The sequence below is a fragment of the Mustelus asterias genome, chromosome 3 (assembly GCF_964213995.1).
Source record: "Mustelus asterias chromosome 3, sMusAst1.hap1.1, whole genome shotgun sequence".
Taxonomy (NCBI): domain Eukaryota; kingdom Metazoa; phylum Chordata; class Chondrichthyes; order Carcharhiniformes; family Triakidae; genus Mustelus; species Mustelus asterias.
The window spans coordinates 88,601,860-88,882,684 of NC_135803.1; the positions used below are offsets into that span (position 1 = coordinate 88,601,860).

The following is a 280,825-nucleotide window of genomic DNA, read 5'->3' on the forward strand; positions in this document are numbered from 1 at the left end:
AGAAGGTTGGACTGATTGAATTGGAATTTGTGTACACGTGACTGTAGAAATGTCTATTTAGCTCCCCTGCGAATCACAGATATTAAATGCCAGCCGGATATGGTTTTGATGCTGCAGTGAAACATCTAAACCCAGCAAAAAGCACTCTATTGATTTGATCTTCTGAAATCCCATATTTCACACAGAGCTCCAATTCCAACTAATGCATCAGGTCAAGGTCTGAGGAAGCGAGTCTCCCCTCAATCTTTCTGAAGTGGGATCTGCCATTGCACAGTTAATCAATGGCAGCTTATTCAAAGCAGAAATTTCAATCTGGCTCCTGGTAGATTTCTCCTTCACCAATCTTTACTGACAGCACCTTCACTCTCCACAATCCCAACAAGCAGTCCCAAGCTCCCAACAAATATCACTGCATTGTTCCAGTCTTTATGGCCAGCTTTATATACAACATAACGACAAAACTCAATATACAATACTTAACCCACCTGTGCATTCTGAATGTTGTGGGGCGTGACTTTTTATAATGAAGTGAGTGTGAATGAAGAACATTCAAATCATCCTAACAACACGTCAACAATGAGTGTTTTGTAGCCAATACCAGCTAAACACAAAGCCAATGCTCTGCAGATTCACCATACAGCACAACGTCACTCACAACTGTCGGGGGGCATGCACCATTCAGGTTTTGCAAAACAAAATACATCAAAGAAGCAACTGAGTACACGGCCGTTACTGGCCATCATCTCAGTTGTTCAAGGGAAACCTTTATTCAGATACTATTCAGTCATTCATCAGAAATTCTACTCCAGCGTCTCACTTCATAAAAGCTCATTCTACAGGGTGTTCCATTTGTAACTTTTAGACCTCATTTCATTGATACTCAGTAATGAGTCCAGTTGAAATTGCAGCCGGTCAACTGAACAGATGTGATGACCCAGACAGCTTAAACAGTTCAATAAGATGCAAGTGGACAATAAATCAGCCTAATGAATGCACTGCACAGAAACCCAAAAGCAATTTACTGCCACGGCCTACATCAGGCCTTCTCTTGGTCTCTTCCACAGTGAAAAGAATTGAAGATTTTACAATTTTTCTTCATCACTAATCACTAAAGACTCTGACCATCTTGGTCAGTCTTTGCTGAACATTTTTGAATGCACTGATATTCATGTTGAGGTATGGTGATGAAAACCTTTGTGTTTTTATATTTTGAAGCATATTAAACACACACCTGTCAATATGCAAGCTACAAAAGCAGTGGTTTATTAGCCCAATGTTAAAGGCTGCCCTTTCAAACCTGGACACCCTACAACAGCCTGCAGTTTTGAAGTTTTTAATGTAACAATTAATATAATTTTTGTTTGAAATTGGAAATATTTGACCGCAAGTACTGGGAAATCAAATTAATCTAAAACCAAATAAAATCAACATAATGTTAATGATAACAGTATTTCTCACTAGTGGTAGATGTCTAGGGATGGTGCATAGAGTTTTAGGAACATGATATACTTTACCCAAGTCTTTGCTGGAGAGAGATTGAAGATGTAAGAGTTAGAAAACACAAAACTTTGAAGGTGCCCAGTTCTGACCAATGTGTCACTCGTTTGCATAGTGTCTCTCGCTCGCACTGTCACTCGGACTGTGCATCTCGTTTGCACAATGTCTCTTACACGGTCACTTGCACTGTCACTCGCACTGTCTCACTTGCTTGCACTGTGTCACTCACATTGGTCAATTCATGAGGCAAGTGTTTCTCTTTGAAGTCTCAGGTATATATGAGGGTGTTTCTCATACATCTAGACGGGATTGAGGTTCATAAGGAGGAGGTGTTAGCAATTCTGGAAAGTGTGAAAATAGATAAGTCCCCTGGGCCGGATGGGACTTATCCCAGGATTTTCTGGGAGACTAGGGAGGAGATTGCAGAGCCTTTGGCTTTGATCTTTATGTCGTCATTGTCTACAGGAATAGTGCCAGAAGACTGGAGGATAGCAAATGTTGTCCCCTTGTTCAAGAAGGGAAGTAGAGACAACCCTGGTAATTATAGACCAGTGAGCCTTACTTCTGTTGTGGGCAAAGTATTGGAAAGGATTATAAGAGATAGGATTTATAATCATCTCGAAAGGAATAATTTGATTAGGGATAGTCAGCACGGTTTTGTGAAGGGTAGGTCGTGCCTCACAAACCTTATTGAGTACTTTGAGAAGGTGACCAAAGAGGTGGATGAGGGTAAAGCAGTTGATGTGCTGTGTATGGATTTCAGTAAAGCGTTTGATAAGCTTCCCCACGGTAAGCTATTGCAGAAGATACGGACACATGGGATTGAGGGTGATTTAGCGGTTTGGATCAGAAATTGGCTAGCTGTAAGAAGACAGAGGATGGTGGTTGATGGGAAATGTTCATCCTGGAGTTCAGTTACTAGTGGTGTACCGCAAGGATCTGTTTTGGGGCCACTGCTGTTTGTCATTTTTATAAATGACCTGGATGAGGGCGTAGAAGGATGGGTTAGTAAATTTGCGGATGACACTAAAGTCGGTGGAGTTGTGGACAGTGCGGAAGGTTGTTGCAGGTTACAGAGGGACATAAATAAGTTGCAGTGCTGGGCTGAGAGGTGGCAAATGGAGTTCAATGCGGAAAAGTGTGAGGTGATTCACTTTGGAAGGAGTAACAGGAATACAGAGTACTGGGCTAATGGTAAGATACTTGGTAGTGTGGATGAACAGAGAGATCTCAGTGTCCATGTGCATAGATCCCTGAAAGTTGGCACCCAGGTTGATAGGGTTGTTAAGAAGGTGTACGGAGTGTTAGCTTTTATTGGTAGAGGGATTGAGTTTTGGAGCCAGGAGGTCATGTTGCAGCTGTACAAAACTCTGGTGCGGTTGCACTTGGAGTATTGCGTACAGTTCTGGTCACCGCATTATAGGAAGGATGTGGAAGCATTGGAAAGGGTGCAGAGGAGATTTACTAGGATGTTGCCTGGTATGGTGGGAAGGTCTTATGAAGAAAGGCTGAGGGACTTGAGGTTGTTTTCGTTCGAGAGAAGAAAGTTAAGAGGTGACTTAATAGAGGCATACAAGATGATCAAGGATTAGATAGGGTGGACAGTGAGAGCCTTTTTCCTCGGATGGTGATAGCTAGCACGAGGGGACATAGTTTTAAATTGAGGGGTGAGAGATATAGGACAGATGTTAGAGGTAGGTTCTTCTCTCAGAGAGTAGTAAGGGTGTGGAATGCCCTGCCTGCAGCAGTAGTGGACTCGCCAACATTAAGGGCATTTAAAGGGTCATTGGATAAACATATGGATGATATTGGAATAGTGTAGATTAGAGGGGCTTTAGATTGGTTTCACTGGTCAGCGCAACATCGAGGGCCGAAGGGCCTGTACTGCGCTGTAATGTTCTATGTTCTATCTCTTATTCCTTCTTGCTGTTTTTCTTTTGTACTGATCTTCAGTTAGGTAACGTACACAGATATGTTTACAAAGGTTATGATCTGCATGAGACCAAATACCTTTGGGAGTTGGATTACACAGCTATCTCAGCCAGTTACAGGCAGTGGTTAGTGTGTCACTAAAGTGGATGAGTTTGCCTGAGATTGAGGAAGGTGAGGTTGAAGCTATTCATTCGGGTACAAATCTTGGTTCATACAATGGGTTGGGACAGAGCAGAGGATGCACAAAAAAAAACAGCAATTTAGCTACAGGGAGCTGACAGAGATACAGTGGACTGAATGTCCTCCTCTGTGCTGCAACCCATGCTTTGATGCTAAGTTGACACCACAGGCTAAAGGAAGATGAGCAACCAATTCAACAGCTCCTAAAATCAATGTTTATTTTCACAATAGACTTGCTGTAGACCAGATGTGTCAGAGGAGAGTGGCTGAACGCTCCTGCAGTGTCCAAGAATTAAAGAACAATCTCTTAAACATTGCTCCAAAAGAGAGAAAAACTGTTCTTTTTTATTTTAACATTTTCACTTAGTTACAAAAATATTGGAGTTGATAAAGGGGCTGTCAGAGCGAATGAGGCAGTTTGAGGTGGAAAGTCACGTCATGAAATCTCCACAAAAGTGTCCAACCAGAGGTGGTAACTCTACACTGGAGATTTAATGCTTTAATGTGCCAGTATCTTGAGAGCTGAACCCACAATTAAATGCTCTGAATCTCAGACAATAATCTGGATAGTAATTTGATAACTAACTGAATGCTGAAGCTCTGAGCAGCTTTTTTTCACCTTGTGAATTCTCCCCGTCTCCAGCTATTTCTAACTGAAGCTGCTCACATACCCAATATTGAAATGTTAATTATTGATGGGTTCCGGTGAAGGGGTCTGTTTGGTTCCTATTGATATATATTTGTTGGAATACTGACCCCAGCATTCCTCCAATACATCTCCAACCAAAATGAAAGCTCATTTTAAGCATAAATTCAATCTGAGTACAATATCCTGGAGGCCAGGCATCACTTCTGGATATTAATTCAGGAAATTTATGACCGTATTCCATTTAATGCTGGGGTTCACAGACTGGAGACTAATCACAGATCCCAGACAGAGCACTCAATTAAATCACACACAACATGACAAACCCCAGTCACTGCATCCAGACACACTGGGAGAGGGAAAGTGCTTTGAAGCTTGAATGCTTCTGTGTAAACATACTTTTAAACAAGGCTTCCATTTATCCCAACTGGATTGTGCAATGCCATTGCTATACAGTATTAGCCATGGCTCAGTTGGGTAAGCACTCAAGATTTTGGGTTCAGATCTCATTCCAGGACTTGCGCATAAAAGAGAGTGAAGCAATATTGGAGGTGCTCTCAGCTGCATCTAAAAGATCCCTTCAAATACAGATCCAGGTACTTTTAAATGAGCTGAGTGTTTCAGCCTCAACCGCCAATTGAGGCAGTGAATTCCAGACGCCCACCACCCCCTGGGTGAAAAGGTTTTTCCTCATGTCCCCTCAAATCCTTCTACCAATTACCTTCAATCTATGCCCCCTAGCAATTGACCCCTTAGCCAGGGGAAACTGATCTTTACTATCAATCCTGTCTCGGCTCATCAGAAGTTAGTCCACCTCAATTAGGTTCCCCTCTCAGCTTCCTCTGTTCTAAGGAAAACAACCCTCGTCTATCCAATCTATCCTCATAGCTGCAATTTTCAAGCCCTGGCAACATTCTCCTTTGTACTCTCTCCAGAGCAATTATGTCCACCCTGTAATGTGGTGACCAGAACTGTACCAAAATCCCAGTTGTGGCCTAATCAGCGTTTTATAAGGTTCCATCATGCCTGCTTTGTTTTCAATACCTTGCCCAATAAAGGAAAGCATTCCATGTGCTTTCTTGATCACCTTATCCACCTGTCCTGCCACCTTCAAGGACCAAGGTCAGTATTCACCAAAGAGAAGGACTTAGTGGATGATGAGTCTGGGAAAGGGTGTGTAGATAGTTTGAGTCATGTTGAGATCAAAAAGGAGAAGGTATTGGGGCTCTTGAGAAACATTAAGGTAGACAAGTCCAGGGCCTGATGGGATATCCCCAGAATACTCAGAGAGGCAAGGGAGGAAATTGCTGGGGCCTTGAGAGAAATCTTTGTATCCTCACTGGCTACAGGGGAGGTGCAGTAAGAAGTCTCACAACACCAGGTTAAAGTCCAACAGGTTTATTTGGTAGCAAAAGCCACTAGCATTTGGAGCGCTGCCCCTTCATCAGGTAAGTGGGAGTTCTGTTCACAAACAGGGCATATAAAGACACAAACTCAATTTACAAAATAATGGTTGGAATGCGAGTCTTTACAGGTAATCAAGTCTTAAAGGTACAGACAATGTCAGTGGAGAGAGAGTTAAACACAGGTTAAAGAGATGTGTATTGTCTCCAGCCGGGACAGTTAATGAGATTTTGCAAGCCCAGGCAAGTCGTGGGGGTTACAGATAGTGTGACATGAACCCAAGATCCCGGTTGAGGCCGTCCTCATGTGTGTGGAACTTGGCTATCAGTCTCTGCTCAGCGACTCTGCGCTGTCGTGTGTTGTGAAGGCCACCTTGGAGAACACTTACCCGAAGATCAGAGGCCGAATGCCTGTGACCGCTGAAGTGTTCCCTGACTGGAAGAGAACAGTCTTGCCTGGTGATTGTCGAGCGGTGTTCATTCATCTGTTGTCGTAGCGTCTGCATGGTCTCCCCAATGTACCATGCCTCGGGACATCCTTTCCTGCAGCATATCAGGTAGACAACATTGGCCGAGTTGCAAGTGTATGTACCGTGTACCTGGTGGACGGTGTTCTCACGTGAGATGATGGCATCCATGTTGATGATCCGGCACGTCTTGCAGAGGTTGCCATGGCAGGGTTGTGTACGACAACGGATGAATGAACACCGCTTGACAATCACCAGGCAAGACTGTTCTCTTCCAGTCGGGGAACACTTCAGCAGTCACGGGCATTCAGCCTCTGATCTTCGGGTAAGCGTTCTCCAACGCGGCCTTCATGACACACGATAGCGCAGAGTCGCTGAGCAGAGATTGATAGCCAAGTTCCGCACACATGAGGGCGGCCTCAACCGGGATCTTGGGTTCATGTCACACTATCTGTAACCCCCATGACTTGCCTGGGCTTGCAAAATCTCACGAACTGTCCTGTCTGGAGACAATACACATCTCTTTAACCTGTGTTTAACTCTCTCTCCACTCACATTGTCTGTACCTTTAAGACTTGATTACCTGTAAAGGCTCACATTCCAACCATTATTTTGTAAATTGAGTTTGTGTCTTTATGTGCCCTGTTTGTGAACAGAACTCCCACTCACCTGACGAAGGAGCAGCGCTCTGCAAGCTAGTGGCTTTTGCCACCAAATTAACCTGTTGGACTTTAACCTGGTGTTGTGAGATTTCTACTGCGTTTACCCCAGTCCAACGCCGGCATCTCCACATCATGAGTACAGGGGAGGTCCCAGAGGATTGGAGAATAGCCAATGTTGTTCCTTTGTTTAAGAAGGGTAGCAAGAATAATCCAGGTAATTACAGGCCGGTGAGCCTTACATCAGTGGTAGGGAAATTATTGGAAAGGATTCTTCGAGACAGGATTTATTCCCACTTGGAAATAAGTGGACGTATTAATGAGAGGCAACATGGTTTTGTGAAGGGGAGGTCATGAGTAACGAACTTGATCGAGTTTTTCGAGGAAGTGACGAAGATGATTGATGAGGGTAGGGCAGTGAATGTTGTCTACATGGACTTCAGTAAGGCCTTTGACAAGGTCCCTCATGGCAGAATGGTGCAGAAGGTGAAGTCGCAAAGGACCAGAGGTGAGCTGGCAAGGTGGATACAAAACTGGCTCGGTCAAAGAAGACAGAGGGTAGCAGCGGAAGGGTGCGTTTCTGAATGGAGGGCTGTGACAAGTGGCGTTCCTCAGGGATCAGTGCTGGGACCTTTGCTGTTTGTAACATAAATGATTTGGAGGAAAATGTAACTGGATTGATTAGTAAGTTTGCGGACGACACAAAGGTTTGTGGATTTGTGGACAGCGATGAGGACCATCAGAGGATACAGCAGGATATAAATCAGTCGGAGACTTGGGCGGAGAGATGACAGATGGAGTTTAATCTGGACAAATGTGAGGTAATGCATTTTGGAAAGCCTAATACAGATAGGAAATATACAGTAAATGGCAGAACCCTTCAGAGTATTGATAGACAGAGGGATCTGGGTGTACAGGTACACAGGTCACTGAAAGTGGCAATGCAGCTGGAGAAGGTAGTCAAGAAGGCATACGGCATGCTTGCCTTCATTGGCCGGGGGAATTAAGTTTAAAAATTGGCAAGTTATGTTGCAGCTTTATAGAACGTTAGTTAGGCCGCACTTGGAATATAGTGTTCAATTCTGGTCGCCACACTACCAGAAGGATGTGGAGGCTTTGGAGAGGGTACAGAAAAGATTTACCAGGATTTTGCCAGGTATGGAGGGCATTAGCTATGAGGAGAGGTTGGAGAAACTTGGTTTGTTCTCACTGGAATGACGGAGGTTGAGGGATGACCTGATAGAAGTCTACAAGTTTATGAGAGGCATGGACAGAGTGGATAGTCAGAAGCTTTTTCCCAGGGTGGAAGAGTCAATTACTAGGGGGCATAGGTTTAGGGTGCGAGGGACAAGGTTTAAAGGAGATGTACGAGGCAGATTTTTTACACAGAGAGTAGTGGGTGCCTGGAACTCGTTGCCGGGGGAGGTAGTGGAAGCAGGTACGGTAGAGATTTTAAGGGGCATCTTGACAAATAGGATGGGAATAGAGGGATATGGTCCCCGGAAGGGTAGGGGGTTTTAGTTCAGTCGGGCAGCATGGTCGGTGCAGGCTTGGAGGGCCTGCTGTAATTTTCTTTGATCTTTATTCTATGGAAATATACTCCAAGGCCCCTCACTTCCTCACCCCTTATCTTCCCATTTATTGGGTATTCCCTTTGCTTTGTTTGTCTTCCCCAAATGTATCACTTCATGTCCTGGCTAATATTTATCCCTCCATCATCATTGACACAGATTATCTGATCATTATCTCATTGCTGTGTATGGGGGCTTGCTGTGCACACACTTGCTGTTGTGTTTCCAACATTATAACCGTTTATTGGTTGTAAAGGACTTCCAAATGTCCAGTGATTGTGAACGCTGCTACATAAATCCAATTTGTTATTTATGTTTAGTATGACTGATGTTACTGTATTGGGATAAAATGGAGAGCAGTAAGTAACTCCAAGTGAGTGAGATGATAAATCTTTGAAATTCTGAATTTTGCAAGGAAAATGAAATTGATATTGGGTCTGAATCAGTAATGGCAGTGTAATATTTTGTCATTTTCACTGGCCTGGTACTTATGAACTCTGGTTTCATTCTGCAGTTTCAGACTACATTTGTGAATTTTCTGAGGCCTAAATGATCTGTACGCATTTTTCATTGCTGAACTGCGTTTATTGATGGATAGATCATGCTGCTTGGCACCAGGGAATTAAAATATTAGATATGGGAAAATATACACAATTAAATTAAAACTGCCACCAATAAATCAGACTGGCATTTGTTAATTAAGAGTACTTTACAGAATGTGACAAAGATAGGTAACCTTTACAAAGCATCATTCCACACAAATAATAGAAAAAAATATAATGCACTAACTGGTAGGTTCAATTCATACAAAGTTAAATTGCCAGAAAAATTAAAAACACAATCCCATCTCCTTCAGTTTGTACTCTGAGCATCAACAGAAGATTCACCAATTTGGCATTCTAAAATCATTCCAGGCAGGAGCCAGTCAGTAGGTGTGTCACATAACCCGAAAGGGATAGATTCAGATATGAGGCTGCTTTGGAAAACTGCCCTGTTCCCATGGGATAGGCAACAAAAATAAACAAGTGCTCCTGTGCGCTTCATCCCATATAATTTTCATCCTTTCTTTTCAGTTACTGATCCAAAGACATAACTCAAATCCCACCATGGACAGCTGGCCAATTGAATTGAGTTAATTAATCAGAAAAATTAGGAATGAAAAGTTCCTGTCAGTGATGCTTACCATGAAACAATTGACGATTGTTGGAAAAACCAATCTGGTTCATTAATGTCCTTTCAGGAAGGGAATCTACTGTCCTTACCTGGTCTGGCTGATACATGACCCCAGGCCCAGCAAAGTAGTTGACTCTGAACTGCCCTCTGAAATGGCCCAACAAGCCACTCAGTTGTTACAGAAATATTGGAAAAGATGAAAACCAGACGGACCACCCAACATCAACCTCGGCACCGGAAACAACAAAGGCACAGTCGGCCCTGGGTTTACAGCATGGAAACAGGCCCTTCGGCCCAACTTGTCCACGCCATCCTTTTTTTTTAAACCCCTAAGCTAATCCCAATTGTCTGCATTTGGCCCATATCCCTCTATACCCATCGTAACCATGTAACTATCTAAATGCTTTTTAAAAGATAAAATTGTACTCGCCTCCACTACTACCTCTGGCAGCTTATTCCAGACACTCACCACCCTCTGTGTGAAAAATTGCACCTCTGGACACTTTTCTATCTCTCCTCTCTCACCTTAAACCTATGCCTTCTAGTTTTAGACTCCCCTACCTTTGGGAAAAGATATTGACTATCTACCTTGTCTATGCCCTCATTATTTTATAGACCTCTATAAGGTCACCCCTCAGCCTCCTACGCTCCAGAGAAAAAAGTCCCAGTCTATCCAGCCTCTCCTTATAACTCAATCCATCAAGTCCCGGTAGCATCCTAGTAAACCTTTTCTGCACTCTTTCTCATTTAATAATATCCTTTCTATAATAGGGTGACCAGAATTGCACACAGTATTCCAAGTGTGGCCTTACCAATGTCTTGTCCAACTTCAACAAGACATTCCAACTTCTGTATTCAATTTTCTGACCGATGAAACCAAGCATGCCGAATGCATTACCGCTGGTCACAGGCCTCCAGTTTGAAAAACAACTCTCTACAACCACCCTCTGGCTTCTGTCAAGAAGCCAATTTTGTATCCATTTAGATACCTCACCCTGGATCCCGTGAGATTTAACTTGATGGAACAACCTACCTTGAGGTACCTTGTCAAAGGCCTTGCTAAAGTCCCACAACATCAACTGCACCGCCCTCATCTACCTTCTTGGTTACCCCTTCAAAAAACTCAATTAAATTTGTGATATTATGATTTTCCACTCACAAAGCCATGTTGACTGTCCCTAATCAGTCCTTGCATCTCTAAATGCCTGTAGATCCTGTCTCTCAAAATACCTTCCAACAATTTATCCACCACAGATGTGAGGCTCACTGGCCTGTAGTTCCCAGGCTTTTCCCTGCAGCCCTTTTTAAACAAAGGCACAACATTTGCCACTCTCCAATCTTCAGGCACCTCACCCGTGACTATCGATGATTCAAATATCTCGGCTCGGAAACCCGCAATTTCCTCCCTCACCTCCCACAATGTCCTGGGATACACTTCATCAGGTCCCGGGGATTTATCTACCTTGATGCGCTTTAGGACTGCCAGCACCTCCTTCTCTGTAATATGTACACTCCTCAAGACATCACTATTTATTTGCTCCTCAATTCCCTAACATCCATGCTTTTCTCAACAGTAAATACTGATGAAAAATATTCATTTACGATCTCACCCATCTCTTGTGGATCCGCACATAGATGTCCTTGTTGATCCTTAAGAGACCCTACTCTCTCCCATGGTACTCTTTTGCCTTTTATGTATTTGTAGAAGCTCTTTGGATTCTCCTTTGCCTTATCTGCCAAAACAATTTTGTGTCCTCTTTTTGCCCTCCTGATTTCTCTCTTAATTCTACTCCTCCATCCCCTATACTCTTCAAGAGATTCACTTGATCCCAGCTGCCTATGCATGTCATGTGCCTCTTTCTTCTTCTTGACCAGGGCCTCAATATCCCAAGTCATCCAGGGTTCCCGACTTCTGCCAGTCTTGCCCTTCACTCCAAGAGGAATGTGTTTACCCTGAACCCTGGTTAACACACTTTTGAAAGCGTGCCACTTACCAGACATCCCTTTGCCTTCCTACAGACTCCCCCAATTAACTTTTGAAAGTTCCTGCCTGATACCATCAAAATTGGCCTTGTCTCAATTTAGAATTTTAACTTTTGGGACAGACCTATCATTCTCCATAGCTATCTCAAAACTAATAGAATTATGGTCACTGGTCCCAAAGTGATCCCTCACTAACACTTCTGTCATCTGCCCTTCCTTATTTCGCAAGAGGAAGTCAAGTTTTGCCCCCTCTCTAGTCGGGCCATCCACATACTGAATGAGAAATTCCTCCTGAATACACTCAACAAATTTTTCTCCATCCAACCCTCTAATACTATGGCTGTCCCAGTCAATGTTGGGAAAATTAAAATCTCCGACTATTACCACCCTATTTTTCTTGGAGCTATCTGTAATCTCCTTAAATATTTGCTCCTCAATTTCCCGCTGACTATTTGGGGGTGTATAGTACAACCTGATCAAAGTGATTTCCCCCTTCTTATTTCTCAGTTCTACCCATATAGACTCAGTGGCCGATCTATCCTCTCTCAGTACGGCCGTGATGCTTTCCCTAATCAAAAGTGCAACTCCCTCTCCTCTCTTACCTCCTGTTCTATCTTTCCTATAGCATCTGTACCCTGGAACACTGAGCTGCCAGTCCTGTCCCTCCCTTAGCCATGTTTCAGTAATTGCTATAATATCCCAGTCCCACGTACCCATCCATGCCCTGAGTTCATCTGCCTTGCCCATCAGGCCTCTTGCATTAAAATAAATGCAGTTAAATCTGGACTTCCCTTGCTCTCTGTCTTGCTTTTGCCTGATCTGTCTGGTACTAGGATTACTGACACGGCCTTTACTAATTAATGTGCTCTCTTTAACTTCTGTGCTGTCCTCAAACTTCTCTTCTGTCTCCCTACTGCTTTGGATCCCACCCTCCTGCCTTGGATCCCACCCTCCTGCCAAACTAGTTTAAACCCTCCCGAGTGGCTAGAACAAAGAACAAAGAACAGTACAGCACAGGAAACAGGCCCTTCGGCCCTCCAAGCCTGTGCCGCTCCTTGGTCCAACTAGACCAATCGTTTGTATCCCTCCATTCCCAGGCTGCTCATGTGACTATCCAGGTAAGTCTTAAACGATGTCAGCGTGCCTGCCTCCACCACCCTACTTGGCAGCGCATTCCAGGCCCCCACCACCCTCTGTGTAAAAAACGTCCCTCTGATGTCTGAGTTATACTTCGCCCCTCTCAGCTTGAGCCCGTGACCCCTCGTGATCGTCACCTCCGACCTGGGAAAAAGCTTCCCACTGTTCACCCTATCTATACCCTTCATAATCTTGTATACCTCTATTAGATCTCCCCTCATTCTCCGTCTTTCCAAGGAGAACAACCCCAGTCTACCCAATCTCTCCTCATAGCTAAGACCCTCCATACCAGGCAACATCCTGGTAAACCTTCTCTGCACTCTCTCCAATGCCTCCACGTCCTTCTGGTAGTGCGGCGACCAGAACTGGACGCAGTACTCCAAATGTGGCCTAACCAGCGTTCTATACAGCCGCATCATCAGACTCCAGCTTTTATACTCTATACCCCGTCCTATAAAGGCAAGCATACCATATGCCTTCTTCACCACCTTCTCCACCTGTGTTGCCACCTTCAAGGATTTGTGGACTTGCACACCTAGGTCCCTCTGTGTTTCTATACTCCTGATGACTCTGCCATTTATTGTATAACTCCTCCCTACATTATTTCTTCCAAAATGCATCACTTCGCATTTATCCGGATTAAATTCCATCTGCCACCTCTCCGCCCAATTTTCCAGCCGATCTGTATCCTGCTGTATTGCCCGACAATGCTCTTCGCTATCCGCAATTCCAGCCATCTTTGTGTCATCCGCAAACTTGCTGATTACACCAGTTACACCTTCTTCCAAATCATTTATATATATCACAAATAGCAGAGGTCCCAGTACAGAGCCCTGCGGAACACCACTGGTCACAGACCTCCAGCCGGAAAAAGACCCTTCGACCACTACCCTCTGTCTCCTATGGCCAAGCCAGTTCTCCACCCATCTAGCCACTTCTCCTTGTATCCCATGAGCCTTAATCTTCTTAACCAACCTGCCATGTGGGACTTTGTCAAATGCCTTACTGAAATCCATATAGACGACATCCACGGCCCTTCCTTCATCAACCGTTTTTGTCACTAGCAAATCTCCCCGCCAGGATGTTAGTCCCCCTCCAGTTCAAATGTAACCCATTCCTCTTGAACAGATCAGCCCTTCCCCAGAAAAGATCCCAATGATCCAAAAATCTAAATCCTCGCCCTCTGCACCAGCTCTCAAGCCAGGCATTCATCTGCCTAATCCTTCTATTCCTGCTCTCACTAGCACGGTAGTAGTCCTGAAATTACTACCTTCGAGGTCCTGCATGTTAGCCTTCTGCCTAACTCTCTATATTCACATTTCAGGATCTCATCCCTTTTCCTACCTATGTCGCTGGTACCAATATGTACAACGACCTCTGGCTGCTCACCCTCCCGCTTAAGAATGTCTTGCAATCGCTCAGAGACATCCTTGACCCTGGCACCAGGGAGGCAACACACCATTCTGGAGTCTCGATTGTGGCCACTGAAACACCTGTCCGTGTCTCTAACTAGCGAGTCCCCGATTACGACTGCTCGCTTGCTCTTTGCCCGACCCAGCTGTGGTGTCACAGGCCTGGCTGCTGCTGGTATCTCCCCCTGACAGGCTATCCAAAATGGTATACCTGTTTGAAAGGGGAATAGCCACAGGAGACTCCTGCACCACCTGCCTGCCTCTCCTGGCAGTCACCCATCTACCTGTCTGAACCTGTGGTGTGACAACCTCCCTGTAACTCGTGTCTATCACACTCTGCCTCCTGTAAGTCCTCCTGACAAACAACTGGGGGCTTGTCCACAATTGGGAGAGCTGTCTCACAGACATACCATCCTCCCCTCAGCCGATGAATCCATACTCATCCATGTTGAACACCACTTGGAGGAAGCACGGAGTGTGGCAGGGACACAGAATGTACTCTGCGTAGGGGACTTCAGTGGCTCAGTTGTTCCATCACAGACCGAGCTGGCGGGGTCCTAAAGGACATAGCTGCTAGACTGGGACTGTGGCAGGTTTTGAGGGAACCAACAAGAGGGAAAAACATACTTGACCTCATCCTCACCAACCTACCTCCACAGGACACCATCCACGACAGTGTCCATGTGGAGACCAAGTCCCATCTTCACAATGAGGATACCTCCATCATGTTGTGTTGCACTACCACTGTGCTAAATAGATTAGACTTTGTACAGATCTAGTAACTCAAACTGGACATCCACAAGGTGCAGTGGGCCATCAGCAGCAGCAGAATTGCATCAATCACAGTCTGTATCCTCATGACCTGGCATATCCGCTGCCATTCTATCACCAAGCCAGGGAATCAACCCTGGTTCAATGAAAAGTGCAGGAGGGAGTATCAGGAGCAACACCAGGCACAAGTAAAAATGGTGTCAAGAGGTGTCAACCTGGTGAAGCTATAGCACAGGACTATTTGCGTGCCAAACATCATAAGCAGCATGTAATAGTCAGAGCGAATTAATCCAACAACTAATGTATCAGATTCAAGTTCTACAGTCTTGCCACATCCAATTGTAGATGGTGGTGGACAATTAAACAACTCACTGGAGGAGAAGGCTGCACAAATATCCCCATCCTGAGTGATGGAGAGGCCCAGCACATCAGTGCAAAAGATAAGGCTGAAGCATTCACCGCAATCCTCAGCCAGAAGTGCTGAGTGGATGATTCATCTTGGCCTCCTCCAAATATCCAGCATCACAGATGCTGGTCTCCAGCCAATTTGATTCACTCCATGTGATATCAAGAAATGGCTGAAGGCACTGGGTACTGCAAAGGCTACAGGCCGGACAATATTCCAGCAGTAGTGCTTCAGATTTGTGCTCCAGAACTTGCCGTGCTGTTCCAGTACAGTTACAACACTGGCATCTACCCAGTAATGTGGAAAATTGCCCAGGTGTGTCCTGTACACAAAAAGCAGGACAAATCCAACCCGGCCAATTAGTGCCCCAGGATTCTGGGCCTCTGACATGCACTTGTAACCACAGAATTTATACGGCTAGTCCAGTTCAGCCTCGGTTAATAGTAACCACCAGGATGTTGATATTGGGGAATTCAGTGATGGTAATGCCATTGAATGTCAAGGGGTGATTGATGTTAGATCCTCTCTTGTTGGACAGCAAATGTTGCCAAGCTCTTCTAGCACAACTACAACGCTGGCACCGACCCAGCAATATGGAAAATTGTCCAGGTATGTCCTGTACTTAAAAAACAAGACAAGTCCAACCCAGCCAATTATCACCCCATCAGCCTATACTCGATCATCAGTAAAGTGATGGAAGGGGTCATCAGAGCGCTCCTGAACATCAGTTACTCAGCAAAAACCAGCTCACATACGTTCAGTCTGGATTCCGCCAGGGTCACTCCGCTCCTGACCTCACTGCAGCCTTGATTCAAACATGGACAACAGAACTCATCTCCAAAGGTGGGATGAGAGTGACTGTGCTTGACATCAAGGCAGCATTTGACCAAGTATGGCATCAATGAGCGCAAGACAAACTGAAATCAATGGGACTTGGGAGTCCTAGTCCAGGATTCTCTAAAGGTAAACTTGCAGGTTGAGTCCGTAATTAAGAAAGCAAATGTAATGTTGTCATTTATCTCAAGAGGCTTGGAATACAAAAGCAGGGATGTACTTCTGAGGCTTTATAAAGCACTGGTTAGGCCCCATTTGGAGTACTGTGAGCAATTTTGGGCCCCACACCTCAGGAAGGACATACTGGCACTGGAGCGGGTCCAGCGGAGATTCACACGGATGATCCCAGGAATGGTAGGCCTGACATACGATGAACGTCTGAGGATCGTGGGATTATATTCATTGGAGTTTAGGAGGTTGAGGGGAGATCTGATAGAAACTTACAAGATAATGAACGGCTTAGATAGGATGGACGTAGGGAAGTTGTTTCCATTAACAGGGGAGACTAGGACGCGGGGGCACAGCCTTAGAATAAAAGGGAGTCACTTTAGAACAGAGATGAGGAGAAATTTCTTCAGCCAGAGAGTGGTGGGTCTGTGGAATTCATTGCCACAGAGGGCTGTGGAGGCCGAGACGTTGAGCGTCTTCAAGACAGAAATTGATAAATTCTTGATTTCTCGAGGAATTAAGGGCTATGGGGAGAGAGCGGGTAAATGGAGTTGAAATCAACCATGATTGAATGGTGGAGTGGACTCGATGGGCCGAATGGCCTTACTTCCGCTCCTATGTCTTATGGTCTTATGGTCTTATGGAATCAGGAGGACAATTCACCGCTGGTTGAATCATACCTGACACAAAGGACCAACACAAATCCACTCACAGATACAGAATATAGACCGACACTAATCCACCCACAGATACAGAATATAGACCAACACTAATCCACCCACAGATACAGAATATAGACCAACACTAATCCACTCACAGATACAGAATATAGACCAACACTAATCCACCCACAGATACAGAATATAGACCAACACTAATACACCCACAGATACAGAATATAGATCGACACTAATCCACCCACAGATACAGAATATAGACCAACACTAATCCACTCACAGATACAGAATATAGACCAACACTAATCCACCCACAGATACAGAATATAGACCGACACTAATCCACCCACAGATACAGACCAACACTAATCCACCCACAGATACAGAATATAGACCAACACTAATCCACCCACAGATACACAATATAGACCAACACTAATCCACCCACAGATACAGAATATAGACCAACACTAATACACCCACAGATACAGAATATAGACCAACACTAATCCACCCACAGATACAGAATATAGACCAACACTAATACACCCACAGATACAGAATATAGACCGACACTAATCCACCCACAGATACAGAATATAGACCAACACTAATCCACCCACAGATACAGAATATAGACCAACACTAATCCACCCACAGATACAGAATATAGACCAACATGAATCCACCCACAGATACAGAATATAGACCAACACTAATCTACCACAGATCCAGAATATAGACCAACACTAATACACCCACAGATACAGAATATAGACCAACACTAATCCACCCACAGATACAGAATATAGACCAACACTAATACACCCACAGATACAGAATATAGACCGACACTAATCCACCCACAGATACAGAATATAGACCAACACTAATCCACCCACAGATACAGAATATAGACCAACACTAATCCACCCACAGATACAGAATATAGACCAACACTAATCCACCCACAGATACAGAATATAGACCAACACTAATCCACCCACAGATACAGAATATAGACCAACACTAATCCACCCACAGATACAGAATATAGACCAACACTAATCCACGCACAGATACACAATATAGACCAACACTAATCCACCCACAGATACAGAATATAGACCAACACTAATCTACCACAGATACAGAATATAGACCAACACTAATCCACCCACAGATACAGAATATAGACCAACACTAATCCACCCACAGATACAGAATAGAGACCCACACTAATCTACCACAGATCCAGAATATAGACCAACACTAATACACCCACAGATACAGAATATAGACCAACACTAATCTACCACAGATACAGAATATAGACCAACACTAATCCACCCACAGATACAGAATATAGACCAACACTAATCCACCCACAGATACAGAATATAGACCAACACTAATCCACCCACAGATACAGAATATAGACCAACACTAATCCACCCACAGATACAGAATATAGACCAACATTAATCCACCCACAGATACAGAATATAGACCAACATTAATCCACCCACAGATACAGAATATAGACCAACACTAATCTACCAACAGACACAGAATGTAGACCAACACTAATCCGCCCACAGATACAGAATAGAGACCGACACTAATCCACCCACAGATACAGAATATAGACCAACACTAATCCACCCACAGATACAGAATATAGACCGACACTAATCCACCCACAGATACAAAATATAGACCGACACTAATCTACCAACAGATACAGAATATAGACCAACACTAATCCACCCACAGATACAGAATAGAGACCCACACTAATCTACCACAGATCCAGAATATAGACCAACACTAATACACCCACAGATACAGAATATAGACCGACACTAATCCACCCACAGATACAGAATATAGACCGACACTAATACACCCACAGATACAGAATATAGACCAACACTAATACACCCACAGATACAGAATATAGACCAACATTAATTTACCCACAGATACAGAATATAGACCAACATGAATCCACCCACAGATACAGAATATAGACCAACACTAATCTACCAACAGATACAGAATATAGACCAACACTAATCCACCCACAGATACAGAATAGAGACCCACACTAATCTACCAACAGATACAGAATATAGACCAACACTAATCCACCCACAGATACAGAATAGAGACCCACACTAATCTACCACAGATCCAGAATATAGACCGACACTAATACACCCACAGATACAGAATATAGACCGACACTAATCTACCACAGATCCAGAATATAGACCAACACTAATCCACCCACAGATACAGAATATAGACCAACACTAATCCACCCACAGATACACAATATAGACCAACACTAATCCACCCACAGATACAGAATATAGACCAACACTAATCCACCCACAGATACAGAATGTAGACCAACATTAATCCACCCACAGATACAGAACATAGACCAACACTAATCCACCCACAGATACAGAATATAGACCAACACTAATCCACCCACAGATACAGAATATAGACCAACACTAATCCACCCACAGATACAGAATGTAGACCAACACTAATCCACCCACAGATAAAGAATATAGACAAACACTAATCCACCCACAGATACAGAATATAGACCAACATTAATCCACCCACAGATACAGAATATAGACCAACACTAATCCACCCACAGATACAGAATATAGACCAACACTAATCCACCCACAGATACAGAATGTAGACCAACACTAATCCACCCACAGATAAAGAATATAGACAAACACTAATCCACCCACAGATACAGAATATAGACCAACATTAATCCACCCACAGATACAGAATATAGACCAACACTAATCCACCCACAGATACAGAATAGAGACCAACACTAATCCACTCACAGATACAAAATATAGACCAACACTAATCCACCCCCAGATACAGAATACAGACCAACACTAATCCACCCACAGATACAGACCAACATTAATCCACCCACAGATACAGAATATAGACCGACACTAATCCACCCACAGATACAGAATATAGACCAACATTAATCCACCCACAGATACAGAATATGGACCATCCCTAATACACCTATCGATACCTTCAATGAGAATGAGCATTTTGGAACTTACTGCACACAGCACTATGAGAGACAAAAGAGTACAAACTAAATTATAAATGTTAGTTAGCTGCTGTTGTATAAATAAACTTAATGACGAGGCAAAAATGTTGAGAAATGGATTAGCATATTGTAGTCAGAATGTGTTGCCATCGAATCTTGCCTCCTGACAGTACATCAGTCTCTGTAGTCCTGCATTCTTCCTGAGGCAATGTGCAACATGTTAAAGCTGCCTTTGCAATCAATGTGACTCGTGCAGAAGTGCCGTTCTCTACCAGAGTGGAAAGTCTAAAATCAGCTGATAGCTGAGATGTTGCAGTTCGCTGCTCCCACTGTCTGTGTAATGTGTTGATAATCACCGTTGTATTTATTTCTCATGTCCGGAGCTTTGAGAAATGAATCGGACGGGGTGGAGGGCGGAGAACCAACCAGCAATTAAATCAGTGATCTCTGCACAAAGCTTTCTACTGAAGCAGGAACATCAACCTGGGAGGAGATGTACTCACCATTAAAGTTGTGTCAATGCAGAAAATGCAACACAATCGTCCAGCAGTGCACAGCTCCGGGCTGCTTGCCAGCACCTTTCAGTTTGACAATGATCTGACCATTTCAATTCCAGGGCAAATAACAACCTGCTGAAAGCAGAACGCAAATCCCAACAGTCAGCTCTCCAAACTAAACAGATTGATTAGCTATGCCTTTCAGCACAGTTTCTTCCAGAGGAGACAACAGTCTAGATTCACAGAGACAAGTGTCTTAACTGGGCAATGCTGGGCTCAGCACATTCACCTCTCCTCCATTACCCAGCCCAGGGGAGTTATGACCCTGTTTGTAACTCCACATTTTACACTAAGATCATAGAATCATAGAAGAATCATGGAAACCCTACAGTGCAGAAGGAGGCCATTCGGCCCATCGAGTCTGCACCGACCACAATCCCACCCAGGCCCTACCCCCACATATTTACCCGCTAATCCCTCTAACCTATGCATCCCAGGACTCTAAGGGGCAATTTTTAATCTGGCCAATCAACCTAACCCGCACATCTTTGGACAGTGGGAGGAAACCGGAGCACCCGGAGGAAACCCACGCAGACACGAGGAGAATGTGCAAACTCCTCACAGACAGTGACCCGAGCCGGGAATCGAACCCGGGACCCTGGAGCTGTGAAGCAGCAGTGCTAACCACTGTGCTACCGTGCCGCCCCATCTAGATCTGCACTGCTTGACACCGCTTGGAAATCAACGGGAATCAGGAATATTTTCCTGCTGAAAATACGTTTCTGTAATGTAGCAAATGGGTTATAAGCTAACGTTTGATACGTTGGAAGAAATTAAAGAGCAAAAACGAATTCTATCTGAAAGTTTCTGTTGACAGCTCAGACTCGGATTCCATGCTGCAGGAACACTATTCTCTGCAGCGCAGAGGTAGGCCATTCAGCCAGTCTGTGCTGGCAAGGCAGAAGAAAGTTAGGATAACACCTACCATCAGGAAACCAAAGACACTCTGAGGAGGTTGCCCAAGTACTCAGAAACAGTGCTCCCAGGAGGAACAAATTGGACCATCATGCTGTCACCAAGTTCTCTCTGACCACTGAGTCCATGATGAAGAAAATCAAGGACAACAATACTTTGGGTTTCATTGTTGACATCAAAGCTAATAAACATTAGATGAAATAGGCTGTGGATGTGGTGCCAATCAAGTGGGCTGCTTTGTCCTGGATGGTGTCAAGCTTCTTGAGTGTCGTTGGAGCTGCACCCATCCAGGCAAGTGGGGAGTATTCCATCACACTCTTGACTTGTGCCTTGCAGGTGGTGGACAGGCTCTGGGGAGTCAGGAGGTGAGTTACTCGCCGCAGTATTCCGAGCCTCTGACCTGCTCTTGTAGCCACTGTGTTTATGTGGTGAGTCCAGTTGAATTTCTGGTCAATGGTAATCCCAAGGATGTTGACAGTGGAGGATTCAGTGATGGTAACACCACTGAATGTCAAGAGGCGGTGGTTAGAGTGTCTTTTATTGGTCATGGTCATTGCCTGGCATTTGTATGGCGCAGATGTTACTTGTCACCTGCCCAGCCATCCAGCCCAGGCAACCCGAGCCGGGATTCGAACCCAGGTCCCTGGAGCTGTGAAGCAGCAGTGCTAACCACTGTGCTACCGTGCCGCCATTCTCGTGAATCTTTTCTGCATTCTCTTTAAAACTTTCACATCCTTCCTAAACTGTGACACCCAGAACCGGACACAATGGGCTAGTTTCGATTGAACCAATGTTTTAGACAAAGTTATCAAAACTTTCTTGCTCTTGTACTCTATGGCCCTAATAATAAAGCCCTGAATATAGAATCAGAGAATCATAGAAACCCTACAGTGCAGAAAGAGGCCATTTGGCCCATCGAGTCGGCACCGACCACAATCCCACCCAGGCCCCACCCCCATATCCCTACATATTTTACCCACTAATCCCTCTAACCTAAACATCTCAGGACACTAAGGGGCAATTTTAGCTTGGCCAATCAACCTAACCCGCACATCTGTGGACTGTGGGAGGAAACCTGAGCACCCGGAGAAAACCCACGCAGACACGAGGAGAATGTGCAAACTCCACACAGTGACCCAAGCCGGGAATCGAACCCAGGTCCCTGGAGCTGTGAAGCAGCAGTGCTAACCACTGTGCTACCATGCCGCCCCTTATGTGCTTTATTAACTGCTGTCCCCACCTTCAATGATCTATGTACATATACAGATTCAGGGGGGCTTTGAGAAAAAAAAGCACTCAGGGGGTGGTGGGAGTCTCGAATGCACTGCGCGAGGAGGTAGTGGAGGCCGGACACCTTACAAACTTTAACAAGTATTTGGATGAGCACTTGAAACATCATAACATTCAAGGATATGGGACAAGTGCTGGAAAGTGGAATTAGCACGATTTTAGTGCTAGTTGTCAGTGCAGACTCGATGGGCCAAAGGGCCTTTTCTGCATTGCACAACTCTATGAGTATGACTCAATATACACCCAGGTCCCTCTGCTCCTGCACCCCTTTAATAACTTACTACTTATTTTATATTCTCTCTCCATGTTCTTCCTACCAAAATGCATCACCTCACACTTCTCCACATTGAACTTCATCTGCCACCGATCTGCCCACTCCACCAATTTGTCTATGTCCTTTTGAAGTTCTACACTGTCTTCTTCACAGTTTACAATACTTTCACCTGCAAAGTAACAGATGTGAATGCTGAAATGTTCTTCACAGCAGACACCATAGTACTCCAAATATCCTACTGTGCAATAGTTACTGAACAGTTATACAATTAATGCCACAGCCTACATTGGAAGGTACATTTTGCAGTGGTAAATCTAATTGGTAGCATTCTGAAATAACAACAGAAAATACTGGAAATACTCTGCAAATAAGGTAATATCTGAAGAGAGAGAAACCAAGTTAATGGGCAGGATTTTACCGGACTCTATAGTAAGGGCCAAGGGGCAAGGTATCCAGGGAATCACAGGGGGCATCGTCAGATTGAGGTTCTGACATGGTCCCAGGAGTGGCTGCTGGTTCCAATGTGGTTGGCAGTTAATTAGTATAATTAAAGGCTCATTAGGGGCCTTCATCTGGTGCCAATGGCATTTGACGAGAGTGGGGTGACAGCCTTCCCTGCACGAGGTGGAGGCAGCCTCCCTCATATAGGCCCAAGCTCACTGTTCCAGGAGTCTCAATGGTCCAGAAAGGGGTCACAGGCAGGGAAAGCAGCCCCCACTGTCTGAGCTGCCTCTGGGGGCACCCCTGAGACTGCATAGCTTGCAGCCCTGAGATTGGACGGCAGGTGGATTCAAAGGCAGCCAGAGGCCGCCTGTGGTAAAATGGCTGATGCAGTCCCACTGCTGGCAAGTGCAGGCTCAGAACCCACTTTTTACCCTGGTACCCCAATGACACTTGTAAAATTCAGGTCAATGTTTCAGGTCAATGACCTTTCATCAGAACTGGGAATATATAAAAATCCAAAAACTATAGAGCAATTGAAAGAGGGGTGGAGGGTAGGAGAGATCAAAAGGAGAAGCAATGGAATAAAAGGGGTGTGAATGGCAAGATAACTGCTGTGCGAAGAAAATAAGTAAAACAAAAAGCAGGACAAATCCAACCCGGCCAATTACCGCCCCATCAGTCTGCTCTTGATCATCAGTAAAGTGATGGAAGGGGTCATCGACAGTGCTATCAAGCAGCACCTGCTCAGAAATAACCTGTTCAGTGACGCCCAGTTTGGGTTTCGCCAGGTCACTCAGTTCCTGACCTCATTCCAGCCTTGGTTCAAACACATGGGCAAGAGTTGAATTCCAGAGGTGAGGTGAGAGTGACAGCCCATGACATCAAGGCCACATTCAACCGAATGTGACATCATGGAGCCCTCACAAAATTGGAATCAATGGGTATCGGGGACAAACTCTCCACTGGTTGAAGTCATACCTGATACATAGAGATGGTTCTGGGTCAGTCAGCTCAGCTCCAGGACATCTCTGCAGGAGTTTCTCAGGGTAGTGTCCCAGGCCCAACCATCTTCAGCTGCTTCATCAATTATCTTTCCTCCATCATAAGGTCAGAAGTGAGGATGTTCGCTGATGTGTGCACAATGTTCAGCGCTATTCGCAGCTCCTCAGATACTAAAACAGTCCATGTTCAAATGCAACAAGATCTGGACAATATCCAGGCTTGGGTTGACAAGTGGCAAGTAATATTCGCACCACACAAATGTCAGGCAATGACCATCAACAATAAGAGACATTGTAACCACCGTCCTTTCACATTCCATGGTGTTACCATTACTGAATTCCCCCACTGTCAACATCCTTGGGGTTACCATTGACCAGAAACTCAACTGGACTTGCCCCATAAACACAGTGGCTACAAGAGCAGGTCAGAGGCTCGGAATATTCCCCAAAGCTTGTCCACTAAGGCACAAATCAGGTGTGTGTGATGGAATACGGTTTGATTTGATTTGATTTATTGTTGTCACATGTATTAACATACAGCGAAAAGTATTGTTTCTTGCGCGCTATATAGACAAAACATACCGTTCATAGAGAAGGAAATGAGAGAGTGCAGAATGTAGGGTTACAGTCATAGGGTGTAGAGAAAGATCAACTTAATGCAAGGCAAGTCCATTCAAAAGTCCGACAGCAGCAGGGAAGAAGCTGTTCTTGAGTCGGTTGGTACATGACCTCAGACTTTTGTATCTTTTTCCCCGAAGGAAGAAGGTGGAAGAGAAAATGTCCGGGGTGCGTGGGGTCCGTAATTATGCTGGCTGCTTTGCCGAGGCAGCGGGAAGTGTAGACAGAGTCAATGGATGGGAGGCTAGTTTGTGTGCTGGATTGGGCTACATTCATGACCTTTTGTAGTTCCTTGCGGTCTTGGGCAGAGCAGGAGCCACACCAAGCTGTGATACAACCAGAAAGAATGCTTCCTATGGTGTAAAAGTTGGTGAGTGTTGTAGCTGACATGCCAAATTTCCTTAGTCTTCTGAGAAAGTAGAGGCGTTGGTGGGCTTTCTTAACAATAGTGTCAGCATGGGGGGACCAGTTCAGGTTGTTGGTGATTTGGACACCTAAAAACTTGAAGCTCTCGACCCTTTCTACTTTGTCCCCATTGATGTAGACAGGGGCATGTTCTCCTTTACGCTTCCTGAAGTCAATGACAATCTCCTTTGTTTTGTTGACATTGAGTGAAATTATTGTTGCCGCACCAGTTCACCAGATTCTCTATCTCATGACCAGACACGCTGTCTCGTCGTTGTTTGAGATCCGACCCACTATGGTGCTGTCGTTCAGCAAACTTGGAAATCGAATTGGAAGGGAATTTGGCTGCAGTCATAGGTGTATAAGGAGTACAGTAGGGGGCTGAGAACACAGCCTTGTGAGGCACCGGTGTTAAGGATGATCGTGGAGGAGGTGTTGTTGCCTATCTTTACTGATGGTGGTCTGCGAGTTAGGAAGTTCAGGATCCAGTCACAGAGGGAGGTGCCGAGGCCCAGGCCCCGGAGTTTGGAGATGAGTTTCGTGGGAATAATAGTGTTGAAGGCTGAGCTGTAGTCAATAAATAGGAGTCTGACATAGGTGTCCTTGTTATCTAGGTGTTCCAGGGTTGAGTGCAGGGCCAGAGAAATGGCGTCTGTTGTGGACCTGTTGCAGCGGTAGGCAAACTGTAGTAGATCCAGGTAGTCCGGGATCCCCACTTGCCTGGATGGGTGCAGCTCCAACAACACTCAAGAAACTTGACACCAGCCAGGACAAAGCAGCCCGCTTGATTGGCACCACATCTACAAACATCCACTCTCTCCACCACCGACGCTCAGTTGTAGTAATGTGTACTATCTACGAGATGCAATGGCAGCAATTTACCAGAGATCCTTAGACAGCACCTTCCAAACCCATGACCAATTCCATCTAGAAGGACAAGAGCTGGAGATAAATGAGAACACCACCACCTGCAAGTTCCCCTCCAAGTCACTCATCATCCTGACTTGGAAATATATCTCCGTTCTTTTGCAGTAGCTGGGTCAAAATCCTGGAATTCCCTCCCGAACGGCTTTTTAGATCAATCCATAGCACGTGGACTGCAGCGATTCAAGAAGGCAGCTCACCACCACCTTCTCAAGGGCAAATAGGGATGGCCAATAAATGCTGGCCAGCGATGCCCGTGTCCCACAAATGAATTTAAAAAACTAGTTAAGGAAAAGAAACAAAATGGGAGCAGTTATGATCTGTATTGTTAAAGTCAATGCCGAGTCCAGAAGTGCTCAATCAGAATATAAGGTGCAGTTCCTTGGGTTTATGTTATAGGAAACCTGCAACAGGAGAGGACAGGAAGGTCAGAGTGGGAGCAAGGTGAAAAATTAAAATACAAATGATTGGTAGCTCGGGCTCATGCTCACTGACTGAGCGGAGATGTCTCACAAAGTGGTCAAAGTGATCCTCAACAAAGCTCTGGGGACAGAGGAGAGAACCACACAGTCCAAATTTCAGACATTTGGACCAGGCCACAAGAAACAGTGAGAGAGTGGTGAATGTTACTGGACTAGTAATCCAGAGACTTAGACTCATGTTCTGGGGATGTGTTCACCAGGGCCTCTGGTGGAATTTAAATTCAATTGATAAAATCTGGAAGTGAAAGCTAGTCTCAGCGATGGTGACCATGACACCTATCATCAACTGGTGTAAAAAACAATCTGGTTCATTAATGTCCTTTAAGGAAGGAAATCTGCTGTCCTTACCTGGTCTGACCTACATATGACTCCAGAGACACAGCAGTGTGGTCGACTCTTAACTGCCCTCTGAAATGGCCTAGCAAGCCACTCAGTTCAAGGGCAGTTTGGAATGGGCCCACATCACATCAAAGACTTTTAAAAAATAACTTTCTTGGGACGCTTAGGATTTAGTGCGAGCCTTTCGATCTTTCCCACCACTGACCAATGGCAATCTGAACCTGGACCCATCCACCCTCTGTCCGATGATAACCTTGAACTGACTCCTTCCTTGATCAAGCATTGATGAGTTCATAGAATCATTATAGTGCAGAAGGAGGCCCTTCGGCCCATCGAACCTGCACTGACAGCAATCCCAGCGAGGCACTATCCCCATAACCCCACATATTTACCTTGCTAGCCTCCTTGACACTAAGGGACAATTTAACATGGCCAATCAACCTAACCCGCACATCTTTGGACTGTGGGAGGAAACCGGAGCACCCAAAGGAAACCCACGCAGACACGGGGAGAATGTGCAAACTACACACAGACAGTCACCCAAGGTCGAAATTGAACCCGGTCCCTGGCGCTTTTAGGCAGCAGTGCTAACCACTGTGCCACCCGTTCCCAGCATTGCCTCACCATGTTAATGAGAAGCTTGTCAGTACAGGGAGAGATGGCCGACACAGGCACAGCTGGTAAACGCAGATAGAGCTGGTAAATGCAGGCAGAGCCGGTGGTACAGTGGTTAGCACTGTTGCCTGACAGTGCCATTGACCTGGGTTCAATTCCGGCCTTGAGTGACTGTCTGTGTGGACATTGCACGTTCTCCCTGTGTCTGCATGTGTTCCCTTCGGGTGCTCCGGTTTCCTCCCACACTCCAAAGATGTGCAGGTTCAGTTTATTAGGGTTACGGGGATAGGGCCTGGTTGGGATTGTTGTCGGTGCAGCTCAATGGGCCGAATGGCCACCTTCTGCACTGTAGGGATCGATGATTCTAAATGCAGGTAGAGCTGGTGAATGCACCCAGAACTAATCAATAAGTGCTTTTTTTGTGACTCTCAGTCAAAAGTCACAGCATCACAATCATTCCCTTGTAAGATCTCCAGGGTCAGTGGAATGTAGTTGGTGAGAGGGAATTGTAGTCTATGCTGTGCTGAAGTTCCATCTACCACTCTCATGTTGACTTCAGATTTGTCAGTGATGCTGGTCCACACCTCCAAAATATTCCTGCGACTAAGTTATGTTGAAAAGGGAAACACTTCTTTCAAACACGTGGAATACCATAGTTGAGATCTCGGAACAAGCTCCTGACTGCTTTTCGCTATAAAGGCTTTTGCCTCGCAAAAGATTTTCAGTTCCCAACTTTGCCAATCTCTGAACATCACATTTACAAGAAACCTAACAGGTACATTTGGGATCCTGCATGGAGAACAATAAATCTAATAGATCCAGTAATCAACAATCAATCCATTGGATCCAGATATCAACAATGGCTCTACTAGATCCGGAAATGAACATTAGATCCAATAGTTTCAGAGGTGAGAAATCGATCCAATGGGCAAGAGATCCTCAACAAATTTGCTTGTATGAGGAATCAACAACAGATCTAATGGGTCTCGGGATCAACCAAAGGGATCAGTAACTAATCTACTATCTTCACCAGAGTTATGAAGGTAATCTGATGAATATTTATTTTCTATTTGTTTGCCCGAATTGGGAATAGTTTGAATGATTAAATGATTCATGAGCATCCTCCCTGAGCGGTAATTGTTCCTTTTGGAACACATTAAAGCATTGGTGATTATATATCGTAGCCTCCAGTTCTGGAAAGAGATTTCACTCATCCCATTAATATTTCAATGGCCGGAAGTCTGCACTCATTGACAATAGGAAAGTGAAGAGAGATTGATCTGATTGATTGTAAGAGATGGGGGGACACTGTGCACTTAATGGTAAAGCTGCAAAAGCATTCACCAATCTTCTGGGATAAGCCAGGATTCTAAAACCCCAAGAACATTATCGCCACAGATTGACTTAAAACTCCTGATTCAGACATGGGCAGGACAGCTTCCGTTCAGCTCAATCAGGGGTGTGGGGTTTATTCTGAAATGTCATTTTGTATTCTACTCCAGACATGGGACTTGGTTACCAGAGATTGTAGAGAGACTCTGGTAGTAGCTTAACACTTGTTTATTGATACTGCATCTAAACCCGGTTACAGAGCAGACACGGTGTTCCTCAGCATGATTCCAAACCTTCTCTCCCCAAGAGAGCCGATCACACGACTGACTGATGTGAGTTATCTTGATGTGAATTATCTTTATCATGTATTAGCACATCCCAAATGTTAACCCTTGATGCTACATCTCCCCAAGTATGCAACATAAAACATTGGGCAAGGTTTTCCTCTCCCTCCTTGGTGTTTTGTGGCAGTGGGAGGCGGTGCGCCATTCACTTGTGGTCCCGCCGTTGTCAACGGAATTCCTGTTGAACGCACTCCTCGCTGTCATGAAATCCACAGTGGGGGTGCGCCATTGGTGGGACCTTAAGTTCCTGCTGGCATAAATAGCAGCAAGATTTCGGCGAAAGGATATATTGGCCTTGGAGGGAGTGCAGAGAAGGTTCACCGGGTTGATTCCAGAGATGAGGGGTGTTGACTATGAGGAGAGACTGAGCAGATTGGGTTTGTATTCGTTGGAATTTAGAAGGCTGAGGGGGGATCTTATAGAGACCTATAAGATAATGAAGGGGCTGGATAGGGTAGAGGTGGAGAGATTCTTTCCACTTAGAAAGGAAACTAGAACTAGAGGGCACAGCCTCAAAATAAAGGGGGGTCAGTTTAAGACAGAGTTGAGGAGGAACTTCTTCTCTCAGAGGGTGGTGAATCTCTGGAATTCTCTGCCCACTGAAGTGGTGGAGGCTACCTCGTTGAATATGTTTAAATCACGGATAGATGGATTCCTGATCGGCAAGGGAATTAGGGGTTATAGGGATCAGGCGGGTAAGTGGAACTGATCCACTTCAGATCAGCCATGATCTTATTGAATGGCGGGGCAGGCTCGAGGGGCTAGATGGCCTACTCCTGCTCCTATTTCTTATGTTCTTATGTAAGGGGAAGCAATCAAGCGGGGCTGCTTTGTGTTGGATGGTGTCAAGTTTGTGTTGTTGGAGCTACACACCCAGGGAAGTGGGGAGTATTCCACCACAATCCTGACATTTTCACACCACAATGCTAGAATCTCAAAATGGCTGGAGTTTTCCTGCTCTTTCGCCTAGTTTCCCAGGCTTCCCTGTGGATGGATCTACTGCCCATGAGCAGACCCAGTTAATAAGTCATGTGAAGGCTCGGAGTCATACCAAATTACACCCTGATTAAATTCTCTCAGCTCAGCCTGCCTCGCATATTGGACTATTTGACTCAAAGATCATCTTTGGTCTACAGAAAGTGGGAGTTTTTCATCCCAGACATCAACAACGATGTGATCACTGATTAGTCATCCTTCAGCACCCGTATCTGCAGGCACTAACTAGGTGATATAGGTTGGTTAGAAATAATTTGATCAATTTCCCAGGTGGTTGTGAACTCTGTTTAAAGCATCCAAGGCCTCGATTTTCCAGCCACCTTGCGCCCGGCACAGAACGTGTTTGAGTGGAGTAGGGCCAGTGAATCAGGGTGAATGGTTTAGCATATTCTGCACCGGCACAAAACCTTGCTGATATCTTCCCATCTATGCTCCTGGATGTAAGGCAATTCCTGCCCAGTAAATGAGCATTTAAATATGTAGAGTACATTCAAGGATTTTACAACCCTTGGGCGTAGCGATAACCTGGCAAGAATCACTCCTGGTCTCCACAAATAGAGACCAGGCGTGATGGCTATGCTGCCAGGGGAGGGGGGGGATCTTGGAAGACATTGAAGCCCCCAGTGGTCAGGGTAATGGCTGGGAATTGCCCATTTGGCAGTGCCAAATGGGCACTGGCAGGGTGCTGGCGAAGTGCCAAGGGGGTTGGGCCTGAGGAGGGGGCAGAGCCTGAGTGAACAGGGGAATGAAGGGGATGGTCATGAAGGTGGACCCATTGGGAGGGCTCTGATGCCAGCCAAATTTGTTGGAGAGGGGACGGGGAAACATCCCTTCAATGAGGGGAGGGAAGGGGTGTCCATGAGGGGAGGGAGAGGGGTTGCCCTATTTCTGTGCAGCCGGGCTTACTGATGTGTTTAGGCCCTTTCCCTCTCAGAACCAGTGTGAAATTCACCACTCTCCCAAAAAATGACTGAATATGGGAAAATTGCAATCTGATTCACGCTGAACCTGTTTTCTTACCCAAAATGACAGTCATTTATTTGGAAAATTTCAGCCTAAGTTTCACATCAGGCTGACAGATGTGTCATAGGCTTTAAGAATGGACTCAATATCTACAGTGGACTCCTGCACCCCTTCATTAAGAGAATGTTGTCAGCTACTAGACCTACTGCATGGAGGGGAACAAACTAGCAACTTTGGCTTTTTGCTGAAGACCTGACACTGTTTGGTCCCAGAGAATATCATGTTTCCATTATTCCCACTGCTGGCCTCTCCCTGGACCCTCAAGGAAGTCAAACGGGTGGGGTAGGGGCAAGGGCTGCTCAACAAAGGCAGTCAGTGTTACCTTTGTCTGGGGTGCCTCTTCCTTCAGTCAAGTTATGAGATGCTTTCAATGTTTCCCTCACCCTAAGGTCCTTCCAATTACACTGATATGTTTTACATCAATGTCTCCAATGCCACCATGTTATGCAATTGGATCATTCTATCTTGGACTCTAGATGTGGGGCTTAGTTCTTAGACTGTAGACAGAGTCTGGTATTTGCTTTAGTATTACATCTAAACATATTAGAGTCGATACTTTACTCCTAGACATGATTACAATCTCTCCCTCTCTAGAAAAAGTCTAACACACGACTGACTGATGTCAGTGGTATGTCATCGACGTCACACATCAGCATATCCCACCTGTTAACCCATTATGGTACAATGTTCATCCTTCAATTGAGCAAGTTGTCAATCCTGAAAAGTGAGACTTTCGGTGAAGCAACATTAAGATTAATTAATAAATGAGGCAAAGGTTCTTTCGAATATTTCTTGTCAGAAAAGAATAAAGACGTTAAAGTACTCTTATATGTGCAATACACTCTATTTTTAAAATTATTTAATTTAAAAGTAAATTTCTGAAGAAGAAACATTTAAATAAGGTAATACTCATCACTGATGATTGCACTAGGGCCAGCACAGTGATTAGTACTGCTGCCTCACAGTGCCAAGGACCCGGGTTCGATTACAGGCTTGAGTGATTGCGCGGAGTCTGCTGAATCTCCCCGTGTTTGCATAGGTTTCCTCCGACAGTCCAAAAGACGTGCTGGTAGGTGCATTAGCCATGCTAAATTTTCCCTCAGTGTACCCAAACAGGCACCGGAGTGTGACGACTAGGGGATTTTCACAGAATTTAATTGCAGTGTTAATGTAAGCCTACTTGTGATATTAATAAATACATTTAAAAACAACTTTTAAACTAAAAAACTTTAAACTTGTGGAACTTGTAGAGATGGTGAGTGATGGAGTCAATGGGAGGAAGGGGCAGGATCATTGACTTTACAAACCATAAGACATAGGAGCAGAATGAGGCCACTCGGCCCATCGAGTCTGCTCTGCTGTTCAATCATGGCTGATATTTCTCTCATCCCCATTCTCCTGCCTTTTCCCCATAACCCTTGATCCCCTTATTAATCAAGAACCTATCTGTTTTAAGGACACTCAATGACCTGGCCTCCACAGCCTTCTGCGGCAAAGAGTCCCACAGATTCACCACTCTCTGGCTGAAGAAATTCCTCCTCATCTCTGTTTTAAAGGATTGTCCCTTTAGTCTGAGGTTGTGCCCTCTGGTTCTAGTTTTTCCTACTAGTGGAAACATCCTCCCCATGTCCACTCTATCCAGGCCTTGCAGTATCCTGGAAGTTTCAATAAGATCATAGAAATCATAGAAACCCTACAGTGCAGAAAGAGGCCATTTGGCCCATCGAGTCTTCACCGACCACAATCCCACCCAGGCCCTACCCCATATCCCTACATATTTACCCACTAATCCCTCTAACCTACGGACACTAAGGGGCAATTTTTTAGCCTGGCCAATCAACCTAACCCGCACATCTTTGGACTACCCCCTCACCCTTCTAAACTCCAACGAGTACAGACCCAGCGTCCTCAACCGTTCCTCATATGACAAGCTCTTCATTCCAGGGATCATTCTTGTGAACCTCCTCTGGATTCTTTCCAAGGTCAGCACATTATTCCTTAGATATGGGGTCCAAAGCTGCTCACAATACCCCAAATGGGGTCTGACCAGAGCCTTATACAACCTCAGAAGTACATACCTGCTCTTGTATTCTAGCCCTCTTGACATGAATGCTAAAATTGCATTTGCCTTCCTAACTGCCGACTGAGCCTGCACGTTAATCTTAAGAGAATCTTGAACAATGACTCCCAAGTCCCTTTGTGTTTCTGATTTCCTCAGCATTTTCCCATTGAGAAAATAGTCTATGCCTCCATTCCTCCTTCCAACGTGCATAACCTCATACTTGTCCACATTGTATTCCATCTGCCACTTCTTTACTCACTCTCCTAAGCTGTCCAAGTCCTTCTGCAGCCCGCCTGCTTCCTCAATACTACCTGTCCTGCTACATATCTTTGTATCATCTGCAAACTTAGTAACAGTGCCTTCAATTCCTTCCTCCATATTATTAGTGTATATTGTGAAAGGTTGTGGTCCCAGCACACCACTCGTCACCAGCTGCCATCCTGAAAAAGACCCCTTTTATCCCCACTCTCCACCTTCTGTCAGTCAGCCAATCTTCTATCCATGCCAGGATCTTACCGTAACACCATGGGCACTTAACTTATTTAACAGTCTCCTATGCGGCACCTTGTCAAAGACCTTCTCGAAATCTAAATAAATCACATCCACTGGTTCTCCTTGATCTAACTTTCTTGTTATCTCCAACAGATTTGTCAGACATGACCTCCCCTTGACGAAGCCGTGTTGACTCAGTCCTACTTTATCATGCACTTCCAAGTACTCTGCGATCTCATCTTTAATAATGGACTCAAATCTTGTCAATGACTGAAGTCAGGCTAATCGGCTTATAATTTCCCATCTGCTGCCTCCCTTCCTACTTAAACAGTGGTGTTAGATTAGCTGCTTCCCAGTCCTCTGGGACCCTCCCTGCCTCCACTGATTCCTGAAAGATCACCACCAATACCTCCACATTTGCCTCAGCTATCTCTTTTAGGACCCTGGGGTGTAGTCCAGGTGATGTATCCACCTTCAGACCTTTCAGTTTCCCCAGAACCTTCTCCTTAGTGAATGCCACTAGACTCACTTGTGCCCCCGATTCTCCTGAAGCTCTGGCATCCCACTGGTGTCTTCCACCGTGAAGACTGATGCAAAGTAACTATTCCGTTCCTCTGCCATTTCCTTGTTTCCCATTATTACTTCTCCAGCCTCATTTTCCAGTGGTCCAATGGCTATTTTTGCCTCTCTTACCTTTTATATATTGGAAAAACTCTTCCTATTTTTTTATATTACTAGCGAGCTTACATTCATATTTCATCTTCTCCCCCCTTACTGCTTTTTTAGTTATCCTCTGCTCGCTTTTAAAGGCTTCCCATTAATCCTCGCCACTTTGTATGCTTTTTCTTTTATGCTGTCCTTGACTTCCCTCGTCAGCCATGGATGCCTTGTCCTCCCCTTAGCATGTTTCCTCTTCCTTGGGATGAATTTCTGTTGTGCCTCCCGAATAACCCCCAAAACCCCCTGCCATTGCAGTTCCACTGTCTTCCCTGCTAGACTCCCTTTCCAATCAACTCTGGCCAGCTCCTCCCTCATGTCTTTGTAGTTACCTTTATTTAATTGTAATACCGTTACATCTGATTCCAGCTTCTCCCTCTCAAATTTCAGGGTAAATTCTATCATATTGTGGTCACTGCTCCCTAAGGGTTCCTTCATCTTAAGTTCCCTAATCAAGTCTGCATCATTACACATCACCAAATCCAGAATTGCCCGTTCCCTAGTAGGCTCTGTCACAAACTGCTCCCCCAAAAAAAAAACATCTCTTAAACATTCCACAAATCCCTTTTCTTGGGATCCACTACCTACCTGATTTTCCCAATCCATCTGCATATTGAAGTCCCCCATGATTATTGTAATGTTGACTTTTTTTATATGCCTTTTCTATCTCCTGATATGTTTTCTGCCCCACATCCTGACTACTGCTAGGGGGCTTGTGCATAACTCCCATACGGTCTTTTTACCGTTGCGATTCCTCAACTCTACCCAGATTCTGTGTCTGCTGATTCTATGTTGCTTCTTGCTATCGATTTAACATCATTCCTTAACTAATAATGCAACCCTGCCCCCTTTGCCCATCTGCCTGTATCAAACTGTAACCACACTGTTCTTGTTTGATGAGCTGGTCAATTTCTTTGTCGCAGTTAATATCATTGGTCACCCTGTTCATTTTCACAGAATCACACAATCCCTACCACTGTGACAAAATATTCAGGAACTGTGCAGGTACATTCCCACGAGGCTAAATTATGTGACAACCATAGCTCAAGTTCCTTGGATGAGTAAGATAGAGCAGAGAAAAGGTGTGTATAACTGAAGTCAGGTCCATAAACAAGTCAGAACCACAACTGCAAACAAATGGGAATTCAAATGTCTTTTACCCAGACATATAAATAATAAAAGTATATCAAAGAGAACTGGGTGCTGATTAGGGACCATAGAAATAGGAGCAGGAGGCCATTCAGTCCATCAAGTCTATACCAACAATCCCAGTCAGGCTCTATCCTCATAAACCCACATATTTATTTACCCAGCTAATCTCCCTGACACTAAGGGAGCATGGCCAATCAACCTAATCTGCACTTTCAGGGAGGAAACCACAGCATCTGGAGGAAACCCACGCAGACATGGGGAGAATCTACAAACTCCACAGTCACCCAGGCTGGAACTGAACCCAGGGGCTGAGGCAGCAGTGCTACCCACTGCCATCTGTGCTGACTCTGTCTGATCCTACCACTGTTTTCCAAGTGTTTTGCTCTAAAAACTTTGATAATGGATTCCAGAATTTTTCCCACTACTGATGCCAGGCTTATTGATCTATAATTCTGTTTTCTCTCTACCTCCCTTTTAAATAGCAGAATTTAATTGGCAACTACCTTCCAATCTGTAGGAACTGTTCCAGAGTCTATTGAATCTCGGAAGATGACCACCAATGTATCCACTATTTCTCAGGCCACTTAAGTGCTCCGGGATGTAGATTATCAGGCCCTGGGGATTTATCATCCTTCAATCCCATCAGTTTCCCTAACATCATTTCTCTACTAATACTGATCTCCTTCAGTTCCTCCCTCTCCCTGTACCCTGTGTTCCCAACATTTGTCTTCACCAATCTTTTTCTCCTCACATACCTATAGAAACATTTAGTTAGTTTTTATGTTCCCTGCAAGCTTACTCTCATACCCTTCATAATTGATCTCTTTGTCCTTCTTTGCTGAATACTGAACTGCTCCCAGTTCTCAGGCCTGTTTTTTTCTGGCCAATTTGTATTCCTCCTCCTTGGATCTATTACTGTCTCTAATTTCCCTTGTAAGTCATGGTCTAGCCACCTTTCCTGTTTTACTTTTGCGGCAGACAGGAATTGTTGCAGTTCACCCATGTGTTCCTGAGTGTTAGCCATTGCCTATCCACCGTCATCCCTTTAAGTAACTTCTCCCAATCCATCATAGCCAACTCACGCCTCATATCATCGTAGTTTCTTTAAGATTCAAGACCTAGTCTCAGGATCAACTACGTCACTCTCCAATTGATGAAACATCCTATCACGTTATGGTCGCTCACCCCCAAGGGTTCTCGCACCAGATTGCCAATTACTCCATTCTCATTACACAATGCCCTGCTCTCTCGTTGGTTCCTCAGTGTATTGATCCAGAAAACCATCCTATATACATTCCAGGAATTCCTCCTCTATGGTATTGTGACCAATTTGATTTGCCCAATCTATATACAGACTAAAATCACACATCAATACAGATGTTCCTTTATCGCATGAATCTCTAATTTCCTGTTTAATGTCATTCTCAACATCATCACTACAGTTTGGGGGTCTATATACAACCCTAACATTTTTTGCCCCATGGTGTTTCTTAGCTCTACCCATATAGATTCCACATTGTCAGAGCTAATATCCTTCCTCAGTACGGTGTTAATTTCCTCTTTAACCAGCAATGCAACGCCACCCCCTTATCTTTTTGTCTGTCTTTCCTAAGTACTGAATACCCCTAATGTTCAGTTCCCACCACAGGTCACCCTGCAGCCATGTCTCTGTAATCCTGACTATATAATTCCCGTTGACATCTACTTGCCTGATTAATTCACGAGCTCTTTGCATATGCTCCACAACTTAAGGCACAATCTTTAGGCTCATCTTTTTAACATTACTGGTACCATTCCCACTATTTTTCACTATGGCCCTCTTTGAATCTGGCCCTTCATTTCTCTGCCCATCACTTTGCTCATCCCCCTTTTTGTCTTTTGTTCTTCTCCTTGATTCCCCCTCCTGACTCTTTGCATAGGTTCCTATCCCCTCTGACATTTTAGCTTAACCCTTGCCAACCATAAAGGGGATACTCTCATGGAGATAGTGAACTTGACTGAATACTCCCAAAGTTAGAGTGAATGAAGAGGCTGAGATACTGCGTGGTTTAAAATGGATAAAGATGATGTTTTAGAAAGGCTGCTGGTACTTAGAGCTGAAACATCATCAGGGTTGGAGGGGATGCATCTGAAGATACTGAGTGAAGTAAGGGTGGAAGCTGCACAGGGACAAGGTTGTAATCTGCCAATCCTCCTCAAATAGGGATGGTCCCAGAGAAATTAATTGCAATTGTGAATTCTTGTTCACAAAAGAAAGAATAAATCTAGCAACCACAGGCTACTCAGGTTATACTCAGTGGTGGGAAAGTGGTTAGAAACTAATGCAGGACAAACTCTCACTTGAAGTCTGCATTCAGGATACAAAATTGACGGAATGACAGGAAATGCAAATTTGTAGTGAAAGATGGATTTTTAGACTCGATGGAAGCCTTTTAAAACTTTAATACAGCTCAAACATTTTAGAGTGCATGAAGTACTTGTGCAGACACTGTCCAGCAAACCCCCCCCCACACAGACCAAACCCCCTCACCCACTGAAACAAAAACCCCTAGGCCCACACCTCCACCCACAGAGCCCCCCTCACAACAACCCATCCGCCCACCGAAACACCCCATCATACACCAAACCACCCCCATCCCACTGAAACCCCCTCATACACCAAAACCCCCACCACACAAGTGCCAGTCACCAAACAAAACCCTCCCACGAAGAAGCAGTACAGAAGGTTCTGTATTTGAAACTTTTATTGGAGATGGCATTCTCAAAACAATTTACTCATTCTCTTCGCTGCGTAATCTGGCATTGGGATTGGTGATCTTGATTGCAAGCTGAGCAGCCCTCTCTACAATTGTCTTGCGGTTTTTGGAGGAGACATTGTGAGCAATCTCTGCACAATAAGACCTAGAAAAGAAGAGACTTGTTAGAATTGTTCCCAAATCTGGACGAGTGAAGAGTTTGTCTGCAGCAGTTTACTCATTGTCTAAATAGCAGCTGCAGACGATGCACAATGACATTACAGTCCCTGGTACAAGACATAAAGCAACCCACACAGTGACCAATTTGCTCATAATAACCAGCATTTTCAACCAAGTCCCAGGTTCAAGAAAACTCCTGGGCACCACATTTGATCAAGCTCGAACACAGCTGGACGAATCATTGTATATAGAAATGTGGTGAGAATGAGAATTGACTGGCGAGTAGGTGCTCAGTAATTCAAGTGATCTCAAACTGAAATGCAACTTTGTTCTTCTGGGTAAGCATTGCATTTTAGAGGTGCCTCCAGCTGCTTGAACTGGAGGTTTCTGAGCTTGAGGAATACCAGAGTCACGGCACAGCACAAGGGAGGTTGCAAATTTCCCGAAGTGCACAGTCCAAGAGATGGTCGGCAGTAGCTAGAGAATTCAGGAGAATGATGAGAATGTCCTTTGCCAGTGTAGCAAACGCAAACTGGATCACAGCACTACATAGCAGACATAGTGGCTGCCTCCCAGCGCCAGGACCCAGGTTCAATTCTGGCCTCAGATGGTCCATGTAGAGTTTGTACGTTCTCCCCGTGTCTGCGTGGGTTTCCTCCCACAGTCCAAAGATGTATGGCTTAGGTGGATTTCCCATGTTCAATTGCCCCTTAGCGCCAGTGGGATTAGTAGGGTAAATACGTGGGGTTACAGGAATATGGCCCGGGAGGGATTGTTGTCAATTCTAAGGTATCAGTGACAGGCGAAGCACATTCACAGGACTATGGGTGCACCCACACCTCAGGCACTGCAGCAGGTGGCAGCAGCTCACCACCACCTTCTTAAGTTTCATTAGGGATGGGCAATAAATTCTGGCCAAGCTAGCGATGGACAAACATTTCTCCTATCAATGATTTCAGTCCCAGATGTTGTGTGCCTCCTTGTTACCAGGATAGAGTACAACATGGGTGGGGGGTGGGGAAGGGCAACACACAACAGTCGTGATCTATGTAGGAACTAATAACACAGGAAATGAAATATTGAAATCTAGCAGTCAGAAGAAAGGAGGAAGTTAAAAAGTAGGACCTCAAAGGTAGTAATCTCGGAATTCCTCAGTGCCACACACATAGAATAGGTTAGATTCATAAGAACATAAGAATTAGGAGCAGGAGTAGGCCATCTGGCCCCTCGAGCCTGCTCCGCCATTCAGTAAGATCATGGCTGATCTTTTTGTGGACTCAGCTCCACTTACTCGCCCGCTCACCATAACCCTTAATTCCCTTTACTGTTCAAAAATTTATCTATCCTTGCCTTAAAAACATTCAATGAAGTAGCCTCAACTGCTTCATTGGGCAGGGAATTCCACAGATTCACAACCCTTTGTGAAGTTCCTCCTCAACTCAGTCCCATATCTGCTCCCCCTTATTTTGAGGCCATGTCCCCTAGTTCTAGTTTCACCCGCCAGTGGAAACAGCTTCCCTGCTTCTATCTTATCTATTCCCTTCATAATCTTATAGGTTTCTACAAGATCTCCCCTCATTCTTCTGAATTCCAATGATTATAGCCCCAGTCTACTCAGTCTCTCCTCATAAGCCAACCCTCTCAACTCCGGAATCAACCTAGTGAATCTCCTCTGCACCCCCTCCAGTGCCAGTATATCCTTTCTCAAGTAAGGAGACCAAAACTGTACACAGTACTCCAGGTGTGGCCTCACCAGCACCCTATCCAGCTGCAACATAACTTCGCTTTTTAAACTCCATCCCTCTAGCAATGAAGGACAAAATTCCATCTGCCTTCTTAATTACCTGCTGCACCTGCAAATCAACTTCTTGTGATTCCTGCACAAGGACACCCAGGTCCCTCTGCACAGCAGCATGCTGCAACTTTTTACAATTTAAATACTAGCCCATTTTGCTGTTATTCCTACCAAAATGGATGACCTCACATTTACCAACATTGTACTCCATCTGCCAGACCCTCGCCCACTCACTTAGATTATCTATATCCCTTTGCAGACTTTCAGCGTCCTCTGCACACTTTGCTCTGTCACTCATCTTCATGTCATCTGCAAATTTTGACAAACTACACTTGGTCCCCAACTCCAAATCATCTATGTAAATCGTAAACAATTGCGGTCCCAACACTGATCCCTGAGGCACCCCACTAGTCACTGATCACCAACCAGAAAAACACCCATTTACCCCCACTCTTTGCTTTGTTAGTTAACCAATCCTCTATCCATGCTAATACATTACCTGTTAACACTCTGCACCTTTATCTTATGTAAGTCTTTGGTGCGGCACCTTGTCAAATGCCTTCTGCAAATCCAGATGCACTACATCCACAGGCTCCCCACTGCACATGTAACGTTCTCAAAGAATTCCACCAAATTAGTCAAACATGACCTGCCCTTCATGAACCCATGCTGCGTCTTACAAATAGGACAATTTATATCCAGATGTCTCGCTATTTCTTCCTTGATAGATTCAAGCATTTACCCCGACTACAGAAGTTAAGCTAACCGGCCAATAGTTACCTGCCTTTTGTCTACCTCCTTTTTTAAACAGTAGCATCACATTTGCTGTTTTCCAATCTGCAGGAACCACCCCAGAGTCCAGCGAATTTTGGTAAATTACCACTAGTGCATTTGCTATTTCTCCCACCATCTCTTTTAGTACCCTGGGATACATTCCATCAGGACCAGGAGACTTGTCTACCTTTAGTCCCATTAACTTGCCCAACACCACCTCGTTCGTGATGATAGTTTCTAGGTCACCTACCATAGCCTTCCTGTCATCAATTTTTGGCATGTTATTTGTGTTTTCCACTGTGAAAACTGACACAAAATACCTGTTCAATGCCTCAGCCATTTTCTCATTTCCAGTTATTACATCCCCCTTCTCATCCTCTAAAGGACCAATGTTTACTTTAGCCACTCTTTTTCATTTGATATATTTGCAGAAACGTTTGCTATCTGTCTTTATATTGAGGAAGATCAGACGTATCGGAGTGGCCTTCGCCCTTCACAATATCACAGAACCATACAATACCGAGAGTGCAAAAGGAAGCCATTGAAGCAGTGTGCATCAACTGTCAGAGTATCTTATCTCGGCCCACTATGCACCCTATTCCCGCATATTTACCATGGCCAAACCACCTAACCTACACATCTTTGGACCATGGGAAGAAACTGGAGCACCCAGAGGAGACCTACATAGACAGTCACCCAAAGCTGTAATTGAACCCGGGTCCCTGACACCGTGGAGCAGCAATGCTAATCATTGTACCACCATGCCTTCCTGGTCAACATATCACTGGGACATTTATGCAGCAGCAGTTTGGAGCAGAGTAGAGTGTCAATTCCAATCTAAATCCATCAATTCCTCAACAAACTTCAATTCCATCAAACATTGCTACATTTCAACATGATTCAGCAGTGAAAGGTCATTGGTTTAATGTCACTGTGGCACCATCAACTACCTGTTTATCATAGAATCCCTATTGTGCAGAAGGAGGCCATCGAGTCTGCACTGGCAACACAGGGCGGCATGGTAGCACAGTGGTTAGCACTGCTGCTTCACGCTCCAGGGACCTGAGTTCGATTCCCAGCTTGGGTCACTGTCTGTGTGGAGTTTGCACATTCTCCTCGTGTCTGCGTGAGTTTCCTCCGGGTGCTCCGGTTTACATAAGAACATAAGAAATAGGAGCAGGAGTAGGCCATCTAGCCCCTCGAGCCTGCCCCGCCATTCAATAAGATCATGGCTGATCTGACGTGGATCAGTACCACTTACCCGCCTGATCCCCATAACCCTTAATTCCCTTACCGATCAGGAATCCATCCATCCGCGCTTTAAACATATTCAGCGAGGTAGCCTCCACCACTTCAGTGGGCAGAGAATTCCAGAGATTCACCACCCTCTGGGAGAAGAAGTTCCTCCTCAACTCTGTCTTAAACCGACCCCCCTTTATTTTGAGGCTGTGTCCTCTAGTTTTAACTTCCTTACTAAGTGGAAAGAATCTCTCCGCCTCCACCCTATCCAGCCCCCGCATTATCTTATAAGTCTCCATAAGATCCCCCCTCATCCTTCTAAACTCCAACGAGTACAAACCCAATCTCCTCAGCCTCTCCTCATAATCCAAACCCCTCATCTCCGGTATCAACCTGGTGAACCTTCTCTGCACTCCCTCCAATGCCAATATATCCTTCCTCATATAAGGGGACCAATACTGCACACAGTATTCCAGCTGCGGCCTCACCAATGCCCTGTACAGGTGCATCAAGACATCCCTGCTTTTATATTCTATCCCCTTCGCAATATAGGCCAACATCCCATTTGCCTTCTTGATCACCTGTTGTACCTGCAGACTGGGCTTTTGCGTCTCATGCACAAGGACCCCCAGGTCCCTTTGCACAGTAGCATGTTTTAATTTGTTTCCATTGAGATAGTAATCCCATTTGTTATTATTTCCTCCAAAGCGTATAACCTCGCATTTCTCAACGTTATACTCCATTTGCCATATCCTCGCCCACTCACTCAGCCTGTCCAAATCTCTCTGCAGATCTTCTCCGTCCTCCACACGATTCACTTTTCCACTTATCTTTGTGTCGTCTGCAAACTTCGTTACCCTACACTCCGTCCCCTCCTCCAGATCATCTATATAAATGGTAAACAGTTGCGGCCCGAGTACCGATCCCTGCGGCATGCCACTAGTTACCTTCCTCCAACCGGAAAAACACCCATTTATTCCGACTCTTTGCTTCCTGTCGGATAGCCAGTCCCCAATCCACTTTAACACACTACCCCCAACTCCGTGTGCCCTAATCTTCTTCAGTAGCCTTTTATGGGGCACCTTATCAAACGCCTTTTGGAAATCCAAAAACACCGCATCCACCGGTTCTCCTCCATCAACCGCCCTAGTCACATCTTCATAAAAATCCAACATGTTCGTCAAGCACGACTTTCCCCTCATGAATCCATGCTGCGTCTGATTGATCGAACCATTTCTATCCAGATGCCCTGCTATCTCCTCTTTAATAATGGATTCCAGCATTTTCCCTACTACAGACGTTAAGCTGACCGGCCTATAGTTACCCGCCTTTTGTCTCCTTCCTTTTTTAAACAGCGGCGTAACATTAGCCGTTTTCCAATCAACCGGCACTACCCCAGAATGCAACGAGTTTTGATAAATAATCACTAACGCATCCACTATTACCTCTGACATTTCTTTCAATACCCTGGGATGCATTCCATCCGGACCCGGGGACTTATCCACCTTCAGTCCCATTAGTCTACCCAGCACTGCCTCTCTGGTAACATTAATTGTATTAAGTATTTCTCCTGCTGCCAACCCTCTATCGTTAATATTTGGCAAACTATTTGTGTCCTCCACCGTGAAGACCGACACAAAAAACTTATTTAAAGACTCAGCCATATCCTCATTTCCCACTATTAACTCCCCCCTCTCGTCCTCCAAGGGTCCAACATTCACTCTAGCCACTCTATTCCTTTTTATATATTTATAAAAACTTTTACTATCATTTTTTATATTAATTGCTAGCCTAGCTTCATAGTCTATCCTTCCTTTCTTTATCGCTTTCTTAGTCTCTCTTTGTTGTTTCTTAAATTTTTCCCAATCACTTGTTTCTCCACTATTTTTGGCCACTCTGTACGCAGCTGTTTTTATTTTAATACTCTCCTTTATTTCCTTCGTTATCCACGGCTGGTTCTCCCTTTTCTTACAATCCTTGTTTTTTGCTGGAATATATTTTTGCTGAGAACTGAAAAGGATCTCCTTAAAAATCCTCCACTGTTCCTCAGCTATCCTACCTGCCAGCCTGCTCTCCCAGTCTACCTTAGCCAATTCATCCCTCATCCTATCATATTTCCCTCTGTTCAAACAGAGGACACTGGTTTGGGACCAAACTTTCTCCTCTTCCATCTGAATCAGAAATTCGACCATATTGTGGTCACTAGACCCAAGAGGGTCCTTCACAATAAGATCCTTAATTCTACCTACCTCGTTACACAATACCAGATCCAAAATAGCTCGTTCCCTCGTCGGTTCCGTAACATGCTGTTCAAGGAAACTATCCCGACAGCATTCTAAGAACTCTTCCTCCATTCCACCCTTACCGACTTGAGTCTGCCAGTCAATGTGCATGTTGAAGTCCCCCATGATTATTGCCGTTCCGTTTTTACACGCATCCCTTATCTGCTTGTTTATAGCCCTCCCTACCTCAACATTATTATTTGGGGGCCTATATACCACACCTACTAGTGTCTTTCTCCCTCTACTATTCCTCATCTCTACCCATAACGATTCCACATTTTGTTCCTCAGAGCCTATGTCATCCCTCAGTACTACCCTGATATTATCTCTTATTAATAGCGCGACCCCACCACCTTTTCCTTCCTGTCTATTCTTCCTAAACGCCTGATACCCCTGGATATTCATCTCCCAGTCCTGGTCACCTTTCAGCCACGTTTCTGTAATGGCCACTAGATCGTACCCACTCGTGCTGATTTGCACCATCAACTCATTTACCTTGTTCCGAATGCTTCGTGCATTCAGGCAAAGTGTCCTTATTCCAGCTTTTATCTGGACCCGCTTTGATGAGTCGCGAACACCCTCTCCCTCTACTCCCTTATCTAAATTACCGCCTTCATTCACTTGCACCCTCTCCTCTACCATTAATTTTGTAATTCCCCTTACCCCTGCATCCTCCACCCCATCAATTAGTTCCTTGATCCTAGTCAACTCTTCTAGCTCCCCTCCCCCCAACCTATCTAGTTTAAATTCTCCCCAGTAACCTTAGCCAACCTACCGGCCAGGATATTGGTCCCCGTGTGATTCAAGTTCCACCCGTTTTTTGTATACAGATCACCCCTGCCCCTAAAGAGGTCCCAATGGTCCAGGAACCTGAATCCCTGCCCCCTGCACCAGTCCCTCAGCCACACATTCATCTTCCACCTCACTCCATTCCTGCCCTCACCTTCCCGTGGCACAGGCAGTAATCCTGAGATTACTACCTTTGCTTTCCTCTTTCTCAGCTGTCTCCCTAATTCCCTGTACTCCCTTTTCATGACCCCTTCTCCCTTCCTACCCACATCAGCGGTACCAATATGTACCGCTACCTCAGGCTCCTCTCCCTCCCACCTCAGGATTTCCGGGACGCGACTAGCGACATCCTGGATCCCGGCCCCAGGGAGGCAGACCACCATGCGAGAATCCCGCCTACCTCCGCAGAAACGCCTGTCTGTCCCCTTCACCATCGAGTCCCCGATTAATACCGCCTTCCTCCTCTTTTCCTTAGCCCTCTGAGTTACAGGGCTGGACTCCACTGCGGAGACACGGCCACTGCTGCTTCCCCCAGGCGGGCTGTCCCCCCCAGCAGTACTCAAGCAGGAGTACTTGTTGTGCAGGGGCAAATCCACTGGGGTGCTCTCAACCACCCTAGCCTTACCCTTCCTGGCCATCACCCACTTGGCCTCCTCCCGTTGCCCTGGTGTGACCACCTGATGATAGCTCTTGTCTATCACCTCCTCATTCTCCCTCATCAGCCTAAGATCCTCGAGCTGCAGTTCCAGCTCCCTAACACGGTCCCTCAGGAACCGCAGCTCAGTTTCCTCCCACAGTCCAAAGATGTGCGGGTTAGGTTGATTGGCCATGCTAATAATTGCCCTTAGTGTCCTGAGATGCATCGGTTAGAGGTATTAGTGGGTAAATATGTAGGGATGTGGGGGTAGGGCCTGGGTGGGATTGTGGTCGGTGCAGACTCGATGGGCCGAATGGCCTCTTTCTGTACTGTAGGGTTTCTATGATTTCTAATCCCACCCCAGGCCCGAGCCTCACTAATTCCTCTAACTTACACATTCCCTGACACTAAGGGGCAATTTAGCATGGCCAACCTAACCCGCACATCTTTGGACTGTGGGAGGAAACCGGAGCATCTGGAAGAAACCCATGCAGACACGGGAAGAATGTGCAAACTCCAGAGTCAGTGACCCAAGCCAAGAATCGAACCTGGAGCTGAGGTAGCAGTGCTAACCACTGTGCCGCCAGTTTATATGCATCTCCAGGCTTTAGAGCAAGACCCAATACTGATATCGAGCACAGGAGGAGTTGATTTAGCCCATGGTATTAGTCAAATCTTATGTCATCACTCCCACTGCCCGGCTCTCCCCATAGCCGTGTATCAGTTGCCAAACTAATCCCACTGCCCAACTCTCTCCCCACAGCCCTGTCAATCCCCAAACTAATCCCAATGCTCACTCTCTCCACATAACCCTATATCAACCCCTAAACTAACCCCACCGCCCTGCTCCCCACAAAGCCCTGGTAAAAAATGAAAATTTGTGATGGTTGAACATTCCAAGTCTCTACAACGCTGCAAGTTGCTCCAAACGCTTCTGTTTGGGAATGGATGACCCCTTCTCTCTGGTTGAAGCAGAATAAATGTTTGTGCAGGTCAGTGTCAAAATCCTAAAACGGCATGCATTTTCAGAGCTTTATCCTTGTACATTTAATCTTCACTTCTCCCTAGTACATTGGGCACTGTTAACAGGATGTTCCATGCTGCAGTGTTCTGCCCATACTAACTTGCAAGAAATGATGTGCGTTTGAATATTTCTTCACTCCCTCTCCTTTTCAGTCACCAGCCTCTGGTCCATTCAGCTAATATGGAGATGCCGGCGTTGGACTGGGGTAAACACAGTAAGAATTTTAACAACACCAGGTTAAAGTCCAACAGGTTTATTTGGTAGCAAATACCATTAGCTTTCGGAGCACTGCTCCTTCGTCAGATGGAGTGGATATCTGCGCTCAAACAAGGCATACAGAGTCACAAAATCTTGGAGGTTTGCTAAGGAGAGTTTGAACTAGTATGGTTGGGGGGTGGGAATCAAATTGAAGTGACTGGGAGAGAGGAGGTTAGCTCACAAATAGAGAAAGCTTGCCGACAGGGAGGGAGGACAGGCGGGTGATAGAGAAGGGGAGCGCCCAGACCAAAGGTTTGAGATGTGTCTATTTTAACGCAAGGAGTGTTGTGAACAAAGTGGATGAGCTTAGAGCGTGGATCACTACTTGGAAATATGATGTGGTGGCCATTACAGAGACTTGGATGACTCAGGGACAGGACTGGTTACTTCAAGTGCCGGGTTTCAGATGTTTCAGAAGGGACAGGGAGGGAGGCAAAAGAGGTGGGGGAGTGGCACTGTTGATCAGGGATAGTGTCACGGCTGCAGAAAAGATGGACACCATGGAGGGATTGTCTAAGGAGTCTCTGTGGGTGGAGGTTAGGAACAGGAAGGGGTCAATAACTTTACTGGGTGTTTTCTATAGGCCGCCCAATAGTGACAGGGATGTTGAGGAGCAGATAGGGAATCAGATCCTGGAAAGGTGTAATAATAAGAGTTGTCGTGATGGGAGATTTTAATTTCCCTATCGATTGGAATCTCCCTAGAGTAAGGGGTGTAGATGGGGAGGAGTTTGTTAGGTGTTCAGGAGGATTTCTTGACACAGTATGTAGATAAGCCTACAAGAGGAGAGGCCATACTTGATTTGATATTGGGGAATGAACCTGGGCAGGTGTCAGATCTCTCAGTGGGAGAGCATTTTGGAGATTATGATCATAATTCTATCTCCTTTACAATAGCATTGGAGAGAGATAGGATCAGACAAGTTAGAAAAGTGTTTAATTGGAGTAAGGGGAATTATGAGGCTATCAGGCAGGAAATTGGAGGCTTAAATTGGAAAGAGGCTCTCTCAGGGAAATGTACGGAAGAAATGTGGCAAATGTTCAGGGAATGTTTGTCTGGAGTTCTGCATAGCAACATTCCAATGAGACAGGGAAGTTATGGTAGGTTACAGGAACCGTGGTATACAAAGGCTGTAATGAATCTAGTCAAGAAGAAAAGAAAAGCTTACAAAAGGTTCAGGGAGCTAGGTAATGTTAGAGATCTAGAAGAGTATACGGCTAATAGGAAGGACCTTGAGAAGGAAATTAGGAGAGCCAGGAGGGGTCATGAGAAGGCCTTGGCAGGCAGGATTAAAGAAAACCCCAAGGCATTCTACAAGTATGTGAAGAGCAAGAGGATAAGACGTGAAAGAATAGGACCTATCAAGTGTGACGGTGGGAACGTTTATATGGAACTGGAAGAAATGGCGGAGGTACTTAATGAATACTTTACTTCAGTATTCACTATGGAAAAGGATCTTGGTGGTTGTAGTGCAGACTTGCAGCGGACTGAAAAGCTGGAGCATGTAGATATTTAAAAAAGAGGATGTGTTGGAGCTTTTGAATAGCATCAAGTTAGATAAGTCGCCGGGACCGGATGAGCTGTACCCCAGGCTACCATGGGAGGAGATTGCTGAGCCTCTGGCGATGATCTTTGCATCATCAATGTAGACAGGAGGGGTTCCGGAGGATTCCGGATGTTGTTCCGTTATTCAAGAAAGGGAGTAGAGATAGCCCTCGAAATTATAGACCAGTGAGTCTAACCTCAGTGGTTGGTAAGTTGATGGAGAAGATCCTGAGAGGCAGGATTTATGAACATTTGGAGAGGTATAATACGATTAAGAATAGTCAGCATGGCTTTGTCAAAGGCAGATCATGCCTCACGAGCCTGAATGAATTTTTTGAGGATGCGACTAAACACATTGATGAGGGAAGAGCAGTAGATGTAGTTTATATGGACTTCAGCAAGGCATTTGATAAGGTGCCCCATGCAAGGCTTATCGAGAAAGTGAGGGGGCATGGGATCCGAGGGGACATTGCTTTGTGGATCCAGAACTGGCTTGCCCACAGAAGGCAAGGATGTTGCCTGGATTGAGGAGCATGCCTTATGAGGATAGGTTGAGTGAGCTTGACCTTTTCTCCTTGGAGAGACGGAGAATGAGGGGTGACCTGATAGAGGTGTATAAGATGTTGAGAGGTATTGATCGAGTGGACAGTCAGAGGCTTTTTCCTAGGGCTGAAATGGTTGCCACAAGAGGACACAGGTTTAAGGTGTGGGGAGTAGGTACAGAGGAGATGTCAGGGATAAGTTTTTCACTCAGAGGGTGGTGGGTGAGTGGAATGGGCTGCCAGCAACGGTGGTGGAGGCAGATTCGATAGGGTCTTAAGAGACTTTTAGATAAGTACATGGAACTGAGTCAGATAGAGGGTTATAGGTAAGCCTAGTAATCGCTAAGGTAGAGACATGTTTGACACAACTTTGTGGGCTGAAGGGCCTGTATTGTGCTGGAGTTTTTCGATGTCCCTCTCAAACCTTCTCTGCTCCACCTAGTTTCTAGTTGATCAGCTCACACTATCACATTCCAGTACCATATTCCCCCATGCTAAATTTCAAACAGCTGCCACGTGGAAAACGCATGGGTTGCTTGGAGAAACCGCCTTCCCAAATCAAACAGTAACCACTGGCAGATCAACTAACCAGCTACCTAATTCCTCCAGCACAACAGCCATGATTCTGAAATATAACTTAACAGGCTCCCGAGAATCGCGAAATACCCCTACAAGACTTGTGTTGCTGAAATGTGGGTGCCACTGTCAAGGGCAGCCTTGATTACCTATTACTCAGTTTTCACAATCATTCTTCACCAGTTTGACACATCTGAGAGCTTCCACACCACTTTGGGCAATTGGGAGTCACATGCTGAACCAGATTAACCACTGCAGTTAGAGAGAGCTCTGCATTTCCATTTATTTTAAAAGATCAAAAACAATTTGTCTTTGATAAAAAAAACCACTGCGGCATCCAGTTAGTTCTTATATTCTATATTAATTGTCAATTTCAAAAGTTCGCCCACAATTGACGTCAACTAACTAATCTGTAGAGTTCTACTTCAACCTTACTCCTAGACTATTACCAGTAATTAACTACCTAGAAATTCCTTATGGAAAATAGATGTTTTATATGAGAGCTGACTACCACAATCTGCAGCACCAATCCCGTAGGAAGCAAAAACACCGGCCAATGACAGAAATCCAGCACGGTCAGCGTCAAGCAACTTCATTCATTCGCCCCGTTTCATTCCTGGTTACTCGAGCCATATTTCATCATCGATCACCCCTCCTTCTGTCGCAGTGAGCTGTCCAACCCTCAGTGTGAAAGAACAAAGAATCTACATTTCTATTGCCTCTTCGACAACCACCCACTCTGATGTGCAGCTATTCAAGTAATTTTGAATTGTAATGTAGTAAATGTGGCAGTCACAGCAAGTGAACAGTCAGTCAGTCGGCTGCCACAAGATGAGAATGACAAGCGTATTTGTTTTCATGGTTTGGATTCAGGTATTGTCTAACATGAAGACAAGGCCCCTATGCACTACTTCATTTAACAAACAAATATCTGAAACTATATTGCCTGAATGGTGGCAAAGTTCAATTGTATCTTTCAAAAGATTCACACATATGCAAGAGGGGGAGATATCTGCACTTATCTACATAGCCTCTGAGTAAACAAATCATGTTGACTCCAATGAGAAGTTCAGTCCCAAATACCAGCTTAGTTACAGGAGGAACCCGTGTTGCTCATCATCAGGACTTCCAGTTCCTTGACATTGTGGACAAGAAATTTCTCGAACTATCTGCAGGACTATGGGGAAAGGGACCAACTCAACAGCTCTTTCAAAGAGCAAACATATTCATAGAATAACCCATAGAGTAAAATACACACGCTGGGGAAATCAGCAAACCGTAGGCTGGAATCGTAGCTCGACTACTCTGGCCCAGTAACAGGTCTTGCCACAACCCAGGAAGCCCCAGTAATGTTGAGTTTATCACTTATCTATATAGCCTCTGAATAAACAAATCCTGTTGACTCCAATGAGAAATTCAGTCTCAAACACCACCTCGGTTGCAGGAGGAATCCTTACTTGTTGCTCATCATGAGGACTTCTAGTTCCTTGACATTGTGAACCAGGAATTTCTTGAATCCCGAGGGCAGCATGTGTCTGGTCTTCTTGTTACTGCCATAACCGATGTTAGGCATCAGAATCTGACCCTTAAATCTCCTGCGTACTCTGTTATCAATCCCTCTGGGTTTACGCCAGTTACGCTGTTAAAGAAACAGATTTGAAAAGATAATAAAAAATCTCCATACTTATTTACAATGCTCCAGTACCAAACCATCTTTGGATATTTCTCCAGCACAGACTTCGGTTCATCTCCCTCCCCATGTGCTGCCAAGAAGTTGACCTCTTCCAAAATCAGACATATTCAACTAAACATTGTATAATAACAAACATCTAAATTGCTGTTGAGAACATGTGGCTGATCACACCCTCAGTGAACACCAAGAACAGCTCGAGAGAGGATCAGAAATCTTACCGCAATCTTCACATAGCGATCTGACTGGTGGCGAATGAACTTCTTTCTGCGTTTCTTCACTATGTTAGGCTTGATGAGTGGTCTTAGGGCAGGCATGGTAACTATTGAGAGAAAACATTTCACTTAGCAATAGCAGTTGACAGCTCCACACTAACAACAACTATCCTGTGGTTGAAGCCAGCAGCTCACATGTGACAACCCAAAGACTCTCCTGTACTGAGATACAATTCCAGGACAGCACATCTGTGACATATCAAGAATCCAGACTGAAAATATCACGGGGTTATTTTACCGGACGAATCCACAGCCACAAGTTCGTACTCACCCTACGCTGATATACTCCAGTTCACAGCACAGGCCATTTGCCTCATCAAATCTGCCCTTGCATAACGGTCTCTTCTAAGATGCACTAATCTCTGCCTCAGTGGAACAAAGGAGGAATATCCATAAGGGTCTTCAGTGAAAATCTTCCACTGAATCCTCTCCATTCTGGTAAAAATACTCCCACCCTAACATCTCTCCTCAGTAGTTGTTCCCCAATCCTGACAGCTTGTTAAATCCACACACTAAGCTCCACCTGATTTGAACACAATTATCATTCTAAGACTCTATTAATAAAATCGAAACTTCTCCTACCACTCCTCATTCTGTTGACATCCCTTGTTTAGACAAGAGCTTGCGTCAGAAGCAGGCCATACACTAGTCAAGGCTGCTCCACCATCCTGGCTGAACTCCACTCACTTAGCATATCCTTTCATTCAACGATGGAGCATCCACACCCTCTGGGATAGGAAATCTGATCCCTCATCCATACATTACCCCCCCCCTCGGTAAACTGCATATGTACACGGATAGCAGCTCTACTTTGGCCCTGTACTAGCTGACATCCTAGTCCTGTGGACGGGCAACTCAGTAATTGAGCTGTTGCCGCAGCAACTAAAGTTGGCGTGGTAGAAATCTGTTAACTAAACGGTGCATTATTTTGTTAGGTAGGTCATCAACAGCTTAATGATGCAGTTTTAGCACATAACAGACTTGTCTCTCAATTACTGGGGTGAAGCAGAACTGGAATGGGTGCTCTCTTTGCTCCATAATTCCACCTACCCAACTCTGAAAGAGCACAAAAATCCCTAGTTTAAGTGGCAGAGACTGAGGATGCATCAGTTTGTGTTGAGCTCAGAATAGTCAGAACATAAATCTTACCTATTTGACCCACTTTGTAAAGAATTATTCCCAAACAGAATTTAAAACCAGGTAAAACAAGGTAGTCAATAGATGGAGCAAATCAGCAAGCAGGAGTGACCAAAGTGTGCCCCAGGAGTCAGTATGAGGCCTTTTGCTAATTACAGATCTGGAGTTGAACGCAAAGTTTTATGAAGACAGAGATGGAGGAGACGGGTCGACACCTGGCTGATTAAATTTAAGTTGTAAAGTGGTGCAGGAAGAAATGAAGATGAGTGGAAGTTGTTACTGGGATGGCAGCTGGTCAGAAATGTGGCTGTTGAAGAGGATTTAGAAAGGAGCCATTGTGCTGCATGTTCAGATTGCTGTGCACTCTCTGCAGCCACTCCATCAAGGCTCAACCCAGCCCTGTCCCACAGCACTCCCAGCACAGCAATGTCTACACGGCCCTCCAACGGCCCAATCTCCCCCAGTCCGGCCTGTAGCCCGGCTCCGGCCAACCCTGTGGCCCATCTCCCGCCGAGAGGGCGCAGCAGAGCGGGGAGCGGGTGACGGGAATGCGGCGGAGCGGAGGGTGGGCCGGATGGAAGCGGATGGCGGTTGCTGGCGCTCTTACCTGCGAGTCGCTCGCTCAGCGAAAGAACCGGAAGAGAAGGCCGCGCGGGGCCTGCCGGGATATATAAGGGCCGCGGGAGAGCCGGAAGTGACGTCTCGGTCCCACCGCTTTGGACGTCCGTGTGGTGTTGCCCTGGTCACGGGTCCCCGGATCTGGAGAGGATGAGGCACCAACAAAGTGCACAGCTCCTGGGGACACTGGGAGATCAGGATATTGAGTTAGAATCATAGAATCCTTATAGTGCTGAAGGAGACCAAGCGGCCCATCGACCCTGCACTGACAACAATCCCAGAAAATGCTGGAACATCTCAGCAGCTCTGATAGCATCCTAGGGAAGAGAATAGAGCCAACGGGATAGCCCTTCGTCAGAGCTCTAGGCCCACTCCACATTAACTCCGGTGTATCCGTGTCCGCTGCGCACTGACTCCGGTGTATCCGTGTCCGCTGCGCACTGACTCCGGTGTATCCGTGTCCGCTGCGCACTGACTCCGGTGAATCCGTGTCCGCTGCGCACTGACTCCGGTGTATCCGTGTCCGCTGCGCACTGACTCCGGTGTATCCGTGTCCGCTGCGCACTGACTCCGGTGTATCCGTGTCCGCTGCGCACTGACTCCGGTGAATCCGTGTCCGCTGCGCACTGACTCAGGTGTATCCGTGTCCGCTGCGCACTGACTCCGGTGAATCCGTGTCCGCTGCGCACTGACTCAGGTGTATCCGTGTCCGCTGCGCACTGACTCCGGTGTATCCGTGTCGGCTGCGCACTGACTCCGGTGTATCCGTGTCGGCTGCGCACTGACTCCGGTGTATCCGTGTCCGCTGCGCACTGACTCCGGTGTATCCGTGTCCGCTGCGCACTGACTCCGGTGTATCCGTGTCCGCTGCGCACTGACTCCGGTGTATCCGTGTCCGCTGCGCACTGACTCCGGTGTATCCGTGTCCGCTGCGCACTGACTCCGGTGTATCCGTGTCCGCTGCGCACTGACTCCGGTGTATCCGTGTCCGCTGCGCACTGACTCCGGTGTATCCGTGTCCGCTGCGCACTGACTCCGGTGTATCCGTGTCCGCTGCGCACTGACTCCGGTGTATCCGTGTCCGCTGCGCACTGACTCCGGTGTATCCGTGTCCGCTGCGCACTGACTCCGGTGTATCCGTGTCCGCTGCGCACTGACTCCGGTGTATCCGTGTCCGCTGCGCACTGACTCCGGTGTATCCGTGTCCGCTGCGCACTGACTCCGGTGTATCCGTGTCCGCTGCGCACTGACTCCGGTGTATCCGTGTCCGCTGCGCACTGACTCCGGTGTATCCGTGTCCGCTGCGCACTGACTCCGGTGTATCCGTGTCCGCTGCGCACTGACTCCGGTGTATCCGTGTCCGCTGCGCACTGACTCCGGTGTATCCGTGTCCGCTGCGCACTGACTCCGGTGTATCCGTGTCCGCTGCGCACTGACTCCGGTGTATCCGTGTCCGCTGCGCACTGACTCCGGTGTATCCGTGTCCGCTGCGCACTGACTCCGGTGTATCCGTGTCCGCTGCGCACTGACTCCGGTGTATCCGTGTCCGCTGCGCACTGACTCCGGTGTATCCGTGTCCGCTGCGCACTGACTCCGGTGTATCCGTGTCCGCTGCGCACTGACTCCGGTGTATCCGTGTCCGCTGCGCACTGACTCCGGTGTATCCGTGTCCGCTGCGCACTGACTCCGGTGTATCCGTGTCCGCTGCGCACTGACTCCGGTGTATCCGTGTCCGCTGCGGATTGACTCCGGTGTATCCGTGTCCGCTGCGCATTGACTCCGGTGTATCCGTGTCCGCTGCGCACTGACTCCGGTGTATCCGTGTCCGCTGCGCATTGACTCCGGTGTATCCGTGTCCGCTGCGCATTGACTCCGGTGTATCCATGTCCGCTGCGCATTGACTCCACCAGCAGTGTCCATTCCACATCCCCACCCATTACAACTCCACCTCTTCTTGATAAAATCTTCATTTTTAAACCACAGTTCCATACTGTCATCAAAGAGTATTTCTCCATTTCCATTCAGTAAATTTGCAAAGTGAGTGGTAGAAATCATAGAATCATAGAAATCATAGAAACCCTACAGTGCAGGAGGCCATTCGGCCCATCGAGTCTGCACTGACCACAATCCCATCCCAGGCCCTACCCCCACATATTTACCCGCTAATCCCGCTAACCTACACATCTCAGGACTCTAAGGGGCAATTTTTTTTTTAACCTTGCCAATCAACCTAACCCGCACATCTTTGGACTGTGGGAGGAAACCGGAGCAACCGGAGGAAACCCACGCAGACTCGAGGAGAATGTGCAAACTCCACACAGACAGTGATCCAAGCCGGGAATCGAACCCAGGATCCTGGAGCTGTGAAGCAGCAGTGCTAACCACTGTGCTACCGTGCCGTGGTGGTGAAGGACAATTTCTAAAGGGGTGACCTTTTATTGGCCATGTTCACATATATTTGTATGTGTGTGTGTGTAAGTCTCACCCTAGGAGGGACTGAGATTAAACCTAATAACTACATCCCCCAATTTGGTGTAATTTATGCGCTTCCAATTCCCAAAGCCCAATTTGTTTATGGAAGTAGTGAACACTGATCCCAGCAGTAGTCCTTGTGCAATGAGGAGGATTTGATTTACTCAGTGAGTTACGATTACCTGGGATGCATTGCCTGAAAGTGTGGAAGATGCAAATTCAATGGCAAATTTTTGGAGAGAAATACACCAACAACCACTTGCATTTAGACAGCACCTTTTAACAGAGAATGATCACAGCACAGAGAGAAGCTATCTGAGCTGCTATGTCCAGGACAGCTCTCTACAAGAGCTGCTCAGCTGGTCCCACTCTGCTGCCCTTGCCCCCGGTCCCTTATCTAAGAGCTGTTTATTGAACCTGGGTTCAAATCACACCAAAGCAGAATTTAAATTCAATAAAAAGTATCCACTAAACCATTGTCAATTGTAGTAAAACCCATCTGGTTCACTGATGTCTTTTAGGGAAGGAAATCTGCCATCCTTACCTGGTCTGGCCTACATGTGACTTCAGATCCACAGCAATGTGGCTGACTCAACTGCCCCTGAAATGGCTGAGTGAGACACTCAGTTCAAGGGCAATTGGGGATGTGCAATAAATGCTGGCACAGCCAAGAATATCTACATCCTATGAATGAATGAAAAAAAACCTATTCTCTTTTGAAAACTTTAAACCTGCCCCACCACACTCTCAGCTGCTGTATTCCAGATCATCGAGCTGAAATGTTAACTCAGTTTCTCTCTCCACAGAAAGCTGGAAGACTACTCAGTATTTTGCTTCTGTTTCAGATTTCCAGAATTAGTTTTGCTTCAGTAGAATCATAGAATCATAGAAATCATAGAAACCCTACAGTGCAGAAGGAGGCCATTCGGCCCATCGAGTCTGCACCGACCACAATCCCACCTAGGCCCTACCCCCACATATTTTACCCGCTAATCCCTCTAACCTACGCATCTCAGGATTCTAAGGGGCAATTTTTAACCTGGCCAATCAACCTGACCCGCACATCTTTGGACTGTGGGAGGAAACCGGAGCACCCGGAGGAAACCCACGCAGACACGAGGAGAATGTGCAAACTCCACACAGACAGTGACCCGAGCAGGGAATCGAACCCGGGACCCTGGAACTGTGAAGCAGCAGTGCTAACCACTGCGCTATCGTGCCGCCCAGTAGTTGTTGAAGTGTAGGAAAGTAGAGAACTACAGCAGCCAATGTGTGCACAACAAGATCCAACAAATAGCTGTGTGTTAATGACCAGAGAATCTGCTTTTGTGATATTGACTGAGAGAAAAATATGGGCTAGGACACTGGTGAGAACTCCTCTGCTCTTCTTCAGAACAATGCCATGGGATCTCTTACATCCACTCAAAAGGGCAGATTCGGCCTCAGTTTAACAACTCAGATGAAAGATTGTGGTCTGAATTTTATTGCCCTGCCATGGAAATTGGAGCAGATGAGGGCAGACAATGGAAAGGTCCGTTGACCTCCAGCGGGATTTTACGGTTTTGGGATGAGCAAGACCATAAAATCCCACCCTGCATCTCCGACAGTGCAGCTCTCCCTCATTACTATACTGGAGTGTCAGCCTCGACTTTTGTGCTTGAATCTTTGTGTGGGGCTTGAAACCACAACTTTCTGACAGACATGAAATTGGAGGCAGAGCTGGCACTGTATGAATGAAATCCATATCAATTCAGTCTATTATATGCAGCCTAAGCCCATTTCTCAACTCTTGGTTATTGAATCAATTTTTGGTTCCACCAGGTCCAGACCCTATGAAAGCCTTGGTTCAAACAAAAGAGCTGAACTCTAGAGGCAAGGTGACATCAAACTGGTATTCGTAGAATCACTACAGTGCAGAAGGAGGCCATTCTGCCCTGCACCAACAATACCACCCAGGCCCTATCTCTGGAACCCCACTTATTTACCCTGCTAATCTCAGCACTAAGGGCAATTTAGCAAGGTGAATCCACCTAACCCGCACATCTTTGGAGTGTGGAAGAAATTCGGAGCACCCAGAGGAAACCCACACAGACACAGGATGGAATTGCAAACTCCACATGGACAGTCACCCAAGGCCAGAATTGAACCAGGGTCCCTGGCACTGTGAGTCAGCTCTGCTAACCACTATGCTGCCCCAAAATGGGGACCAAGGAACGCTAGCAAAAATTGATGCAAAAGGAATTGGGCGGGGGAAGCGGGTTGGGGGGAATCTCTCTGCTGACTGGAGCGGAATGGTGGCACAGTGGTTAGCTCTGCTGCCTCAGCGCCAGGGACCCGGGTTCAATTCAGTCACTGTGTGTGGAATCTGCACGTTCTCCCTGTGTCTGCGTGCGTTTCCTCTGGATGCTCTGGTTTCCTCCCACAGTCCGAAAGACGTACTAGTTAGGTGCATTGGTCATACTAAATTCTCCCTCAATGTATCCAAACACGATCATCCTCAACACCGGTGCCCCCCAAGGCTGTGTTCTCAGCCTCGACTGTACTCTTTAAACACCTATGACTGTGTGGCCAAATTCCCCTCCAATTTGATTTTCAGGTTTGCTGACGACACCACCATAGTGGGTCACATCTCAAACAATGACGAGACAGAGTACAGGAATGAGCTAGAGAATCTGGTGAACTGGTGCGGCAACAATAATCTCTCCCTCAATGTCAACAAAACGAAGGAGATTGTCATTGACTTCAGGAAAAGGAGAACATGCCCCTGTCTACATCAATGGGGACGAAGTAGAAAGGGTCGAGAGCTTCAAGTTTTTAGGTGTCCAGATCACCGACAACCTGTCTTGGTCCCCCCATATGAGACTATAGTTAAGAAAGCCCACCAATGCCTCTACTTTCTCAGAAGACTAAGGAAATTTGGCATATCAGCTATGACTCACAGACCACAATCAGTAAGAATAGGCAACAACACCTCCTCCACGATCATTCTCAACACCGGTGTCCCATAAGGCTGTGTTCTCAGCCCCTTACTATAATCCTTATACACCTATGACTGTGCAGCCAAATGCCCCTCCAATTCGATCTTCAAGTTTGCTGACAACACCACCGTAGTGGGCTGGATCTCAAACAACGACGAGACAGAGTACAGGAATGAGATAGAGAACCTGGGTGAACTGGTGCGGCAACAATAATCTCTCCCTTAATGTCAACAAATCGAAGGAGACTGTCATCAACTTCAGGAAGCGTAAAAGAGAACATGCCCCTGTCTAATCAATGGGGACGAAGTAGAAAGAGTCACTAACAACCTGTCCTGATCCCCCTATGCCGACACTATAGTTAAGAAAGCCCACCATCGCCTCTACTTTCTCAGAAGACTAAGAAAATTTGGCATGTCAGCTACGACTCTCACCAACTTTTACAGATACACCATAGAAAGTATTCTTTCTGGTTGTATCACAACTTGGTATGGCTCCTGCTCTGCCCAAGACCGCAAGGAACTACAAAAGGTCGTAAATGTAGCCCAATCCATCACACAAACCAGCCTCCCATCCACTGACTCTGTCTACACTTCCCGTTGTCTCGGCAAAGCAGCCAGCATAATTAAGGACCCCACGCACCCCGGACATTCTCTCTTCCACCTTCTTCCTTCGGGAAAAAGATACAAAAGTCTGAGGTCACGTACCAACCGACTCAAGAACAGCTTCTTCCCTGCTGCTGTCAGACTTTGAATGGACTTGCCTTGCATTAAGTTGATTTTTCTCTGCACCCTAGCTATGACTGTAACACTACATTCTGCACTCTCCCGTTTCCTTCTCTATGAACAGTATGTTTTGTCTGTATAGCGCGCAAGGAACAATACTTTTCAGTGTATGTTAATACATGTGACAAAAATAAATCAAATCAAGTAACAGGTGCCGGAGTGTGGCAACTAGGGGTTTTCACAGTAACTTAATTGTAATGTTGATGTAAGCCTACTTGTGACAACAGTAAATAAAAACGTTTTCAAAAAACTCATAGCTAGCAGAAAGGAAGATGGTTGTGGCGGTTGAAGGTCACATTCATGCCACATTTGTGGGAACTATCTGCCCTTGACATTCAGTGGCATTTACATCAATGAAGCTCCCCCCACCCCCAAATCTTTTACCATCATCATCATCTTAGGGGTCACACTGGGAACTCAACCGGATCAGCTATAGAAACATGGTAGCGACAAGAGCATATCAGAGGCAGGGAATTCTGGACAAGTGCTCACCTCCACACTGCCCAAAGACTGTCCACCATCTACAACACGTCAGGAGTGATTTTAAAAAAAATCTTTCACAGGGTATGGGTGTCATGGCGGGGGGAGATGGGAAGGTGGGGCGTGGAGAGGGGACAAGGGACGGGATGGGGGCAGTTGAAGGGGAGGGGGTCTGGGGTGGGGAGTAGGATGTGGGGATGGGGTGGCAGTGGAAGGAGGGGGTCTGGGGTGGGGAGGGAGGATGGGGTGTGGATAGTGTGATCACCTACTTCAACAGCTGCAATGACAAGAAGGATAGACGACGTCAGATTATGCCTCCGAGAGAGAGAATGTAATTCTTGACCTTGTTGAGTTCTGTATTAAAGCATCAAATAAATGCAGATTGATGGACTTTGAGGACTGGGACCAACAGATTTCTGTTTGGAAAGTGCGTCAAGGGATTTGGAAGAATGGTGGATAAATGGAGTTGAGATACAGATCAGCCCTGATCTAACTGACTAGTGAAGTGGGTTTGAGGGGTTAAATGGCCTCCTTTTCCTACAGAAGACACTGAATTTCTCTGAGCAATAGTCTGTACTCTTTCAAAATGGCCTTGAAAGTTCATTTTTGTTAAACAGCAGAATAGCAGGGGACAAATCTCTCTCACTCAGCTAAAGAGCATGAGAAAACTGCTGACTGCAATAAGGTGCTACCCCAAATCAGCTCCAGCATCCAAACCACTGGCTCCAAGAGGCTGGGCTTTTCAACTAAAACCTTCGGCAAAGGCATTAAAAAACAACAGACAAAAATGATGAAATCTGTATTTATTTGAAACGTGTCCGTATTTGGAACATTAGTGTTTTGTTATCGAGAGGTAAATGGTGGATTCAAATTCTTTCTGAAAGGATACCGAGCAGGTAATGCAGGGCTAAAAAACAAACAAAGTTATCTCTTGGTGATCCGAGCCTCGAATGACATCTGATAGTGTCACAGACTATCACAGATAAATGTGAAAAGGTGAAGGCAAGCTGATTTTAAGGCTAAGGTGTGGTCTATTTTCTTCAAAAAAGGTGGAAAGATAAATACCTTATTGTGAGAGGGAGCGAACCTTTTGCTTAGTAATTGGAAAAGGAAAACGGGATGAATTTTCCACTCCACTTGACAAGGATGCCAGAAACTACTCTTGGCATTTTTATTGTGCGTTTGTGTAGTAATTCAGCCAAACACCAGTTTTCTGTCACCAAAACCCTTTAATGTGCACTAAAGGAAAAGCTGCTCCTGCGCCATAGCAAGTTACCTTCACCTCAGGATCGACAACATCAGTCTGGGTAGAGTGGCAAGTTGATAAAACCCCTGCTGACTGCTTTCCATTGGGTGAGCTTCCACTCGCTTAATAAGGCAGTTCGTACTCCACGAAGCCCAGAGGTAGATCCATTGATGATCCCTGTGGCCTTTGTGACCATCAGAACTGCTTGGCTGAAATCAGTTAACGAGACAACAGCTGGGCATGGAGACTGGGCTCTTTCTGTTTTTTGGGGCTTCGTCCCCCAGTGGGAGAGCTCTTATCTTGAAAACTTCAAACAAATTCCTCCTTAAACTTCTAAATTCCAGGCAATACCAATCTCATTTGTGATTTCTCCTCACGATGTAACCTTTGTGGTCCAGCTACCTCAGCAGAGGCCAGGGTTTGGACCTGGGGTGCTTCTGCTCTGTAAGGTTTGGTTCCACACCAGAGGATACATGAACCCATTCAGCCCACAACTGAATTCCATTTTTTTTTCAATTCCTGTCAATTCTCAACTTTAATTAATATCTGCTGGAACTTCAGATACATTTTTTAAAAATAAGCTGAATTCCTTACTGTTTTAGTTTCTTGTTAAGAATATTAAAAGTTAATAAAGTCAACTGCTGAGGAAGCTGGTTTAGTGTTGGTCTCAACTGTTTTGCAAGTAGCTGATGCAGAGAAGCATCAGTAGTGTAAACCCTCCAAACTAAAATTTGGCTAGGAAGTCCAGTAACGCATCATGAAACTTATCTGGCTCATCGAGGTAACAAGCGTGATGTGCCGCTGGTATCTTGAAGACAGTGTGATGCGGAAGATTATTTAAATTCTTCAGGGACTGCACACCGAGATTTGTGTCCAATTCTCCAAATACAATCAGGGTTGGGGTCTGCAAACAGAAGTACACATTTAAGTTCCCCATGTAAAACACTAACACCTCTTTCAGCACAGCCCTGCTCTGTCACACAAAGAAAAAACTTCCCATTTCCACTGTTCACAAATTCAGGATGTCCCAAAGTACTTTACAGCTAATAAAATACTGTAGAAAACTGTAGCCCCTATTGCAGGAAGCACGGCAGTCAATCTGCACACAGCAAGATCCCACAGACAGTACAGATTAATCAAATAATTGTCCAGACATAGGATCCCGCCCAGATGAAGCCATACAACAACATTCTATAATCTCCACTAGTCAGCCTAGGGAGGCAATTACACCCGAGGTCTTTGAGGTAAGATAGTTATGTTCCTTGTCTTTACCAGAGATGGTAATCACTGTCTGGATGTGTTTAGGAGTATTTAGTCTGGAAACACAGGGGAGGATCCCCTTAGAGAAACTCCCTGCAGTCATTCCTGTCAGTGACTAACTGTACATTCTCACCCATCTTCGAGGTGGGTGTCTATTTTGAAATATAAAACTCAAGTTACTTTAAAATCCAAGATTTCTCTGCATAATTCCATTATTTTTTCTCCATCATGACAGACCATGTGGAGGAAGTGTCTCCAGCTGCTTGAACTCAGTTTCAGAGTATCCGAGGTTGAGGGGCAGCTGGAATCATTGCGGAGCATCGGGGAGGAGGACAGCTTCTTGGATTGTATGTTCCAGGATATGTCTGCTCACAGGCAGTGAGATAAATAGTCGACGGATAGCCAGCTGGAATAGGAGGCAGAGGCAGCAAGTACAGGATCTCTTTGGGGTATGTGTCACTTTTAAACTGGTCCTCAGATTGGAGACTGCTGGGAGGCAAGACAACTTGAAGGAGTGTCGTCCAGACCATGTCTCCAATGAGCGAGGGTCTTTGTGGGGCAGAGAAACGGAAAGCAAAGTCATGAAGTTGTGAAAAGAAATTCCATAGTTAGGGAGACAGATAGGCTTCCTGTAACCATCATCATGGGTCCGTCCCAAACCTTCCAGATGATGAACATGGTCTTGAAGAATGTGTCCCACAGGTGTGCTCCCTTCCTGGTACATCATGGACATCATGGAGAGGGTGCAGAATATCCTACAGGGGGAGGGAGTGAGCCAGAAGCCGTGGTGGTATTGAGAGGACAGGTACTGAGACTGTCTGGTCAAACTTTCAGGAGCCAGAGAGGAATTAAAAAGTAGGACCTTGAAGGTAGTAGTCCCTAGATTACTCAGTGCTACACACTAGCCAGTGTAGAAATAGGAAGATTGGGAGAATCAACGTGTGGCTTGGAGCTTGGTGCAGGAGGGTGGGTTTCAGATTCTTGGGGTATTGGGACCAGTTCCGGGACAGGAAGCATCTAAAGGGATGTACCTCAACAGGACTGGGACCAATATCCTCGCAGAGAGGTTCACATCTCTCCACGGATTTATGGATGGAACAGTGGTTAACATTGCTGCCTTGCAGCGCCAGGGACCGGGTTGAGTGACTGTGGAGTTTGCATGTTTTCCCGTGTCTGCGTGGATCTCCTCATGTTTCCTCCCATACTCCAAAGATGTGTGGATTAGGTTGATTAGCATGCTAAATTGACCTTTAGTGTCAGAGGGATTAGCAGGGTAAATACAAGGGGTTACGGGGATAGGGCCTGGGTGAGATTGTTGTCGGTGCGGACTCAATGGGCTGAATGCCCTCCTTCTCTACTGGAGGGATTTTATTCTATTCTAGATGTTGGCAGATCTGTTGAGTTTTATCCAGCATTTTCTGTTTTTATTTCAAATTAGCAGGGGATGTATGCTAAAATAAATAAATAGAAAAGAGAAGTAAGGCACAAGGAGGAGTGAGAGTTGGACAGCATTGGGGAAGGAAGTAATACAATATCCAGGATTACAAAGAATATGAAAACAAGTTTAAAATGCAAATCCACTACATTGGGCAGACCAAATGCAGACTGGTTCTGTCCAGTTCACAAGCTGTCTGTCACCAAAAGTTTAATTCCCTACCTTACTTCTACTGATGCAGTGTTCCAATGAAGATCACACAAGCTCAAAGAACACTACCTTGTCTTTTGCTTAGGCACTTCATGCCCTTCTGGACTCTGGTGAGTTCAAACATTTTAAATCATGACCTCTGTCCCCCATTTTGTTCTTTTGTTGACTTTTTTTTTGTTTCTTTCTTAATTCTTTTACTTGGCATTTGGATGGCTGCTATCCTGTCATATTCACCCCTCCTCTAGTCACATCTTTATTTGTCCCATTAATGCTTCCTCTGCTTTTAAATGTGGTAACTGGCTATTTTTCAGATTCAAGATGCTGGACATTGGTATAAAAGCAAAATACTGCAGATGCTGGAAATCTGAAATAAAAGCAGAACATATTGGATAAAATCAGCCTGTCTGGCAGCATGTGTGGAGAGTGAAACAGAGTAAGCGTTTCAAGGCTGTATGAGTGTTTTTCAGAGATCTTCTGAAGAGTCGCGCTGATTTGAAACATTAACTCTGTTTCCCTCCAGAAATGCTGCCAGACCTGCTGAGTTTATCCAGGACGTTCTGCTTTTATTATGCTGGACACTGGTGTTTCCCAAAAATGTCAGTGGTCAGAGCACGGCCTTTATATATAAATGACTTGGGTTTCAGGATACAGAGTGCAATTTTAAAAATTGCCGATGATACCAAACTTGACAGCTTGGCAAACTGAGGATGACACCACTTAACTGTAACAGAACCATATAGCCTAGCTAAATGGGCAAATGGGATTTAATACAGAGAAGTGTGAGATGATGCCTCAGTTTGTCAACAGTTAAAAGGCAATGCAATATAGACTTAATGACACAGTTCTATGGAGCTTACAGTGAGTGAAGGAGCCCTGGAGGTGCATGTGCACAGGGATTTGAAGGTGGTAAGCACACAGTCCTGAGAGAATGGTTGGCAAAGCATTTGGGATCTTGGGCTTCATAAATAGAGACATTGAGTACAAAAACAGAGAAGTGTTGCTGAACCTTTATAAAGATCTGGTTAGATCACAACTTACGGCATTGGGTTTTAGCCACCACACTTTGGCAGGGATGTGAGGGTCCTAGTGAGGGTGCAGAGGAGACTTACCAGATGGTTCTAGAGATGACTGCAATTCAGACATTCACACCTCATCTGGACACTTCCTTTGTTTCTTTACTTCACCCATTCCCACTCTCTTTGGCTTTTGTATCATCAAATATTTTGTCAGTTAAATTTTCCTGCCCTCGTTCTATCACAGACCTTCACTTTTGTTCTTCACTCACTCCAATCCCCACTTCACTTGCTCAAAAGCTACCACATTTCTAACTTTGCTGACAACCCATGAAAGATTAACGCTGTTCTCTCTCCAGGTGCTGAATATTTTCCAGCATCTCCTCTTTAAAGGGAGTCCATTTCAATTTACCAGGGACAGATCCATTCTCAATTCACTGAAATTGGCCCTTCCCTCAATTCATTCTCTTTAATCTAGATGGCTTCCCCTCCTTCTCCATAGCTAGCTTAAATCTTATGATATTATGATCACTCTTTCCTAAGTGTTCCCCTACTGGTTCTTGACCCATTTCAAGTTGCGGGTGGAGGAATATTGAAGGATAGGGAACGCAGAAACCCAGGATTGCAAAATTACTAAAAGTGTATATAGTAAATGCAATAATTGGTGACCACCAGTTAGCTAACAAACAACAAGGTTATTACTTTTTACAACTACATACAGGGTACTATAATCAAGGTGTTCATTCTCAACTCTGGCTGCAGAAGCCCATGGTCTGCCCTGTGATCCCCGTGCTCGTTCCCTATTGGACAATTGGGTTAAATGACCCTTCTGATGCACACCCTTTAAAAAGGCTAGCTACTAGTGGAGAAATAAAAGGAGGCGCAAGGGTAGGAGCGATGGGCCTCTGAGGGACAAAGAGGAGGAAATGGAAGTGAGTGGCTCATGTACAGCGTTGCAGTCAAAACACATACAAATGGATACAGGGAAATTGAATCAGAAAGTAGGTCAAAGTCATTTCCTGGATCAGGAATACCCAGGTACTTCTGATTTCTGGACTGGGTGGGACACACCATGGAGTCTCCAGGGTTACCTGAAAATGCAACTTCAGCCCTCACTAAGCATCCAAATTACAAGTTACTGATACTAACACATCTTTCAGTGCTGATTTTTACTCAAGAACAATTCTTTCCAAACACCCAGAACAACAACATTTCAACAGGAGAAACTAGAGAATGAGAACCAAGACGGCAAGATACTGATGACTTTGGCTTTGATAGCTGGATTGTCAATATTCAGGCTGTGTAAGGCCTACAGGCCCACAGTATTGTTACCTGATAGCTAGAATGTCAATATTCAGGCTGTGTGTGGCCTACAGGCCCACAGTGTTGTCACCCGATAACTGGATTGTCAATATGTAGGCTGCATGTGGCCTACAGGCACAGTGTGGTTACTTCAATAACTACATTGTCAATACTCAAACTATATGCGGCCCACAGTGATTACTGCTCACTTCGACTACAGGGGTGAAGAAGCAGAGAGCCACAGTGGGCTATTTGAAGGAAAGCAGCTTACCTGGATTTTGCGATACTGTTCAGCACTGCAGTGATTTGTGCCAACTGGTGCAATAGGGACAAAGCCCTTCAGTCGCTGGTTGTGAAACATTAGAAATGGAATGGAGAAGTGACCACTTCTGGATGGACTGATAAGGACTGGGGTCTGCAGTCCCACAGTGTTCAGGAAAGCCAACAGGAAGTCTGCTCTGTCCTTGTCCATTTTCCCAATCTCCAAGTGTGGGGTATTTCCAAACCCTATTAAACAAGATATCAATTAGTTAACCACACGATACAGCAGTGGTTCCCAGACTCTGGCTCACAGAGATTGTTTTTGGGTTCACACGTTTCCCGTCCTCTGAGCAGCAATGGTGACTATGGCGAGAAGGTGATCCAGTCTGGAAGCACTGTCAGAACCCACTGTATAGAAGCTGTGAAGTAGAAAGAGGTGGACCATGAACAGGGAGCCCAAAGTGCTCGTAAAACTCAGAAAGTAGTTTTAGCAGCGAGTGCTGAGCAGCTGCAGGATGTTTGTGCACCAACACTGAGCAGCAAAGGCCAGTAGCTCAGTGACTGAGGCGGGAGAGTCATAGAAATCATAGAAACCCTACAGTACAGAAAGAGGCCATTTGGCCCATCGAGTCCGCACCGACCACAATCCCACCCAGGCCCTACCCCCATATCCCTACATATTTTACCCACTAATCCCTCTAACCTACACATCTCAGGACACTAAGGGGCAATTTTAGCATGGCCAATCAACCTAACCCGCACATCTTTGGACTGTGGGAGGAAACCGGAGCACCCGGAGGAAACCCACGCAGACACGAGGAGAATGTGCAAACTCCACACAGACAGTGACCCAAGCTGGGAATCGAACCCAGGTCCCTGGAGCTGTGAAGCAGCAGTGCCAACCACTGTGCTACCGTGCCGCCCCTGGGAGAGTGAGTGGCAGCCTGAAACTTTACTGTCTTTCTACTCCTGTTAAAGGTCTCCTTACCCTAAGCTGCAGAAACTGAATAGTGACAACTAGGTATCAGAGGTGGAAAGGGCTGGGTGCAGTGTGTGTGGGTGAGGAGAGGGACTGTTACTGTGATGGAGGAGAAGGGCTGATTAGTGTGTGTGCCCATGCACGTGTGCAGTTTTTGTATGTGTGTGTCCATATACGTGTGTATGTGTGTGTGTTTTTGTATGTGTGTGCTCGTGTTTTGGTATGTTTATCCATGCATGTGTGTTTTTGTATGTGTGTGTCCATACCCAAGTATGAGTGTTTTTGTGATTGTCTGTGCACGAGTCTTTTTGTGTGTGTGTCTGTGCACATGTATAAGTGTTTTTGTGTGTCTGCATGTGGGTGTATGTGTGCGTGCGAGTGCCTGCGCACATGCAGGTGTGCTTTTGCACGTGCATGTGTGAGAGCACGTGAGTCTGTGTGTATGCATGCACATGTGTTGTGTCTGTGTGTGCGTATATCTCTTTGAATGTGCATTCATCTATGTGTGCCCGTGTGTGTATCTTTGTGTGTGTCTGTGTATGTGCATGCATGCCTGTGTGTGCAGGTGTGTATGTATGTATGTTTGCACACCACATGCATGTTGGGGAGAGGGGCTTCACTTAGTCTTTTGTCACAGGTACATATGGATATCTTGGTTGAAACGTAGAGTACAAAAAATAAATTTTTTAGCAAGTAGTTTAAAAGCTCAGATTTCTATATTTTTATAATGTATGTTGGCCTGTAATAAGTAGTTACTGAAGGTACTATGCTCGGTTATTGCTGGTCGATCGCAATGATGACCAGGATCATGTTGTCATGCGCACACACGCACACTCTATTGTGGTTCCTCGTGACCACATCTGCAATAAGTGTTGGCTGCTCAAGGAACTGCAGCACAGAGTAGATGAGCTGGAGTTTGAGCTCCAGACACTGTGACACATCAGGGAGGGGGAGAGGTACTTGGACACTGTGTTTCAGAAGGCAGTCACATCCCTTAGATTAACTATCTTTAATTCAGCCAGTGGTCAGGGACAGGAGGGTGTGACTATGAGCGAGGCAGGTAAATGGATCCAGAAAGTGGCGCTGCAGGAGCCTCAGCCCCTGTCTTTGTCCAACAGGTTCGAGCTTCTTGCTCCCTGTGTGGACAAGAACGCGGGACTGTAGGGAGAATGAGCAAACTGACCACAGCACCATGGTACAGGAAGCCATTCAAGTGGGAGGAGGGAAATGTAGTCATAATTTTGGATAGTATAGCTATGGGCATAGACACTGCTCTCTGACCAGGATCAAGAGACCCATTGGTGTGTTGCCTACCTGGTACCAGGATTCAGATATCTCATCTGGGCTGCAGAGGAACTTGCAGTGGGAGGGGAAAGATCCAGTTGTCATGGTCCATGTAGGTACCAACAACATGGGTAGAATAAGGATAGAGGTTCAGCTCAAGGACTAAATTAAAAAGCAGAACCAAAAAGTAATAATCTCCGGATTTCTACCTGAGCCACGAGCTAATTGGTGCAGGGTCAATAAGATTAAAGAGCTAAATGCATGGCTCAAAGACTGGTGTGAGAGAAATGGGTTCGAAGTCATGGGACACTGGCACCAGCACTGGGGAGGAAGGGAGATGTTCTGATGGGATGGTCTTCATCTGAATCATGCTGGGACCAGAGTTCTGGTGAATCACATAACTCAGGCTGTAGATAGGGCTTTAGGGGAAGGGTTTTGTTGCATGGAAAGTTAGAAAATCAAAAATAAAGGTAGGAACGCAAGTTAGTGATGAGGCGGATTGTTACCAGAAAATAAAAGGGACAGAGCATGTGAATATCATTTTGCAAAATGGAATTATACAAGAGTAAGGAAATTTGATAATATTACAAACCCAAAGGATTTGTATTTGAGGAACTTGCACAGTTTGACATAGGGAAATGGGGGGGGGGGGGTATTGAAGGCTCTAGTGGGCTTAAAAATGGAAAAATACCCTGACCCGGATGAATTGTATCCCAGGCTACTGTGGAAAGCGAGGCAGGAAATTGCAGGGGCTCTGTCACAAATTTTTACTTCCTCTCTGTCCATGGGGGAAGTCATGATGTGGAGATGCCAGCGTTGGACTGGGGTAAGCACAGTAAGAAGTCTCACAACACCAGGTTAAAGTCCAACAGATTTATTTGGTAGCACAAGCCACAAGCTTTCGGAGCGCTGCTCCTTTTTATCCATCCAGACGATGGATAATGTTGTTCCACTTTTCAAGAAGGGTGGTAGAGATGAACCAGGAAATTACAGACTGGTGGGGCTCACGACAGTGGTAAGTAAACTATTGGAGGAAATTCTATTGGAGAAAATTGTTGGTGCAGAATCGATGGGCCGAAGGGCCTTTTCTTATGCTGTATGACTCTATGAATGTGTCGAACATTCAGAATAAAATTAATGAGTTGACAGCACAAATGGAGGCAAAGGGGTACAATTTGGTGGTGATTACTGAGACATGGTTACAAGGAGATGAGATCTGGGAATTGAATATCCAAGGATATCCAGTATTTTGGAGGGATAAAGAGAAAAGAAAAGCAGGTGGTGTAGCTTTGTTAGTGAAGGAAGGGATCTGTGCTGTAGTGAAAAATGATACAAGCACTGGAGATCAAGATGTGGCATCAGTTAAGAAATAGCAAAGGAAAGAAGTCCCTTGTGAGAGCCATCTATATATAGGTCCCACAGTCGGACGCACTATAAATACTGGGGGCGTGTAAGAAAGGTATGACAATAGACATGGATGATTTTAATATGCATATAGACTGGTTTAATTAAATTTTCATGGACAGCCTTGAGGGAGAGTTCATAGAGTGTATTAGAAAATATTTCTTGAAACAATATGTTGTTCTAGGGGACAGGCTATTTAAATTTAGTATTGTATAATGAAATGGGATTAATTAATGATGTTGTCGTGAAGGATCCTTGAGGGAAGCATGATCGTTGCATGCTTGAATTTCAAATTCAGTTTGAGGGCAATAAACATGAGTCGCACACTAGTGTTCTGGTGTTAAACCAACGTAACTGCATTGGCATGAGGACAGATTTGGCCCTAGTGGAGTGGGCAGAAAGACTGAAAGGTAGAACAGTTGATGAACTGTGGCAGACATTTAAGGAGATATTCAACTCTTCCAAATTAAAACATATTCCAGAGAGGAAGAAAGATTGTGAGAGGGGGACATACATCTGTAGCAAAGCAAGAAGGTTAAACATAAAGGCAAACCTAAGACATATCATAACGCAAAGGTCAGTGGCAGGCTGGAGGATTGGGAAACCTTTAAACACCAAAAAGGATTATGAAAAAAGTAATAAAAAGAGCAAAGGTAAATTATAAAAAAACTATCACAAAAAAAATAAAAATGGACAGCAAAAGTTTCAGTAATTATATAAAAAGAGAGTAGCTAAAGTCAACATTGGTCCCTTAGAGGATGAGACTGGGGACACTAATAATAGGGAACACAGAAATGGCAGGGACAATAAATCACAAATTTTTCTTGATTCTCATGGTGGAGGAGACGAGAGCCATCCCAATAGTAACAGGTAATGCAGAGATTGTGGAAAAGGAGGAACTTGAAACAAGCGCAGATGTGACAGGCAAAGTGGATAATGGGGATCTTGTAGATGTACTGCATCTGGACTTCCAGAAGGCATTTGATAAGGTGCCGCACAGAAGGTTAATACACGAGGTAAGATGCCAGGGGGTTAGGGGTAATATATTAGTTTAGATAGGGGATTGACTGACCTACAGCAAGTAGAGTGGGCAGAAATGGGTCTTTTTCTCGTTGGCAAGCTGTAACATGTGGTGTGCCACAGGGTTCGGTCCTTAGATCCCAACTCTTTACAATCTATATCAATGACTTGGATGTAGGGATAGAAATACGATAGCCATATTTGCAGACGACACTAAAATAGGTGGGAGAGCAAGTTGCAATGAGGAAATGGATAATATGGTAGCAAGCCCCCTTTAAGGAACGAGCTCTCGTTGGACCAGGTGACCTATCCATCCAATGAGACGGCAGTGTGCATGGCCTAAAAGAGAGCACGGGCTTGAGTCCTGGGTCATGGGATTTGGAAGTGGAGAAAGTACTACTTGTAACACAACACTCTGCATATAGTTCTCATTTGTAAATAGTTTATAGTATAGTTCCTTATCGGCTGGTGATTGTTTGGAATCTCCATTCCTACATTGGCAACGAGGGGGAAAAAAATCAGCAAACCATTTCAGAACAGAAGAGTATTGTGTTCCAATTCAAATCAATCTCAGCAACCAGGAAATGAATTGCTATTGTGCCATTTTTTGGTAAGCTTGAACCATTTGATGCAAAAGAAGAAGATTGGGTGCAATACATAGAGTGTATTTAGAGCAAACAATTTAGAGGGGGTGGAGAAACAGAGACTTATCCTGCTCACAACATGCGGTACCCTGATGTATGGGGGAATAAGACGTGTGAGGTACGGTGCAGCGTTCCTCAAGCCCAGTGAGTGATTGATTGTGTAGGGAGCGGTGTTCCTCAAGCCCAGTGAGTGAGTGATTGTGCAGGGAGCGGCGTTCCGCAAGCCCAGTGATTGATTGATTGTGTAGGGAGTGGCGTTCCGCAAGCCCAGTGAGTGATTGATTGTGTAGGGAGCGGTGTTCCTCAAGCCCAGTGATTGATTGATTGTGTAGGGAGCGGCGTTCCGCAAGCCCAGTGATTGATTGATTGTGTAGGGAGTGGCGTTCCGCAAGCCCAGTGAGTGATTGATTATGTAGGGAGTGGCGTTCCGCAAGCCCAGTGAGTGATTGATTGTTTAGGGAGCGGCGTTCCGCAAGCCCAGTGAGTGATTGATTGTGTAGGCAGTGGCGTTCCGCAAGCCCAGTGAATGATTGATTGTGTAGGGAGCGGCGTTACGCAAGCCCAGTGAGTAATTGATTGTGCAGGGAGCGGCGTTCCGCAAGCCCAGTGAGTGATTGATTGTGTAGGGAGCGGCGTTCCGCAAGCGCAGTGAGTGATTGATTGTGTAGGGAGCGGCGTTCCGCAAGCCCAGTGAGTGATTGATTGTGTAGGGAGCGGCGTTCCGCAAGCCCAGTGAGTGATGGTGTAGGGAGCGGAGTTCCGCAAGCCCAGTGATTGATTGATTGTGTAGGGAGCGGTGTTCCGCAAGCCCAGTGAGTGATTGATTGTGTAGGGAGCAGCTTTCCGCAAGCCCAGTGAGTGACTGATTGTGTAGGGAGCGGCGTTCCGCAAGCCCAGTGAGTGACTGATTGTGTAGGGAGCGGCGTTCCGCAAGCCCAGTGATTGATTGATTGTGTAGGGAGCGGTGTTCCGCAAGCCCAGTGAGTGACTGATTGTGTAAAGAGCGGCGTCCCGCAAGCCCAGTGAGTGATTGATTGTGTAGGGAGCGACGTTCCACAAGCCCAGTGATTGTGTAGGGAGCGGCGTTCCGCAACCCCAGTGAGTGATTGATTGTGCAGGAAGCGGCGTTCCGCAAGCCCAGTGATCGTGTAGGGAGCGGCGTTCCGCAAGCCCAGTGAGTGATTGATTGTGTAGGGAGCGACGTTCCACAAGCCCAGTGATTGTGTAGGGAGCGGCGTTCCGCAAGCCCAGTGAGTGATTGATTGTGTAGGGAGCGGCGTTCCGCAAGCCCAGTGATCGTGTATGTAGCGGCGTTCCGCAAGCCCAGTGAGTGATTGATTGTGCAGGGAGCGGCGTTCCGCAAGTCCAGTGAGTGACTGTGTAGGGAGCGGCGTTCCGCAAGCCCAGTGAGTGATTGATTGTGGAGGGAGTGGCGTTCCGCAAGCACAGTGAGTGATTGATTGTGTAGGGAGCGGCGTTCCGCAAGCCCAGTGAGTGAGTGATTGTGTAGGGAGCAGCGTTCCGCAATCCCAGTGAGTGATTGATTGTGTAGGGAGCGGCGTTCCGCAAGCCCAGTGAGTGACTGATTGCGTAGGGAGCGGCGTTCCGCAAGCCCAGTGAGTGATTGATTGTGTAGGGAGCGGCGTTCCACAAGCCCAGTGAGTGATTGATTGTGTGGGGAGCGGCGTTCCACAAGCCCAGTGATCATGTAGGGAACGGCGTTCCGCAAGCCCAGTGAGTGATTGATTGTGTAGGGAGCGGCGTTTCTCAAGCCCAGTGAGTAAGTGATTGTGTAGGGAGCGGCGTTCCACAATCCCAGTGAGTGAGTGATTGTGTAGGGAGCGGAGTTCCGCAAGCCCAGTGATTGATTGATTGTGTAGGGAGCGGCGTTCCTCAAGCCCAGTGAGTGAGTGATTGTGTAGGGAGCGGCGTTCCACAATCCCAGTGAGTGAGTGATTGTGTAGGGAGTGGCGTTCCGCAAGCCCAGTGAGTGATTGATTGTGTAGGGAGTGGCGTTCCGCAAGCCCAGTGTGTGAGTGATTGTGCAGGGAGCGGCGTTCCGCAAGCCCAGTGAGTGACTGATTGTGTAGGGAGCAGCATTCCGCAAGCCCAGTGAGTGATTGATTGTGTAGGGAGCGGCGTTCCGCAAGCCCAGTGAGTAACTGATTGTGTAGGGAGCGGTGTTCCGCAAGCCCAGCGATTGCTTGATTGTGTAGGGAGCGGTGTTCCGCAAGCCCAGTGAGTGACTGATTGTGCAGGGAGCGGCGTTCCGCAAGCTCAGTGAGTGATTGATTGTGCAGGGAGCGGCGTTCCGCAAGCCCAGTGATCGTGTACGGAGCGGCATCCCGCAAGCCCAGTGAGTGATTGATTGTGTAGGGAGCGGCGTTCCGCAAGCCCAGTGAGTGATTGATTGTGCAGGGAGCGGCGTTCCACAAGCCCAGTGAGTGATTGATTGTGTAGGGAGCGGCGTTCCGCAAGCCCAGTGATCGTGTAGGGAGCGGCGTTCCGCAAGTCCAGTGAGTGAGTAATTGTGGAGGGAGTGGCATTCCGCAAGCCCAGTGAGTGATTGATTGTGTCAGGAGCGGTGTTCCACAAGCCCAGTGAGTGATTGATTGTGCAGGGAGCGGCGTTCCGCAAGCCCAGTGATCGTGTAGGGAGCGGCGTTCCGCAAGCCCAGTGAGTGATTGATTGTGTAGGGAGCGGCGTTCCGCAAGCCCAGTGAGTGAATGATTGTGTAGGGAGTGGCGTTCCTCAAGCCCAGTGAGTGAGTGATTGTGTAGGGAGCGGCGTTCCGCAAGCCCAGTGATTGATTGTGCAGGGAGCGGCGTTCCGCAAGCCCAGCGAGTGATTGTGTAGGGTGTGGTGTTCCGCAAGCCCAGCGAGTGATGGTTTGTGTAGGGAGCTACGTTCTGCAAGCCCAGTGATTGTTTGATTGAGTAGGGAGCGGCGTTCCGCAATCCCAGTGAGTGATTGATTGTGTAGGGAGCGGCGTTCCGCAAGCCGAGTGATTTATTGTGTAGGGAGCGGCGTTCCGCAAGCCCAGTGATTTATTGATTGTGTAGGGAGCGGCGTTCCGCAAGCCCAGTGATTGATTGATTGTGTAGAGAGCGGTGTTCCACAAGCCCAGTGATTGATTGTGCAGGGAGCGGCGTTGTGCAAGCACAGTGTGAGATTGATTGTGTAGGGAGCGGCGTTCCGCAAGCCCAGTGATTGTGTAGGGAGCGGCGTTCTGCAAGCCCAGTGATTGTGTAGGGAGCGGCGTTCCGCAAGCCCAGTGATTGTGTGGGGAGCGGCGTTCCGCAAGCCCAGTGATAGATTGTGTATGGAGCGGAGTTCCACAAGCCCAGTGATTGTGTAGGGAGTGGTGTTCCGCAAGCCCAGTGAGTGACTGATTGTGTAGGGAGTGGCGTTCCGCAAGCCCAATGAGTGAGTGATTGTGGAGGGAGCGGCGTTCCGGAAGCCCAGTGAGTGATTGATTGTGTAGGGAGCGGCGTTCCACAAGGCCAGTGATTGTGTAGGGAGTGGCGTTCTGCAAGCCCAGTGAGTGATTGATTGTGCAGGGAGCGGCGTTCCATAAGCCCAGTGAGTGATTGATTGTGTAGGGAGCAGCATTCCGCAAGCCCAGTGAGTGATTGATTGTGTAGGGAGCGGCGTTCCGCAAGCCCAGTGAGTGACTGATTGTGTAGGGAGCGGCGTTCCGCAAGCCCAGTGATTGCTTGATTGTGTAGGGAGCGGTGTTCCGCAAGCCCAGTGAGTGACTGATTGTGCAGGGAGCGGCGTTCCGCAAGCTCAGTGAGTGATTGATTGTGCAGGGAGCGGCGTTCCGCAAGCCCAGTGATCGTGTACGGAGCGGCATCCCGCAAGCCCAGTGAGTGATTGATTGTGTAGGGAGCGGCGTTCCGCAAGCCCAGTGAGTGATTGATTGTGCAGGGAGCGGCGTTCCACAAGCCCAGTGAGTGATTGATTGTGTAGGGAGCGGCGTTCCGCAAGCCCAGTGATCGTGTAGGGAGCGGCGTTCCGCAAGCCCAGTGAGTGAGTAATTGTGTAGGGAGCGCCGTTCCGCAAGCCCAGTGGGTGATTGATCGTGTCGGGAGCGGCGTTCCGCAAGCCCAGTGATTGTGGAGGGAGTGGCATTCCGCAAGCCCAGTGAGTGATTGATTGTGTCGGGAGCGGCGTTCCACAAGCCCAGTGAGTGATTGATTGTGTAGGGAGCGGCGTTCCGCAAGCCCAGTGATCGTGTAGGGAGCGGCGTTCCGCAAGCCCAGTGAGTGAGTGATTGTGTAGGGAGCGGCGTTCCACAATGCCAGTGAGTGAGTGATTGTGTAGGGAGCGGCGTTCCGCAAGCCTAGTGATTGATTGTGCAGGGAGCGGCGTTCCACAAGCCCAGCGAGTGATTGATTGTGTAGGGAGTGGCGTTCCGCAAGCCCAGTGAGTGATTGATTGTGTAGGAAGCGGCGTTCCTCAAGCCCAGTGAGTGAGTGACTGTGTAGGGAGCGGCGTTCCACAAGCCCAGTGAGTGAGTGATTGTGTAGGGAGCGGCGTTCCACAATCCCAGTGAGTCATTGATTGTGTAGGGAGCGGCGTTCCACAAGCCCAGTGATCGTGTAGGGAGCGGCGTACCGCAAGCCCAGTGTTTGTGGAGGGAGTGGCGTTCCGCAAGCCCAGTGAGTGATTGATTGTGTACGGAGCGGCGTTCCACAAGCCCAGTGAGTGATTGATTGTGTAGGGAGCGGCGTTCCACAAGCCCAGTGATCATGTAGGGAGCGGCGTTCCGCAAGCCCAGTGAGTGATTGATTGTGTAGGGAGCGGCGTTCCGCAAGCCCAGTGAGTGAATGATTGTGTAGGGAGTGGCGTTCCTCAAGCCCAGTGAGTGAGTGATTGTGTAGGGAGCGGCGTTCCGCAAGCCCAGTGATTGATTGTGCAGGGAGCGGCGTTCCGCAAGCCCAGCGAGTGATTGTGTAGGGTGTGGTGCTCCGCAAGCCCAGCGAGTGATGGATTGTGTAGGGAGCTACGTTCCGCAAGCCCAGTGATTGTTTGATTGAGTAGGGAGCGGCGTTCCGCAATCCAAGTGAGTGATTGATTGTGTAGGGAGCGGCGTTCCGCAAGCCCAGTGATTGATTGTGTTGGGAGCGGCGTTCCGCAAGCCCAGTGATTTATTGATTGTGTAGGGAGCGGCGTTCCGCAAGCCCAGTGGTTGATTGATTGTGTAGAGAGCGGCGTTCCACAAGCCCAGTGATTGATTGTGCAGGGAGCGGCGTTGTGCAAGCACAGTGTGTGATTGATTGTGTAGGGAGCGGCGTTCCGCAAGCCCAGTGATTGTGTAGGGAGCGGCGTTCTGCAAGCCCAGTGATTGTGTAGGGAGCGGCGTTCCGCAAGCCCAGTGATTGTGTGGGGAGCGGCGTTCCGCAAGCCCAGTGATTGAATGTGTATGGAGCGGCGTTCCACAAGCCCAGTGATTGTGTAGGGAGTGGTGTTCCGCAAGCCCAGTGAGTGACTGATTGTGTAGGGAGTGGCGTTCCGCAAGCCCAATGAGTGAGTGATTGTGTAGGGAGCGGCGTTCCGGAAGCCCAGTGAGTGATTGATTGTGTAGGGAGCGGCGTTCCACAAGGCCAGTGATTGTGTAGGGAGTGGCGTTCCGCAAGCCCAGTGAGTGATTGATTGTGTAGGGAGTGGCGTTCTGCAAGCCCAGTGAGTGATTGATTGTGCAGGGAGCGGCGTTCCACAAGCCGTGAGTGATTGATTGTGTAGGGAGCGGCGTCCGCAAGCCCAGTGATCGTGTAAGGAGCGGCGTTTCGCAAGCCCAGTGAGTGATTGATTGTGAAGGGAGCAGCGTTCCTCAAGCCCAGTGAGTGAGTGATTGTGTAGGGAGCGGCGTCCGCAAGCCCAGTGATCGTGTAAGGAGCGGCGTTTCGCAAGCCCAGTGAGTGATTGATTGTGAAGGGAGCAGCGTTCCTCAAGCCCAGTGAGTGAGTGATTGTGTAGGGAGCGGCGTTCCGCAATCCCAGTGAGTGATTGATTGTGTAGGGAGCGGCGTTCCGCAAGCCCAGTGATCGTGTAGGGAGCGGCGTTCCGCAAGCCCAATGAGTGAGTGATTGTGTGGTGAGCGCCGTTTCGCAAGCCCAATGAGTGAGTGATTGTGAAGGGAACGGCGTTCCGGAAGCCCAGTGAGTGATTGATTGTGCAGGGAGCGGCGTTCCACAAGGCCAGTGATTGTGTAGGGAGTGGCGTTCCGCAAGCCCAGTGATTGTGTAGGGAGTGGCGTTCCGCAAGCCCAGTGAGTGATTGATTGCGTAGGGAGCGGCGTTCCACAAGCCCAGTGAGTGACTGATTGTGTAGGGAGCGGCGTTCCGCAAGCCCAGTGATCGTGTAGGGAGCGGCGTTCCGCAAGCCCAGTGAGTGATTGATTGTGTAGGGAGCGGCGTTCCACAAGCCCAGTGAGTGACTGATTGTGTAGGGAGCGGCGTTCTGCAAGCCCAGTGATTGTGTAGGGAGCGGCGTTCCGCAAGCCCAGTGACTGATTGTGCAGGGAGCGGCGTTCCGCAAGCCCAGTGACTGATTGTGCAGGGAGCGGCGTTCCGTAAGCCCAGTGATTGATTGTGCAGGGAGCGGCGTTCCACAAGCCCAGTGATTGTATAGGGAGTGGCGTTCCGCAAGCCCAGTGAGTGATTGATTGTGGAGGGAGTGGCGTTCCGCAAGCACAGTGAGTGATTGATTGTGTAGGGAGCGGCGTTCCGCAAGCCCAGTGAGTGAGTGATTGTGTAGGGAGCGGCGTTCCGCAATCCCAGTGAGTGATTGATTGTGTAGGGAGCCGCGTTCCGCAAGCCCAGTGATTGATTGTGCAGGGAGCGGCGTTCCGCAAGCCCAGTGAGTGATTGATTGCGTAGGGAGCGGCGTTCCGCAAGCCCAGTGATTGTGTAGGGAGCGGCGTCCCGCAAGCCCAGTGAGTGATTGATTGTGTAGGGAGCGGCGTTCCACAAGCCCAGTGAGTGATTGATTGTGTGGGGAGCGGCGTTCCGCAAGCCCAGTGATCGTGTAGGGAACGGCGTTCCGCAAGCCCAGTGAGTGATTGATTGTGTAGGGAGCGGCGTTCCTCAAGCCCAGTGAGTAAGTGATTGTGTAGGGAGTGGCGTTCCACAATCCCAGTGAGTGAGTGATTGTGTAGGGAGTGGCGTTCCGCAAGCCCAGTGAGTGATTGACTGTGTAGGGAGCGGCGTCCCGCAAGCCCAGTGATTGTGTAGGGAATGGCGTTCCGCAAGCCCAGTGAGTGATTGATTGTGTAGGGAGCGGCGTTCCGCAAGCCCAGTGAGTGACTGATTGTGTAGGGAGCGGCGTTCCGCAAGCCCAGTGAGTGATTGATTGTGTAGGGAGCGGCATTCCGCAAGCCCAGTGAGTGATGGTGTAGGGAGCGGAGTTCCGCAAGCCCAGTGATTGATTGTGTAGGGAGCGGCGTTCCTCAAGCCCAGTGAGTGAGTGATTGTGTAGGGAGCGGCGTTCCACAATCCCAGTGAGTGAGTGATTGTGTAGGGAGTGGCGTTCCGCAAGCCCAGTGAGTGATTGATTGTGTAGGGACCGGCGTCCCGCAAGCCCAGTGATTGTGTAGGGAGTGGCGTTCCGCAAGCCCAGTGAGTGAGTGATTGTGTAGGGAACGGCGTTCCGCAAGCCCAGTGAATGATTGATTGTGTAGGGAGCGGTGTTCCGCAAGCCCAGTGAGTGACTGATTGTGTAGGGAGCAGCATTCCGCAAGCCCAGTGAGTGATTGATTGTGTAGGGAGCGGCGTTCCGCAAGCCCAGTGAGTGATTGATTGTGCAGGGAGCGGCGTTCCGCAAGCCCAGTGAGTGATTGATTGTGTAGGGAGCGGCGTTCCGCAAGCCCAGTGAGTGATTGATTGTGCAGGGAGCAGCGTCCCGCAAGCCCAGTGATTGATTGCGTAGGGAGCGGCGTTCCGCAAGCCCAGTGAGTGATTGTGTAGGGAGCGGCGTTCCGCAAACCCAGTGAGTGATTAATTGCGTAGGGAGTGGTGTTCCGCAAGCCCAGTGAGTGATTGTGTAGGGAGCGGCGTTCCGCAAGCCCAGTGAGTGATTGTGTAGGGAGCGGCGTTCCGCAAGCCCAGTGAGTGATTGTGTAGGGAGCGGCGTTCCGCAAATCCAGTGAGTGATTAATTGCATAGGGAGTGGTGTTCCGCAAGCCCAGTGATTGATTGATTGTGTGGGGAGCGGCATAGCAAGCGGCATAACGCAGACCAGGGTTTTGCTGTATCAGCCATTCTCTATTTCTAAATGTTCACAGGCGAGTGAGCATATGATCTTACATACTGGGGAGACACAGACAACTCTGTAACCCCAGCAAGCTTTGTGCCTTTACAGTCACTGAAATACAGAAAGCAGCATGGCGACATCTGCCATGGTGTTCTCCTGACGACGGTCAGGTTTGCTGTGTAATCTCCAAGATGCAGGTCAAACATTCATATGGAGGGGGTTTTCAGGACGGGTCATAGCTGTGGAACGCAAAGCTGACGTTCTAGCCTCCCGCATTTACCATACACTGCAGGGATTGAAGACTGACCATGGATTTAATGGATGGCCCTTACATCCAATGTTCCATTGATGCAAATGCTGGAATATGTGCTGAAGGAGTTAGAAAACTACAGCACAAAACAGGCCCTTCGGCCCCACAAGTTGTGCCGAACATATCCCTACCTTGTAGGCCTACCTATAACCCTCCATCCTATTAAGTCCCATGTACTCATCCAGGAGTCTCTTAAAAGACCCTATTGAGTTTGCCTCCACCACCACTGACGGCAGCCGATTCCACTCGCCCACCACCCTCTGTGTGAAAAACTTACCCCTAACATCTCCCCTGTACCTACCCCCCAGCACCTTAAATCTGTGTCCTCTCGTAGCAGCCATTTCCACCCTGGGAAAAAGCCTCTGAGAGTCCACCTGATCTATGCCTCTGAACATCTTATATACCTCTATTGGGTCTCCTCTCATCCTACGTCTCTCCAAGGAGAAAAGACCGAGCTCCCTCAGCCTATCCTCATAAGGCATGCCACTCAATCCAGGCAACATTCTTGTAAATCTCCTCTGCACCCTTTCAATCTTTTCCATATCCTTCCTGTAATGAGGCGACCAGAACTGAGCACAGTACTCCAAGTGGGGTCGGACGAGGGTCTTATATAGCTGCATCATTATCCCTGGACTCCTAAACTCAATCCCTCGATTGATAAAGGCCAGCACACCATACGCCTTCTTAACCACCTCCTCCACCTGCGGGGCCGATTTTAGAGTCCTATGGACCCGGACCCCAAGGTCCTTCTGATCCTCTACAGTACTAAGAGTCTTTCCCTTTATATTGTACTCCTTCATCCCATTTGACCTGCCAAAATGGACCACTACGCATTTATCTGGGTTGAAGTCCATCTGCCACTTCTCCGCCCAGCCTTGCATCCTATCTATGTCCCTCTGTAACTTCTGACATCCCTCCAGACTATCCACAACCCCACCAACCTTCGTGTCGTCGGCAAACTTACCAACCCATCCCTCCACTTCCTCATCCAGGTCATTTATGAAAATGACAAACAGCAAGGGTCCCAGAACAGATCCCTGGGGCACACCACTGGTGACTGACCTCCATTTAGAAAAAGACCCATCTATACACACTCTCTGCCTCCTTTGGGCAAGCCAGTTCTGGGATCCACAGGGCAGCAGCCCCTTGGATCCCATGCCCTCTCACTTTTTCTAGAAGCCTTGCATGAGGGACCTTATCGAACGCCTTGCTAAAATCCATATAAACCACGTCTACCGCTTTCCCTTCGTCAATGTGTTTAGTCACATTTTCGAAGAACTCCACCAGGCTCGTAAGGCACGATCTGCCTTTGACAAAGCCATGCTGAGTATTCTTGAGCATACTAAACCTCTCTAAATGCTCATAAATCTTGTCCCTCAGGATCTTCTCCATCAGCTTACCAACCACTGAGGTTAGACTCACCGGTCGGTAATTTCCTGGGCTATCCCTATTCCCCTTCTTGAAAATAGGAACCACATCCGCAATCCTCCAATCCTCCGGCACCTCTCCCGTCTCCATTGACGACGCAAAGATCATCGCCAGAGGCTCTGCAATCTCTTCCCTCGTCTCCCACAGTAACCTGGGGTACATCCCATCTGGACCCGGCGACTTATCTATCCTGATGCCATTCAAAGATTCCAGCACAACCTCTTTGTTAAAGTCCACATACTCGATCTTTTCAGTCCACCGCAAGCCCACAGTACATCTACCCATGTCCTTCTCCTCTGTGAAAACCGAGGCAAAATACTCATTAAGCACCTCTGCCATTTCTACTGGTCCCGTACTGATTTTCCCGCCTTCACCTTTTATAGGCCCTATTCCTTCACGTCTCATCCTTTTACTCTTCACATATTTATCGAATGCCTTAGGGTTCTTTAGTTCCCCTTCACCTAGTTTAAATGTACTGCTCCATATTTCTCTCTGATTGGACTGGCACTTCGAAAGTTCACACTCGAGGGGGCAATATGCTCCAGCATCATGTCAAGCACTTTTCCAGCCTTGCCTGCTCCAGATCCAACATGTGGAGATGCCTGCGTTGGACTGGGGTAACACAGTAAGAAGTCTCACAACTTTAACCTGGTGTTGTGAGACTTCTTACCAGATCCAACAGACAGAGCTACACAATCCCACAACCAATGGATCAGATCTAAGTTCTGCAGTCCACATCCAGCCATGAATGCTGGTGGACAATTAAACAACTCATTGGAGGAGGAGGATCCACAAATATCCCCATCCTGAATGATTGAGGTGTCCAGCACATCAGTGCAAAGGACAAGGCTGAAGCATTTGCAACAATCTGCAACCAGAAAAATGCCAAGTGGATGATCCATCTCAGTCTCCTCTAGAGGTCCCCGCATCACAGATTTCAGTTCTCAACCAATTTAATTCACTCCACCTGATATCAAGACACAGATGGACACACTAGATACTGCAAAGGCAATGGACCCTGACAGTTTTCCAGCAATAGTACTGAAGACTTGTGCTCCAGAACTTGCCGCACCCCTAGCCAAACTGTTCCAGTAAAGTTACAACACTGGCATCTACCCAGCAATATGGAAAATTGCCCAGGTATGTCTGTGCACAAGAAACAGGGCAAATCCAACCCAGCCAATTACTGCCCCTTCAGTCTACTCTCGATCATCAGTGAAGTGATGGAAGGGGTCATCAACAGCACTATCACTCTGTTCCTGACCTCATTACAGCCTTGGTTCAAACTTAGACAAAAGAGTTGAATTCCAGAGGTGAGGTGAGAGTGGCTGCCCTTGACATCAAGGCAGCATTGGAACGAGTATGGCATCAAGGAGCCCTCGCAAAACTGGAGTCAATGGGAATCGGGGAAAGCTCTCCACTGGTTGGAGTCAAACCACAGAAACATGGAGTCCCTACAGTGCAGAGAGGCCATTTGGCCCATCAAGTCTGCCCTGTTCCAGAAGAACATCTTACCTAAGCCCACCTCCCCACCCTTTCCCCGTAACCCTGCACATTTACCATGGCTAATCTCCCTAATCTATACATCTTTCGACACAAAGGAGCAATTTAACATGGCCAATCCATCTAATCTGCACATCTTTGGAGTGTGGGATGAAACGGGAGCACCCGGAGGAAACCCACGCAGAAATGGGGAGAATGTGCAAACTCCACAGAGACAGTGACCCAAGGCTGGAATTGAACCCGGGTCTCTAGCACTGTGAGGTAGCAGTGGTAACCACTGTGCCACCGTGCTGCCCACTATACTGGGCACAGAAAGGTGGCTGTAGTTGTTGAAGATCAATCATCTTAGTACCTCACTGCAGGAGTTCCTCATGGTAATGTCCAACCATCTTCAGCAGCCTCTTCAATGACCTTCCTTCCATCATAAGGTTAGAATTAGGGATGTTCATTGATGACTGCACAATGTTCAGCACCATTCACAACTCCTCAGATACTGAAGCAGTCCACGTCCAAATGCAGCAATATCCATGTCGGACAACGTTCAGGATATAGCTGTGCCACACAAGTACCAGGCAATGACCATGTAAAAGCAAGAATCTAACTATTGCTCCTTGACACTCAATGGAATTACCATTGCTGCATCCCCCACTATGAACATCCTGGGGGTTACCACTGACAAGAAACTAAACTGGACCAGCCATTATTTATGGCTACTAGAGCGGGTGAGAGGCTCAGAATCCTGTCGTGAGTGACCCACCTCCTGACTCCCCAAAGCCTATCCACCACCGACAAGGTATAAGTCAGGAGTGTTACGGAATACTCACCACATGGACTGCCGTGGTTCAATAAGTCAGTTCACTGCCACCACCTCCAGGGCAATTAGGAATGAGCAACAAATGCTGGCCTAGCCAGCAATATTCACAACATTCACAAAAGGATAAAAGAAAAACTCCACTTGGAAAGCTGGTGCATCAAGTCCATTAAATCTAAGCAATTTGTCAAGAGTCTGCTGGGACAACTTGGACTAAGAGAAGCAGATGAATCATAGAATCCCTACAGTACAGAAGGAGACCATTCAGCCCATTGAGCCTGCACCAACAACAATCCCTTCCTATCCCCATACCTCCACACATTTACCCTGCTAATCCCCCCGAAACTAGGTCAATGCAGCATAACCAATCAACCTCACCCAATAATTAGGATTAGCAAATTTGCTGATGACACCAAAGTCGGTGGTGTGGTAGACAGTGAGGCAGGGTGTCGTAGTTTGCAGGAAGACTTAGACAGGTTGCAATGTTGGGCCGAGAGGTGGCGGATGGAGTTTAATGCGGAGAAGTGTGAGGTAATTCACTTTGGTAGGAATAACAGATGTGTTGAGTATAGGGCTAACGGGAGGACTTTGAATAGTGTGGAGGAGCAGAGGGATCTAGGTGTATGTGTACATAGATCCCTGAAAGTTGGGAATCAAGTAGATAAGGTTGTTAAGAAGGCATATGGTGTCTTGGCGTTTATTGGTAGGGGGATTGAATTTAGGAGTCGTAGCGTTATGTTGCTACTGTACACAACTCTGGTGCGGCCGCACTTGGAGTACTGTGTGCAGTTCTGGTCCCCACATTACAGGAAGGATGTGGAGGCTTTGGAGAAGGTGCAGAGGAGGTTTACCAGGATGTTGCCTGGTATGGAGGGGAGATCCTATGTGGAGAGGCTGAGTGAGTTGGGATTGTTTTCGCTGGAAAGGCGGCGGCTAAGAGGGGATCTTATTGAAACATATAAGATGATTAGAGGATTAGATAGGGTGGATAGTGATAGCCTTTTTCCTCTGATGGAGAAATCCAGCACGAGGGGGCATGGCTTTAAATTGAGGGGGGGTAGTTACAGGACCGATGTCAGGGGTAGGTTCTTTACCCAGAGAGTGGTGAGGGATTGGAATGCCCTACCAGCATCAGTTGTAAATGCGCCTAGTTTGGGGGCGTTTAAGAGAGCCGTAGATAGATTCATGGACGATAAGAAATTGGTTTAGGTTGGAGGGTCACTTTTTTTTTTTGTTTGTAACTGGTCGGTGCAACATCGTGGGCCGAAGGGCCTGTTCTGCGCTGTAATGTTCTATGTTCTATAAACCTAGTCACTGGTGGGATCAGATTCTTGTATCACAAATACAAGGGGCAAATCTCCATCATCATCATCTTCAATCTGCTATTGACTGAGAATCTTCCATTACATGAGGAAAGTGTTATCTATGGGCGCTTCAACAAGGTTTATTGGGTTAGGTTGATTGGTTATAGCACTTGGGGCGAATGGGATCAAAGGTTATGGGGAGAAGGCAGGATTATTCTATTGAGTTGGACGATCAGCCATGATCGTGATAAATGGCGGAGCAGGCTCGAAAGGCCAAATGGCCTCCTCCTGCTCCTATCTTGTATGTTTACCATCACCATCCATAGCTCCAGACTACAACATGCGGGGAAAGTGTCTGTTGCCACAGCCACTCAGACTCAGTCAGTTGGTTGGTTGGTTCAGTTGGCTGGATGACTGGGGAGGATCAGATTGATGCCAACAGCAAGGGGTTTAATCCCCATTCCGGCTGGGGTGGATTAGGAAGTTGACTCCTTGCCCTATCATGGTAGAAGTCTTGGTGTTATGGGTTGGAGCTGCCCTTGGGCAGAGAACTGAAATGGTGGTATCTGTGATATGTGGAGAGAAAGGAGTGAATACTGGGTCAGCAAAGGCCGTACCAGGAGTCGAAACTGAGGCAAGGCAGCAATTCCAGTATATCAACTAGCGACAGCAATGCCGAGTAAAACAAGGCAGACCTTTCTGGATTTAAGGCCATTTCCTGTTGAGTCAATTGATTGTTGCCAAGTGATCCTAACGAGTACAAGACTTGGAGTGATCAGCCTTTTTATTTGTCAAAATCACAGTGCTTTTAATGTTTGAGTGTCAAAACTGAATTCTGTGCCTCATTTTACATCAAAACCAAAAACTGTGATTCACAATAGCAAACAATCCTTACATTCCTAACCCAACCTGACTGAGTGAAGACAGGCCAGACTCTCTGACTTTAAGGAGAAAGTTTAAAGAGAAACAAAAGTTTGCTATTTTTTTTCCAGTCTAAAACTAAGGCTACACTTGGGTTGATAATGACCAGATGGTAATTTCAATCCATATTTACTTTTAAAATCCCAAAGAAGCAATGGGTTTGAATAGGCAGAGGGTCTTTTCTGATTCTGCAGATTGTCCTGACAATACACTTTGGGGGAGTTCGCCATCAGTAAGCAAACCTGGAGAGAGCAGTATCTATCATCGCTCTCTGAGAGTTACCTCTCTCTACAGAACCAGGTGGGTTTTTCCAACAATCGACAATGGTTTTATGGTCATCATCAGACTTTTTATTCCAAATTTTTATTGAATTTAAATTTCACCATCTGCCATGCTGGGATTTGAACCCAGGTCCTCAGATCTTGTTCTGGCTCTTTGGGCTACCTATCCAGTGACAATACCACTACACCACTGCCTCTGGTGTTCGATTTGCATACATTCCAATGTGGGAGACCTAACCAATAACTTCATAAGACTGCCTGAAATGCCTTACCTGGTAAGTCCATTGCTACAGCTCTGTATCCATGTTGCGCGAGCATTTTGAGTGTTCCCAGACTCTCCCAGGTCTTTGAGTTGAAGGACTGTCCATGAAGCAGGAGTATCTCCAAGCTGAACAAACAAAATGATGCAAGGTGTTACTGAAATGTAACATTAGAGGAGCAAGGACTGTTAGAGCTTAAATCACCTGTAACTTGCTGGGAGTGCCAATCCCTGGCAGATTGACACCCTGGATGGACTCACCCTGGTTGAAATTCCAGAGACCCTGACTCACCCAACCTTTCTCCCTCAGGCCGGGTCTGACAGGAGCAGAGATGAGTGCCCCAGGCTGCACAGACACAGAGTTAATTGGAGCGCAGAGAAGAAAGGCAATATATTTTAGTCAAGTCACCTCTTACTCTTCTATACTTCAATGGACACAAACCTAAGCTCTCCAATCTTTCCTCATAAGACAAGCCGCCCATTCCTGGTATTAGTCCAGTAAACCTCCTCTGAACTGCTTCTAACACATTTTACATCTTTCCTTTAATAAGGAGCCTGATACTGTACACAATACTCTAGTGTGGCCTCACCAATGCCCTGTAAAACTGAAGCATAAACTCTCTGCTTTTGTATTAATTTATTTTTGGCACACGGTCCCTTTAAATTATTTGGTAGGACCGCCTTGTGTGTGTCCTGCCCAGGAACTTACAAGTTGCCTTACAACCACACAGGGATTGTTGGTCACAAGTGACATTGGAATGCAGTGAAACATTCCAGTGGAAGATCTGTGTTGAGAATCACAGGAGGATTTTAGCTTATGTGAGGATCGGGGTGAGTGGCAGTGGTAGATGAAGGATGGTGAGGATCAGAGTGCTCTGAATACAAACGTAACAGTTAATGCTGATGGAAGTGAACTAAGTGTGGGGATGCTGTGAATGGGGAATGCTGGACAAGGCAAAGTGAGATCTCAGCACATCTTGAAGTTTGTTGAGCTGGACAAGTCATCATCGAAGCTTTTGTGATAGCAGTGCTCCTCATGCTCTGTTCCTGTGACAATGCCAAACATGCCTTCTTTGTGATGGCAGCAAGGTTTCTTTTTCTGTTGCTGGGAAACACAATCTTCCTCCTTAGCCTAACTGCACCGAAAAACACTCAGCGAAGGCTTCATAAACCAAGGCTTCATAAACCTTCGTTCTCCTTCCTGCCATCTCTATGTTCTCATTTCACCGCATAATCCTCTCAGCTCCATCACCCACTCATCTCTCAACTGGGTCTTTGAATAGTCAGGTGAAATTGCATCGCATCCACCCGGTGGTGAAATCCCACCATGTCACTTTTTATGCCACACTCATGCTCAGTGGAAATACAAAACAGAGAAGTAAAATGATAAGGAGAGATTCCTGTTGAAATCATACCCATCCAGCTATGTGGCACACTTGTGCCCTCTTGCTCAAGTCTTAGCTCTAAATGCAGCACTTGTTGTGACCTAGCAAGATGTTCACGAAGAAGCCAGAAGGAGAGATAGACTGGCAGAGACACCACTCACCTAAGGACAAAAACTGAGCAAAGAAATCATAGAATCCCTCCAGTGCAGAAGGAGGCTGTCATTGAGTCTGAACTGACAACAATCCCACCCAGGCCCTATCCCTGTAACCCCACATATTTACCCTGCTGAATCCCCCTGACACTGAGGTGCAATTTCCCATGGCCATGAGATCGCTGGCATCTCTTGGACGGGGGAGAGATACCGCCGGCCTTATAGCCGCACTCACATGACGCTGGAGGTGATTTTGAAGATCTAACTGGAGATTAAATGCACCCATTTACCTTGGCTGCTGGCTTTCTCCACCCTTCTCTGGAGGTAATGATTCACGGTAGAAAACCTCTGAGGATGCTGATTTTGGGGTTTTCTGCACAGTGACATTGACTGAGAGCTCGTATCTTTGGAGTGTGGGAGGAAACCGGAGCACCTGGAGGAAACCCACACAGATACAGTGAGAATGTGCAAATACCAGACAGTCATCCAAGGCTGGAATCGAATCTGGGTTCCTGACGCTGTGAGGCAGTAGTGCTAACCACTGTGCCACCGTGCTGCCGGATCAAGGTTCAAACCTAATCTTTGTGCTCAAAATCAAAAGAAGCAAGTGTGATAGGAAAATACCATGTACAAAGATGACGTAAGCAATCGTGTTTCTACAAATGAGGCTGTAGGTCGATAGTAACAGTTCCTGTATAAATGGTCTATGTGCTGCAGACTCTAACTGGAGATTAAATGCACCCATTTACCTTGGCTGCTGGCTTTCTCCACCCTTCTCTGGAGGTAATGATTCACGGTAGAAAACCTCTGAGGATGCTGATTTTGGGGTTTTCTGCACAGTGGCATTGACTGAGAGCTCGTTAGTGTTCGCCATGTTGAATTCCTGATCTGGCCCTGAGGTGTGGGGAAGGAAATAGTAGGCCACAAGTGTGGCACCAACAACAAACAGGAAAGTCAGCAATCCGAATCGATGAAAGGAACAGGTGTGCATGGTTTTCCTCAGCATCAAGAAATCTGGAATTACAACAAAGGAACATCAAAACCCAATAACACAGGTACAGCATTTTCTTTAATAACCACATCTTCTCAACATTAATGTACCAATCATACACAAGGATTGATGAAACAATAATGTGGACTCCTTATTTGAAGGCTACATGCAGATAGTATTCATCGGAGTTAAGTATAGTAGATCTTGACTTCTAGCATTGCTAATTTTTACTCTTATGTGAAGAATAAAAGAATGACCAGGGTGAGGTTAGGGCCGGTCAAGGACAGTAGTGGGAACTTGTGTATGGAGTCAGTAGAGATAGGCTAGGTGATGAATGAATACTTTTCTTCAGTGTTCACCAAGGAGAGGGGCCATGTTTTTGAGGAAGAGAAGGTGTTACAGGCTAATAGGTTGGAAGAAATAGATGTACGGAGGGAGGATGTCCTGGCAGTTTTGAATAAACTGAAGGTCGATAAGTCCCCTGGGCCTGATGAAATATATCCTAGGATTCTTTGGGAGGCAAGGGATGAGATTGCAGAGCCTTTGGCTTTGATCTTTGGGTCCTCACTGTCCACGGGGATGGTGCCAGAGGACTGGAGAGTGGCGAATGTTGTTCCTCTGTTTAAGAAAGGGAATAGAAATGACCCTGGTAATTATAGACCGGTTAGTCTTACTTCGGTGGTTGGTAAATTGATGGAAAAGGTCCTTAGGGATGGGATTTACGACCATTTAGAAAGATGCGGATTAATCCGGGATAGTCAGCACGGATTCGTGAAGGGCAAGTCGTGCCTCACAAATTTGATTGAATTTTTTGAGGAGGTAACTAAGTGTGTTGATGAAGGTAGGGCAGTTGATGTCATATACATGGATTTTAGTAAGGCGTTTGATAAGGTCCCCCATGGTCGGCTTATGATGAAAGTAAGGAGGTGTGGGATAGAGGGAAAGTTGGCCGATTGGATAGGTAACTGGCTATCTGATTGAAGGCAGAGGGTGGTGGTGGATGGAAAATTTTCGGACTGGAGGCAGGTTGCTAGCGGAGTGCCACAGGGATCAGTGCTTGGTCCTCTGCTCTTTGTGAATTTTATTAATGACTTAGAGGAGGGGGCTGAAGGGTGGATCAGTAAATTTGCTGATGACACCAAGATTGGTGGAGTAGTGGATGAGGTGGAGGGCTGTTGTAGGCTGCAAAGAGACATAGATAGGATGCAAAGCTGAGCTGAAAAATGGCAAATGGAGTTTAACCCTGATAAATGTGAGGTGATTCATTTTGGTAGGACTAATTTAAATGTGGATTACAGGGTCAAAGGTAGGGTTCTGAAGACTGTGGAGGAACAGAGAGATCTTGGGGTCCATATCCACAGATCTCTAAAGGTTGCCACTCAAGTGGATAGAGCTGTGAAGAAGGCCTATAATGTGTTAGCTTTTATTAACAGGGGGTTGGAGTTTAAGAGCCGTGGGGTTATGCTGCAACTGTACAGGACCTTGGTGAGACCACATTTGGAATATTGTGTGCAGTTCTGGTCACCTCACTAAGAAGGATGTGGAAGCGCTGGAAAGAGTGCAGAGGAGATTTACCAGGATGCTGCCTGGTTTGGAGGGTAGGTCTTATGAGGAAAGGTTGAGGGAGCTAGGGCTGTTCTCTCTGGAGCGGAGGAGGCTGAGGGGAGACTTAATAGAGGTTTATAAAATGATGAAGGGGATAGATAGAGTGAACGTTCAAAGACTATTTCCTCGGGTGGATGGAGCTATTACAAGGGGGCATAACTATAGGGTTCATGGTGGGAGATATAGGAAAGATATCAGAGGTAGGTTCTTTACGCAGAGAGCGGTTGGGGTGTGGAATGGACTGCCTGCAGTGGTAGTGGAGTCAGACACTTTAGGAACATTTAAGCGGTTATTGGATAGGCACATGGAGCACACCAGGATGATAAGGAGTGGGATAGCTTGATCTTGGTTTCAGATAAAGCTCGGCACAACATCGTGGGCCGAAGGGCCTGTTCTGTGCTGTTCTATGTTCTAATTGCACACTGCCTACATGTCATGGCACTGTCAATAGAATTGACAATTGTTTAAGATACATCTCTCAAAGGCCGAATGGCCTCCTTCTGCCCTGTAGGGATTCTATGATATCACATAAAGTTTATTTATTAGTCACAAGTAGGCTTACATTGCAATGACGTTACATTGCAATGAAGTTACTGTGAAAATCCCCACTCATTCTTTTACCCTTCACACTTTCAGATATAGCCCCATCTTTACTAAATAATGGGTCCATTCTATCTTACACTGCTCTGCAAATAAATCCTAATCACACTACATCCTTGCAATTATTTTATATTATTCTCAGTAACCAAGGACTGGAACTCAATCCAGTTCAAGTAGCAAGAAAACAATATTAGAAAAATATTGGCACGAAAGGCTTACAAATCCCCCGAACCTGATGGATTTTAAAAGTGTGACTGAGCAATGAGAAATCTTTGAGTCAATTACAGAAAGCCAACACACATTTGTCAATATTTTGAGGAAGTAACTAAAGTTTTCGTCAGGTGGAATGTCTATAGATGCATGGACTTCCCGATACATTCAACAAAGCTTCAAATTGGAGAATGTTTGTTGTAAATAATGTTCATAGATTTGGAGGCAAATTATTACCCAGGTTAGGTATATACTTCGGGGGTTGAAGTCATTGCGTTGGAGTATGGATAAGGATCTGTGCCGTGGCCTTAACTTGCTACTCCCATCTATCTGTATAAGTACGAAAACTCTATGATGCATTACTCTGTACATCAAATCTAGCACACCACATCGGTGCTAATATTTTATATATTTCAATTGCTGGGTGTCTCATAAATCTGCTTGGCCCATCTCCAAGTTCCTCAATACAGCTCGTGAATGAATCTGTCACATGGTACTCTGACTTTTCTAGATCAGCACGGAATGAAAATCATGGGAAGAAGTTTCTGAAAAGGCACAGCAGCCTTATCAATACGCAATGTTCCCATTTAATAGATATTGCTGGATATTTCAGAGATCTCAATAGGAGTGGATGAGACAAGTTTTTTTTTACACAGAGGGTGGTGGGTGTCTGGAATTCGCTGCCGGGGGAGGTAGTGGAAGCCGAGTGACTTTTAAGGGGCGTCTTGACAAATCCATGAATAGGATGGGAATAGAGGGATGTGGTCCCCGGAAGGGTAGGGGGTTTTAGTTCAGTCAGGCAGCATGGTCGGTGCAGGCTTGGAGGGCCGAAGGGCCTGTTCCTGTGCTGTAATTTTCTTTGTTTGTGTGGGAGATGTTCCTCCGGGAGGGGGGGGTTTGGGGGCGGTTGAGAAGGGTGGGGCGGGAGGGAGTTGCGGGGGGAGTGGGGAGGGAGTAGGGGGTGGGGAGGGAGTAGCGGGTGGAGGGTGGCTGCGGCAGCACAGAACGGGAAACTCTGTTCCAGTGCATCAGTCTTACCTTCATGTTACAGCCCCGCCCCCAGTCACCATGACAACGGGCGCTCCACCTCCGATTGGCGAAGCGCTGACACGTCAATCAGTCTTCCAGCTGCCGCGACGCCAGGGTCTGTAGGCGGGGCTCGGGGCGTGCCTCCTGATTGGCCGCGGATTCGGTGACGCTATCACGCTGCCGGCGTCTGCTTGCTGTTTGGCTGCCAGCGCAGAACGTCATCCGGTCACGCAGACGTGATGACGCGGCAGGGTGACGCTAGGGCCTCTCTGACTTGGGCTCCCGGTGTGGGTGTGGGACCTGGAGTCGCAGCCCTGCGGCTCTGCCGATGTGCCGGGGGGCCCTGGGCTTTCCCACTGCGCTCAGCAGCTCTCCTGCTGGCCCAGCCCCGGCTGCAGTGCACCGAGTCCGGTAGGTAGCAGCTCAGCACCATCCTGTCCCTGCAGCCTACTGGGCAGCAGGGCGGAGCTCCATCCCTGACCACTCGCTGACCCATGACACCCTGCTGACCTCTGACCCCTCCTTGACCCATGACACCCTGCTGACCTCTGACTCCCACTGATCCCCCTGTTGACCTCTGACCCCTTGCTGACCGTTGGACTCCTACTGACCTCGGACTGCTTGCTGACCCGTCACTGATCTCTGACCCCCTCGCTGGCCCTTGACCACTCTGACCCCTGACTGCTCGCTGATTGCTTGACCATTTGCTGACCCCGTTGTTGACCTATTGGTGCTAGTCTCCAACCAGTGACGGCTGGCTCCTGACTTATTGACCTCTAACATGGCCCTGAAGCAATGACCCTGTTACCTGTGGGTTACCAAAAAAACCTGTTGGACTTTAACCTGGTGTTGTTAGACTCCTTACTGTGTTTACCCCAGTCCAACGCCGGCATCTCCCCATCATGACCTGTGGGTTTCTCAGCTTGACCCTGATATCCCCACTCACTTTTTCAGTCACTCTTGAAGGATGTCTGCATTATCAATGCCCAGCTGATGCTGTACTTTGTGCTGTCAATACTCGAGTGTCTGCCCCTCTATCTATATGTCTGTCACAACATTATGGCAAGAACTAATGCTGTATCAGTTTTGGGCTTAAAACAGCTGCTCATATCTATCCAGCAGAATATCCCCACCCTGTTTCATGTTTGGGTGGTGGAGTCAGTTGCGAGGGGTTTATGGAGACCCCGGAGGGAGGTTACAGACCAGGTGGCGGGTGGATTTGAGGAGATCATTTGAGCAGCGATCAGAGACTAGAAATCTCCGTCTCTGGGGTGGCGTAGAGCTGGGTAGGATACACTGCAGACAGGAGTATAGTGTTGTGTAGTTGAGGAGGATCTTGAATTAGTGCACTGACAGGGTGATGAATGATGGGTGCAGACAGGTGTGCTGTATTTAGTTGCAGTTGTTTGGTGAAGCCTGGACAAGGTGAGGTTAGGATGAATCAGTGAAGTTTTGTGTAAGCAGCCCATTTGCTTCAGGTACCATGCTCTTGGAGGGTGTTGTTGACCATGGATTGCTCCATGATTATGCATGGTAAAGTACTGTAATTGTTTGCCATTTCCTTCTGCTTTATGGCTGACCAGGAACCTCTTCCACTCTCAACTGCCTGGCATATTGGAAGGATTTCCAGATATGAACACACATTCCAGGAGTCCTGGAGTGGGATTTGAACCTGGAGCTGTCAAGAGGCAGGAACGCTATCCACTGCACCACAAAACCCCCTACCCCGAATGCAGGCAATAGCAGGATGGAAGTAAGTGGTCCTTGTAATGGACAGGGTATGGGAATTGAAACTGTGTTCAGGAGTAAGCACAACACAGGGAAAAGCAAAGCAGAATATTATTTAAAAGACATTAAACTTTTAAATTTTGATGTTTAGAGAGTCGGACACTGAATGTTAGCATGTGGGGGTACAGCAAACGATTCAAAAAGCAAATGACATCTTGACTTTTAATGCGGGGAGATTGGAGTATAGGAATAAAGAAATCCAGTTACAGTTGAACGGGTTTTTGGTGGTTCCACATCTGGAACATTGTACAATTTTGGCCTCCATATTTAAGGAAGGATATACGTTCATTGGAGGCAGTATAGTGAAGGTTCACTAGATTGGTCCCTCGGATGAGGAGACTGTCCTATGATGAGGCTGAGTAAACTGGACTGATACTCTGGAGTTGAGAAGAATGAGAGGTGATCTCATTGATACATGTAATATTCTAAGCGGGTTTGACAGGGTAGGCATGAAGAGATTGTTTTCCCTGTTCGGAGAATCTAAATCACGGGGGCTCAGTCTCAGGATAAGAGGGCCAATCATTTAGGATTGAGACTAGGAGACATGTCTTCACTCAAAGGGTTGTGAATCTTTGGAATTTTCTATCCCAGAAGGTTGTGGATGCTCCATTGTTGAATATATTTAAGGCTGGGACAGAAAGACTTTTGCTCTGTCAGGGAATTAAGGATGTGGGGAGTGGGTGGGACAATGAAGTTAAAACCTGAGATCAGCCATGGTTGGATTGAATGATGGAGCAGGCTTGACGGGCTGCTCCTATTTCCTCTGCCCTTGTGTGCCAGCCTGAACTGAGAGTGAGGCAGGTGAGATTAGGTTTCAGATACAAAGTTTCCTGGAGGAGCTTTGGTTTCCGAATGTTTCATCTCCAGAAAATTCTGGCTTGGTGTTGTGGAATCGAGGATGGTGTTTGGGGCGGTGGATAGATGTCCATGCCGTACTTACAGAAGCTGACACAATAATAATTGAGAGGTAGCATACAGTCATCGCCTTGTTCCTCCAGCCAGCACTTCATGACCCTGATGTAATATTGCTCAAAGCACTCTCCTGTTTGAGCCCTGATTATACTGCATGTTAACTGGACATGAACTAAACTCTGAGTGACAGTACTGATCATCTTGCTGTTATTCGTGTCATGTAGCAGTTGCTGCTAGTTTTACTGCTATTATAATTTGCTGTGAGAAATGCAACTGGTTTGAAACCTATTTTATTGCTTGTAGACATGAATCAGAATGGCTGCAAGATTTATTACAAGTAAATTATTGCTGCTTTCATTGCTGCCTGTGCTGTTACTGTTTTTAGTTGCTTCAAATTGAGGTTTTAGTGCTACATGTGAAGGTAAATTATTTCTGATCTTTCCGTGTTCACTTTTGTGTTTGATCTGTGAATGTGTGACTTCGGTTTCAGTTTTTGAGTGCAGATAGCTAAAACCTGCACACACCTTCTTCCTGTCTGTTTGTCACAAGGTAAAATAGATCATTTTTTCCCCCAGAGATCTTAAACACTGGTGCTCGTTAAGTCGAAGCTTGTCCTGATGGATAATTGGGATGGTTTTGCTGGAGACTGAGCAGGACTGTGTAAATATTGAGCAAAACCAAGAAAGTCTGTCCAGCCTTATTTTGGAAGTGATGCTTTTGGAAAGATCAAACTGACTAATTGAGTTCTTTGCTTGATGTAAAAGATTGCAGTTACATTGGCTTATTGACCTGTGTGCCTTGTCATGGTATTGTATTTGAAATGTCAGCAACGCTGGGAGATCAGAAATATTTAACCTAACACAATCTATCATTTTGTATTTAAATATGCATGAAGGGTAATGTTTGCTTTTTTTTCTTTTATGTCAGATGAGTATGATGTGACATTGACAGGTACGTGCATGCTGAAACCTAACAATGACTGAACAACTATGCAGAAACTAGATCACCAAGTGAACCAATTATTTAAAAAGACTTGTGCCATATATATATATACCTAATCAGTAAATATCTATAAAAATTAGAAATCAAAAGAGAGTGCTTCATGGAGCAGACTAATAATGACCCTTCACTTAATGACCTAGACAATGGTACCAGACCCACAGACGCTGAATGCAGGAGGCCAAGTGAATCCGAACACTCCTTGTCCAAGTTAACACAGAATGCTTTGGAAAACTTTGGCTCCCTCAGCCAGGGATTAAAGCAGCTCTTTCACCACCAACGCCGCCGATCTTCTGTGTCCCGCCAAGATGTCCTCCATTCTCAGGCTGACCAGGACTTCCCGAGTCTGGACAAGTCCACTCTGGCTGCTGAGCTGGACTGGCCTGCCCCAGTCCATCACTCTCCTGCTCAGTCCACTACTCTCAACAGGGTCCTGCAGCAGATCCGAGTGGCTCCCATGATGAAACGGGGTACCAGCCTGCACGGCCGAAGAAGCAAGTTGGACCTGCCCAGGGGAAGCCCGCAAATATTTCGCAAGTCGTCCTCGGATGGTCTTGGTGGTTTCCTGCTACACTCCAGACCTCGGTCCTCCTCGACCACCGACGCACCAACCTCCTTGTTGTTTCTGGAGCCACTAACCTTCAGTCCTCATTCGGGAGATGAGCTGGATCGGGTAATGGTTTTTTTCTTTTTCAATGTGTAAGTCCCTGTAGTGTTGGAGATGCTGGGCAGGTTGTTGCATATTAAAGTCCTTTGTAAGGCAGACTTTGAAAACTCCTCATGTTTTGCGTTGCCAAATTGGTTTGAGTTGCATTGTTTCCAGCAGGTCACCAATCTCTGCACAGACTATTTGCTGGAGTTTGTGTCGATTTGTGTCCAACTTGCTGTTCCCGATGGTGAACATTCCACTAAATACAATTCCCTAAAGGTTTTCCTTTACTGCTGGGAAGTGGTATATGCCTACTTCAACGAGTTACTGAACTTGATACTGTGTGAAGAAGCTGAATTGGCTGAGGTCTTAACGCAAACGATACAGTGAAGATGTAATGATGAATCCAGATAAACACATTGTACATTTTAGTGGAATACTGAGTAAAGATTAGGGATCTTGAGGCAGTAAGGAAGTATTGACAGTCCGTACTGCCTGGTGTGAGCAACTATGAGGAAAGGTGTGGAGATTGGGTCTGTTTCTGTTGGAGGACGTTCTGAGGAATTTTGATCCTGTTTAATACTGTGATGAGAAGGTTCAGAGTAAACAGAACAGGGCCTCTAGTGATGGAGTGGCCGAGGACCAGAAGCAGGGAGTGTGTGTACAAGGTTAAATGAGCAATTGTGACTTTTTTGATGTGATTCTTTGAAAAATTGGATTGTCTCCATTTATTCTCTCCAGTCAGATGGGCAGCATGGCAGCACAGTGGTTAGCACTGCTGTCTCACAGTGCCAGGGACCCAAGTTTAATTCCACTTGGCGCGAGAGAGAGGGGTGACTGTGGAGTTTGTACGTTCTGCCTGTGTCTGTGTGGGTTTCCTCCAGGTGCTCCCAAAATACAAAGATGTCCAGTTCAGGTGGATTGGCCATGGTAACTTGCCCCTGAATGTCCGCAGATGTGTAGATTAAGGGAATTAGCAGGGTAAATGCATGGGGCTATACAGATAGTGCAGGGAGTGGGCCTGGGGCAGATACTCCCTCCCTCGCGCGCGCGCGCGCCCGCTCCCTCCCTCGCGCGCGCGCCCGCTCCCTCCCTCGCGCGCGCGCGCTCCCTCCCTCGCGCGCGCGCGCCCGCTCCCTCCCTCGCGCGCGCGCGCCCGCTCCCTCCCTCGCGCGCGCGTGCCCGCTCCCTCCCTCGCGCGCGCGCCCGCTCCCTCCCTCGCGCGCGCGCCCGCTCCCTCCATCGCGCGCGCGCGCCCGCTCCCTCCCTCGCGCGCGCGCGCCCGCTCCCTCCCTCGCGCGCGCGCGCCCGCTCCCTCCCTCGCGCGCGCGCGCCCGCTCCCTCCCTCGCGCGCGCGCGCCCGCTCCCTCCCTCGCGCGCGCGCGCCCGCTCCCTCCCTCGCGCGCGCGCGCCCGCTCCCTCCCTCGCGCGCGCGCGCCCGCTCCCTCCCTCGCGCGCGCGCGCCCGCTCCCTCCCTCGCGCGCGCGCGCCCGCTCCCTCCCTCGCGCGCGCGCGCCCGCTCCCTCCCTCGCGCGCGCGCGCCCGCTCCCTCCCTCGCGCGCGCGCGCCCGCTCCCTCCCTCGCGCGCGCGCGCCCGCTCCCTCCCGCGCGCCCGCTCCCTCCCTCGCGCGCGCGCCCGCTCCCGCTCCCTCCCTCGCGCGCGCCCGCTCCCTCCCTCGCGCGCGCCCGCTCCCTCCCTCGCGCGCGCCCGCTCCCTCCCTCGCGCGCGCCCGCTCCCTCCCTCGCGCGCGCGTGCGCGCCCGCTCCCTGCCTCGCGCGCGTGCGCGCCCGCTCCCTCCCTCGCGCGCGCGCGCCCGCTCCCTCCCTCGCGCGCGCGCGCCCGCTCCCTCCCTCGCGCGCGCGCGCCCGCTCCCTCCCTCGCGCGCGCGCGCCCGCTCCCTCCCTCGCGCGCGCGCGCCCGCTCCCTCCCTCGCGCGCGCGCCCGCTCCCTCCCTCGCGCGCGCGCCCGCTCCCTCCCTCGCGCGCGCGCCCGCTCCCTCCCTCGCGCGCGCCCGCTCCCTCCCTCGCGCGCGCCCGCTCCCTCCCTCGCGCGCGCCCGCTCCCTCCCTCGCGCGCGCCCGCTCCCTCCCTCGCGCGCGCCCGCTCCCTCCCTCGCGCGCCCGCTCCCTCCCTCGCGCGCGCCCGCTCCCTCCCTCGCGCGCGCCCGCTCCCTCCCTCGCGCGCGCCCGCTCCCTCCCTCGCGCGCGCCCGCTCCCTCCCTCGCGCGCGCCCGCTCCCTCCCTCGCGCGCGCCCGCTCCCTCCCTCGCGCGCGCCCGCTCCCTCCCTCGCGCGCGCCCGCTCCCTCCCTCGCGCGCGCCCGCTCCCTCCCTCGCGCGCGCCCGCTCCTCCCTCGCGCGCGCCCGCTCCCTCCCTCGCGCGCGCGCTCCCTCCCTCGCGCGCGCCCGCTCCCTCCCTCGCGCGCGCCCGCTCCCTCCCTCGCGCGCGCCCGCTCCCTCCCTCGCGCGCGCGCGCCCGCTCCCTCCCTCGCGCGCGCCCGCTCCCTCCCTCGCGCGCGCCCGCTCCCTCCCTCCCTCGCGCGCGCGCCGCCCGCTCCCTCCCTCGCGCGCGCGCGCGCCCGCTCCCTCCCTCGCGCGCGCGCGCCCGCTCCCTCCCTCGCGCGCGCGCCCGCTCCCTCCCTCGCGCGCGCGCGCCCGCTCCCTCCCTCGCGCGCGCGCCCGCTCCCTCCCTCGCGCGCGCGCCCGCTCCCTCCCTCGCGCGCGCGCCGCTCCCTCCCTCGCGCGCGCGCCCGCTCCCTCCCTCGCGCGCGCCCGCTCCCTCCCTCGCGCGCGCCCGCTCCCTCCTCGCGCGCGCCCGCTCCCTCCCTCGCGCGCGCCCGCTCCCTCCCTCGCGCGCGCCCGCTCCCTCCCTCGCGCGCGCCCGCTCCCTCCCTCGCGGGCGCGTGCCCGCTCCCTCCCTCGCGCGCGCCGCCCGCTCCCTCCCTCGCGCGCGCCCGCTCCCTCCCTCGCGCGCGCGCGCCCGCTCCCTCCCTCGCGCGCGCGCGCGCCCGCTCCCTCCCACGCGCGCGTGCGCCCGCTCCCTCCCTCGCGCGCGCGCGCCCGCTCCCTCCCTCGCGCGCGCGCGCCCGCTCCCTCCCTCGCGCGGCGCGCCCGCTCCCTCCCTCGCGCGCGCGCGCCCGCTCCCTCCCTCGCGCGCGCGCGCCGCTCCCTCCCTCGCGCGCGCCCGCTCCCTCCCTCGCGCGCGCCCGCTCCCTCCCTCGCGCGCGCCCGCTCCCTCCCTCGCGCGCGCCCGCTCCCTCCCTCGCGCGCGCCCGCTCCCTCCCTCGCGCGCGCCCGCTCCCTCCCTCGCGCGCGCCCGCTCCCTCCCTCGCGCGCGCCCCGTCCCTCCCCTGCGCGCGCGCGCCCGCTCCCTCGCGCGCGCCCGCTCCTCCCTCCCTCGCGCGCGCGCCGCCCGCTCCCTCCCTCGCGCGCGCGCGCCGCCGCTCCCTCCCTCGCGCGCGCCCGCTCCCTCCCTCGCGCGCGCGCGCCCGCTCCCTCCCTCACCGCGCGCGCCCGCTCCCTCCCTCGCGCGCGCGCCCGCTCCCTCCCTCGCGCGCGCGCGCCCGCTCCCTCCCTCGCGCGCGCCCGCTCCCTCCCTCGCGCGCGCCCGCTCCCTCCCTCGCGCGCGCCCGCTCCCTCCCTCGCGCGCGCCCGCTCCCTCCCTCGCGCCGTGCCCGCTCCCTCCCTCGCGGGCGTGCCCGCTCCCTCCTCGCGCGCGCGCGCCGCTCCCTCCCTCGCGCGCGCCCGCTCCCTCCCTCGCGCGCGCGCGCCCGCTCCCTCCCTCGCGCGCGCGCGCCCGCTCCCTCCCACGCGCGCGTGCGCCCGCTCCCTCCCTCGCGCGCGCGCGCCCGCTCCCTCCCTCGCGCGCGCGCGCCGCTCCCTCCCTCGCGCGCGCGCGCCCGCTCCCTCCCTCGCGCGTGCGCGCCCGCTCCCTCCCTCGCGCGCGCGCCCGCTCCCTCCCTCGCGCGCGCGCGCCCGCTCCCTCCCTCACGCGCGCGCCCGCGCCCTCCCTCGCGCGCGCGCGCCCGCTCCCTCCCTCGCGCGCGCGCCCGCTCCCTCCCTCGCGCGCGCGCCCGCTCCCTCCCTCGCGCGCGCCCGCTCCCTCCCTCGCGCGCGCCCGCTCCTCCCTCGCGCGCCCCGCTCCCTCCCTCGCGCGCGCCGCTCCCTCCCTCGCGCGCGCCCGCTCCCTCCCTCGCGCGCGCCCGCTCCCTCCCTCGCGCGCGCCCGCTCCCTCCCTCGCGCGCCCCGCTCCCTCCCTCGCGCGCGCCCGCTCCCTCCCTCGCGCGCCCCCGCTCCCTCCCTCGCGCGCGCCCGCTCCCTCCCTCGCGCGCGCCCGCTCCCTCCCTCGCGCGCGCCCGCTCCCTCCCTCGCGCGCGCCCGCTCCCTCCCTCGCGCGCGCCCGCTCCCTCCCTCGCGCGCGCCCGCTCCCTCCCTCGCGCGCGCCCCGCTCCCTCCCTCGCGCGCGCCCGCTCCTACCGCGCCCGCTCCCTCCCTCGCGCGCGCCCGCTCCCTCCCTCGCGCGCGCCCGCTCCCTCCCTCGCGCGCGCCCGCTCCCTCCCTCGCGCGCGCCGCTCCCTCCCTCGCGCGCGCCCGCTCCCTCCCTCGCGCGCGCCCGCTCCCTCCCTCGCGCGCCCCGCTCCCTCCCTCGCGCGCGCTCCCTCCCCGCCTCCCTCCCTCGCGCGCGCCGCTCCCTCCCTCGCGCGCGCCCGCTCCCCCCTCGCGCGCGCCCGCTCCCTCCCTCGCGCGCGCCCGCTCCCTCCCTCGCGCGCGCCCGCTCCCTCCCTCGCGCGCGCCCGCTCCCTCCCTCGCGCGCGCCCGCTCCCTCCCTCGCGCGCGCCCGCTCCCTCCCTCGCGCGCGCCCGCTCCCTCCCTCGCGCGCCGCTCCCTCCCCTCGCGCGCGCCCGCTCCCTCCCTCGCGCGCGCCCGCTCCCTCCCTCGCGCGCGCCCGCTCCCTCCCTCGCGCGCGCCCGCTCCCTCCCTCGCGCGCGCCCGCTCCCTCCCTCGCGCGCGCCCGCTCCCTCCCTCGCGCGCGCCCGCTCCCTCCCTCGCGCGCGCCCGCTCCCTCCCTCGCGCGCGCCCGCTCCCTCCCTCGCGCGCGCCCGCTCCCTCCCTCGCGCGCGCCGCTCCCTCCCTCGCGCGCGCCCGCTCCCTCCCTCGCGCGCGCCCGCTCCCTCCCTCGCGCGCGCCCGCTCCCTCCCTCGCGCGCGCCCGCTCCCTCCCTCGCGCGCGCCCGCTCCCTCCCTCGCGCGCGCCCGCTCCCTCCCTTATGCGCGCCCGCTCCCTCCCTTATGCGCGCCCGCTCCCTCCCTTATGCGCGCCCGCTCCCTCCCTTATGCGCGCCCGCTCCCTCCCTTATGCGCGCCCGCTCCCTCCCTTATGCGCGCCCGCTCCCTCCCTTATGCGCGCCCGCTCCCTCCCTTATGCGCGCCCGCTCCCTCCCTTATGCGCGCCCGCTCCCTCCCTTATGCGCGCCCGCTCCCTCCCTTATGCGCGCCCGCTCCCTCCCTTATGCGCGCCCGCTCCCTCCCTTATGCGCGCCCGCTCCCTCCCTTATGCGCGCCCGCTCCCTCCCTTATGCGCGCCCGCTCCCTCCCTTATGCGCGCCCGCTCCCTCCCTTATGCGCGCCCGCTCCCTCCCTTATGCGCGCCCGCTCCCACCCTCGCGCGCCCGCCCCGTCCCTCACGCGTGCCCGCCCCCTCCCTCACCCGCCCCAGTACAGTACAGTCTGAAGGGAGTGCTGCACTGTTGGCGGTGCTCTCCTTTTGAGATGTTAACCTGTGTGCCCTCAGCTGGAAGTAAAAGATTTTGCAGAAGAGCAGAGGAGTTCTCCCTGCTGCCCTATTCAATATTTATCCCTCAATCGGCATCACTCACTCAGATTGTTTACTCAATATTGCATTGCTGTTTGTGGGAGCTTGCTGTGTGCAAATTGACTGCATTATGACAGTGATTACACTTCATAAAGTACTTCACTGGCTTTAAGGCACTTTGAGATGGTCAGTCACCCTGAAGCTCGGTCTTTAATCAGCGAGTTAGAATTGAGAGTTGCTGACTGCAGTGCTTCAGTTACAGTCTAATGACCCACAATGTAGGGCACCATACCATTGTGACAACAGGTGCAAGGCTATTGAGAGCTCAAAGGTTCAAAAGTTGGACTCAGAAACCAACAGGGCTCCCTCCATGTTATGAAATGGTGAGGAACAAAGATAAGCCTCGAGTTGAAAGGATGGATAGCATGATGCAAATAGTGTTGAGTGATTCTTGCAGTAAAGCTGAACTCCGACCATGGAGATTATTGTGACAAGTTGTTCAGTCCTTCAACTGGAGTTATATCGGCTTGCAGTCCTGTGCCAGCTCAGTGCATCTGGCTGTCCCAGTGTGCACTGAGGAAGTGCTGCCAGTAAGGCCCATGGTTATTGCTGTCTGCTTTAGGATGCCAGGCATGCCCTGGTACAAGCAGGGGAAATAATTTCCCTTTTGTTTCTGGGAATATATTCATAGAATCCAAGAATCTCTACAGCGCAGAAGAAGGCCATTCGGCCCATCAAGTCTGCACCAACTCTCTGACAGGGCATCTTACCCTGGCCCACCCCCCCCTGCCCTATCCCTGTAACCCCGCGCATTTATCCCGCTAATCCCCCTAACCTACACATCTTGGGACTCGAAGGGGAAATTTACAATGGCCAATCCCCCTAACATGCTTATATTTGAAGTGTGGGAGGAAACTGGAGCACCTGGAGGAAACCTACACAGACTCTGGGAGAACATGCAAACTGCACACAGTCACCCAAGGCTGGAATTGAACCTGGGTCACTGGCACCGTGAGGTAGCAGTGCTAACCACTGTGCCACTACAATTCCTGTGATAATAGCAAGCAGGGCTTGACTGCAGCATTTTCATCTAATCTCAAAGTTCAAATGATATCATACTCCGGAAAAGTGATAAACCAGCACTTTATTAAAGGCTGTTCTGATTAGATTGCAACTTTCAAATCTCTTTACTATCAGTTTATTTTTATGGATACAGGTTTTGATGGGACTATGATTCTGAGTAGTTGGTTTGCGATTGTTTCCCTCACTGTGGCTGCTGCCTTTGCTGTTGCCCAGCAGCAGGATCGGTGTGATCTTTGCACCAATTGACAGCAGCAGTTAGATTCTGGATGAACAGTGCAGCTGTGTGTGGGTTGAGTACCAGCGAGAGGGTGTGTAGTGCAGACTGTTTGCTCTGGAGATCTGCTCCTATGAAAACTGATTTCTCAAGTTCCAGAAGTAAGTGAAGTTGCAGTTTGATGTGATCCTCATTTGTCCTGAAGGTGCAGACCTGGTGCGAGGTGTCCAGTCCCTGCCTCATTCTCTCCAGTTTGACCTGACACACTATTCATTGATAGTGAACTTCAGCTGACATCCACGCACAGACGTGTAGGTGACGGCGCAGCCATAGTCAGAATGACCCCCTCTTCGCCACTCGGCTCCTTCGGCCACACGCCCCCCTCCCCCCCCGGCCACATGCGTTTCCCCCCCCCCTCTTGGCCACACGCCCCCCCCACCCCACCTCAGCCACACGTGCCCACCCCCCCCTGGCCCCCTTGGCTCTCTGCTTTTGCCTCTGCCTCCCTGTGAGGTGATGCACTTCATTAGGAGGAATCAAAAGATAGATTATTATCTAAATAGATCGAGACTACAGGTGAGCGAAGTTCAGAGGGATCTAGGTGTTCTAGAAAAGATAGCAGGCAGTAGTTAAGAAGACAAACAGTATTTTGGCTTCTATTGCAAAGGGGTCAGAGTTTAAAAATAGGGACTTTTTTTTGCAGTTATACAGGGTGTTGGTGAGGCCTGACCTGGAAACTGCGTACAATTTTGGTCTCTTTCCATTGAAAAGGCTTTGTAACATTGGTGGCAGTTGAAAGGAGATTCACCAGGCTAATCCCTGGGATAAGAGGGTTGTCCTGTCAAAAAAGACTAAATAGAATCACAATCCCTGAGGGCAGAAGAGGCCATTCGGTGTGCACTGACTCTGACAAAGTATCTTACCCAGACCCTATCCCCGTAACCCTATACATTTACCATGGCTAATCCATCTGAGGGGCAATCCACCTAACCTGCAAATCTATGGACTGTGGGAGGAAACCCACGCAGACATGGGGAGAACATGTAAGCTCCACAAAGACAGTGAGCCAAGCCAGGAATCGAACCTGGGGACCTGGCTCTATGAGGCAACCATGCTAACCACTGTGTCACCGTGCTGCCTGGTCTGGCTCTGTATTCCTTGGAGTTTAGAAAAGTGAGTGGTGACATTATTCAAACATATAAGATCCTGAGGGGGCTTGACAGGGTAGTTGGTGAGATGGTTTCACTAGTGGGAGAGTCTCAAACAAGGGGACATAGCTACAAGATAAAGAGCCGGTCATTTAAAACTGAGCTGCGTCGAAATTTCTTCTCTGAGAGTGGTGTATATCTGGAATTCTATGCCCCAAAAGGTGGTGGAGGCTGGATCGTTAGAAGTATTTAAAACGGAGGTGGATAAATATTTGATAGATCAAGGAATAGAGGGCAATGGGGAAATGGCACAGAAAAGGGATTGAGATCGGCATAGATCAGCCATGATCGTATTGAATGGTGGGGCCGGCTTGAAGGGCCACACTCTGTCAAATGCTGCCTTGTCACTCTCACCTCACCTCGAGCATTCAGTTCTTTTTTCCATGTTTGAACCAAGGCTGTACTGAGGTCAGGAGCTGAGTGAAGTGGCCAAACCAAACTGGGTGTTACTGAGCAGGTTATTGCTGAGTAAGTGCTGCTTTATAGCATTGTTGATGACCCCTTCCATCGATTTACTGATGATCGAGAATAGACTGATGAGGCAGTATTTGACCAGGTTGGATTTATCCTGTTTCTTGTATCCAGATGTACCTGGGCAATTTCCCACATTGCCGGGTAGATGCCAGTGTTGTAGCTGTATTGGAACAGCTTGGCTAGAGGTGCTTGCCTCTCCTCGTTCTTCCTTCCAAAATAAATCACTTCACATTTGTCTGCATTGAATTAAATCTGCCACTTGTCCACTCATTGCTTTTAAGAACCTCTTGTTGGCTTTAATTAATCCACATTTGTCCAAGGTTTGTTAATTTTAATCAGATTATTGTATCTAATGGTTTTCCCAACACTGAGGTTAAACTGACCCCAATTAGTTGCTGGGTTTATCCCTCTCTTTATACCCTTGTTCAAAAAAAGCGTAACTTTTCCTTTGTGTACTCCTCTAGCCCCATCCCTGTATCTGTGCAGGATTGGAAGATTCTGCTTTTCCTTCTCCAGCTCCACAAGAGACACAACCTTGATCCTTTATGGTGTACTGAACTATTCACTGGCAGGTTTGCCCGAACTCTAAGAGCAATATTCCATCTGCTCTCCTCTTCAGCTGCTAACTCATCTCGGATCAAGATGCTGACATCCCTCCTCCAGTGCCAACTGTCTCCTTGAACCGCTTTCCCTAATCCTCTCCCCCCTCTCCTCCAGTCAGTGTGGGGGGCTCCTGTACCACTTTGTTACTGAGATTGTGACCATCCATTCAGCTGCCTGTGCTGCTTTCCAACCTCTAGCACATCAAACTGATCATTGTTCTGTCATATAGTAGAAGAAGTGATGACCACTAAGTGGAGTAAGAACAAAACTATTTATTAGCTATTATAACTATTTAGAGTCATAGAGGTTTACAGCATGGAAACAGGCCCTTCGGCCCAACTTGTCCATGCCGCCCTTTTTTTTAAAAAAACCCCTAAGCTAATCCCAATTGCCCGCATTTGGCCCATATCCCTCTATACCCATCGTACCCATGTAACTATCTAAATGCTTTTTAAAAGATAAAATTGTACCCGCCTCTACTACTACCTCTGGCAGCTTGTTCCAGACACTCACCACCCTCTGTGTGAAACAATTGCCCCTCTGGACACTTTTGTATCTCTCCCCTCTCACCTTAAACCTATGCCCTCTAGTTTTAGACTCCCCTACCTTTGGGAAAAGATATTGACTATCTACCTTGTCAATGCCCCTCATTATTTTATAGACCTCTATAAGGTCACCCCTCAGCCTCCTACGCTCCAGAGAAAAAAGTCCCAGTCTATTCAGCCTCTCCTTATAACTCAATCCATCAAGTCCCGGTAGCATTCTAGTAAATCTTTTCTGCACTCCTTTCTATAATAGGGTGACCAGAATTGCACACAGTATTCCAAGTGTGGCCTTACCAATGTCTTGTACAACTTCAACAAGACGTCCCAACTCCTGTATTCAATGTTCTGACCGATGAAACCAAGCATGCTGAATGCCTTCTTCATCACTCTGTCCACCTGTGACTCCACCTTCAAGGAGCTATGAACCTGTACCCCTAGATCTCTTTGTTCTGTAACTCACCCCAACGCTCTACCACTAACTGAGTAAGTCCTGCCCTGGTTCAATCTACCAAAATGCATCACCTCGCATTTGTCTAAATTAGACTCCATCTGCCATTCGTCAGCCCACTGGCCCGATTGATCAAGATCCCGTTGCAATTGGAGATAACTTTCTTCACTGTCCACTGTGCTCCCAATCTTAGTGTCATCTGCAAACTTACTAACCATGCCTCCTATATTCTCATCCAAATCATTAATATAAACGACAAATAACAGTGGACCCAGCACTGATCCCTGAGGCACACACTGGTCACAGGCCTCCAGTTTGAAAAACAACTCTCTACAACCACCCTCTGTCTTCTGTCAAGAAGCCAATTTTGTATCCATTTAGATACCTCACCCTGGATCCCGTGAAATTTAACCTTATGCAACAACCTACCATGCGCTTCCTTGTCAAAGGCCTTGCTAAAGTCCATGTAGACAACATCAACTGCACTGCCCTCATCTACCTTCTTGGTTACCCCTTCAAAAAACTCAATTAAATTTGTGATACATGATTTTCCACTCACAAAGCCGTGCTGACTGTCCCTAATCAGTCCTTGCATCTCTAAATGCCTGTAGATCCTGTCTCTCAAAATACCTTCCAACAATTTCCCCACCACAGATGTGAGGCTCACTGGCCTGTAGTTCCCAGGCTTTTCCCTGCAGCCCTTTTTAAACAAAGGCACAACATTTATTTACAGAGAGTGAGAATGATGCCACCAATTGCTTCGACTCTAAATCTTAGACTGTCTGGGAGAGCCTGTGCTCAACCCCAGGATTCACACACTTCCGTCTGATTGGCTGAATGGGTCACATGCCCCTCCGAAACCTCGCTCCTTAAAGGGGCTTGCTATTCCAGGCTCGCTCTCCTTTAAATCTGCCATCTGTGATGATGGCCATGGGGGAACCATCAATAGATCTCCCCACGGACCCCTTAGAATACGGACTTTCCTAGTAGAAGCTCGCCCAATAGGGAAGGAGCATTTGGGGTTTTCAAAACAGCTGCCTCCACTCCACTGGAAATCAGAAACACAAAGGGATTGTTCAAGATTCTCTTCAGATTAACGTGCAGGTTCAGCCGGCAGTTAGGAAGGCAAATGCAATGTTAGCATTCATGTCGAGAGGGCTAGAATACAAGAGGAGGGATGTGCTTCTGGGGCTGTATAAGGCTCTGGTCAGACCCCATTTAGAGTATTGTGGGCAGTTTTGGACCCCATATCGAAGGAAGGATGTGCTGGCCTTGGAAAGGGTCCAGAGCAGGTTCACAGGAATGAAGAGCTTGTCGTATGATGAACGGTTGAGGACTCTGGGTCTGTACACGTTGGAGTTTGGAAGGATGAGGGAGGATCTTATTGAAACTGACAGGTACTGTGAGGCCTGGATAGAGTGGACGTGGAGAGAATGTTTCTACTAGTAGGAAAAACTAACACCAGAGGGCACAAACTCAGACTAAAGGGACGATCCTTTAAACAGAGATGAGGAGGAATTTTTTCAGCCAGAGAGTGGTGAATCTGTGGAACGCTTTGCCGCAGAAGGCTGTGGAGGCCAGGTCATTGAGTGTCTTTAAGACAGAGATAAAAGGTTCTTGATTAATAAGGGGATCAGGGGTTATGGGGAAATGTCAGGAGAATGGGGATGAGAAAGAAATCAGTCATGATTGAATGGCGGAGCAGACTCGATGGGCCGAGTGGCCTAATTCTGCTCCTATGTCTTATGGTCTTATGATAGACTCGAGGTTGATCTACACTCTGTAGCCACTAAATGGCATTCAGAACTCACTGTAAATAAAGGGTGATTGGTGACGGAAAACTGGTCTCGGTAAGATTATTATGCCACCCATCTCTTGAAAATGCCTTCATCCCTCTGTCCTTGTAACCCACTGCCTTCTGTTCAACTTCCCTCACCCCTCAAGTTCTTAAATGTGCTGTTTTCCTGAACCCATGCAATGGTTCTAGCAGCTCTGTTTGCTTGCTCAATGTGTGACCCTGTCACAGTGCACAAACAACTCCCATCAAGGTCACACATTACATCCTGAGTGAGTGTGATAAAAACAAGCTATCCTCCTTGTCCTTGTCAGTTTGTCTGCAGCCTTGGACACAGTTAAACCACACTGTCCTCTTCCAACACCAAAGCCAAATGTTATTAATGTGGAATCGAAATGGAGACAGAACGTGCAGGAAGTACTCACAGGTCAGGCACTAGTAGTTGGAGTGAAACAGTTTATGTTTCAGTGCTAATGAAAGGCCTTCAACCTGAAATTTTAGTTCTGTTTCTCTCCAATGTCTGTCCTCTGTTGGATTGCAGTGTCCTTGCCTGGTTCCATTCTCATCTATTCAGTCAGATACAATGGCTATTCCTGCAATGGCTTCTCTGCCTTCTCTTACACTGTCACCCCTGGCTCTCTCTCTCGCCCCCCCCCACACACACACACCCCTGGATTTCTCCATGCCGCCCCCCCCCCCCCCCCCCCCCCCCCCCCCCACCCCCACCCACCCATTTCTCATCTACATCCTGACCCTCAGTGACCTCAGTCAAACACAACACCAAATTTGACAGATACTCTGGCTGCAGTGGGCTCTACCTCAGCACCCCTCCACCTGTCTGCTACCTCTCATTTCAGTATTAGCTGGGTAGAATGTTGGGAAGGCCAGAACCAGTGCCTTCAATCCCTGCTTCAAGCTCCATTTCCCAGTGAGTCACTCCGTCTGTCTCTCAGGTGATTTTGGTGTTCTATTTGATGGTGAGTTGATTTTTTGATCTCCACTCCTGCCTACTGCCACCTCTGAAGTACAATCTCTTCTCCATCCCTGCCTTGTCTCATCTGTTGCTGGAAGCAACTCAAGAACAGCTTCTTCCCTGTTGCCATCAGACTTTTGAATGGACCGACCTCGCATTAAGTTGATCTTTCTCGACACCCGAGCTATGACTGTAATGATACATTCTGCACTTTCTCCTTTCCTTCTCTATGAACGGTTTGCTTTGTCTGTATAGTGCGCAAGAAACAATACTTTTCACTGTATGCTAATATATGTGACAAATCGGATCAAAAAGCATGATCCATTCTTTTATTATCTCTTGACTAAACTACTATAACACTGTCTGAGCTGGCACCTCCTCTTACCCTCTCTGAACTTGAGCTTATCCAAAACTCTACTGCCTTGATGCGAACCTGCACCGTGTCCTGTTCTCCTATCAACCTGTGCTCACTGACCTAACATGGCTTGGATCTAGCAATGTTGCAGTGATTATAAAGTTTACTTTTTGTCAGCAAATCCCTCCATGGCTTCACACCTCCCTATCTCTGTCATCTCCGAGATATCTGTGTCCCTTCAATTCTGGCATCTTGCACCATGCTGATTTTAAACACTTCCCCATCAACTGGAGAGGCACAAAGATCTGGAATATCCTCCCAAAACCGCTTGGCCTATCTTCCTTTCTCCTGCTGTAAGCCACAGCTTTAAACCAGCTTCCTAACTCAACTTCAACTTACGACAGTTAGTCTTCACATCCTCAGTAACTCACTGTGCATGTTGTCTGATAAAGCACTTCGGAAGATTTACCATCTTAAAGACACAAATCATTATGTTGTATCTGGGTGAATTCGAATGTGTGAATTGAGTCAATCCAGATCACTGGCAGTGTCTGCAGTGTAAATGGAGTCAATCCAGATCACTGGCAGTGCCTGCAGTGTAAATGGAGTCAATCCAGATCACTGGCAGTGTCTGCAGTGTAAATGGAGTCAATCGGGATCACTGGCAGTGTCTGCAGTGTAAATGGAGTCAATCGGGATCACTGGCAGTGCCTGCAGTGTAAATGGAGTCAATCGGGATCACTGGCAGTGTCTGCAGTGTAAATGGAGTCAATCCAGATCACTGGCAGTGCCTGCAGTGTAAATGGAGTCAATCCAGATCACTGGCAGTGTCTGCAGTGTAAATGGAGTCAATCGGGATCACTGGCAGTGTCTGCAGTGTAAATGGAGTCAATGCAGATCACTGACAGTGTCTGCAGTGTAAATGGAGTCATTCGGGATCACTGGCAGTGTCTGCAGTGTAAATGGAGTCAATCCAGATCACTGGCAGTGTCTGCAGTGTAAATGGAGTCAATCCAGATCACTGACAGTGTCTGCAGTGTAAATGGAGTCAATCCAGATCACTGGCAGTGTCTGCAGTGTAAATGGAGTCAATCCAGATCACTGGCAGTGTCTGCAGTGTAAATGGAGTCAATCGGGATCACTGGCAGTGTCTGCAGTGTAAATGGAGTCAATCCAGATCACTGGCAGTGTCTGCAGTGTAAATGGAGTCAATCGGGATCACTGGCAGTGCCTGCAGTGTAAATGGAGTCAATCCAGATCACTGGCAGTGTCTGCAGTGTAAATGGAGTCAATCGGGATCACTGGCAGTGTCTGCAGTGTAAATGGAGTCAATCCAGATCACTGACAGTGTCTGCAGTGTAAATGGAGTCAATCCAGATCACTGGCAGTGTCTGCAGTGTAAATGGTGTCAATCGGGATCACTGGCAGTGCCTGCAGTGTAAATGGTGTCAATCCAGATCACTGACAGTGTCTGCAGTGTAAATGGAGTCAATCCAGATCACTGGCAGTGCCTGCAGTGTAAATGGAGTCAATCGGGATCACTGACAGTGTCTGCAGTGTAAATGGAGTCAATCGGGATCACTGACAGTGCCTGCAGTGTAAATGGAGTCAATCCAGATCACTGGCAGTGTCTGCAGTGTAAATGGAGTCAATCGGGATCACTGACAGTGTCTGCAGTGTAAATGGAGTCAATCGGGATCACTGGCAGTGTCTGCAGTGTTAATGGAGTCAATCCAGATCACTGGCAGTGCCTGCAGTGTAAATGGAGTCAATCCAGATCACTGGCAGTGCCTGCAGTGTAAATGGAGTCAATCCAGATCACTGGCAGTGCCTGCAGTGTAAATGGAGTCAATCCAGATCACTGGCAGTGTCTGCAGTGTAAATGGAGTCAATCCAGATCACTGGCAGTGTCTGCAGTGTAAATGGAGTCAATCAGGATCACTGACAGTGTCTGCAGTGTAAATGGAGTCAATCGGGATCACTGGCAGTGCCTGCAGTGTAAATGGAGTCAATCCAGATCACTGACAGTGTCTGCAGTGTAAATGGAGTCAATCGGGATCACTGGCAGTGCCTGCAGTGTAAATGGAGTCAATCCAGATCACTGACAGTGCCTGCAGTGTAAATGGAGTCAATCGGGATCACTGACAGTGCCTGCAGTGTAAATGGAGTCAATCCAGATCACTGGCAGTGTCTGCAGTGTAAATGGAGTCAATCCAGATCACTGGCAGTGTCTGCAGTGTAAATGGAGTCAATCCAGATCACTGACAGTGTCTGCAGTGTAAATGGAGTCAATCCAGATCACTGGCAGTGTCTGCAGTGTAAATGGTGTCAATCCAGATCACTGGCAGTGTCTGCAGTGTAAATGGTGTCAATCCAGATCACTGGCAGTGTCTGCAGTGTAAATGGTGTCAATCGGGATCACTGGCAGTGTCTGCAGTGTAAATGGAGTCAATCCAGATCACTGGCAGTGTCTGCAGTGTAAATGGAGTCAATCCAGATCACTGACAGTGTCTGCAGTGTAAATGGAGTCAATCCAGATCACTGACAGTGTCTGCAGTGTAAATGGAGTCAATCCAGATCACTGGCAGTGTCTGCAGTGTAAATGGTGTCAATCCAGATCACTGGCAGTGTCTGCAGTGTAAATGGTGTCAATCCAGATCACTGGCAGTGTCTGCAGTGTAAATGGAGTCAATCGGGATCACTGGCAGTGTCTGCAGTGTAAATGGAGTCAATCCAGATCACTGGCAGTGTCTGCAGTGTAAATGGAGTCAATCCAGATCACTGGCAGTGTCTGCAGTGTAAATGGAGTCAATCCAGATCACTGACAGTGTCTGCAGTGTAAATGGAGTCAATCCAGATCACTGGCAGTGTCTGCAGTGTAAATGGAGTCAATCCAGATCACTGACAGTGTCTGCAGTGTAAATGGAGTCAATCCAGATCACTGGCAGTGCCTGCAGTGTAAATGGTGTCAATCGGGATCACTGGCAGTGTCTGCAGTGTAAATGGAGTCAATCCAGATCACTGGCAGTGCCTGCAGTGTAAATGGTGTCAATCCAGATCACTGGCAGTGTCTGCAGTGTAAATGGAGTCAATCCAGATCACTGGCAGTGTCTGCAGTGTAAATGGAGTCAATCCAGATCACTGGCAGTGCCTGCAGTGTAAATGGAGTCAATCCAGATCACTGGCAGTGTCTGCAGTGTAAATGGAGTCAATCCAGATCAGTGACAGTGTCTGCAGTGTAAATGGTGTCAATCGGGATCACTGACAGTGTCTGCAGTGTAAATGGAGTCAATCCAGATCACTGACAGTGTCTGCAGTGTAAATGGAGTCAATCCAGATCACTGGCAGTGTCTGCAGTGTAAATGGAGTCAATCCAGATCACTGACAGTGTCTGCAGTGAAAATGGACTCAATCCAGATCACTGACAGTGTCTGCAGTGTAAATGGAGTCAATCCAGATCACTGGCAGTGTCTGCAGTGTAAATGGAGTCAATCGGGATCACTGGCAGTGTCTGCAGTGTAAATGGAGTCAATCCAGATCACTGGCAGTGTCTGCAGTGTAAATGGTGTCAATCCAGATCACTGGCAGTGTCTGCAGTGTAAATGGAGTCAATCCAGATCACTGGCAGTGTCTGCAGTGTAAATGGTGTCAATCCAGATCACTGGCAGTGTCTGCAGTGTAAATGGAGTCAATCGGGATCACTGGCAGTGTCTGCAGTGTAAATGGAGTCAATCGGGATCACTGACAGTGTCTGCAGTGTAAATGGAGTCAATCCAGATCACTGGCAGTGTCTGCAGTGTAAATGGAGTCAATCCAGATCACTGGCAGTGTCTGCAGTGTAAATGGAGTCAATCCAGATCACTGGCAGTGTCTGCAGTGTAAATGGAGTCAATCCAGATCACTGGCAGTGTCTGCAGTGTAAATGGAGTCAATCCAGATCACTGGCAGTGTCTGCAGTGTAAATGGAGTCAATCAGGATCACTGGCAGTGTCTGCAGTGTAAATGGAGTCAATCAGGATCACTGGCAGTGTCTGCAGTGTAAATGGAGTCAATCCAGATCACTGGCAGTGTCTGCAGTGTAAATGGAGTCAATCGGGATCACTGACAGTGTCTGCAGTGTAAATGGAGTCAATCGGGATCACTGACAGTGTCTGCAGTGTAAATGGAGTCAATCAGGATCACTGGCAGTGTCTGCAGTGTAAATGGAGTCAATCGGGATCACTGACAGTGTCTGCAGTGTAAATGGAGTCAATCGGGATCACTGACAGTGTCTGCAGTGTAAATGGAGTCAATCCAGATCACTGGCAGTGTCTGCAGTGTAAATGGAGTCAATCGGGATCACTGGCAGTGTCTGCAGTGTAAATGGAGTCAATCGGGATCACTGACAGTGTCTGCAGTGTAAATGGAGTCAATCCAGATCACTGGCAGTGTCTGCAGTGTAAATGGAGTCAATCGGGATCACTGGCAGTGTCTGCAGTGTAAATGGTGTCAATCGGGATCACTGGCAGTGTCTGCAGTGTAAATGGTGTCAATCGGGATCAGTGACAGTGTCTGCAGTGTAAATGGTGTCAATCGGGATCAGTGACAGTGTCTGCAGTGTAAATGGTGTCAATCGGGATCACTGGCAGTGTCTGCAGTGTAAATGGAGTCAATCGGGATCACTGGCAGTGTCTGCAGTGTAAATGGAGTCAATCCAGATCACTGACAGTGTCTGCAGTGTAAATGGAGTCAATCGGGATCACTGACAGTGTCTGCAGTGTAAATGGAGTCAATCCAGATCACTGGCAGTGTCTGCAGTGTAAATGGAGTCAATCCAGATCACTGACAGTGTCTGCAGTGTAAATGGAGTCAATCCAGATCACTGGCAGTGTCTGCAGTGTAAATGGAGTCAATCGGGATCACTGGCAGTGTCTGCAGTGTAAATGGAGTCAATCCAGATCACTGGCAGTGTCTGCAGTGTAAATGGTGTCAATCGGGATCACTGGCAGTGTCTGCAGTGTAAATGGAGTCAATCCAGATCACTGGCAGTGTCTGCAGTGTAAATGGAGTCAATCCAGATCACTGGCAGTGTCTGCAGTGTAAATGGAGTCAATCCAGATCACTGGCAGTGTCTGCAGTGTAAATGGAGTCAATCCAGATCACTGGCAGTGTCTGCAGTGTAAATGGTGTCAATCCAGATCACTGACAGTGCCTGCAGTGTAAATGGAGTCAATCCAGATCACTGGCAGTGTCTGCAGTGTAAATGGAGTCAATCCAGATCACTGGCAGTGTCTGCAGTGTAAATGGAGTCAATCCAGATCACTGGCAGTGTCTGCAGTGTAAATGGAGTCAATCGGGATCACTGACAGTGTCTGCAGTGTAAATGGAGTCAATCCAGATCACTGGCAGTGTCTGCAGTGTAAATGGAGTCAATCGGGATCACTGGCAGTGTCTGCAGTGTAAATGGAGTCAATCCAGATCACTGGCAGTGTCTGCAGTGTAAATGGAGTCAATCCAGATCACTGGCAGTGTCTGCAGTGTAAATGGTGTCAATCGGGATCACTGGCAGTGTCTGCAGTGTAAATGGTGTCAATCGGGATCACTGGCAGTGTCTGCAGTGTAAATGGAGTCAATCCAGATCACTGGCAGTGTCTGCAGTGTAAATGGAGTCAATCCAGATCACTGGCAGTGTCTGCAGTGTAAATGGAGTCAATCCAGATCACTGGCAGTGTCTGCAGTGTAAATGGAGTCAATCCAGATCACTGGCAGTGTCTGCAGTGTAAATGGTGTCAATCCAGATCACTGACAGTGTCTGCAGTGTAAATGGAGTCAATCCAGATCACTGGCAGTGTCTGCAGTGTAAATGGAGTCAATCCAGATCACTGGCAGTGTCTGCAGTGTAAATGGTGTCAATCCAGATCACTGGCAGTGTCTGCAGTGTAAATGGAGTCAATCCAGATCACTGGCAGTGCCTGCAGTGTAAATGGTGTCAATCCAGATCACTGGCAGTGTCTGCAGTGTAAATGGAGTCAATCCAGATCACTGGCAGTGTCTGCAGTGTAAATGGAGTCAATCCAGATCACTGGCAGTGTCTGCAGTGTAAATGGAGTCAATCGGGATCACTGGCAGTGTCTGCAGTGTAAATGGAGTCAATCCAGATCACTGGCAGTGTCTGCAGTGTAAATGGAGTCAATCCAGATCACTGGCAGTGTCTGCAGTGTAAATGGAGTCAATCCAGATCACTGGCAGTGTCTGCAGTGTAAATGGAGTCAATCGGGATCACTGGCAGTGCCTGCAGTGTAAATGGAGTCAATCCAGATCACTGGCAGTGCCTGCAGTGTAAATGGTGTCAATCCAGATCACTGGCAGTGCCTGCAGTGTAAATGGAGTCAATCCAGATCACTGGCAGTGTCTGCCGTGTAAATGGAGTCAATCCAGATCACTGACAGTGCCTGCAGTGTAAATGGAGTCAATCCAGATCACTGGCAGTGTCTGCAGTGTAAATGGAGTCAATCCAGATCACTGACAGTGCCTGCAGTGTAAATGGAGTCAGTCCAGATCACTGGCAGTGTCTGCAGTGTAAATGGAGTCAATCCAGATCACTGGCAGTGTCTGCAGTGTAAATGGAGTCAATCCAGATCACTGGCAGTGTCTGCAGTGTAAATGGAGTCAATCCAGATCACTGGCAGTGCCTGCAGTGTAAATGGAGTCAATCCAGATCACTGGCAGTGTCTGCAGTGTAAATGGAGTCAATCCAGATCACTGACAGTGTCTGCAGTGTAAATGGAGTCAATCCAGATCACTGGCAGTGCCTGCAGTGTAAATGGAGTCAATCCAGATCACTGACAGTGTCTGCAGTGTAAATGGAGTCAATCCAGATCACTGACAGTGTCTGCAGTGTAAATGGAGTCAATCCAGATCACTGGCAGTGTCTGCAGTGTAAATGGAGTCAATCCAGATCACTGGCAGTGTCTGCAGTGTAAATGGAGTCAATCCAGATCACTGGCAGTGTCTGCAGTGTAAATGGAGTCAATCCAGATCACTGGCAGTGCCTGCAGTGTAAATGGTGTCAATCCAGATCACTGGCAGTGCCTGCAGTGTAAATGGAGTCAATCCAGATCACTGGCAGTGTCTGCAGTGTAAATGGAGTCAATCCAGATCACTGACAGTGTCTGCAGTGTAAATGGAGTCAATCCAGATCACTGGCAGTGTCTGCAGTGTAAATGGAGTCAATCCAGATCACTGGCAGTGTCTGCAGTGTAAATGGAGTCAATCCAGATCACTGACAGTGTCTGCAGTGTAAATGGAGTCAATCCAGATCACTGGCAGTGTCTGCAGTGTAAATGGAGTCAATCCAGATCACTGGCAGTGTCTGCAGTGTAAATGGAGTCAATCGGGATCACTGGCAGTGCCTGCAGTGTAAATGGAGTCAATCCAGATCACTGGCAGTGCCTGCAGTGTAAATGGAGTCAATCCAGATCACTGGCAGTGCCTGCAGTGTAAATGGAGTCAATCCAGATCACTGGCAGTGCCTGCAGTGTAAATGGAGTCAATCGGGATCACTGGCAGTGTCTGCAGTGTAAATGGAGTCAATCCAGATCACTGGCAGTGTCTGCAGTGTAAATGGAGTCAATCCAGATCACTGGCAGTGTCTGCAGTGTAAATGGAGTCAATCGGGATCACTGGCAGTGCCTGCAGTGTAAATGGAGTCAATCCAGATCACTGACAGTGTCTGCAGTGTAAATGGAGTCAATCGGGATCACCGACAGTGTCTGCAGTGTAAATGGAGTCAATCCAGATCACTGACAGTGTCTGCAGTGTAAATGGAGTCAATCCAGATCACTGACAGTGTCTGCAGTGTAAATGGAGTCAATCCAGATCACTGACAGTGTCTGCAGTGTAAATGGAGTCAATCCAGATCACTGACAGTGTCTGCAGTGTAAATGGAGTCAATCCAGATCACTGACAGTGTCTGCAGTGTAAATGGAGTCAATCCAGATCACTGGCAGTGTCTGCAGTGTAAATGGAGTCAATCCAGATCACTGGCAGTGTCTGCAGTGTAAATGGAGTCAATCCAGATCACTGACAGTGCCTGCAGTGTAAATGGAGTCAATCCAGATCACTGACAGTGTCTGCAGTGTAAATGGAGTCAATCCAGATCACTGACAGTGTCTGCAGTGTAAATGGAGTCAATCCAGATCACTGACAGTGTCTGCAGTGTAAATGGAGTCAATCCAGATCACTGACAGTGTCTGCAGTGTAAATGGAGTCAATCCAGATCACTGGCAGTGCCTGCAGTGGAAATGGAGTCAATCCAGATCACTGACAGTGTCTGCAGTGTAAATGGTGTCAATCGGGATCAGTGACAGTGTCTGCAGTGTAAATGGAGTCAATCGGGATCACTGGCAGTGTCTGCAGTGTTAATGGAGTCAATCCAGATCACTGGCAGTGTCTGCAGTGTAAATGGAGTCAATCCAGATCACTGGCAGTGTCTGCAGTGTAAATGGTGTCAATCCAGATCACTGACAGTGTCTGCAGTGTAAATGGAGTCAATCCAGATCACTGGCAGTGTCTGCAGTGTAAATGGAGTCAATCCAGATCACTGGCAGTGTCTGCAGTGTAAATGGAGTCAATCGGGATCACTGACAGTGTCTGCAGTGTAAATGGAGTCAATCGGGATCACTGGCAGTGTCTGCAGTGTAAATGGAGTCAATCGGGATCACTGGCAGTGCCTGCAGTGTAAATGGAGTCAATCCAGATCACTGGCAGTGTCTGCAGTGTAAATGGTGTCAATCCAGATCACTGGCAGTGTCTGCAGTGTAAATGGAGTCAATCCAGATCACTGGCAGTGTCTGCAGTGTAAATGGTGTCAATCCAGATCACTGGCAGTGTCTGCAGTGTAAATGGAGTCAATCGGGATCACTGGCAGTGCCTGCAGTGTAAATGGAGTCAATCGGGATCACTGGCAGTGCCTGCAGTGTAAATGGAGTCAATCCAGATCACTGGCAGTGTCTGCAGTGTAAATGGTGTCAATCGGGATCACTGGCAGTGCCTGCAGTGTAAATGGAGTCAATCGGGATCACTGGCAGTGTCTGCAGTGTAAATGGAGTCAATCCAGATCACTGACAGTGTCTGCAGTGTAAATGGAGTCAATCGGGATCACTGGCAGTGTCTGCAGTGTAAATGGAGTCAATCCAGATCACTGGCAGTGTCTGCAGTGTAAATGGAGTCAATCCAGATCACTGGCAGTGTCTGCAGTGTAAATGGAGTCAATCCAGATCACTGGCAGTGTCTGCAGTGTAAATGGAGTCAATCGGGATCACTGGCAGTGTCTGCAGTGTAAATGGAGTCAATCCAGATCACTGGCAGTGTCTGCAGTGTAAATGGAGTCAATCCAGATCACTGACAGTGTCTGCAGTGTAAATGGAGTCAATCCAGATCACTGGCAGTGTCTGCAGTGTAAATGGAGTCAATCCAGATCACTGGCAGTGTCTGCAGTGTAAATGGAGTCAATCCAGATCACTGGCAGTGTCTGCAGTGTAAATGGAGTCAATCGGGATCACTGGCAGTGTCTGCAGTGTAAATGGAGTCAATCCAGATCACTGACAGGGTCTGCAGTGTAAATGGAGTCAATCCAGATCACTGGCAGTGTCTGCAGTGTAAATGGAGTCAATCCAGATCACTGACAGTGCCTGCAGTGTAAATGGAGTCAATCCAGATCACTGGCAGTGTCTGCAGTGTAAATGGAGTCAATCCAGATCACTGGCAGTGTCTGCAGTGTAAATGGAGTCAATCCAGATCACTGACAGTGTCTGCAGTGTAAATGGAGTCAATCGGGATCACTGGCAGTGCCTGCAGTGTGAATGGTGTCAATCCAGATCACTGACAGTGTCTGCAGTGTAAATGGAGTCAATCCAGATCACTGACAGTGTCTGCAGTGTAAATGGAGTCAATCCAGATCACTGGCAGTGTCTACAGTGTAAATGGAGTCAATCGGGATCACTGGCAGTGTCTGCAGTGTAAATGGTGTCAATCCAGATCACTGACAGTGTCTGCAGTGTAAATGGACTCAATCGGGATCACTGGCAGTGTCTGCAGTGTAAATGGAGTCAATCGGGATCACTGGCAGTGCCTGCAGTGTAAATGGAGTCAATCCAGATCACTGACAGTGTCTGCAGTGTAAATGGAGTCAATCGGGATCAGTGACAGTGTCTGCAGTGTAAATGGAGTCAATCGGGATCAGTGACAGTGTCTGCAGTGTAAATGGAGTCAATCGGGATCACTGGCAGTGTCTGCAGTGTAAATGGAGTCAATCGGGATCACTGACAGTGTCTGCAGTGTAAATGGAGTCAATCCAGATCACTGGCAGTGCCTGCAGTGTAAATGGAGTCAATCCAGATCACTGACAGTGTCTGCAGTGTAAATGGAGTCAATCCAGATCACTGACAGTGTCTGCAGTGTAAATGGAGTCAATCCAGATCACTGGCAGTGCCTGCAGTGTAAATGGAGTCAATCCAGATCACTGGCAGTGTCTGCAGTGTAAATGGAGTCAATCCAGATCACTGGCAGTGTCTGCAGTGTAAATGGAGTCAATCCAGATCACTGGCAGTGCCTGCAGTGTAAATGGAGTCAATCCAGATCACTGGCAGTGCCTGCAGTGTAAATGGAGTCAATCCAGATCACTGGCAGTGCCTGCAGTGTAAATGGAGTCAATCCAGATCACTGACAGTGTCTGCAGTGTAAATGGAGTCAATCCAGATCACTGGCAGTGCCTGCAGTGTAAATGGAGTCAATCCAGATCACTGGCAGTGCCTGCAGTGTAAATGGAGTCAATCCAGATCACTGGCAGTGTCTGCAGTGTAAATGGAGTCAATCCAGATCACTGACAGTGTCTGCAGTGTAAATGGAGTCAATCCAGATCACTGACAGTGCCTGCAGTGTAAATGGAGTCAATCCAGATCACTGGCAGTGTCTGCAGTGTAAATGGAGTCAATCCAGATCACTGACAGTGCCTGCAGTGTAAATGGAGTCAATCCAGATCACTGGCAGTGCCTGCAGTGTAAATGGAGTCAATCCAGATCACTGACAGTGTCTGCAGTGTAAATGGAGTCAATCCAGATCACTGGCAGTGTCTGCAGTGTAAATGGAGTCAATCCAGATCACTGACAGTGTCTGCAGTGTAAATGGTGTCAATCCAGATCACTGGCAGTGTCTGCAGTGTAAATGGTGTCAATCCAGATCACTGGCAGTGTCTGCAGTGTAAATGGAGTCAATCCAGATCACTGGCAGTGTCTGCAGTGTAAATGGAGTCAATCCAGATCACTGACAGTGCCTGCAGTGTAAATGGAGTCAATCGGGATCACTGGCAGTGCCTGCAGTGTAAATGGAGTCAATCGGGATCACTGGCAGTGTCTGCAGTGTAAATGGTGTCAATCCAGATCACTGGCAGTGTCTGCAGTGTAAATGGTGTCAATCCAGATCACTGGCAGTGTCTGCAGTGTAAATGGACTCAATCCAGATCACTGGCAGTGTCTGCAGTGTAAATGGTGTCAATCCAGATCACTGACAGTGCCTGCAGTGTAAATGGAGTCAATCCAGATCACTGGCAGTGTCTGCAGTGTAAATGGTGTCAATCCAGATCACTGGCAGTGTCTGCAGTGTAAATGGAGTCAATCCAGATCACTGGCAGTGTCTGCAGGGTAAATGGTGTCAATCCAGATCACTGACAGTGCCTGCAGTGTAAATGGAGTCAATCCAGATCACTGACAGTGCCTGCAGTGTAAATGGAGTCAATCCAGATCACTGGCAGTGTCTGCAGTGTAAATGGAGTCAATCCAGATCACTGACAGTGTCTGCAGTGTAAATGGAGTCAATCCAGATCACTGACAGTGTCTGCAGTGTAAATGGTGTCAATCCAGATCACTGACAGTGTCTGCAGTGTAAATGGTGTCAATCCAGATCAGTGACAGTGTCTGCAGTGTAAATGGAGTCAATCCAGATCACTGGCAGTGTCTGCAGTGTAAATGGTGTCAATCCAGATCAGTGACAGTGTCTGCAGTGTAAATGGAGTCAATCCAGATCACTGACAGTGCCTGCAGTGTAAATGGAGTCAATCCAGATCACTGACAGTGCCTGCAGTGTAAATGGAGTCAATCGGGATCACTGGCAGTGCCTGCAGTGTAAATGGAGTCAATCCAGATCACTGACAGTGTCTGCAGTGTAAATGGTGTCAATCCAGATCAGTGACAGTGCCTGCAGTGTAAATGGAGTCAATCCAGATCACTGGCAGTGTCTGCAGTGTAAATGGAGTCAATCGGGATCACTGGCAGTGCCTGCAGTGTAAATGGAGTCAATCCAGATCACTGACAGTGTCTGCAGTGTAAATGGTGTCAATCCAGATCAGTGACAGTGCCTGCAGTGTAAATGGAGTCAATCCAGATCACAGGCAGTGTCTGCAGTGTAAATGGAGTCAATCCAGATCACTGACAGTGCCTGCAGTGTAAATGGAGTCAATCCAGATCACTGACAGTGTCTGCAGTGTAAATGGAGTCAATCCAGATCACTGGCAGTGCCTGCAGTGTAAATGGAGTCAATCCAGATCACTGACAGTGTCTGCAGTGTAAATGGTGTCAATCCAGATCACTGGCAGTGTCTGCAGTGTAAATGGAGTCAATCCAGATCACTGGCAGTGTCTGCAGTGTAAATGGTGTCAATCCAGATCACTGACAGTGCCTGCAGTGTAAATGGAGTCAATCCAGATCACTGGCAGTGTCTGCAGTGTAAATGGAGTCAATCCAGATCACTGGCAGTGTCTGCAGTGTAAATGGTGTCAATCCAGATCACTGACAGTGCCTGCAGTGTAAATGGAGTCAATCCAGATCACTGGCAGTGTCTGCAGTGTAAATGGAGTCAATCCAGATCACTGGCAGTGTCTGCAGTGTAAATGGTGTCAATCCAGATCACTGACAGTGCCTGCAGTGTAAATGGTGTCAATCCAGATCACTGACAGTGCCTGCAGTGTAAATGGAGTCAATCCAGATCACTGGCAGTGTCTGCAGTGTAAATGGACTCAATCCAGATCACTGGCAGTGCCTGCAGTGTAAATGGTGTCAATCGGGATCACTGGCAGTGTCTGCAGTGTAAATGGAGTCAATCCAGATCACTGACAGTGTCTGCAGTGTAAATGGAGTCAATCCAGATCACTGACAGTGTCTGCAGTGTAAATGGAGTCAATCCAGATCACTGACAGTGTCTGCAGTGTAAATGGAGTCAATCCAGATCACTGACAGTGCCTGCAGTGTAAATGGTGTCAATCGGGATCACTGGCAGTGTCTGCAGTGTAAATGGAGTCAATCCAGATCACTGACCGTGTCTGCAGTGTAAATGGAGTCAATCCAGATCACTGGCAGTGTCTGCAGTGTAAATGGAGTCAATCCAGATCACTAACAGTGTCTGCAGTGTAAATGGAGTCAATCCAGATCACTGGCAGTGCCTGCAGTGTAAATGGTGTCAATCCAGATCACTGGCAGTGTCTGCAGTGTAAATGGTGTCAATCCAGATCACTGGCAGTGTCTGCAGTGTAAATGGAGTCAATCCAGATCACTGGCAGTGTCTGCAGTGTAAATGGAGTCAATCCAGATCACTGACAGTGCCTGCAGTGTAAATGGAGTCAATCGGGATCACTGGCAGTGCCTGCAGTGTAAATGGAGTCAATCGGGATCACTGGCAGTGTCTGCAGTGTAAATGGTGTCAATCCAGATCACTGGCAGTGTCTGCAGTGTAAATGGTGTCAATCCAGATCACTGGCAGTGTCTGCAGTGTAAATGGACTCAATCCAGATCACTGGCAGTGCCTGCAGTGTAAATGGAGTCAATCCAGATCACTGGCAGTGTCTGCAGTGTAAATGGTGTCAATCCAGATCACTGACAGTGCCTGCAGTGTAAATGGAGTCAATCCAGATCACTGGCAGTGTCTGTAGTGTAAATGGTGTCAATCCAGATCACTGGCAGTGTCTGCAGTGTAAATGGAGTCAATCCAGATCACTGGCAGTGTCTGCAGTGTAAATGGTGTCAATCCAGATCACTGACAGTGCCTGCAGTGTAAATGGAGTCAATCCAGATCACTGACAGTGCCTGCAGTGTAAATGGAGTCAATCCAGATCACTGGCAGTGTCTGCAGTGTAAATGGAGTCAATCCAGATCACTGACAGTGTCTGCAGTGTAAATGGAGTCAATCCAGATCACTGACAGTGTCTGCAGTGTAAATGGTGTCAATCCAGATCACTGACAGTGTCTGCAGTGTAAATGGTGTCAATCCAGATCAGTGACAGTGTCTGCAGTGTAAATGGAGTCAATCCAGATCACTGGCAGTGTCTGCAGTGTAAATGGTGTCAATCCAGATCAGTGACAGTGTCTGCAGTGTAAATGGAGTCAATCCAGATCACTGACAGTGCCTGCAGTGTAAATGGAGTCAATCCAGATCACTGACAGTGCCTGCAGTGTAAATGGAGTCAATCGGGATCACTGGCAGTGCCTGCAGTGTAAATGGAGTCAATCCAGATCACTGACAGTGTCTGCAGTGTAAATGGTGTCAATCCAGATCAGTGACAGTGCCTGCAGTGTAAATGGAGTCAATCCAGATCACTGACAGTGTCTGCAGTGTAAATGGAGTCAATCCAGATCACTGGCAGTGCCTGCAGTGTAAATGGAGTCAATCCAGATCACTGACAGTGTCTGCAGTGTAAATGGTGTCAATCCAGATCACTGGCAGTGTCTGCAGTGTAAATGGAGTCAATCCAGATCACTGGCAGTGTCTGCAGTGTAAATGGAGTCAATCCAGATCACTGACAGTGCCTGCAGTGTAAATGGAGTCAATCCAGATCACTGGCAGTGTCTGCAGTGTAAATGGACTCAATCCAGATCACTGGCAGTGCCTGCAGTGTAAATGGTGTCAATCGGGATCACTGGCAGTGTCTGCAGTGTAAATGGAGTCAATCCAGATCACTGACAGTGTCTGCAGTGTAAATGGAGTCAATCCAGATCACTGACAGTGTCTGCAGTGTAAATGGAGTCAATCCAGATCACTGACAGTGTCTGCAGTGTAAATGGAGTCAATCCAGATCACTGGCAGTGTCTGCAGTGTAAATGGAGTCAATCCAGATCACTGGCAGTGCCTGCAGTGTAAATGGAGTCAATCCAGATCACTGACAGTGTCTGCAGTGTAAATGGAGTCAATTCAGATCACTGGCAGTGTCTGCAGTGTAAATGGAGTCAATCCAGATCACTGACAGTGTCTGCAGTGTAAATGGAGTCAGTCCAGATCACTGGCAGTGTCTGCAGTGTAAATGGAGTCAATTCAGATCACTGGCAGTGTCTGCAGTGTAAATGGAGTCAATCCAGATCACTGGCAGTGTCTGCAGTGTAAATGGAGTCAATCCAGATCACTGGCAGTGTCTGCAGTGTAAATGGAGTCAATCCAGATCACTGGCAGTGTCTGCAGTGTAAATGGAGTCAATTCAGATCAGGGACAGTGCCTGCAGTGTAAATGGAGTCAATCCAGATCACTGACAGTGTCTGCAGTGTAAATGGAGTCAATCCAGATCACTGGCAGTGTCTGCAGTGTAAATGGAGTCAATCCAGATCACTGGCAGTGTCTGCAGTGTAAATGGAGTCAATCCAGATCACTGACAGTGTCTGCAGTGTAAATGGAGTCAATCCAGATCACTGACAGTGTCTGCAGTGTAAATGGAGTCAATCCAGATCACTGACAGTGTCTGCAGTGTAAATGGAGTCAATCCAGATCACTGGCAGTGTCTGCAGAGTAAATGGAGTCAATCCAGATCACTGGCAGTGTCTGCAGTGTAAATGGAGTCAATCCAGATCACTGACAGTGTCTGCAGTGTAAATGGAGTCAATCCAGATCACTGGCAGTGTCTGCAGTGTAAATGGAGTCAATCCAGATCACTGGCAGTGCCTGCAGTGTAAATGGAGTCAATCCAGATCACTGACAGTGTCTGCAGTGTAAATGGAGTCAATTCAGATCACTGGCAGTGTCTGCAGTGTAAATGGAGTCAATCCAGATCACTGACAGTGCCTGCAGTGTAAATGGAGTCAATCCAGATCACTGACAGTGTCTGCAGTGTAAATGGAGTCAATTCAGATCACTGGCAGTGTCTGCAGTGTAAATGGAGTCAATCCAGATCACTGACAGTGTCTGCAGTGTAAATGGAGTCAATTCAGATCACTGGCAGTGTCTGCAGTGTAAATGGAGTCAATCCAGATCACTGGCAGTGTCTGCAGTGTAAATGGAGTCAATTCAGATCACTGGCAGTGTCTGCAGTGTAAATGGAGTCAATCCAGATCACTGGCAGTGTCTGCAGTGTAAATGGAGTCAATCCAGATCACTGGCAGTGCCTGCAGTGTAAATGGAGTCAATCCAGATCACTGACAGTGTCTGCAGTGTAAATGGAGTCAATCCAGATCACTGGCAGTGCCTGCAGTGTATATGGAGTCAATCCAGATCACTGGCAGTGTCTGCAGTGTAAATGGAGTCAATCCAGATCACTGACAGTGCCTGCAGTGTAAATGGTGTCAATCAGGATCACTGGCAGTGCCTGCAGTGTAAATGGTGTCAATCGGGATCACTGGCAGTGTCTGCAGTGTAAATGGAGTCAATCCAGATCACTGACAGTGTCTGCAATGTAAATGGAGTCAATCCAGATCACTGACAGTGTCTGCAGTGTAAATGGTGTCAATCCAGATCACTGGCAGTGCCTGCAGTGTAAATGGAGTCAATCCAGATCACTGACAGTGTCTGCAGTGTAAATGGTGTCAATCCAGATCACTGGCAGTGCCTGCAGTGTAAATGGTGTCAATCCAGATCACTGACAGTGCCTGCAGTGTAAATGGAGTCAATCCAGATCACTGACAGTGTCTGCAGTGTAAATGGTGTCAATCCAGATCACTGACAGTGCCTGCAGTGTAAATGGAGTCAATCCAGATCACTGACAGTGTCTGCAGTGTAAATGGAGTCAATCCAGATCACTGACAGTGTCTGCAGTGTAAATGGTGTCAATCCAGATCACTGACAGTGCCTGCAGTGGAAATGGAGTCAATCCAGATCACTGACAGTGTCTGCAGTGTAAATGGTGTCAATCCAGATCACTGACAGTGCCTGCAGTGTAAATGGAGTCAATCCGGATCACTGACAGTGTCTGCAGTGTAAATGGAGTCAATCCAGATCACTGACAGTGCCTGCAGTGTAAATGGTGTCAATCCAGATCACTGACAGTGCCTGCAGTGTAAATGGAGTCAATCCAGATCACTGACAGTGTCTGCAGTGTAAATGGTGTCAATCCAGATCACTGACAGTGCCTGCAGTGTAAATGGCGTCAATCCAGATCACTGACAGTGCCTGCAGTGTAAATGGAGTCAATCGGGATCACTGGCAGTGTCTGCAGTGTAAATGGAGTCAATCGGGATCACTGGCAGTGCCTGCAGTGTAAATGGAGTCAATCCAGATCACTGGCAGTGCCTGCAGTGTAAATGGAGTCAATCCAGATCACTGACAGTGTCTGCAGTGTAAATGGAGTCAATCGGGATCACTGGCAGTGCCTGCAGTGTAAATGGAGTCAATCCAGATCACTGGCAGTGCCTGCAGTGTAAATGGTGTCAATCCAGATCACTGGCAGTGTCTGCAGTGTAAATGGTGTCAATCCAGATCACTGGCAGTGTCTGCAGTGTAAATGGTGTCAATCCAGATCACTGGCAGTGCCTGCAGTGTAAATGGAGTCAATCCAGATCACTGGCAGTGTCTGCAGTGTAAATGGTGTCAATCCAGATCACTGACAGTGCCTGCAGTGTAAATGGAGTCAATCAGGATCACTGGCAGTGCCTGCAGTGTAAATGGAGTCAATCCAGATCACTGGCAGTGTCTGCAGTGTAAATGGAGTCAATCCAGATCACTGGCAGTGTCTGCAGTGTAAATGGAGTCAATCCAGATCACTGACAGTGTCTGCAGTGTAAATGGAGTCAATCCAGATCACTGACAGTGTCTGCAGTGTAAATGGAGTCAATCCAGATCACTGGCAGTGTCTGCAGTGTAAATGGAGTCAATCCAGATCACTGGCAGTGTCTGCAGTGTAAATGGAGTCAATCCAGATCACTGACAGTGTCTGCAGTGTAAATGGAGTCAATCCAGATCACTGGCAGTGTCTGCAGTGTAAATGGAGTCAATCGGGATCACTGGCAGTGTCTGCAGTGTAAATGGAGTCAATCCAGATCACTGACAGTGTCTGCAGTGTAAATGGAGTCAATCGGGATCACTGGCAGTGTCTGCAGTGTAAATGGAGTCAATCGGGATCACTGGCAGTGTCTGCAGTGTAAATGGAGTCAATCGGGATCACTGGCAGTGTCTGCAGTGTAAATGGAGTCAATCCAGATCACTGGCAGTGTCTGCAGTGTAAATGGAGTCAATCCAGATCACTGGCAGTGTCTGCAGTGTAAATGGTGTCAATCCAGATCACTGGCAGTGTCTGCAGTGTAAATGGAGTCAATCCAGATCACTGACAGTGTCTGCAGTGTAAATGGAGTCAATCCAGATCACTGGCAGTGCCTGCAGTGTAAATGGAGTCAATCAGGATCACTGGCAGTGCCTGCAGTGTAAATGGTGTCAATCCAGATCACTGGCAGTGTCTGCAGTGTAAATGGTGTCAATCCAGATCACTGGCAGTGCCTGCAGTGTAAATGGAGTCAATCCAGATCACTGGCAGTGCCTGCAGTGTAAATGGAGTCAATCCAGATCACTGACAGTGTCTGCAGTGTAAATGGTGTCAATCCAGATCACTGACAGTGCCTGCAGTGTAAATGGTGTCAATCGGGATCACTGGCAGTGTCTGCAGTGTAAATGGAGTCAATCGGGATCACTGGCAGTGTCTGCAGTGTAAATGGAGTCAATCCAGATCACTGGCAGTGCCTGCAGTGTAAATGGAGTCAATCCAGATCACTGACAGTGCCTGCAGTGTAAATGGAGTCAATCCAGATCACTGGCAGTGTCTGCAGTGTAAATGGTGTCAATCCAGATCACTGGCAGTGTCTGCAGTGTAAATGGAGTCAATCGGGATCACTGACAGTGCCTGCAGTGTAAATGGAGTCAATCCAGATCACTGGCAGTGTCTGCAGTGTAAATGGAGTCAATCGGGATCACTGACAGTGCCTGCAGTGTAAATGGAGTCAATCCAGATCACTGGCAGTGCCTGCAGTGTAAATGGAGTCAATCCAGATCACTGGCAGTGTCTGCAGTGTAAATGGTGTCAATCCAGATCACTGACAGTGCCTGCAGTGTAAATGGAGTCAATCAGGATCACTGGCAGTGCCTGCAGTGTAAATGGGGTCAATCCAGATCACTGGCAGTGTCTGCAGTGTAAATGGAGTCAATCCAGATCACTGGCAGTGTCTGCAGTGTAAATGGAGTCAATCCAGATCACTGACAGTGTCTGCAGTGTAAATGGAGTCAATCCAGATCACTGACAGTGTCTGCAGTGTAAATGGAGTCAATCCAGATCACTGGCAGTGTCTGCAGTGTAAATGGAGTCAATCCAGATCACTGGCAGTGTCTGCAGTGTAAATGGTGTCAATCCAGATCACTGGCAGTGTCTGCAGTGTAAATGGTGTCAATCCAGATCACTGGCAGTGTCTGCAGTGTAAATGGTGTCAATCCAGATCACTGGCAGTGCCTGCAGTGTAAATGGTGTCAATCCAGATCACTGGCAGTGCCTGCAGTGTAAATGGTGTCAATCCAGATCACTGGCAGTGCCTGCAGTGTAAATGGTGTCAATCCAGATCACTGGCAGTGCCTGCAGTGTAAATGGACTCAATCCAGATCACTGACAGTGTCTGCAGTGTAAATGGAGTGAATCCAGATCACTGACAGTGCCTGCAGTGTAAATGGAGTCAATCCAGATCACTGACAGTGTCTGCAGTGTAAATGGAGTCAATCCAGATCACTGGCAGTGCCTGCAGTGTAAATGGAGTCAATCCAGATCACTGGCAGTGCCTGCAGTGTAAATGGACTCAATCCAGATCACTGGCAGTGTCTGCAGTGTAAATGGAGTCAATCCAGATCACTGGCAGTGTCTGCAGTGTAAATGGAGTCAATCCAGATCACTGACAGTGTCTGCAGTGTAAATGGAGTCATTCCAGATCACTGACAGTGTCTGCAGTGTAAATGGAGTCAATCCAGATCACTGGCAGTGTCTGCAGTGTAAATGGAGTCAATCCAGATCACTGACAGTGTCTGCAGTGTAAATGGAGTCAATCCAGATCACTGACAGTGCCTGCAGTGTAAATGGAGTCAATCCAGATCACTGACAGTGTCTGCAGTGTAAATGGAGTCAATCCAGATCACTGACAGTGTCTGCAGTGTAAATGGAGTCAATCCAGATCACTGACAGTGTCTGCAGTGTAAATGGAGTCAATCCAGATCACTGGCAGTGTCTGCAGTGTAAATGGAGTCAATCCAGATCACTGGCAGTGTCTGCAGTGTAAATGGAGTCAATCCAGATCACTGGCAGTGTCTGCAGTGTAAATGGAGTCAATCCAGATCACTGACAGTGTCTGCAGTGTAAATGGAGTCAATCCAGATCACTGGCAGTGTCTGCAGTGTAAATGGAGTCAATCGGGATCACTGGCAGTGTCTGCAGTGTAAATGGAGTCAATCCAGATCACTGACAGTGTCTGCAGTGTAAATGGAGTCAATCGGGATCACTGGCAGTGTCTGCAGTGTAAATGGAGTCAATCGGGATCACTGGCAGTGTCTGCAGTGTAAATGGAGTCAATCGGGATCACTGGCAGTGTCTGCAGTGTAAATGGAGTCAATCCAGATCACTGGCAGTGTCTGCAGTGTAAATGGAGTCAATCCAGATCACTGGCAGTGTCTGCAGTGTAAATGGTGTCAATCCAGATCACTGGCAGTGTCTGCAGTGTAAATGGAGTCAATCCAGATCACTGACAGTGTCTGCAGTGTAAATGGAGTCAATCCAGATCACTGGCAGTGCCTGCAGTGTAAATGGAGTCAATCAGGATCACTGGCAGTGCCTGCAGTGTAAATGGTGTCAGTCCAGATCACTGGCAGTGTCTGCAGTGTAAATGGTGTCAATCCAGATCACTGGCAGTGCCTGCAGTGTAAATGGAGTCAATCCAGATCACTGGCAGTGCCTGCAGTGTAAATGGAGTCAATCCAGATCACTGACAGTGTCTGCAGTGTAAATGGTGTCAATCCAGATCACTGACAGTGCCTGCAGTGTAAATGGTGTCAATCGGGATCACTGGCAGTGTCTGCAGTGTAAATGGAGTCAATCGGGATCACTGGCAGTGTCTGCAGTGTAAATGGAGTCAATCGGGATCACTGGCAGTGTCTGCAGTGTAAATGGAGTCAATCCGGATCACTGGCAGTGCCTGCAGTGTAAATGGAGTCAATCCAGATCACTGACAGTGCCTGCAGTGTAAATGGAGTCAATCCAGATCACTGGCAGTGTCTGCAGTGTAAATGGTGTCAATCCAGATCACTGGCAGTGTCTGCAGTGTAAATGGAGTCAATCGGGATCACTGACAGTGCCTGCAGTGTAAATGGAGTCAATCCAGATCACTGGCAGTGTCTGCAGTGTAAATGGAGTCAATCGGGATCACTGACAGTGCCTGCAGTGTAAATGGAGTCAATCCAGATCACTGGCAGTGCCTGCAGTGTAAATGGAGTCAATCCAGATCACTGGCAGTGTCTGCAGTGTAAATGGTGTCAATCCAGATCACTGACAGTGCCTGCAGTGTAAATGGAGTCAATCAGGATCACTGGCAGTGCCTGCAGTGTAAATGGAGTCAATCCAGATCACTGGCAGTGTCTGCAGTGTAAATGGAGTCAATCCAGATCACTGGCAGTGTCTGCAGTGTAAATGGAGTCAATCCAGATCACTGACAGTGTCTGCAGTGTAAATGGAGTCAATCCAGATCACTGACAGTGTCTGCAGTGTAAATGGAGTCAATCCAGATCACTGGCAGTGTCTGCAGTGTAAATGGAGTCAATCCAGATCACTGGCAGTGTCTGCAGTGTAAATGGTGTCAATCCAGATCACTGGCAGTGTCTGCAGTGTAAATGGTGTCAATCCAGATCACTGGCAGTGTCTGCAGTGTAAATGGTGTCAATCCAGATCACTGGCAGTGCCTGCAGTGTAAATGGTGTCAATCCAGATCACTGGCAGTGCCTGCAGTGTAAATGGTGTCAATCCAGATCACTGGCAGTGCCTGCAGTGTAAATGGTGTCAATCCAGATCACTGGCAGTGCCTGCAGTGTAAATGGACTCAATCCAGATCACTGACAGTGTCTGCAGTGTAAATGGAGTGAATCCAGATCACTGACAGTGCCTGCAGTGTAAATGGAGTCAATCCAGATCACTGACAGTGTCTGCAGTGTAAATGGAGTCAATCCAGATCACTGGCAGTGCCTGCAGTGTAAATGGAGTCAATCCAGATCACTGGCAGTGTCTGCAGTGTAAATGGAGTCAATCCAGATCACTGACAGTGTCTGCAGTGTAAATGGAGTCATTCCAGATCACTGACAGTGTCTGCAGTGTAAATGGAGTCAATCCAGATCACTGGCAGTGTCTGCAGTGTAAATGGAGTCAATCCAGATCACTGACAGTGTCTGCAGTGTAAATGGAGTCAATCCAGATCACTGACAGTGCCTGCAGTGTAAATGGAGTCAATCCAGATCACTGACAGTGTCTGCAGTGTAAATGGAGTCAATCCAGATCACTGACAGTGTCTGCAGTGTAAATGGAGTCAATCGGGATCACTGACAGTGTCTGCAGTGTAAATGGAGTCAATCCAGATCACTGACAGTGTCTGCAGTGTAAATGGAGTCAATCCAGATCACTGACAGTGTCTGCAGTGTAAATGGAGTCAATCGGGATCACTGACAGTGCCTGCAGTGTAAATGGAGTCAATCCAGATCACTGACAGTGCCTGCAGTGTAAATGGAGTCAATCGGGATCACTGACAGTGCCTGCAGTGTAAATGGAGTCAATCCAGATCACTGACAGTGTCTGCAGTGTAAATGGAGTCAATCGGGATCACTGGCAGTGCCTGCAGTGTAAATGGAGTCAATCCAGATCACTGGCAGTGTCTGCAGTGTAAATGGAGTCAATCCAGATCACTGGCAGTGTCTGCAGTGGAAATGGAGTCAATCGGGATCACTGACAGTGCCTGCAGTGTAAATGGAGTCAATCCAGATCACTGACAGTGCCTGCAGTGTAAATGGAGTCAATCGGGATCACTGACAGTGCCTGCAGTGTAAATGGAGTCAATCCAGATCACTGACAGTGCCTGCAGTGTAAATGGAGTCAATCGGGATCAGTGACAGTGCCTGCAGTGTAAATGGAGTCAATCCAGATCACTGACAGTGTCTGCAGTGTAAATGGAGTCAATCCAGATCACTGACAGTGTCTGCAGTGTAAATGGAGTCAATCGGGATCAGTGACAGTGTCTGCAGTGTAAATGGAGTCAATCGGGATCAGTGACAGTGCCTGCAGTGTAAATGGTGTCAATCCAGATCACTGGCAGTGCCTGCAGTGTAAATGGAGTCAGTCCAGATCACTGGCAGTGCCTGCAGTGTAAATGGAGTCAATCCAGATCACTGGCAGTGTCTGCAGTGTAAATGGAGTCAATCCAGATCACTGGCAGTGTCTGCAGTGTAAATGGAGTCAATCCAGATCACTGACAGTGTCTGCAGTGTAAATGGAGTCAATCCAGATCACTGACAGTGCCTGCAGTGTAAATGGAGTCAGTCCAGATCACTGGCAGTGCCTGCAGTGTAAATGGAGTCAATCGGGATCAGTGACAGTGCCTGCAGTGTAAATGGAGTCAATCCAGATCACTGACAGTGCCTGCAGTGTAAATGGAGTCAATCCAGATCACTGACAGTGCCTGCAGTGTAAATGGAGTCAATCGGGATCAGTGACAGTGCCTGCAGTGTAAATGGAGTCAATCCAGATCACTGGCAGTGTCTGCAGTGTAAATGAAGTCAATCCAGATCACTGACAGTGCCTGCAGTGTAAATGGAGTCAATCGGGATCAGTGACAGTGCCTGCAGTGTAAATGGAGTCAATCCAGATCACTGGCAGTGTCTGCAGTGTAAATGGAGTCAATCCAGATCACTGACAGTGCCTGCAGTGTAAATGGAGTCAATCCAGATCAGTGACAGTGCCTGCAGTGTAAATGGAGTCAATCCAGATCACTGACAGTGCCTGCAGTGTAAATGGAGTCAATCCAGATCACTGACAGTGCCTGCAGTGTAAATGGAGTCAATCGGGATCAGTGACAGTGCCTGCAGTGTAAATGGAGTCAATCCAGATCACTGGCAGTGCCTGCAGTGTAAATGGAGTCAATCCAGATCACTGACAGTGTCTGCAGTGTAAATGGAGTCAATCCAGATCACTGGCAGTGTCTGCAGTGTAAATGGAGTCAATCCAGATCACTGGCAGTGTCTGCAGTGTAAATGGAGTCAATCCAGATCACTGACAGTGTCTGCAGTGTAAATGGAGTCAATCGGGATCACTGACAGTGCCTGCAGTGTAAATGGAGTCAGTCCAGATCACTGACAGTGCCTGCAGTGTAAATGGAGTCAATCCAGATCACTGACAGTGTCTGCAGTGTAAATGGTGTCAATCGGGATCACTGACAGTGCCTGCAGTGTAAATGGAGTCAATCGGGATCACTGACAGTGCCTGCAGTGTAAATGGAGTCAATCCAGATCACTGGCAGTGTCTGCAGTGTAAATGGAGTCAATCCAGATCACTGGCAGTGCCTGCAGTGTAAATGGAGTCAATCCAGATCACTGGCAGTGCCTGCAGTGTAAATGGAGTCAATCGGGATCACTGGCAGTGTCTGCAGTGTAAATGGAGTCAATCCAGATCACTGACAGTGCCTGCAGTGTATATGGAGTCAATCCAGATCACTGACAGTGCCTGCAGTGTAAATGGAGTCAATCCAGATCACTGGCAGTGTCTGCAGTGTAAATGGAGTCAATCGGGATCACTGACAGTGCCTGCAGTGTAAATGGAGTCAATCCAGATCACTGGCAGTGTCTGCAGTGTAAATGGAGTCAATCCAGATCACTGACAGTGTCTGCAGTGTAAATGGAGTCAATCCAGATCACTGGCAGTGCCTGCAGTGTAAATGGTGTCAATCCAGATCACTGGCAGTGTCTGCAGTGTAAATGGAGTCAATCCAGATCACTGGCAGTGTCTGCAGTGTAAATGGAGTCAATCCAGATCACTGGCAGTGTCTGCAGTGTAAATGGAGTCAATCCAGATCACTGGCAGTGTCTGCAGTGTAAATGGTGTCAATCCAGATCACTGGCAGTGTCTGCAGTGTAAATGGAGTCAATCGGGATCACTGACAGTGCCTGCAGTGTAAATGGAGTCAATCCAGATCACTGGCAGTGTCTGCAGTGTAAATGGTGTCAATCCAGATCACTGGCAGTGCCTGCAGTGTAAATGGTGTCAATCCAGATCACTGACAGTGCCTGCAGTGTAAATGGAGTCAATCCAGATCACTGACAGTGCCTGCAGTGTAAATGGAGTCAATCGGGATCACTGGCAGTGCCTGCAGTGTAAATGGAGTCAATCCAGATCACTGGCAGTGCCTGCAGTGTAAATGGTGTCAATCCAGATCACTGACAGTGTCTGCAGTGTAAATGGTGTCAATCCAGATCACTGACAGTGTCTGCAGTGTAAATGGTGTCAATCCAGATCACTGGCAGTGCCTGCAGTGTAAATGGTGTCAATCCAGATCACTGACAGTGTCTGCAGTGTAAATGGAGTCAATCCAGATCACTGGCAGTGTCTGCAGTGTAAATGGAGTCAATCCAGATCACTGACAGTGTCTGCAGTGTAAATGGTGTCAATCCAGATCACTGACAGTGTCTGCAGTGTAAATGGTGTCAATCCAGATCACTGACAGTGTCTGCAGTGTAAATGGTGTCAATCCAGATCACTGACAGTGTCTGCAGTGTAAATGGTGTCAATCCAGATCACTGACAGTGTCTGCAGTGTAAATGGAGTCAATCCAGATCACTGACAGTGTCTGCAGTGTAAATGGTGTCAATCCAGATCACTGACAGTGTCTGCAGTGTAAATGGTGTCAATCCAGATCACTGACAGTGTCTGCAGTGTAAATGGAGTCAATCCAGATCACTGACAGTGTCTGCAGTGTAAATGGAGTCAATCCAGATCACTGACAGTGCCTGCAGTGTAAATGGAGTCAATCGGGATCACTGGCAGTGTCTGCAGTGTAAATGGAGTCAATCCAGATCACTGGCAGTGTCTGCAGTGTAAATGGAGTCAATCGGGATCACTGGCAGTGTCTGCAGTGTAAATGGAGTCAATCGGGATCACTGGCAGTGTCTGCAGTGTAAATGGAGTCAATCCAGATCACTGGCAGTGTCTGCAGTGTAAATGGAGTCAATCGGGATCACTGGCAGTGTCTGCAGTGTAAATGGAGTCAATCCAGATCACTGACAGTGTCTGCAGTGTAAATGGAGTCAATCGGGATCACTGGCAGTGCCTGCAGTGTAAATGGAGTCAATCCAGATCACTGGCAGTGCCTGCAGTGTAAATGGAGTCAATTCAGATCACTGGCAGTGCCTGCAGTGTAAATGGAGTCAATCCAGATCACTGACAGTGTCTGCAGTGTAAATGGCGTCAATCCAGATCACTGGCAGTGTCTGCAGTGTAAATGGAGTCAATCGGGATCACTGGCAGTGTCTGCAGTGTAAATGGAGTCAATCCAGATCACTGGCAGTGCCTGCAGTGTAAATGGAGTCAATCGGGATCACTGGCAGTGTCTGCAGTGTAAATGGAGTCAATCCAGATCACTGACAGTGCCTGCAGTGTAAATGGAGTCAATCGGGATCACTGGCAGTGTCTGCAGTGTAAATGGAGTCAATCGGGATCACTGGCAGTGCCTGCAGTGTAAATGGAGTCAATCCAGATCACTGGCAGTGCCTGCAGTGTAAATGGTGTCAATCCAGATCACTGACAGTGTCTGCAGTGTAAATGGAGTCAATCGGGATCACTGACAGTGTCTGCAGTGTAAATGGAGTCAATCCAGATCACTGACAGTGTCTGCAGTGTACATGGAGTCAATCCAGATCACTGACAGTGCCTGCAGTGTAAATGGAGTCAATCCAGATCACTGACAGTGTCTGCAGTGTAAATGGAGTCAATCCAGATCACTGACAGTGCCTGCAGTGTAAATGGTGTCAATCCAGATCACTGGCAGTGTCTGCAGTGTAAATGGAGTCAATCCAGATCACTGACAGTGCCTGCAGTGTAAATGGAGTCAATCCAGATCACTGACAGTGTCTGCAGTGTAAATGGAGTCAGTCCAGATCACTGGCAGTGTCTGCAGTGTAAATGGTGTCAATCCAGATCACTGACAGTGCCTGCAGTGTAAATGGAGTCAATCCAGATCACTGACAGTGTCTGCAGTGTAAATGGAGTCAATCCAGATCACTGACAGTGCCTGCAGTGTAAATGGAGTCAATCCAGATCACTGACAGTGTCTGCAGTGTAAATGGAGTCAGTCCAGATCACTGGCAGTGTCTGCAGTGTAAATGGAGTCGATCCAGATCACTGACAGTGCCTGCAGTGTAAATGGAGTCAATCCAGATCACTGGCAGTGTCTGCAGTGTAAATGGAGTCAATCCAGATCACTGACAGTGCCTGCAGTGTAAATGCAGTCAATCGGGATCACTGACAGTGCCTGCAGTGTAAATGGAGTCAATCCAGATCACTGGCAGTGTCTGCAGTGTAAATGGCGTCAATCCAGATCACTGGCAGTGTCTGCAGTGTAAATGGAGTCAATCGGGATCACTGACAGTGCCTGCAGTGTAAATGGAGTCAATCCAGATCACTGGCAGTGTCTGCAGTGTAAATGGTGTCAATCCAGATCACTGGCAGTGCCTGCAGTGTAAATGGTGTCAATCCAGATCACTGACAGTGCCTGCAGTGTAAATGGAGTCAATCCAGATCACTGACAGTGCCTGCAGTGTAAATGGAGTCAATCGGGATCACTGGCAGTGCCTGCAGTGTAAATGGAGTCAATCCAGATCACTGGCAGTGCCTGCAGTGTAAATGGTGTCAATCCAGATCACTGACAGTGTCTGCAGTGTAAATGGTGTCAATCCAGATCACTGACAGTGTCTGCAGTGTAAATGGTGTCAATCCAGATCACTGGCAGTGCCTGCAGTGTAAATGGTGTCAATCCAGATCACTGACAGTGTCTGCAGTGTAAATGGAGTCAATCCAGATCACTGGCAGTGTCTGCAGTGTAAATGGAGTCAATCCAGATCACTGACAGTGTCTGCAGTGTAAATGGTGTCAATCCAGATCACTGACAGTGTCTGCAGTGTAAATGGTGTCAATCCAGATCACTGACAGTGTCTGCAGTGTAAATGGTGTCAATCCAGATCACTGACAGTGTCTGCAGTGTAAATGGTGTCAATCCAGATCACTGACAGTGTCTGCAGTGTAAATGGAGTCAATCCAGATCACTGACAGTGTCTGCAGTGTAAATGGTGTCAATCCAGATCACTGACAGTGTCTGCAGTGTAAATGGTGTCAATCCAGATCACTGACAGTGTCTGCAGTGTAAATGGAGTCATCCAGATCACTGACAGTGTCTGCAGTGTTAATGGAGTCAATCCAGATCACTGACAGTGCCTGCAGTGTAAATGGAGTCAATCGGGATCACTGGCAGTGTCTGCAGTGTAAATGGAGTCAATCCAGATCACTGGCAGTGTCTGCAGTGTAAATGGTGTCAATCGGGATCACTGACAGTGCCTGCAGTGTAAATGGAGTCAATCCAGATCACTGACAGTGTCTGCAGTGTAAATGGAGTCAATCGGGATCACTGGCAGTGCCTGCAGTGTAAATGGAGTCAATCCAGATCACTGGCAGTGTCTGCAGTGTAAATGGAGTCAATCCAGATCACTGGCAGTGTCTGCAGTGGAAATGGAGTCAATCGGGATCACTGACAGTGCCTGCAGTGTAAATGGAGTCAATCCAGATCACTGACAGTGCCTGCAGTGTAAATGGAGTCAATCGGGATCACTGACAGTGCCTGCAGTGTAAATGGAGTCAATCCAGATCACTGACAGTGCCTGCAGTGTAAATGGAGTCAATCGGGATCAGTGACAGTGCCTGCAGTGTAAATGGAGTCAATCCAGATCACTGACAGTGTCTGCAGTGTAAATGGAGTCAATCCAGATCACTGACAGTGTCTGCAGTGTAAATGGAGTCAATCGGGATCAGTGACAGTGTCTGCAGTGTAAATGGAGTCAATCGGGATCAGTGACAGTGCCTGCAGTGTAAATGGTGTCAATCCAGATCACTGGCAGTGCCTGCAGTGTAAATGGAGTCAGTCCAGATCACTGGCAGTGCCTGCAGTGTAAATGGAGTCAATCCAGATCACTGGCAGTGTCTGCAGTGTAAATGGAGTCAATCCAGATCACTGGCAGTGTCTGCAGTGTAAATGGAGTCAATCCAGATCACTGACAGTGTCTGCAGTGTAAATGGAGTCAATCCAGATCACTGACAGTGCCTGCAGTGTAAATGGAGTCAGTCCAGATCACTGGCAGTGCCTGCAGTGTAAATGGAGTCAATCGGGATCAGTGACAGTGCCTGCAGTGTAAATGGAGTCAATCCAGATCACTGACAGTGCCTGCAGTGTAAATGGAGTCAATCCAGATCACTGACAGTGCCTGCAGTGTAAATGGAGTCAATCGGGATCAGTGACAGTGCCTGCAGTGTAAATGGAGTCAATCCAGATCACTGGCAGTGTCTGCAGTGTAAATGGAGTCAATCCAGATCACTGACAGTGCCTGCAGTGTAAATGGAGTCAATCGGGATCAGTGACAGTGCCTGCAGTGTAAATGGAGTCAATCCAGATCACTGGCAGTGTCTGCAGTGTAAATGGAGTCAATCCAGATCACTGACAGTGCCTGCAGTGTAAATGGAGTCAATCCAGATCAGTGACAGTGCCTGCAGTGTAAATGGAGTCAATCCAGATCACTGACAGTGCCTGCAGTGTAAATGGAGTCAATCCAGATCACTGACAGTGCCTGCAGTGTAAATGGAGTCAATCGGGATCAGTGACAGTGCCTGCAGTGTAAATGGAGTCAATCCAGATCACTGGCAGTGCCTGCAGTGTAAATGGAGTCAATCCAGATCACTGACAGTGTCTGCAGTGTAAATGGAGTCAATCCAGATCACTGGCAGTGTCTGCAGTGTAAATGGAGTCAATCCAGATCACTGGCAGTGTCTGCAGTGTAAATGGAGTCAATCCAGATCACTGACAGTGTCTGCAGTGTAAATGGAGTCAATCGGGATCACTGACAGTGCCTGCAGTGTAAATGGAGTCAGTCCAGATCACTGACAGTGCCTGCAGTGTAAATGGAGTCAATCCAGATCACTGACAGTGTCTGCAGTGTAAATGGTGTCAATCGGGATCACTGACAGTGCCTGCAGTGTAAATGGAGTCAATCGGGATCACTGACAGTGCCTGCAGTGTAAATGGAGTCAATCCAGATCACTGGCAGTGTCTGCAGTGTAAATGGAGTCAATCCAGATCACTGGCAGTGCCTGCAGTGTAAATGGAGTCAATCCAGATCACTGGCAGTGCCTGCAGTGTAAATGGAGTCAATCGGGATCACTGGCAGTGTCTGCAGTGTAAATGGAGTCAATCCAGATCACTGACAGTGCCTGCAGTGTATATGGAGTCAATCCAGATCACTGACAGTGCCTGCAGTGTAAATGGAGTCAATCCAGATCACTGGCAGTGTCTGCAGTGTAAATGGAGTCAATCGGGATCACTGACAGTGCCTGCAGTGTAAATGGAGTCAATCCAGATCACTGGCAGTGTCTGCAGTGTAAATGGAGTCAATCCAGATCACTGACAGTGTCTGCAGTGTAAATGGAGTCAATCCAGATCACTGGCAGTGCCTGCAGTGTAAATGGTGTCAATCCAGATCACTGGCAGTGTCTGCAGTGTAAATGGAGTCAATCCAGATCACTGGCAGTGTCTGCAGTGTAAATGGAGTCAATCCAGATCACTGGCAGTGTCTGCAGTGTAAATGGAGTCAATCCAGATCACTGGCAGTGTCTGCAGTGTAAATGGTGTCAATCCAGATCACTGGCAGTGTCTGCAGTGTAAATGGAGTCAATCGGGATCACTGACAGTGCCTGCAGTGTAAATGGAGTCAATCCAGATCACTGGCAGTGTCTGCAGTGTAAATGGTGTCAATCCAGATCACTGGCAGTGCCTGCAGTGTAAATGGTGTCAATCCAGATCACTGACAGTGCCTGCAGTGTAAATGGAGTCAATCCAGATCACTGACAGTGCCTGCAGTGTAAATGGAGTCAATCGGGATCACTGGCAGTGCCTGCAGTGTAAATGGAGTCAATCCAGATCACTGGCAGTGCCTGCAGTGTAAATGGTGTCAATCCAGATCACTGACAGTGTCTGCAGTGTAAATGGTGTCAATCCAGATCACTGACAGTGTCTGCAGTGTAAATGGTGTCAATCCAGATCACTGGCAGTGCCTGCAGTGTAAATGGTGTCAATCCAGATCACTGACAGTGTCTGCAGTGTAAATGGAGTCAATCCAGATCACTGGCAGTGTCTGCAGTGTAAATGGAGTCAATCCAGATCACTGACAGTGTCTGCAGTGTAAATGGTGTCAATCCAGATCACTGACAGTGTCTGCAGTGTAAATGGTGTCAATCCAGATCACTGACAGTGTCTGCAGTGTAAATGGTGTCAATCCAGATCACTGACAGTGTCTGCAGTGTAAATGGTGTCAATCCAGATCACTGACAGTGTCTGCAGTGTAAATGGAGTCAATCCAGATCACTGACAGTGTCTGCAGTGTAAATGGTGTCAATCCAGATCACTGACAGTGTCTGCAGTGTAAATGGTGTCAATCCAGATCACTGACAGTGTCTGCAGTGTAAATGGAGTCAATCCAGATCACTGACAGTGTCTGCAGTGTAAATGGAGTCAATCCAGATCACTGACAGTGCCTGCAGTGTAAATGGAGTCAATCGGGATCACTGGCAGTGTCTGCAGTGTAAATGGAGTCAATCCAGATCACTGGCAGTGTCTGCAGTGTAAATGGAGTCAATCGGGATCACTGGCAGTGTCTGCAGTGTAAATGGAGTCAATCGGGATCACTGGCAGTGTCTGCAGTGTAAATGGAGTCAATCCAGATCACTGGCAGTGTCTGCAGTGTAAATGGAGTCAATCGGGATCACTGGCAGTGTCTGCAGTGTAAATGGAGTCAATCCAGATCACTGACAGTGTCTGCAGTGTAAATGGAGTCAATCGGGATCACTGGCAGTGCCTGCAGTGTAAATGGAGTCAATCCAGATCACTGGCAGTGCCTGCAGTGTAAATGGAGTCAATTCAGATCACTGGCAGTGCCTGCAGTGTAAATGGAGTCAATCCAGATCACTGACAGTGTCTGCAGTGTAAATGGCGTCAATCCAGATCACTGGCAGTGTCTGCAGTGTAAATGGAGTCAATCGGGATCACTGGCAGTGTCTGCAGTGTAAATGGAGTCAATCCAGATCACTGGCAGTGCCTGCAGTGTAAATGGAGTCAATCGGGATCACTGGCAGTGTCTGCAGTGTAAATGGAGTCAATCCAGATCACTGACAGTGCCTGCAGTGTAAATGGAGTCAATCGGGATCACTGGCAGTGTCTGCAGTGTAAATGGAGTCAATCGGGATCACTGGCAGTGCCTGCAGTGTAAATGGAGTCAATCCAGATCACTGGCAGTGCCTGCAGTGTAAATGGTGTCAATCCAGATCACTGACAGTGTCTGCAGTGTAAATGGAGTCAATCGGGATCACTGACAGTGTCTGCAGTGTAAATGGAGTCAATCCAGATCACTGACAGTGTCTGCAGTGTACATGGAGTCAATCCAGATCACTGACAGTGCCTGCAGTGTAAATGGAGTCAATCCAGATCACTGACAGTGTCTGCAGTGTAAATGGAGTCAATCCAGATCACTGACAGTGCCTGCAGTGTAAATGGTGTCAATCCAGATCACTGGCAGTGTCTGCAGTGTAAATGGAGTCAATCCAGATCACTGACAGTGCCTGCAGTGTAAATGGAGTCAATCCAGATCACTGACAGTGTCTGCAGTGTAAATGGAGTCAGTCCAGATCACTGGCAGTGTCTGCAGTGTAAATGGTGTCAATCCAGATCACTGACAGTGCCTGCAGTGTAAATGGAGTCAATCCAGATCACTGACAGTGTCTGCAGTGTAAATGGAGTCAATCCAGATCACTGACAGTGCCTGCAGTGTAAATGGAGTCAATCCAGATCACTGACAGTGTCTGCAGTGTAAATGGAGTCAGTCCAGATCACTGGCAGTGTCTGCAGTGTAAATGGAGTCGATCCAGATCACTGACAGTGCCTGCAGTGTAAATGGAGTCAATCCAGATCACTGGCAGTGTCTGCAGTGTAAATGGAGTCAATCCAGATCACTGACAGTGCCTGCAGTGTAAATGCAGTCAATCGGGATCACTGACAGTGCCTGCAGTGTAAATGGAGTCAATCCAGATCACTGGCAGTGTCTGCAGTGTAAATGGCGTCAATCCAGATCACTGGCAGTGTCTGCAGTGTAAATGGAGTCAATCGGGATCACTGACAGTGCCTGCAGTGTAAATGGAGTCAATCCAGATCACTGGCAGTGTCTGCAGTGTAAATGGTGTCAATCCAGATCACTGGCAGTGCCTGCAGTGTAAATGGTGTCAATCCAGATCACTGACAGTGCCTGCAGTGTAAATGGAGTCAATCCAGATCACTGACAGTGCCTGCAGTGTAAATGGAGTCAATCGGGATCACTGGCAGTGCCTGCAGTGTAAATGGAGTCAATCCAGATCACTGGCAGTGCCTGCAGTGTAAATGGTGTCAATCCAGATCACTGACAGTGTCTGCAGTGTAAATGGTGTCAATCCAGATCACTGACAGTGTCTGCAGTGTAAATGGTGTCAATCCAGATCACTGGCAGTGCCTGCAGTGTAAATGGTGTCAATCCAGATCACTGACAGTGTCTGCAGTGTAAATGGAGTCAATCCAGATCACTGGCAGTGTCTGCAGTGTAAATGGAGTCAATCCAGATCACTGACAGTGTCTGCAGTGTAAATGGTGTCAATCCAGATCACTGACAGTGTCTGCAGTGTAAATGGTGTCAATCCAGATCACTGACAGTGTCTGCAGTGTAAATGGTGTCAATCCAGATCACTGACAGTGTCTGCAGTGTAAATGGTGTCAATCCAGATCACTGACAGTGTCTGCAGTGTAAATGGAGTCAATCCAGATCACTGACAGTGTCTGCAGTGTAAATGGTGTCAATCCAGATCACTGACAGTGTCTGCAGTGTAAATGGTGTCAATCCAGATCACTGACAGTGTCTGCAGTGTAAATGGAGTCATCCAGATCACTGACAGTGTCTGCAGTGTTAATGGAGTCAATCCAGATCACTGACAGTGCCTGCAGTGTAAATGGAGTCAATCGGGATCACTGGCAGTGTCTGCAGTGTAAATGGAGTCAATCCAGATCACTGGCAGTGTCTGCAGTGTAAATGGAGTCAATCGGGATCACTGGCAGTGTCTGCAGTGTAAATGGAGTCAATCGGGATCACTGGCAGTGTCTGCAGTGTAAATGGAGTCAATCCAGATCACTGGCAGTGTCTGCAGTGTAAATGGAGTCAATCGGGATCACTGGCAGTGTCTGCAGTGTAAATGGAGTCAATCCAGATCACTGACAGTGTCTGCAGTGTAAATGGAGTCAATCGGGATCACTGGCAGTGCCTGCAGTGTAAATGGAGTCAATCCAGATCACTGGCAGTGCCTGCAGTGTAAATGGAGTCAATTCAGATCACTGGCAGTGCCTGCAGTGTAAATGGAGTCAATCCAGATCACTGACAGTGTCTGCAGTGTAAATGGCGTCAATCCAGATCACTGGCAGTGTCTGCAGTGTAAATGGAGTCAATCGGGATCACTGGCAGTGTCTGCAGTGTAAATGGAGTCAATCCAGATCACTGGCAGTGCCTGCAGTGTAAATGGAGTCAATCGGGATCACTGGCAGTGTCTGCAGTGTAAATGGAGTCAATCCAGATCACTGACAGTGCCTGCAGTGTAAATGGAGTCAATCGGGATCACTGGCAGTGTCTGCAGTGTAAATGGAGTCAATCGGGATCACTGGCAGTGCCTGCAGTGTAAATGGAGTCAATCCAGATCACTGGCAGTGCCTGCAGTGTAAATGGTGTCAATCCAGATCACTGACAGTGTCTGCAGTGTAAATGGAGTCAATCGGGATCACTGACAGTGTCTGCAGTGTAAATGGAGTCAATCCAGATCACTGACAGTGTCTGCAGTGTACATGGAGTCAATCCAGATCACTGACAGTGCCTGCAGTGTAAATGGAGTCAATCCAGATCACTGACAGTGTCTGCAGTGTAAATGGAGTCAATCCAGATCACTGACAGTGCCTGCAGTGTAAATGGTGTCAATCCAGATCACTGGCAGTGTCTGCAGTGTAAATGGAGTCAATCCAGATCACTGACAGTGCCTGCAGTGTAAATGGAGTCAATCCAGATCACTGACAGTGTCTGCAGTGTAAATGGAGTCAGTCCAGATCACTGGCAGTGTCTGCAGTGTAAATGGTGTCAATCCAGATCACTGACAGTGCCTGCAGTGTAAATGGAGTCAATCCAGATCACTGACAGTGTCTGCAGTGTAAATGGAGTCAATCCAGATCACTGACAGTGCCTGCAGTGTCAATGGAGTCAATCCAGATCACTGACAGTGTCTGCAGTGTAAATGGAGTCAGTCCAGATCACTGGCAGTGTCTGCAGTGTAAATGGAGTCGATCCAGATCACTGACAGTGCCTGCAGTGTAAATGGAGTCAATCCAGATCACTGGCAGTGTCTGCAGTGTAAATGGAGTCAATCCAGATCACTGACAGTGCCTGCAGTGTAAATGGAGTCAATCGGGATCACTGACAGTGCCTGCAGTGTAAATGGAGTCAATCCAGATCACTGACAGTGTCTGCAGTGTAAATGGAGTCAATCCAGATCACTGACAGTGCCTGCAGTGTAAATGGAGTCAATCCAGATCACTGGCAGTGCCTGCAGTGTAAATGGAGTCAATCGGGATCACTGGCAGTGTCTGCAGTGTAAATGGAGTCAATCCAGATCACTGACAGTGTCTGCAGTGTAAATGGAGTCAATCCAGATCACTGGCAGTGTCTGCAGTGTAAATGGAGTCAATCCAGATCACTGGCAGTGCCTGCAGTGTAAATGGAGTCAATCCAGATCACTGGCAGTGCCTGCAGTGTAAATGGAGTCAATCCAGATCACTGGCAGTGCCTGCAGTGTAAATGGAGTCAATCCAGATCACTGGCAGTGCCTGCAGTGTAAATGGAGTCAATCCAGATCACTGGCAGTGCCTGCAGTGTAAATGGAGTCAATCCAGATCACTGACAGTGTCTGCAGTGTAAATGGAGTCAATCCAGATCACTGACAGTGTCTGCAGTGTAAATGGAGTCACTCCAGATCACTGGCAGTGCCTGCAGTGTAAATGGAGTCAATCCAGATCACTGACAGTGTCTGCAGTGTAAATGGAGTCAATCCAGATCACTGGCAGTGTCTGCAGTGTAAATGGAGTCAATCCAGATCAGTGACAGTGCCTGCAGTGTAAATGGAGTCAATCCAGATCACTGACAGTGCCTGCAGTGTAAATGGAGTCAATCCAGATCACTGGCAGTGTCTGCAGTGTAAATAGAGTCAATCCAGATCAGTGACAGTGCCTGCAGTGTAAATGGAGTCAATCCAGATCACTGACAGTGCCTGCAGTGTAAATGGAGTCAATCCAGATCACTGACAGTGCCTGCAGTGTAAATGGAGTCAATCCAGATCACTGGCAGTGTCTGCAGTGTAAATGGAGTCAATCCAGATCACTGACAGTGCCTGCAGTGTAAATGGAGTCAATCCAGATCACTGGCAGTGTCTGCAGTGTAAATGGAGTCAATCCAGATCACTGGCAGTGCCTGCAGTGTAAATGGAGTCAATCGGGATCACTGACAGTGTCTGCAGTGTAAATGGAGTCAATCGGGATCACTGGCAGTGCCTGCAGTGTAAATGGAGTCAATCCAGATCACTGGCAGTGCCTGCAGTGTAAATGGAGTCAATCCAGATCACTGACAGTGTCTGCAGTGTAAATGGAGTCAATCCAGATCACTGGCAGTGTCTGCAGTGTAAATGGAGTCAATCCAGATCACTGACAGTGTCTGCAGTGTAAATGGAGTCAATCGGGATCAGTGACAGTGTCTGCAGTGTAAATGGAGTCAATCCAGATCACTGACAGTGTCTGCAGTGTAAATGGAGTCAATCGGGATCACTGGCAGTGTCTGCAGTGTAAATGGAGTCAATCCAGATCACTGACAGTGTCTGCAGTGTAAATGGAGTCAATCCAGATCACTGACAGTGTCTGCAGTGTAAATGGAGTCAATCCAGATCACTGACAGTGTCTGCAGTGTAAATGGAGTCAATCGGGATCACTGACAGTGCCTGCAGTGTAAATGGAGTCAGTCCAGATCACTGACAGTGCCTGCAGTGTAAATGGAGTCAATCCAGATCACTGACAGTGTCTGCAGTGTAAATGGTGTCAATCGGGATCACTGACAGTGCCTGCAGTGTAAATGGAGTCAATCGGGATCACTGACAGTGCCTGCAGTGTAAATGGAGTCAATCCAGATCACTGGCAGTGTCTGCAGTGTAAATGGAGTCAATCCAGATCACTGGCAGTGCCTGCAGTGTAAATGGAGTCAATCCAGATCACTGGCAGTGCCTGCAGTGTAAATGGAGTCAATCGGGATCACTGGCAGTGTCTGCAGTGTAAATGGAGTCAATCCAGATCACTGACAGTGCCTGCAGTGTATATGGAGTCAATCCAGATCACTGACAGTGCCTGCAGTGTAAATGGAGTCAATCCAGATCACTGGCAGTGTCTGCAGTGTAAATGGAGTCAATCGGGATCACTGACAGTGCCTGCAGTGTAAATGGAGTCAATCCAGATCACTGGCAGTGTCTGCAGTGTAAATGGAGTCAATCCAGATCACTGACAGTGTCTGCAGTGTAAATGGAGTCAATCCAGATCACTGGCAGTGCCTGCAGTGTAAATGGTGTCAATCCAGATCACTGGCAGTGTCTGCAGTGTAAATGGAGTCAATCCAGATCACTGGCAGTGTCCGCAGTGTAAATGGAGTCAATCCAGATCACTGGCAGTGTCTGCAGTGTAAATGGAGTCAATCCAGATCACTGGCAGTGTCTGCAGTGTAAATGGTGTCAATCCAGATCACTGGCAGTGTCTGCAGTGTAAATGGAGTCAATCGGGATCACTGACAGTGCCTGCAGTGTAAATGGAGTCAATCCAGATCACTGGCAGTGTCTGCAGTGTAAATGGTGTCAATCCAGATCACTGGCAGTGCCTGCAGTGTAAATGGTGTCAATCCAGATCACTGACAGTGCCTGCAGTGTAAATGGAGTCAATCCAGATCACTGACAGTGCCTGCAGTGTAAATGGAGTCAATCGGGATCACTGGCAGTGCCTGCAGTGTAAATGGAGTCAATCCAGATCACTGGCAGTGCCTGCAGTGTAAATGGTGTCAATCCAGATCACTGACAGTGTCTGCAGTGTAAATGGTGTCAATCCAGATCACTGACAGTGTCTGCAGTGTAAATGGTGTCAATCCAGATCACTGGCAGTGCCTGCAGTGTAAATGGTGTCAATCCAGATCACTGACAGTGTCTGCAGTGTAAATGGAGTCAATCCAGATCACTGGCAGTGTCTGCAGTGTAAATGGTGTCAATCCAGATCACTGACAGTGTCTGCAGTGTAAATGGTGTCAATCCAGATCACTGACAGTGTCTGCAGTGTAAATGGTGTCAATCCAGATCACTGACAGTGTCTGCAGTGTAAATGGTGTCAATCCAGATCACTGACAGTGTCTGCAGTGTAAATGGAGTCAATCCAGATCACTGACAGTGTCTGCAGTGTAAATGGTGTCAATCCAGATCACTGACAGTGTCTGCAGTGTAAATGGTGTCAATCCAGATCACTGACAGTGTCTGCAGTGTAAATGGAGTCAATCCAGATCACTGACAGTGTCTGCAGTGTAAATGGAGTCAATCCAGATCACTGACAGTGCCTGCAGTGTAAATGGAGTCAATCGGGATCACTGGCAGTGTCTGCAGTGTAAATGGAGTCAATCCAGATCACTGGCAGTGTCTGCAGTGTAAATGGAGTCAATCGGGATCACTGGCAGTGTCTGCAGTGTAAATGGAGTCAATCGGGATCACTGGCAGTGTCTGCAGTGTAAATGGAGTCAATCCAGATCACTGGCAGTGTCTGCAGTGTAAATGGAGTCAATCGGGATCACTGGCAGTGTCTGCAGTGTAAATGGAGTCAATCCAGATCACTGACAGTGTCTGCAGTGTAAATGGAGTCAATCGGGATCACTGGCAGTGCCTGCAGTGTAAATGGAGTCAATCCAGATCACTGGCAGTGCCTGCAGTGTAAATGGAGTCAATTCAGATCACTGGCAGTGCCTGCAGTGTAAATGGAGTCAATCCAGATCACTGACAGTGTCTGCAGTGTAAATGGCGTCAATCCAGATCACTGGCAGTGTCTGCAGTGTAAATGGAGTCAATCGGGATCACTGGCAGTGTCTGCAGTGTAAATGGAGTCAATCCAGATCACTGGCAGTGCCTGCAGTGTAAATGGAGTCAATCGGGATCACTGGCAGTGTCTGCAGTGTAAATGGAGTCAATCCAGATCACTGACAGTGCCTGCAGTGTAAATGGAGTCAATCGGGATCACTGGCAGTGTCTGCAGTGTAAATGGAGTCAATCGGGATCACCGGCAGTGCCTGCAGTGTAAATGGAGTCAATCCAGATCACTGGCAGTGCCTGCAGTGTAAATGGTGTCAATCCAGATCACTGACAGTGTCTGCAGTGTAAATGGAGTCAATCGGGATCACTGACAGTGTCTGCAGTGTAAATGGAGTCAATCCAGATCACTGACAGTGTCTGCAGTGTACATGGAGTCAATCCAGATCACTGACAGTGCCTGCAGTGTAAATGGAGTCAATCCAGATCACTGACAGTGTCTGCAGTGTAAATGGAGTCAATCCAGATCACTGACAGTGCCTGCAGTGTAAATGGTGTCAATCCAGATCACTGGCAGTGTCTGCAGTGTAAATGGAGTCAATCCAGATCACTGACAGTGCCTGCAGTGTAAATGGAGTCAATCCAGATCACTGACAGTGTCTGCAGTGTAAATGGAGTCAGTCCAGATCACTGGCAGTGTCTGCAGTGTAAATGGTGTCAATCCAGATCACTGACAGTGCCTGCAGTGTAAATGGAGTCAATCCAGATCACTGACAGTGTCTGCAGTGTAAATGGAGTCAATCCAGATCACTGACAGTGCCTGCAGTGTAAATGGAGTCAATCCAGATCACTGACAGTGTCTGCAGTGTAAATGGAGTCAGTCCAGATCACTGGCAGTGTCTGCAGTGTAAATGGAGTCGATCCAGATCACTGACAGTGCCTGCAGTGTAAATGGAGTCAATCCAGATCACTGGCAGTGTCTGCAGTGTAAATGGAGTCAATCCAGATCACTGACAGTGCCTGCAGTGTAAATGCAGTCAATCGGGATCACTGACAGTGCCTGCAGTGTAAATGGAGTCAATCCAGATCACTGGCAGTGTCTGCAGTGTAAATGGTGTCAATCCAGATCACTGGCAGTGTCTGCAGTGTAAATGGAGTCAATCGGGATCACTGACAGTGCCTGCAGTGTAAATGGAGTCAATCCAGATCACTGGCAGTGTCTGCAGTGTAAATGGTGTCAATCCAGATCACTGGCAGTGCCTGCAGTGTAAATGGTGTCAATCCAGATCACTGACAGTGCCTGCAGTGTAAATGGAGTCAATCCAGATCACTGACAGTGCCTGCAGTGTAAATGGAGTCAATCGGGATCACTGGCAGTGCCTGCAGTGTAAATGGAGTCAATCCAGATCACTGGCAGTGCCTGCAGTGTAAATGGTGTCAATCCAGATCACTGACAGTGTCTGCAGTGTAAATGGTGTCAATCCAGATCACTGACAGTGTCTGCAGTGTAAATGGTGTCAATCCAGATCACTGGCAGTGCCTGCAGTGTAAATGGTGTCAATCCAGATCACTGACAGTGTCTGCAGTGTAAATGGAGTCAATCCAGATCACTGGCAGTGTCTGCAGTGTAAATGGAGTCAATCCAGATCACTGACAGTGTCTGCAGTGTAAATGGTGTCAATCCAGATCACTGACAGTGTCTGCAGTGTAAATGGTGTCAATCCAGATCACTGACAGTGTCTGCAGTGTAAATGGTGTCAATCCAGATCACTGACAGTGTCTGCAGTGTAAATGGTGTCAATCCAGATCACTGACAGTGTCTGCAGTGTAAATGGAGTCAATCCAGATCACTGACAGTGTCTGCAGTGTAAATGGTGTCAATCCAGATCACTGACAGTGTCTGCAGTGTAAATGGTGTCAATCCAGATCACTGACAGTGTCTGTAGTGTAAATGGAGTCAATCCAGATCACTGACAGTGTCTGCAGTGTAAATGGAGTCAATCCAGATCACTGACAGTGCCTGCAGTGTAAATGGAGTCAATCGGGATCACTGGCAGTGTCTGCAGTGTAAATGGAGTCAATCCAGATCACTGGCAGTGTCTGCAGTGTAAATGGAGTCAATCGGGATCACTGGCAGTGTCTGCAGTGTAAATGGAGTCAATCGGGATCACTGGCAGTGTCTGCAGTGTAAATGGAGTCAATCCAGATCACTGGCAGTGTCTGCAGTGTAAATGGAGTCAATCGGGATCACTGGCAGTGTCTGCAGTGTAAATGGAGTCAATCCAGATCACTGACAGTGTCTGCAGTGTAAATGGAGTCAATCGGGATCACTGGCAGTGCCTGCAGTGTAAATGGAGTCAATCCAGATCACTGGCAGTGCCTGCAGTGTAAATGGAGTCAATTCAGATCACTGGCAGTGCCTGCAGTGTAAATGGAGTCAATCCAGATCACTGACAGTGTCTGCAGTGTAAATGGCGTCAATCCAGATCACTGGCAGTGTCTGCAGTGTAAATGGAGTCAATCGGGATCACTGGCAGTGTCTGCAGTGTAAATGGAGTCAATCCAGATCACTGGCAGTGCCTGCAGTGTAAATGGAGTCAATCGGGATCACTGGCAGTGTCTGCAGTGTAAATGGAGTCAATCCAGATCACTGACAGTGCCTGCAGTGTAAATGGAGTCAATCGGGATCACTGGCAGTGTCTGCAGTGTAAATGGAGTCAATCGGGATCACTGGCAGTGCCTGCAGTGTAAATGGAGTCAATCCAGATCACTGGCAGTGCCTGCAGTGTAAATGGTGTCAATCCAGATCACTGACAGTGTCTGCAGTGTAAATGGAGTCAATCGGGATCACTGACAGTGTCTGCAGTGTAAATGGAGTCAATCCAGATCACTGACAGTGTCTGCATTGTACATGGAGTCAATCCAGATCACTGACAGTGCCTGCAGTGTAAATGGAGTCAATCCAGATCACTGACAGTGTCTGCAGTGTAAATGGAGTCAATCCAGATCACTGACAGTGCCTGCAGTGTAAATGGTGTCAATCCAGATCACTGGCAGTGTCTGCAGTGTAAATGGAGTCAATCCAGATCACTGACAGTGCCTGCAGTGTAAATGGAGTCAATCCAGATCACTGACAGTGTCTGCAGTGTAAATGGAGTCAGTCCAGATCACTGGCAGTGTCTGCAGTGTAAATGGTGTCAATCCAGATCACTGACAGTGCCTGCAGTGTAAATGGAGTCAATCCAGATCACTGACAGTGTCTGCAGTGTAAATGGAGTCAATCCAGATCACTGACAGTGCCTGCAGTGTAAATGGAGTCAATCCAGATCACTGACAGTGTCTGCAGTGTAAAAGGAGTCAGTCCAGATCACTGGCAGTGTCTGCAGTGTAAATGGAGTCGATCCAGATCACTGACAGTGCCTGCAGTGTAAATGGAGTCAATCCAGATCACTGGCAGTGTCTGCAGTGTAAATGGAGTCAATCCAGATCACTGACAGTGCCTGCAGTGTAAATGGAGTCAATCGGGATCACTGACAGTGCCTGCAGTGTAAATGGAGTCAATCCAGATCACTGACAGTGTCTGCAGTGTAAATGGAGTCAATCCAGATCACTGACAGTGCCTGCAGTGTAAATGGAGTCAATCCAGATCACTGGCAGTGCCTGCAGTGTAAATGGAGTCAATCGGGATCACTGGCAGTGTCTGCAGTGTAAATGGAGTCAATCCAGATCACTGACAGTGTCTGCAGTGTAAATGGAGTCAATCCAGATCACTGGCAGTGTCTGCAGTGTAAATGGAGTCAATCCAGATCACTGGCAGTGCCTGCAGTGTAAATGGAGTCAATCCAGATCACTGGCAGTGCCTGCAGTGTAAATGGAGTCAATCCAGATCACTGGCAGTGCCTGCAGTGTAAATGGAGTGAATCCAGATCACTGGCAGTGCCTGCAGTGTAAATGGAGTCAATCCAGATCACTGGCAGTGCCTGCAGTGTAAATGGAGTCAATCCAGATCACTGACAGTGTCTGCAGTGTAAATGGAGTCAATCCAGATCACTGACAGTGTCTGCAGTGTAAATGGAGTCAATCCAGATCACTGGCAGTGCCTGCAGTGTAAATGGAGTCAATCCAGATCACTGACAGTGTCTGCAGTGTAAATGGAGTCAATCCAGATCACTGGCAGTGTCTGCAGTGTAAATGGAGTCAATCCAGATCAGTGACAGTGCCTGCAGTGTAAATGGAGTCAATCCAGATCACTGACAGTGCCTGCAGTGTTAATGGAGTCAATCCAGATCACTGGCAGTGTCTGCAGTGTAAATAGAGTCAATCCAGATCAGTGACAGTGCCTGCAGTGTAAATGGAGTCAATCCAGATCACTGACAGTGCCTGCAGTGTAAATGGAGTCAATCCAGATCACTGACAGTGCCTGCAGTGTAAATGGAGTCAATCCAGATCACTGGCAGTGTCTGCAGTGTAAATGGAGTCAATCCAGATCACTGACAGTGCCTGCAGTGTGAATGGAGTCAATCCAGATCACTGGCAGTGTCTGCAGTGTAAATGGAGTCAATCCAGATCACTGGCAGTGCCTGCAGTGTAAATGGAGTCAATCGGGATCACTGACAGTGTCTGCAGTGTAAATGGAGTCAATCGGGATCACTGGCAGTGCCTGCAGTGTAAATGGAGTCAATCCAGATCACTGGCAGTGCCTGCAGTGTAAATGGAGTCAATCCAGATCACTGACAGTGTCTGCAGTGTAAATGGAGTCAATCCAGATCACTGGCAGTGTCTGCAGTGTAAATGGAGTCAATCCAGATCACTGACAGTGTCTGCAGTGTAAATGGAGTCAATCGGGATCAGTGACAGTGTCTGCAGTGTAAATGGAGTCAATCCAGATCACTGACAGTGTCTGCAGTGTAAATGGAGTCAATCGGGATCACTGGCAGTGTCTGCAGTGTAAATGGAGTCAATCCAGATCACTGACAGTGTCTGCAGTGTAAATGGAGTCAATCCAGATCACTGGCAGTGCCTGCAGTGTAAATGGAGTCAATCCAGATCACTGGCAGTGTCTGCAGTGTAAATGGAGTCAATCGGGATCAGTGACAGTGTCTGCAGTGTAAATGGAGTCAATCCAGATCACTGGCAGTGTCTGCAGTGTAAATGGAGTCAATCCAGATCACTGACAGTGCCTGCAGTGTAAATGGAGTCAATCCAGATCACTGACAGTGTCTGCAGTGTAAATGGAGTCAATCAGGATCACTGGCAGTGTCTGCAGTGTAAATGGAGTCAATCCAGATCACTGACAGTGTCTGCAGTGTAAATGGAGTCAATCCAGATCACTGGCAGTGCCTGCAGTGTAAATGGAGTCAATCGGGATCACTGACAGTGTCTGCAGTGTAAATGGAGTCAATCCAGATCACTGGCAGTGTCTGCAGTGTAAATGGAGTCAATCGGGATCACTGACAGTGTCTGCAGTGTAAATGGAGTCAATCGGGATCAGTGACAGTGTCTGCAGTGTAAATGGAGTCAATCCAGATCACTGACAGTGCCTGCAGTGTAAATGGAGTCAATCGGGATCAGTGACAGTGTCTGCAGTGTAAATGGAGTCAATCGGGATCAGTGACAGTGTCTGCAGTGTAAATGGAGTCAATCGGGATCACTGGCAGTGTCTGCAGTGTAAATGGAGTCAATCCAGATCACTGGCAGTGCCTGCAGTGTAAATGGAGTCAATCGGGATCAGTGACAGTGTCTGCAGTGTAAATGGAGTCAATCGGGATCAGTGACAGTGTCTGCAGTGTAAATGGAGTCAATCGGGATCACTGGCAGTGTCTGCAGTGTAAATGGAGTCAATCCAGATCACTGACAGTGTCTGCAGTGTAAATGGAGTCAATCCAGATCACTGACAGTGTCTGCAGTGTAAATGGAGTCAATCCAGATCACTGGCAGTGCCTGCAATGTAAATGGAGTCAATCGGGATCACTGACAGTGTCTGCAGTGTAAATGGAGTCAATCCAGATCACTGGCAGTGTCTGCAGTGTAAATGGAGTCAATCGGGATCACTGACAGTGTCTGCAGTGTAAATGGAGTCAATCCAGATCACTGACAGTGTCTGCAGTGTAAATGGAGTCAATCCAGATCACTGGCAGTGTCTGCAGTGTAAATGGAGTCAATCCAGATCACTGGCAGTGTCTGCAGTGTAAATGGAGTCAATCCAGATCACTGACAGTGTCTGCAGTGTAAATGGAGTCAATCCAGATCACTGGCAGTGTCTGCAGTGTAAATGGAGTCAATCCAGATCACTGGCAGTGCCTGCAGTGTAAATGGAGTCAATCGGGATCACTGGCAGTGTCTGCAGTGTAAATGGAGTCAATCCAGATCACTGGCAGTGTCTGCAGTGTAAATGGAGTCAATCGGGATCACTGGCAGTGTCTGCAGTGTAAATGGAGTCAATCGGGATCACTGACAGTGTCTGCAGTGTAAATGGAGTCAATCCAGATCACTGACAGTGTCTGCAGTGTAAATGGAGTCAATCCAGATCACTGGCAGTGTCTGCAGTGTAAATGGAGTCAATCCAGATCACTGGCAGTGTCTGCAGTGTAAATGGAGTCAATCCAGATCACTGGCAGTGTCTGCAGTGTAAATGGTGTCAATCGGGATCACTGGCAGTGCCTGCAGTGTAAATGGAGTCAATCCAGATCACTGGCAGTGTCTGCAGTGTAAATGGAGTCAATCCAGATCACTGGCAGTGTCTGCAGTGTAAATGGAGTCAATCCAGATCACTGACAGTGTCTGCAGTGTAAATGGAGTCAATCGGGATCAGTGACAGTGTCTGCAGTGTAAATGGAGTCAATCCAGATCACTGGCAGTGTCTGCAGTGTAAATGGAGTCAATCGGGATCAGTGACAGTGTCTGCAGTGTAAATGGAGTCAATCGGGATCACCGGCAGTGTCTGCAGTGTAAATGGAGTCAATCCAGATCACTGGCAGTGTCTGCAGTGTAAATGGAGTCAATCGGGATCAGTGACAGTGTCTGCAGTGTAAATGGAGTCAATCCAGATCACTGACAGTGTCTGCAGTGTAAATGGAGTCAATCGGGATCAGTGACAGTGTCTGCAGTGTAAATGGAGTCAATCCAGATCACTGACAGTGCCTGCAGTGTAAATGGAGTCAATCCAGATCACTGACAGTGCCTGCAGTGTAAATGGTGTCAATCCAGATCACTGGCAGTGCCTGCAGTGTAAATGGAGTCAATTCAGATCACTGGCAGTGTCTGCAGTGTAAATGGAGTCAATCGGGATCACTGGCAGTGTCTGCAGTGTAAATGGAGTCAATCCAGATCACTGGCAGTGTCTGCAGTGTAAATGGTGTCAATCCAGATCACTGGCAGTGTCTGCAGTGTAAATGGAGTCAATCGGGATCACTGGCAGTGTCTGCAGTGTAAATGGTGTCAATCCAGATCACTGGCAGTGTCTGCAGTGTAAATGGTGTCAATCGGGATCACTGGCAGTGTCTGCAGTGTAAATGGAGTCAATCGGGATCACTGACAGTGTCTGCAGTGTAAATGGAGTCAATCGGGATCACTGGCAGTGTCTGCAGTGTAAATGGAGTCAATCGGGATCACTGGCAGTGTCTGCAGTGTAAATGGAGTCAATCGGGATCACTGACAGTGTCTGCAGTGTAAATGGTGTCAATCGGGATCAGTGACAGTGCCTGCAGTGTAAATGGAGTCAATCGGGATCACTGGCAGTGTCTGCAGTGTAAATGGAGTCAATCGGGATCACTGGCAGTGTCTGCAGTGTAAATGGAGTCAATCGGGATCACTGGCAGTGTCTGCAGTGTAAATGGTGTCAATCCAGATCACTGGCAGTGTCTGCAGTGTAAATGGAGTCAATCCAGATCACTGGCAGTGCCTGCAGTGTAAATGGAGTCAATCCAGATCACTGGCAGTGCCTGCAGTGTAAATGGAGTCAATCGGGATCACTGACAGTGTCTGCAGTGTAAATGGAGTCAATCCAGATCACTGGCAGTGCCTGCAGTGTAAATGGAGTCAATCCAGATCACTGACAGTGTCTGCAGTGTAAATGGAGTCAATCGGGATCACTGGCAGTGTCTGCAGTGTAAATGGAGTCAATCCAGATCACTGGCAGTGCCTGCAGTGTAAATGGAGTCAATCCAGATCACTGACAGTGTCTGCAGTGTAAATGGAGTCAATCCAGATCACTGGCAGTGCCTGCAGTGTACATGGAGTCAATCCAGATCACTGGCAGTGCCTGCAGTGTAAATGGAGTCAATCCAGATCACTGACAGTGTCTGCAGTGTAAATGGAGTCAATCCAGATCACTGGCAGTGCCTGCAGTGTAAATGGAGTCAATCCAGATCACTGGCAGTGCCTGCAGTGTAAATGGAGTCAATCCAGATCACTGGCAGTGCCTGCAGTGTAAATGGAGTCAATCGGGATCACTGACAGTGTCTGCAGTGTAAATGGAGTCAATCGGGATCACTGACAGTGTCTGCAGTGTAAATGGAGTCAATCCAGATCACTGACAGTGCCTGCAGTGTAAATGGAGTCAATCCAGATCACTGACAGTGTCTGCAGTGTAAATGGAGTCAATCGGGATCACTGACAGTGCCTGCAGTGTAAATGGAGTCAATCCAGATCACTGACAGTGCCTGCAGTGTAAATGGAGTCAATCCAGATCACTGACAGTGCCTGCAGTGTAAATGGAGTCAATCCAGATCACTGACAGTGCCTGCAGTGTAAATGGAGTCAATCCAGATCACTGACAGTGTCTGCAGTGTAAATGGAGTCAATCCAGATCACTGACAGTGCCTGCAGTGTAAATGGAGTCAATCCAGATCACTGACAGTGTCTGCAGTGTAAATGGAGTCAATCCAGATCACTGGCAGTGCCTGCAGTGTAAATGGAGTCAATCCAGATCACTGGCAGTGCCTCCAGTGTAAATGGAGTCAATCCAGATCACTGGCAGTGCCTGCAGTGTAAATGGAGTCAATCCAGATCACTGGCAGTGCCTGCAGTGTAAATGGAGTCAATCCAGATCACTGACAGTGTCTGCAGTGTAAATGGAGTCAATCCAGATCACTGGCAGTGCCTGCAGTGTAAATGGAGTCAATCCAGATCACTGGCAGTGCCTGCAGTGTAAATGGAGTCAATCCAGATCACTGACAGTGTCTGCAGTGTAAATGGAGTCAATCCAGATCACTGGCAGTGCCTGCAGTGTAAATGGAGTCAATCGGGATCACTGACAGTGCCTGCAGTGTAAATGGAGTCAATCGGGATCACTGACAGTGTCTGCAGTGTAAATGGAGTCAATCCAGATCACTGGCAGTGCCTGCAGTGTAAATGGAGTCAATCGGAATCACTGGCAGTGTCTGCAGTGTAAATGGAGTCAATCCAGATCACTGGCAGTGTCTGCAGTGTAAATGGAGTCAATCCAGATCACTGACAGTGCCTGCAGTGTAAATGGAGTCAATCCAGATCACTGACAGTGTCTGCAGTGTAAATGGTGCCAATCGGGATCACTGGCAGTGTCTGCAGTGTAAATGGAGTCAATCCAGATCACTGGCAGTGCCTGCAGTGTAAATGGTGTCAATCCAGATCACTGACAGTGCCTGCAGTGTAAATGGAGTCAATCCAGATCACTGACAGTGTCTGCAGTGTAAATGGTGTCAATCGGGATCACTGGCAGTGTCTGCAGTGTAAATGGTGTCAATCCAGATCACTGGCAGTGCCTGCAGTGTAAATGGTGTCAATCCAGATCACTGACAGTGCCTGCAGTGTAAATGGAGTCAATCCAGATCACTGACAGTGTCTGCAGTGTAAATGGAGTCAATCCAGATCACTGACAGTGTCTGCAGTGTAAATGGAGTCAATCCAGATCACTGACAGTGTCTGCAGTGTAAATGGAGTCAATCCAGATCACTGACAGTGTCTGCAGTGTAAATGGAGTCAATCCAGATCACTGACAGTGTCTGCAGTGTAAATGGAGTCAATCCAGATCACTGACAGTGTCTGCAGTGTAAATGGAGTCAATCCAGATCACTGGCAGTGCCTGCAGTGTAAATGGTGTCAATCCAGATCACTGACAGTGCCTGCAGTGTAAATGGAGTCAATCCAGATCACTGACAGTGTCTGCAGTGTAAATGGAGTCAATCCAGATCACTGACAGTGTCTGCAGTGTAAATGGAGTCAATCCAGATCACTGACAGTGTCTGCAGTGTAAATGGAGTCAATCCAGATCACTGGCAGTGCCTGCAGTGTAAATGGAGTCAATCCAGATCACTGGCAGTGTCTGCAGTGTAAATGGAGTCAATCCAGATCACTGGCAGTGTCTGCAGTGTAAATGGAGTCAATCCAGATCACTGGCAGTGCCTGCAGTGTAAATGGAGTCAATCCAGATCACTGACAGTGTCTGCAGTGTAAATGGAGTCAATCCAGATCACTGGCAGTGCCTGCAGTGTAAATGGAGTCAATCCAGATCACTGGCAGTGTCTGCAGTGTAAATGGAGTCAATCCAGATCACTGACAGTGTCTGCAGTGTAAATGGAGTCAATCCAGATCACTGGCAGTGTCTGCAGTGTAAATGGTGTCAATCCAGATCACTGGCAGTGCCTGCAGTGTAAATGGAGTCAATCCAGATCACTGGCAGTGTCTGCAGTGTAAATGGAGTCAATCCAGATCACTGACAGTGTCTGCAGTGTAAATGGAGTCAATCCAGATCACTGGCAGTGTCTGCAGTGTAAATGGAGTCAATCCAGATCACTGGCAGTGCCTGCAGTGTAAATGGAGTCAATCCAGATCACTGGCAGTGCCTGCAGTGTAAATGGAGTCAATCCAGATCACTGACAGTGTCTGCAGTGTAAATGGAGTCAATCGGGATCACTGACAGTGTCTGCAGTGTAAATGGAGTCAATCCAGATCACTGACAGTGCCTGCAGTGTAGATGGAGTCAATCCAGATCACTGACAGTGTCTGCAGTGTAAATGGAGTCAATCGGGATCACTGACAGTGTCTGCAGTGTAAATGGAGTCAATCCAGATCACTGGCAGTGTCTGCAGTGTAAATGGAGTCAATCCAGATCACTGACATTGTCTGCAGTGTAAATGGAGTCAATCCAGATCACTGACAGTGTCTGCAGTGTAAATGGAGTCAATCCAGATCACTGACAGTGTCTGCAGTGTAAATGGAGTCAATCCAGATCACTGACAGTGTCTGCAGTGTAAATGGAGTCAATCCAGATCACTGACAGTGTCTGCAGTGTAAATGGAGTCAATCCAGATCACTGACAGTGTCTGCAGTGTAAATGGAGTCAATCCAGATCACTGGCAGTGTCTGCAGTGTAAATGGAGTCAATCCAGATCACTGGCAGTGTCTGCAGTGTAAATGGAGTCAATCCAGATCACTGACAGTGCCTGCAGTGTAATTGGAGTCAATCCAGATCACTGACAGTGTCTGCAGTGTAAATGGAGTCAATCCAGATCACTGGCAGTGTCTGCAGTGTAAATGGAGTCAATCCAGATCACTGACAGTGTCTGCAGTGTAAATGGAGTCAATCCAGATCACTGACAGTGTCTGCAGTGTAAATGGAGTCAATCCAGATCACTGACAGTGTCTGCAGTGTAAATGGAGTCAATCGGGATCACTGACAGTGTCTGCAGTGTAAATGGAGTCAATCCAGATCACTGACAGTGTCTGCAGTGTAAATGGAGTCAATCCAGATCACTGACAGTGTCTGCAGTGTAAATGGAGTCAATCCAGATCACTGACAGTGCCTGCAGTGTAAATGGAGTCAATCGGGATCACTGACAGTGCCTGCAGTGTAAATGGAGTCAATCCAGATCACTGACAGTGCCTGCAGTGTAAATGGAGTCAATCCAGATCACTGGCAGTGCCTGCAGTGTAAATGGAGTCAATCCAGATCACTGGCAGTGTCTGCAGTGTAAATGGAGTCAATCCAGATCACTGGCAGTGCCTGCAGTGTAAATGGAGTCAATCGGGATCACTGACAGTGTCTGCAGTGTAAATGGAGTCAATCCAGATCACTGACAGTGTCTGCAGTGTAAATGGAGTCAATCGGGATCACTGACAGTGTCTGCAGTGTAAATGGAGTCAATCCAGATCACTGGCAGTGTCTGCAGTGTAAATGGAGTCAATCCAGATCACTGGCAGTGTCTGCAGTGTAAATGGAGTCAATCCAGATCACTGGCAGTGTCTGCAGTGTAAATGGAGTCAATCCAGATCACTGACAGTGTCTGCAGTGTAAATGGAGTCAATCCAGATCACTGGCAGTGCCTGCAGTGTAAATGGAGTCAATCCAGATCACTGGCAGTGCCTGCAGTGTAAATGGAGTCAATCCAGATCACTGGCAGTGCCTGCAGTGTAAATGGAGTCAATCCAGATCACTGACAGTGTCTGCAGTGTAAATGGAGTCAATCGGGATCACTGACAGTGTCTGCAGTGTAAATGGAGTCAATCGGGATCACTGACAGTGTCTGCAGTGTAAATGGAGTCAATCCAGATCACTGGCAGTGTCTGCAGTGTAAATGGAGTCAATCCAGATCACTGGCAGTGTCTGCAGTGTAAATGGAGTCAATCCAGATCACTGGCAGTGTCTGCAGTGTAAATGGAGTCAATCCAGATCACTGACAGTGTCTGCAGTGTAAATGGAGTCAATCGGGATCACTGGCAGTGCCTGCAGTGTAAATGGAGTCAATCCAGATCACTGGCAGTGTCTGCAGTGTAAATGGAGTCAATCGGGATCACTGGCAGTGCCTGCAGTGTAAATGGAGTCAATCCAGATCACTGGCAGTGTCTGCAGTGTAAATGGAGTCAATCCAGATCACTGACATTGTCTGCAGTGTAAATGGAGTCAATCCAGATCACTGGCAGTGTCTGCAGTGTAAATGGAGTCAATCCAGATCACTGACAGTGTCTGCAGTGTAAATGGAGTCAATCCAGATCACTGGCAGTGTCTGCAGTGTAAATGGAGTCAATCGGGATCACTGGCAGTGTCTGCAGTGTAAATGGAGTCAATCCAGATCACTGACAGTGTCTGCAGTGTAAATGGAGTCAATCCAGATCACTGACAGTGTCTGCAGTGTAAATGGAGTCAATCCAGATCACTGACAGTGCCTGCAGTGTAAATGGAGTCAATCCAGATCACTGACAGTGTCTGCAGTGTAAATGGAGTCAATCCAGATCACTGACAGTGTCTGCAGTGTAAATGGAGTCAATCCAGATCACTGACAGTGTCTGCAGTGTAAATGGAGTCAATCCAGATCACTGACAGTGCCTGCAGTGTAAATGGAGTCAATCGGGATCACTGGCAGTGTCTGCAGTGTAAATGGAGTCAATCCAGATCACTGACAGTGTCTGCAGTGTAAATGGAGTCACTCCAGATCACTGACAGTGCCTGCAGTGTAAATGGAGTCAATCCAGATCACTGGCAGTGTCTGCAGTGTAAATGGAGTCAATCGGGATCACTGGCAGTGTCTGCAGTGTAAATGGAGTCAATCGGGATCACTGACAGTGTCTGCAGTGTAAATGGAGTCAATCCAGATCACTGGCAGTGTCTGCAGTGTAAATGGAGTCAATCGGGATCACTGGCAGTGTCTGCAGTGTAAATGGAGTCAATCCAGATCACTGACAGTGTCTTCAGTGTAAATGGAGTCAATCGGGATCACTGGCAGTGTCTGCAGTGTAAATGGAGTCAATCCAGATCACTGACAGTGTCTGCAGTGTAAATGGAGTCAATCCAGATCACTGACAGTGTCTGCCGTGTAAATGGAGTCAATCCAGATCACTGGCAGTGCCTGCAGTGTAAATGGAGTCAATCCAGATCACTGACAGTGTCTGCAGTGTAAATGGAGTCAATCGGGATCACTGACAGTGTCTGCACTGTAAATGGAGTCAATCAGGATCACTGACAGTGCCTGCAGTGTAAATGGAGTCAATCGGGATCACTGGCAGTGTCTGCAGTGTAAATGGAGTCAATCGGGATCACTGGCAGTGTCTGCAGTGTAAATGGAGTCAATCGGGATCACTGGCAGTGTCTGCAGTGTAAATGGAGTCAATCCAGATCACTGACAGTGTCTGCAGTGTAAATGGAGTCAATCCAGATCACTGACAGTGTCTGCAGTGTAAATGGAGTCAATCCAGATCACTGACAGTGCCTGCAGTGTAAATGGAGTCAATCCAGATCACTGGCAGTGTCTGCAGTGTAAATGGAGTCAATCGGGATCACTGACAGTGTCTGCAGTGTAAATGGAGTCAATCCAGATCACTGACAGTGTCTGCAGTGTAAATGGAGTCAATCCAGATCACTGGCAGTGTCTGCAGTGTAAATGGAGTCAATCGGCATCACTGGCAGTGTCTGCAGTGTAAATGGAGTCAATCCAGATCACTGACAGTGTCTGCAGTGTAAATGGAGTCAATCCAGATCACTGGCAGTGTCTGCAGTGTAAATGGAGTCAATCGGGATCACTGGCAGTGTCTGCAGTGTAAATGGAGTCAATCCAGATCACTGACAGTGTCTGCAGTGTAAATGGAGTCAATCCAGATCACTGGCAGTGTCTGCAGTGTAAATGGAGTCAATCCAGATCACTGACAGTGCCTGCAGTGTAAATGGAGTCAATCCAGATCACTGACAGTGCCTGCAGTGTAAATGGAGTCAATCCAGATCACTGACAGTGCCTGCAGTGTAAATGGAGTCAATCCAGATCACTGACAGTGTCTGCAGTGTAAATGGAGTCAATCGGGATCACTGGCAGTGCCTGCAGTGTAAATGGAGTCAATCGGGATCACTGACAGTGTCTGCAGTGTAAATGGAGTCAATCCAGATCACTGACAGTGCCTGCAGTGTAAATGGAGTCAATCCAGATCACTGACAGTGCCTGCAGTGTAAATGGAGTCAATCCAGATCACTGACAGTGCCTGCAGTGTAAATGGAGTCAATCCAGATCACTGGCAGTGTCTGCAGTGTAAATGGAGTCAATCCAGATCACTGGCAGTGTCTGCAGTGTAAATGGAGTCAATCCAGATCGCTGGCAGTGTCTGCAGTGTAAATGGAGTCAATCCAGATCACTGACAGTGTCTGCAGTGTAAATGGAGTCAATCCAGATCACTGGCAGTGTCTGCAGTGTAAATGGAGTCAATCCAGATCACTGACAGTGTCTGCAGTGTAAATGGAGTCAATCCAGATCACTGGCAGTGTCTGCAGTGTAAATGGAGTCAATCGGGATCACTGACAGTGTCTGCAGTGTAAATGGAGTCAATCCAGATCACTGGCAGTGTCTGCAGTGTAAATGGAGTCAATCGGGATCACTGGCAGTGTCTGCAGTGTAAATGGAGTCAATCCAGATCACTGACAGTGCCTGCAGTGTAAATGGAGTCAATCCAGATCACTGGCAGTGTCTGCAGTGTAAATGGAGTCAATCCAGATCACTGACAGTGTCTGCAGTGTAAATGGAGTCAATCCAGATCACTGACAGTGCCTGCAGTGTAAATGGAGTCAATCGGGATCACTGGCAGTGTCTGCAGTGTAAATGGAGTCAATCCAGATCACTGACAGTGTCTGCAGTGTAAATGGAGTCAATCCAGATCACTGGCAGTGTCTGCAGTGTAAATGGAGTCAATCCAGATCACTGACAGTGCCTGCAGTGTAAATGGAGTCAATCCAGATCACTGACAGTGCCTGCAGTGTAAATGGAGTCAATCCAGATCACTGACAGTGTCTGCAGTGTAAATGGAGTCAATCGGGATCACTGGCAGTGCCTGCAGTGTAAATGGAGTCAATCGGGATCACTGACAGTGTCTGCAGTGTAAATGGAGTCACTCCAGATCACTGACAGTGCCTGCAGTGTAAATGGAGTCAATCCAGATCACTGACAGTGCCTGCAGTGTAAATGGAGTCAATCCAGATCACTGACAGTGCCTGCAGTGTAAATGGAGTCAATCCAGATCACTGACAGTGCCTGCAGTGTAAATGGAGTCAATCCAGATCACTGGCAGTGTCTGCAGTGTAAATGGAGTCAATCCAGATCACTGACAGTGTCTGCAGTGTAAATGGAGTCAATCCAGATCACTGACAGTGTCTGCAGTGTAAATGGAGTCAATCCAGATCACTGACAGTGTCTGCAGTGTAAATGGAGTCAATCCAGATCACTGACAGTGTCTGCAGTGTAAATGGAGTCAATCCAGATCACTGGCAGTGCCTGCAGTGTAAATGGAGTCAATCGGGATCACTGACAGTGCCTGCAGTGTAAATGGAGTCAATCCAGATCACTGACAGTGTCTGCAGTGTAAATGGAGTCAATCGGGATCACTGACAGTGCCTGCAGTGTAAATGGAGTCAATCCAGATCACTGACAGTGTCTGCAGTGTAAATGGAGTCAATCGGGATCACTGGCAGTGCCTGCAGTGTAAATGGAGTCAATCGGGATCACTGACAGTGCCTGCAGTGTAAATGGAGTCAATCCAGATCACTGGCAGTGTCTGCAGTGTAAATGGAGTCAATCGGGATCACTGGCAGTGTCTGCAGTGTAAATGGAGTCAATCCAGATCACTGACAGTGTCTGCAGTGTAAATGGAGTCAATCCAGATCACTGGCAGTGCCTGCAGTGTAAATGGAGTCAATCGGGATCACTGACAGTGCCTGCAGTGTAAATGGAGTCAATCCAGATCACTGACAGTGCCTGCAGTGTAAATGGAGTCAATCCAGATCACTGACAGTGTCTGCAGTGTAAATGGAGTCAATCCAGATCACCGACAGTGTCTGCAGTGTAAATGGAGTCAATCCAGATCACTGACAGTGTCTGCAGTGTAAATGGAGTCAATCCAGATCACTGACAGTGCCTGCAGTGTAAATGGAGTCAATCGGGATCACTGGCAGTGTCTGCAGTGTAAATGGAGTCAATCCAGATCACTGACAGTGTCTGCAGTGTAAATGGAGTCACTCCAGATCACTGACAGTGCCTGCAGTGTAAATGGAGTCAATCCAGATCACTGGCAGTGTCTGCAGTGTAAATGGAGTCAATCGGGATCACTGGCAGTGTCTGCAGTGTAAATGGAGTCAATCGGGATCACTGACAGTGTCTGCAGTGTAAATGGAGTCAATCCAGATCACTGGCAGTGTCTGCAGTGTAAATGGAGTCAATCGGGATCACTGGCAGTGTCTGCAGTGTAAATGGAGTCAATCCAGATCACTGACAGTGTCTGCAGTGTAAATGGAGTCAATCGGGATCACTGGCAGTGTCTGCAGTGTAAATGGAGTCAATCCAGATCACTGACAGTGTCTGCAGTGTAAATGGAGTCAATCCAGATCACTGACAGTGTCTGCCGTGTAAATGGAGTCAATCCAGATCACTGGCAGTGCCTGCAGTGTAAATGGAGTCAATCCAGATCACTGACAGTGTCTGCAGTGTAAATGGAGTCAATCGGGATCACTGACAGTGTCTGCACTGTAAATGGAGTCAATCAGGATCACTGACAGTGCCTGCAGTGTAAATGGAGTCAATCGGGATCACTGGCAGTGTCTGCAGTGTAAATGGAGTCAATCGGGATCACTGGCAGTGTCTGCAGTGTAAATGGAGTCAATCGGGATCACTGGCAGTGTCTGCAGTGTAAATGGAGTCAATCCAGATCACTGACAGTGTCTGCAGTGTAAATGGAGTCAATCCAGATCACTGACAGTGTCTGCAGTGTAAATGGAGTCAATCCAGATCACTGACAGTGCCTGCAGTGTAAATGGAGTCAATCCAGATCACTGGCAGTGTCTGCAGTGTAAATGGAGTCAATCGGGATCACTGACAGTGTCTGCAGTGTAAATGGAGTCAATCCAGATCACTGACAGTGTCTGCAGTGTAAATGGAGTCAATCCAGATCACTGGCAGTGTCTGCAGTGTAAATGGAGTCAATCGGGATCACTGGCAGTGTCTGCAGTGTAAATGGAGTCAATCCAGATCACTGACAGTGTCTGCAGTGTAAATGGAGTCAATCCAGATCACTGGCAGTGTCTGCAGTGTAAATGGAGTCAATCGGGATCACTGGCAGTGTCTGCAGTGTAAATGGAGTCAATCCAGATCACTGACAGTGTCTGCAGTGTAAATGGAGTCAATCCAGATCACTGGCAGTGTCTGCAGTGTAAATGGAGTCAATCCAGATCACTGACAGTGCCTGCAGTGTAAATGGAGTCAATCCAGATCACTGACAGTGCCTGCAGTGTAAATGGAGTCAATCCAGATCACTGACAGTGCCTGCAGTGTAAATGGAGTCAATCCAGATCACTGACAGTGTCTGCAGTGTAAATGGAGTCAATCGGGATCACTGGCAGTGCCTGCAGTGTAAATGGAGTCAATCGGGATCACTGACAGTGTCTGCAGTGTAAATGGAGTCAATCCAGATCACTGGCAGTGCCTGCAGTGTAAATGGAGTCAATCCAGATCACTGACAGTGCCTGCAGTGTAAATGGAGTCAATCCAGATCACTGACAGTGCCTGCAGTGTAAATGGAGTCAATCCAGATCACTGGCAGTGTCTGCAGTGTAAATGGAGTCAATCCAGATCACTGGCAGTGTCTGCAGTGTAAATGGAGTCAATCCAGATCGCTGGCAGTGTCTGCAGTGTAAATGGAGTCAATCCAGATCACTGACAGTGTCTGCAGTGTAAATGGAGTCAATCCAGATCACTGGCAGTGTCTGCAGTGTAAATGGAGTCAATCCAGATCACTGACAGTGTCTGCAGTGTAAATGGAGTCAATCCAGATCACTGGCAGTGTCTGCAGTGTAAATGGAGTCAATCGGGATCACTGACAGTGTCTGCAGTGTAAATGGAGTCAATCCAGATCACTGGCAGTGTCTGCAGTGTAAATGGAGTCAATCGGGATCACTGGCAGTGTCTGCAGTGTAAATGGAGTCAATCCAGATCACTGACAGTGCCTGCAGTGTAAATGGAGTCAATCCAGATCACTGGCAGTGTCTGCAGTGTAAATGGAGTCAATCCAGATCACTGACAGTGTCTGCAGTGTAAATGGAGTCAATCCAGATCACTGACAGTGCCTGCAGTGTAAATGGAGTCAATCGGGATCACTGGCAGTGTCTGCAGTGTAAATGGAGTCAATCCAGATCACTGACAGTGTCTGCAGTGTAAATGGAGTCAATCCAGATCACTGGCAGTGTCTGCAGTGTAAATGGAGTCAATCCAGATCACTGACAGTGCCTGCAGTGTAAATGGAGTCAATCCAGATCACTGACAGTGCCTGCAGTGTAAATGGAGTCAATCCAGATCACTGACAGTGTCTGCAGTGTAAATGGAGTCAATCGGGATCACTGGCAGTGCCTGCAGTGTAAATGGAGTCAATCGGGATCACTGACAGTGTCTGCAGTGTAAATGGAGTCACTCCAGATCACTGACAGTGCCTGCAGTGTAAATGGAGTCAATCCAGATCACTGACAGTGCCTGCAGTGTAAATGGAGTCAATCCAGATCACTGACAGTGCCTGCAGTGTAAATGGAGTCAATCCAGATCACTGACAGTGCCTGCAGTGTAAATGGAGTCAATCCAGATCACTGGCAGTGTCTGCAGTGTAAATGGAGTCAATCCAGATCACTGACAGTGTCTGCAGTGTAAATGGAGTCAATCCAGATCACTGACAGTGTCTGCAGTGTAAATGGAGTCAATCCAGATCACTGACAGTGTCTGCAGTGTAAATGGAGTCAATCCAGATCACTGACAGTGTCTGCAGTGTAAATGGAGTCAATCCAGATCACTGGCAGTGCCTGCAGTGTAAATGGAGTCAATCGGGATCACTGACAGTGCCTGCAGTGTAAATGGAGTCAATCCAGATCACTGACAGTGTCTGCAGTGTAAATGGAGTCAATCGGGATCACTGACAGTGCCTGCAGTGTAAATGGAGTCAATCCAGATCACTGACAGTGTCTGCAGTGTAAATGGAGTCAATCGGGATCACTGGCAGTGCCTGCAGTGTAAATGGAGTCAATCGGGATCACTGACAGTGCCTGCAGTGTAAATGGAGTCAATCCAGATCACTGGCAGTGTCTGCAGTGTAAATGGAGTCAATCGGGATCACTGGCAGTGTCTGCAGTGTAAATGGAGTCAATCCAGATCACTGACAGTGTCTGCAGTGTAAATGGAGTCAATCCAGATCACTGGCAGTGCCTGCAGTGTAAATGGAGTCAATCGGGATCACTGACAGTGCCTGCAGTGTAAATGGAGTCAGTCCAGATCACTGACAGTGTCTGCAGTGTAAATGGAGTCAATCGGGATCACTGACAGTGCCTGCAGTGTAAATGGAGTCAATCGGGATCAGTGACAGTGTCTGCAGTGTAAATGGAGTCAATCCAGATCACTGACAGTGTCTGCAGTGTAAATGGAGTCAATCGGGATCACTGGCAGTGCCTGCAGTGTAAATGGAGTCAATCGGGATCACTGACAGTGCCTGCAGTGTAAATGGAGTCAATCCAGATCACTGGCAGTGTCTGCAGTGGAAATGGAGTCAATCGGGATCACTGGCAGTGTCTGCAGTGTAAATGGAGTCAATCGGGATCACTGGCAGTGCCTGCAGTGTAAATGGAGTCAATCCAGATCACTGGCAGTGCCTGCAGTGTAAATGGAGTCAATCCAGATCACTGACAGTGTCTGCAGTGTAAATGGAGTCAATCCAGATCACTGACAGTGCCTGCAGGGTAAATGGAGTCAATCGGGATCACTGACAGTGTCTGCAGTGTAAATGGAGTCAATCCAGATCACTGGCAGTGTCTGCAGTGTAAATGGAGTCAATCCAGATCACTGACAGTGTCTGCAGTGTAAATGGAGTCAATCCAGATCACTGGCAGTGCCTGCAGTGTAAATGGAGTCAATCCAGATCACTGACAGTGTCTGCAGTGTAAATGGAGTCAATCCAGATCACTGGCAGTGCCTGCAGTGTAAATGGAGTCAATCCAGATCACTGACAGTGTCTGCAGTGTAAATGGTGTCAATCCAGATCACTGACAGTGTCTGCAGTGTAAATGGAGTCAATCCAGATCACTGACAGTGTCTGCAGTGTAAATGGAGTCAATCCAGATCACTGGCAGTGCCTGCAGTGTAAATGGTGTCAATCCAGATCACTGGCAGTGTCTGCAGTGTAAATGGTGTCAATCCAGATCACTGACAGTGCCTGCAGTGTAAATGGTGTCAATCCAGATCACTGGCAGTGCCTGCAGTGTAAATGGTGTCAATCCAGATCACTGGCAGTGCCTGCAGTGTAAATGGTGTCAATCCAGATCACTGGCAGTGTCTGCAGTGTAAATGGAGTCAATCCAGATCACTGGCAGTGTCTGCAGTGTAAATGGTGTCAATCCAGATCACTGGCAGTGTCTGCAGTGTAAATGGAGTCAATCCAGATCACTGGCAGTGCCTGCAGTGTAAATGGTGTCAATCCAGATCACTGACAGTGCCTGCAGTGTAAATGGTGTCAATCCAGATCACTGGCAGTGTCTGCAGTGTAAATGGAGTCAATCCAGATCACTGGCAGTGCCTGCAGTGTAAATTGAGTCAATCCAGATCACTGGCAGTGCCTGCAGTGTAAATGGAGTCAATCCAGATCACTGGCAGTGTCTGCAGTGTAAATGGAGTCAATCCAGATCACTGACAGTGCCTGCAGTGTAAATGGTGTCAATTCAGATCACTGGCAGTGCCTGCAGTGTAAATGGAGTCAATCCAGATCACTGGCAGTGTCTGCAGTGTAAATGGAGTCAATCCAGATCACTGACAGTGTCTGCAGTGTAAATGGAGTCAATCCAGATCACTGGCAGTGTCTGCAGTGTAAATGGAGTCAATCCAGATCACTGACAGTGTCTGCAGTGTAAATGGAGTCAATCCAGATCACTGGCAGTGTCTGCAGTGTAAATGGAGTCAATCCAGATCACTGGCAGTGTCTGCAGTGTAAATGGAGTCAATCCAGATCACTGGCAGTGTCTGCAGTGTAAATGGAGTCAATCCAGATCACTGACAGTGTCTGCAGTGTAAATGGAGTCAATCCAGATCACTGGCAGTGTCTGCAGTGTAAATGGAGTCAATCCAGATCACTGGCAGTGTCTGCAGTGTAAATGGAGTCAATCCAGATCACTGGCAGTGCCTGCAGTGTAAATGGAGTCAATCCAGATCACTGGCAGTGTCTGCAGTGTAAATGGAGTCAATCCAGATCACCGGCAGTGTCTGCAGTGTAAATGGAGTCAATCCAGATCACTGGCAGTGTCTGCAGTGTAAATGGAGTCAATCGGGATCACTGGCAGTGCCTGCAGTGTAAATGGAGTCAATCCAGATCACTGGCAGTGCCTGCAGTGTAAATGGAGTCAATCCAGATCACTGACAGTGTCTGCAGTGTAAATGGAGTCAATCCAGATCACTGGCAGTGTCTGCAGTGTAAATGGAGTCAATCCAGATCACTGGCAGTGTCTGCAGTGTAAATGGAGTCAATCGGGATCACTGACAGTGTCTGCAGTGTAAATGGAGTCAATCCAGATCACTGGCAGTGTCTGCAGTGTAAATGGAGTCAATCGGGATCACTGACAGTGTCTGCAGTGTAAATGGAGTCAATCCAGATCACTGGCAGTGTCTGCAGTGTAAATGGAGTCAATCCAGATCACTGGCAGTGACTGCAGTGTAAATGGAGTCAATCCAGATCACTGGCAGTGCCTGCAGTGTAAATGGAGTCAATCCAGATCACTGGCAGTGTCTGCAGTGTAAATGGAGTCAATCCAGATCACTGGCAGTGTCTGCAGTGTAAATGGAGTCAATCCAGATCACTGGCAGTGCCTGCAGTGTAAATGGAGTCAATCCAGATCACTGGCAGTGTCTGCAGTGTAAATGGAGTCAATCCAGATCACTGACAGTGTCTGCAGTGTAAATGGAGTCAATCCAGATCACTGGCAGTGGCTGCAGTGTAAATGGAGTCAATCCAGATCACTGGCAGTGTCTGCAGTGTAAATGGTGTCAATCCAGATCACTGGCAGTGTCTGCAGTGTAAATGGAGTCAATCCAGATCACTGACAGTGCCTGCAGTGTAAATGGAGTCAATCCAGATCACTGACAGTGTCTGCAGTGTAAATGGAGTCAATCCAGATCACTGACAGTGCCTGCAGGGTAAATGGAGTCAATCGGGATCACTGACAGTGTCTGCAGTGTAAATGGAGTCAATCCAGATCACTGGCAGTGTCTGCAGTGTAAATGGAGTCAATCCAGATCACTGACAGTGTCTGCAGTGTAAATGGAGTCAATCCAGATCACTGGCAGTGCCTGCAGTGTAAATGGAGTCAATCCAGATCACTGACAGTGTCTGCAGTGTAAATGGAGTCAATCCAGATCACTGGCAGTGCCTGCAGTGTAAATGGAGTCAATCCAGATCACTGACAGTGTCTGCAGTGTAAATGGTGTCAATCCAGATCACTGACAGTGTCTGCAGTGTAAATGGAGTCAATCCAGATCACTGACAGTGTCTGCAGTGTAAATGGTGTCAATCCAGATCACTGACAGTGTCTGCAGTGTAAATGGAGTCAATCCAGATCACTGGCAGTGCCTGCAGTGTAAATGGTGTCAATCCAGATCACTGGCAGTGTCTGCAGTGTAAATGGTGTCAATCCAGATCACTGACAGTGCCTGCAGTGTAAATGGTGTCAATCCAGATCACTGGCAGTGCCTGCAGTGTAAATGGTGTCAATCCAGATCACTGGCAGTGCCTGCAGTGTAAATGGTGTCAATCCAGATCACTGGCAGTGTCTGCAGTGTAAATGGAGTCAATCCAGATCACTGGCCGTGTCTGCAGTGTAAATGGTGTCAATCCAGATCACTGGCAGTGTCTGCAGTGTAAATGGAGTCAATCCAGATCACTGGCAGTGCCTGCAGTGTAAATGGTGTCAATCCAGATCACTGACAGTGCCTGCAGTGTAAATGGTGTCAATCCAGATCACTGGCAGTGTCTGCAGTGTAAATGGAGTCAATCCAGATCACTGGCAGTGCCTGCAGTGTAAATGGAGTCAATCCAGATCACTGGCAGTGCCTGCAGTGTAAATGGAGTCAATCCAGATCACTGGCAGTGTCTGCAGTGTAAATGGAGTCAATCCAGATCACTGACAGTGCCTGCAGTGTAAATGGTGTCAATTCAGATCACTGGCAGTGCCTGCAGTGTAAATGGAGTCAATCCAGATCACTGGCAGTGTCTGCAGTGTAAATGGAGTCAATCCAGATCACTGACAGTGTCTGCAGTGTAAATGGAGTCAATCCAGATCACTGGCAGTGTCTGCAGTGTAAATGGAGTCAATCCAGATCACTGACAGTGTCTGCAGTGTAAATGGAGTCAATCCAGATCACTGGCAGTGTCTGCAGTGTAAATGGAGTCAATCCAGATCACTGGCAGTGTCTGCAGTGTAAATGGAGTCAATCCAGATCACTGGCAGTGTCTGCAGTGTAAATGGAGTCAATCCAGATCACTGACAGTGTCTGCAGTGTAAATGGAGTCAATCCAGATCACTGGCAGTGTCTGCAGTGTAAATGGAGTCAATCCAGATCACTGGCAGTGTCTGCAGTGTAAATGGAGTCAATCCAGATCACTGGCAGTGCCTGCAGTGTAAATGGAGTCAATCCAGATCACTGGCAGTGTCTGCAGTGTAAATGGAGTCAATCCAGATCACCGGCAGTGTCTGCAGTGTAAATGGAGTCAATCCAGATCACTGGCAGTGTCTGCAGTGTAAATGGAGTCAATCGGGATCACTGGCAGTGCCTGCAGTGTAAATGGAGTCAATCCAGATCACTGGCAGTGCCTGCAGTGTAAATGGAGTCAATCCAGATCACTGACAGTGTCTGCAGTGTAAATGGAGTCAATCCAGATCACTGGCAGTGTCTGCAGTGTAAATGGAGTCAATCCAGATCACTGGCAGTGTCTGCAGTGTAAATGGAGTCAATCGGGATCACTGACAGTGTCTGCAGTGTAAATGGAGTCAATCCAGATCACTGGCAGTGTCTGCAGTGTAAATGGAGTCAATCGGGATCACTGACAGTGTCTGCAGTGTAAATGGAGTCAATCCAGATCACTGGCAGTGTCTGCAGTGTAAATGGAGTCAATCCAGATCACTGGCAGTGACTGCAGTGTAAATGGAGTCAATCCAGATCACTGGCAGTGCCTGCAGTGTAAATGGAGTCAATCCAGATCACTGGCAGTGTCTGCAGTGTAAATGGAGTCAATCCAGATCACTGGCAGTGTCTGCAGTGTAAATGGAGTCAATCCAGATCACTGGCAGTGCCTGCAGTGTAAATGGAGTCAATCCAGATCACTGGCAGTGTCTGCAGTGTAAATGGAGTCAATCCAGATCACTGACAGTGTCTGCAGTGTAAATGGAGTCAATCCAGATCACTGGCAGTGGCTGCAGTGTAAATGGAGTCAATCCAGATCACTGGCAGTGTCTGCAGTGTAAATGGTGTCAATCCAGATCACTGGCAGTGTCTGCAGTGTAAATGGAGTCAATCCAGATCACTGACAGTGCCTGCAGTGTAAATGGAGTCAATCCAGATCACTGACAGTGTCTGCAGTGTAAATGGAGTCAATCCAGATCACTGGCAGTGTCTGCAGTGTAAATGGAGTCAATCCAGATCACTGGCAGTGCCTGCAGTGTAAATGGAGTCAATCCAGATCACTGGCAGTGTCTGCAGTGTAAATGGAGTCAATCCAGATCACTGACAGTGTCTGCAGTGTAAATGGTGTCAATCGGGATCACTGGCAGTGCCTGCAGTGTCAATGGAGTCAATCGGGATCAGTGACAGTGCCTGCAGTGTAAATGGAGTCAATCCAGATCACTGGCAGTGCCTGCAGTGTAAATGGAGTCAATCCAGATCACTGGCAGTGTCTGCAGTGTAAATGGAGTCAATCCAGATCACTGACAGTGTCTGCAGTGTAAATGGAGTCAATCCAGATCACTGGCAGTGTCTGCAGTGTAAATGGAGTCAATCCAGATCACTGACAGTGCCTGCAGTGTAAATGGAGTCAATCCAGATCACTGGCAGTGTCTGCAGTGTAAATGGAGTCAATCCAGATCACTGGCAGTGTCTGCAGTGTAAATGGAGTCAATCCAGATCACTGGCAGTGTCTGCAGTGTAAATGGAGTCAATCGGGATCACTGGCAGTGTCTGCAGTGTAAATGGAGTCAATCCAGATCACTGGCAGTGTCTGCAGTGTAAATGGTGTCAATCGGGATCACTGGCAGTGCCTGCAGTGTAAATGGAGTCAATCGGGATCAGTGACAGTGCCTGCAGTGTAAATGGAGTCAATCGGGATCAGTGACAGTGCCTGCAGTGTAAATGGAGTCAATCCAGATCACTGGCAGTGCCTGCAGTGTAAATGGAGTCAATCGGGATCAGTGACAGTGCCTGCAGTGTAAATGGAGTCAATCGGGATCAGTGACAGTGTCTGCAGTGTAAATGGAGTCAATCGGGATCAGTGACAGTGCCTGCAGTGTAAATGGAGTCAATCGGGATCAGTGACAGTGTCTGCAGTGTAAATGGACTCAATACAGATCACTGGCAGTGTCTGCAGTGTAAATGGACTCAATCCAGATCACTGGCAGTGTCTGCAGTGTAAATGGACTCAATCCAGATCACTGGCAGTGTCTGCAGTGTAAATGGAGTCAATCCAGATCACTGGCAGTGTCTGCAGTGTAAATGGACTCAATCCAGATCACTGGCAGTGTCTGCAGTGTAAATGGAGTCAATCCAGATCACTGGCAGTGTCTGCAGTGTAAATGGACTCAATCCAGATCACTGGCAGTGCCTGCAGTGTAAATGGAGTCAATCGGGATCAGTGACAGTGTCTGCAGTGTAAATGGACTCAATACAGATCACTGGCAGTGTCTGCAGTGTAAATGGACTCAATCCAGATCACTGGCAGTGTCTGCAGTGTAAATGGACTCAATCCAGATCACTGGCAGTGTCTGCAGTGTAAATGGAGTCAATCCAGATCACTGGCAGTGTCTGCAGTGTAAATGGAGTCAATCCAGATCACTGGCAGTGTCTGCAGTGTAAATGGAGTCAATCCAGATCACTGGCAGTGTCTGCAGTGTAAATGGACTCAATCCAGATCACTGGCAGTGTCTGCAGTGTAAATGGAGTCAATCGGGATCAGTGACAGTGTCTGCAGTGTAAATGGAGTCAATCCAGATCACTGGCAGTGTCTGCAGTGTAAATGGAGTCAATCCAGATCACTGGCAGTGCCTGCAGTGTAAATGGAGTCAATCCAGATCACTGACAGTGCCTGCAGTGTAAATGGAGTCAATCCAGATCACTGGCAGTGTCTGCAGTGTAAATGGAGTCAATCGGGATCAGTGACAGTGTCTGCAGTGTAAATGGAGTCAATCCAGATCACTGGCAGTGTCTGCAGTGTAAATGGAGTCAATCCAGATCACTGACAGTGCCTGCAGTGTAAATGGAGTCAATCCAGATCACTGACAGTGCCTGCAGTGTAAATGGAGTCAATCCAGATCACTGGCAGTGTCTGCAGTGTAAATGGAGTCAATCCAGATCACTGGCAGTGTCTGCAGTGTAAATGGAGTCAATCCAGATCACTGGCAGTGCCTGCAGTGTAAATGGACTCAATCCAGATCACTGGCAGTGTCTGCAGTGTAAATGGTGTCAATCCAGATCACTGGCAGTGCCTGCAGTGTAAATGGAGTCAATCCAGATCACTGACAGTGTCTGCAGTGTAAATGGAGTCAATCCAGATCACTGACAGTGTCTGCAGTGTAAATGGAGTCAATCCAGATCACTGACAGTGTCTGCAGTGTAAATGGAGTCAATCGGGATCACTGACAGTGCCTGCAGTGTAAATGGAGTCAATCCAGATCACTGACAGTGTCTGCAGTGTAAATGGAGTCAATCCAGATCACTGGCAGTGTCTGCAGTGTAAATGGAGTCAATCCAGATCACTGACAGTGCCTGCAGTGTAAATGGAGTCAATCCAGATCACTGGCAGTGCCTGCAGTGTAAATGGACTCAATCCAGATCACTGGCAGTGTCTGCAGTGTAAATGGTGTCAATCCAGATCACTGGCAGTGCCTGCAGTGTAAATGGAGTCAATCGGGATCAGTGACAGTGTCTGCAGTGTAATTGGAGTCAATCCAGATCACTGGCAGTGTCTGCAGTGTAAATGGAGTCAATCCAGATCACTGACAGTGCCTGCAGTGTAAATGGAGTCAATCGGGATCAGTGACAGTGTCTGCAGTGTAAATGGAGTCAATCCAGATCACTGGCAGTGCCTGCAGTGTAAATGGAGTCAATCGGGATCACTGGCAGTGTCTGCAGTGTAAATGGAGTCAATCCAGATCACTGACAGTGCCTGCAGTGTAAATGGAGTCAATCGGGATCAGTGACAGTGTCTGCAGTGTAAATGGAGTCAATCGGGATCACTGGCAGTGTCTGCAGTGTAAATGGAGTCAATCCAGATCACTGGCAGTGCCTGCAGTGTAAATGGAGTCAATCGGGATCAGTGACAGTGTCTGCAGTGTAAATGGAGTCAATCCAGATCACTGACAGTGCCTGCAGTGTAAATGGAGTCAATCGGGATCAGTGACAGTGTCTGCAGTGTAAATGGAGTCAATCGGGATCAGTGACAGTGTCTGCAGTGTAAATGGAGTCAATCGGGATCACTGGCAGTGTCTGCAGTGTAAATGGAGTCAATCGGGATCACTGACAGTGTCTGCAGTGTAAATGGAGTCAGTCGGGATCACTGGCAGTGTCTGCAGTGTAAATGGAGTCAATCCAGATCACTGGCAGTGTCTGCAGTGTAAATGGAGTCAATCCAGATCACTGGCAGTGTCTGCAGTGTAAATGGAGTCAATCGGGATCACTGGCAGTGTCTGCAGTGTAAATGGAGTCAATCCAGATCACTGACAGTGTCTGCAGTGTAAATGGTGTCAATCCAGATCACTGGCAGTGTCTGCAGTGTAAATGGAGTCAATCCAGATCACTGACAGTGCCTGCAGTGTAAATGGAGTCAATCCAGATCACTGGCAGTGTCTGCAGTGTAAATGGAGTCAATCCAGATCACTGGCAGTGTCTGCAGTGTAAATGGAGTCAATCCAGATCACTGGCAGTGTCTGCAGTGTAAATGGACTCAATCCAGATCACTGGCAGTGTCTGCAGTGTAAATGGAGTCAATCCAGATCACTGGCAGTGTCTGCAGTGTAAATGGTGTCAATCCAGATCACTGGCAGTGTCTGCAGTGTAAATGGAGTCAATCCAGATCACTGACAGTGCCTGCAGTGTAAATGGAGTCAATCCAGATCACTGGCAGTGTCTGCAGTGTAAATGGACTCAATCCAGATCACTGGCAGTGTCTGCAGTGTAAATGGAGTCAATCCAGATCACTGGCAGTGCCTGCAGTGTAAATGGAGTCAATCCAGATCACTGACAGTGTCTGCAGTGTAAATGGTGTCAATCCAGATCACTGGCAGTGCCTGCAGTGTAAATGGAGTCAATCCAGATCACTGGCAGTGTCTGCAGTGTAAATGGACTCAATCCAGATCACTGGCAGTGTCTGCAGTGTAAATGGAGTCAATCCAGATCACTGGCAGTGTCTGCAGTGTAAATGGACTCAATCCAGATCACTGGCAGTGTCTGCAGTGTGAATGGAGTCAATCCAGATCACTGGCAGTGCCTGCAGTGTAAATGGACTCAATCGGGATCACTGACAGTGTCTGCAGTGTAAATGGAGTCAATCGGGATCACTGGCAGTGCCTGCAGTGTAAATGGAGTCAATCCAGATCACTGGCAGTGTCTGCAGTGTAAATGGAGTCAATCCAGATCACTGGCAGTGCCTGCAGTGTAAATGGACTCAATCCAGATCACTGGCAGTGTCTGCAGTGTAAATGGTGTCAATCCAGATCACTGGCAGTGCCTGCAGTGTAAATGGAGTCAATCCAGATCACTGACAGTGTCTGCAGTGTAAATGGAGTCAATCCAGATCACTGACAGTGTCTGCAGTGTAAATGGAGTCAATCCAGATCACTGACAGTGTCTGCAGTGTAAATGGAGTCAATCGGGATCACTGACAGTGCCTGCAGTGTAAATGGAGTCAATCCAGATCACTGACAGTGTCTGCAGTGTAAATGGAGTCAATCCAGATCACTGGCAGTGTCTGCAGTGTAAATGGAGTCAATCCAGATCACTGACAGTGCCTGCAGTGTAAATGGAGTCAATCCAGATCACTGGCAGTGCCTGCAGTGTAAATGGACTCAATCCAGATCACTGGCAGTGTCTGCAGTGTAAATGGTGTCAATCCAGATCACTGGCAGTGCCTGCAGTGTAAATGGAGTCAATCGGGATCAGTGACAGTGTCTGCAGTGTAAATGGAGTCAATCCAGATCACTGGCAGTGTCTGCAGTGTAAATGGAGTCAATCCAGATCACTGACAGTGCCTGCAGTGTAAATGGAGTCAATCGGGATCAGTGACAGTGTCTGCAGTGTAAATGGAGTCAATCCAGATCACTGGCAGTGCCTGCAGTGTAAATGGAGTCAATCGGGATCACTGGCAGTGTCTGCAGTGTAAATGGAGTCAATCCAGATCACTGACAGTGCCTGCAGTGTAAATGGAGTCAATCGGGATCAGTGACAGTGTCTGCAGTGTAAATGGAGTCAATCGGGATCACTGGCAGTGTCTGCAGTGTAAATGGAGTCAATCCAGATCACTGGCAGTGCCTGCAGTGTAAATGGAGTCAATCGGGATCAGTGACAGTGTCTGCAGTGTAAATGGAGTCAATCCAGATCACTGACAGTGCCTGCAGTGTAAATGGAGTCAATCGGGATCAGTGACAGTGTCTGCAGTGTAAATGGAGTCAATCGGGATCAGTGACAGTGTCTGCAGTGTAAATGGAGTCAATCGGGATCACTGGCAGTGTCTGCAGTGTAAATGGAGTCAATCGGGATCACTGACAGTGTCTGCAGTGTAAATGGAGTCAATCGGGATCACTGGCAGTGTCTGCAGTGTAAATGGAGTCAATCCAGATCACTGGCAGTGTCTGCAGTGTAAATGGAGTCAATCCAGATCACTGGCAGTGTCTGCAGTGTAAATGGAGTCAATCGGGATCACTGGCAGTGTCTGCAGTGTAAATGGAGTCAATCCAGATCACTGACAGTGTCTGCAGTGTAAATGGTGTCAATCCAGATCACTGGCAGTGTCTGCAGTGTAAATGGAGTCAATCCAGATCACTGACAGTGCCTGCAGTGTAAATGGAGTCAATCCAGATCACTGGCAGTGTCTGCAGTGTAAATGGAGTCAATCCAGATCACTGGCAGTGTCTGCAGTGTAAATGGAGTCAATCCAGATCACTGGCAGTGTCTGCAGTGTAAATGGACTCAATCCAGATCACTGGCAGTGTCTGCAGTGTAAATGGAGTCAATCCAGATCACTGGCAGTGTCTGCAGTGTAAATGGTGTCAATCCAGATCACTGGCAGTGTCTGCAGTGTAAATGGAGTCAATCCAGATCACTGACAGTGCCTGCAGTGTAAATGGAGTCAATCCAGATCACTGGCAGTGTCTGCAGTGTAAATGGACTCAATCCAGATCACTGGCAGTGTCTGCAGTGTAAATGGAGTCAATCCAGATCACTGGCAGTGCCTGCAGTGTAAATGGAGTCAATCCAGATCACTGACAGTGTCTGCAGTGTAAATGGTGTCAATCCAGATCACTGGCAGTGCCTGCAGTGTAAATGGAGTCAATCCAGATCACTGGCAGTGTCTGCAGTGTAAATGGACTCAATCCAGATCACTGGCAGTGTCTGCAGTGTAAATGGAGTCAATCCAGATCACTGGCAGTGTCTGCAGTGTAAATGGACTCAATCCAGATCACTGGCAGTGTCTGCAGTGTGAATGGAGTCAATCCAGATCACTGGCAGTGCCTGCAGTGTAAATGGACTCAATCGGGATCACTGACAGTGTCTGCAGTGTAAATGGAGTCACTCGGGATCACTGGCAGTGCCTGCAGTGTAAATGGAGTCAATCCAGATCAGTGACAGTGTCTGCAGTGTAAATGGAGTCAATCGGGATCAGTGACAGTGTCTGCAGTGTGAATGGAGTCAATCGGGATCACTGGCAGTGCCTGCAGTGTAAATGGAGTCAATCCAGATCAGTGAAAGTGTCTGCAGTGTAAATGGAGTCAATCGGGATCAGTGACAGTGTCTGCAGTGTAAATGGAGTCAATCCAGATCAGTGACAGTGTCTGCAGTGTAAATGGAGTCAATCGGGATCAGTGACAGTGTCTGCAGTGTAAATGGAGTCAATCGGGATCACTGGCAGTGTCTGCAGTGTAAATGGAGTCAATCCAGATCACTGGCAGTGCCTGCAGTGTAAATGGAGTCAATCCAGATCACTGGCAGTGCCTGCAGTGTAAATGGAGTCAATCCAGATCAGTGACAGTGTCTGCAGTGTAAATGGAGTCAATCGGGATCACTGGCAGTGCCTGCAGTGTAAATGGAGTCAATCCAGATCAGTGACAGTGTCTGCAGTGTAAATGGAGTCAATCGGGATCAGTGACAGTGTCTGCAGTGTAAATGGAGTCAATCGGGATCACTGGCAGTGCCTGCAGTGTAAATGGAGTCAATCCAGATCACTGGCAGTGTCTGCAGTGTAAATGGAGTCAATCCAGATCACTGGCAGTGTCTGCAGTGTAAATGGAGTCAATCCGGATCACTGGCAGTGTCTGCAGTGTAAATGGAGTCAATCCAGATCACTGACAGTGCCTGCAGTGTAAATGGAGTCAATCCAGATCACTGGCAGTGCCTGCAGTGTAAATGGAGTCAATCCAGATCACTGGCAGTGTCTGCAGGGTAAATGGAGTCAATCCAGATCACTGACAGTGTCTGCAGTGTAAATGGTGTCAATCCAGATCACTGGCAGTGTCTGCAGTGTAAATGGAGTCAATCCAGATCACTGGCAGTGTCTGCAGTGTAAATGGAGTCAATCCAGATCACTGGCAGTGTCTGCAGTGTAAATGGAGTCAATCCAGATCACTGACAGTGTCTGCAGTGTAAATGGTGTCAATCCAGATCACTGACAGTGTCTGCAGTGTAAATGGAGTCAATCCAGATCACTGGCAGTGTCTGCAGTGTAAATGGAGTCAATCGGGATCACTGGCAGTGTCTGCAGTGTAAATGGAGTCAATCGGGATCACTGGCAGTGTCTGCAGTGTAAATGGAGTCAATCCAGATCACTGACAGTGTCTGCAGTGTAAATGGAGTCAATCCAGATCACTGGCAGTGTCTGCAGTGTAAATGGAGTCAATCCGGATCACTGACAGTGTCTGCAGTGTAAATGGAGTCAATCGGGATCACTGACAGTGTCTGCAGTGTAAATGGAGTCAATCGGGATCACTGGCAGTGTCTGCAGTGTAAATGGCGTCAATCGGGATCACTGGCAGTGTCTGCAGTGTAAATGGAGTCAATCGGGATCACTGGCAGTGTCTGCAGTGTAAATGGAGTCAATCGGGATCACTGGCAGTGTCTGCAGTGTAAATGGAGTCAATCCAGATCACTGACAGTGTCTGCAGTGTAAATGGAGTCAATCCAGATCACTGGCAGTGTCTGCAGTGTAAATGGAGTCAATCGGGATCACTGGCAGTGTCTGCAGTGTAAATGGAGTCAATCGGGATCACTGACAGTGTCTGCAGTGTAAATGGAGTCAATCGGGATCACTGACAGTGTCTGCAGTGTAAATGGAGTCAATCGGGATCACTGACAGTGTCTGCAGTGTAAATGGAGTCAATCGGGATCACTGGCAGTGTCTGCAGTGTAAATGGAGTCAATCCAGATCACTGACAGTGCCTGCAGTGTAAATGGAGTCAATCCAGATCACTGGCAGTGTCTGCAGTGTAAATGGAGTCAATCCAGATCACTGACAGTGTCTGCAGTGTAAATGGAGTCAATCCAGATCACTGACAGTGCCTGCAGTGTAAATGGAGTCAATCGGGATCACTGGCAGTGTCTGCAGTGTAAATGGAGTCAATCCAGATCACTGACAGTGTCTGCAGTGTAAATGGAGTCAATCCAGATCACTGGCAGTGTCTGCAGTGTAAATGGAGTCAATCCAGATCACTGACAGTGCCTGCAGTGTAAATGGAGTCAATCCAGATCACTGACAGTGCCTGCAGTGTAAATGGAGTCAATCCAGATCACTGACAGTGTCTGCAGTGTAAATGGAGTCAATCGGGATCACTGGCAGTGCCTGCAGTGTAAATGGAGTCAATCGGGATCACTGACAGTGTCTGCAGTGTAAATGGAGTCACTCCAGATCACTGACAGTGCCTGCAGTGTAAATGGAGTCAATCCAGATCACTGACAGTGCCTGCAGTGTAAATGGAGTCAATCCAGATCACTGACAGTGCCTGCAGTGTAAATGGAGTCAATCCAGATCACTGACAGTGCCTGCAGTGTAAATGGAGTCAATCCAGATCACTGGCAGTGTCTGCAGTGTAAATGGAGTCAATCCAGATCACTGACAGTGTCTGCAGTGTAAATGGAGTCAATCCAGATCACTGACAGTGTCTGCAGTGTAAATGGAGTCAATCCAGATCACTGACAGTGTCTGCAGTGTAAATGGAGTCAATCCAGATCACTGACAGTGTCTGCAGTGTAAATGGAGTCAATCCAGATCACTGGCAGTGCCTGCAGTGTAAATGGAGTCAATCGGGATCACTGACAGTGCCTGCAGTGTAAATGGAGTCAATCCAGATCACTGACAGTGTCTGCAGTGTAAATGGAGTCAATCGGGATCACTGACAGTGCCTGCAGTGTAAATGGAGTCAATCCAGATCACTGACAGTGTCTGCAGTGTAAATGGAGTCAATCGGGATCACTGGCAGTGCCTGCAGTGTAAATGGAGTCAATCGGGATCACTGACAGTGCCTGCAGTGTAAATGGAGTCAATCCAGATCACTGGCAGTGTCTGCAGTGTAAATGGAGTCAATCGGGATCACTGGCAGTGTCTGCAGTGTAAATGGAGTCAATCCAGATCACTGACAGTGTCTGCAGTGTAAATGGAGTCAATCCAGATCACTGGCAGTGCCTGCAGTGTAAATGGAGTCAATCGGGATCACTGACAGTGCCTGCAGTGTAAATGGAGTCAGTCCAGATCACTGACAGTGTCTGCAGTGTAAATGGAGTCAATCGGGATCACTGACAGTGCCTGCAGTGTAAATGGAGTCAATCGGGATCAGTGACAGTGTCTGCAGTGTAAATGGAGTCAATCCAGATCACTGACAGTGTCTGCAGTGTAAATGGAGTCAATCGGGATCACTGGCAGTGCCTGCAGTGTAAATGGAGTCAATCGGGATCACTGACAGTGCCTGCAGTGTAAATGGAGTCAATCCAGATCACTGGCAGTGTCTGCAGTGGAAATGGAGTCAATCGGGATCACTGGCAGTGTCTGCAGTGTAAATGGAGTCAATCGGGATCACTGGCAGTGCCTGCAGTGTAAATGGAGTCAATCCAGATCACTGGCAGTGCCTGCAGTGTAAATGGAGTCAATCCAGATCACTGACAGTGTCTGCAGTGTAAATGGAGTCAATCCAGATCACTGACAGTGCCTGCAGGGTAAATGGAGTCAATCGGGATCACTGACAGTGTCTGCAGTGTAAATGGAGTCAATCCAGATCACTGGCAGTGTCTGCAGTGTAAATGGAGTCAATCCAGATCACTGACAGTGTCTGCAGTGTAAATGGAGTCAATCCAGATCACTGGCAGTGCCTGCAGTGTAAATGGAGTCAATCCAGATCACTGACAGTGTCTGCAGTGTAAATGGAGTCAATCCAGATCACTGGCAGTGCCTGCAGTGTAAATGGAGTCAATCCAGATCACTGACAGTGTCTGCAGTGTAAATGGTGTCAATCCAGATCACTGACAGTGTCTGCAGTGTAAATGGAGTCAATCCAGATCACTGACAGTGTCTGCAGTGTAAATGGAGTCAATCCAGATCACTGGCAGTGCCTGCAGTGTAAATGGTGTCAATCCAGATCACTGGCAGTGTCTGCAGTGTAAATGGTGTCAATCCAGATCACTGACAGTGCCTGCAGTGTAAATGGTGTCAATCCAGATCACTGGCAGTGCCTGCAGTGTAAATGGTGTCAATCCAGATCACTGGCAGTGCCTGCAGTGTAAATGGTGTCAATCCAGATCACTGGCAGTGTCTGCAGTGTAAATGGAGTCAATCCAGATCACTGGCAGTGTCTGCAGTGTAAATGGTGTCAATCCAGATCACTGGCAGTGTCTGCAGTGTAAATGGAGTCAATCCAGATCACTGGCAGTGCCTGCAGTGTAAATGGTGTCAATCCAGATCACTGACAGTGCCTGCAGTGTAAATGGTGTCAATCCAGATCACTGGCAGTGTCTGCAGTGTAAATGGAGTCAATCCAGATCACTGGCAGTGCCTGCAGTGTAAATTGAGTCAATCCAGATCACTGGCAGTGCCTGCAGTGTAAATGGAGTCAATCCAGATCACTGGCAGTGTCTGCAGTGTAAATGGAGTCAATCCAGATCACTGACAGTGCCTGCAGTGTAAATGGTGTCAATTCAGATCACTGGCAGTGCCTGCAGTGTAAATGGAGTCAATCCAGATCACTGGCAGTGTCTGCAGTGTAAATGGAGTCAATCCAGATCACTGACAGTGTCTGCAGTGTAAATGGAGTCAATCCAGATCACTGGCAGTGTCTGCAGTGTAAATGGAGTCAATCCAGATCACTGACAGTGTCTGCAGTGTAAATGGAGTCAATCCAGATCACTGGCAGTGTCTGCAGTGTAAATGGAGTCAATCCAGATCACTGGCAGTGTCTGCAGTGTAAATGGAGTCAATCCAGATCACTGGCAGTGTCTGCAGTGTAAATGGAGTCAATCCAGATCACTGACAGTGTCTGCAGTGTAAATGGAGTCAATCCAGATCACTGGCAGTGTCTGCAGTGTAAATGGAGTCAATCCAGATCACTGGCAGTGTCTGCAGTGTAAATGGAGTCAATCCAGATCACTGGCAGTGCCTGCAGTGTAAATGGAGTCAATCCAGATCACTGGCAGTGTCTGCAGTGTAAATGGAGTCAATCCAGATCACCGGCAGTGTCTGCAGTGTAAATGGAGTCAATCCAGATCACTGGCAGTGTCTGCAGTGTAAATGGAGTCAATCGGGATCACTGGCAGTGCCTGCAGTGTAAATGGAGTCAATCCAGATCACTGGCAGTGCCTGCAGTGTAAATGGAGTCAATCCAGATCACTGACAGTGTCTGCAGTGTAAATGGAGTCAATCCAGATCACTGGCAGTGTCTGCAGTGTAAATGGAGTCAATCCAGATCACTGGCAGTGTCTGCAGTGTAAATGGAGTCAATCGGGATCACTGACAGTGTCTGCAGTGTAAATGGAGTCAATCCAGATCACTGGCAGTGTCTGCAGTGTAAATGGAGTCAATCGGGATCACTGACAGTGTCTGCAGTGTAAATGGAGTCAATCCAGATCACTGGCAGTGTCTGCAGTGTAAATGGAGTCAATCCAGATCACTGGCAGTGACTGCAGTGTAAATGGAGTCAATCCAGATCACTGGCAGTGCCTGCAGTGTAAATGGAGTCAATCCAGATCACTGGCAGTGTCTGCAGTGTAAATGGAGTCAATCCAGATCACTGGCAGTGTCTGCAGTGTAAATGGAGTCAATCCAGATCACTGGCAGTGCCTGCAGTGTAAATGGAGTCAATCCAGATCACTGGCAGTGTCTGCAGTGTAAATGGAGTCAATCCAGATCACTGACAGTGTCTGCAGTGTAAATGGAGTCAATCCAGATCACTGGCAGTGGCTGCAGTGTAAATGGAGTCAATCCAGATCACTGGCAGTGTCTGCAGTGTAAATGGTGTCAATCCAGATCACTGGCAGTGTCTGCAGTGTAAATGGAGTCAATCCAGATCACTGACAGTGCCTGCAGTGTAAATGGAGTCAATCCAGATCACTGACAGTGTCTGCAGTGTAAATGGAGTCAATCCAGATCACTGACAGTGCCTGCAGGGTAAATGGAGTCAATCGGGATCACTGACAGTGTCTGCAGTGTAAATGGAGTCAATCCAGATCACTGGCAGTGTCTGCAGTGTAAATGGAGTCAATCCAGATCACTGACAGTGTCTGCAGTGTAAATGGAGTCAATCCAGATCACTGGCAGTGCCTGCAGTGTAAATGGAGTCAATCCAGATCACTGACAGTGTCTGCAGTGTAAATGGAGTCAATCCAGATCACTGGCAGTGCCTGCAGTGTAAATGGAGTCAATCCAGATCACTGACAGTGTCTGCAGTGTAAATGGTGTCAATCCAGATCACTGACAGTGTCTGCAGTGTAAATGGAGTCAATCCAGATCACTGACAGTGTCTGCAGTGTAAATGGTGTCAATCCAGATCACTGACAGTGTCTGCAGTGTAAATGGAGTCAATCCAGATCACTGGCAGTGCCTGCAGTGTAAATGGTGTCAATCCAGATCACTGGCAGTGTCTGCAGTGTAAATGGTGTCAATCCAGATCACTGACAGTGCCTGCAGTGTAAATGGTGTCAATCCAGATCACTGGCAGTGCCTGCAGTGTAAATGGTGTCAATCCAGATCACTGGCAGTGCCTGCAGTGTAAATGGTGTCAATCCAGATCACTGGCAGTGTCTGCAGTGTAAATGGAGTCAATCCAGATCACTGGCCGTGTCTGCAGTGTAAATGGTGTCAATCCAGATCACTGGCAGTGTCTGCAGTGTAAATGGAGTCAATCCAGATCACTGGCAGTGCCTGCAGTGTAAATGGTGTCAATCCAGATCACTGACAGTGCCTGCAGTGTAAATGGTGTCAATCCAGATCACTGGCAGTGTCTGCAGTGTAAATGGAGTCAATCCAGATCACTGGCAGTGCCTGCAGTGTAAATGGAGTCAATCCAGATCACTGGCAGTGCCTGCAGTGTAAATGGAGTCAATCCAGATCACTGGCAGTGTCTGCAGTGTAAATGGAGTCAATCCAGATCACTGACAGTGCCTGCAGTGTAAATGGTGTCAATTCAGATCACTGGCAGTGCCTGCAGTGTAAATGGAGTCAATCCAGATCACTGGCAGTGTCTGCAGTGTAAATGGAGTCAATCCAGATCACTGACAGTGTCTGCAGTGTAAATGGAGTCAATCCAGATCACTGGCAGTGTCTGCAGTGTAAATGGAGTCAATCCAGATCACTGACAGTGTCTGCAGTGTAAATGGAGTCAATCCAGATCACTGGCAGTGTCTGCAGTGTAAATGGAGTCAATCCAGATCACTGGCAGTGTCTGCAGTGTAAATGGAGTCAATCCAGATCACTGGCAGTGTCTGCAGTGTAAATGGAGTCAATCCAGATCACTGACAGTGTCTGCAGTGTAAATGGAGTCAATCCAGATCACTGGCAGTGTCTGCAGTGTAAATGGAGTCAATCCAGATCACTGGCAGTGTCTGCAGTGTAAATGGAGTCAATCCAGATCACTGGCAGTGCCTGCAGTGTAAATGGAGTCAATCCAGATCACTGGCAGTGTCTGCAGTGTAAATGGAGTCAATCCAGATCACCGGCAGTGTCTGCAGTGTAAATGGAGTCAATCCAGATCACTGGCAGTGTCTGCAGTGTAAATGGAGTCAATCGGGATCACTGGCAGTGCCTGCAGTGTAAATGGAGTCAATCCAGATCACTGGCAGTGCCTGCAGTGTAAATGGAGTCAATCCAGATCACTGACAGTGTCTGCAGTGTAAATGGAGTCAATCCAGATCACTGGCAGTGTCTGCAGTGTAAATGGAGTCAATCCAGATCACTGGCAGTGTCTGCAGTGTAAATGGAGTCAATCGGGATCACTGACAGTGTCTGCAGTGTAAATGGAGTCAATCCAGATCACTGGCAGTGTCTGCAGTGTAAATGGAGTCAATCGGGATCACTGACAGTGTCTGCAGTGTAAATGGAGTCAATCCAGATCACTGGCAGTGTCTGCAGTGTAAATGGAGTCAATCCAGATCACTGGCAGTGACTGCAGTGTAAATGGAGTCAATCCAGATCACTGGCAGTGCCTGCAGTGTAAATGGAGTCAATCCAGATCACTGGCAGTGTCTGCAGTGTAAATGGAGTCAATCCAGATCACTGGCAGTGTCTGCAGTGTAAATGGAGTCAATCCAGATCACTGGCAGTGCCTGCAGTGTAAATGGAGTCAATCCAGATCACTGGCAGTGTCTGCAGTGTAAATGGAGTCAATCCAGATCACTGACAGTGTCTGCAGTGTAAATGGAGTCAATCCAGATCACTGGCAGTGGCTGCAGTGTAAATGGAGTCAATCCAGATCACTGGCAGTGTCTGCAGTGTAAATGGTGTCAATCCAGATCACTGGCAGTGTCTGCAGTGTAAATGGAGTCAATCCAGATCACTGACAGTGCCTGCAGTGTAAATGGAGTCAATCCAGATCACTGACAGTGTCTGCAGTGTAAATGGAGTCAATCCAGATCACTGGCAGTGTCTGCAGTGTAAATGGAGTCAATCCAGATCACTGGCAGTGCCTGCAGTGTAAATGGAGTCAATCCAGATCACTGGCAGTGTCTGCAGTGTAAATGGAGTCAATCCAGATCACTGACAGTGTCTGCAGTGTAAATGGTGTCAATCGGGATCACTGGCAGTGCCTGCAGTGTCAATGGAGTCAATCGGGATCAGTGACAGTGCCTGCAGTGTAAATGGAGTCAATCCAGATCACTGGCAGTGCCTGCAGTGTAAATGGAGTCAATCCAGATCACTGGCAGTGTCTGCAGTGTAAATGGAGTCAATCCAGATCACTGACAGTGTCTGCAGTGTAAATGGAGTCAATCCAGATCACTGGCAGTGTCTGCAGTGTAAATGGAGTCAATCCAGATCACTGACAGTGCCTGCAGTGTAAATGGAGTCAATCCAGATCACTGGCAGTGTCTGCAGTGTAAATGGAGTCAATCCAGATCACTGGCAGTGTCTGCAGTGTAAATGGAGTCAATCCAGATCACTGGCAGTGTCTGCAGTGTAAATGGAGTCAATCGGGATCACTGGCAGTGTCTGCAGTGTAAATGGAGTCAATCCAGATCACTGGCAGTGTCTGCAGTGTAAATGGTGTCAATCGGGATCACTGGCAGTGCCTGCAGTGTAAATGGAGTCAATCGGGATCAGTGACAGTGCCTGCAGTGTAAATGGAGTCAATCGGGATCAGTGACAGTGCCTGCAGTGTAAATGGAGTCAATCCAGATCACTGGCAGTGCCTGCAGTGTAAATGGAGTCAATCGGGATCAGTGACAGTGCCTGCAGTGTAAATGGAGTCAATCGGGATCAGTGACAGTGTCTGCAGTGTAAATGGAGTCAATCGGGATCAGTGACAGTGCCTGCAGTGTAAATGGAGTCAATCGGGATCAGTGACAGTGTCTGCAGTGTAAATGGACTCAATACAGATCACTGGCAGTGTCTGCAGTGTAAATGGACTCAATCCAGATCACTGGCAGTGTCTGCAGTGTAAATGGACTCAATCCAGATCACTGGCAGTGTCTGCAGTGTAAATGGAGTCAATCCAGATCACTGGCAGTGTCTGCAGTGTAAATGGACTCAATCCAGATCACTGGCAGTGTCTGCAGTGTAAATGGAGTCAATCCAGATCACTGGCAGTGTCTGCAGTGTAAATGGACTCAATCCAGATCACTGGCAGTGCCTGCAGTGTAAATGGAGTCAATCGGGATCAGTGACAGTGTCTGCAGTGTAAATGGACTCAATACAGATCACTGGCAGTGTCTGCAGTGTAAATGGACTCAATCCAGATCACTGGCAGTGTCTGCAGTGTAAATGGACTCAATCCAGATCACTGGCAGTGTCTGCAGTGTAAATGGAGTCAATCCAGATCACTGGCAGTGTCTGCAGTGTAAATGGAGTCAATCCAGATCACTGGCAGTGTCTGCAGTGTAAATGGAGTCAATCCAGATCACTGGCAGTGTCTGCAGTGTAAATGGACTCAATCCAGATCACTGGCAGTGTCTGCAGTGTAAATGGAGTCAATCGGGATCAGTGACAGTGTCTGCAGTGTAAATGGAGTCAATCCAGATCACTGGCAGTGTCTGCAGTGTAAATGGAGTCAATCCAGATCACTGGCAGTGCCTGCAGTGTAAATGGAGTCAATCCAGATCACTGACAGTGCCTGCAGTGTAAATGGAGTCAATCCAGATCACTGGCAGTGTCTGCAGTGTAAATGGAGTCAATCGGGATCAGTGACAGTGTCTGCAGTGTAAATGGAGTCAATCCAGATCACTGGCAGTGTCTGCAGTGTAAATGGAGTCAATCCAGATCACTGACAGTGCCTGCAGTGTAAATGGAGTCAATCCAGATCACTGACAGTGCCTGCAGTGTAAATGGAGTCAATCCAGATCACTGGCAGTGTCTGCAGTGTAAATGGAGTCAATCCAGATCACTGGCAGTGTCTGCAGTGTAAATGGAGTCAATCCAGATCACTGGCAGTGCCTGCAGTGTAAATGGACTCAATCCAGATCACTGGCAGTGTCTGCAGTGTAAATGGTGTCAATCCAGATCACTGGCAGTGCCTGCAGTGTAAATGGAGTCAATCCAGATCACTGACAGTGTCTGCAGTGTAAATGGAGTCAATCCAGATCACTGACAGTGTCTGCAGTGTAAATGGAGTCAATCCAGATCACTGACAGTGTCTGCAGTGTAAATGGAGTCAATCGGGATCACTGACAGTGCCTGCAGTGTAAATGGAGTCAATCCAGATCACTGACAGTGTCTGCAGTGTAAATGGAGTCAATCCAGATCACTGGCAGTGTCTGCAGTGTAAATGGAGTCAATCCAGATCACTGACAGTGCCTGCAGTGTAAATGGAGTCAATCCAGATCACTGGCAGTGCCTGCAGTGTAAATGGACTCAATCCAGATCACTGGCAGTGTCTGCAGTGTAAATGGTGTCAATCCAGATCACTGGCAGTGCCTGCAGTGTAAATGGAGTCAATCGGGATCAGTGACAGTGTCTGCAGTGTAATTGGAGTCAATCCAGATCACTGGCAGTGTCTGCAGTGTAAATGGAGTCAATCCAGATCACTGACAGTGCCTGCAGTGTAAATGGAGTCAATCGGGATCAGTGACAGTGTCTGCAGTGTAAATGGAGTCAATCCAGATCACTGGCAGTGCCTGCAGTGTAAATGGAGTCAATCGGGATCACTGGCAGTGTCTGCAGTGTAAATGGAGTCAATCCAGATCACTGACAGTGCCTGCAGTGTAAATGGAGTCAATCGGGATCAGTGACAGTGTCTGCAGTGTAAATGGAGTCAATCGGGATCACTGGCAGTGTCTGCAGTGTAAATGGAGTCAATCCAGATCACTGGCAGTGCCTGCAGTGTAAATGGAGTCAATCGGGATCAGTGACAGTGTCTGCAGTGTAAATGGAGTCAATCCAGATCACTGACAGTGCCTGCAGTGTAAATGGAGTCAATCGGGATCAGTGACAGTGTCTGCAGTGTAAATGGAGTCAATCGGGATCAGTGACAGTGTCTGCAGTGTAAATGGAGTCAATCGGGATCACTGGCAGTGTCTGCAGTGTAAATGGAGTCAATCGGGATCACTGACAGTGTCTGCAGTGTAAATGGAGTCAGTCGGGATCACTGGCAGTGTCTGCAGTGTAAATGGAGTCAATCCAGATCACTGGCAGTGTCTGCAGTGTAAATGGAGTCAATCCAGATCACTGGCAGTGTCTGCAGTGTAAATGGAGTCAATCGGGATCACTGGCAGTGTCTGCAGTGTAAATGGAGTCAATCCAGATCACTGACAGTGTCTGCAGTGTAAATGGTGTCAATCCAGATCACTGGCAGTGTCTGCAGTGTAAATGGAGTCAATCCAGATCACTGACAGTGCCTGCAGTGTAAATGGAGTCAATCCAGATCACTGGCAGTGTCTGCAGTGTAAATGGAGTCAATCCAGATCACTGGCAGTGTCTGCAGTGTAAATGGAGTCAATCCAGATCACTGGCAGTGTCTGCAGTGTAAATGGACTCAATCCAGATCACTGGCAGTGTCTGCAGTGTAAATGGAGTCAATCCAGATCACTGGCAGTGTCTGCAGTGTAAATGGTGTCAATCCAGATCACTGGCAGTGTCTGCAGTGTAAATGGAGTCAATCCAGATCACTGACAGTGCCTGCAGTGTAAATGGAGTCAATCCAGATCACTGGCAGTGTCTGCAGTGTAAATGGACTCAATCCAGATCACTGGCAGTGTCTGCAGTGTAAATGGAGTCAATCCAGATCACTGGCAGTGCCTGCAGTGTAAATGGAGTCAATCCAGATCACTGACAGTGTCTGCAGTGTAAATGGTGTCAATCCAGATCACTGGCAGTGCCTGCAGTGTAAATGGAGTCAATCCAGATCACTGGCAGTGTCTGCAGTGTAAATGGACTCAATCCAGATCACTGGCAGTGTCTGCAGTGTAAATGGAGTCAATCCAGATCACTGGCAGTGTCTGCAGTGTAAATGGACTCAATCCAGATCACTGGCAGTGTCTGCAGTGTGAATGGAGTCAATCCAGATCACTGGCAGTGCCTGCAGTGTAAATGGACTCAATCGGGATCACTGACAGTGTCTGCAGTGTAAATGGAGTCAATCGGGATCACTGGCAGTGCCTGCAGTGTAAATGGAGTCAATCCAGATCACTGGCAGTGTCTGCAGTGTAAATGGAGTCAATCCAGATCACTGGCAGTGCCTGCAGTGTAAATGGACTCAATCCAGATCACTGGCAGTGTCTGCAGTGTAAATGGTGTCAATCCAGATCACTGGCAGTGCCTGCAGTGTAAATGGAGTCAATCCAGATCACTGACAGTGTCTGCAGTGTAAATGGAGTCAATCCAGATCACTGACAGTGTCTGCAGTGTAAATGGAGTCAATCCAGATCACTGACAGTGTCTGCAGTGTAAATGGAGTCAATCGGGATCACTGACAGTGCCTGCAGTGTAAATGGAGTCAATCCAGATCACTGACAGTGTCTGCAGTGTAAATGGAGTCAATCCAGATCACTGGCAGTGTCTGCAGTGTAAATGGAGTCAATCCAGATCACTGACAGTGCCTGCAGTGTAAATGGAGTCAATCCAGATCACTGGCAGTGCCTGCAGTGTAAATGGACTCAATCCAGATCACTGGCAGTGTCTGCAGTGTAAATGGTGTCAATCCAGATCACTGGCAGTGCCTGCAGTGTAAATGGAGTCAATCGGGATCAGTGACAGTGTCTGCAGTGTAAATGGAGTCAATCCAGATCACTGGCAGTGTCTGCAGTGTAAATGGAGTCAATCCAGATCACTGACAGTGCCTGCAGTGTAAATGGAGTCAATCGGGATCAGTGACAGTGTCTGCAGTGTAAATGGAGTCAATCCAGATCACTGGCAGTGCCTGCAGTGTAAATGGAGTCAATCGGGATCACTGGCAGTGTCTGCAGTGTAAATGGAGTCAATCCAGATCACTGACAGTGCCTGCAGTGTAAATGGAGTCAATCGGGATCAGTGACAGTGTCTGCAGTGTAAATGGAGTCAATCGGGATCACTGGCAGTGTCTGCAGTGTAAATGGAGTCAATCCAGATCACTGGCAGTGCCTGCAGTGTAAATGGAGTCAATCGGGATCAGTGACAGTGTCTGCAGTGTAAATGGAGTCAATCCAGATCACTGACAGTGCCTGCAGTGTAAATGGAGTCAATCGGGATCAGTGACAGTGTCTGCAGTGTAAATGGAGTCAATCGGGATCAGTGACAGTGTCTGCAGTGTAAATGGAGTCAATCGGGATCACTGGCAGTGTCTGCAGTGTAAATGGAGTCAATCGGGATCACTGACAGTGTCTGCAGTGTAAATGGAGTCAATCGGGATCACTGGCAGTGTCTGCAGTGTAAATGGAGTCAATCCAGATCACTGGCAGTGTCTGCAGTGTAAATGGAGTCAATCCAGATCACTGGCAGTGTCTGCAGTGTAAATGGAGTCAATCGGGATCACTGGCAGTGTCTGCAGTGTAAATGGAGTCAATCCAGATCACTGACAGTGTCTGCAGTGTAAATGGTGTCAATCCAGATCACTGGCAGTGTCTGCAGTGTAAATGGAGTCAATCCAGATCACTGACAGTGCCTGCAGTGTAAATGGAGTCAATCCAGATCACTGGCAGTGTCTGCAGTGTAAATGGAGTCAATCCAGATCACTGGCAGTGTCTGCAGTGTAAATGGAGTCAATCCAGATCACTGGCAGTGTCTGCAGTGTAAATGGACTCAATCCAGATCACTGGCAGTGTCTGCAGTGTAAATGGAGTCAATCCAGATCACTGGCAGTGTCTGCAGTGTAAATGGTGTCAATCCAGATCACTGGCAGTGTCTGCAGTGTAAATGGAGTCAATCCAGATCACTGACAGTGCCTGCAGTGTAAATGGAGTCAATCCAGATCACTGGCAGTGTCTGCAGTGTAAATGGACTCAATCCAGATCACTGGCAGTGTCTGCAGTGTAAATGGAGTCAATCCAGATCACTGGCAGTGCCTGCAGTGTAAATGGAGTCAATCCAGATCACTGACAGTGTCTGCAGTGTAAATGGTGTCAATCCAGATCACTGGCAGTGCCTGCAGTGTAAATGGAGTCAATCCAGATCACTGGCAGTGTCTGCAGTGTAAATGGACTCAATCCAGATCACTGGCAGTGTCTGCAGTGTAAATGGAGTCAATCCAGATCACTGGCAGTGTCTGCAGTGTAAATGGACTCAATCCAGATCACTGGCAGTGTCTGCAGTGTGAATGGAGTCAATCCAGATCACTGGCAGTGCCTGCAGTGTAAATGGACTCAATCGGGATCACTGACAGTGTCTGCAGTGTAAATGGAGTCACTCGGGATCACTGGCAGTGCCTGCAGTGTAAATGGAGTCAATCCAGATCAGTGACAGTGTCTGCAGTGTAAATGGAGTCAATCGGGATCAGTGACAGTGTCTGCAGTGTGAATGGAGTCAATCGGGATCACTGGCAGTGCCTGCAGTGTAAATGGAGTCAATCCAGATCAGTGAAAGTGTCTGCAGTGTAAATGGAGTCAATCGGGATCAGTGACAGTGTCTGCAGTGTAAATGGAGTCAATCCAGATCAGTGACAGTGTCTGCAGTGTAAATGGAGTCAATCGGGATCAGTGACAGTGTCTGCAGTGTAAATGGAGTCAATCGGGATCACTGGCAGTGTCTGCAGTGTAAATGGAGTCAATCCAGATCACTGGCAGTGCCTGCAGTGTAAATGGAGTCAATCCAGATCACTGGCAGTGCCTGCAGTGTAAATGGAGTCAATCCAGATCAGTGACAGTGTCTGCAGTGTAAATGGAGTCAATCGGGATCACTGGCAGTGCCTGCAGTGTAAATGGAGTCAATCCAGATCAGTGACAGTGTCTGCAGTGTAAATGGAGTCAATCGGGATCAGTGACAGTGTCTGCAGTGTAAATGGAGTCAATCGGGATCACTGGCAGTGCCTGCAGTGTAAATGGAGTCAATCCAGATCACTGGCAGTGTCTGCAGTGTAAATGGAGTCAATCCAGATCACTGGCAGTGTCTGCAGTGTAAATGGAGTCAATCCGGATCACTGGCAGTGTCTGCAGTGTAAATGGAGTCAATCCAGATCACTGACAGTGCCTGCAGTGTAAATGGAGTCAATCCAGATCACTGGCAGTGCCTGCAGTGTAAATGGAGTCAATCCAGATCACTGGCAGTGTCTGCAGGGTAAATGGAGTCAATCCAGATCACTGACAGTGTCTGCAGTGTAAATGGTGTCAATCCAGATCACTGGCAGTGTCTGCAGTGTAAATGGAGTCAATCCAGATCACTGGCAGTGTCTGCAGTGTAAATGGAGTCAATCCAGATCACTGGCAGTGTCTGCAGTGTAAATGGAGTCAATCCAGATCACTGACAGTGTCTGCAGTGTAAATGGTGTCAATCCAGATCACTGACAGTGTCTGCAGTGTAAATGGAGTCAATCCAGATCACTGGCAGTGTCTGCAGTGTAAATGGAGTCAATCGGGATCACTGGCAGTGTCTGCAGTGTAAATGGAGTCAATCGGGATCACTGGCAGTGTCTGCAGTGTAAATGGAGTCAATCCAGATCACTGACAGTGTCTGCAGTGTAAATGGAGTCAATCCAGATCACTGGCAGTGTCTGCAGTGTAAATGGAGTCAATCCGGATCACTGACAGTGTCTGCAGTGTAAATGGAGTCAATCGGGATCACTGACAGTGTCTGCAGTGTAAATGGAGTCAATCGGGATCACTGGCAGTGTCTGCAGTGTAAATGGAGTCAATCGGGATCACTGGCAGTGTCTGCAGTGTAAATGGAGTCAATCGGGATCACTGGCAGTGTCTGCAGTGTAAATGGAGTCAATCGGGATCACTGGCAGTGTCTGCAGTGTAAATGGAGTCAATCCAGATCACTGACAGTGTCTGCAGTGTAAATGGAGTCAATCCAGATCACTGGCAGTGTCTGCAGTGTAAATGGAGTCAATCGGGATCACTGGCAGTGTCTGCAGTGTAAATGGAGTCAATCGGGATCACTGACAGTGTCTGCAGTGTAAATGGAGTCAATCGGGATCACTGACAGTGTCTGCAGTGTAAATGGAGTCAATCGGGATCACTGGCAGTGTCTGCAGTGTAAATGGAGTCAATCGGGATCACTGACAGTGTCTGCAGTGTAAATGGAGTCAATCCAGATCACTGACAGTGTCTGCAGTGTAAATGGAGTCAATCCAGATCACTGGCAGTGTCTGCAGTGTAAATGGAGTCAGTCCAGATCACTGACAGTGCCTGCAGTGTAAATGGTGTCAATCGGGATCACTGGCAGTGCCTGCAGTGTAAATGGAGTCAATCGGGATCAGTGACAGTGCCTGCAGTGTAAATGGAGTCAATCGGGATCACTGACAGTGTCTGCAGTGTAAATGGAGTCAATCCAGATCACTGACAGTGTCTGTAGTGTAAATGGAGTCAATCCAGATCACTGACAGTGTCTGCAGTGTAAATGGAGTCAATCGGGATCACTGGCAGTGTCTGCAGTGTAAATGGAGTCAATCGGGATCACTGACAGTGCCTGCAGTGTAAATGGAGTCAGTCCAGATCACTGACAGTGCCTGCAGTGTAAATGGTGTCAATCGGGATCACTGGCAGTGCCTGCAGTGTAAATGGAGTCAATCGGGATCAGTGACAGTGCCTGCAGTGTAAATGGAGTCAATCGGGATCACTGGCAGTGCCTGCAGTGTAAATGGAGTCAATCCAGATCACTGACAGTGTCTGCAGTGTAAATGGAGTCAATCCAGATCACTGACAGTGTCTGCAGTGTAAATGGAGTCAATCCAGATCACTGGCAGTGTCTGCAGTGTAAATGGAGTCAATCCAGATCACTGGCAGTGCCTGCAGTGTAAATGGAGTCAATCCAGATCACTGACAGTGCCTGCAGTGTAAATGGAGTCAATCCAGATCACTGGCAGTGTCTGCAGTGTAAATGGAGTCAATCCAGATCACTGACAGTGTCTGCAGTGTAAATGGAGTCAATCCAGATCACTGGCAGTGCCTGCAGTGTAAATGGAGTCAATCCAGATCACTGACAGTGCCTGCAGTGTAAATGGAGTCAATCGGGATCACTGGCAGTGTCTGCAGTGTAAATGGAGTCAATCGGGATCACTGGCAGTGTCTGCAGTGTAAATGGAGTCAATCGGGATCACTGGCAGTGTCTGCAGTGTAAATGGAGTCAATCGGGATCAGTGACAGTGCCTGCAGTGTAAATGGAGTCAATCGGGATCACTGACAGTGTCTGCAGTGTAAATGGAGTCAATCGGGATCAGTGACAGTGCCTGCAGTGTAAATGGAGTCAATCGGGATCAGTGACAGTGCCTGCAGTGTAAATGGAGTCAATCGGGATCACTGGCAGTGTCTGCAGTGTAAATGGAGTCAATCGGGATCACTGGCAGTGTCTGCAGTGTAAATGGAGTCAATCGGGATCACTGGCAGTGCCTGCAGTGTAAATGGAGTCAATCGGGATCAGTGACAGTGCCTGCAGTGTAAATGGAGTCAATCGGGATCACTGGCAGTGTGCCAGTCAGATTGCAGTGTAGTGGGTTGTTGCTCTTTGCTGAGATGCTATTTGGTTTGTGTGTGCAGTGCAGTTCTGGAGGAATTGCCTTCTCTCTGTCCTGTCACTGGTGGTGAGTTGCAAACTGCTGGCTCAGGATAAAGCAGTAAGAGCTGCAGCCCCTTCGATTGAATTAGCCTTGGCTCTGTTCTAAATTGCAGTTGATGGATTTGCAGCCTGAGTCACTGAAGCTCAAGCAGCATTGATTAAAGGGCAGCAGTTTATAAATATCAGCGGTGCTGAAGCAAAGTGGGGGGATGGGGCTGGGCAGATGGTGCAGAGTGCAATTAGACTGAGCAGTGCAGACCACACCCTATCTGGAGACTAGCCATGCTGATTTTGTCAGCTGATTGCTGAAGCTTTGCTGACATCGGTTGGGTTTCTGTCAGGACCCGTAATGTACCCATGTATTCAGCCATCGGGAAACCTGGCTCAGTACACTGCTGCAGGAAGCCTGGTTTCCAGAGTACAGGAGGGCTTGCATTTGGGATGTTGTGTGCATATTGGTTTGTACTCTTGTTAAATGTCTACCGGTGGAGTTGAGTTGATCGATTTTGCTGCTGCTGATTGACGATGGTTCAACGCCTTAGTCTGAGACGACAATTCTCTAAGGTGGGTCTGTGACTCTGCCTGTTGCCTGTCGAGCCTGGTTGTAATCGTTGCTAACTAATCTTTGCGATTATTCATTTCAAACAGATTTGTAAGCTTTGATGTTTTAAGTGCACTTGGGCCCTGTCTGGGGTCAGTAACTGAAATTGAGGAGAGAGCTTTTCAACAACTTTTAAAACATTTTGGATAAACCGCTCCAACTGGGAGGAGTTGTGCCTTTACACGTTATTGGAGAAAGTCCTCTCATATATTTGCAGCTTGCTTTGCCAAGGGACAATCAGCAAGTTTGTCTACAATTACATCAGTGACATTTTTGTAATTTGACACTGATCTGCAGTTAGCTCCGGCCTGCTCTCCTCCAGTTCCCTCCTCCGGTCCCCCCTCTCCTGCCCTCCTTTGCCTCATACTGACTGCAGTACCTCTTGGTGTCCTTGTGTGTTCAGATGGTGAGAGCTGTATATCAGCAGTAAGTTGTGCCCAGGGATCAGGCAATGACCATCTCCCCTCCAGGTCACTGCGTGCTGCTGGTTCATGCGTCCCTTAATTGTGCGGAGAATAGCACAGCTGTACTGACAGGCATGGGCTCACCAAGCGTTTTCTTAATTCATTCGTGGGACATGGACGTTGCCGGCTGGCCAGCATTTATTGCCCAACCCTAGTTGCCAGAGGGCAGTTCAGAGTCAACCACACTGCTGTGGCTCTGGAGTCACTTGCAGGCCAGACCAGGTAAGGACGGCAGAGTTCCTTCCCTAAAGAGCATCACTGAAGTAGATGGGTTTTTACCACAATCAACAATGCTTTCGTACTCATCAGTAGATTCTTGGTTCAGATTTTTTTATTGAATTCAAATTCCACCATCTGCTCTGGCGGGATTTGAACCTGGGTCCCCAGATCTTTTGCTGAGTTCCTGGATTAAAGGTCTAGCAATAATACCACTGGGCCATCTTTGACCCTTTTGAATCCAGTTGCACTCAATCACTTGCTCTCTCCCGCCTCCCCAAAATTTCTTCCCCTTCACATATTTGTCCAACCCCCTGTGAAAAGTTGCTATTGCTATTCCTCGCTCTCTCAGACAGTACATTCCAAATCCTAAGTATACATGCATTAAAAGATTTTCCTTATGTTGCCAGTTTCTTTTGCCAATCACTCTATGCAATTTTGGTCACTATTATAGAAAGGATATTATTAAACTAGAAAGAGTGCAGAAGAGATTTACTAGGATGATACCGGGACTTGATGGATTGAGTTATAAGGAGAGGCTGCGTAGACTGGGACTTTTCTCTCTGGAGCGCAGGAGGCTGAGGGGTGATCTTATAGAGGTCTATAAAATAATGAGGGGCATAGACAAGGTAGATAGTCAATATATTTTCCCAAAGGTAGGGGAGTCTAAAACTAGAGGGCATAGGTTTAAGGTGAGAGGGGAGAGATACAAAAGTGTCCAGAGGGGCAAATGTTTCACACAGAGGGTGGTGAGTGTCTGGAACAAGCTGCCAGAGGTAGTAGTAGAGGCGGGTACAATTTTATCTTTTAAAAAGCATTTAGATAGTTACATGGGTACGATGGGTATCGAGGGATATGGGCCAAATGTGGGCAATTGGGATTAGCTTAGGGGTTTTAAAAAAAAGGGCGGCATGGACAAGTTGGGCCGAAGGGCCTGTTTCCATGCTGTAAACCTCTATGACCTTAACTCTGTGTTCTCCGATTATCAGCCAATGGAAACGGTTTGGCTTTATTAGTTCCATCTAACTCTTCCAACACCTCGATCATATCTCTTGTTGTTCCCATTCTATGCTTCTGCAGTCTATCCGTGTAACTGTAATTCCTCATCCATGGAACCATTTTAATAAATCTCTGCTCCACCTTCTACAAACACTTCATGTCCGTTATGAAGTGGTGCTGGGAATTGGGTGCAATGCTGCAGCCCTGAAGTAGTAATAGTTGTGAATGGTGCGTTACTGTGTCCAGTATTGACTCTGCTCCATTCCACTATGCTGCTGACTGCTCACTGAACAATGGACTGCTTGAGGTTGTCAAGGAATATCGGTTTCACACCGGCTATGTTGTTTAGGGACGGGTCTGAACTGTACAGATTAGATGCTTCTCCATTGAGATGGTAGGCAAGGAGTGGTATCCAGACAGCTGAATCACTCCTGCTGCCAGCAGGTAGCTCAAACCACCTCCGCTGAGTACAGCTGATCCCGTACAGACGATGCGTGCAGCTGATCCCGTATGGCCGTACAGGCGGGGCGTGCGGCCGATCCCGTACGGCTGTACAGGCGGTGCGTGCGGCCGATCGCGTACGGCTGTACAGGCAGTGCGTGGGCCGATCCTGTTCTGCTGTACGGGCGGTGCATGCGGCCGATCGTGTACGGCTGTACAGGCGGTGCGTGCGGCCGATCCCGTACGGCTGTACAGGTGGTGCATGCGGCCGATCGCGTACGGCTGTACAGGCGGTGCGTGCGGCCGATCCTGTACTGCTGTACAGGCGGTGCATGCGACCGATCGCGTACGGCTGTACAGGCGGTGCGTGCGGCCGATCCCGTACGGCTGTACAGGCGGTGCGTGCGGCCGATCCTGTACGGCTGTACAGGCGTTGCGTGCGGCCGATCCCGTACGGCTGTACAGGTGGTGCGTGCGGCCGATCCTGTACGGCTGTACAGGCGGTGCGTGCGGCCGATCCTGTACGGCTGTACAGGCGGTGCGTGCGGCCAATCCCGTACGGCTGTACGGGTGGTGCATGCGGCCGATCCCGTACGGCTGTACAGGCGGTGCGTGCGGCCGATCCCGTACGGCTGTACAGGCGGTGCGTGCGGCCGATCCTGTACGGCTGTACAGGCGTTGCGTGCGGCCGATCCCGTACGGCTGTACAGGTGGTGCGTGCGGCCGATCCTGTACGGCTGTACAGGCGGTGCGTGCAGCTGATCCTGTACGGCTGTACAGGCGATGTGTGCGGCCAATCGCGTACGGCTTTACAGGCGGTGCGTGGGCCGATCCTGTACGGGCGGTGCGTGCGGCTGATCCTGTACGGCTGTACGAGCGGTGCGTGCGGCCGATCGCTTACGGCTGTACAGGCGGTGCGTGCGGCCGATCGCGTACGGCTGTACAGGCAGTGCGTGCAGCTGATCCTGTACGGCTGTACAGGCGGTGCGTGCGGCCGATCCCGTGCAGCTGTACAGGCGGTGCGTGCGGCCGATCCTGTCCGGCTGTACAGGTGGTGCTTGCGGCCAATCCCGTCCGGCTGTACAGGCGGTGCGTGTGGCTGATCCCGTACGGCTGTACAGGCGGTGCATGCGGCCGATCCCGTGCGGCTGTACAGGCGGTGCGTGCGGCCGATCCCGTGCGGCTGTACAGGCGGTGCGTGCGGCCGATCCTGTCCGGCTGTACAGGCGGTGCTTGCGGCCAATCCCGTCCGGCTGTACAGGCGGTGCGTGCGGCCAATCCCGTCCGGCTGTACAGGCGGTGCGTGTGGCCGATCCCGTGCGGCTGTACAGGCGGTGCGTGTGGCTGATCCCGTTCGGCTGTACAGGCGGTGCATGCGGCCGATCCTGTGCGGCTGTACAGGCGGTGCTTGCGGCCAATCCCGTCCGGTTGTACAGGCGGTGCGTGTGGCCGTTCCCGTGCGGCTGTACAGGCGGTGCGTGCAGCCGATCCTGTCCGGCTGTACAGGCGGTGCGTGCGGCCGATCCTGTGCGGCTGTACAGGCGGTGCGTGCGGCCAATCCCGTGCGGCTGTACAGGCGGTGCGTGCGGCCGATCCCGTCCGGCTGTACAGGCGGTGCTTGCGGCAGATCCCGTCCGGCTGTACAGGCGGCCGATCCCATCCAGCTGTACAGGCGGTGCGCGCGGCCGATCCCGTCCGGCTGTGCAGACGGTGCGTGTGGCTGATCCCGTTCGGCTGTACAGGCGGTGCATGCGGCCGATCCCGTCCGGCTGTACAGGCGGTGCGTGCGGCCGATCCCGTCCGGCTGTACAGGCGGTGCCGCTCTCAAAATTAACAGGTTTGTAATTTTTGTGATATACACTTTCATGGCACCAGTTTTATTCACTACTCTGGCACAATGTTGCTGAGTGTGCTGTCCAATTTGAAGGCTTTGGTGAGTCTAGACTGGTGTCATTCTTGCTAAAATGGCAGCATTGCAATTCCTGAGTGTTGAGCTGGGTTTAGGAAAGAATCCTGAAGGCTGCATTGTGGTGAACTGCCCTGCTGCATGTTAATATTCAGTTTGACACACAATAACTTGCCACCTGTATATTTAATGTCTCATTCTTTGTATGCAGTTACTTCAGACCAACGCAAGGCTGAAAGCCTGCTTTAGGATTCAGGTTGAATGGGCTGAAGCAACTTCACTTACTGCTCCTTACTCTGCTATTTGAACCCAAGTTCAGTTTCTAACTCCATCTCTTCTCTCTCTCTCCCACCGACTTCCAGCTGCGAGACATTGATTTTTCCCGTCCCTGCTTCAACTCATCTGCAGATGGCCTCACCCATGCCTTTGTTACCTCCTGACTTGAGTATTCAAGTGATCTCCAAACCAGCTTCCCACCTTCCACCCTCCAGACATAACGTTGAGGTTGTACAAATCTCTGCTCACCTAACTCCCACCTAATCCTGTCCATCCACCACCTCCTGTGCTCACTTAGCCACATTTGCACTTGGTGGAACAATATCCGATTTCAAAATTCTCATTCTCCTGTTCAAGACCTTGTCTCTCCCTATTTCACCTCCTCCAACCCCGTAAGCCATTGGAAGATGACAGGCAGGAAGTTGGAAGGGTGGTTGGAGGTAGGAGCTGGCTGGGACTGATCACTCTCTGAATCCTCCAGCATAATGATTTCAGCACAGAATGGTTATTTTCCGTCTGCTTTGTGTATTATTAACTAGGAGTGGGCAGTGTGTACATTCTGGGCATTTCCTTGTCAAGGAATACAATAGGGCTATTCTGCTTTGGAACCGCTATCTCTGACTACACAGCAAGCTAATTACTTCACACAATCCATTTACACTGTGTTGCTATGCGGAGACAGGGACGGATGTCTCCAGGACAGTTCGTTCACCCCTGCTTCAGGGTCTGAGTCGTCTGTTGGCTATGCTAGTGTCCAAACAGGAATAATATCCAATCTGTGTGGTGGGAGACCTAGAACAGAAGGGACACTGATCAGCTGTTGTCGACTGTTTGTATGTATGGCATTGTGTTGGCTATGCTTTCTCTTCCTCTTGTGACCTGTGGAAAACTGGGGTATTTTTAAAATGTATTCACAGGATTGCTGGCGAGGTCAGCATTTATTGCCCCTTCCTAATTATCCTTCAGAACGTGGCGATGAACTGCCTTCTTGAACTGCTGCAGTCCATGAGGTGTAGGCGCACCCACAGTGTTGATAGGGAGGGATTTCCAGGATTTTGACCCAGCGACAGTGAAGGACCATCCAAGTCAGGGTGGTAAGTGGCTTGGAGGGGAACTTCCAGGTGGTGGTGTTCCCAGGTATCTGCTGCCTTGTCCTTCTAGATGGTGGTGTTTGCGGGTTTGGAAGATGCTGTCTAAGGAGCCTTGGTGAGTTCCTGTAGTGAATCATGTAGGTTGTACACACAGCTGCTACTGTTCGTCGGTGGTGGGGGGAGTGAATGTTTAAGGTGGTGGTTGGGTGCCAGTTAAGTGGCTGCTTTGTTCTGGATCAGGTCAGACAACATCTGTGGAAAGAAAGACAATTAACATTTCAGATCAATGATCTTTCATTAGAACCATCAGCTGCTGAGTTTTTCCAGCACTTTTTGTCTTATTTTAGCTTTCTCGTATCCACAGTATTTAGCTTTTTGTATTACTGAACAAGTGCTGCTTGATAGCGTTGTCGTCGACCACTTCCATCATTTTACTGATGATCAAGAGTAGACTGATGGGTCAGCAATTGACCTTGTTGGATTTGCCCAGGGCATATCTGGGCAATTTTCCACATTGTTGGGTAGATGCCAGTGTTGTAGCTGTACTGGAACAGCTTGGCTAGGGGGGGGCAGCAAGTTCTGCAACACATATTTTCAGTAATATTGCCACAATATTGTCAGGGACCATAGCCTTTGCTGTATCCAATGCCTTCCACCATTTCTTTTTTTTAATATTCATTCATGGGATATGGGCGTCGCTAGCTGATGTATCGGTGATCAGTAGATTGGTGTGGAGAAGGTTTAGCAGGTTTTGCTCTCTTGTTGGTTCCCTCACCTGCTGCAGTCCCAGTTTGTCATAGAGTCCCTACAGTGCAGAAGGAGGCCATTCAGCCCATTGACCCTGCACCAACAACAATCCCCCTCCCCCCCCCCCCCCCCCGCCCCCCCGCCGGGCCCTGTCTGCGTAACCACAAGTATTTACCATGCTAATCCCCCTGACACTAAGAGGCAATTTAGCATGGCCAATCAACCCAACCCGCACGCACATTTTTGGACTGTGGGAGGAAACCGGAGCATCCGGAGGAAACCCACGCTGTCACAGGGAGAACGTGCAAACTCCACAGACTGTTACCGAGGCCAGAATTGAACATTGCACATTCTGTGCCCTTGTCACCCTCAGTGCTTCCTCCAAGTTGTGTTCAACGTGGAGGAGTACGGATTCATCAGCTGAGGAGAGGATGATATTTGGTAACGAGCAGGAGGTTTCTTTGCCCATCTTTGACTTACTGCCATGAGACTTCATGGGGTCTGATGTTCAGGACTCCCAGGGCAACTCCCTCACTGTATACCACTGTGCTGCCATCTCTGCTAGGTCTGTCCAGCCAATGGGATAGCACATACCCAGGGGTGGTGATGGTGGTATCTAGGACATGATTCTGTGAGTATGACTATGTCAGGCTGTTGCTTTACTAGCCTATGAGACAGCTCTCCCAATTTTGACGGAGCTATTATTGAGGAGGACTATGTCGTGTCAGCAGGGCAGGATCTGCCACTGCAGTATCTGCTCTTGGTCACGTTTGCTTCTCAGCCTACGATGAGTGCCAGGAGGGATATATCTGATAGTCAGTTCGAAACCTCATTTTCTGCTCAATCTGAGAGGAGGGGAGGGATTTCTGTCATCCAAGCACCAACCTGCCAAGGAAAGAAAGACTGCTAGATCTACACTGCCAATGACAAACCTAGGACATCCCAAAGTCAGCCTGAAGTGACCTCCCCGTTGTAGCAAACCTGACAATTTGTGTGTAGCAAAATCACACTAACTGCAATAGAGTAAATGACTGGGTCGTCTGTATTTAGTGTTAGACGGTAAATATTAAATAGGACACTGGGACACTTCCCCTGTTTTCCTTCAAAGAATGCCATGTGAGATTTTTTTATATCCGCTTGAAAGGGCAGGTGTGGCCTTGGTTTAAACTCTCAACTGTAAGACAGCAACCTCACCAATACTGCCCCCAATGCGTCAACCCAGATCACATCTTTAATGTCTGCACCCAGGTGCAAGAAACTGTCTCTCATCCATGGCTGAATAATAGACCCTCCTTTTTGGTTCAAAGATGTGACTCATTGATGTATAATGAGTTTAAAATGTACAAGAATTCCTAATATTTGAAATGGATATCTAATTAATGTCTTTGCTACCACTATTTCATATCAGTGCTAATGTTGTTGCTGATTTTGAAAGCTGTATGAGTGATCTTTATAGGAGGGATGTTTACATTGTACCTCGGATTGAGTATGTGTAATGTTTGGTTGGACAGATAGTAATAACTTGCTGCTGTGAAAGCGTGTTTTGCCACACAGGGGCTTTTATGTAGGAAACATAATGTGTTGAGTCAATGTGTATCATCCAAACTCTGTTACCAGTATCCTATCTCACACCAGCTCCTGTTTACCCATCACCACTGTGCTCACTGAGATACAGGTCTGACAACACCTCAGTCTTCAATTCCCATCCTTGGTTTTCAATCCTTCCATGGACTAAGCCCTCCCTATCCTTGTGCCTCCCACAATCACCCTCACCTCTGCACCGCACTAAGTCAGGCCTTGTGCGCACTCCTGATTAGAACTTCTCCCCCATTGCTGACTCTGTCATTAGCTGCCAGGACTGGAAGCTCTGGAATTACCTCTCTGACTCTCCTTTAACACAAACTGTGTGAAATAAGTGTGTCTAATAACACTCCTGCAGAGCATTCAGAGATATTTCATTTTGTCAAAAGATACTTGAGAAATCCAAATAGTTCCTTGTTCTCAGGGGCCAATGTAATGAGAGAGATCCCTGTCAGTTGCTGGGGGGGTTCAGTGACTCACCGTCTCGAATGAGGCTGCACTCCGTTCAATAAAAAACACCCTTATAAAACCTTTGGTTATTTCCTGTCTGGGTAAATTGACCCAATGATTGCCAGGACCTTCCATCTAACAGAAAAAAATAATTTGTCTATGTTCTTCATATAGCACCACATTGATGCATGTACACAACTGCACTAATGTCGTGTGTGTGTGCACATTTCCATATACAAGCGTGTACCTGCACACACATTTATACCCCCACATTCTTATGTGTCTAGCTAAATTCACACACAGGTTAAGGGATTGCAGCGAATCACTCACCCACAGAATTCCTTCTCCTCTGTCATTGGAAACCACTTCATTTCTCATCATCAATTATGAAACTTCATTCTTTGTGCAGCAGTCGATTTGATTTGACAGATCCTCCCAATTTTGGGTTTTAATTCTAAATATATTCCGGGTTTATTGTCAGCAGGTGCTGCACAAGCTGTCCCCTTTGACCTGAATGTCCTTTACCTACCCGTGGTCTCAATGTGTCCCCTCCTAACAACACGATGGGTGTTCATATGAACTGCAAGAAGGCGGAATGCCACCTTCCTGAGGGCATTTAGGGATGGGCAATAATTGCTGGGCTAGCCAGCAACACCCACATCCCGTGAGTAAACTAATGAGCCAGGGATTGTAACTGTGAGTGAGGCTGCTGGGGAACATCCTGTGCTGCCACCTGAATTTACCCCTTTGTGCAAACTACAGACTGGATAAGCAATGAAAGCATTCAATACAAACTTTAAGCCTGTAATTGGGTTATTAATGCAAGATATGTTTGTGAATGAATGGAATGTGAGATCATTGCTTCTGTGATTCAGCTTTTTAATGTAGTCCCTCGTTGCTCAAATTCCCTTTGAAGAACCTCTTTCTTAGGTCTACCGATGCTGTTGGTTCCCACATGGACCATGACATCTGGATCCTTCCCCTCTAAGGTCCTCTCCAGTCCCAAGGAGATCTCCCTCACCCTGGTTAAATCCCGATGTTAAAAGTTAATTTGTAAACATAGTGAAATTATTCTCTCTAGACTCATGTCAAATAGCAAAAGCACAACTTGCTCTCCTCTGAAATACAATTTTTAACTTCATGCTCACTATACATCAGACTAGCCAGGCTTGGCTTGTCAGCCTCACATAGAACTTTAAACCGCTCAGCATTATACAGATGATTCTGTTCACAGTAGCCGCATTATGTGTGTACATGCAAAGTTGCCACTTCTCCCTGTTCATGTGACTCACTGTGCCAGTAGTATTTAGCTTCTTTTCCATGGACCCAGGCCAAGCTGTGAATCAAAGTTCTGGCCTCTGGATTGTAGGCCTGTCCTTTAAAAACAAGCTTCTGTCGCTCGATAGTATAATAGCATCTGTGAGTATCTTTGACTACTGTGCAAAATGCAACAGTTCATTCACGAGCAACAAAAACAGAAAATGGTGGAAAGTCTCAGCCGGTATGACGGCATCTGTGGTGAGAGAATAGAGCCAACGTTTTGAGTCTGGATGACCCTTCGTTCGAGCTGAAGATGAAAAAAAAGGATGAGATTTATACAGTAAGGGTGAGGGGTGGTGTAATTGACCAAGATGTCATTGTCAAAAAACAAAGGAAATGTAAATGGTGATCGTGGTTGAGAAGGGTGCTGATAGTGCATATTGAGAGATCAGAATGTGTAAAGAGCAGAATAAAGGTGCAGAGTGTCAAAGGACAACCTCAGGCATGTAACAGATGGCCCTAGTGGGGATGGGGGAGGGGAAACAAGATGGAAAGCGAGATTTTAAAAAATGATGGAAGAAATTCAAATATTTTTATAAAATATAAAATAATAAAAAATAAATTAGAAATCTTAGAAAGAAATCTTAGAAATCTTAGAAACCCTACAGCACAGAAAGAGGCCATTCGGCCCATCGAGTCTGCACCGACCACAATCCCACCCAGGTCCTACCCCCATATCCCTACATATTTACCCACTAATCCCTCGAACCTACGCATCCCAGGACACTTAAGGGCAATTTTAGCATGGCCAATCAACCTAACCCGCACATCTTTGGACTGGATTAAATGAAGTAAATGGAGTGGAGGAGAGAGTTCATGCTCTAAAGTTGAATTCAACGTTCAGTCCGGAAGGTTGTAAAGTGCCTAATTGGAAGATGAGGTGCTGTTCCTCCAGTTTGCGTTGGGGTTCACCGGAACATTGCAACAGGCTAAGGACAGGCATGTGGACATGACAGCAGGAAATGTGTGCTGAAATGGCAAGCAGTGGGAAGTTCTGGGTCCTGCTTGCAAACGGATTGAAGATGTTCTGCAAAGTGGTCACCCAGTCTGCATTTGGTCTCTCTGCTGTAGAGTAGATGGCATTGGGAGCAGCGAATGCAGTAGATCAGCTTAAAGGAGGGAAAGAGGATCTGTGCTGAGATTTTGAAAGTTAACAAAGGACCAGACGATAGTACAGGGAAGTGATGTGGGGAGTGAAAATCACAGCATGACAGGAAGCGACAAAGTGTACAAAGACAAAAGTGTACCAACAAATAGGGTCAGAGTAGGGGAAAAATGGTATAAAGACTGAATTAAAGGCCATTTATCTTAATGCATGCAGAATTTGTAACAAGATACATGAATTGACAGCAGTTATTGACATGAGAGAGAAGCAAAACTAAACTTTATTTTCTTGCCATCTGGTTGTAAGCAGAGATGTTTTTGAAATGGCTGAAGCATGCTTTTCTCAACCGTCTATGTGAGGTCAAACTTTAAAGTGACTCGCAGCAAACCCTCTTTAGGGTCAAATCAGAAGTATAGTTTATTCATGCATTCAAACCCAGGGACTGATTGCAACTTCATACACGCACACAAGATTGGAAAGAGGAGATTTTGCAACTATGGTTAACTTTAAAGTAAAAGAAAGTCAGAGTCTAGTGAGGGTAACTTCATGTAGGAGCTACTGTTCAGGCGGGTTCAGCTTGTTGATGGGGATGCAGTGAGCTGAGGTTGGTATACTGAAGTTTGCTCAGCAGGCGATGGTAGGAATCTTCCAGAGCAGCAGGCTTCGAGGGCATAAACTTGATGCAGGCTGTTGGTTAGCCTGGAGTCCTGCTTCCATGTTTGCAGGTTGGAGTTTAAACAGCAGACTTGAGTTATGAGTCTAAAAATATAATAAGACTTTCCAAAGGCCAGAAGTTTTGGTGATGCGATGTTGACCATTAATGACCATCATTGCAGGCAAATGAGCAGTTTCTATGCTTATGGTCAAATTCATTGTTCACCTTAGGATACAAGTGGTGGCTTTCAGCACCGCTGCAGGTATAATGGGTTTAGATGGCTCTCCCTTTGTTTCAGTCCAGGCTGTGGAGATCAGTTGTCTGCTGATGGTCCATTGTTTTTGTTGATTGAAACTGTCCTCACAAGGAGTGTGAAGCTGAACTTTTGACGTAAATGTTGTTGAGATTTTCCAGAAACTGTAGCCAACTTGTGAATCATGTGACATGTAGCAGTGAAAATTTTGGTTCAGCAAGGTCCACTTTTTAAATAAGCACAAAGGTGAAGTTTAATTTAATATGATATGATGACCATCACACAAACATGGTTGCGTGGTGACCAAGGCCAAGATTATGTGACATTTCAGACTGATAGAAAGGAAAAGGATGTGGGGTAGCTTTATTAAAAGGGCGGCACAGTGGTTAGCACAGCTGCCTCACAGTGCCAGGGACCCAGGTTCAATTTCAGCCTTTGTCAACTGACTGTATGGAGTTTGCACATTCTTCCTGCGTTTGCGTGGGTTTCCTCAGGGTGCTGCGGTTGCCTCCCACAGTCCAAAGATGTGCAGGTTGATTTACCGTGGTCAATTACCCCTGAGTGTCACAGGGGTTAGCAGGGTAAATTTAAGTTACCAGGATAGGGCCTGGGTGGGATTGTTATCGGTGCAGGCTCAATGGGCTAAATGGCCTCCTTCTGCACTTTAAGGATCCTATCGATGCGATCAATACAGGAATGAAAAATAGGGCCGTAACATCCAAGCTCCAGAGTGGCATATTGGGGAGGTGTGCTGGTGAATTTCCTTCAGAAGTTCCAAGATGAGGTTTGCACAGCAATTGTCCAGAAGTGCAAATTTTCCCTGGACAATTGTTCTTCATTGATAAAAATAACTTCAGATAGTTCCGATATTATCCACTTCTGGGTAACTGTTGCACAGACTTGCACCAATCTCCCACAGGACTGCACCCTCCTGCCTGCCAAAGCACTCTCAATCTGCCAGGTGACACCCCCACCTTCAATGGCCCAAGGTTCTCCCTCCAGCCCAGTCCACCCCACTCCCACTCTTCCCCCACCAGGCCTGACACATTCCCGAGGTCCGGCCCGATCCCCCACCCCACTGCAGCCCTGCACTTTGGAAGGTCTAATGCCGAAGGGAAGCATACAGTAAATGGCAGAACTCTTAGAAGCATTAACATACTGAGGGATCTAGGCATATCCGCAGTTCCCTGAAAGTGGCAACACCAGAAGGCAAATGGCATGCTTGCCTACATTGGTCAGGGCATAAAATATAAAAATTGGCAAATCATGTTGCAGTTATACTAGGATGCTACTGGGACTTGATGGATTGAGTTATAAGGAGAGGCTGAATAGACTGGGATTTTCTCTCTGGAGCGTAGGAGGCTGAGGCTGACCTTATAGAGGTCGAGAAAATAATGAGGGGCATAGATAAGGTAGATAGTCAATATCTTTTCCCAAAGGTAGGGGAGTCTAAAACTAGAGGGCATAGGTTTAAGGTGAGAGGGGAGAGATACAAAAGTGTCCAGAGGGGCAATTTTTTCACACAGAGGGTGGTGAGTGTCTGGAACAAGCTGCCAGAGGTCGTAGTAGAGGCGGGTACAATTTTATCTTTTAAAAAGCATTTAGATAGTTACATGGGTACGATGGGTATAGAGGGATATGGGCCAAATGCAGGCAGTTGGGATTAGCTTAGGGGTTTTTAAAAAAAAAGGGCGGCATGGACAAGTTGGGCCGAAGGGCCTGTTTCCATGCTGTAAACCTCTATGACTCTATATAGAACTTTAGTTAGGCAACATTTGGAATATTCTGGTCGCCAAACTACCAGAAGGATGTGGAAGCTTTGGAGAGGGTACGGAAAAGGTTTACCAGAATGTTGCCTGGTTTGGAGGGTATTAGCTATGAGGAGAAATTGGCCAAACTGATTTGTTTTCACTTGAACGTTGGAGGCTGAGGGCAACCTGATGGAAGTTTACAAAATTATGAGAGGCATGGATAGTCGGAGTCTTTTTCCCAGGGTAGAAATGTCAATTACTGGGAGACATAGGTTTAAGGAAAAAGGGGGAAAGTTTAAAGGAGATGTGAGAGACAAGATTTTACACAGAGGTTGGTAAGTGCCAGGAATGCAGTGCCAGAGGAGGTGGTAGAAGCAGATACAATAGCAACGTTTAAGAGGTATCTTGACATGACTAGGCAGGGAATATAGGGATATGGACTATTTGGAGGCAAAAGGTCTTTAGAAAGGCATCATGTGTCACAGCAGGCATGGTGGACCAAAGGGCCTGTTCCTATGCTGTACTGTTCTTTGAACCCCTTTTACCCATCATCCCTGTGCTCGTTGACCCACATTTGCTCCCAGTTACACAACACTTAAATTTTAAAATGCCCACCCTCATTTTCAAAAGTCCCTGTGCCCTAATCCCTCCAAACCTCTACAAGCTCTTCCAACCCCACACCCTCTGAATTCGAACTCTGACCACTTGAACATGCTCGATTTTTGTCACTTCACCCTTGGCCGTGCTTTCAGGTACGTGGGCCCTATGCTCTGAAATTCCCTCCCTAAACTTCTGCACCTCTACCTTTGTCTTCTAAGCTGCTCTTAAAAATCTACCTCTATTACCAAACTTTAGTCATTTACTCAAATGTCTCCTCCTTTTGTTTGCTGTCAAATTTAGTTTTACTTCTGTGAGTCAATGTTGTCTCATTTGACTTGCATAACTCTAATAGGCCTTTCTCATTAGCATATCCTTTGTGAAAGATTCATTGTTTTTTCTTGGTACTGACAACGCGATGATTCATGTCTCGCCATAGTTGTGCCTAACTGAGCAATAATTTCTGGAATGTGGGGGGGGGGGGGAGGCAGTTAAGCAATTGTTTCTGCCATGCTTGCATGATGGCTTATTTATTGATTTTTCCCAGGCTGCACACACCTCGTAGCTCGAGTGCATCTCGCTGACATCCTTGTTCTCGTTCAGTCGCTCAGGGTAAAATAAATTCCCTATCCCAGTCTGACTAAACCTGTAGGCCAGCAGCATGAGTGATGTGAGTTGCTGTATGAGGGAGGGCGGACTTCTCCCACCCAGAGCAAGGACAGGATAAACTAACCACAGTGTTGTACAGGCGAATGGTGAAGATCCAATGTTGATAAAACAACACTACTGGGTACAGTGTGCACATACCAGCACCTGCTGGAGCACTGGCACAGTGATCCCAGAGTCTGGCTCCCCGTCTCTATCTGCTCCTTCCCCTCTCTGGGCCATCCAGCCAGTTGTCAGCTTTGTCTGTGTTCTTGGCCGGATGTGACAGTGTTTACTTGGCTTGCTATCTGGGTGATATCATTCAGCTGCAGGGCCGCTGCTAGGTGGTTTCCGTGGGAGTTTCATAGTTTCAGGTGAGTTTGTGGCTCACTGATTGAGTTTGGAAGAGTTCTAGTTTGTGTAGCTGCAGTGAATGAACAGATTGGTTTTGGGCTTTGCTCAGAATAAGAGCTCCATTCACGGGTAACAATGTACTGGAAGAAACAAGTTCAGCAAAAACGTAGCCAGGTGAGATTGAAGCAGGGTTGCTGGAGGAAGCCTGATTACTTATGGGTGAGTCTGATATTGTTTGTTTAACTCCTCAGTGAGCTGTTTGTACTTAGATGCCCTATCTGTTTGTAAAGACACAATATCCCACCTTCCTTATCCACCAACCAATTGAGTTTGCTGCCATTGGGATCCAGTTTGTTTAAATATCTGTTCTCCCATACCCTCCCCACTCACATCACAGTCCTGTGCGCTGTGCTCAGTAAGAAGTTTAACAACACCAGGTTAAAGTCCAACAGGTTTATTTGGTAGCAAATGCCACACAAGCTTTCGGAGCGCTGCCCCTTCGTCAGGTAGAGTGGAGATCTGCTCACAAACAGGGCATACAGAGACACAAACTCAATTTACAGAATAATGATTGGAATCCCCCCCCCCCCAACGCCGGCATCTCCACATCATGGCTGTGCTCAGGAACAGGCTGATCTTCACTGTCTTTCTGAGTCGGGGGATTTTTTTCCTGTCTTCAACCCCTAATCCCCAGCAGCCTGGTGACGGGAGCCTGACTTCTGCACTCGGCAAATCCAGAGAGAGTGACGGATGTTCAGGTCTACAACACTCCATATCCCCTGAAACTCTCTCAAATTCCATTCAGCCCTTTCACATTCTTTAGCTTTGTGTCAGAGTTGTTTAAGTTAGTTTTGCTGACACACTTCCTTTTCATCATTGAAACTGAGCTGCTCCTTGTTCTATTCAGTCAGCCCTGAGGGTTGAGCCATTCTTTGCCTTGTGACTGTTATCGCTATCTGATCTGTGTGGTAATCATTTGGTTTCTAGTGTCCATTAACTGTTGTCTCTGTGTCAGGCATCAGCTATAATTGGACACATTGAAACCAGTCTAAGAGAGACACATAGGAAGAGGTTTTCATGGAAATTCCCATTCATTTTGGATTTTGAGTATATATGTAACCTGAACAGGAGCAGAAACACTCCCATGTACACAGAGGAACCAGGATATGCACTGCGTGCATACTTACTCCCATCTACAGCATAACAAGAACCAGGGATGGATACCAAGCAGGGAGCTGGTTGAGGGGGGGGTGTGGATTTAACTTCGCACTGTTCCTGTTGCCTCTGATATTTATTCTTTCACGGAATGTGGGTGTCACTGGCTGGTCAGCGTTCATTATCCATCCCTAATTGCCATTTGAGAAGGTGGTGGTGATCTGCTGCCTTGAACTGCTACAGTCCATGTCGTGTAGGTAGGTACACCCACAGTGCTGTTAGGGAGGAAGTTCCAGAATTTTGACCCAGCAACAGTGAAGGAACGGCAAGATATTTCCAAGTCAGGATGGTGAGTGACTTGGAGGGATTTAGGAGGTGCTGTCTAAGGAACCTTGGTGAGTTGCTCGAGTGCATCTGTAGATGGCACACACAGCTGCCACTAGGTCTTAGTGGTGGAGGGAGTGGATATTTGTGATGTGGTGCCAATCAAGCGGGCTGCTTTGTCCTGGATGGTGTCAAGCTTCTTGAGTGCTGTTGGAGCATCCAGGCAAGTGGGGAGTATTCCATCACACTCCTGGCCTGCCCTGTAGATGGTGGACAGGCTTTGGGGAGTCGGGAGGTGAGTGACTCACTTGTTGCAGTTAAACCAGTTCTGAACTGATGGTTAACATTGAGTCCAAATGTAATGTATTGTGGGTGAATGACTAGAGTGAGGCTGGATGGCTTGTGCTTTGATCCAGGGATTACATTTTAGGGCTGTATGTTTTTATCGCTTAAATAAATTTTTGGGATGTGAACGGTATTTGTCATAATCGCCCTGCCATAGAATTCAAACCATTTGTTCTACTTTTTAGGGGAACCACACATATACAATCTGTTGACCTGTGGTTTTATGTTGTAGATCGAACGGCTGGAATTGAACAGCTTGGCCCCGTCGAGTGTGATTGCCTCGAGCTCCGATGGTGGGGTCAGTGTGGATGGCCTGGATGCGACCCTGGACCCTCAGCGGACAAAGGCGGCCATTGCCCACCTGCAGCAGAAAGTCCTGAAGCTGACAGAACAGCTTAAGGTGGAGCAGACAGTCCGGGATGACAATGTGGCAGAGTACCTGAAGTTGGCGAACAATGCGGACCGGCAGCAGGGTGCCCGTATCAAGCAGGTCTTTGAGAAGAAGAACCAGAAGTCAGCTCAGACAATCCTGCAGTTACAGCGCAAGCTAGAGCACTACCACCGCAAATTGCGTGAGGTTGAGTACAACGGTATTCCTCGCCAACCCAAGGATGTGCTGCGGGATATGCAGCAGGGTCTGAAAGGTGTGGGCGCCAAGGTGAGCGGTTTCAGCGAGGGTGTGGTGGGCAGCGTGCGGGGTGGACTCTCCAGCTTTTCCCAGGCCACCCACTCGGCTGCAGGTGCTGTAGTCTCGAAGCCCCGGGAGTTTGCCTCGCTTTTGCGCAACAGATTTGGCAGCGCTGATAATATCCCCAGCCTCAAGGATTCGCTGGACGGACATCAGGCCGAGGAATGCTTCAAGGGACTGGGCATCTGTGGCAATCTGCAATTCAGCCCCAGGTACGGTAGTGAGGAGGAGTGCTCAAGTGGCACGTCGGGATCAGGTGCCAACAGCATGTCGGGGACACCCATGGAACTATCCACCTCAAAAACAAACCCACTAGACCTCTCCAATTTGGGATTGGAGGGAATGTTCCAGGAACTGCACCAAGTGAAGGAGACACAAGCCCGATTGGAAGAATCATTGGAAACTCTGAAATCTCACTATCAGAGGGATTATACCATCCTGTTACAAACACTCCAGGAAGAACGATACAGGTACAGTCAAAGCAAGGAGCTGCCTCCGACACCACCTCCTACTCCCTGCCCCATTGTCCATTGAATTTGGTTTGATTTGAAATTCATTCCTTGTGTATTCAGTGTGTTAACTCATTCGCAAAGTGCTGTGTGTGGGAGAGGGGGGCCTATGTGTGTGTGTGTGTGTGTGTGTGGGGGGGGGGGGGGGGGGGGCTGGGTGTGTCTGGGAGAGGGGGCTGTGTGTGTGGGAGAGGGGGGCCTATGTGTGTGTGTGGGGGGGTGTGTGTGGGGGGGGCTGGGTGTGTGCGTCGGGTGGGGGGGCTGTGTGTGTGTGTGGGGGGGGCTGTGTGTGTGTGTGGGGGGGGGGGCAGTGTGTGTGTGTGGGGGGGCTGTGTGTGTGTGTGTGTGGGGCTGTGTGTGTGTGTGTGTGGGGGGCTGTGTGTGTGTGAGGGGGGGCTGTGTGTGTGAGGGGGGGCTGTGTGTGTGAGGGGGGGCTGTGTGTGTGGGGGGGGGCTGTGTGTGTGTGGGGGGGGGCTGTGTGTGTGTGTGTGTGGGGGGCTGTGTGTGTGTGTGTGGGGGGGGGGGCTGTGTGTGTGTGTGTGGGGGGGGGGGCTGTGTGTGTGTGTGTGGGGGGGGCTGTGTGTGTGTGTGTGTGTGGGGGGGGCTGTGTGTGTGTGTGTGGGGGGGGCTGTGTGTGTGTGTGTGGGGGGGGCTGTGTGTGTGTGTGTGGGGGGGGCTGTGTGTGTGGGGGGGGGCTGTGTGTGTGTGTGGGGGGGGACTGTGTGTGTGTGTGGTGGGGGGGTGGTATGTGTGTGTGGGGGGGGGGGGCTGTGTGTGTGCGGGGGGGGGCCTGTGGGTGGGTGTTGGGGGGGGGGGGGGGCTGGGTGTGTCTGGGAGAGGGGGGTGTGTGTGGGGGGGGCTGTGTGTGGGGGGGGGTGTGTGTGTGTGGGGGGGGTGTGTGGGGGGGGTGTGGGGGGGGGGGGGTGTGTGTGGGGGGGGTGTGTGGGGGGGGGTGTGTGTGGGGGTGGTGTCTGTGTGTGTGGGGGTGGTGTCTGTGTGTGTGGAGGTGTGTCTGTGTGTGTGGGGGGTGTGTGTGGGGGTGTGGGGGGCTATGGGGAGGGGTGTGTGGGGGGGGTGTGTGGGGGCGGTGGTGTGTGAGAGTGGGGGTGTATGGGGTTGTGTGGGTGGAGATGTGTGTGTGAGGGTTGAGTGAGGGATGGGCTGGGGGTGGGTGTGGAGGTGGCAATGGGTTTACGGAGTGGTGTGTGGGAGGTAGAGTTGTGTCTGTGGGATTTGTGTGTCTGTGCTTGTGGGGGCTGGTCTGTGGTGTTAGGGGCCTTTTTGTGTGTGCCTGTGGAGGGTGGTCTGTGTATGTGTGTGTGTGTGTTTGGGTGATTCTCTGCGTGCGTTGGAGGATCTTTGTGTATTTTGGTGAGTTTGTGTGTTGAGTGGTCGGTTTTGATTATTTATAAAGACTCTGTCACTTGTATCAGTGTTGTTTGTATTGTGCTTGTTCTGCTCCTCATGGTGGGAGAACGTTCTGAATGACACTGCATGCAAGACATGTCTGCTGATACAGCCAACACGTTAGGAGAGGGAATATTTGCTGATGTTTGCACAATGTTAGACACCATTCGCAACTCCTCAGATGCTAAAGATGTCCGTGCCTAAGTGCAGCAACACCTGAACAATATCCAGGCTTGGGCTGACAAGTTGCAAGTAATATTCATGCCACAAGTGCCAGGCAATGACCATCTTCAACAAGAGGCGCTGCCCCCTTGGCATTCAGTGGCATTACTATCAGCATATCAAATATGACATTATAGCCATTCGTGAAACTTGGCTACAAGAGGGGCAGGACTGGCAGCTCAATGTTCCAGGGTTCCAATGTTTCAGGCGGGATAGAGGCAGAGGGATAAAAGGTGGGGGGGTGGCATTGTTGGTCAGGGAAAATGTTACAGCGGTACTCAGGCAGGATAGATTAGGGAGCTTGTCTACAGAGGCCCTATGGGTGGAGCTGAGAAACAGGAAAGGTATGACCACATTAATGGGGTTGTATTATAGACCACCCAATAGTCAGCGAGAATTGGAGGAGCAAATCAGCAGAGAGATAGCTGACAACTGCAAGAAACACAAAGTTGTGATAGTAGGGGATTTTAATTTTCCACATATAGATTGGGACTCGCATACTGTTAAAGGTTTAGACGGGGTAGAGTTTGTAAAGTGTGTTCAGGAGAGTTTTCTACATCAGTATATAGAGGTGCCAACTAGAGAGGATCTCCTATTGGATCTCCTATTGGGAAATGAGTTCGGGCAGGTGATGGATGTGAGTGTGAGGGAACACTTTGGATCCAGTGATCATAATGCCATTTGTTTCAACCTGATCATGGATAAGGATAGATCTGGTCCTCGGGTTGAAGTTCTGAACTGGAAAAAGGCCAAATTTGATGAAATGAGAAGGGATCTGGGAAGTGTGGATTGGCACAGGCTGTTCTCTGGTAAGGATGTAAATGGAAAGTGGGAGGCCTTCAAAGGAGAAATTTTGAGAGTGCAGAGTTTGTATGTTCCTGTCAGGATTAAAGACAAAGTAAATAGGAATAAGGAACCTTGGTTCTCGAGAGAGATTGTAACACTGATTAAGAGGAAGGGAGAGTTGTATTAGATGTACAGGCAGCAAGGAACAGATCAGATGCTCGAGGAGTATAAAAAGTGCAAGAAGCTCCTTAAGAGGGAAATCAGGAGGGCTAAAAGAAGACATGAGGTTGCTTTGGCAGACAGAGTGAAGGAAAATCCAAAGAGCTTCTATAGGTATGTTAGGAGCAAAAGGATAGTGAGGGATAAAATTGGTCCTCTTGAAGACCAGAGTGGTACACTGTGTATGGAACCAAAAGAGATGGGGGAGATACTAAATGTTTTTTTTGCATCCGTATTTACTGAGGAAACGGGCATGGAGTCTATGGAAATAGGGCAAACAGCTGGGGAGGTCATGGAACCTTTACAGATTAAAGGGGAGGAGGTGCTTGCTGTCTTGAGGCAAATCAGAGTGGATAAATCCCCAGGACCGGACAGGGTATTCCCACGGACCTTGAGGGAATCTAGTGTTGAACTTGCAGGGGCCCTGGCAGACATATTTAAAATATCAGTATTCACGGGGGAGGTGCCGGATGATTGGAGGGTGGCTCATGTTGTTCCGTTGTTTAAAAAAGGTTCCAAAAGAAATCCGGGAAATTATCGGCCAGTAAGTTTGACGTGGGTGGTGGGCAAGTTATTGGAAGGTGTGATAAGGGATAGGATCTACAAATATTTGGATAGACAGGGACTTATTAGGGAGAGTCAACATGGCTTTGTGCGTGGTAGGTCATGTTTGACCAATCTATTAGAGTTTTTCGAGGAGGTTACCAGGAAAGTGGATGAAGGGAAGGCGGTGGATGTTGTCTACCTGGATTTCAGCAAGGCCTTTGACAAGGTCCCTCATGGGAGGTTAGTTAGGAAGGTTCAGTCGCTAGATATACATGGGGAGGTAGTAAATTGGATTAGACACTGGCTCAATGGAAGAACACAGTAAGAAGTTTAACAACACCAGGTTAAAGTCCAACAGGTTTATTTGGTAGCAAAAGCTACACAAGCTTTCGGAGCTCTAAGCCCCTTCTTCAGGTGAGTGGGAATTCTGTTCACAAACAGAGCTTATAAAGACACAGACTCAATTTACATGAATAATGGTTGGAATGCGAATACTTACAACTAATCAAGTCTTTAAGAAACAAAACAATGTGAATGGAGAGAGCATCAAGACAGGCTAAAAAGATGTGTATTGTCTCCAGACAAGACAGCCAGTGAAACTCTGCAGGTCCACGCAACTGTGGGAGTTACAAATAGTGTGACATGAACCCAATATCCCGGTTGAGGCCGTCCTCGTGTGTGCGGAACTTGGCTATCAGTTTCTGCTCAGCGACTCTGCGCTGTCGTGTGTCGCGAAGGCCGCCTTGGAGAACGCTTACCCGAATATCAGAGGCCGAATGCCCGTGACCGCTGAAGTGCTCCCCAACAGGAAGAGAATAGTCTTGCCTGGTGATTGTCGAGCGGTGTTCATTCATCCGTTGTCGCAGCGTCTGCATAGTTTCCCCAATGTACCATGCCTCGGGACATCCTTTCTTGCAGCGTATCAGGTAGACAACGCTGGCCGAGTTGCAAGAGTATGTACCGTGTACCTGGTGGATGGTGTTCTCACGTGAGATGATGGCATCTGTGTCGATGATCCGGCACGTCTTGCAGAGGTTGCTGTGGCAGTGTTGTGTGGTGTCATGGTCACTGTTCTCCTGAAGGCTGGGTAGTTTGCTGCGGACAATGGTCTGTTTGAGGTTGTGCGGTTGTTTGAAGGCAAGAAGTGGGGGTGTGGGGATGGCCTTGGCGAGATGTTCGTCTTCATCAATGACATGTTGAAGGCTCCGGAGGAGATGACGTAGCTTCTCCGCTCCGGGGAAGTACTGGACAACGAAGGGTACTCTGTCCACTGTGTCCCGTGTTTGTCTTCTGAGGAGGTCGGTGCGGTTTTTCGCTGTGGTGCGTTGGAACTGTTGATCAGTGAGTCGAGCGCCATATCCTGTTCTTATGAGGGCATCTTTCAGCGTCTGGAGGTGTCCGTTGCGATCCTCCTCATCCGAGCAGATCCTGTGTATTCGGAGGACTTGTCCTACGGTCACGGGCATTCGGCCTCTGATATTCGGGTAAGCGTTCTCCAAGGCGGCCTTCGCGACACACGACAGCGCAGAGTCGCTGAGCAGAAACTGATAGCCAAGTTCCGCACACACGAGGACGGCCTCAACCGGGATATTGGGTTCATGTCACACTATTTGTAACTCCCACAGTTGCGTGGACCTGCAGAGTTTCACTGGCTGTCTTGTCTGGAGACAATACACATCTTTTTAGCCTGTCTTGATGCTCTCTCCATTCACATTGTTTTGTTTCTTAAAGACTTGATTAGTTGTAAGTATTCGCATTCCAACCATTATTCATGTAAATTGAGTCTGTGTCTTTATAAGCTCTGTTTGTGAACAGAATTCCCACTCACCTGAAGAAGGGGCTTAGAGCTCCGAAAGCTTGTGTGGCTTTTGCTACCAAATAAACCTGTTGGACTTTAACCTGGTGTTGTTAAACTTCTTACTGTGTTTACCCCAGTCCAACGCCGGCATCTCCACATCAATGGAAGAAGCCAGAGAGTGGTTGTGGAGGATTGCTTCTCTGAGTGGAGGCCTGTGACTAGTGGTGTGCCGCAGGGATCGGTGTTGGGTCCATTGTTGTTTGTCATCTATATCAATGATCTGGATGATAATGTGGTGAATTGGATCAGCAAATTTGCTGATGATACAAAGATTGGAGGTGTAGTGGACAGTGAGGAAGGTTTTCAAAGCTTGCAGAGGGATTTGGACCAACTAGAAAAATGGGCTGAAAAATGGCAAATGGAATTTAACGCAGACAAGTGTGAGATATTGCACTTTGGAAGGACAAACCAAAGTAGAACGTACAGGGTAAATGGTAGGACTCTGAAGAGTGCAGTTGAACAGAGGGATCTGGGAATACAGGTACAGAATTCCCTAAAAGTGACGTCACAGGTCGTAAAGAGTGCCTTTGGTACATTGGCCTTTATAAATCGGAGTATCGAGTATAAAAGTTGGAGTGTTATGGTAAGGTTATATGATGTGGAGATGCCGGCGTTGGACTGGGGTAAACACAGTAAGAAGTTTAACAACACCAGGTTAAAGTCCAACAGGTTTATTTGGTAGCAAAAGCCACACAAGCTTTCGAGGCTCTGAGCCCCTTCTTCAGGTGAGTGGGAATTCTGTTCACAAACAGAACTTATAAGACACAGACTCAATTTACATGAATAATGGTTGGAATGCGAATACTTACAACTAATCCAGTCTTTAAGAAACAAAACAATGGGAGTGGAGAGAGCATCAAGACAGGCTAAAAAGATGTGTATTGTCTCCAGACAAGACAGCCAGTGAAACTCTGCAGGTCCACGCAACTGTGGGAGTTACAAATAGTGTGACATAAATTCTGATTCTAGGATCGCATGATAAAGACTCAGGAGGAAAAAAGCAGAAATATTTATGTGAAATAGTGTGACATAAACCCAATATCCCGGTTGAGGCCGTCCTTGTGTGTGCGGAACCTGGCTGAGCAGAAACTGATAGCCAGGTTCCGCACACACAAGGACGGCCTCAACCGGGATATTGGGTTTATGTCACACTATTTCACATAAATATTTCTGCTTTTTTCCTCCTGAGTCTTTATCATGCGATCCTAGAATCAGAATTTATGTCACACTATTTGTAACTCCCACAGTTGCGTGGACCTGCAGAGTTTCACTGGCTGTCTTGTCTGGAGACAATACACATCTTTTTAGCCTGTCTTGATGCTCTCTCCACTCCCATTGTTTTGTTTCTTAAAGACTGGATTAGTTGTAAGTATTCGCATTCCAACCATTATTCATGTAAATTGGGTCTGTGTCTTATAAGTTCTGTTTGTGAACAGAATTCCCACTCACCTGAAGAAGGGGCTCAGAGCCTCGAAAGCTTGTGTGGCTTTTGCTACCAAATAAACCTGTTGGACTTTAACCTGGTGTTGTTAAACTTCTTACAAGGTTATATGAGGCATTGGTGAGGCCGAATTTAGAGTATTGTGTACAGTTTTGGTCACCTAGTTACAGGAAGGATGTAAATAAGGTTGAAAGAGTGCAGAGAAGGTTCACAAGGATGTTGCCGGGACTTGAGAAGCTGAGTTACAGAGAGAGATTGAATAGGTTGGGACTTTATTCCCTGGAGCGTAGAAGATTGAGGGGAGATTTGATAGAGGTGTATAAGATTTTGATGGGTATAGATAGAGTGAATGCAAGCAGGCTTTTTCCGCTGAGGCTAGGGGAGAAAAAAACCGGAGGGCATGGGTTAAGGGTGAAAGGAGAAAAGTTTAAAGGGAATATTAGGGGGGACTTCTTCATGCAGAGAGTGGTGGGAGTGTGGAATGAGCTGCCGGATAAAGTGGTAAATGCGGGGTCACTTTTAACATTTAAGAAAAACTTGGACGGGTTCATGATTGAGAGGGATGTGGAGGGATATGGTCCAAGTGCAGGTCAGTGGGACTCGGCAAAAAATGGTTCGGCACAGACAAGAAGGGCCAAAAGGCCTGTTTCTGAGCTGTAATTTTCTATGGTTCTATTAGCAGGAGCATTAGCAGGAGTAAGGGAAGGCTTAATTACAACAATATTGGGCAGGAACTGAAGAATGTAGATTCGGGGCAGATGCTTGAGGGCAAATCAACATCTGGCATGTGGGAGGCTTTCAAGTGTAAGCTGATAGGGATTCAGGACCGGCACATTCCTGTAAGGATGAAGGATAAGTCCGGCAAGTTTTGGGAACCTTGGATAACGAGAGATATTCTGAGCCTAGTCAAAGAGAAAAAGGAAGCATTTGTCAAAGCTAGGAGGCTGAGAACACACGAAGCAAGTGTGGAATACAAGGAAAGTAGAAAGAAACTTAAGCAAGGAGTAAGAAGGGCTAAAAGGGGTCATGAAAAAGCATTGGCCAGCAGGATTAAGGGAAATCCCAGGGCTTTTTATACATATGTAAAGAGCAAGAGGGTAGCCAGGGAGAGGGTTGGCCCACTCAAGGACAAGGGAGAGAATCTATGCGTGGAGCCAGAGGAAATGGGCGAGGTATTAAATGAGTACTTTGTGTCAGTATTCACCAAAGAGAAGGACTTGGTGGATGATTTGTCTGGGAAAGGATGTGTAAATGGTTTGAGTCATGTTGAGATCAAAAAGGAGGAGGTATTGGGGTTTTTGAGAAACATTAAGGTAGACAAGTCCCCAGGGCCTGATGGGATATACCCCAGAATACTGAGAGAGGCAAGGGAGGAAATTGCTGGGGCCTTGAGAGAAATCTTTGTATCCTCACTGGCTACAGGGGAGGTCCCAGAGGATTGGAGAATAGCCAATGTCATTCTTTTGTTTAAGAAGGGTAGCAAGGATAATCCAGGTAATTCCAGGCCGGTGAGCCTTACATCAGTGGTTGGGAAATTATTGGAGAGGATTCTTCGAGACAGGATCTATTCCCACTTGGAAATAAGTGGACGTATTAATGAGAAGCAACACGGTTTTGTGAAGGGGAGGTCGTGTCTCACGAACTTGATCGAGTTTTTCGAGGAAGTGACGAAGGTGATTGATGAGGGTAGGGCAGTGGACGTTGTCTACATGGACTTCAGTAAGGCCTTTGACAAGGTCCCTCATGGCAGACTGGTGCAGAAGGTGAAGTCGCATGGGATCAGGGGTGACCTGGTAAGGTGGATACAAAACTGGCTCGGTCAAAGAAGACAGAGGGTGGAGTGGAAGGGTGCATTTCTGAATGGAGGGCTGTGACAAGTGGTGTTCCTCAGGGATCAGTGCTGGGACCTTTGCTGTTTGTAATATATATAAATGATTTGGAGGAAAATGTAACTGGATTGTTTCGTAAGTTTGCGGACGACACAAAGGTTGGTGGATTTGCGGATAGCAATGAGGACCATCAGAGGATACAGCAGGATATAGATCGGTTGGAGACTTAGGCGGAGAGATGGCAGATGGAGTTTAATCCGGACAAATGTGCGGTAATGCATTTTGGAAGGTCTAATACAGATAGGAAATATGCAGTAAATGGCAGAACTCTTAAGAGTATTGATAGGCAGAGGGATCTGGGTGTACAGGTACACAGGTCACTGAAAGTGGCAACACAGGTGGAGAAGGTAGTCAAGAAGGCATACGGCATGCTTGCCTTCATCGGCCGGGGCATTGAGTTTAAAAATTGGCAAGTCATGTTGCAGCTTTATAGAACGTTAGTTAGGCCGCACTTGGAATATAGTGTTCAATTCTGGTCGCCACACTACCAGAAGGATGTGGAGGCTTTGGAGAGGGTACAGAAAAGATTTACCAGGATGTTGCCTGGTATGGAGGGCATTAGCTATGAGGAGAGGTTGGAGAAACTTGGTTTGTTCTCACTGGAACGACGGAGGTTGAGGGGCGACCTGATAGAAGTCTACAAGATTATGAGAGGCATGGACAGAGTGGATAATCAGAAGCTTTTTCCCAGGGTAGAAGAGTCCATTGCTAGGGGGCATAGGTTTAAGGTGCGAGGGGCAAGGTTTAAAAGAGATGTACGAGGCAGATTTTTTACACAGAGAATAGTGGATGCCTGGAACTCGTTGCCGGGGGAGGTAGTGGAAGCGGATACGGTAGTGACTTTTAAGGGGCGTCTTGACAAATATATGAATAGGATGGGAATAGAGGGATATGTTCCCCGGAAGGGTCGGGAGTTTTTGTTCAGTCGGGCAGCATGGTCGGTGCAGGCTTGGAGGGCCGAAGGGCCTGTTCCTATGCTGTAATTTTCTTTGTTCTTTGTTCTAATTCGCCTCCTGACTCCCCAAAGCCTGTCCACCATGTACGGGCACAAGTCAGGAGTGTGATGGAATACTAGCCCCTTGCCTGGATGGGTGTAGCTGCAATAACACTCGAGAAGCTCAATACCATCCAAGGCAAAGTAGCCCACTTCATTGGCACTACATCCACCACCTGAAACATGATCCACTCCTCCTTCCACCACTGATGCACAATGGTCATGTGTACCATCAACAAGATGCACTTCAGCAACTCACCAAGACTCCTCTGACAGCACCTTCCAAATCTGTGACCTCTGCCATCAAGAAGGACTGGGCAACAGATACACTTTGCAAGTTCCTCTCAAAGCCACATACCATCCTATTTGGAAATATATTACCGCTCTTTCATTGTCACTGGGTCAAAATCCTGGAAAGGAAGAGAGGTTGCAGGACATACTTCTGGGGGAGGGTGAGCAGCCAGAGATCGTGGTCCACATTTGGACCAATGACATCGGAAAAAGAATGAGGGCCTGAAGTAAATTTTCGGGAGTTAGGGATGGAATTAAAAAGTAGGACCTTAAAGTAATCTCAGAATTACTCCCAGTGCCATATGCGAATGAGCATAAGAATAGGAAAATTGAACAATTCGACACCTGGCTGGAGAGATGGAGTTCTGGGAAGGAGGGCTTTAGATTACTGAAGTATTGGGACCTGTTATATGTTAACAAGATTGGGATTAATGTCTTCACAGGGGTGATACTAGTGCTGATGGTGAGGGCTTAAACGAGGCAGGACTAGCTAACTTGATGAAAAGGAAGAAGTGTGTGTAATGTCAGTTTGAAAATACAATGGACAATCGGGCTGAATATAGGCCAGAAGGAAAATGAAAATAAACATTAGAAAAAACAAGAGAGCATGAAAAGAGAAAAAACTACAAACACAAAAGCGAACTGGCTGCTGACATAAAAGGGTATCCCAAGGTTTTCTGTAAGCATATAAATAATAAAAAAGTGATAAAAGAAAGAATAGGGCCAATTGGGGATTTAAAAAAAAACTTGCATGTGGAGGCAAGAGAAAAAGTGGAGGTATTAAATGAGTACTTTGCATCTGTCTTTCCAAAGGAAGACAATGCTACCCAGACCAATGCGAGAGAAAAGGTAACTGAGACATGAGCAGAATTTACAATTCAGAGGGAGGAGGTGTTCAAAAGACAGTCTTTACTTAATCATAGAAATCATAGAAACCCTACAGTACAGAAAGAGGCCATTCGGCCCATCGAGTCTGCACCGACCACAATCCCACCCAGGCCCTACCCCCATATCCTTACATATTTACCCACTAATCCCTCTAACCTACGCATCTTGGGACACTAAGGGCAATTTTTTTTTAGCATGGCCAATCAACCTAACCCGCACATCTTTGGACTGTGAGAGGAAACCAGAGCACCCGGAGGAAACCCACGCAGACACGAGGAGAATGTGCAAACTCCACACAGACAGTGACCCAAGCCGGGAATCGAACCCAGTTCCCTGGAGCTATGAAGCAGCAGTGCTAACCACTGTGCTACCGTGCCGCCCGGTAAAATTGATAAGGTTCCAGGACCGGATGAGATGCAACCAAGGGTACCGAGTAAAGTGAGTGGAAATTGCAGAGGCCATCAGTCTTCCTTAGACATAGGGGTGGCGCCAGAAAACTGGAGAATTGTGAGTGTTACACCCTTGTTCTGCAAGGATAAAACTGGCAAATACAGATCATCAATTTGACTTCGGTAATTGGGAAACCTCTAGAAACTATAGCTCTGGACAAAATCAATAGTCACTTAGACAAGTGCAGGATAATTAAGGAAAGCCATCATGTATTCAGTGAGGGAAAATCATGTTTAACTAACTTGCTGCTGTTCTTTGAGGAGGTAACAGAGAAAGCTGAGAAGAACAACACTGTTGATGTGGTGCATATGGATTTCCAAAAGGCATTTGATACAGTGACACACAACAGACTTGTAAGCAAAATTCAAGATCATGGAATGAAAGTGAAAGTAGGCACTAGGATAAGAAATTGGTTGAGTGACAGGAAACACAGCAGTGAGAAATAGTTCTTCTTCGGATTGGAAAAAGGTTTGTAGTGGAGTTCCCCAGGGGTCAGTTTTGGGGCCTTGCTCTTCCTGATGTATATTAATGACCTGGACAGTGATTCCAAAATTTATAGATTATACAAAGATTTAAAACAGATAAGGATAGTCTTGAACTTCAAAAGGACATAGATTTGTTAGTGGATTGGGCAGACAAACGGCAGAGAAGTGTGAGGTGATTCATTTTGGCAGGAAGAATATAGAGACACAGTATAAAATGAAGGGAGGGTCTCTAAAGGAGCTTCAGGAAAAGAAGGACCTTCGTGTATATCTACATCAGTCATTGAAGATGGCAGGGCATGTTGAGAGAACAATCAGTTAATAAAGCAAATGGTAACTTGGGACTTTATTAATAGGAATATTGAATATAAGAGTAAAGAGGTCATGTTAGAACTTGTAAAAGACAATAGTTAAGCTTCATCTGGAGTACTGCGTCAAATACTGTGCACTATCCTTAAGGAAGGATGCAAAGTCTTTGGAGAGAGTACAACGGAGATTCATAAGAATGATTCCAGGGATAAAGAGCTGTGGTTATGAGGATAGATTGGAGAGGTTGTATTCCTTGGAGAAAAGGAGGCTGAGAGGAGACTCGATAAAGGTATTCAAGACCTTGAGGGGTGTGGACAGGGTAAATAGTGGGAAACTGTTCCCACCTGAGAGCATCAAGAATTAGAGGGCACAGATTCAAAATAATTGGCAAAAGGAAGAAACATTATATGAGGAAAAAATTTCTTAACCCAAGGGGTGACAGGTTTGATCGAGATATTCAAAGGGATTGTTATCTGAAAAGAAAGTTGTGCAAGGTTATGGGGTGTGGACTAGGTAAATTTTAAAAGCATCATTCATGGAATGTGGGCGTTGCTGGCTAGCATTTATTGCCCATTCCTAATTGCGCTAGACTAAGTGGGGGGCATTTCAGAGCCAACCACATTGCTGTGGGTCTGGAGTCACCTGTAGACCAGACCAGGCAAGGCTGGCAGATTTCCTTCCCTAAAGGATATTAGTGAACCAGATGGGTTTTTACAACAATAGACAATGGTTTCATGATCACTATTAGAGTTTTAATTCCAGATTTTTGTTGAATTCAAAATTTTGCCATCTGCCATGGTGGGATTCGAACCAGGGCCCCCAGAGCATACCCTAGATCTTTGGATTACTAAGGGCATCAACAATACCACTGTACCTCCACATCCCCATAAATGCTCTTTCAGAGAGTTAATGCAAACTTAATGGGACAAATGACCTCCTGCACTGTAAAGATTCTGTGAATCCCCTCCCGAACTGCACTGTGGGTGTACCTACAACACATGGACTGCTGCGGTTCAGGAAGGTGGTTCAAGGCGCAGTTAGGGCTGGGCAATAAATGCTGGGCTTAGCAATGTGCACATCCTGTGAAAGAATACAAAGAGATCTGATTGGCAGCTGAGACATCAAGACCAGTTCTTGTCCGCATTCTCGTGACTGATTAAATTGTCAACTTTGGCTTCGTGATCACACTTCCCCCTTTTCTGCCACAAATTAGCGGTTAAATATGATCCTGGACTTTATAAATAGGGCCATAGTGTACAAAAGCAAGGAGGTTACTTTCAGCTGGTTCTGCCTGAACTGGTGTATTGTGTTTGGTTCTGGGCGCCACACTTTCGGTAGGATGTGGAGGTATTAGAGCGAGTGCAGAAAAGATTGAGAAACTTCAGTCACGTGGATAGATTAGAAAAGCTGGGACTGTCCTCCTTGAAGAAGAGAGAAGATTTTATTGAGGTATTCAGGATCATGAGGAGTCTGGGTAGAGTAGATCAGAAGAAACTGTTTCCATTGGTAGATTCAATGGTATTTGCTAAAGAAACTGGGATAAGAACCTGAAACCGTGGACAGATGGAACTAGTTCTTTGGCTCTTGCAGAGAGCTGGTATAGATTTGGTGCTCCAAATGACAGCACCCTAGCTCAATATGATTGTATTCTATGGGTACAAGTCCCACTCTTGAGATTTAAACCCAAGATCCAGAATCTTTCAAATCAGATGTGAAACTGCAGCCTCACCAAGATTCCAGAGCATGATGAATAGAAGTGCAGGGTGGTCCACCCCTGTGTCCTGGTCAATAGTTATCCTTTAACCAACATCACTAAAACAGATTATCTGCTCATTGTAGTCATGGAGTTCAAAAAGAGCCCTTTGGCCCATAATGTTTGTGTTGGACATCAAACACCTTTTTATTCTAATCCTATTTTCTAATCATAGATCATAGAAACCCTACAGTGCAGAAGGAGGCCATTCGGCCCATCGAGTCTGCACCGACCACAATCCCACCCAGGCCCTACCCCCACATATTTACCCGCTAATCCCTCTAACCTACACATCCCAGGACTCTAAGGGGCAATTTCTAACCTGGCCAATCAACCTAACCCGCACATCTTTGGACTGTGGGAGGAAACCGGAGCACCCGGAGGAAACCCACGCAGACACGAGGAGAATGTGCAAACTCCACACAGACAGTGATCCGAGCCGGGAATCGAACCCGGGACCCTGGAGCTGTGAGCTGTGAAGCAGCAGTGCTAACCACTGTGCTACCGTGCCGCCCTACTTGGTCCATAGCTTTGTATGCTATGGCGTTTCAAGTGCTCATCTAAATGCTTCTCAAATGTTGTGAGGATTCCTGCTCTACCACCCTTTCAGGCAGTGAGTTCCAGATTCCAACTACCCTCTGGGGGAAAATGTTTGTCAAATCTCCTGCCCCTTTATGCCCCCTAGCTATTGACCCCTCTACTAAAAGGGAAAAGTTTCTCCCTATCTATCCTCTATATATCCCTCGCCTCATCCCCTTAACCCTGCGCATTTAGCATGGCCAATCCACCTAACCTGCACAACTTTTTTGACTGTGGGAGGAAACTGGAGCACCCGGAGGAAACCCACGCAAACACAAGGAGAATGTGTAAACTCCACACAGGTGGTTACCCGAAGCTGGAATTGAAACCTGGCGCTGTGAGTCAGCAGTGCGAACAACTGTGCCACCCGTTAAATTAAACTTTCATTTGGGGAATTGAACCCCGGTCTCCAGCGTGACAGGCGCGGTTACTAAAGTTTGGTGCTCTATTCACAAGGTACTGTACCGTCGGACTGAGAGAGAGAGAGAGAGACTGTACCCCCAGACTGAGGGGGGGGGGGGGGGGGAGAGACTGTACCCCCTGACTGAGGGGGGGGAGACTGTACCCCCTGACTGAGGGGGCAGGGAGACTGTACCCCCAGACTGAGGGGGGGTGAGACTGTACCCCCAGACTGAGGGGGGGCGGGGAGACAGTACCCCCAGACTGAGGGGGGGGGGAGAGTGTACCCCCCGACTGAGGTGGGGGGGGGACTGTACCCCCAGACTGAGGGGGGGAAGACTGTACCCCCAGACTGAGGGGGGGGGAGACTGTACCCCCAGACTGAGGGGGGTAGGAGTGTACCCCCAGACTGAGGGGGGTAGGAGTGTACCCCCAGACTGAGGGGGGAGGAGACTGTACCCCCAGACTGAGGGGGGAGGAGACTGTACCCCCAGACTGAGGGGGGAGGAGAGTGTACCCCCAGACTGACGGGGGAGGAGACTGTACCCCCCGACTGAGGGGGGGGGAAGACTGTACCCCAGGACTGAGGGGGGGAAGACTGTACCCCCAGACTGAGGGGGGGAAGACTGTACCCCCAGACTGAGGGGGGGAGGAGACTGTACCCCCAGACTGAGGGGGGAGGAGACTGTACCCCCCGACTGAGGGGGGAGGAGACTGTACCCCCCGACTGAGGGGGGGAGGAGTGTACCCCCAGACTGAGGGGGGGGAAGACTGTACCCCCAGACTGAGGGGGGAGGAGACTGTACCCCCAGACAGAGGGGGGGAGGAGACTGTACCCCCCGACTGAGGGGGGGGGAAAGACTGTACCCCCAGACTGAGGGGGGGGGAAGACTGTACCCCCAGACTGAGGGGGGGGAAGACTGTACCCCCAGACTGAGGGGGGGGGGAGAGACTGTACCACCAGACTGAGGGGGGGGGAAGACAGTACCACCAGACTGAGGGGGGGGGAAGACAGTACCCCCAGACTGAGGGGGCGGGGGTAAGACTGTACCCCCAGACTGAGGGGGCGGGGAGACTGTACCCCCAGACTGAGGGGGTGGGAGACTGTACCCCCCGACTGAGGGGGGGGAGACTGTACCCCCAGACTGAGGGGGGGAAGACTGTACCCCCAGACTGAGGGGGGGGAGACTGTACCCCCAGACTGAGGGGGGGGAGACTGTACCCCCAGACTGAGGGCGGGGGGGAGACTGTACCCCCAGACTGAGGGCGGGGGGGAGACTGTACCCCCTGACTGAGGGGGGGGAGACTGTACCCCCAGACTGAGGGGGGGGAAGACTGTACCCCCAGACTGAGGGGGGAGACTGTACCCCCAGACTGAGGGGGGGGGAGACTGTACCCCAGAGCGAGGGGGGGAGGCAGACCGTGCCGCCAGAGCGAGGGGGGAGGCAGACTGTGCCCCCAGACTGGAAGGTGGGGAGTGAGAGACGGTTACCCCCCCTCCTCCCCCTCCTCCCACCCCCGACTGGGAGAGAAGGGATGCGCTTGACGCAGACTGAGCGGTGTGTCTAGAGGGCGGAGCAGTGTTTCCGCACCCTTCACACACACTCCGATTTCTACCCCCACTTTCTGTCCCGTTCCAGAAGAGTTCAGGTTGCTGTTTGGTGCTTTGCAGTGATGTGATTATAATTTGTTATCTCAGATGTTTTTTTCTCTGTGCCAGGTGTGAGCGGCTGGAGGATCAGCTCAATGATCTGACGGAGCTTCATCAAAACGAAATCCTCAACCTCAAGCAGGAGCTCGTGAGCATGGAGGAAAAAATTGCTTACCAGTCATCAGAACGAGCCCAGGACATCCAGGTCAGCGAGGAGACTCAGCTCAGTGTCAGAGTCAAAAATTACTCAATCCTCAGCCAACCCAAAATCAAATTCCCCATCTCACATCCAGCTGTCTTTCCCCACTCCACTGGCACTGTCAAGCATTTCTCAAATCGTTCTGCATCGACCTTTCACCAGCTCATCCCATCCCGCATTCTGGGTAAAAGCACAGAATCCATTCCCCCAATCTCACTCCCTGCTCTCCTCCCATCCGCCTCCCCCATGCCCAGTTCACTTCTCCCCTGTCCCCGGTCACCTCTCCCCCGACCCCCCATGCCGATCTCTCCCCTGTCCTCACCTGCCTCTCGCCCGACCCACACCCGCCCGCCTCTCGCCCGACCCCCACCCGCCCGCCTCTCGCCCGACCCCCACCTGCCCGCCTCTCGCCCGACCCCCACCCGCCCGCCTCTCGCCCGACTCCCACCCGCCCGCCTCTCGCCCGACCCCCACCAGCCCGACTCCCACCCGCCCGCCTCTCGCCCGACTCCCTCTCGCCCGACTCACATCCGCCCGCCTCTCGCCCGACTCCCACCCGCCCGCCTCTCGCCCGACCCCCACCCGCCCGACTTCCATCCGCCCGCCTCTCGCCCGACTCCCACCAGCCCGCCTCTCGCCCGACTCCCACCCGCCCGCCTCTCGCCCGACCCCACCCGCCCGCCTCTCGCCCGACCCCACCCGCCCGCCTCACGCCCGACCCCACCCGCCCACCTCACGCCCGACCCCACCCGCCAGCCTCGTGCCCGGCCCCTGCCCGCCTGGCCCCCGCTCGCCTCGTGCCCGGCCCCCGCCCGCCTCGCGCCCAGCCCCCGCCCGCCTCGCGCCCGGCCCCCGCCCGCCTCGCGCCCGGCCCCCGCCCGCCTCGCGCCCGGCCCCCGCCCGCCTCGCGCCCGGCCCCCGCCCGCCTCGCGCCCGGCCCCCGCCCGCCTCGCGCCCGGCCCCCGCCCGCCTCGCGCCCGGCCCCCGCCCGCCTCGCGCCCGGCCCCCGCCCGCCTCGCGCCCGGCCCCCGCCCGCCTCGCGCCCGGCCCCCGCCCGCCTCGCGCCCGGCCCCCGCCCGCCTCGCGCCCGGCCCCCGCCCGCCTCGCGCCCGGCCCTCGCCCGCCTCGCGCCCGGCCCCCGCCCGCCTCGCGCCCGGCCCCCGCCCGCCTCGCGCCCGGCCCCCGCCCGCCTCGCGCCCTCCTCCCGATGCTCCAGAGTGCTGGGTTGTGCCCCGGGCTGTCGGAGCTGATGTGTGATGCTGTGTTTTGCAGGAGGCTCTGGAAGCCTGTCAGACTCGTATCTCCAAGATGGAGTTGCAGCAGCAGCAGCAACAGGTGGTCCAGTTGGAGGGTCTGGAGAATGGTACGGCCCGCACCTTACTCGGCAAACTGATCAACGTGCTTCTTGCAGTGATGGCTGTAATCCTAGTCTTCGTGTCCACGCTGGCTAATTGCTTGCTGCCGCTGATGAAGACACGAAGCAGGACGTTCAGCACTTTGTTTTTTCTGGTCTTTCTGGGCGTGACTTGGAGGAACTGGCAGCTGATCACCAGGTACATTGGGTGACTCATTCTGTCTCTCACATTACTCCAAGCCTGAGACATGGGCCCAGCCATGAAGTATAAGGACCTTGAGTGGATTTGTTTACAAATGAGAAAAACCGCTTTCGTTTCCCTGATAGTATTTGAAGATGGAATTGAATTGGATGGTGCTTTGTGTAATGAATGCCTGTGTGAACTCTTCTCCAGTACAGGGACAGACTGAGTGAGGAGAGACAGAGAGAAGTGCCAACAGCCTGATGGTTCAATACTAACACTCCTCGATCTCCAAATCTCTCGGGGGAGACAATAACAAAATTGCCTAAAATTTAGTGCACAGTGTACTTTGTTCATTTTTAAACATGATTTTCTTTGACTCGGCCCAGATCTGCAATATTGAGACGTATCGTACTGTGAAATAGGAGCACATTCCACCTTCTGGACAATGGATTCAGGGTTTTAATTTCATTGGGATGCTTCACGATGATCTGTACGGAAAGACTGTACACTCTGGGACAAGCTTGAATTGTGCAGGTCACTGCCGTCTCCCAAGCCTGGATAAATAGGAGATGGGATGTCCTGCGGACTGATAACTCCCCCAGAAATGAGGGCACTAACAGGTCTCCTTCTTCCAGCTGTTAAAACTAAACGGTCTAGCCCCGAGTCCAGTCCATACACCGATGTGAAGAGTGTGACACTTGAAAGAGCCTCAATGCCTCCACACTGCTTTGAAGATCAATGCCAATTTCAGTGATTGAATTTGGATTTTAAAAAAATTAAATAGTGTTTGGTAATTTAAATGGAGTAACGGATTGTAAAGGGACCCCCACACCCACCCCCCCCCCTCCGCACACTCGCCCCGGCAGCCCCCCCTCGCTCGCCCCGGCAGCCCCCCCTCGCTCGCCCCGGCAGCCCCCCTCGCTCGCCCCGGCAGCCCCCCTCGCTCGCCCCAGCAGCCCCCCTCGCTCGCCCCGGCAGCCCCCCTCGCTCGCCCCGGCAGCCCCCCTCGCTCGCCCCGGCAGCCCCCCTCGCTCGCCCCGGCAGCCCCCCTCCCCCATTGCTCGCCCCCGACGCCCCTCCCCCTTACACTCCAAGCCCCAATCCCACCTCACCGAGCTGTGGGGGAGGTGGGGCCCTGCATAGCAGGGTGGATGATTGGTTGTCAGCTGCCCTGTATTCCTGTTGGTGTTGCATGGACCCTCATGTTGAGACATCTTCAGCAAACATGGACTCCTCTGGGAAAGAGTTGTAAAGCAGAGAGGAGCTGAAGATTGGCACTGACACACTCGTGATAGTCCAGGGTACAGAGACCGTTTGAGACCCTTTCAGAATGAGAGTTGCTTTTGTCCACAGCAAATGCAAAGCAATAAGCTTTATTTTTAGTTAAGCACAGCTTATGATGCGATGGTGGGAAGGTGCCGGTTGCCCAGGTTGCAGCTGCTTGTTTTACCTGTGAAGGCTGCACTGTCCCAGCCGTGAATAGAACCAGGGCAGTGTCAGTACTACAGGTGTGAACAGTGCTGGGAAATAGCTGGGCCACTCCAGTGGAATTCATCATGTGGGCTAGTTTACAAGAGCTCTCTGCCCCCTCCCCCACCAATGACATTCACACCTTGTTCATTGTTGCAGATAGCCAGCTGCACATATTGTACTGTACTGAAATAAAGACCTTCACTGTTCATCAGTCTGCCTATCATTACTGCTTTGTGCGTGATGACAGGGAGACAGTCTCACTATGCTTTTCAAAGTAAGAAGTCTCACAAAACCAGGTCTCAGGCGAGGTCTCACCTGATGAACAAGCAGCGCTTCGAAAGCTCGTGGCTTTTGCTACCAAATAACCCTGTTGGACTTTAACCTGGTGTTGTGAGACTTCTTACTGTGCTTACCCCAGCCCAACGCCGGCATCTCCGCATCATGCTTTTCAAAGCCAGGCATGTTACAGGGGCCAGTATCCCAGTGTACAATTACAGAATATCACACTGTGTGTTACAGGGAATAGTGTCCCAGTGTATAATTACAGAATATCACACTGTGTGTTATAGGGAATATCATACCAGTGTGTAATCAGAGAATATCAAACCATGTGTTACAGGGAATAGTGTCCCAGTGTATAATTACAGAATATCACCGTGTGTTACAGGGAATAGTGTATGGGGTTTATAGTCCGTGTGAATTCTCTATTACCCCATTTCCCCAGTCTATATGTGGATTGAAGTCTCGGTGATTACTCTTGGCACTTTTAGCTGGGCCTCTATTTTATCTTTTATGTCATGTAATTATTGTAATTTGATTGATGTTTTGATCTGATATTTTGAACATACACAGTTCTTTCTACCTTGACTCCATTTGGCTGTGATAAGGTGAGTCTGGAGTGGCGATGGAGATTCCAAAGAATGGTCTGTCTTTACCAACTGCATCCACTAGATGGAGGGCCACATCAGCCAGTCTCCTGATTCCCAAATCTGCTCAGATCACAGAATTAGAGAAAGATTTATACAAACACACAATTACTGAAATAGAGAAACAGATCTCTTTCCATGGAAATGGAGACCACTCTGCCCATCATGTCTGCACTGGCTCTCTCAGTGAGCAACTCACCTCACGGGACAGCTGGACTAAAATTTATTTGTATATCTTATCCATCTCTTTCTCTGCCTCAGTTTCTTTCTCTCCTTTCATCTCTATCTATATCTCTCACTCTGTCTTTCTATCAGCATCTGTCTCTCTCATTTAGTGGTTTCTTTCATTTGCTCTCTTTCTGCTCTGTCTCTTGCCATCTCTGTCAGCAATGCTAACACTGTGGCCCATATTTTCAAGCGTCTCTCTCTTTGTATCTTTCCCCAGTTCTCTCTCTGTATTGCTCTCCATCTCTCTCTCTCTCCATCTCTCTCTCTCTCCATCTCTATCGCTCTCCATCTCTATCGCTCTCCATCTCTATCGCTCTCCATCTCTATCGCTCTCTTTCCATTACACTCCATCTCTCTCTATTGCTCTCCATCTCTCTCTCTATCACTCTCCAGCTCTGTCTCTCTCTGTCGCTCTCCATCTCTCCTTCTATCCCTCTCAATCTCTATTGCTCTTCATCTCTATCACTTTCCATCTCTCTCTCTTTCTATCGCACTCCACCTCTTTCTCTCGATTGCACTCCATCTCTTTCTCTCTATCGCTGTCCATCTCTCTATCGCTCTCCATCTCTCACTCAATCACTCTCCAACTCTCTTTCTATTGCTTTCCATCTCTCCCTCTCTCCCTCTATCCCTCTCCATCTCTATTGCTCTTCATCTCTCTATCACTTTCCATCTATCTCTGTCTCTTTCCATCACGCTCCATCTCTTTCTCTCTATCACTCTCCATCTCTCTATTGCTCCCCATCTCTCGATCACTCTCCATCTCTATTGCTCTCCATCTCTTTATTACTGTCCATCTTGCTCTTTCTATCACTTTGCATCACTCTCGCTAACGTTCACCATCTCTCTCACCCTCTATCACTCTCCAACTCTGTCTCTCTCTTTCTATCACTCTCCATCTCGACCTCTATCGCTCTCGATCTCTCCCTTTCTATTGCTTTCCATCTCTCCTTTTATCCCTCTCCATCTCGATCGCTCCTTCATCTCTCTCTCTCTATCACTTTCCATCGCTCTCCATCTCTCTATTGTTCTCCAACCCTCGATCGCTCTCCCATCTATCTCTTTACTTCCCTCTCGACCCCTCTCCATCTCCCTCTCTCCTCTCTCTCTCCCTCTCTCCGTCTCTCTCTCTGTCACTCTCCATCTCTCACTCTCTCGCTCTCCATCTCTCTCTCTGTCGCTCTCCATCTCTCTCTCTCTCTCTGTCGCTCTCCATCCCTCTCTGTGCCGCTCTCCGTCTCTCTCTCGCTCTCCATCTCTCTCGCTCTACATCGCTCTCTCTGTCGCTCTCCAACTCTCTCTGTCGCTCTCCATCTCTCTATGTCGCTCTTCATCTCTCTCTGTCACTCTCCATCTCTCTCTCTGTCGCTCTCCATCTCTCTTTCTCTCTGTCGCTCTCCATCTCTCTCTCTGTCGCTCTCCATCTCTCTCTCTCTGTCGCTCTCTACTCCATCTCTCTCTCTGTCGCTCTCCATCTCTCTCTGTCTGTGCCGCTCTCCGTCTCTCGCTCTCCATCTCTCTCGCTCTACATCTCTCTCTCTCTGTCGCTCTCCAACTCTCTGTCACTCTCCAACTCTCTCTGTCGCTCTACAACTCTCTCTGTCGCTCTCCAACTCTCTCTGTCGCTCTCCAACTCTCTCTGTCGCTCTCCAACTCTCTCTGTCGCTCTCCATCTCTCTCTCTCTGTCGCTCTCCATCTCTCTCTGTCGCTCTCCATCTCTGCGTCGCTCTCCATCTCTCTGTCGTTCTCCATCTCTGTCTCTCTGTCGCATTCCATCTCTCTCTCTCTCGCTCCCCATCTCTCTCTGTGTCGCTCCCCATCTCTCTCTGTGGCTCTCCATCTCTCCCTCTGTCGCTCTCCATCTCTCTCTGCGTCGCTCTCCATCTCTCTCTGTCGCTCTTCATCTCTCTCTCTGTCGCTCTTCATCTCTCTCTCTGTCACTCTCCATCTCTCTCTGTCACTCTCCAACTCTCTCTGTCACTCTCCATCTCTCTCTCACACTGTCGCACTCCATCTCTCTCTCTCTCTGTCGCTCTCCATCTGTGTCGCTCTCCATCTCTCTGTCGTTCTCCATTTCTGTCTCTCTGTCGCTTTCCATCTCTCTCTCTCTCGCTCCCCATCTCTCTCTCTCTGTCGCTCTCCATCTCTCTCTGTCGCTCTCCATCTCTCTCTGTCGCTCTCCATCTCTCTGTCGCTCTCCATCTCTCTCTGTCGCTCTCCATCTCTCTCTGTCGCTCTCCATCTCTCTCTGTCGCTCTCCATCTCTCTCTGTCGCTCTCCATCTCTCTATCGCTCTCTGTCGCTCTCCATCTCTCTCTGTCGCTCTCCATCTCTCTCTGTCGCTCTCCATCTCTCTCTGTCGCTCTCCATCTCTCTCTGTCGCTCTCCATCTCTCTCTGTCGCTCTCCATCTCTCTCTGTCGCTCTCCATCTCTCTCTGTCGCTCTCCATCTCTCTCTGTCGCTCTCCATCTCTCTCTGTCGCTCTCCATCTCTCTCTGTCGCTCTCCATCTCTCTCTGTCGCTCTCCATCTCTCTCTGTCGCTCTCCATCTCTCTCTGTCGCTCTCCATCTCTCTCTGTCGCTCTCCATCTCTCTCTGTCGCTCTCCATCTCTCTCTGTCGCTCTCCATCTCTCTCTGTCGCTCTCCATCTCTCTCTGTCGCTCTCCATCTCTCTCTGTCGCTCTCCATCTCTCTCTGTCGCTCTCCATCTCTCTCTGTCGCTCTCCATCTCTCTCTGTCGCTCTCCATCTCTCTCTGTCGCTCTCCATCTCTCTCTGTCGCTCTCCATCTCTCTCTGTCGCTCTCCATCTCTCTCTGTCGCTCTCCATCTCTCTCTGTCGCTCTCCATCTCTCTCTGTCGCTCTCCATCTCTCTCTGTCGCTCTCCATCTCTCTCTGTCGCTCTCCATCTCTCTCTGTCGCTCTCCATCTCTCTCTGTCGCTCTCCATCTCTCTCTGTCGCTCTCCATCTCTCTCTGTCGCTCTCCATCTCTCTCTGCCGCTCTCCATCTCTCTCTGCCGCTCTCCATCTCTCTCTGCCGCTCTCCATCTCTCTCTGTCGCTCTCCATCTCTCTCTGTCGCTCTCCATCTCTCTCTCTTTCTGTCGCTCTCCATCCCTCTCTGTGCCGCTCTCCGTCTCTCTCTCGCTCTCCATCTCTCTCGCTCTACATCGCTCTCTCTGTCGCTCTCCAACTCTCTCTGTCGCTCTCCATCTCTCTATGTCGCTCTTCATCTCTCTCTGTCACTCTCCATCTCTCTCTCTGTCGCTCTCCATCTCTCTTTCTCTCTGTCGCTCTCCATCTCTCTCTCTGTCGCTCTCCATCTCTCTCTCTCTGTCGCTCTCTACTCCATCTCTCTCTGTCGCTCTCCATCTCTCTCTGTCTGTGCCGCTCTCCGTCTCTCGCTCTCCATCTCTCTCGCTCTACATCTCTCTCTCTCTGTCGCTCTCCAACTCTCTGTCACTCTCCAACTCTCTCTGTCGCTCTACAACTCTCTCTGTCGCTCTCCAACTCTCTCTGTCGCTCTCCAACTCTCTCTGTCGCTCTCCAACTCTCTCTGTCGCTCTCCATCTCTCTCTCTCTGTCGCTCTCCATCTCTCTCTGTCGCTCTCCATCTCTGCGTCGCTCTCCATCTCTCTGTCGTTCTCCATCTCTGTCTCTCTGTCGCATTCCATCTCTCTCTCTGTCGCTCCCCATCTCTCTCTGTCGCTCTCCATCTCTCCCTCTGTCGCTCTCCATCTCTCTCTGCGTCGCTCTCCATCTCTCTCTGTCGCTCTTCATCTCTCTCTCTGTCGCTCTTCATCTCTCTCTCTGTCACTCTCCAACTCTCTCTGTCACTCTCCATCTCTCTCTCACACTGTCGCACTCCATCTCTCTCTCTCTCTCTGTCGCTCTCCATCTGTGTCGCTCTCCATCTCTCTGTCGTTCTCCATTTCTGTCTCTCTGTCGCTTTCCATCTCTCTCTCTCTCGCTCCCCATCTCTCTCTCTCTGTCGCTCTCCATCTCTCTCTGTCGCTCTCCATCTCTCTGTCGCTCTCCATCTCTCTCTGTCGCTCTCCATCTCTCTCTGTCGCTCTCCATCTCTCTCTGTCGCTCTCCATCTCTCTCTGTCGCTCTCCATCTCTCTCTGTCGCTCTCCATCTCTGTCGCTCTCCATCTCTCTATCGCTCTCTGTCGCTCTCCATCTCTCTCTGTCGCTCTCCATCTCTCTCTGTCGCTCTCCATCTCTCTCTGTCGCTCTCCATCTCTCTCTGTCACTCTCCATCTCTCTCTGTCGCTCTCCATCTCTCTCTGTCGCTCTCCATCTCTCTCTGTCGCTCTCCATCTCTCTCTGTCGCTCTCCATCTCTCTCTGTCGCTCTCCATCTCTCTCTGTCGCTCTCCATCTCTCTCTGTCGCTCTCCATCTCTCTCTGTCGCTCTCCATCTCTCTCTGTCGCTCTCCATCTCTCTCTGTCGCTCTCCATCTCTGTCGCTCTCCATCTCTCTCTGTCGCTCTCCATCTCTCTCTGTCGCTCTCCATCTCTCTCTGTCGCTCTCCATCTCTCTCTGTCACTCTCCATCTCTCTCTGTCGCTCTCCAGCTCTCTCTGTCGCTCTCCATCTCTCTCTGTCGCTCTCCATCTCTCTCTGTCGCTCTCCATCTCTGTCGCTCTCCATCTCTCTCTGTCGCTCTCCATCTCTCTCTGTCGCTCTCCATCTCTCTCTGTCGCTCTCCATCTCTCTCTGTCGCTCTCCATCTCTCTCTGTCGCTCTCCATCTCTCTCTGTCGCTCTCCATCTCTCTCTGTCGCTCTCCATCTCTCTCTGTCGCTCTCCATCTCTCTCTGTCGCTCTCCATCTCTCTCTGTCGCTCTCCATCTCTCTCTGTCGCTCTCCATCTCTCTCTGTCGCTCTCCATCTCTCTCTGCCGCTCTCCATCTCTCTCTGCCGCTCTCCATCTCTCTCTGCCGCTCTCCATCTCTCTCTGTCGCTCTCCATCTCTCTCTGTCGCTCTCCATCTCTCTCTGTCGCTCTCCATCTCTCTCTCTTTCTGTCGCTCTCCATCTCTCTCTGTCGCTCTTCATCTCTCTCGCTCTCTGTACTCTCCATTTCACTCTGTCGCTCTCCATCTCTCTCTCTGTCGATCACTATCTCTGTCTCTCTCTCTGCCGCTTTCCATTTCTCTGTCGCTCTCCAACTCTCTGTCACTCTCCATCTCTCTCTCACACTGTCGCTCTCCAGCTCTCTCTGTCGCTCTCCATCTCTCTCTCTGTCACCTTCCATCTCTCTCTCTGTGTTGCTCTCCATCTCTCTCTGACGCTCTCCATCTCTCTCTCTGACGCTCTCCATCTCTCTCTTTGTTGCTCTCCATCTCTGTCGCTCTCCGTCTCTCTCTCTCTGTTGCTCTCCATCTCTCTCTCTCTCTGTCGCTCTCTGTCTCTCTCTGTCGCTCTCCGTCTCTCTCTCCTTGTCGCTCTCTGTCTCTCTCTTGCTCTCTCTCTGTCTCTCTCTCTCTGTCGCTCTCCATCTCTCGCACTCTCTCTGTCGCTCTCCATCTATCTCATTCTGTCGCTCTCTATCTCATTCTGTCGCTCTCCATCTCTCTCTGTCGCTCTCCATCTCTCTCTCTGCGTCGCTCTCTGTCTCTCTCTCTCTGTCGCTCTCCATCTCTCTCTCTGCGTCGCTCTCTGTCTCTCTCTCTCTGTTGCTCTCCATCTCTCTCACTCTCCAACTCTCTCTGTCGCTCTCCATCTCTCACTCTGTCGCTCTCCATCTCTCACTCTGTCGCTCTCCATCTCTCACTCTGTCGCTCTCCATCTCTCTCTCTCTGTCGCCCTCCATCTCTCTCTCTCTATCACTCTTCATCTCCCTCTCTATCTCGCTCTCTGTCGCTCTTCATCTCTCTTTCCTTCTTCCCCATCTCTCTAGAACTCTCCAGCTCGCTCTGTCTCGCTCGCAATCGCTCTCTATCTTTCTCTCCCTCTCTCTCCCTATCGCTCTCCGTCTCTCTCTGTCGCTCTCCGTCTCTCCCTCTGTCGCACTCCATCTCTCTCTCTCTCTCGCACTCCATCTCTCCCTCTGTCGCTCTCCGTCTCTCCCTCTGTCGCACTCCATCTCTCTCTCTCTCGCACTCCATCTCTCTCTCTCTCCGTGTTGCTCTCCGTCTCTGTCGCTCTCCATCTCGCTTTGTCGCTCTCCATCTCTCTCTGTCGCTCTCCATCTCTCTCTGTCGCTCTCCATCTCTCTCTGTCGCTCTCCATCTCTCTCTCTCGCTCTCCATCTCTCTCTGTCGCTCTCCATCTCTCTCTGTCGCTCTCCGCCTCTCTGTCGCTCTCCATCTCTCTCTCTGTCGCTCTCCATCTCTTTCTCTCTCTGTCGCTGTCCGTCTCTCTCTCTGTCGTACCTCATCTCTCTCGCTCTCCATCTCTCTCTCTCTCGCTCTCCATCTCTCTCTCTGTGTTGCTCTCTGTCTCTCTCTCCCTCTCTCTCTCTGTCGCTCTCTGTCTCTCCCTCTCTCTGTCGTTCTCCATCTCTCTCTCTCTGTCTGACGCTCTCCGTCTCTCTCTCTCTGTCGCTCTCCATCTCTCCCTGTCGCTCTCCATCTCTCCCTGTCACTCTCCATCTCTCTCTGTCGCTCTCCATCTCTCTCTCTCTGTCGCTCTCCATCTCTCTCTCTCTCTCTGTCGCTCTCCATCTCTCTCTCTCTCTCTGTCGCTCTCCATCTATCTCATTCTGTCGCTCTCCATCTCTCTGTCGCTCTCCATCTCTCTCACTGCGTCGCTCTCTGTCTCTCTCTCTGCGTCGCTCTCTGTCTCTCTCTCTCTGTCGCTCTCCATCTCTCTCACTTTCCAACTCTCTCTGTCGCTCTCCATCTCTGTCTGTCGCTCTCCATCTCTCGCTCTCCATCTCTCTCTCTGTCGCTCTCCATCTCTCTCTCTCTGTCGCCCTACATCTTTCTCTATCACTCTTCATCTCCCTCTCTATCTCGCTCTCTGTCGCTCTTCATCTCTCTTTCCTTCTTCCCCATCTCTCTCTACAACTCTCCAGCTCGCTCTATCTCGCTCGCAATCGCTCCCTATCTTTCTCTCCCTCTCTCTCCCTATCGCTCTTCCTCTCCCTATCGCTCTCCGTCTCTCCCTATCGCTCTCCGTCTCTCCCTATTGCTCTCCGTCTCTCCCTATTGCTCTCCGTCTCTCCCTATCGCTCTCCGTCTCTCCCTATCGCTCTCCGTCTCTCCCTATCGCTCTCCGTCTCTCCCTATCGCTCTCCGTCTCTCCCTATCGCTCTCCGTCTCTCCCTATCGCTCTCCGTCTCTCCCTATCGCTCTCCGTCTCTCCCTATCGCTCTCCGTCTCTCCCTATCGCTCTCCGTCTCTCCCTATCGCTCTCCGTCTCTCCCTATCGCTCTCCGTCTCTCCCTATCGCTCTCCGTCTCTCCCTATCGCTCTCCGTCTCTCCCTATCGCTCTCCGTCTCTCTCTATCGCTCTCCGTCTCTCTCTATCGTTCTCCGTCTCTCTCTATCGCTCTCCGTCTCTCTCTCTCTGTCGCTCTCCATCTCGCTCTCTTTCTGTCGCTCTCCATCTCTCTCTTTCCGTCGCTCTCCATCTCTCTCTGTCGCTCTTCATCTCTCTCGCTCTCTGTACTGTCCATTTCACTCTGTCGCTCTCCATCTCTCTCTCTGTCGATCACCATCTCTGTCTCTCTCTCTGCCGCTTTCCATTTCTCTGTCGCTCTCCAACTCTCTGTCACTCTCCATCTCTCTCTCACACTGTCACTCTCCAGCTCTCTCTGTCGCTCTCCATCTCTCTCTCTGTCACCTTCCATCTCTCTCTCTCTCTCTGTGTTGCTCTCCGTCTCTCTCTGTCGCTCTCCATCTCTCTCCCTCTCTCTGTCGCTCTCCATCTCTCTCTCTCTGACGCTCTCCATCTCTCTCTCTGACGCTCTCCATCTCCCTCTCTGTTGCTCTCCATCTCTGTCGCTCTCCGTCTCTCTCTCTGTCGCTCTCCATCTCTCTCTCTCTCTGTTGCTCTCTGTCTCTCTCTGTCACTCTCCCTCTCTCTCTCCCTGTCGCTCTCTGTCTCTCTCTCGCTCTCTATCTCTCTGTCTCTCTCTCTCTGTCGCTCTCCATCTCTCGCACTCTCTCTGTCGCTCTCCATCTATCTCATTCTGTCGCTCTCTATCTCATTCTGTCGCTCTCCATCTCTCTCTCTCTGTCGCTCTCCATCTCTCTCTCTGCGTCGCTCTCCGTCTCTCTCACTCTCCATCTCTCACTCTGTCGCTCTCCATCTCTCACTCTGTCGCTCTCCATCTCTCACTATGTCGCTCTCCATCTCTCTCTCTCTCTCTGTCGCCCTCCATCTCTCACTATGTCGCTCTCCATCTCTCTCTCTCTCTCTGTCGCTCTCCATCTCTCTCTCTCTCTCTGTCGCCCTCCATCTCTCTCTCTCTATCACTCTTCATCTCCCTCTCCATCTCGCTCTCTGTCGCTCTTCATCTCTCTTTCCTTCTTCCCCATCTCTCTACAACTCTCCAGCTCGCTCTATCTCGCTCGCAATCGCTCTCTATCTTTCTCTCCCTCTCTCTCCCTATCGCTCTCCGTCTCTCCCTATCGCTCTCCGTCTCTCCCTACCGCTCTCCGTCTCTCCCTATCGCTCTCCGTCTCTCCCTAACGCTCTCCGTCTCTCCCTATCGCTCTCCGTCTCTCCCTATCGCTCTCCGTCTCTCCCTATCGCTCTCCGTCTCTCCCTATCGCTCTCCGTCTCTCCCTATCGCTCTCCGTCTCTCCCTATCGCTCTCCGTCTCTCCCTATCGCTCTCCGTCTCTCCCTATCGCTCTCCGTCTCTCCCTATCGCTCTCCGTCTCTCCCTATCGCTCTCCGTCTCTCCCTATCGCTCTCCGTCTCTATCGCTCTCCGTCTCTCTATCGCTCTCCATCTCTCTCTCTCTCTGTCACTCTCCACCTCTCTGTCACTCTCCATCTCTCTCTGTCGCTCTCCATCTCTCTCTGTCGCTCTCCGTCTCTCGCTCTCTGTCGCTCTCCGTCTCTCTCTCTCGCTCTCCGTCTCTCTCTCTCGCTCTCCGTCTCTCTCTCTCGCTCTCCGTCTCTCTCTCTCGCTCTCCGTCTCTCTCTCTCTGTCACTCTCCATCTCTCTCTCTCGCTCTCCATCTCTCTCTCTCTCTCTCTATGTCGCTCTCCATCTCTCTCGTTCTGTTCCTCTCCATCTCTCTCTCTCTGTCGCTCTCCGTCTCTCCCTCTGTCGCACTCCATCTCTCTCTCTCTCGCACTCCATCTCTCTCTCTCTCTGTCGCTCTCCATCTCTCTCTCTCTGTCGCTCTCCATCTCTCTCGTTCTGTTCCTCTCCATCTCTCTCTCTCTGTCGCTCTCCGTCTCTCCCTCTGTCGCACTCCATCTCTCTCTCTCTCTCTCGCACTCCATCTCTCTCTCTCCGTGTTGCTCTCGGTCTCTCTGTCGCTCTCCATCTCGCTCTGTCGCTCTCCATCTCGCTCTGTCGCTCTCCGCCTCTTTGACGCTCTCCATCTCTCTCTCTGTCGCACTCCATCTCTCTCTCGCTCTCCATCTCTCTCTCTCTCTCTCGCTCTCCATCTCTCTCTCTGTGTTGCTCTCTGTCTCTCTCCCTCTCTCTGTCGCTCTCCATCTCTCTCTCTGACGCTCTCCATCTCTCTCTGTCGCTGTCCGTCTCTCTGTCGCACTCCATCTCTCTCTCGCTCTCCATCTCTCTCTCTCTCGCTCTCCATCTCTCTCTCTGTGTTGCTCTCTGTCTCTCTCTCTCTGTCGCTCTCTGTCTCTCTCTCTGTCTGACGCTCTCCATCTCTCTCTCTCTGTCGCTCTCCATCTCTCTCTCTCTGTCGCTCTCCATCTCTCTCTCTCTGTCGCTCTCCATCTCTCTCTCTCTGTCGCTCTCCATCTCTCTCTGTCGCTCTCCATCTCTCGCACTCTCTCTGTCGCTCTCCATCTATCTCATTCTGTCGCTCTCCATCTCTCTCTCTGTCGCTCCCCATCTCTCTCTCTGCGTCGCTCTCTGTCTCTCTCTCTCTGTCGCTCTCCATCTCTCTCACTCTCCAACTCTCTCTGTCGCTCTCCATCTCTGTCGCTCTCCATCTCTGTCGCTCTCCATCTCTCGCTCTCCATCTCTTTCTCTCGCTCTCCAACTCTCTGTCGCTCTCCATCTCTCTCTCTCTGTCGCTCCATCTCTCTCTCTCTCTATCGCTCTCCATCTCTCTCTCACTCTCTGTCGCTCTCCATCTCTCGCACTCTCTCTGTCGCTCTCCATCTATCTCATTCTGTCGCTCTCCATCTCTCTCTCTGTCGCTCTCCATTTCTCTCTCTGCGTCGCTCTCTGTCTCTCTCTCTGTCGCTCTCCATCTCTCTCACTCTCCAACTCTCTCTGTCGCTCTCCATCTCTCGCTCTCCATCTCTTTCTCTCGCTCTCCAACTCTCTCTGTCGCTCTCCATCTCTCTCTGTCGCTCTCCATCTCTCTCTGTCGCTCTCCATCTCTCTCTCTCTCTGTCGCTCTCCATCTCTCTCTCTCTCACTCTCCGTCTCTCTCTCTCTCAGTTGCTCTCTGTCTCTCTCTCACTCTCTATCTCTCTCTCTCTGTGGCTCTCCATCGCTCGCTCTCTCTCTGTTGCTCTTCATCTATCTCATTCTGTCGCTCTCCATCTCTCTGTTGCTCTCCATCTCTCTCTCTCTGTCGCTCTCCGTCTCACTCTCTCTCGCTCTCCGTCTCTCTCTCTCTGTTGCTCTCCGTCTCCCTCTCTCTGTCGCTCTCCGTCTCTCTCTCTCTGTCGCTCTCCGTCTCTCTTTCTCTCTCTGTCGCTCTGGTTCAGTCGCTCTCCATCTCTCTCGTTCAGTCGCTCTCCATCTCTCTCGTTCAGTCGCTCTCCATCTCTCTCGTTCAGTCGCTCTCCATCTCTCTCGTTCAGTCGCTCTCCATCTCTCTCGTTCAGTCGCTCTCCATCTCTCTCGTTCAGTCGCTCTCCATCTCTCTCGTTCAGTCGCTCTCCATCTCTCTCGTTCTGTCGCTCTCCATCTCTCTCTCTGTTGCTCTCCACCTCTCTGTCGCTCTATATCTCTCTCTCTGTCGCTCTCCGTCTCTCTCTGTCTGTTGCTCTCCATCTCTCTCTCTCTCTCTCGCTGTTGCTCTCCGACTCTCTCTTTGTCACTCTCCGTCACTCTCTCGCTCTCTGTCACTCTCCATCTCTCTCTCTGCGTCGCTCTCTGTTTCTCTCTGTCCCTCTCCATCTCTCTCTCTCTGTCGCTCTCCATCTCTCTCTCGCTCTACAACTCTGTGTGTCGCTCTCCATCTCTCTCTCACTCTGTCGCTCTTCATCTCTCTCTCGCTCTCCATCTCTCTCTTTCTCTCGCTCTCCAACACTCTCTCTCTCTCTGTCGCTCTCCATCTCTCTCTATCACTCTTCATCTCCCTCTCTATCTCGCTCTCTCTCTCTGTCGCTCTTAATCTCTCTTTCCTTCTTCCCCATCTCTCTCTGCCACTCTCCAGCTTGCTCTCTCTCGCTCGCAATCGCTCTCTATCTTTCTCTCCCTCCCTCTCCCTATCGCTCTCCGTCTCTCCCTATCGCTCTCCGTCTCTCCCTATCGCTCTCCGTCTCTCTGTCTCTCTGTTGCTCTCCATATCTCTCTCTGTCGCTCTCCATATCTCTCTCTGTCACTCTCCATCTCTCTCTATCGCTCTCCATCTCTCTCTCTCACTCTCCATCTCTCTCGCTCTACATCTCGCTCTCTCTGTCGCTCTCCATCTCTCTCTGTCGCTCTCCATCTCTCTCTCTCTATCACTCTTCATCTCCCTCTCTATCTCGCTCTCTCTCTCTGTCGCTCTTAATCTCTCTTTCCTTCTTCCCCATCTCTCTCTACCACTCTCCAGCTTGCTCTCTCTCGCTCGCAATCGCTCTCTATCTTTCTCTCCCTCTCTCTCCCTATCGCTCTCCGTCTCTCTGTCTCTCTGTTGCTCTCCATATCTCTCTCTGTCGCTCTCCATATCTCTCTCTGTCACTCTCCATCTCTCTCTATCGCTCTCCATCTCTCTCTCTCGCTCTCCATGTCTCTCGCTCTACATCTCGCTCTCTCTGTCGCTCTCCATCTCTCTCTCTCTGTCGCTCTCCATCTCTCTCTCTCTGTCGCTCTCCATCTCTCTCTCTCTGTCGCTCTCCATCTCTCTCTGTCGCTCTCTATTTCTGCGTCGCTCTCCATCTCTCTGTCGTTCTCCATATCTGTCTCTCTGTCACATTCCATCTCTCTCTCTCTGTCGCTCCCCATCTCTCTCTCTGTGTCGCTCCCCATCTCCCTCTGTCGCTCTCCATCTCTCTCTGTCGCTCTTCATCTCTCTCTCTGTCGCTCTCCATCTCTCTCTCTCTCTCTCTGTCGCTCTCCATCTCTCTCTCTCTGGCGCTCTCTATCTCTCTCTGTCGCTCTCCATCTCTCTCTGTCGCTCTCCGTCTCACTCTCTCTGTCGCTCTCCGTCTCACTCTCTCTGTCGCTCTCCGTCTCACTCTGTCGCTCTCCGTCTCTCTCTCTGTCGCTCTCCGTCTCTCTCTCTGTCGCTCTCCATCTCTCTATGTCGCACTCCATCTCGCCCTCTGGCGCTCTCCATCTCTCTCTCTTTCTGTCGCTCTTCGTCTCTGTCTCTTTCTGTCACTCTCCATCTCTCTCTCTGCGTCGCTCTCTGTTTCTCTCTGTCGCTCTCTATCTCTCTCTATCTCTCTCTGTCGCTCTCCATCTCTCTCTCTGTCGCTCTCCGTCTCACTCTCTCTGTCGCTCTCCGTCTCTCTCCGTCTCTCTCTGTCGCTCTCCATCTCTCTCTGTCGCTCTCCATCTCTCTCTGTCGCTCTCCATCTCTCTCTGTCGCTCTCCATCTCTCTCTGTCGCTCTCCATCTCTCTCTGTCGCTCTCCATCTCTCTCTGTCGCTCTCCATCTCTCTCTGTCGCTCTCCATCTCTCTCTGTCGCTCTCCATCTCTCTCTGTCGCTCTCCATCTCTCTCTGTCGCTCTCCATCTCTCTCTGTCGCTCTCCATCTCTCTCTGTCGCTCTCCATCTCTCTCTGTCGCTCTCCATCTCTGTCGCTCTCCATCTCTCTCTGTCGCTCTCCATCTCTCTCTGTCGCTCTCCATCTCTCTGTCGCTCTCCATCTCTCTCTGTCGCTCTCCATCTCTCTCTGTCGCACTCCATCTCGCCCTCTGTCGCTCTCCATCTCTCTCTCTGTCGCTCGTCGTCTCTCTCTCTCTTTCTGTCACTCTCCATCTCTCCCTCTGCGTCGCTCTCTGTTTCTCTCTGTCGCTCTCCATCTCTCTCTCTCTGTCGCTCTCTCTCTCTCTCTGTCGCTCTCCATCTCTCTCTCTGTCGCTCTCCGTCTCTCTCTCTCTGTCGCTCTCCGTCTCACTCTCTCTGTCGCTCTCCGTCTCACTCTCTCTGTCGCTCTCCGTCTCACTCTCTCTGTCGCTCTCCGTCTCACTCTCTCTGTCGCTCTCTGTCTCTCTCCGTCTCTCTTTCTCTCTCTGTCGCTCTCGTTCAGTCGCTCTCCATCTCTCTCGTTCAGTCGCTCTTCATCTCTCTCTCTGTTGCTCTCCATCTCTCTGTCGCTCTCCATCTCTCTCTCTGTCGCTCTCCGTCTCTCTCTGTCTGTCGCTCTCCATCTCTCTCTCTCTCTCTCGCTGTTGCTCTCCGTCTCTCTCTTTGTCGCTCTCCGACACTCTCCGTCACTCTCTCGCTCTCCGTCTCTCTCTCTGTCGCTCTCCGTCTCTCTCTCTCTCTCTGTCTCTCTCCGTCTCTCTCTCTCTGTCACTCTCCATCTCTCTCTCTCCGTCTCTCTCTCTCTGTCACTCTCCATCTCTCTCTCTGCGTCGCTCTCTGTTTCTCTCTGTCGCTCTCCATCTCTCTCTTTCTGTCACTCTCCATCTCTCTCTCTGCGTCGCTCTCTGTTTCTCTCTGTCGCTCTCTATCTCTCTCTATCTCTCTCTGTCGCTCTCCATCTCTCTCTCCGTCGCTCTCCGTCTCACTCTCTCTGTCGCTCTCCGTCTCTCTCCGTCTCTCTCTGTCGCTCTCCATCTCTCTCTGTCGCTCTCCATCTCTCTCTGTCGCTCTCCATCTCTCTCTGTCGCTCTCCATCTCTCTCTGTCGCTCTCCATCTCTCTCTGTCGCTCTCCATCTCTCTCTGTCGCTCTCCATCTCTCTCTGTCGCTCTCCATCTCTCTCTGTCGCTCTCCATCTCTCTCTGTCGCTCTCCATCTCTCTCTGTCGCTCTCCATCTCTCTCTGTCGCTCTCCATCTCTCTCTGTCACTCTCCATCTCTCTCTGTCGCTCTCCATCTCTCTGTCGCTCTCCATCTCTCTCTGTTGCTCTCCATCTCTCTCTGTCGCACTCCATCTCGACCTCTGTCGCTCTCCATCTCTCTCTCTGTCGCTCTCCGTCTCTCTCTCTCTGTCGCTCTCCGTCTCACTCTCTCTGTCGCTCTCCGTCTCACTCTCTCTGTCGCTCTCCGTCTCACTCTCTCTGTCGCTCTCTGTCTCTCTCCGTCTCTCTTTCTCTCTCTGTCGCTCTCGTTCAGTCGCTCTCCATCTCTCTCGTTCAGTCGCTCTTCATCTCTCTCTCTGTTGCTCTCCATCTCTCTGTCGCTCTCCATCTCTCTCTCTGTCGCTCTCCGTCTCTCTCTGTCTGTCGCTCTCCATCTCTCTCTCTCTCTCTCGCTGTTGCTCTCCGTCTCTCTCTTTGTCGCTCTCCGTCACTCTCTCGCTCTCCGTCTCTCTCTCTGTCGCTCTCCGTCTCTCTCTCTCTCTCTGTCGCTCTCCGTCTCTCTCTTTCTGTCACTCTCCATCTCTCTCTCTGCGTCGCTCTCTGTTTCTCTCTGTCGCTCTCCATCTCTCTCTCTCTGTCGCTCTCCATCTATCTCTCGCTCTACAACTCTCTCTGTTGCTCTCCATCTCTCTCTTGCTCTCCATCTCTCTCTTTCTCTCGCTCTCCAACACACTCTCTCTCTCTCTGTCGCTCTCCATCTCTCTCTCTCTATCACTCTTCATCTCCCTCTCTATCTCGCTCTCTCTCTGTCGCTCTTAATCTCTCTTTCCTTCTTCCCCATCTCTCTCTACCACTCTCCAGCTTGCTCTCTCTCGCTCGCAATCGCTCTCTATCTTTCTCTCCCTCTCTCTCCCTATCGCTCTCCGTCTCTCCCTATCGCTCTCCGTCTCTCCCTATCGCTCTCTGTCTCTCTGTTGCTCTCCATATCACTCTCTGTCACTCTCCATCTCTCTCTATCGCTCTCCATCTCTCTCTCTCGCTCTCCATCTCTCTCGCTCTACATCTCGCTCTCTCTGTCGCTCTCCAACTCTCTCTGTCGCTCTTCATCTCTCTCTGTCGCTCTCCATCTCTCTCTTTCGCTCTCCATCTCTCTGTCGCTCTCCAACTCTCTCTGTCGCTCTCCAACTCTCTCTGTCACTCTCCATCTCTCTCTCACACTGTCGCTCTCCATCTCTCTCTCTGTCGCACTCCATCTCTCTGTCGTTCTCCATTTCTGTCACTCTGTCGCTTTCCATCTCTCTCGCTCCCCATCTTTCTCTCTCTCTCTGTCTCTCTCTCTCTCTCTGTCACTCTCCATCTCTCTCTGTCGCTCTCCATCTCTCTCTGTCGCTCTCCATCTCTCTCTGTCGCTCTCCATCTCTCTCTGTCGCTCTCCATCTCTCTCTGTCGCTCTCCATCTCTCTCTGTCGCTCTCCATCTCTCTCTGTCGCTCTCCATCTCTCTCTGTCGCTCTCCATCTCTCTCTGTCGCTCTCCATCTCTCTCTGTCGCTCTCCATCTCTCTCTGTCGCTCTCCATCTCTGTCGCTCTCCATCTCTCTCTGTCGCTCTCCATCTCTCTCTGTCGCTCTCCATCTCTCTCTGTCGCTCTCCATCTCTCTCTGTCGCACTCCATCTCGCCCTCTGTCGCTCTCCATCTCTCTCTCTGTCGCTCGTCGTCTCTCTCTCTCTTTCTGTCACTCTCCATCTCTCCCTCTGCGTCGCTCTCTGTTTCTCTCTGTCGCTCTCCATCTCTCTCTCTCTGTCGCTCTCTCTCTCTCTCTGTCGCTCTCCATCTCTCTCTCTGTCGCTCTCCGTCTCTCTCTCTCTGTCGCTCTCCGTCTCACTCTCTCTGTCGCTCTCCGTCTCACTCTCTCTGTCGCTCTCCGTCTCACTCTCTCTGTCGCTCTCCGTCTCACTCTCTCTGTCGCTCTCTGTCTCTCTCCGTCTCTCTTTCTCTCTCTGTCGCTCTCGTTCAGTCGCTCTCCATCTCTCTCGTTCAGTCGCTCTTCATCTCTCTCTCTGTTGCTCTCCATCTCTCTGTCGCTCTCCATCTCTCTCTCTGTCGCTCTCCGTCTCTCTCTGTCTGTCGCTCTCCATCTCTCTCTCTCTCTCTCGCTGTTGCTCTCCGTCTCTCTCTTTGTCGCTCTCCGACACTCTCCGTCACTCTCTCGCTCTCCGTCTCTCTCTCTGTCGCTCTCCGTCTCTCTCTCTCTCTCTGTCTCTCTCCGTCTCTCTCTCTCTGTCACTCTCCATCTCTCTCTCTGCGTCGCTCTCTGTTTCTCTCTGTCGCTCTCCATCTCTCTCTTTCTGTCACTCTCCATCTCTCTCTCTGCGTCGCTCTCTGTTTCTCTCTGTCGCTCTCTATCTCTCTCTATCTCTCTCTGTCGCTCTCCATCTCTCTCTCTGTCGCTCTCCGTCTCACTCTCTCTGTCGCTCTCCGTCTCTCTCCGTCTCTCTCTGTCGCTCTCCATCTCTCTCTGTCGCTCTCCATCTCTCTCTGTCGCTCTCCATCTCTCTCTGTCGCTCTCCATCTCTCTCTGTCGCTCTCCATCTCTCTCTGTCGCTCTCCATCTCTCTCTGTCGCTCTCCATCTCTCTCTGTCGCTCTCCATCTCTCTCTGTCGCTCTCCATCTCTCTCTGTCGCTCTCCATCTCTCTGTCGCTCTCCATCTCTCTCTGTTGCTCTCCATCTCTCTCTGTCGCACTCCATCTCGACCTCTGTCGCTCTCCATCTCTCTCTCTGTCGCTCTCCGTCTCTCTCTCTCTGTCGCTCTCCGTCTCACTCTCTCTGTCGCTCTCCGTCTCACTCTCTCTGTCGCTCTCCGTCTCACTCTCTCTGTCGCTCTCTGTCTCTCTCCGTCTCTCTTTCTCTCTCTGTCGCTCTCGTTCAGTCGCTCTCCATCTCTCTCGTTCAGTCGCTCTTCATCTCTCTCTCTGTTGCTCTCCATCTCTCTGTCGCTCTCCATCTCTCTCTCTGTCGCTCTCCGTCTCTCTCTGTCTGTCGCTCTCCATCTCTCTCTCTCTCTCTCGCTGTTGCTCTCCGTCTCTCTCTTTGTCGCTCTCCGTCACTCTCTCGCTCTCCGTCTCTCTCTCTGTCGCTCTCCGTCTCTCTCTCTCTCTCTGTCGCTCTCCGTCTCTCTCTTTCTGTCACTCTCCATCTCTCTCTCTGCGTCGCTCTCTGTTTCTCTTTGTCGCTCTCCATCTCTCTCTCTCTGTCGCTCTCCATCTATCTCTCGCTCTACAACTCTCTCTGTTGCTCTCCATCTCTCTCTTGCTCTCCATCTCTCTCTTTCTCTCGCTCTCCAACACACTCTCTCTCTCTCTGTCGCTCTCCATCTCTCTCTCTCTATCACTCTTCATCTCCCTCTCTATCTCGCTCTCTCTCTGTCGCTCTTAATCTCTCTTTCCTTCTTCCCCATCTCTCTCTACCACTCTCCAGCTTGCTCTCTCTCGCTCGCAATCGCTCTCTATCTTTCTCTCCCTCTCTCTCCCTATCGCTCTCCGTCTCTCCCTATCGCTCTCCGTCTCTCCCTATCGCTCTCCGTCTCTCTGTCTCTCTGTTGCTCTCCATATCACTCTCTGTCACTCTCCATCTCTCTCTATCGCTCTCCATCTCTCTCTCTCGCTCTCCATCTCTCTCGCTCTACATCTCGCTCTCTCTGTCGCTCTCCAACTCTCTCTGTCGCTCTTCATCTCTCTCTGTCGCTCTCCATCTCTCTCTTTCGCTCTCCATCTCTCTGTCGCTCTCCAACTCTCTCTGTCGCTCTCCAACTCTCTCTGTCACTCTCCATCTCTCTCTCACACTGTCGCTCTCCATCTCTCTCTCTGTCGCTCTCCATCTCTCTGTCGTTCTCCATTTCTGTCACTCTGTCGCTTTCCATCTCTCTCGCTCCCCATCTTTCTCTCTCTCTCTGTCTCTCTCTCTCTCTCTGTCACTCTCCATCTCTCTCTGTCGCTCTCCATCTCTCTCTGTCGCTCTCCATCTCTCTCTTTTCGCTCTCCATCTCTCTCTGTCGCTCTCCATCTCTCTCTGTCGCTCTCCATCTCTCTCTGTCGCTCTCCATCTCTCTCTGTCGCTCTCCATCTCTCTCTGTCGCTCTCCATCTCTCTCTGTCGCTCTCCATCACTCTCTGTCGCTCTCCATCCCACCCTCTGTCGCTCTCCATCTCGCCCTCTGTCACTCTCCATCTCTCTCTCTTTCTGTCGCTCTCCATCTCTCCCTGTCGCTCTCCATCTCTCCCTGTCGCTCTCCATCTCTCCCTGTCGCTCTCCATCTCTCTCTGTCGCTCTCCATCTCTCTCATAGAATCATAGAAACCCTACAATGCAGAAGGAGGCCATTCGGCCCATCGAGTCTGCACCGACCACAATCCCACCCAGGCCCTACCCCCACATATTTTACCCACTAATCCCTCTAAACTACACATCCCAGGACTCTAAGGAGCAATTTTTTTAACCTGGCCAATCAACCTAACCCGCACATCTTTGGACTGTGAGAGGAAACCGGAGCACCCGGAGGAAACCCACGCAGACACGAAGAGAATGTGCAAACTCCACACAGACAGTGACCCGAGCCAGGAATCGAACCCAGGACCCTGGAGCTGTGAAGCAGCAGTGCTAACCACTGTGCTACCGTGCCGCTCTCTGTCGCTCTCCATCTCTCTCTGTCGCTCTCCATCTCTCTCTGTCGCTCTCCATCTCTCTCTGTCGCTCTCCATCTCTCTCTGTCGCTCTCCATCTCTCCCTGTCGCTCTCCATCTCTCTCTGTCGCTCTCCATCTCTCTCTGTCGCTCTCCATCTCTCCCTGTCGCTCTCCATCTCTCCCTGTCGCTCTCCATCTCTCTCTGTCGCTCTCCATCTCTCTCTGTCGCTCTCCATATCTCTCTCTGTCGCTCTCCATCTCTCTCTGTGTCGCTCTCCATCTCTGTCGCTCTCCATCTCTCTCTGTCGCTCTCCATCTCTCTCTGTCGCTCTCCATCTCTCTCTGTCGCTCTCCATCTCTCTCTGTCGCTCTCCATCTCTCTCTGTCGCTCTCCATCTCTCTCTGTCGCTCTCCATCTCTCTCTGTCGCACTCCATCTCTCTCTGTCGCTCTCCATCTCTCTCTGTCGCACTCCATCTCGCCCTCTGGCGCTCTCCATCTCTCTCTCTTTCTGTCGCTCGTCGTCTCTCTCTCTCTTTCTGTCACTCTCCATCTCTCCCTCTGCGTCGCTCTCTGTTTCTCTCTGTCGCTCTCCATCTCTCTCTCTCTGTCGCTCTCCATCTCTCTCTCTGTCGCTCTCCATCTCTCTCTCTGTCGCTCTCCATCTCACTCTCTCTGTCGCTCTCCGTCTCTCTCTCTGTTGCTCTCCGTCTCACTCTCTCTGTCGCTCTCCGTCTCACTCTCTCTGTCGCTCTCCGTCTCACTCTCTCTGTCGCTCTCCGTCTCACTCTCTCTGTCGCTCTCCGTCTCACTCTCTCTGTCGCTCTCCGTCTCACTCTCTCTGTCACTCTCCGTCTCACTCTCTCTGTCGCTCTCCGTCTCACTCTCTCTGTTGCTCTCCGTCTCACTCTCTCTGTCGCTCTCCGTCTCACTCTCTCTGTCGCTCTCTGTCTCTCTCCGTCTCTCTTTCTCTCTCTGTCGCTCTGGTTCAGTCGCTCTCCATCTCTCTCGTTCAGTCGCTCTCCATCTCTCTCGTTCTGTCGCTCTCCATCTCTCTCTCTGTTGCTCTCCATCTCTCTGTCGCTCTCCATCTCTCTCTCTGTCGCTCTCCGTCTCTCTGTCTGTCGCTCTCCAGCTCTCTCACTCTCTCTCGCTGTTGCTCTCCGTCTCTCTCTTTGTCGCTCTCCGTCACTCTCTCGCTCTCCGTCTCTGTCTCTCTCTCTCTGTCGCTCTCCGTCTCTCTCTCTCTCTCTCTGTCGCTCTCCGTCTCTCTCTCTCTTTCTGTCACTCTCCATCTCTCTCTCTGCATCGCTCTCTGTTTCTCTCTGTCGCTCTCCATCTCTCTCTCTCTGTCGCTCTCCATCTCTCTCTCGCTCTACAACTCTCTCTGTCGCTCTCCATCTCTCTCTGTCGCACTCCATCTCTCTCTGTCGCTCTCCATCTCTCTCTGTCGCACTCCATCTCGCCCTCTGGCGCTCTCCATCTCTCTCTCTTTCTGTCGCTCTTCGTCTCTCTCTCTCTTTCTGTCACTCTCCATCTCTCCCTCTGCGTCGCTCTCTGTTTCTCTCTGTCGCTCTCCATCTCTCTCTCTCTGTCGCTCTCTCTCTCTCTCTCTGTCGCTCTCCATCTCTCTCTCTGTCGCTCTCCATCTCACTCTCTCTGTCGCTCTCCGTCTCACTCTCTCTGTCGCTCTCCGTCTCACTCTCTCTGTCGCTCTCTGTCTCTCTCCGTCTCTCTTTCTCTCTCTGTCGCTCTGGTTCAGTCGCTCTCCATCTCTCTCGTTCAGTCGCTCTCCATCTCTCTCGTTCTCTCGCTCTCCATCTCTCTCTCTGTTGCTCTCCATCTCTCTGTCGCTCTCCATCTCTCTCTCTGTCGCTCTCCGTCTCTCTCTGTCTGTCGCTCTCCAGCTCTCTCTCTCTCTCTCGCTGTTGCTCTCCGTCTCTCTCTTTGTCGCTCTCCGTCACTCTCTCGCTCTCCGTCTCTGTCTCTCTCTCTCTGTCGCTCTCCGTCTCTCTCTCTCTCTGTCGCTCTCCGTCTCTCTCTCTCTTTCTGTCACTCTCCATCTCTCTCTCTGCATCGCTCTCTGTTTCTCTCTGTCGCTCTCCATCTCTCTCTCTCTGTCGCTCTCCATCTCTCTCTCGCTCTACAACTCTCTCTGTCGCTCTCCATCTCTCTCTGTCGCACTCCATCTCTCTCTGTCGCTCTCCATCTCTCTCTGTCGCACTCCATCTCGCCCTCTGGCGCTCTCCATCTCTCTCTCTTTCTGTCGCTCTTCGTCTCTCTCTTTCTGTCACTCTCCATCTCTCCCTCTGCGTCGCTCTCTGTTTCTCTCTGTCGCTCTCCATCTCTCTCTCTCTGTCGCTCTCTCTCTCTCTCTGTCGCTCTCCATCTCTCTTTCTGTCGCTCTCCATCTCACTCTCTCTGTCGCTCTCCGTCTCTCTCTCTGTCGCTCTCCGTCTCACTCTCTCTCTCGCTCTCCGTCTCACTCCGTCTCTCTTTCTCTCTCTGTCGCTCTGGTTCAGTCGCTCTCCATCTCTCTCGTTCAGTCGCTCTCCATCTCTCTCGTTCTGTCGCTCTTCATCTCTCTCTCTGTTGCTCTCCATCTCTCTGTCGCTCTCCATCTCTCTCTCTGTCGCTCTCCGTCTCTCTCTGTCTGTCGCTCTCCAGCTCTCTCTCTCTCTCTCGCTGTTGCTCTCCGTCTCTCTCTTTGTCGCTCTCCGTCACTCTCTCGCTCTCCGTCTCTGTCTCTCTCTCTCTCTGTCGCTCTCCGTCTCTCTCTCTGTCGCTCTCCGTCTCTCTCTCTCTTTCTGTCACTCTCCATCTCTCTCTCTGCATCGCTCTCTGTTTCTCTCTGTCGCTCTCCATCTCTCTCTCTCTGTCGCTCTCCATCTCTCTCTCGCTCTACAACTCTCTCTGTTGCTCTCCATCTCTCTCTCACTCTGTCGCTCTTCATCTCTCTCTCGCTCTCCATCTCTCTCTTTCTCTCACTCTCCAACACTCTCTCTCTCTCTCTGTCGCTCTCCATCACTCTTCATCTCCCTCTCTATCTCGCTCTCTCTCTCTGTCGCTCTTAATCTCTCTTTCCTTCTTCCCCATCTCTCTCTACCACTCTCCAGCTTGCTCTCTCTCGCTCGCAATCGCTCTCTATCTTTCTCTCCCTCTCTCTCCCTATCGCTCTCCGTCTCTCCCTATCGCTCTCCGTCTCTCCTATCGCTCTCCGTCTCTCTGTCTCTCTGTTGCTCTCCATATCTCTCTCTGTCACTCTCCATCTATCGCTCTCCATCTCTCTCTCTCGCTCTCTGTCGCTCTCCAACTCTCTCTGTCGCTCTTCATCTCTCTCTGTCGCTCTCCATCTCTCTCTTTCGCTCTCCATCTCTCTGTCGCTCTCCAACTCTCTCTGTCACTCTCCATCTCTCTCTCACACTGTCGCTCTCCATCTCTCTCTCTGTCGCTCTCCATCTCTCTGTCGTTCTCCATTTCTGTCACTCTGTCGCTTTCCATCTCTCTCTCTCCCCATCTCTCTCTCTCTCTCTGTCACTCTCCATCTCTCTCTATCGCTCTCCACCTCTCTCTGTCGCTCTCCATCCTGCCCTCTGTCGCTCTCCATCCCGCCCTCTGTCGCTCTCCATCCCGCCCTCTGTCGCTCTCCATCCCGCCCTCTGTCGCTCTCCATCCCGCCCTCTGTCGCTATCCATCCCGCCCTCTGTCGCTCTCCATCCCGCCCTCTGTCGCTCTCCATCTCGCCCTCTGTCACTCTCCATCTCTCTCTCTTTCTGTCGCTCTCCATCTCTCCCTGTCGCTCTCCATCTCGCCCTCTGTCGCTCTCCATCCCGCCCTCTGTCGCTCTCCATCCCGCCCTCTGTCGCTCTCCATCCCGCCCTCTGTCGCTCTCCATCTCGCCCTCTGTCACTCTCCATCTCTCTCTCTTTCTGTCGCTCTCCATCTCTCCCTGTCGCTCTCCATCTCTCTCTGTCGCTCTCCATCTCTCTCATAGAATCATAGAAACCCTACAGTGCAGAAGGAGGCCATTCGGCCCATCGAGTCTGCACCGACCACAATCCCACCCAGGCCCTACCCCCACATATTTTACCCACTAATCCCTCTAACCTACACATCCCAGGACTCTAAGGAGCAATTTTTTTAACCTGGCCAATCAACCTAACCCGCACATCTTTGGACTGTGGGAGGAAACCGGAGCACCCGGAGAAAATCCACGCAGACACGAAGAGAATGTGCAAACTCCACACAGACAGTGACCCGAGCCAGGAATCGAACCCAGGACCCTGGAGCTGTGAAGCAGCAGTGCTAACCACTGTGCTACCGTGCCGCTCTCTGTCGCTCTCCATCTCTCTCTGTCGCTCTCCATCTCTCTCTGTCGCTCTCCATCTCTCCCTGTCGCTCTCCATCTCTCTCTGTCGCTCTCCATCTCTCTCTGTCGCTCTCCATCTCTCTCTGTCGCTCTCCATCTCTCTCTGTCGCTCTCCATCTCTCTCTGTCGCTCTCCATCTCTCTCTGTCGCTCTCCATCTCTCTCTGTCGCTCTCCATCTCTCCCTGTCGCTCTCCATCTCTCCCTGTCGCTCTCCATCTCTCTCTGTCGCTCTCCATCTCTCTCTGTGTCGCTCTCCATCTCTCTCTGTCGCTCTCCATCTCTCTCTGTCGCTCTCCATCTCTCTCTGTCGCTCTTCATCTCTCCCTGTCGCTCTCCATCTCTCTCCCTCTCTGTCGCTCTCCATCTCTCTCGCTCTACATCTCTCTGTCGCTCTCCATCTCTCTCTCTCTGTCGCTCTCCATCTCTGTCGCTCTCCATCTCTGTCGCTCGCCATCTCTCTGTCGCTCTCCAACTCTCTGTCACTCTCCATCTCTCTCTGTCGCTCTCCATCTCTCTCTGTCGCTCTCCATCTCTCTCTGTCGCTCTCCATCTCTCTCTGTCGCTCTCCATCTCTCTCTGTCGCTCTCCATCTCTCTCTGTCGCTCTCCATCTCTCTCTGTCGCTCTCCATCTCTCTCTGTCGCTCCCCATCTCTCACTGTCGCTCTCCATCTCTCTCTGTCGCTCTCCATCTCTCTCTGTCGCTCTCCATCTCTCTCTCTCGCTCTCCATCTCTCTCTGTCGCTCTCCATCTCTCTCTGTCGCTCTCCATCTCTCTCTGTCGCTCTCCATCTCTCTCTGTCGCTCTCCATCTCTCTCTGTCGCTCTCCATCTCTCTCTGTCGCTCTCCATCTCTCTCTCTGCATCGCTCTCTGTTTCTCTCTGTCGCTCTCCATCTCTCTCTCTCTGTCGCTCTCCATCTCTGTCGCTCTCCATCTCTGTCGCTCTCCATCTCTCTGTCGCTCTCCAACTCTCTGTCACTCTCCATCTCTCTCTGTCACTCTCCATCTCTCTCTCTGCATCGCTCTCTGTTTCTCTCTGTCGCTCTCCATCTCTCTCTCTCTGTCGCTCTCCATCTCTGTCGCTCTCCATCTCTCTGTCGCTCTCCATCTCTCTGTCGCTCTCCAACTCTCTGTCACTCTCCATCTCTCTCTATCGCTCTCCATCTCTCTCTGTCGCTCTCCATCTCTCTCTGTCGCTCTCCATCTCTCTCTGTCGCACTCCATCTCTCTGTCGTTCTCCATTTCTGTCACTCTGTCGCTTTCCATCTCTCTCGCTCCCCATCTTTCTCTCTCTCTCTGTCTCTCTCTCTCTCTGTCACTCTCCATCTCTCTCTGTCGCTCTCCATCTCTCTCTGTCGCTCTCCATCTCTCTCTTTTCGCTCTCCATCTCTCTCTATCGCTCTCCACCTCTCTCTGTCGCTCTCCATCTCTCTCTGTCGCTCTCCATCTCTCTCTCTTTCTGTCGCTCTCCATCCCGCCCTCTGTCGCTCTCCATCTCGCCCTCTGTCGCTCTCCATCTCCCTCTCTTTCTGTCGCTCTCCATCTCTCCCTGTCGCTCTCCATCTCTCTCTGTCGCTCTCCATCTCTCCCTGTCGCTCTCCATCTCTCTCTGTCGCTCTCCATCTCTCTCTGTCGCTCTCCATCTCTCCCTGTTGCTCTCCATCTCTCTCTGTCGCTCTCCATCTCTCTCTGTCGCTCTCCATCTCTCTCTGTCGCTCTCCATCTCTCTCTGTCGCTCTCCATCTCTCTCTGTCGCTCTCCATCTCTCCCTGTCGCTCTCCATCTCTCTCTGTCGCTCTCCATCTCTCTCTGTGTCGCTCTCCATCTCTCTCTGTCGCTCTCCATCTCTCTCTGTCGCTCTCCATCTCTCTCTGTCGCTCTTCATCTCTCCCTGTCGCTCTCCATCTCTCTCCCTCTCTGTCGCTCTCCATCTCTGTCGCTCTCCATCTCTCTGTCGCTCCCCATCTCTCTCTCTCTGTCGCTCTCCATCTCTGTCGCTCTCCATCTCGCTGTCGCTCTCCAACTCTCTGTCACTCTCCATCTCTCTCTGTCGCTCTCCATCTCTCTCTGTCGCTCTCCATCTCTCTCTGTCGCTCTCCATCTCTCTCTCGCTCTCCATCTCTCTCTGTCGCTCTCCATCTCTCTCTGTCGCTCTCCATCTCTCTCTGTCGCGCTCCATCTCTCTCTGTCGCTCTCCATCTCTCTCTGTCGCTCTCCATCTCTCTCTGTCGCTCTCCATCTCTCTCTGTCGCTCCCCATCTCTCACTGTCGCTCTCCATCTCTCTCTGTCGCTCTCCATCTCTCTCTGTCGCTCTCCATCTCTCTCTGTCGCTCTCCATCTCTCTCTGTCGCTCTCCATCTCTCTCTGTCGCTCTCCATCTCTCTCTGTCGCTCTCCATCTCTCCCTGTCGCTCTCCATCTCTCTCTGTCACTCTCCATCTCTCTCTCTGCATCGCTCTCTGTTTCTCTCTGTCGCTCTCCATCTCTCTCTCTCTGTCGCTCTCCATCTCTGTCGCTCTCCATCTCTGTCGCTCTCCATCTCTCTGTCGCTCTCCAACTCTCTGTCACTCTCCATCTCTCTCTGTCACTCTCCATCTCTCTCTCTGCATCGCTCTCTGTTTCTCTCTGTCGCTCTCCATCTCTCTCTCTCTGTCGCTCTCCATCTCTGTCGCTCTCCATCTCTCTGTCGCTCTCCATCTCTCTGTCGCTCTCCAACTCTCTGTCACTCTCCATCTCTCTCTGTCGCTCTCCATCTCTCTCTGTCGCTCTCCATCTCTCTCTGTCGCTCTCCATCTCTCTCTGTCGCTCTCCATCTCTCTGTCGTTCTCCATTTCTGTCACTCTGTCGCTTTCCATCTCTCTCGCTCCCCATCTTTCTCTCTCTCTCTGTCTCTCTCTCTCTCTCTCTGTCACTCTCCATCTCTCTCTGTCGCTCTCCATCTCTCTCGGTCGCTCTCCATCTCTCTCTTTTCGCTCTCCATCTCTCTCTATCGCTCTCCACCTCTCTCTGTCGCTCTCCATCTCTCTCTGTCGCTCTCCATCTCTCTCTCTTTCTGTCGCTCTCCATCCCGCCCTCTGTCGCTCTCCATCTCGCCCTCTGTCGCTCTCCATCTCTCTCTCTTTCTGTCGCTCTCCATCTCTCCCTGTCGCTCTCCATCTCTCTCTGTCGCTCTCCATCTCTCCCTGTCGCTCTCCATCTCTCTCTGTCGCTCTCCATCTCTCTCTGTCGCTCTCCATCTCTCCCTGTCGCTCTCCATCTCTCTCTGTCGCTCTCCATCTCTCTCTGTCGCTCTCCATCTCTCTCTGTCGCTCTCCATCTCTCTCTGTCGCTCTCCATCTCTCTCTGTCGCTCTCCATCTCTCTCTGTCGCTCTCCATCTCTCCCTGTCGCTCTCCATCTCTCTCTGTCGCTCTCCATCTCTCTCTGTGTCGCTCTCCATCTCTCTCTGTCGCTCTCCATCTCTCTCTGTCGCTCTCCATCTCTCTCTGTCGCTCTTCATCTCTCCCTGTCGCTCTCCATCTCTCTCCCTCTCTGTCGCTCTCCATCTCTGTCGCTCTCCATCTCTCTGTCGCTCCCCATCTCTCTCTCTCTGTCGCTCTCCATCTCTGTCGCTCTCCATCTCTGTCGCTCTCCATCTCTCTGTCGCTCTCCAACTCTCTGTCACTCTCCATCTCTCTCTGTCGCTCTCCATCTCTCTCTGTCGCTCTCCATCTCTCTCTGTCGCTCCCCATCTCTCACTGTCGCTCTCCATCTCTCTCTGTCGCTCTCCATCTCTCTCTGTCGCTCTCCATCTCTCTCTCTCGCTCTCCATCTCTCTCTGTCGCTCTCCATCTCTCTCTGTCGCTCTCCATCTCTCTCTGTCGCTCTCCATCTCTCTCTGTCGCTCTCCATCTCTCTCTGTCGCTCTCCATCTCTCTCTCTCGCTCTCCATCTCTCTCTCTCGCTCTCCATCTCTCTCTGTCGCTCTCCATCTCTCTCTGTCGCTCTCCATCTCTCTCTCTCTCTCTGTCGCTCTCCGTCTCTCTCTCACTCTGTCGCTCTTCATTTCTCTCTCGCTCTCCATCTCGAACACTCTCTCTCTCTCTCTGTCGCTCTCCATCTCTCTCTCTCTATCACTCTTCATCTCCCTCTCTATCTCGCTCTCTCTCTCTGTCGCTCTTAATCTCTCTTTCCTTCTTCCCCATGTCTCTCTACCACTCTCCAGCTTGCTCTCTCTCGCTCGCAATCGCTCTCTATCTTTCTCTCCCTCTCTCTCCCTATCGCTCTCCGTCTCTCCCTATCGCTCTCCGTCTCTCCTATCGCTCTCCGTCTCTCTGTCTCTCTGTTGCTCTCCATATCTCTCTCTGTCACTCTCCATCTCTCTCTATCGCTCTCCATCTCTCTCTCTCGCTCTCCATCTCTCTCGCTCTCTGTCGCTCTCCAACTCTCTCTGTCGCTCTCCATCTCTCTCTGTCGCTCTCCATCTCTCTCTGTCGCTCTCCATCTCTCTCTGTCGCACTCCATCTCTCTCTGTCGCTCTCCATCTCTCTCTGTCGCACTCCATCTCTCTCTGTCGCTCTCCATCTCTCTCTGTCGCTCTCCATCTCTCTGTCGTTCTCCATTTCTGTCACTCTGTCGCTTTCCATCTCTCTCGCTCCCCATCTTTCTCTCTCTCTCTGTCTCTCTCTCTCTCTGTCACTCTCCATCTCTCTCTGTCGCTCTCCATCTCTCTCTGTCGCTCTCCATCTCTCTCTTTTCGCTCTCCATCTCTCTCTATCGCTCTCCACCTCTCTCTGTCACTCTCCATCTCTCTCTGTCGCTCTCCATCTCTCTCTGTCGCTCTCCATCTCTCTCTGTCGCTCTCCATCTCTCCCTGTCGCTCTCCATCTCTCTCTGTCGCTCTCCATCTCTCTCTGTGTCGCTCTCCATCTCTCTCTGTCGCTCTCCATCTCTCTCTGTCGCTCTCCATCTCTCTCTGTCGCTCTTCATCTCTCCCTGTCGCTCTCCATCTCTCTCCCTCTCTGTCGCTCTCCATCTCTGTCGCTCTCCATCTCTCTGTCGCTCTCCATCTCTCTCTCTCTGTCGCTCTCCATCTCTGTCGCTCTCCATCTCTGTCGCTCTCCATCTCTCTGTCGCTCTCCAACTCTCTGTCGCTCTCCATCTCTCTCTGTCGCTCTCCATCTCTCTCTGTCGCTCCCCATCTCTCACTGTCGCTCTCCATCTCTCTCTGTCGCTCTCCATCTCTCTCTGTCGCTCTCCATCTCTCTCTCTCGCTCTCCATCTCTCTCTGTCGCTCTCCATCTCTCTCTGTCGCTCTCCATCTCTCTCTGTCGCTCTCCATCTCTCTCTGTCGCTCTCCATCTCTCTCTGTCGCTCTCCATCTCTCTCTCTCGCTCTCCATCTCTCTCTCTCGCTCTCCATCTCTCTCTGTCGCTCTCCATCTCTCTCTGTCGCTCTCCATCTCTCTCTGTCGCTCTCCATCTCTCTCTGTCGCTCTCCATCTCTCTCTGTCGCTCTCCATCTCTCTCTGTCGCTCTCCATCTCTCTCTGTCGCTCTCCATCTCTCTCTGTCGCTCTCCATCTCTCTCTGTCGCTCTCCATCTCTCTCTGTCGCTCTCCATCTCTCTCTGTCGCTCTCCATCTCGCCCTCTGTCGCTCTCCATCTCTCTCTCTCTGTCGCTCTCCATCTCTCTCTCTCTCTCACTGTCGCTCTCCATCTCTCTGTCGCTCTCCATCTCTCTCTGCCGCTCTCTGTCTCTCTGTCGCTCTCCATCTCTCTCTCTCTCTGTCGCTCTCCGTCTCTCTCTCTCACTGTCGCTCTCCGTCACTCTCTTGCTCTCCGTCTCTCTCTTTCTGTCGCTCTCCATCTCTCTCTCTCTCTGTCGCTCTCCGTCTCTCTCTCACTCTCCGTCTCTCTCTCTCAGTTGCTCTCTGTCTCTCTCTCGCTCTCTAACTCTCTCTCTCTGTGGCTCTCCATCTCTCGCTCTCTCTTTGTCGCTCTCCATCTCTCGCTCTCTCTCTGTCGCTCTCCATCTCTCTCTCTCTATCACTCTTCATCTCCCTCTCTATCTCGCTCTCTCTCTCTGTCGCTCTTAATCTCTCTTTCCTTCTTCCCCATCTCTCTCTACCACTCTCCAGCTTGCTCTCTCTTGCTCGCAATCGCTCTCTATTTTTCTCTCCCTCTCTCTCCCTATCGCTCTCCGTCTCTCCCTATCGCTCTCTGTCTCTCCCTACCGCTCTCCGTCTCTCCCTATCGCTCTCCGTCTCTCCCTATCGCTCTCCGTCTCTCCCTATCGCTCTCCGTCTCTCCCTATCACTCTCCGTCTCTCCCTATCGCTCTCCGTCTCTCCCTATCGCTCTCCGTCTCTCCCTATCGCTCTCCGTCTCTCTCTATCGCTCTCCGTCTCTCCCTATCGCTCTCCGTCTCTCTATCTTTCTGTTGCTCTCCATATCTCTCTCTGTCGCTCTCCATATCTCTCTCTGTCACTCTCCATCTCTCTCTGTCCCTCTCCATCTCTCTCTGTCTCTCTCCATCTCTCTGTCGCTCTCCGTCTCTCTCTGCCGCTCTCCGTCTCTCTGTTGCTCTCCATCTTTCTCTCTCTCTGTCACTCTCCGTCTCTCTCTCTCTCACTGTCGCTCTCCATGTCTCTCTCTCTCTCTCTGTCGCTCTCCGTCTCCCTCTCTCTCCCTGTCGCTCTCCGTCTCTCTCTCTCTTTCTGTCACTCTCCATCTCTCTCTCTGCGTCGTTCTCTGTTTCTCTCTGTCGCTCTCCATCTCTCTCTCTCTGTCGCTCCCCATCTCTCTCTCGCTCTACAACTCTCTCTGTCGCTCTCCATCTCGCTCTCACTCTGTCGCTCTTCATCTCTCTCTCGCTCTCCATCTCTCTCTTTCTCTCGCTCTCCAACACTCTCTCTCTCTGTCGCTCTCCATCTCTCTCTCTCTATCACTCTTCATCTCCCTCTCTATCTCGCTCTCTCTCTGTCGCTCTTAATCTCTCTTTCCTTCTTCCCCATCTCTCTCTACCACTCTCCAGCTTGCTCTCTCTCGCTCGCAATCGCTCTCTATCTTTCTCTCCCTCTCTGCCTATCGCTCTCCGTATCTCCCTATCGCTCTCCGTCTCTCCCTATCGCTCTCCGTCTCTCCCTATCGCTCTCCGTCTCTCCCTATCGCTCTCCGTCTCTCCCTATCGCTCTCCGTCTCTCCCTATCGCTCTCCGTCTCTCCCTATCGCTCTCCGTCTCTCTGTCTCTCTGTCGCTCTCCATATCTCTTTCTGTCGCTCTCCATATCTCTCTCTGTCGCTCTCCATCTCTCTGTCGCTCTCCATCTCTCTCTGTCGCTCTCCATCTCTCTCTGTCGCTCTCCATCTCTCTCTGTCGCTCTCCATCTCTCTCTGTCGCTCTCCATCTCTCTCGCTCTCCATCTCTCTCTGTCGCTCTCCATCTCTCTCTGTCGCTCTCCATCTCTCTCTGTCGCTCTCCATCTCTCTCTGTCGCTCTCCATCTCTCTCTGTCGCTCTCCATCTCTCTCTGTCGCTCTCCATCTCTCTCTGTCGCTCTCCATCTCTCTCTGTCGCTCTCCATCTCTCTCTGTCGCTCTCCATCTCTCTCTGACGCTCTCCATCTCTCTCTGTCGCTCTCCATCTCTCTCTGTCGCTCTCCATCTCTCTCTGTCGCTCTCCATCTCTCTCTGTCGCTCACCATCTCTCTCTGTCGCGCTCCATCTCTCTCTGTCGCGCTCCATCTCTCTCTGTCGCGCTCCATCTCTCTCTGTCGCGCTCCATCTCTCTCTGTCGCGCTCCATCTCTCTCTGTCGCGCTCCATCTCTCTCTGTCGCGCTCCATCTCTCTCTGTCGCTCTCCGTCTCACTCTCTCTGTCGCTCTCCATCTCTCTCTCTTTCTGTCACTCTCCATCTCTCTCTGTCGCTCTCCATCTCTCTCTGTCGCTCTCCATCTCTCTCTGTCGCTCTCCATCTCTCTCTGTCGCTCTCCATCTCTCTCTGTCGCTCTCCATCTCTCTCTGTCGCTCTCCATCTCTCTCTGTCGCTCTCCATCTCTCTCTGTCGCTCTCCATCTCTCTCTGTCGCTCTCCATCTCTCTCTGTCGCTCTCCATCTCTGTCGCTCTCCATCTCTCTCTGTCGCTCTCCATCTCTCTCTGTCGCTCTCCATCGCTCTCCATCTCTCTCTGTCGCACTCCATCTCTCTCTGTCGCTCTCCATCTCTCTCTGTCGCACTCCATCTCGCCCTCTGTCGCTCTCCATCTCTCTCTCTTTCTGTCGCTCTTCATCTCTCTCTCTCTTTCTGTCACTCTCCATCTCTCTCTCTGCGTCGCTCTCTGTTTCTCTCTGTCGCTCTCTATCTCTCTCTCTCTGTCGCTCTCTATCTCTCTCTGTCGCTCTCCATCTCTCTCTCTGTCGCTCTCTGTCTCACTCTCTCTGTCGCTCTCCGTCTCACTCTCTCTGTCGCTCTCCGTCTCTCTTTCTCTCTCTGTCGCTCTGGTTCAGTCGCTCTCCATCTCTCTCGTTCAGTCGCTCTCCATCTCTCTCGTTCAGTCGCTCTCCATCTCTCTCGTTCAGTCGCTCTCCATCTCTCTCGTTCAGTCGCTCTCCATCTCTCTCGTTCAGTCGCTCTCCATCTCTCTCGTTCTGTCGCTCTCCATCTCTCTCTCTGTTGCTCTCCATCTCTCTGTCGCTCTCCATCTCTCTCTCTGTCGCTCTCCGTCTCTCTCTGTCTGTCGCTCTCCATCTCTCTCTCTCTCTCTCGCTGTTGCTCTCCGTCTCTCTCTGTCTGTCGCTCTCCATCTCTCTCCGTCTCTCTCTCTGTCGCTCTCTGTCTCTCTCTCTGTCGCTCTCCGTCTCTCTCGCTGTCGCTCTCCGTCTCTCTCTCTGTCGCTCTCCGTCTCTCTCTCTCTCTCTGTCGCTCTCCGTCTCTCTCTCTCTCTCTCTGTCGCTCTCCATCTCTCTCTCTCTGTCGCTCTTCATCTCTCTCTCGCTCTCCATCTCTCTCTTTCTCTCGCTCTCCAACACTCTCTCTCTCTCTGTCGCTCTCCATCTCTCTCTCTCTATCACTCTTCATCTCCCTCTCTATCTCGCTCTCTCTCTCTGTCGCTCTTAATCTCTCTTTCCTTCTTCCCCATCTCTCTCTACTACTCTCCAGCTTGCTCTCTCTCGCTCGCAATCGCTCTCTATCTTTCTCTCCCTCTCTATCCCTATCGCTCTCCGTCTCTCCCTATCGCTCTCCATCTCTCCTATCGCTCTCCGTCTCTCTGTCTCTCTGTTGCTCTCCATATCTCTCTCTGTCGCTCTCCATATCTCTCTCTGTCGCTCTCCATATCTCTCTCTGTCACTCTCCATCTCTCTCTATCGCTCTCCATCTCTCTCTCTCGCTCTCCATCTCTCTCGCTCTACATCTCGCTCTCTCTGTCGCTCTCCAACTCTCTCTGTCGCTCTTCATCTCTCTCTCTCTGTCGCTCTCCATCTCTCTCTTTCGCACTCCATCTCTCTGTCGCTCTCCAACTCTCTCTGTCACTCTCCATCTCTCTCTCACACTGTCGCTCTCCATCTCTCTCTCTGTCGCTCTCCATCTCTCTCTGTTGCTCTCCATCTCTCTCTGTCGCTCTCCAACTCTCTCTGTCGCTCTCCATCTCTCTCTGTCGCTCTCCATCTCTCTCTGTCGCTCTCCATCTCTCTCTGTCGCTCTCCATCTCTCTCTGTCGCTCTCCATCTCTCTCTGTCGCTCTCCATCTCTCACTCTCGCTCTCCATCTCTCTCTCTCGCTCTCCATCTCTCTCGCTCTACATCTCGCTCTCTCTGTCGCTCTCCATCTCTCTCTGTCGCTCTCCATCTCTCTCTGTCGCTCTCCATCTCCCGCTGTCACTCGCCATCTCCCTCTGTCGCTCTCCATCTCGCCCTCTGTCGCTCTCCATCTCTCTCTCTTTCTGTCGCTCTCCATCTCTCTCTGTCGCTCTCCATCTCTCTCTGTCGCTCTCCATCTCTCTCTCTCTCTCTGTCGATCACCATCTCTGTCTCTCTCTCTGTCGCTCTCCATCTCTCTCTGTCGCTCTCCATCTCTCTCTCTCGCTCTCCATCTCTCTCTCTCGCTCTCCATCTCTCTCGCTCTACATCTCGCTCTCTCTGTCGCTCTCCAACTCTCTCTGTCGCTCTTCATCTCTCTCTCTCTGTCGCTCTCCATCTCTCTCTTTCGCACTCCATCTCTCTGTCGCTCTCCAACTCTCTCTGTCACTCTCCATCTCTCTCTCACACTGTCGCTCTCCATCTCTCTCTCTGTCGCTCTCCATCTCTCTCTGTCGCTCTCCATCTCTCTCTGTCGCTCTCCAACTCTCTCTGTCGCTCTCCATCTCTCTCTGTCGCTCTCCATCTCTCTCTGTCGCTCTCCATCTCTCTCTGTCGCTCTCCATCTCTCTCTGTCGCTCTCCATCTCTCTCTGTCGCTCTCCATCTCTCACTCTCGCTCTCCATCTCTCTCTCTCGCTCTCCATCTCTCTCGCTCTACATCTCGCTCTCTCTGTCGCTCTCCATCTCTCTCTGTCGCTCTCCATCTCTCTCTGTCGCTCTCCATCTCCCGCTGTCACTCGCCATCTCCCTCTGTCACTCTCCATCTCGCCCTCTGTCGCTCTCCATCTCTCTCTCTTTCTGTCGCTCTCCATCTCTCTCTGTCGCTCTCCATCTCTCTCTCTCGCTCTCCATCTCTCTCTCTCGCTCTCCATCTCTCTCGCTCTACATCTCGCTCTCTCTGTCGCTCTCCAACTCTCTCTGTCGCTCTTCATCTCTCTCTCTCTGTCGCTCTCCATCTCTCTCTTTCGCACTCCATCTCTCTGTCGCTCTCCAACTCTCTCTGTCACTCTCCATCTCTCTCTCACACTGTCGCTCTCCATCTCTCTCTCTGTCGCTCTCCATCTCTCTCTGTCGCTCTCCATCTCTCTCTGTCGCTCTCCAACTCTCTCTGTCGCTCTCCATCTCTCTCTGTCGCTCTCCATCTCTCTCTGTCGCTCTCCATCTCTCTCTGTCGCTCTCCATCTCTCTCTGTCGCTCTCCATCTCTCTCTGTCGCTCTCCATCTCTCACTCTCGCTCTCCATCTCTCTCTCTCGCTCTCCATCTCTCTCGCTCTACATCTCGCTCTCTCTGTCGCTCTCCATCTCTCTCTGTCGCTCTCCATCTCTCTCTGTCGCTCTCCATCTCCCGCTGTCACTCGCCATCTCCCTCTGTCACTCTCCATCTCGCCCTCTGTCGCTCTCCATCTCTCTCTCTTTCTGTCGCTCTCCATCTCTCTCTGTCGCTCTCCATCTCTCTCTGTCCCTCTCCATCTCTCTCTCTCTCTCTCTCTCTCTGTCGATCACCATCTCTGTCTCTCTCTCTGTCGCTCTCCATCTCTCTCTGTCGCTCTCCATCTCTCTCTGTCGCTCTCCATCTCTCTCTGGCGCTCTGCATCTCTCTCTGGCGCTCTCCATCTCTCTCTCTCTGTCGCTCTCCCTCTCTGTCGCTCTCCATCTCTGTCGCTCTCCATCTCTCTGTTGCTCTCCATCTCTCTCTCTCTGTCGCTCTCCATCTCTCTGTCGCTCTCCACCTCACTCTCTCTGCCGCTCTCCATCTCTGTCGCTCACCATCTCTCTGTCGCTCTCCATCTCTCTCTCTCTCTCGCTCTCCCTCTCTGTCGCTCTCCATCTCTGTCACTCTCCATCTCTCTGTCGCTCTCCATCTCTCTCTCTCTGTCGCTCTCCATCTCTCTGTCGCTCTCCATCTCTCTCTCTCTGTCGCTCTCCATCTCTGTTGCTCTCCATCTCTCTGTCGCTCTCCAACTCTCTGTCACTCTCCATCTCTCTCCCTCTGTCGCTCTCCATCTCTCTCTCTGTCGCTCTCCATCTCTCTGTCGCTCTCCATCTCTCTCTCTCTGTCTGACGCTCTCAGTCTCTCTCTCTCTCTCTGTCGCTCTCCATTTCTCTCTCTCTGTCGCTCTCCATCTCTCTCTCTCTGTCGCTCTCCATCTCTCTCTCTCTCTCTCTGTCGCTCTCCATCTCTCTGTCGCTCTCCATCTCTCTCTGCCGCTCTCCGTCTCTCTGTCGCTCTCCATCTCTCTCTCTGTCGCTCTCCGTCTCTCTCTCTCACTGTTGCTCTCCGTCACTCTCTTGCTCTCCGTCTCTCTCTTTCTGTCGCTCTCCATCTCTCTCTCTCTCTCTCTCTCTGTCGCTCTCCGTCTCTCTCTCACTCTCCGTCTCTCTCTCTCAGTTGCTCTCTGTCTCTCTCTCGCTCTCTATCTCTCTCTCTCTGTGGCTCTCCATCTCTCGCTCTCTCTTTGTTGCTCTCCATCTCTCGCTCTCTCTCTGTCACTCTCCATCTCTCTCTCTCTATCACTCTTCATCTCCCTCTCTATCTCGGTCTCTCTCTCTGTCGCTCTTAATCTCTCTTTCCTTCTTCCCCATCTCTCTCTACTACTCTCCAGCTTGCTCTCTCTTGCTCGCAATCGCTCTCTATCTTTCTCTCCCTCTCTCTCCCTATCGCTCTCCGTCTCTCCCTATCGCTCTCCGTCTCTCCCTATCACTCTCCGTCTCTCCCTATCGCTCTACGTCTCTCCCTATCGCTCTCCGTCTCTCCCTATCGCTCTCCGTCTCTCTATCTCTCTGTTGCTCTCCATATCTCTCTCTGTCGCTCTCCATATCTCTCTCTGTCACTCTCCATCTCTCTCTGTCCCTCTCCATCTCTCTCTGTCTCTCTCCATCTCTCTGTCGCTCTCCGTCTCTCTCTGTCGCTCTCCATCTCTCTCTCTCCCTCTCGCTGTTGCTCTCCGTCTCTCTCTTTGTCGCTCTCCGTCTCTCTCTCTGTCGCTCTCCGTCTCTCTCGCTGTCGCTCTCCGTCTCTCTCTCTGTCGCTCTCCGTCTCTCTCTCTCTCTCTCTGTCGCTCTCCGTCTCTCTCTCTCTGTCGCTCTTCATCTCTCTCTCGCTCTCCATCTCTCTCTTTCTCTCGCTCTCCAACACTCTCTCTCTCTCTGTCGCTCTCCATCTCTCTCTCTCTATCACTCTTCATCTCCCTCTCTATCTCGCTCTCTCTCTCTGTCGCTCTTAATCTCTCTTTCCTTCTTCCCCATCTCTCTCTACCACTCTCCAGCTTGCTCTCTCTCGCTCGCAATCGCTCTCTATCTTTCTCTCCCTCTCTCTCCCTATCGCTCTCCGTCTCTCCCTATCGCTCTCCGTCTCTCCTATCGCTCTCCGTCTCTCTGTCTCTCTGTTGCTCTCCATATCTCTCTCTGTCGCTCTCCATATCTCTCTCTGTCGCTCTCCATATCTCTCTCTGTCACTCTCCATCTCTCTCTATCGCTCTCCATCTCTCTCTCTCGCTCTCCATCTCTCTCGCTCTACATCTCGCTCTCTCTGTCGCTCTCCAACTCTCTCTGTCGCTCTTCATCTCTCTCTCTCTGTCACTCTCCATCTCTCTCTTTCGCTCTCCATCTCTCTGTCGCTCTCCAACTCTCTCTGTCACTCTCCATCTCTCTCTCACACTGTCGCTCTCCATCTCTCTCTCTGTCGCTCTCCATCTCTCTCTGTCGCTCTCCATCTCTCTCTGTCGCTCTCCATCTCTCTCTGTCGCTCTCCAACTCTCTCTGTCGCTCTCCATCTCTCTCTGTCGCTCTCCATCTCTCTCTGTCGCTCTCCATCTCTCTCTCTGTCGCTCTCCATCTCTCTCTGTCGCTCTCCATCTCTCTCTCTCGCTCTCCATCTCTCTCGCTCTACATCTCGCTCTCTCTGTCGCTCTCCATCTCTCTATGTCGCTCTCCATCTCTCTCTGTCGCTCTCCATCTCTCTCTGTCGCTCTCCATCTCTCTCTGTCGCTCTCCATCTCGCCCTCTGTCGCTCTCCATCTCTCTCTCTTTCTGTCGCTCTCCATCTCTCTCTGTCGCTCTCCATCTCTCTCTTTCTGTCGCTCTCCATCTCTCTCTTTCTCTCTGTCGATCACCATCTCTGTCTCTCTCTCTGTCGCTCTCCATCTCTCTCTGTCGCTCTCCATCTCTCTCTGTCGCTCTCCATCTCTCTCTCTCGCTCTCCATCTCTCTCTGTCGCTCTCCAACTCTCTGTCACTCTCCATCTCTCTCCCTCTGTCGCTCTCCATCTCTCTCTCTGTCACCTTCCATCTCTCTCTCGCTCTCTGTGTTGCTCTCCGTCTCCCTCTCTCTGTCGCTCTCCATCTCTCTCCCTCTTTCTGTCGCTCTCCATCTCTCTCTCTCTCTCTCTGATGCTCTCCATCTCTCTCTCTGACGCTCTCCATCTCCCTCTCTGTCGCTCTCCATCTCTGTCGCTCTCCATCTCTCTGTCGCTCTCCATCTCTCTCTCTCTGTCGCTCACCATCTCTCTGTCGCTCTCCATCTCTCTCTCTCTGTCGCTCTCCCTCTCTGTCGCTCTCCATCTCTGTCGCTCTCCATCTCTCTGTCGCTCTCCATCTCTCTCTCTCTGTCGCTCACCATCTCTCTGTCGCTCTCCATCTCTCTCTCTCTGTCGCTCTCCATCTCTGTCGCTCTCCATCTCTCTGTCGCTCTCCAACTCTCTGTCACTCTCCATCTTTCTCCCTCTGTCGCTCTCCATCTCTCTCTCTGCCGCTCTCCATCTCTCTGTCGCTCTCCATCTCTCTCTCTCTGTCTGACGCTCTCCGTCTCTCTCTCTCTGTCGCTCTCCATTTCTCTCTCTCTGTCGCTCTCCATCTCTCTCTCTTTGTTGCTCTCCATCTCTCTCTCTCTCTGTCGCTCTCCATCTCTCTCTCTCTCTCTCTGTCGCTCTCCATCTCTCTGTCGCTCTCCATCTCTCTCTGCCGCTCTCCGTCTCTCTGTCGCTCTCCATCTCTCTGTCGCTCTCCATCTCTCTCTCTCTATCACTCTTCATCTCCCTCTCTATCTCGCTCTCTCTCTCTGTCGCTCTTAATCTCTCTTTCCTTCTTCCCCATCTCTCTCTACTACTCTCCAGCTTGCTCTCTCTCGCTCGCAATCGCTCTCTATCTTTCTCTCCCTCTCTCTCCCTATCGCTCTCCGTCTCTCCCTATCGCTCTCCATCTCTCCTATCGCTCTCCGTCTCTCTGTCTCTCTGTTGCTCTCCATATCTCTCTCTGTCGCTCTCCATATCTCTCTCTGTCGCTCTCCATATCTCTCTCTGTCACTCTCCATCTCTCTCTATCGCTCTCCATCTCTCTCTCTCGCTCTCCATCTCTCTCGCTCTACATCTCGCTCTCTCTGTCGCTCTCCAACTCTCTCTGTCGCTCTTCATCTCTCTCTCTCTGTCGCTCTCCATCTCTCTCTTTCGCACTCCATCTCTCTGTCGCTCTCCAACTCTCTCTGTCACTCTCCATCTCTCTCTCACACTGTCGCTCTCCATCTCTCTCTCTGTCGCTCTCCATCTCTCTCTGTCGCTCTCCATCTCTCTCTGTCGCTCTCCAACTCTCTCTGTCGCTCTCCATCTCTCTCTGTCGCTCTCCATCTCTCTCTGTCGCTCTCCATCTCTCTCTGTCGCTCTCCATCTCTCTCTGTCGCTCTCCATCTCTCTCTGTCGCTCTCCATCTCTCTCTGTCGCTCTCCATCTCTCTCTGTCGCTCTCCATCTCTCTCTGTCGCTCTCCATCTCTCTCTGTCGCTCTCCATCTCTCTGTCGCTCTCCATCTCTCTCTGCCGCTCTCCGTCTCTCTGTCGCTCTCCATCTCTCTCTCTGTCGCTCTCCGTCTCTCTCTCTCACTGTTGCTCTCCGTCACTCTCTTGCTCTCCGTCTCTCTCTTTCTGTCGCTCTCCATCTCTCTCTCTCTCTCTCTCTCTGTCGCTCTCCGTCTCTCTCTCACTCTCCGTCTCTCTCTCTCAGTTGCTCTCTGTCTCTCTCTCGCTCTCTATCTCTCTCTCTCTGTGGCTCTCCATCTCTCGCTCTCTCTTTGTCGCTCTCCATCTCTCGCTCTCTCTCTGTCACTCTCCATCTCTCTCTCTCTATCACTCTTCATCTCCCTCTCTATCTCGGTCTCTCTCTCTGTCGCTCTTAATCTCTCTTTCCTTCTTCCCCATCTCTCTCTACTACTCTCCAGCTTGCTCTCTCTTGCTCGCAATCGCTCTCTATCTTTCTCTCCCTCTCTCTCCCTATCGCTCTCCGTCTCTCCCTATCGCTCTCCGTCTCTCCCTATCACTCTCCGTCTCTCCCTATCGCTCTACGTCTCTCCCTATCGCTCTCCGTCTCTCCCTATCGCTCTCCGTCTCTCTATCTCTCTGTTGCTCTCCATATCTCTCTCTGTCGCTCTCCATATCTCTCTCTGTCACTCTCCATCTCTCTCTGTCCCTCTCCATCTCTCTCTGTCTCTCTCCATCTCTCTGTCGCTCTCCGTCTCTCTCTGTCGCTCTCCATCTCTCTCTCTCCCTCTCGCTGTTGCTCTCCGTCTCTCTCTTTGTCGCTCTCCGTCTCTCTCTCTGTCGCTCTCCGTCTCTCTCGCTGTCGCTCTCCGTCTCTCTCTCTGTCGCTCTCCGTCTCTCTCTCTCTCTCTCTGTCGCTCTCCGTCTCTCTCTCTCTGTCGCTCTTCATCTCTCTCTCGCTCTCCATCTCTCTCTTTCTCTCGCTCTCCAACACTCTCTCTCTCTCTGTCGCTCTCCATCTCTCTCTCTCTATCACTCTTCATCTCCCTCTCTATCTCGCTCTCTCTCTCTGTCGCTCTTAATCTCTCTTTCCTTCTTCCCCATCTCTCTCTACCACTCTCCAGCTTGCTCTCTCTCGCTCGCAATCGCTCTCTATCTTTCTCTCCCTCTCTCTCCCTA

At 49.1% G+C, this 280,825-nt stretch overlaps 3 protein-coding genes across 9 annotated transcripts; 1 reads left to right on the forward strand and 2 right to left on the reverse strand.

Annotated features, from left to right (window-relative positions):
* Window positions 1-38,745: 38,745 nt before the first annotated feature.
* Window positions 38,746-62,599, reverse strand: LOC144491457 (large ribosomal subunit protein eL32). Its single transcript, XM_078209299.1, has 5 exons — window positions 62,104-62,599; window positions 54,105-54,301; window positions 52,307-52,407; window positions 51,853-52,034; window positions 38,746-38,920 (listed from the first exon to the last, which is right to left on the reverse strand). Exons 3-5 carry the CDS (start codon window positions 52,400-52,402, stop codon window positions 38,791-38,793), a joined length of 408 nt encoding a protein of 135 aa, XP_078065425.1. The 5' UTR covers window positions 52,403-52,407; window positions 54,105-54,301; window positions 62,104-62,599; the 3' UTR covers window positions 38,746-38,790.
* abhd14a (abhydrolase domain containing 14A) lies at window positions 61,616-94,023 on the reverse strand. 2 transcript variants are annotated; one of them, XM_078209297.1, is made up of 5 exons: window positions 93,940-94,023; window positions 90,245-90,509; window positions 87,972-88,087; window positions 67,565-67,800; window positions 61,616-62,977 (listed from the first exon to the last, which is right to left on the reverse strand). In XM_078209297.1, exons 2-5 carry the CDS (start codon window positions 90,499-90,501, stop codon window positions 62,798-62,800), a joined length of 789 nt encoding a protein of 262 aa, XP_078065423.1. In that variant the 5' UTR covers window positions 90,502-90,509; window positions 93,940-94,023; the 3' UTR covers window positions 61,616-62,797. The 2 variants fall into 2 exon arrangements, with proteins under 2 accessions (XP_078065423.1, XP_078065424.1); XM_078209298.1 differs by lacking the exon at window positions 93,940-94,023 and adding an exon at window positions 93,139-93,249.
* Window positions 94,024-94,163: 140 nt separating this feature from the next.
* tmcc1a (transmembrane and coiled-coil domain family 1a) lies at window positions 94,164-239,832 on the forward strand. 6 transcript variants are annotated; one of them, XM_078209301.1, is made up of 6 exons: window positions 94,224-94,341; window positions 95,514-95,683; window positions 97,558-98,302; window positions 219,288-220,213; window positions 236,486-236,621; window positions 237,888-239,832. In XM_078209301.1, the coding sequence occupies exons 3-6, from the start codon at window positions 97,733-97,735 to the stop codon at window positions 238,179-238,181; spliced, it is 1,926 nt and encodes a 641-aa protein (XP_078065427.1). In that variant the 5' UTR covers window positions 94,224-94,341; window positions 95,514-95,683; window positions 97,558-97,732; the 3' UTR covers window positions 238,182-239,832. The 6 variants fall into 6 exon arrangements, with proteins under 6 accessions (XP_078065426.1, XP_078065428.1, XP_078065427.1 ...); XM_078209303.1 differs by having other exon boundaries at window positions 97,773-98,302; XM_078209300.1 differs by lacking the exon at window positions 95,514-95,683 and having other exon boundaries at window positions 94,164-94,341.
* The last annotated feature ends 40,993 nt before the right edge of the window (window positions 239,833-280,825 follow it).

Coding starts and splice junctions, on each gene's coding strand:
- tmcc1a (XM_078209300.1), top strand. CDS start 97,733: ATGGAGCAGACTAATAATGACCCTTCACTTAATGACCTAGACAATGGT. Junction 98,303..219,287: donor CGGGAGATGAGCTGGATCGG/GTAATGGTTTTT, acceptor TTTATGTTGTAG/ATCGAACGGCTGGAATTGAA. Junction 236,622..237,887: donor AACGAGCCCAGGACATCCAG/GTCAGCGAGGAG, acceptor TGTGTTTTGCAG/GAGGCTCTGGAAGCCTGTCA.
- LOC144491457 (XM_078209299.1), bottom strand. CDS start 52,402: ATGCCTGCCCTAAGACCACTCATCAAGCCTAACATAGTGAAGAAACGC. Junction 52,035..52,306: donor ATCGCTATGTGAAGATTGCG/GTAAGATTTCTG, acceptor TTTCTTTAACAG/CGTAACTGGCGTAAACCCAG. Junction 38,921..51,852: donor GTCCTCATGATGAGCAACAA/GTAAGGATTCCT, acceptor CTTCTTTTCTAG/GTCTTATTGTGCAGAGATTG.
- abhd14a (XM_078209297.1), bottom strand. CDS start 90,501: ATGCTGAGGAAAACCATGCACACCTGTTCCTTTCATCGATTCGGATTG. Junction 88,088..90,244: donor GGAGAAAGCCAGCAGCCAAG/GTAAATGGGTGC, acceptor TTGTTTGTTCAG/CTTGGAGATACTCCTGCTTC. Junction 67,801..87,971: donor TGTAGCAATGGACTTACCAG/GTAAGGCATTTC, acceptor CTTGTTTAATAG/GGTTTGGAAATACCCCACAC.